We start from the raw sequence: 259,154 nt of genomic DNA on the forward strand, positions 1-259,154 counted from the left end.
TTTTCCCTATATGGGACTCTCTGTGTTCTTTGACCTGCTTGATTATTTCCTTGTCCATGTTGGGGGAGTTTTTGACTATAATCTTTTTTAAAGATTATCTGACTTTTTCTTTTTCTCTTTTTCTTCTGGGACCTCTATAATTCAAAGGTTAGTACACTTAATATTGTCCCAGAGGTCTCTGAAGCTGTCTTCAGTTGATTCATTACTTTTTCCTCTAGTTGGCTTTTCAGCAGTAATTTCCAACATCTGTCTTTCAGCTCATTTGTCCATTTTTTGCCTGAATTATTCTATTAGTTCTTTCTAGACTATTTCAATTTCAATAATTGTGTTATTCATCACTGTTTGTTTATTCTTTTTCTAGGTCCTTGTTAATTGATTCTTCCATTTTCTCCATTCTATTTTTGAGATTTTCAACATCTTTACAGTCATTACATTTTTTTTTTCAGGTGGTTTTCCTATTTCCTCTTCATTTCTTTGGTCTTGTAAGTTCAGTTTCTACCTTGTTCCTTCATTTGCAGTATATTTTTTTGTCTTCTTTTTTTCCCCCCTAAATTGTTTCATTTGAGGCCTTCTTTTCCCAGACTTTAGGGTCCTATCTTCTTCCTTTTTGTTTCTGTCCTCAGTGGGTAAGGTTGGTGCAGTGGTTTGTGTTTGTTTCATGTTGGGGGTGAATTGTGACTGCATTCTAGTATGAAGAGGTAACTTTATGTTTTTCTTTCTGATGGGCAAGACTATGTGTTGCTGTTGTTGTTCAGTCACTCAGTCTTGTCCAAATCTTTGTGACCCCATGTACTGCAGCACATTAGGCTTTCCTATCCTTCACCATCTCCCAGAGTTTGCTCAAACTCATATCCATTGAATCAGGGATACCATCCAACAATCACATCCTTTGTTGTCCCCTTAATTTCCTGTCTTCAATCTTTCCCAGCATTAAGATCTTTGCCAATGAGTTGGCTCTTTATATCAGGTGCCAAAGTATTGGATCTTCAGCATCAGTCCTTCCAATGATTATTCAGGCTTGACTTCCTTGAGGATTGACTGGTGTGATCTCTTTGCTGTCCAAGAGACTCTCAAGAGTCTCCTCCAGCACCACAATTCAAAGACATCAGTGCATCAGTGCTCCAATTTTTTGTTTTTTATTGTTAGCTCTCACATTCATACATGACTACTGGAAAAACTATAGCTTTGACTATACTGACCTTTGCAGGCAAAGTAATGTCCCTGCTTTTTAATATGCTATCTAGATTTGTCATTGTTCTTCATTCAAGGAATAAGTGTCATTTAATTTCATGGCTTCAGTCACCACCCACAGTGATTTTGGAGCCCAAGAAAATAAAGTCTGTCTCTGTTGGATGCTATATGATCTTTGTTTTTTGAATTATTTATTTTAAACCAGCTTTTTCACTCTCCTCTTTCACCTTCATCAAGAGGCTCTTTAATTCCTCACTTTCTGCCATAAGGGTGGTATCATCTGTATATCTGAGGTTATTAATATTTCTCCCAGTAATCTTGATTCCAGCTTGTGCTTCATCAGCCCATCATTTCACATTATATACTCTGCATGTAAGTTAAATAAGCAGGCTGTCAATATACAGCCTTGATGTACTCTTTTCCCAATATTAAATCAATCCATTGTTCCATGTCCATTTCTAACTGTTGCTTTTTGACCTGCATACAGGTTTTACATGAAACAGGGGAGGTGGTCTGACATTTCCATCTCTTTAAGAATTTTCCACAGTTTGTGGTGACACAGTCAAAGGCTTTCACATAGGCAATGAAGCAGAAATAGATGTTTTTAATGTAGTCAATAAAGCAAAAGTTGATTTTTTTTTAATTTCTAGCTGTTTCTATTACCTAACAGATGTTGGCAACTGGATCTCTTATTCTGCTGCCTTTTCTAAATCCAAGTTGTACATCTGGAAGATCACAGTTCACATACTGTTGAGTCCTAGCTTGAAGGATTTTTAGTGTTAATTTGTTGGCATGTGCAATGAGCGCAATTGTGTGGTAGCATGAGCATTCCTTGGCATTGCTCTTCTTTCAGGTTGGAATGAAAACTGACCTTTTCTAGTCCTAGGCCACTGCTGAGTTTTCCATATTTGCTGACCTATTGAGTGCAGCACTTTCACAGCATTATCTTTTAGGATTTGAAATAGCTCAACTGGAATTCCATCACCTCCACTACCTTTGTTCATAGTGATGCTTCCTAAGGCCCACTTGGCTTCACACTCCATGATGTTTGGATCTAAGTGAGTGATCATGCCATCATGATTATCCAGGCCACTGAGTTCTTTTTTATATAGCTCTTCTGTGTACTCTTGCCAGAAGGTGTGTGAGATGGTATCTTGGAGTGTGTCATTATCCTGTATGCTGATGAGTGGCTTTGTGTTTTTGTCTCGCTTGTAGTTTGGGTGAGGTGTTTTTCAGTGGGTGTTGTCAGCAGCTTGGTGATACCAACTGATCCCAGGCTTTGTATACAGGTGTAGGCCTTCGTGGGGTTTTTCCACTAACTAATGCTCCCTGAGATTAGGCGTTTTTTGGCAGTCTAGAATCCTGATCTCATCACTCCCAGGTGAATGGCTCAGGCCTGACCCCTGGTCAGGAGATCAAGACTCCACCAGTCATTTGTTATGGGACTACAGGGGATTAAAACAAACATACCAAGCCAAAAAATAACAACACTACAAGAAACAAAAGACAAACCCTGACAAATTGTAAATACAAGATCAGATAGATAATTACAGAAACAATGGGACATATACACAAACTTACGCACACACAAATATAACCAAAATATTCCAAACAAAAGAAAGTACAAGAGATTGACTTGTTGAGGAAAGCAAACCAAAAATGATATTGACCAATTAAAAACAGAGGTAAGTAAAATTTAAACCAGAAATCTGAGCCAAAGCAGAGTGCCAACTGGGAAATAAAACAAAGAAAACAAACAAACAAAAAAAAATAGCAAACATGGTGAAAAAATAAAGGACAAAAGAAAATAATAAGAAGAAAAGAAGAGAAAGCAAAAAGAAAAAAAAAAAAACAGAAGAGAAGAAAAAGGGAAAAATAGAAAAGTTAAATAGAAGTTTGTAAAAAAAAAAGATTTACATATATTGAAGAATAACTACATCAGGAAAAGAACAATAAGAAAAACAGTAAAAGAGACAAAATCTTCCAGCAAACAAAAGCCCAGGTCCAGATGTCTTCACAGCTGAATTCTACCAAAAATTTAGAGAAGAGCTAACACCTATCCTTCTCAAAATCTTCCAGAAAATTGAAGAGGAGGGTAAATTTCCAAACTCATTCTATGAGGCCATGATCACCCTGATAACAAAACCTGACAAAGATGCCACACACAAAAAGAAAACTACAGGCCAATATCACTGATGAACAGAGATACAAATATCCTTAACAAAATTCTAGCATTCAGAATCCAACAACACATTAAAAAGATTATACACCATGACCAAGTGGGCTTTATCCCAGGGATGCAATGATTCTTCAATATCTGCAAATCAATCAATGTAAAACACCACATTAACAAATTGAAAAATAAAAGCCATATGATTATCTCAATAGATGCAGAGAAAGCCTTTGATAAAATTCAACATCCATTTATGACAAAAACTCTCCAGAAAGCAGGAATAGAGGGAACATACCTCAACATAATAAAAGCTATATATGACAAACCCACAGCAAACATTATCCTCAATGGTGAAAAATTGAAAGCATTTCCCCTAAAGTCAGGAACAATACAAGGGTGCCCACTTTCACCACAACTGTTCAACATAGTTTTGGAAGTTTTGGCCAGAGCAATCAGAGAAGAAAAAGAAATAAAAGGGATCCAAATTGGAAAAGAAGAAGTAAAACTCTCACTGTTTGCAGATGACATGATCCTCTACATTGAAAACCCTAAAGACTTCACCAGAAAATTACTAGAGGTAATCAATGAATATAGTAAAGTTTCAGGATATAAAATCAACACACAGAAATCCCTTGCATTCCTATACACTAATAATGAGAAAACAGAAAGAGAAATTAAGGAAACAATTCCATTCACCATTGCAATGGAAAGAATAAAATACTTAGGAATATATCTACCCAAAGAAACTAAAGACCTATATATAGAAAACTATAAAACACTGGTGAAAGAAATCAAAGAGGACACTAATAGATGGAAAAATATACCATGTTCATGGATTGGAAGAATCAATATAGTGAAAATGAGTACACTACCCAAAGCAATTTATAGATTCAATGCAATCCCTATCAAGCTACCAACGGTATTCTTCACAGAGCTAGAACAAATAATTGCACAATTTGTATGGAAATACAAAAAACCTGAATTAGCCAAAGCTATCTTTAGAAAGAAGAATAGAACTGGAGGAATCAACCTACCTGACTTCAGGCTCTACTACAAAGCCACAGTCTTCAAGACAGTATGGTGCTGGTACAGAGACAGAAATATAGATCAATGGAACAAAATAGAAAGCCCAGAGATAAATCCATGCACATATGGACACCTTATCTTTGACAAAGGAGGCAAGAATATACAATGGATTAAAGACAATCTCTTTAACAAGTGGTGCTGGAAAAACTGGTCAACCACTTGTAAAAGAATGAAACTAGAACACTTTCTAACACCATACACAAAAATAAACCCAAAATGGATTAAAGATCTAAACGTAAGACCAAAAACTATAAAACTCCTAGAGGAGAACATAGGCAAAACACTCTCCGACATACATCACAGCAGGATCCTCTATGACCCACCTCCCAGAATATTGGAAATAAAAGCAAAAATAAACAAATGGGACCTAATTAAACTTAAAAGCTTCCGCACAACAAAGGAAACTATAAGCAAGGTGAAAAGACAGCCTTCAGAATGGGAGAAAATAATAGCAAATGAAGCAACTGACAAACAACTAATCTCAAAAATATACAAGCAACTCCTACACCTCAATTACAGAAAAATAAATGACCCAATCAAAAAATGGGCCAAAGAACTAAATAAACATTTCATCAAAGAAGATATGCAGATGGCTAACAAACACATGAAAAGATGCTCAACATCACTCATTATCTGTGAAATGCAAATCAAAACCACAATGAGGTACCATCTCACCCTGGTCAGAATGTACACAATGGAATATTACTCAGCTATTAAAAATAATGCAGTTGAATCAGTTCTGTGGAGGTGGATGAAACTGGTGCCTATTATACAGAGTGAAGTAAGTCAGAAAGAGAAACACCAATACAGTATATTAATGCATATATATGGAATTTAGAAAGATGGTAAGGACGACCCTGCAAGTCAGCAAAAAAGACACAGATATAAAGGATAGACTTTTGGACTCTGTGGGAGAAGGTGAGGGTGGGATGATTTGAGAGAACAGCATTGAAACATGTATATTACCACATGTGAAATAGATGACCAGTCCAAGTTTGATGTGTGAAACAGGGCACTTAAAGCCAGTGCACTGGGACAACCCAGAGGGATGGGATGGGGAAGGAAGTGGGAGGGGTTTTGATATGGGGGAACCATGTACAACTGTGATTCATGTCAGTGTATGGCAAAAACACCACAATATTTTAAAATAATTAGCCTCCAATTAAAATAAATATTTTGAAAAAAAAAAAAAAAAACTAAAACACAAACTGGAAAACAAAACTGAAGTAGAATGCCAACTGGTGAATAAAGCAAAGAAAATGAAACAAACTAACAAATGGTGTAATAAAGAAAGAAATGGAAGAAAATAAGAGGTCAATAAGCAAAGTTAAATATTAGTATATAAAAATGGTTTATATGTATATTTTTTTATATATGTGTGCATATATATATATATATATATATAGTATAACTACAGCAAGAAAATAATAAGAAAAGCAAACAAAAATCCAAAAATATTAAACAAATCCTACAAGAGTGCAAAATCCAATGTAGATATAGAAGTACATAAAGGAAATAAATAGTATAATTTAAAAAGAAATTTTCAAAAGTTTAAATAGAGTTAATACTAAAAATAAAATCAACAACTACAACAAAAGAAAAAAAGAAACAGAAATCCAAAGCCAACTTCAGAAGAAATCAAAATATAAGAAGAATAATAAATGTTTTTCTGGGATCTCAGCTATCAGCATTATTTCCCTCCCTGTGAGTCACAGTCCACCACTGCCTTACTAGAATGCCCTCCACTACTAAGCTGTTCTCTGGACTTGCTATGGGGACTGCTCAGAATCTAAGCTGGCCCTACTCCTGGGTGTTCTTGCCTCCAATGTTCACAGCTGCCAGAGCTAGTGTGTTTTCTTTTGTGGGAGCTCTCATTGTCCTTTTATATGTTTCTTAGACACGGAGTCCACGTAGTTGATCATGTGGATTTAATCTGCAGCTTGTACAGCTAGTGGGAATCCTTTTTATCATCTCTTTTAGCCACACTGCCCCTGCAGTTCAATTGTGGTTTTATCATCACCACTGCATGTGGGTAATCTATAGGAATTTGCTCCTGAGGCTGGCCCTGGAGGACTTGTGTCTGTCCCAGTGAGGGCCATTTTGGGTGGTTGTGCAACTATTTGGATCACAGGGGCCCTGGAGAAGGAAATAAGGTGCTATTAGTGTTTTTCCCAGCTTCTAACTCTATGCCCCAGTGAGGATGAAGCATGCAGGTAGTGTAGCTGCTTGGATTGTGAGGACCCTGACATAGCCAAGTGTGCAGGGATGCCAGCAGCCTCAGGCACAGGAATTATGCTACTATTCAAGTATTTTTCTAGCCTCTGGCAGCTGACATTCAAAGGGCCTCCCTTGCTAGTCCTTCACTGTCGCTTGGTGCAGCAAGCCCTCAAAGGTCTCCCTGTGGCTGGGGTCCTTCTCTATTTAAAGGGCCACCCTCTCTGGAGTCTTTCTCTATTGATCAGTTTCGTGCATTGACAGTTGGGGAGAGAGAGAGGCTACAGTGATGGCTCCATCCCCTGCACATGACTCAACCGTATTGCCTTGACTCTGTGACTGCCTGGTTTTCCTCAAAGGCATTCCCCACTGCGAACTCCTCCCTCACACCCCCTCAGCCAGTCTCCCTGCAGTCAACAGCAAACGTCATCTTGGGGTTGTTCTCCATTTCTCATGCTCCAGCTCCCAGCCTCAGCACATTCCATGGGACTTGTGTCCCAGTCCTGGGTATGTAGACTGTGACAAGTATTGTCTGTGTGGTTCTCCTTCTATTCATACTGTCACAGATCAGCTGTTGCACTCTCCTACAGGCTTAAATGCGTCCCCTCTGTCCAAACAATTGCCTCAATGTGGGGATGTGACACCTGCTTCAGTTCCCCTACTCCACAGGTAAAGTTCCAGTCTTGTTCACTCTCTTCTTTTTCCCTTCCTTGCATCATCCTACCAAGTTTTGTGTGAGTCTCTATTCCCTTCCAATGGTCAGGGACTCTTGCCCACTCTCAGCTTGTGTTCTGTGATATCTTCTGCATCTGAAGGTGTGTTTCTGATGCACTCAGGGAGAAAGATGTGCTCCACATCCACCTACTCCTCAACCATCTTGTCTCTCCTCACAGCTAACAGTTTTATGATACACCATGATATATTTTGAAATAAAAATCTGAACATAAATTTGATTGATACAATAATACATTCAGAACCTCAAAATTTAGCAAAATAATACCAAGGAAAGATTATAAGCCTTAATTAATGACCCAGTTAGCTCAGTTGGTAAAGAATTCACCTGCAATTCAGGAGACCTTGGTTTGATTCCTGGATCAGGAAGATATGCTAGAGAAGGAATAGACTATCCACTCTAGTATTCTTGGGCTTCCCTCGTGGCTCAGTTGGTAAAGAATCCACCTGCACTGCAGGAGACCTGGGTTCAATCCCTGGGTTGGGGAAATCCCTTGTAGCAGGGAAAGTCTACTCACTCCAGTATTCTGGCCTAGAGAATTCCATGGACTGTAGAGTCCATGGGGACACAAAGAGTCGGACATGACTGAGTGACTTTCACTTCATGGTAGTGAGTGAGTGAGTGAAAGTTGCTCAGTCATGTCCAACTCTTTTCAATCCCATGGACTGAAGCCCACAAGGCTTTCCTCTGTCCATGGTATTCTCCAGGCAAGAATACTGAAGTGGGTTGCCATTCCCTTCTCCCACTTCATGGTAACTCATATTCAATAAAATTCTGGAAAAAAAAATGAAATAATTTAAGCAATTCCTTAGAGTTCATTTTACTGAGATTTAATTCAATTTAAACACTGCAAAAGTTCTTTTAAGTTCTAAAGTATAGCATAAATGTTATCTTATATAAAAATGTGTTCTTTGTTTTAGACTTTGTGATATATTTTTATTTATTATCTATTGTTCTCTTCAAATTCTTGGACGATAAAGAGGCAGAAATTATGTCTCAATAAGCAAATGTGATTTAGCCAATGTCAGAAAGCAAGGCTCTTGTTACAACTGTTAAATAAGGGCTCATACTAACCTGAGGAAAAAAGTATCAAAGGACTGTGAACTATGTCTAGTGTCTAGTTTGTGAACTTGGTGCCTACTGTTTTGTCTGAAATATGCCCTAGTGCTACACGTGGGAGCACACATGTGTATGTGTTGCCATTGAAGTACAATTTTGCCTGTGCAGTACTATTTTGTTAATAAAGTGCACTATCACTTCTGGGATAAAAAAAAAAAAGAAGAAAGAATAAGGCTTTAACTATGATACATTTCTCTTGACTTCTAGTTCATTGTTATTTGTATTGTTTGTCTTCCTCTCTAATAGAATATGAGGAAATAAAACTCTGATGATTCCCACAAAGAACATTTATTATACAATAATTTATATCTAAGCCAATATTACCCACTCATGTGGAAATTATATATGATAAATACCACGAAAAATTATTTGAGTTGGCAGCTGATAATTTGGGTATTGCAAACAGAATTATTAAGTAATACACCACAGGAAACACACACACACACCATCCAATCCAAGTTTGTTTCTCATCTTCATTAGACTGAAGTTGGACCAGTTTCTCTTCCCCACCTTTGAATTTTTGTTTAAATCACCCCACCAAAAATATCAAATGACCTACTATCTGCCACATTATAATCCTTTCCATTACAATAAGTCATTATTCCTGACACAATTTTTCTTCCAAATATACACCAGTAATTTCTCAGATTCTTGGAGCTTTGTCCATATCATTTTTATATCATTTATATTTTACATTAGATTGGAATTATTTGCATACATCAATTTCTCCTAATAGACATCATGCTACAGAACAGTTTATTAATCACTCAGAAAAACCCAAGCAGTTAGTACTGTATATATGTATACATATACATGCATATATATGTGCATATATGTGTTATGTGTTCCATAAGTATTTGTTTTTTTAATCTCAGACTTAGTCTCTCTACTCAGATCACCTAAAAATGTACCTTTGAAGTATTTTACGATCAAAAGAATATTTTTCTTCTTGGTCTTAGAAGTCTTTTGAGGACTGGAGACATTAACATTTTCTATATGTTCCCATACCATACAGAAGCCATACATGGGAACACTCCTGACAGCTAGAATGTGGGACAAGATGCACTCCATGACAAGGGCAAGTTTTTGATTTTGTAATTATTTTCTGTGATTGCCTTGTAAATGGCATGTAAGCATTCACGATAGCAGGTGATATTTTCACTTGGCTGTTATCAACCTCTGTCTATTCAATCAGTCAGATATTTTCCTGAACACATCCTTTAAGAAATAAAAACATTTCAAAGTGCAACTATTAGAATCTCGATGAAAAAATGGATGTCTTAAATTCTAAAAGATAGAGTAAGTACTTAGATAGATGTGGGAGAGGGAGAGGATGGGGAGATTTGGGAGAATGGCATTGAAACATGTATAATAACATGTTTGAAATGAGTCGCCAGTCCAGGTTCAATGCACGATACAGGATGCTTGGGGCTGGTGCACTGGGATGATCCAGAGGGAGGGTATGGGGAGGGAGGAGGGAGGAGGGTTCAGAATGGGGAACACAGGTATACCTGTGGCGGATTCATTTCGATATTTGGCAAAACTAATACAATATTGTAAAGTTGGGCCAAAGAACTAAATAGACATTTCTCCAAAGAAGACATACAGATGGCTAACAAACACATGAAAAGATGCTCAACATCACTCATTAACAGAGAAATGCAAATCAAAACCACTATGAGGTACCATTTCACACCAGTCAGGATGGCAGCAATCCGTAAGTCTACAAGCAATAAATGCTGGAGAGGGTGTGGAGAAAAGGGAACTCTCTTACACTGTTGGTGGGAATGCAAACTAGTACAGCCACTATGGAGAACAGTGTGGAGATTCCTTAAAAAGCTGGAAATAGAACTGCCTTATGATCCAGCAATCCCACTGCTGGGCATACACACTGAGGAAACCAGAAGGGAAACAGACACATGTACCCCAATGTTCATCGCAGCACTGTTTATAATAGCCAGGACATGGAAGCAACCTAGATGCCCATCAGCAGATGAATGGATAAGAAAGCAGTGGTATATATACACAATGGAGTATTACTCAGCCATTAAAAAGAATACATTTGAATCAGTTCTAATGAGATGGATGAAACTGGAGCCTATTATACAGAGTGAAGTAAGCCAGAAAGAAAAACACCAATACAGTATACTAATGCATATGTATGGAATTTAGAAAGATGGTAACAATAACCCTGTAAGAGACAGCAAAAGAGACATTGATGTATAGATCAGTCTTATGGACTCTGTGGGAGAGGGAGGGGGTGGGGAGATTTGGGAGAATGGCATTGAAACATGTATAATATCATGTATGAAATGAGTCGCCAGTCCAGGTTCGACGCACGATACTGGATGCTTGGGGATGGTGCACTGGGACGACCCAGAGGGAGGGTATGGGGAGGGAGGAGGGAGGAGGGTTCAGGATCGGGAACACAGGTATACCTGTGGCGGATTCATTTCGATATTTGGCAAAACTAATACAATATTGTAAAGCTTAAAAAATAAATAAAATTAAAATAAAATTTTAAAAAAGAAAGAAATATTCTATAGATACAGAAGAGTTTTTCAGTGATTAGTATTCTATAATCAAAAATATTTGACATAAAGTTAATCCTGCCCATTTTATCCAAACTCTCAAACTTTACACGGCCTCTTTACTTTTGAATAATATCTGTGAGAAATAGTTATTTCTGTGAGAACTTGATAAAACTTTATGTCTTGATCATACCATTCAAGTTTTGTCATAATAAAGGTAACTTTCTCTTCTAAACAAGAGGTTCAGATATCAACTAAAGAAGAAAAGAATCACACAATGTTAAGTATCAGTAAAATAATCTATGTTCTAGAATTACAATGGCATTATAGAGAATCAACTAGCACTAATATATGGGCTTCCTTGGTAGCTCAGATGGTAACGAATCCACCTGTAATGCAGGAGACCCGGGTTCGATCCCTGGGTTGGGAAGATCCCCTGAAGAAGGGAATGGCAATCCACTTCAGTATTCTTGCCTGGAGAATCCCATGAACAGTGGAGCTTGTTGGGCTGCAGTCCATGGGGTTACAATGAGTTAGACATGACTGAGAGACTAAGCACGCAAGAAACACTAATATATACTCCATGTTTCAGAGTGTTCACATAAACATGCACGATGTGATATCTTACAGAGAAATTGACTTTAATAGATATCATTGTATGATTTAAGTTTTTTCAAGTAAAAACTACTCATAGAGCATTTTATTAGAATAATGAGTTAATAACATGACCTCTTTTCCATTGAACACAATGCAGCATTTTACTTAAATAAGTGAAATCTATTTAAATTTCTAAGACATAATCCATTAAAAGAAATCATTCCCATCGTATTTATTGGCATAAATGCAGTATGTTTAAAATGTTATATTATGCTTTAGTTGCTAACTCGTGTCCAATTCTTTGCAACCCCAAAGAGGCTCCCGCCAGGCTCCTCTGTCCGTGGGATTTTCCAGAATCTAGGGTAGATTTTCCAGAATACTAGAGTAGCTTGCCATTTCCTTCTCCAGAGGATCTCCCTGATTCAGGGATCAAACCCTGGTCTCTTGCATTGCAGGCAGATTCTTTACCAACTGAGCTACCAGGGAAGTCCTAATATGGGGACTTCTTATGTATTAGAAGAATGTAAATATAAAGCATTGTGGGAAGAAAGGCAGAGATACAGACGAGTGGATAAAGGAAGCAAGGATGCTTTGGCATATTATTTTATACAGGAATTTCATGTCATACTTAAAATTTATAAGAAGGTATTCTGTTTCCTTAATATTGAAGACAATTAATATGAATATTTCACTCAAGATAATTTTCAGTTTTCATAATTAACAAATTTATATTTTCTCTACCATCCTTTAAAGATAAACATAGAACCATAGCTTTAGAAATGCTGAGTTTTGGATTCACTTCTTATTGGTGCTTCTATAGATACAGAATAATCTGCCTAGTGGTAGCAAAATGGAGCTGAGCAAACTATAAAGTGTTCCATGAAAAATAGAGGAAAGAGGTGGGTCTCTTGTAGACAACATATGTAGGGGTCTTGTTTTTGTATCCATTCAGCCAGTCTTTGTCTTTTGGTTGGGGCATTCAACCAATTTACGTTTAAGGTAATTACTGATAAGTATGATCCCATTGCCATTTACTTTATTGTTTTGGGTTCGAATTTGTACGTTTTTATGTTTCCTGTCTAGAGAATATCCTTTAGTATTTGTTGGAGAGCTGGTTTGGTGGTGCTGAATTCTCTCAGCTTTTGCTTGTCTGAAAAGTTTTTGATTTCTCCTTCATATTTGAATGAGGTCCTTGCTGGGTACAATAATCTGGGCTGTAGGTTATTTTCTTTCATCATTTTAAGTATGTCTTGCCATTCCCTCCTGGCTTGAAGAGTTTCTATTGAAAGATCGCTGTTATCCTTATGGGAATTCCCTTGTGTGTTATTTGTTGTTTTTCCCTTGCTGCTTTTAATATTTGTTCTTTGTGTTTGATCTTTGTTAATTTGATTAATATATGTCTTGGGGTGTTTTGCCTTGGGTTTATCCTGTTTGGGACTCTCTGTGTTTCTTGGACTTGGGTGATCATTTCCTTCCCCATTTTAGGGAAGTTTTCAACTATTATCTCCTCAAGTATTTTCTCATGGTCTTTCTTTTTGTCTTCTTCTTCTTCTGGTGTTTATAATAGCCAGGACACGGAAGCAACCTAGATGCCCATCAGCAGATGAATGGATAAGAAAGCAGTGGTACATATACACAATGGAGTATTACTCAGCCATTAAAAAGAATACATTTGAATCAGTTCTAATGAGGTGGATGAAACCGGAGCCTATTGTACAGAGTGAAGTAAGCCAGAAAGGAAAACACCAATACCGTATACTAACGCATATATATGGAATTTAGAAAGATGGTAACAATAACCCTGTGTACGAGACAGCAAAAGAGACACTGATGTATAGAACAGTCTTATGGACTCTGTGGGAGAGGGAGAGGGTGGGAAGATTTGGGAGAATGGCATTGAAACATGTATAATATCATGTATGAAATGAGTAGCCAGTCCAGGTTCGATGCATGATACTGGATGCTTGGGGCTGGTGCACTGGGACGACCCAGAGGGATGGTATGGGGAGGGAGGAAGGAGGAGGGTTCAGGATGGGTAACACATGTATACCTGTGGTGGATTCATTTTGATACTTGGCAAAACTAATACAATATTGTAAAGTTTAAAAATAAACTAAAATTAAAAAAAAAAAAAAAACAGAAAGAAAAATAGAGTAAAGAAACAAAGTAAAGAAGATAAACTTTCCTGTCAATTTGGTTTTTGTTTTTGATGATTATGATGCTGATGTTGAATTTATATTTAAATAAAGATGTTAAAATGAATATTACAATACAATACAGAAGAAGAAAATGACAGGATGAGGGAGAAATTTTGCTTTAAAGTATTCCAAAATCATATTTACCATTTCTAGAATTTCATTCAAGAACAGTTAACTTGGCTATCTCCAGTTATATAGGGATTCTCTTGACAATAGCTCTTTTTTTTTTTTTCCACTGCTTTGACTTTTTTTTTTTTTTAATTCTAAAATTTCTGTGTAAAACTCAAATTTTCTTCAAAGTTTCCTTTGCTGTAATGGTCATGTCTGACTCTTTGCAATCTCCTGGACTGTAGCCCACCAGGCTCTTCTGTCCTTGGAATTCTCCAGGCAAGAATACTGGAGTGGGTAGCCATTCCCTTCTCCAGAGGATCTTCCTGACCCAGGGATTAAACCCAGATCTCCTGCAATGCTGGCAGGTTCTTTGCCATCTGAGCCACCAGAGAAGCTGTCATGTATTAATGAAAATGATTTGTCTATATCTTGCTGTAATATTCTTCTCAAAAATGTGATGATCTTTCTCTGACAGTGTGCTAAAGTCTTTCAGCATTTTCTCTTGGACTTTATTTTATACACTTTTTGTCATTTTGATGATCTTTTCTGAGTTACCACTATTTGATCTTATACGTTTCAACTGTGAAGATTAAAAAGTGAATTTACAAGTCCAAAAGTGTCTCAGTGAATGGTGAGTACAATAAAATGCTTATCTTGGCTACTAGTCAAGATGTCCCTATTTTGATATATTTCTATATTGTATAAAATTCATATTCATAATTTAATTTTTAAATAACATGACATATGCAAAATTAAACTTACTGATTATTATATTTAGCTCATTTACAAATCAGTTTTATAGATTATTATAACTTCATTACTATTTTTCATCCAATGCATAGCAAACTACTCATATATATATACTCATACTACTGGGTAAATACTTATTGAATTAATAATTAGTCAAACCAATTATTATAACTTCATTACTATTTTCCATCCAATGCATAGCGAACTACTCATATATATATATTCATACTACTGGGTAAATACTTATTGAATTAATAATTAGTCAAACCAATAATTAGGAGTTCCATGAGAAATCAACAAATCACCAGCTTCAGAATCTCTGATCTTGGTCTGGTTCATCTTCATATAATCATTCCACACTGCTAGCTTTCCAGGAAGTTATATAACCTTCTGACTTAGAACGACTGTATTTCACACCAGAAGGCACTGCATAATCACCTGCTGAAAAGTGGAGAAAAATGAACAGCAACAAAGTTTATCAGAATTACTTACACTAAGACTGTAACTAAAGGAAAATAAAATAGGAAAAACTTTGGTTACATTTAGTTATACAAAAATCTAGTATCCTCTCATTTCCCCCATGTATTGACAAATTGGATCAGGGAGACAAAGAATAGGGAATAAGCTTAGGAAAATATTTTAATTCTGAATTCAATGAAAAGCCCATATCAATCTTGTATATCAATAAAAGAATATCACCACCATTCAGAGGTGCACCTATAAAACCTGTGCCTATTCCTATTCTCCTCCTCTATGAAGATACTAATAGAGATAATGAGGATATGCTGGAGTTTGAATTTTATTTTTTAACTTTACAATATTGTATTGGTTTTGCCATATATCAAAATGAATCCGCCACAGGTATACATGTGTTCCCCATCCCGAACCCTCCTTCCTCCTCCCTCCCCATACCATCCCTCTGGGTCGTCCCAGTGCACCAGCCTCAAGCATCCAGTATCATGAAGTTTGAATTTTAAAATAATGATCACATTTAACATACATGAAATTTCAAATAGTTTTCAAAGAAGCTATTTAAATAGCCAGTCAATAGCAATCCAGGAGCAGAAAAATGGTTATCCAGGCTTTTTAATGTCAGTGCTATTTGTAAAACCTGAAATACATTCTTCTTTAGGAATTGCTAATTGCTGATATTCCTGGCAACTCTGGCAATGAAGACTGCATATTAGAAAACCTTCATCCACCATACATTCTATGGACATTCACTGATTCTTTCTTTGACAACATAATGTGATGTAGATAATAAGCTATTGTGAAAGGAAGTCCTAGTTGCCTGAAGGAAATTATAAACTCTCCCCTTTTAAAGGATATAAAGTAAATGAAGAATACTCCTTTCATCTGCCACCCATTACATCTCCATTTACTTCTCCAGGGACTATAAATTATTTACAACCCAGAATTTCAAGTGGAAATCTTGTCATTCTGTACATAAAATTTCAAAAGTTGTCTTTCAAATGTTGATGAAGGAAATAACTCCTGAAAAGCATTAGAGCATTTTACTCCATATTTTAGGACTAATGGAGATCCTTTCCAATTTTAAGGTAATCATCAGGAAAGAATTCCCTTTAAACAAGAAAGCAAGAATAAGAAATGAAAAAATATATATATATATAAAACAAGAAAGTGAAGCGTTCTGTTTCTTCTCATATAGCAGGTGAGAAGAACAAGATTATAGTTAACCAATTGATTTTTGCTCTCTCATTTAATTTATTGGTTGAAGAATAAAATAATAGTGAATATTGGGAACCATTTATTTTCAAATTCATCTATGTCTCTGAGATTTCTAATATGAATGGAAGAGCTGTTTAATTGGCCAGATGGCAAGAAATATATTTTAAGGTAGAATCAACCAAAAAAGGCCAAAACAACCATATGACTGACTGAAAAAAAGTATCCATTGACTTATGTGTGTTGTCATATTTTCCCAATTTGGGGGAAAAAAATCAGTCTAGGTATAAACACAATCAAGGGGGGGGGGTGGCAGAAAAAAAAGGTCTTCTAGAATGGTACATAAACCATCAACATTTCAGCAAACACAAATGCATTTTGTGTCAGATTTCTATCAAAGAAAAGAAATGCCACCCTCTCTGAACTTTTGAATAACTGACTAATGTCACAAGGGAGAGAGAAGCTCAAACATATTCCCAAATTCTGCATAATAATTCCAGATTCACTATTTCAGATGAAAAAATTATTAACTGTATAGTCATTGAACAGTAAACACATCCAAAGCAGACTATTGACTACAAATATAACTTTTAAATTAGGCAAAATAACATTTCTTGTCAGCACATTTGCTGTTAGGATCCAAATACAGGTAAAATAATTTCCATGTTCATAAAACATATAAGTGTCATCTGCCCCTTTACACAAAGGCATCATAATGAGGCATGCTCAATAACATTGGTTTTACACTTATTTATTCACAATGCTTACCCAATTCCTTGTGTAACCAATGGCTTACAACAATATTTATTTTTATAAGATTGAAAACTTACCAGTTAAATGCAGGCACATGTTATCATTTATTCTGGGGTTACTGAAAGGTAGGACAACTGACCATGGTTCAGGATGTAGTTTTCAACAGGGAATGAGAGTGAAACTAACAGGTCCACATGCAACAAAGGCTATGATCTTGCACTCAATTAAATTAACTGAGCTGACTCAATAAATGAACTTAAATTAATTGAACATGTGCACGTTTGTCAATCAGATTAGAATGGGTTGACATGAATAGGAAAATAAATAGAATAAACTTAGCATAAAAGTTCAAATGATGAGTTTCGATAGCTATGAGATTCTCCAGGCAAGAATCCAGGAGTGGGTACCCATTCCCCTCTCCAGGGGATCTTCCTGACCCAAAGGTCGAACCCACAAAAAATCCCAAATAAAAAAAGCATTAATGGCAGGATCACTGTTGGTTTATCAACTAAGGCTATAGGAGGTTAAATAATTTAATTGTTTTAGTCAAATTATTTTAGGAGAAGTATAGTGTGGTTAATGGTTTCATTATACACACATTATTAAGTTATGTCAAACATTTTTAGAATTTCTAAAAGCAAACAAACACACTATTTCCAACTGACTTAGAATAGTGATGTGTGCATATATAATAAATTCATACAAGTGGCCAGAGACAATATTGAAAATTGACTTGTAATTTTTATATTAAATACTTTAAATTATGAGGAAAAACTAGACAAGTGAGGCTTTCATCAATTAATTTGATAGAGTATTTCTGAGTGTTACATTGTTAAGAAAATGATCAATTATTGGAACTACTGGAAACTGGAAACATGCACCTGTACATGAGTCACATTGTATGTGATGGAAAATATGGTCAATGTCACCATGATGAAAACATTAGGAGGGACAATATCTATAGTTATATTATTGCAAACTTACTAGTGAATGAATGGCATTGTTTATCCATTCTTTCAGAACCATCATGTGATGAAGAATAGGTATCTTTCTAAAATCAAAAAAGAAAATGAATTATTGTACTCATAAAAACTGCTTGCACAATTATTAATGCAGTTTGTATTTATTAAAACAATAACCCTGTATACGAGGCAGCAAAAGAGACACTGATGTATAGAAGAGTTTTTTGGACTCTGTGGGAGAGGGAGAGGGTGGGAAGATTTGGGAGAATGGCATTGAAACATGTATAAAATCATATATGAAACGAGTCGCCAGGCCAGGTTCGATGCATGATACTGGATGCTTGGGCCTGGTGCACTGGGACGACCCAGAGGGATGGTACGGGGAGGGAGGAGGGAGGAGGGTTCAGGATGGGGAACACTTGTATACCTGTGTCAGATTCATGTTGATATATGGCAAAACCAGTACAATATTGTAAAGTTAAAAAATAAAATTAAATTAAAAAAATAATAAAGAATAAATAAAGCCCCAAAAAACTGTATTATTCACTGTTATTTTTCATCCCTTATTTATGAATTGATAAGAAAATGTAAAACAATAATATTATTTCCCAAAATAAATATATTAACGTTACAAAGATATTCAAGAACGAATCTGCCAAAACATATTTCTTATTCCTTAAAAGCATCCCTGAATTACATGGAAGTCAATTAATAAGTATGATCTGAGACACTCTCAGAATCTGGAATGAAAATCAAGCCAACAGTTAAATAGTTGAAGTGGAATAAAATTAATCTTAAAGCCAAGTAAAACAAGAGATAGCTAGCAATGCACACCTGACAACTTTTGCTGAGAGTTTGTTCAATTTCACCCTTCAGAATCATTTTCTTAACACAGATTTGTTCTTACAAACAAAGTGGTGGTTGGCATCATCTATAGTTCTAAAAGACCAGATGTATGGACCATTAAATTATTGCATTAAATAAGCCACCTTAAATATAGAAATACATACATAATACATACAACATAAAAATTCCCAATTTCTCACTCTTCTCAGCCCCTAACAATCACAATTCTATTTTCTGTTTCTATGAATTTGACTAGTCTAGATATGTCCTAAAAGTAGAGTCAAGCATTGTTTATCTTCTGTGACTGACTTGTTTCATTTAGCATAATATCTTCAAGTTTCATTCATATTGTAAAATGTGTCCTAACTTCCTTTATTTTAAACCTAAATGGTATTCCATTGTATGTATGTGCTATGTTTTGTTCATCCACTAATGGATACTTGTGTTGCTTCCATCTTTTGGCTTGTGAATAATGCTGCCACGAACATGAGTATGCAAACATCTCTTCAAGACCTCACTTTCAATTCTTTTTATATATACTCAGATTTGGAATTGTTGGGTCATATATTAATTCCATGTTTTAATTTTTGAGGAACCATCATATTGTTTTCCATAGCGTATGCATCATTTTACACTCCCATCAACAATGCACAAGGATTTGAATTTATCCACATCCTTTCCAACATTTGTTTTTCTTTTTTTATATTATTTAAATTTATTTATTTTAATTGGAGGCTAATTACTTTACAACATTTTATTGGTTTTGCCGTACATCAACATGAATCTGCCACAGGTGTACACGTCCTTCCCATCCTGAGCTCCCCTCCCACCTCCCTCCCTGTACCATCCCTCTGGTCATCCCAGTGCACCAGCCCCAAGCATCCTGGTATCATGTGGCTTTGATTTGCATTTCCTTAATGATTACTAGTATTGAGCTTCTTTTTATATGATTGCTAGCCATTTGAAATATACATATATTCTATAAAGAAATAAGAGTTCTGTGTTTATTCTGGATAATATTCCCTTCCAATATATATAATTTGTAAATATTTTCTCCCATCTCATAGGTTGATTTTCACTGTTTATTGTTTATTTTGATGCATTGTTTTTTCAATTTGATTTATCTGCTTTTATTTTTCTGCCTTTGCTTTGGAGTCATGTCAAAGAAATAATTGCCAAATCCAATGTTATGAAGATTTTCCCCTACATTTTTCCTAAGAATTTTACAGTTTTAGCAATTAAATTTAGGTCTTTAATTTGTTTCGACATAATTTTTGTATATGGTATAGGGTAAGGACCCAATTTCATTCTTTTGCCTCTGGATATACAGTTTTTATATCCCCATTTGTTGAAGAGACTGTCCTTTCTCCATTGAATGATTTTAGCACCCTCATTAAAAATTGTTTGTCCATATGTATAAAAATTTATTTCTAGGCTCTTCATTATATTCATAATTACTTTTCTTATGACTGCACAGTTTCCTGGCTAAAGAACAACACTCTCCACATTTGTCTTCCCACATGCTTAACCCAAAATGTATCAGTTCTGTTATAGACTGAATGTATGTGCTCCCCCCAAAATCCATATGTTGAAACTCTAATCCCTAATGAGATAGTATTTGGAGATGGGGACTTTTAGAGGTAATTAAGACATAAGTGTGGAGTCTTCATAAAAGGATTAATGCATTTATAAAGTAAAGCATGTGATAGCTTCCTCTCTGCTTTCTAACATGTGAGGATATGGCAATAAGATGGCTGTCTGTAACCAGGAAAAGAGCTTCTACCAAGAACTTGACCATGCTGACACTCAGATCTTGGATTTCCAGCTTCCAGAACTGTGATAAATACATTTTTATTATTTAAGCCACCCAGTCTATGGTATTCTGTTATATCGGCACAAACCGAGTAAGACAACTTGTGGACAGGTCACCTGACACCTTGAGATGATTCTAAATTGTATTGTGACTATCCTTTAATTCTAATGTTTTTCTTAAAATTTGGATACATCATAGAAGTTATTTCTCATATAATTCAGAAAGCACATTCACATCACATTTTACTACTTTTTTTTTCCTGTAAGTCAAACATATGCACAGTTTTATATTAATTCAGATTCATAAAGTAGATATCAAGCCACTAAATTTACTTACCTAAGATCATGTAGTAATCAACGTAAGACTAGACCTATAATTTCCTTTTATAGTTTTGTGTTCTCACTACTATGTTGCCTTCTAGTCGCATGGTAGTGATTCAATACGTATTTATTGTTTGACTGCTTAAACTTGAATTATTACTCAAAAACTACTCCATAAAACCAATAATCTTGGACAAATAATTGTTTATGAGAGTCTCCTTAACTCTCAGTTGTTATTCAGGAACCATTAATCTCTTCTTTATATTGCAGGTTAATGTAAACATAAGTATGACACATGTAAACAGGAATTTTTGAAATGCTGTAGAAGAACTTCAATATAGTGGTAAGGAATAAATTGCACCACAACTAAATGCAGAAAAATAAACTAAAATTTTCCTAACAGATATTTTTAATTCAAAAAGAAAGAAGCAAAAAATGAAGAAAGGGAGGGTGGGAGACAAAATAAGAAAAGGAGGAAGGGAAGAAATAATAAAAAAAGGAAAAAGAGAGATAATATTAGAGAGAGAGGCCAAACCACATGAAGCACTTTTCACAGTAGATAATATAAGACTGCAATAGATAGTTTTGATTTTCTGCAAACACTTTTTTTTTAAATAATAATATATGATCTACCAAGAGCCAAGCTTGCATGCCTTATGCTTACCTTGACTATTTGATTGAAAAAGGCAATAATTTAGAACTTCAAAGCATGAAATAATTAATATTCTCTTTTTTGTTACTAAAAGAGCTTCATGGTAAATCATTTCTATTAGTCTTCTCTCTGTAACCTATAAAACTAGGCATGGATACACAAACTAGTAGTTAGACTAAGACAGTTAAATATTGCTGCATCTTTAAAACTTGACAGAGGTTGAAAGCAGGGCTTACTACATATGCTGCACCATCGACATGGCATTTTTTTTTTTCCTAACAAAAATGGTCTATATTAAATCTGAATAAGACAAGTAGAGATATAGATATAGAGGGTACAGGGAGGGGGAAGAAGAATGAAGGTAATACAAATGGAATGATAGAAACTTCTAGTATGTTTCATTACAATAACTGGGTGAGAAAATTAAAGTAGCAAATTATAGAACACAGTTGTCATGATAGAGCAAAGAAGTAGATAAGTGTAAAAACTATGCACTTAGTAATAAGACTTTCAAGAGTGTGGTTCCCAAGAATATAAGGGGTGAAACATAGTGCTGACCTGACTTTAAAATAAATAAGTAGCTTAAGATAATGAGAAATGTAGGGATCTAAAATCATACTACACCCAGAGAGATGTCAAATAATAAAATCCAAATAATTTAATAAAAATTAATAAATATAAAGATGTTAATTAGTTTTAGGTGGTTAAAGAAAATACTTGAATACAAAATATCAATATCATTAAACTAGTTTTTCAAGTAACCAGGAGAAAGAAAGATAATTGTAAAAGAATTAATGTATTATGCTTACTAGCCAAAGTAGGTAGACCTGTTCCCCAATTCTGATCATTAGTTCAAAAAGCTACAGTATCTTCCTCTTTCTTCTTCCACATCCAGCTGGTGCTGGCTTTTCTCTCCAGCAGTTTCATAAAGGCAAGCTACAAACAATAGTTGAGGAATAATTTCTGACCAAATGAAATGTTGACTCAGAAATTGTTCCCAGAATAATAGGAACAGAGCACATTAATGAGAGCCAAAATTCTGTCACTATGCCAGAAATAAATATTTCATGAATGAACATATATGTGTATCATTCAGTTCAATTCAGCTCAGTTCAGTCGCTCAGTCATGTCCGACTACTTGTGATCCCATGAATCTCAGCACGCCAGGCCTCCCTGTCCATCAACAACTCGAGGAGTTCACTCAGACTCACATGCATCGAGTCAGTGATGCCATCCAGCCATCTCATCCTCTGTCGTCCCCTTCTCCTCCTGCCCCCAATCCTTCCCAGCATCAGAGTCTTTTCCAATGAGTCAACTCTTCACATGAGGTGGCCAAAGTACTGGAGCTTCAGCTTTACTATCATTCCTTCCAAAGAAATCCCAGGGATGATCTCCTTCAGAATGGACTGGTTGGATCTCCTTGCAGTCCAAGGAACTCTCAAGAGACTTCTCCAACACCACAGTTCAAAACCATCAAATCTTTGGCGCTCAGCTTTCTTCACAGTCCAACTCTCACATCCATACATGACCACAGGAAAAACCATAGCCTTGACTAGACAGACCTTTGTTGGCAAAGCAATGCCTCTGCTTTTGAATATGCTATCTAGGTTGGTCATAACTTTTCTTCCAAGGAGTAAGCGTCTTTTAATTGCATAGCTGCAGTCACCATCTGCAGTGATTTTGGAGCCCAGAAAAATAAAGTCTGACACTGTTTCCACTGTTTCCCCATCTATTTCCCATGAAGTGATGGGACTGGATGCCATGATCTTCGTTTTCTGAATGTTGAGCTTTAAGCCAACTTTTTCACTCTCCTCTTTCACCTTCTTCAAGAGGCTTTTGAGTTCCTCTTCACTTTCTGCCATAAGGGTGGTGTCATCTGCATATCTGAGGTTATTGATATTTCTCCCAGCAATCTTGATACCAGCTTGTGCTTCTTCCAGCCCAGCATTTCTCATGATGTACTCTGCATATAAGTTAAATAAGCAGGGTGACAATATACATCCTTGACATCCTCCTTTTCCTATTTGGAACCAATCTGTTTTTTCATGTCCAGTTCTAACTGTTGCTTCCTGACCTGCAAACAAATTTCTCAAGAGGCAGGTCAGGTGGTCTGGTATTCCCATCTCTTTCAGAATTTTCCACAGTTTATTGTGATCCACACAGTCAAAGCCTTTGGCATAATCAATAAGGCAGAAATAGTTGTTTTTCTGGAACTCTTTTGCTTTTTCCATGATGCAGTGATGTTGGCAATTTGGTCTCTGGTTCTTTTGCCTTTTCTAAAACCGGCTTGAACATCTGGAAGTTCACGGTTCATGTATTGCTGAAGCCTGGCGTGGAGAATTTTGAGCATTACTTTACTAGCGTGTGAGATGAGTGTAATTGTGTGGTAGTTTGAGCATTCTTTGGCATTGCCTTTCTTTGAGATTGGAATAAAAACTGACCTTTTCCAGTCCTGTGGCCACTGCTGAGTTTTCCAAGTTTGCTGGCAAATTGAGTGCATCACTTTCACAGCATCATCTTTTAGGATCTGAAATAGCTTAACTGGAATTCCATCACTTCCACTAGCTTTGTTTGTAGTGATGCTCTCTAAGGCCCACTTGACTTCACATTCCAGGATGTCTTGCTCTAGGTCAGTGATCACACCATCCTGATTATCTGGGTCATGAAGATCTGTTTTGTACAGTTCTTCTGTGTATTTAGTGAAGGGCGGCTGCGACCGGCACATTTAATGCGGGCAGCTACCCCACGTCCGAGGTCAGGGGCAGAAGCCAGGAGGACCCCATGTCCGAGAGGAGGCATCCAAGAGGAGTTACCCCATGTCCGAGGTCAGGGGCAGCGGCCGAGATTGCCAGGCTGCAACGGCGCAGGAACAGCCGAGAGGAGCTACCCCACGCCCGAGGTCAGGGGTGGCATCCAAGAAGAGCTAACACGCGTCTGAGGCTTGGGTGGAGGCTTGGAGGAACTACCCCACGCCCAAGGCCAGGGGCAGTGGCCAGGACAGGCAACACCACCTCCAAAGAGCAGTGGCTGCATGGGCGCAGGAGGGACTAGAGGAGCTATTCCATGTTCAAGGTCAGGAGGGGCGGCCATGAGGAGACACCCCTCCTCCAAGGTAAGGAGCAGCAGCTGTGCTTTGCTGGAGCAGCCATGAAGAGATACCCCACGTCCAAGGTAAGAGAAACCCAAGTAAGATGGTAGGTGTTGCAAGAGAGCATTAGAGGGCAAACACACTGAAATCATAATCACAGAAAACTAGTCAATCTAATCACACTAGGACTACAGCCTTGTCTAACTCAATGAAACTAAGCAATGCCCGTGGGGCCACCCAAGACGGGCGGGTCATGGTGGAGAGGTCTGAAAGAATGTGACAGAATGTGTATCATTAGTGATGACTAATTAATCAGCTCAGTTCAGTGGCTCAGTCATGTCCGACTCTTTGTGACCCCACAGACTGCATCACACCAGGCCTCCCTGTACATCACCAACTCATGGAGTTTACTCAAACTCAGGTCCATTGGTGTCAGTGATGCCATCCGACCATCTCATCCTCTGCTGTCCCCTTCTCCTCCTACCTTCAACTTTCCCAGCATCAGGGTCTTTGCAAATGAGTCAGTTCTTCACATCCAATGGCCAAATTATTGGAGTTTCAGCTTCAGCATCAGTCCTTCCAAAGAATATTCAGAACATATTTCCTTTAGGATAGACTGGTTGGATCTCCTTGCAGACCAAGAGATTCTCAAGAGTCTTCTCGTACACAACACTTCAAAAGCATTAATTCGTCGGTGATCAGCTCTCTTTATAGTCGAACTCTCACATCCATACATGACTACTTGAAAAACCATAGCTTTGACTAGACAGACCTTTGTTGGCACAGTAATGTCTCTACTTTTTTTAATAAATTAATTTCTTTTATTTATTTTTATTATAAATGTATTTATTTTAATGGAGGCTAATTACTTTACAATATTGTAGTGGCTTTTGCCATGCATTCACATGAATCAGCCATGGGTGTACATGTGTACCCATCCTGAAACCCCCTCCTGCCTCCCTCTCCATCCCATCCCTCAGGGTCATCCCAGTGCACCAGCCCTGAGTGCCCTGTCTCATGCATCGAGCCTGGACTGGTGATCTATTTAACATATGGTAATATACATGTTTCAATGCTATTCTCTCAAGTCATCCCACCTTCACCTTCTCTCACTGAGTCCTAAAGTCTATTATTTACATCTGTGTCTCTTTTGCTGTCTTACATATAGGGTCATAATTACCATTATTCTAAATTATATATATATAATGCTGTCTATATATATATATATATATATATATATATATATATATATAATGCTGTCTATATATATATATATATATATATATATATATATATATGCTGTCTAGGATGGTCATAGCTTTTCTCTCAAGGAGCAAGCATCAATTAATGTCTTGGCTGCAATCACCATTTGCAGTGAATTTGGAGCCGAAACGTATAAAATATGCCACTGTTTCCATTGCATCCCCATCTATTTGCCAGGAAATGATGGGACCAAATGCCATGATCTTAGTTTTCTGAATGTTGAGTTTTAATTCAACTTTTTCACTCTCTTCTTTCACTATCATCAAAAAGCTCTTTAGTTCTCCTTTGCTTTCTGCCATACAGGTGGTGCCATCTGCATATCTGAGGTTATTGATATTTCTCCAGGAAATCTTGATTCCAGCTTGTGCTTCATTCAGCCCAGTGTTTTTCATGATGTACTATGCATATAAGTTAAATAAGCAGGGTAACAATATACAGTTTAGACATACTCCTTTTGAGATTTGGAACCAGTCTGTCATTCCATGTCTAGTTCTAATTGTTGCTTCTTGACCTACATACAGATTTCTCAGGAGGCAGGTAAGGTGATCTGGTATGCCAATCTCTTGAAGAATCTTTCCACAGTTTGTTGAGGTCCACACAGTCAAAGACTTTGGCATAGTCAATAAAGCAGAAGTAGATTTTTTTTTTTTTTCTGGAACTCTCTCGCTAGTTTGATGATCCAACAGATATTGAAAATTTGATATCTGGTTCCTCTGCCTTTTATAAATCCAGCTTGAACATCTGGAAGTTCACAGTTCATGTACTGTTGAACCCTGGCTTGGAGAATTCTGAGCATTACTTTGTTAGCATGTGAAATGAGTGTAACTGTGCAGTAGTTTGAGCATTCTTTGGCATTGCCTTTCTTTGGGATTGGAATGAAAATTGACCTTTTCCAGTCCTATGGCAAGGGTTGAGTTTTCCAAATTTGCTGGCATATTGAGTGCAGCATTTTCAGAGAAACGTCTTTCAGAATTTGAAATAGCTCAACTGGAATTCCATCACCTCCACTAGCTTTATTCATAATGATGCTTCATAAGGCCAACTTGACTTCACATTCCAGGATGTCTGGCTCTAGGTGAGTGATCACACCATCGTGATTATCTGGGTCATGAAGATCTTTTTTGTATAGTTCTTCTGTGTATTCTTGCCACCTCTTCTTAGTATCTTCTGCTTCTTTTAGGTGCATACCATTTCTGTTCTTTATCCAGCCCATCTTTGCATGAAATGTTCCCTTGGTGTCTCTAATTTTCTTGAAGAGATCTCGAGTCTTTCCCATTCTGTTGTTTTCCTCTATTTCTTTGCATTGATCACTGAGGAAGGCTTGCTTATCTCTCCTTGGTATTCTTTGGAACCCTGCATTTAGTTGCTTACATCCTTCCTTTTCTCCTTTGCTTTTCACTTCTCTTCTTTTTGCAGCTATTTGTAAGGCCTCCCCAGACAGCCATTTTGCTTCTTTGCATTTCTTTTCCATGAGGATGGTCTTGATCCCTGTCTCCTGTACAATGTCATGAACCTCTGCCCATAGTTCATCAGGCACTCTATCTAACAGATCTAGTCCCTTAAATCTATTTCTCACTTCCACTGTATAATCATAAGGGATTTGATTTAGGTCATACCTGAATGGTCTAGTGGTTTTCCCTACTTTCTTCAATTTAAGTATGAATTTGGCAATAAGGATTTCGTTATCTGAGCCACAGTCAGCTCCCAGTCTTGTTTTTGCTGACTGTATAGAGAGTTTCTCCATCTTTGGCTGCAAAGAATGTAATCAATCTGATTTCGGTGTTGACCATCTGGTGATGTCCATATGTAGAGTCTTCTTTTGTGTTGTTTGAAGCAGGTGTTTGCTATGACCAATGTGTTCTCTTGGCAAAAATCTATTAGCCTTTGCCCTGCTTCATTCCATATTCCAAGGCCAAATTTACCTGTTACCCCAGGTGTTTCTTGACTTCCCATTTTGCATTCCAGGCTTCTATAATGAAAAGGACAACTTTTTTTGGGTGTTAGTTCTAAAAGTTCTTGTAGGTCTTCATAGAACCGTTCAAGTTCAGCTTCTTTAGCATTACTGGTTGGGGCATAGACTTGGATTACTGTGATATTAAATGGTTTGCCTTGGAAATAAACAGAAATCATCCTGTCGTTTTTTAGATTGCATCCACGTACTGCATTTCGGACTCATTTGTTGATCATGATGGCTACTCCATTTCTTCTAAGGGATTCCTGCACACAGTAGTAGATATAATGCTTATCTGATTTAAATTCACCCATTCCAGTCCATTTAGTTTGCTTATTCCTAGAATGTCGATGTTCACCCTTGCCATCTCCTGTTTGACCACTTCCAATTTGCCTTGATTCATGGACCTAGCATTCCAGGTTCCTATGCAATATTGCTCTTTACAGCATCAGATCTTGCTTCTATCACCAGTCACATCCACAACCGTGTATTGTTTTTGCTTTGGCTCCATCCCTTCATTCTTTCTGGAGTTATTTCTCGACTGATCTCCAGTAGCATATTGGGAACCTACAGACCTGGGGAGTTCCTCTTTCAGTATCCTATCTTTTTGCCTTTTCATACTGTTCATGGGGTTCTCAAGGCAAAAGTACTGAAGTGGTTTGCCATTCCCTTCTCCAGTAGACCACATTCTGTGAGAAGAATACAGAGAAGAACTATACAAAAAAGATCTTCATGACCAAGATAATCACGATGGTGTGATCACTGACCTAGAGCCAGACAACCCGGAATGTCAAGTCAAGTAGGCCTTAGAAAACATCACTATGAACAAAGCTACTGGAGGTGATGGAATTCTAGTTGAGGTATTTCAAATCCTGAAAGATGATGCTGTGAAAGTGCTGCACTCAATACACCAGCAAATTAGAATACTCAGCAGTGGCCACAGGACTGGAAAAAGGTCAGTTTTCATTCCAATCACAAAGAAAGGCAATTCCAAAGAATGCTCAAACTACCACACAATTGTACTCATTTCACATGCCAGTAAAGTAATGCTCAAAATTCTCCAAGCCAGGCCTCAGCAATACGAGAACCGTGAACTTACAGATGTTCAAGCTGGTTTCAGAAAAGGCAGAGGAACTGGAGATCAAATTGCCAGCATCCCCTGGATCATGGAAAAAGCAAGAGAGTTCCAGAAAAACATCTATTTCTGCTTTATTGACTATGCCAAAGCCTTTGACTGTGTGGATCACAACGAACTGTGGAAAATTCTGAAAGAGATGGGAATACCAGACCACCTGACCTGCCTCTTCAGAAACCTATATGCAGGTCAGGAAGCAACAGTTAAAACTGGACATGGAACAACAGACTGGTTCCAAATAGGAAAAGGAGCATGTCAAGGCTTGATATTGTCAACCTGATTATTTGACTTATATGCAGAGTACATGATGAGAAACGCTGGGCTGGAAGAAGCACAAGCTGGAATCAAGATTGCCAGGAGAAATATCAGTAACCTCAGATATGCAAATGACACCACCCTTATGGCAGAAAGTGAAGATGAACTACAAAGCCTCTTGATGAAAGTGAGAGAGGAACGTGAAAAAGTTGGCTTAAAGCTCAACATTCAGAAAACGAAGATCATGGCATCTGGTCCCACACTTCATGGGAAATAGATGGGAATCAGTGGAAACAGTGTCAGACTTTATTTTTTGTGCTCCAAAATCACTGCAGATGATGACTGCAGCCATGAAATTAGAGACACTTACTCCATGGAAGTAAAGTTATGACCAACCTAGATAGAATATTGAAAAGCAGAGACATTACTTTGCCAACAAAGGTCCGTCTAGTCAGTTCTATGGTTTTTCCAGTGGTCATGTATGGATGTGAGATTTGAACTGTGAAGAAAGCTGAGTGCCGAAGAGTTGATGCCTTTGAACTGTGGTGTTGGAGAAGTATCTTGAGAGTCCCTTGGACTGCAAGGAGATCCAACCAGTCCATTCTAAAGGAGATCAGCCCTGGGTGTTCATTGGAAAGACTGATGCTAAAGCAGAAACTCCAGTACTTTGGCTGCCTCATTCGAAGTGTTGACTCATTGGAAAAGGCTCTGATGCTGGGAGGGATTGGGGGCAGACGGAAAAGGGGACGACAGAGGATGAGATGGGTGGATGGCATCACCGACTCATTGGACGTGAGTTTGAGTGAACTCTGGGAGTTGATGATGGACAGGGAGGCCTGTCGTGCTGCAGTTCATGGGGTCTCAAAAAGTCGGACACAACAGCGTGACTGAACTGAAATGAACTGAATGACTTGTTATTTTGGAACTAAATTTTAATAGAGCTTGGTGTTCATTATTGATATCCACTCATGTTTCAGAATCTCTGAGTGGACAGACCATGAACTATGATAGTTCTTTCTATGACAGGCTACGTTAGTTTGTAGATGCTCCATCTGGGCATTACCATTCTTATTGCTCTAATACCATCTCTTCCAATAAAGAAGAAACTGGAAAAATATTTTCTTGCACCATAAGCTTCAGCTCTATGACAAAGGAAACAGCTGACCTTTGACCCAATGGTAACAAGTCCATACCATGATATATTCAGGGATATCAGATAGTTTTATAAATCAACTCCAACTTCAGCATGCTCAGTAGCTCACATTACTCACTCTTGTTATGGAGAGTAACCTAGTAAATCAGTTCATTCATTCACACATTCATGTTTTTATCATAGAATTTTTGAGCACCTACACTGAACGTATTTGAAATTTGATTCTTTGGATTAGTTATCTACTTTTCCTTATTTATCAGTTACTTCATTTTTAAATGGGGCATGATGATAGTAAGCATGGTGTTAGTCACTTAGTCATGTCCAACTCTTTGTGACCCCATGAACTGTAGCCCACCAGACTTCTCTGTCCATAGAATTCTCCAGGCAAAAATATTTGGGTGAGTTGCCATTCCCTTATCCAGGAGATCTTCCTGACCCATGGATCAAATCCAGGCCTTCTGCACCTCAAGTAGATCCTTGACTGTGTGAGCTACCAGGGGAGCCCATAATGATAATTGCATCAAAGGGAGTGTGAGAATTACATGAGATAAAGTAAAATGTTTAAAATGGCTACTGAATATATACTAAAAAATTTACATCATGTTACATATATCAATACCATTATTACTCATTACTACACAGTAGGCTATTGCCAGGTACTGGAGACAGAGTGGTAAACAAGGCAATCATCACCCAATATTTTAAGGAATTTAGAATCTAGCTCAAAAAGACTAAATATATTGAAGCCAACCACAAACTGCCTTCTTCCCCAATTCTCACTTTCTACTAGTGGAATTCTACTTAGAAAATCCAAACCTTGGACTTAACCTTCATGTTTTGCCACTAACATTGCATAAGGGAATTCAGGGCTCCCTTTCTACCTATATTCTTCCCTTATATCCATCCTAAATCAATATGGCAGCTAGCAGGTGGTGTTTCTAAATGAAGAGATAGAAAATATAGCCCTAAACCAAGAGTATTAATGAATAGTTTATTTGATATACAGATCCCAAGGTCCTGCTATATAGTTGTATATAATTCTATTATTTAAGCTGAGGTCTTCCACTACTGTATCAATAACAATTTGTGACAAGGGTAAATTAGACTTTCCACTTCCCCTGGTAAGGCTTACCTACTAAGAAGCTGATTAAAAAAAAAAAAAAAAAGTTCATGTAATCCTGTTTCTAGTACAGGGAAGAAAAGATTCCAAATAAGAACTAATTACAACAGAAGAACTAGAATAAAGAGAAAACAACGTTAAATATACCTCTTTTTGAGACTGATCAGAGTCACTTTGAGAAAGATTTTGTTGCAGGCTCTTGTGTCTGTGAACGAGGATTTCCTTTACTTGTTCTGTTGTTCCTCTTTCTCCTGGAAGGGTATACCTATTATATGTTGGAGCCTGGTCAAAGTACACAACACAGAGGTTTCATAATTAAAGTGCCAAGAATATGAACATTAATGAATAAACTCAATCTATATGTTAATAAAATGAACATAATTGTTATTGTGTAAAATGTATTAGAATTTGTCAAAGAAGTTCAAGAATACATGAAACTTTTTATCATTTTTTATAATCCTGCATTAAGCTAAGGATTTGAGGAATATTTATCATCTAAACATATTCAAAATTTCTGCAGCTAAAAAGATTGTAAAAATGTAACAGAACAAAATATTACATTTAATCTCATTTAAACTATATTTCAACTGTTCATCAACTTCTTGATGAAGGTGAAAGAGGAGAGTGACAAAGCTGGCTTAAAACTCAACATTCAAAAAACTAATATCACAGCATCCCTTCACATAACTTCATGGCAAATAGATGGAGAAACAATAGAAACAGTGAAAGATTTTATTTTCTTGGGCTCCAAAATCACTGCAGATGACAACTGCAGCCATGAAATTAAAAAAATACTTGCTCCTTGGAAGAAAAGCTGTGACAAACCTAGACAGTATATTAGAAAGCATAGACCTCACATTGTCAACAAAGGTTCATATGGTCAAAGCTATGGTTTTTTCCAGTAGTCAGGCATGGATGTGAAAGTTGGACCATAAAGATGCATGAGGACCGATGAATTGATACTTTCAAGCTGTGGTTCTGGAGAAGACTCTTGAGAGTTCCTTGGACAGGCAAGAAGATCAAAACCCAAAGGAAATCAGTCCTGAATATTCATTGGAAAGACTGATGCTAAAGTTGGAACTCCAATACTTTGGCCACTTGATATGAAGAGCCAACTCATTGGAAAAGACCCTGATTCTGGGAAAGACTGAGGTCAGTAGGAGAAGGGTTTGATAGAGGATGAGATGGTTGGATGGCATCACTGACTCAGTGGATATGACTTTGAGCCAACTCTGGAAAATAGAGAAGAACAGGGAAGCCTGTTGTGCTGCAGTCAATGGCATCACAGAGTTGGACACAACTGAGTAACTGAACAACAGCAACAACAAACAATGTTTACTTTATAATCACATTTTAGAGATTTTGATGATACTTTTGAAACTGAGTATGTGTCCCAATTTTGGTGACTGAATTAGATCACCTTTAGAAAATTTTTTTTTTTTTACTTTTTCACAAAGGAAAAAAAAAAAATGAATACAAACTACCTCTAATTAAAAACCCATTACCTTTAGATGGAAGAAAAAAGCAATGTAGGAGGAAATAGTGATGAAAGCTAGACTTATCTGAATGTATCCTGCACTATACATTGAACAGTTGCACTAAAAATATTTTATGTAATTTTTTAAAAGAAGAAAAATTGAAAACAAAACTGAGTTCCAGTCAAGATAGAGTAACAGAGATCATATTTATCCTGTCTCCTGAAGCAAACCAATAGAAAAAACTATAGCAGAAACAGAAGCAGAAGAGATTAAGAGATGGCAAGAATACACAAAACTATACAAACAAGGGCTTGATGACCCAGATAACCACTATGGTGTGGTCATTTACCTATCACCAGACATCCTGGAGTGTGAAGTCAAGTGAGCCTGAGGAAGCATTACTATAAACAAAGCTAGTGGAGGTGATGGAATTTCAGCTAAACTACTTCAAATCCTAAAAGATGATGTTGTGAAAATGCACTCAATATGCCAAAAAATTTAGAAAACTCAGCAGTGGCCACAGGACCAGAAAAGGTCAATTTTCATGCCAATTCCAAAGAAGGGTAAGGTCAAAGAATGTTTAGGCTACCATACAACTGCACTCGTTTCACATGGTGGTAAGTTTATGCTCAAAATCCTTCAAACTAGGCTTCAGAAGTATGTGAACCAAGAATCAAGATGTACAAGTTGGCTTTAGAAAAGGCAGAGGAACCAGAGATCAAATTGCCAACATCCATTGGATCGTAGAGAAAGCAAGGGAATTCCAGAAGAGTATCTACTTCTGTTTCATGGAATATGCTAATATGCTAAAGACTTTCTGTGAATCACAAAAAAAAAAAAAAAAACAAACTGTGGAAAAATTTTAAAGAGATGGGAATACCAGACCACCTTACCTATTTCCTGAGAAACTTGTGTGAATTTCAAGAAGCAACAATGAGAACCAGACATGGAAAAGCAGACTGGCTCCAATGAAATATGACAATGCTGTATATTGTCACCCTGATTATTTAACTTCTGTGCAGAGTACAGTAGGACAGGGTTTTCATGGTGGTTCAGTGGGTAACGAATCCACCTGAGATGTAGGACACCCTGGTTTGATCTCTGGGTCAGGAAGATCCCCTGGAGAAGAAAATAGCAACCCACTCCAGTACTCTTGCCTGGAGAATCTCATGGAGAGAGTACCCTAGCAGGCTATAGTCCATGGAGTCACAAAGAGTTAGACACTACTGAGGGACTAACACTTTCACTTTCATGCAGATTATATCATGTGAAATGCTGGACTGAATGAATCACAAGTTGGAATCAAGATTGCAGGGAGAAATATCAATAACCTCAGATACACAGATGAAACCACCCTTATGGCAGAAAATAAAAAGGAACTGAAAAGTCTCTTGGTGAGGGTGAAAGAGGAGAGTGAAAAACCTGGCTCAAAACTCAACATTCCAAAAAACTAAGATCACACCATCTGGTCCCATTACTTCATGAAAAATAGAAGGTGAAAAAGTGACAGATTTTCTTGAGCTCCAAAATCACTGCAAATGGTGAGTGCAGCCATGAAATTAAAAGAAGAAAAACTATGACAAACCTAGACAGCATATTAAAAAGCAGAGATATCACTTTCTTGACAAAGGTTACTATATTTAAAGCTATGGTTTTTCCAGCCGCCATGTACAGATGTGAGATTTAGAGTGACTAAATAATAATGAAGGGTGACTGCTGAAGAATAGATGCTTTTGAATTATGGTGCTGGAGAAAACTCTTGCAAGTTCCTTGAACTGCAAAATCATACCAGTTGATCCTAAAGGAAATCAACCCTGAATATTCATTAGAAGGACTGATGCTGAAGTTGAAGCTCCAAAACTTTGACTACCTGACTGGAAGAGCTGACTCAATGGAAAAGACCCTGATGCTGAGAAACACTGAAGATAAAAGGAGAAGAGGGTGGCAGAGCATGAGATGGTCCAATAGCATCATTGATTCAGTGGAGATGAGTTTGAGCAAACTCTTAAAGATAGTGAAGGACTGAGAAGCCTGGTGTACTGCAGGTCAGGTGCTTCCAAAGAGTTGGACACGACTTAGAGATTGAAAAACAACAAATTGGAAAAAAATAAAAAGATGAGTAAAACACTAAATAAAGCTATGGAAGAGAGTGAAGCCAGTAAAATGGGCAACTAAGGCGATAAGGCTTGAAATTGCCTCAGCTAATTGCCTTGAGAGAGCCCCCATGCCCTGATGCAGGGAGAGGAGCCTGAAATAAGATGGGTCATTTCACAATGATAAAGCATTCCATCCTGGAGTGATGCCAGCAAAGATGGCAGAAAAGGACATCCCTAGTACAGAAACACCAATTTTTAGATATCCACAGAGGAGAATGCCTTTGTGAGAATTCCAAATTCCAGGGGAAAGGTTACAACACTCTAGTAGAACACAAAAAAATTAGGGAAAAAAATGCATCCAAAGAGGGTAAGGAAAAAAGTTTTACTTTTTTAGGAGTTCTACTTTTTTTCACATTCAGTTCAGTTCAGTCCAGTCGCTCAGTCGTGTCCGACTCTTTGCGACCCCATGAATCGCAGCACGCCAGGCCTCCCTTTCCATCATCAACTTCCGGAGTTCACCGAGACTCAAGTCCATCGAGTCAGTGATGCCATCCAGCCATCTCACCCTCTGTTGTCTCCTTCTCCTCTTGCCCCAGCATCAGAGTCTTTTCCAATGAGTCAACGCTTTGCATGAAGTGGCCACAGCACTGGAGCTTCAGCTTCAGCATCAATCCTTCCAGTGAACACCCAGGACTGATCTCCTTTAGAATGGACTGGTTGGATCTCCTTGCAGTCCAAGGGACTCTCAAGAGTCTTCTCCAACACCACAGTTCAAAACCATCAGATCTTCGGCGCTCAGCCTTCTTCATAGTCCAAATCTCACATCCATACATGACCACTGGAAAAACCATAGCCTTGACTAGACGGACCTTTGTTGGCAAAGTAATGTCTCTGCTTTTCAATATGCTATCTAGGTTGGTCATAACTTTTCTTCTAAGGAGTAAGCATCTTTTAATTTCATGGCTGCAGTTACCATCTGCAGTGATTTCGGAGCCCAGAAAAATAATGTCTGACACTGTTTCCACTGTTTCCCCATCTATTTCCCATGAAGTGATGGAACTGGATGCCATGATCTTTGTTTTCTGAATGTTGAGCTTTTAAGCCAACTTTTTCACTCTCCTCTTTCACTTTCATCAAGAGGCATTTTAGTTCCTCTTCACTTTCTTCCATAGAGTGGTGTCATCTGCATATCTGAGGTTATTGATATTTCTCCCGGCAATCTTGATTCCAGCTTGTGTTTCTTCCAGTCCAGCGTTTCTCATGATGTACTTTGCATATAAGTTGAATAAGCAGGGTGACAATATATGACATTGATGCACTCCTTTTCCTATTTGGAACCAGTCTGTTGTTCCATGTCGAGTTCTAACTGTTGCTTCCTGACCTGCATACAAATTTTTCAAGAGGCAGATCAGGTGGTCTGGTATTCCCATCTCTTTCAGAATTTTCCACAATTTATTGTGATCCACACAGTCAAAGGCTTTGGCATAGTCAATAAAACAGAAATAGATGTTTTCCTGGAACTCTCTTGCTTTTTCCATGATCCAGCAGATGTTGACAATTTGATCTCTGGTTCCTCTGCCTTTTCTAAAACCAGCTTGAACATCAGGAAGTTCATGGTTCACATATTGCTGAATTCTGGCTTGAAGAATTTTGAGCTTTTCTTTACTAGCGTGTGAGATGAGTGCAATTGTGTGGTAGTTTGAGCATTCTTTGGCATTGGAATGAAAACTGATCTTTTCCAGTCCTGTGGCCACTGCTGAGTTTTCCAAATTTGCTGGCATATTGACTGCAGCACTTTCACCACATCATCTTTCACGATTTGGAATAGCTCCACTGGAATTCCATCACCTCCACTAACTTTATTCGTAGTGATGCTTTCTAAGGCCCACTTGACTTCACATTCCAAGATGTCTGGCTCTAGGTCAGTGATCACACCATCGTGATTATCTGGGTCATGAAGATCTTTTTTGTACAGTTATTCTGTGTTTTTTCACATTGCTCTTCCCCAAAATCAGCATAGCACATTTCTAAGTATATATAATGTTTGTAATTTTTCCAGTGAGGAAAAGAGAAACTGAAGTGGACTTTGAACTTTGTTAATTTTGAGGGAAATGCCTCAGAGGCCCATTTCTGTTCATGCAGAACACTGGAGGATTTAGCACAGGTAGACTACGGAGAAGGCAATGGCACCCCACTCCAGTACTCTTGCCTGGAAAATTCATGGACGAAGAAGCCTGGTAGGCTGCAGTCCATGGGGTCGCTAAGAGTAGGATACAACTGAGCGACTTTACTTTCACTTTTAATTTTCATGCATTGGAGAAGGAAATGGCAACCCACTCCAGTGTTCTTGCCTGGAGAATCCTAGGGACGGAGAAGTCTGGTGGGCTGCTGTCTATGGGGTCGCACAGAGTCGGACACGACTGAAGCGACTTAGCAGCTGCAGCAGACTACTTGGAGACACCTAGAAAAAAAGTAAAACAGGGCAGGGGAATCTCAGCAGGAAAAAAATGCACATATCTGAAAAGTCATTCTGCAGTCTCTGACAGCTATATGGCAAGATGACAGCTGCTAACAGCCACCTCATCTAACCACAGAACAGTGCCACCCAGATCTGCCCAAAAGAGGTTTCCAGTAGCTTAGCCCAACAATCGAGTACCACCTGAAGCCTTATACAACATTGTCCCTATAGGCTGACCCATTAAACTGCAGTCAATCCAGTCTGCTGCACATAAATTTGGAACTAAGCCAACCACCCCTGCCTGACCATGGAACACTAAGTGTGGCATCAGCAAAGCCCAGAGCCTGCCAGTTGACCCAGTGCAACTCTAGAGCCCAACTAGCCCCTTTTGGGTACAGAGCCCAGTCAGTAGGCTCTGCCTATCCACAATGCTTACCCATTCATGGAGCTCTGCCAGTGGCCACACCTGATCAGGCAACTCATCTAGCTAACTCACCTAACCTTGAAGTCCTGCCTTCAGCCCCTGACTGATGGTAGAATCCTATCAACAACTCTGACATATCATGAAGTGCTGTTAGGAGTCAACATCTGAGCATAGATTCTAGCAACAGGCCCATCAGATCCACAGAAACTGACAGCAATTCTCAGCTACTAGCAGACCCCGAAAGAAGACATTGCCTGTTTATGGACATAGTCAGTTAACATTCCCAGAATCCGAGTCTCTACTGATTAATGACTGTGTTGTTCTCTTGAAGTCAGCCTGTAAACTAGACGAGGGGATCATATCTTCAAATGTACAAAAGGCAACTCAAGGATCACAAAGAATCAGGGAAACATGATATTACCAAAGGAAACTAATAAGGCTCCAACAAATAATCCTACAGAAATGGATGTCAATGAACTACCTGACAAAGTTCAGTGAACTAAAAGAACACAGGAAAAACAACACATGAACAGTTCTAAATGAAAATTTCTGTAAAGAAAAGAAACCATGGCAAGGTGAGAGAGTCATTTCCTAGGCAGGTTAATAAGAAGTCTAGGAGTCCCCAAGGAGAGAGGGGTCTGGACTTCTCAACAAGGAAGAAAGGACAAACTTTTTTTTTCTCTCTCTACTTTCCTTAGGATTATATAACAATAATGTATCCTGCTTGAGAACAGTCTTTGGGGAAAAAACCTTCTGGCTAATCCTGTTATCTTAAAATGTAAATTATGGGAGTAGGTCTACTGAGGTCTTTACAACGTCCAGACATTCTTTGGATTCACTGTAATAACTAATTAGACAGTATATAATTCCATTGCTAACACTAGCAAAGGGGTACTCTTTCTGCCCTCTTCTGATGCCTATGTCAGAAGCTTTCTCTATCTCCTTTATACTTTAATAAAACTTTATTCCACAAAAGCTCTGAGTGATCAAGCCTCGTCTCTGGCCCTGGATTGAATTCCTCTCCTCTGGGGGCCAAGAATCCCAGCATCTTTGCATGGTTCAACAACAACCTTTCATCTTGTGGGCTCATCCGGGATTCTTCAGGACAAGGTAAGGATGCTTGGAACTCTAATTCTTTGTTCTGCTTGCGAACACGTTTTCTGCTGTACTTTAATAACTCTGTGGTGTGCTTGCATGAATGAATGAAATGCCCTGCACGAAGCAAGTGAGGAACCCTGCTCTGTAGTTCCGCGGTGACCTCATACAGCTTATGGAAGAAACCTGTCAGGGGTTTATACCGGCCTGTCAATGTCAAGAGACACATTAAGTCTCCTTTGGGGACCGACCAGAAATGGGCAAAGCATGTGGACCAAACTCTCCTTTCTCAGTCAAACTTTTCAGTTTCTTTTACCATTTCATAACTCCTTGGGAAATAGAAGTACTAACCTTATCTGTCAGATTAGTAGACTTGCAAGGGACTTGTGATTTATGCTGTTACTGTGTACTATGACTTAGGTCCCAAATTTGGATTGGTAATCAGGAAGCGCTTAGCCTCACTAGGCATAGAAAGTTTGGAAGACAGATTGAGCTCTAGCTCCAAGAGCATCTCTGAGGTTAAAGGTTACTCAGATTGGAACTACAATGATTTTTTCCCCCCTTTGGTAACACTGGCTCTTAGTGGACCAGAGGAGACTCTTATACTGGTGTGGTGATGCTTGGAAGGAACATCTCGGTTTTATGTTCATATTGATCTTATTGTGGTCAGGCATATACTTAGGGTTGTGCACTCAGGTGATGAAAATGTTTCCCCCAGCAGTCTTGTCTTGGGAGGCATTCCGGAAAGTTACTCTGATTGCACCCAGGGTGGCATCAGAGGCAAGCAAGGTTTTAATGGTGAGGAGCTGGACGTCAGTCAGGGATGCCATCAGGTCTACCCCTGGTGCATCCCCACCCCCTCTCAGTGGTAGTACCAGGAGGGACATGTATGTCGCCTGCGTCGGTAAGGGACAGACTAAGTCCGACCAGGAAAGAAAAGCTTTGGTGTAAAGTCTGTCTACACCCCCATCTAGAGCAGGGAGTGACACCTTCAGTAGAAAGAGGGCGCTGGTCACTTTTTTTCTCTCTTACAGATGGGAGCTAACAACTCCAGCCTCACTCCTTTGAACTGTATCCTGAAAAACTGGGATAGATTTGATCTCCAGAGCTTAAAGAAGACACGCTTGGTCTTCCTATGTGATACTACACTGCCGCGGGTGGCCGGTTGGTGGGTCTCTTAAGTATAACTGTTTTACAATTAGACTGGTTCTGTAGAAAACAAGGGAAATGGGTAGAAGTAGCATATGTGTTGTCCTTTTTCTCTCTGCGAAGTGTGCCAGACTTATGTCCTAAGGATATAGATTTGGGTGTGACTCCTTCAGCTCCCTCCTGTCCTCCTACTTTGCTAGATGAGATGAAGGACAGGAGACAGATAAAGAAAAGCAGGTTTCTCCAATCTATCCCTGGGGTCATATGCGCAGAGCAGCCAGAGAGACTGAGGAACAGCCACACAAGCTGTTGCCTCTTCATGAAGCACCCACAAGGAGAAATAATCAGTCTATGAGAATTAATAAGCCTTTTTCTTATCAAGAAATACAAAGAATCAAGGAGGATCTGAGAGACTATTTAGAGGACCAAGAAAAATATATTAGAGCTTATATTTAGAGCTCTAAATATTAGAGCTGGGTCCTCACCTCTAAAGGTGTTACTTTGCTTTATGACCTTACTTGGAAAGATGTGATCTATATCTTGGGACAAACACTGACTCCCAACTCAAAGACTCAAGTTTTGGGAAAAGTAGTTGCTTATGGAGATAAATGGCTTGGTAATGAATCAGTAGGGAAGAGGGAGGATAAGATAGCCACCCTCCCCACTGGGAATCAGGCAGTCCCAACTACAGAACCAAACTGGGACTACAGCACAGCTAAAGGAAGATGGGATCAGAGTCATTGTGCAGATGTATTCTTGAAGGACTCAGGCAAGTGTGTGCTAAGTCTTTAAACTATGGCAAATTGGCAGACATAGAACAGGAGGGGAAGGAAGTTCCTGATAAATTCCTAGATAGACTGAGAGAAGCCCTTCGCTGATTCACTGAGATTGATCCTGAAAGTGAAGAGGGAAAAGTGATCTTAAAGGTTAGATTTCTCACTCAGTTGGCTCCAGATATCCACCATAAGCTATTAAAATGGGCGTATGGACCAAATCAGTCTTTAGATAATCTGTTACAACTGGCTCAGACAGTCTATTATGGTAGGGAATATGAGGAAAAGAAAGAAAGGCAGAAAAAGACAAAGGAACAGGCGGAAGCCCTTGCAAAGGCTATGAAAACCGTTCTTAAACAGCCTGAGAAAAATGCCCAGAGGGACTCAGGTGAAAAGGGATGGGCTTGCTATTACTGTGGAAAGGAGGGTCACCTCAAGTGAGATTGTCCTCAGGCATCCAAGCTTCCCCGGCTCCATGTCTGGTCTCCAAGGGACCACACTGGAGGAGACTGACCCCAGAGGCATAGGTTTCAGGGGTCGGACTCTCAAGACAATCAGGACTGAAGGTGCCTGGGCTTCCTAACACAAGCTCCCATCCCAATTACACCTGAGGAACCCTGCATATTAATAACTGTAGGGGGCCAATCTGTCGATTTCCTTTTAGACACTGGGGCAGCTTACTCCATCCTTACTGAAGCCCCTGGCCCACTTTCTTTCGGATCTGCTTATGTAATGGGACTGTCTGGACAAGCCAAGAGTTATTATTTCCGTTCTTCTGTAAGTTGTGACTTACTCTGTGCTATTTTAACACGAGTGTTTGATCGTGTCAGAGTCTTGTCACCCCTTTTGGGGAGAGATATACTGAGTAAGGTCCATGCCTCTGTTTTCATGAATATGGAGCCTTCCCTTTCTCTCTCTTTAATTGAACAAAATGTAAATCCTAGAGTGTGGGCTGATAGAAAAACTGTGGGTTGAGCACAAAATGCTATTCCTGTAGTTGCCACACTCAAAGACACACACTTATTTCCACATAAGAAGCAGTATCCACTGAAACCTGAGGTTAAGGAAGGGTTAAAACCCAACATCGAAAATTTAAAGGAGCAGGGACTATTAATTCCCTATAACAGTCCATATAACACTTCTATTTTGGATATAAAAAATAATCAAATGTTAAATGGAGACTGGTCCAAGATTTACAAATAATAAATGAGGCTGTAGCTCCTTTACACCCTATGGTGCCTAATCCTTACACTCTATTGTCTGAAGTTCCTGAATGAGCCAAATATTTCTCAATAATTGATTTAAAAGATGCCTTCTATTCAGTGCCTTTGGTGGATGAAAGTCAGTTTCTATTTGCCTTTGAGGACCCTACACAGCCAGCTTCTCAGTAAACCTGGACACTTTTGCCCCAGGGATTTCGTGACAGTCCTCACTTATTTGGATAAAGTTTGTCATGGGATCTACAAAATTTCATAGCTCCAAAGCAGTGGTGTTACAATATGTAGATGATATTTTGCTCTGTGCTGAGACAGAGGAAGCTTGTTCATGAGCCTCAGAAGACTTCTTAAATTTTCTGGCAGGCTGCAGTTACAAGGCATCAAGAGAAAAGGCTCAGCTTTGTCAACAATCTGTTAGATATCTGGGCCTAATCATATCAGAAGGGAGTAGGGCCCCAGGCGCCAGAGAATTAAACCTATACTAAATCATCCCCTACCTATGACTTTAAGACAACTGAGAGGATTTTGGGGAATCATAGGTTACTGTTGCATTTGGATTCCAGGTTATGCGGAACTTGCCCGGCCTTTATATAAACTTATAGTTGAAACTTAGCAGGCCCAAACCGACAAACTGGTTTGGCCTCCAGATACTCAAAAGGATTTTAAGGTTCTTCAGACTGCTCCGCTGCAAGCTTCCGCTCTGAGCTGTCCACAGGGTCAGAATTTAATTTGTCACTGAAAGAAAAGGTGTGGCCTTGGGAGTTTTGACACAGCCCCGAGAGCCTCACCAGCAACCTATTGCTTATCTAAGCAGAGAATTGGATGCAATTTCACTTGGGTGGCCCCATTGTCTAAGAGTAATTGGGGAAGCAGTTTTATTAGCACCTGAAGCTTTAAAAATAATTAATGGATGAAACCTTACTGTACTGACTTCTCATGATGTGAGTGGAATCTTAAATTCTAAGGTTAATATTTGGATGACAGACAGTAGGCTTCTTAAATATCAGTCATTGTTGTTAGAAGGACGAGTAACTAAGCTTAAACTTTGTGGGAATTTAAATCCTGCCACTTTCCTTTCTGAGAAGGAAAATGAAACACCTGATCACGATTGTTCCCAATTCCTAACTTTAAACCATGCAGCTCGGGAAGATCTAATGGATACCCCATTAGACAATCCTGACATGAAAATATTTACAGATGACAGTTCTTTTGTTTGGGATGGAAAGCGTAAAGCAGGTTACGTCGTGGTGACTGCTGAACAGGTTTAAGAAGCAAAATCTCTCCCCAGGGAACCAGTGCTCAGTTAGCAGAGCTTGTGTCTCTGACCCAAGCTCTAGAGTTAAGCAAAGGGCAGTGGGTAAATATCTACACTGATTCTAAGTATGCTTATTTGACTTTACATGTTCATGCTGCAATATGGAAAGAAAGACAGTTTAAAACAACAACAGGAGAACCTATTAAACATTTCAGAGAGATCGAGAGACTTTTAACTGCTATATATTGTCCTAAAGAAATAGCTGTTATGCATTGCAAAGGACACAACTGAGATGGGAGTAAAGTAGCCAAAGGTAATAAGCTGGTTGACTGTCAAGCCAGAAAAGCAGCACTTTTCAAAACCCCTTCACTACAGACACCTTTGATCTGGACAGGTCCTGTGGAACAGGAAAAACCACAATATACTGAGGGAGAATCAGAAAGATATGAGAAAAGAGGAGCAACGATGACTGATAAAGGATGGTTACAGTCCAAGGATGGACGATTAATAATTCCTGAAAATGCTCAATGGAAAATTCTTAAGGGTTTACACCAGAGTTTTCATTTGGGTGCAGTGAGTACTTACCAGATGGCTTCTCATTTGTTTGAAGGTAAAAATATAATAATACTTTAAAGAACATTATCAAAAAGTGTGAGGTTTGTCAGAAAAATAACCCAAGGACTGAAAAGCTAGCAAAATCTGGATTACAACAAAGTGGAAAATATCCTGAAGAGGACTGTGAAATTGATTTTACTCATATGCCAAAACCTAATGGATATTCTTGCTTACAAGTTTGGGTGGATACTTTTACTGGATGGATTGAGGCTTTTTCCCTGTAGTAGTGAACAGGCTAAGGAGGTTATAAAGATTTTAATCCATGAAGTTATCCCCAGGTTTGAGCTGCCACAGAGCCTTCAGAATGACAAAAGCTCTGCCTTTAAAGCTGCTCTAACTCAGGGGGTGTCTAAAGCTCTAGGAATAAAATATCACTTACCGTGTTCCTGGAGACCCCAATCCTCAAAAAAGATTGAAAAAGCTAATGACATTATCAAAAGACATCTGCACAAATTAATTCAATAGATGCAAGACATTTGGATTAAAGTCCTACCCATAGCTTTAATGAGGGCTCGAACTGTCCCCCTTTGAATGTATTTATGGAAGGCCATTCTTATGCATAAACATGGTTATATACCCTGAAGCCTTGGAATTAACTAGTTATGTAACTCAGCTCTCAGCTTTACAACAGGCATTAACAGAACTCTGGGAGATGACTCCTGACCCAGCCTCTGAGTCACGCAAGCCTCTATTTGAGCAAGGAACCGAGTTCCTCATAAAATCATTGGGGTCTGGGGGCCTGTCGTTTGAGCCCCTCTGGGAAGGCCCTTAGCAGGTTATTCTTTCTTCTCCCACAGCTGTCAAAGTGCCAGGAATTGATTCTTGGGTACATCACACGCGAGTTAAGAGGTGGCACCCTGACCAGAACTAAGTAACTTCATTTTATGCCTTTACTTTCTGTGCTCTGACTTTGTACTTTTCAGATGGGCCTGATAATCTATGTGAGCCTACTTCTGCTGACTCCAAAAATCCTGAGTCTGCCATTTGATCCTTAAGACAATGCCTTCTTGTCCTGGGCTCACTCCTACACTGCATTCCACAATCGGTCTAACTGCTGGGTCTGTGGAGCACTCCCCTCTTCATCAGTGGAAGGCTTCCTGTGGTGGACATCTCCACTTCAAGGAAAAGACTTTCTCCAAGTCTGCAAATATCTTTGACAACAATCACATGTGATGCCTTTTCTTAAACTGATGACATCTAACAACCTTAAGATGGACTGATGTAACTATGGACATAATGTGACTTTTCATTTTGATTTTAACTTGGTTTAATGACTATTTTGCCTTACATCTGTAACTGTATAATGGAGTTTTCTAACCGTCTAAAAACTTTTAAGTTACAAATGGTTGTCCAAGCTCCTATGAGTGCCACACCCTCCTCCAACTATTACTTGGGGCCCCTGGATCAGAGACCCTCAATATGAGGGTTAGGAGAATATGTTGCCTCACCAATTTAGGGACAATGCCCCTTATCAGCTCAGAAGCAGTTATGGAATGAGAATGATCCCCCTTTCCCTTGGCAACATAATTCTCCTAAAAGAGAAGGGAGTATGAGAGAGTTATTTCTTAGGTAGGTTGATAAGAAGTCTAGGGGTCCCCAAGGAGAGAGGGGTCTGGACTTCTCAACGAAGAAGAAAGGACAAACTTTTTTTTTCCCCCCTCTACATTCCTTAGGACTGTATAACAATAATGTATCCTGCTTGAGGACAGTCTCTGGAAAAAAACCTTCTGGCTAATCCTGTTATCTTAAAATGTAAATTATGGGAGTAGAGAGTATATAATTCCATTGCTAACACTAGCAAGGGGTACTCTTTCTGCCCCCTTCTGATGCCTATGTCAGCTTTCTCTATCTCATTTATACTTTAATAAAACTTTCTTCCACAAAAGCTCTGAGCGATCAAGCCTCGTTTCTGGCCCTGGATTGAATTCCTCTCCTCCGGAAACCAAGAATACCAGCGTCTCTGCGTGGTTCAATAATAGCCTTTTCTGGGGGGGTTGGATACAGAAATCCAAGAGCTGAATAATTACTGAAGAGAAAATTTCAATACCAAGCTTCATATATCAATTTCATTCAAGCAAAAAAAAAAAAAAAAATCGTGAACTTGAACCCAATTCATTTCAAATTACATAATCAGAGGAACAAGAGGAAAAATAATGAAGAAAGCCTATGAGACTTTCAGAAACCATCAAGTAAATCAATATATGCACAATAGGAGTACCAGAAGTAAATAAGAAAAGGGATAAAAGCTTAATAAAATAAGCTATTGTAAGATAAAATAATGGCTGAAATATATAAATATTGAGAGATAATGGACATTCATATTCAGATGAACCCCCAAATATGTTAAACCTGAAAAGGTCTATATAAGAAACATTATTATTAAATTGTCAAAAACAAAGAGAGAATTTTTAAAATAACATGAGAAAAATGACACATCACAAATTTAGGAAAGCCACTAATAGTATATATACATTTTTCTCTGCAAAAATCTTGCAGGCCAGGAGAAAGTGGAATAATAAATCAAAGTATTGAAAGGAAAATAACCACAAAATACATATACTGTAAATGACAAAACTGTTCTTCAAAAAGAGGAGAGATAAATATCTTTCTAAAATAAACAAAAATTGGAGTTTGTCACCATCAGACCTGGTCTATAAGAAGTGCTAATGGGAGTCCTTCAAATGGAAATGAATGGTTCTTCAAACTGAAATGAGTACTTCAAAATGAAATGAACATCTGTAGTCAAATATTGACTCCTAGTAGTGCTCCACGGTATGTCAGAATTGACGACAGGATTCTGCTGTCAGTCAGGGAGTGAAGGTAGGACTTCAGCACTGAGTGAGTTAGCTGGATGAGTTGCCTGATCAGACGTGGGCACTGGAAGAAATTTTCATATTTCAGCAAAATGAAAGGATATAAAGGTATAAATATACCATTGCAACAAAAATAATATAATACCTAGGAATAAACCTATCTAAGGAGACAAAAGAGTTGCATATAGAAAACTATAAGATATTAATCAAAGAAATCAAAGACAACAAAACAGATGGAGGGATATTTCATGGTCCTGGGTTGGAAGGATCCATACTGTGAAAATGACTATACTACCAAATAAAATCTACAGATTCAATGCAATCCCTATCAAATTACCAATGGCATTTTTCACAGAACTAGAACAAAACAATTTCACAATTTGAATGGAAACACAAAAGACCTCGAATATCTTGAGAAAGAGGAATGGAGCTGGAGGAATCAACTTAGTTGATTTCAGACTATACTACAAAGAAACAGTCATCAAGACAGTATGGTACTGGCACAAAAACATAAGTATAGATCAATGGATCAAGATAGAAAACCCAGAGATAAATCCACACACCTATGGGAACTTTATCTTTGACAAAGGAGGCAATAATATACAAAGATAATGTGCCCGTAGGTGTATGGGTTTGTCTCTGTGTTTTCCATCTTGTTCCATTGGTCTATAATTCTGTTTTTGTGCCAGTGTCTTGATGCCTGTAGCACTGTAGTGTTGTATGAAATCAGGTAAGTAATGGCAAACCACTCCAGTATTCTTTCCTGGAGAATTCCATGGATAGAGGAGCCTGGTGGACTACAGTTTGTGTGATTGCAAAGAGTCAGACACAAATGATCAACTAACACTTCTTTGCTTTCAATAAGTGGTGCTGGGAGAACCAGATAACTATGTGTAAACGACTGAAATTAGAACATTTTCTTACACCATACACAAGGATAAACTCAAAATGGATTAAATAACTAAATGTAAGACCAGAAACTATAAAACCCTTAGAAGAAAATATAGGCAGAACACTGTATGACATAAAGCATAGCAAGATCTTTTATGACCCACCTCCTAGAGAAATGGAAATAAAAACAAAAATAAACAAGTGGGACCTAATTAAATTTAAAAACTTTTGCACAGCAAAAGAAACTATACACAAGGTGAAATGACAACCCTCAGAATGGGGGAAAATAATAGCAAATGAAACAACTGATGAAAGATTAATTTACAAAATACACACACAGCTCATACAACTGAATATGAGAAAAACAAACAACCCAATCAAGAAGTGGGCAAAAGACCTAAACAGATTTCTCCAAAAAAGACACACAGATGGCTAATAAACACATGAAGAGATGCTCAATATCACTCATTATTAGAGAAATGCAAATCAAAATTACAATGAGGTAACAGTTCACAATGGTCTGAATGGCCATCCTCAAAAAAATCCACAAACAACAAGTGCTGGAGTCAGTGTGGAGAAAAGGGAACCTTCTTGCACTGCTGATGGGACTGTAAGTTGATACAGCCACTATGGAAGAAGTATGGAGTTTCCTTAAAAAAACTGGCAATTAAATAGAAAATGTTATAGGACTTTCCTATGAGTAACAAGTTTGAGTGACTGAAACACTGATTTGTCATTTTATTTACCCTGCTAACATTTCTGTGACATATATGGGGGGAAAGTTCATTTGAAATTATAAAACAAAGTGTATATAGATTTATTCCATTTCTGTGATGAATAAAGTAGTATATACTGAATAACAATCTTACCATTCTCCTGACCCTATAAAGGTTTGTAGCCAGTAGATCTTGAATATTGTCCATAATGTCTTGATCCTGAGGTGCTGGGGATGGGACTGACTTGGCTGTTCCATGACGGCGGCTGAAAAAAGATACCTGGATTCATTATAGGCAATCACCATATAAATACATTTTCATAAATGCATTCATAAAAGCTAAAATACCAATACATGCATTACAAAGATGGTCTGAAAGACTAATTGAGGCTGGGATGGAGAGGGAGACTCACTGAAAAGAAGAAATCTGAACTTTAAGGGTAGCAAATTCAGACATTCAGGGACTTTCTACTTCTAAGTCAGTTTATCTCAATATCAGGCTAAAAATATTTCAAAGGACAGTTCTGTTTGTGAGTACTAAAATTTTTATAATCCATACCCATGTTCACTCTATACACAACCAAACAAGTATGTATAAATTGCTGACAGTGATTCTTCAAAATGACTTTAATAAAGTGCTTATTCACTCATTATTCAAGGAAAACTGCAGATCAATTTAATTATGATAACTGAGGCTAGCCATTAGAATTATGCCGTTTCACAGTAGCATTTCAAATGGCTTTGAGGCTTTTTTTTAATTTCCATTTTAAGTAGTTCAGTAGCATTAAATATATTCACAGCTCTTACAACAATCACCACCATTTATCATTTGAACTTTTTCATCTTTCCCAGCTGACAGTCTGTACCCATTAAACAATAACTCCTGATTCCCACCTTTCTCTAGCTCTTGGAACCACCATTCTACTTTCTGTCTATGAATTTGCCTATTTTAGGTACCCATGATGGTGTAGAGGGATGTGCGCTCATCTTCTGTGAGAACTCCAGAATCACTGCTGAATAATTATGGACAGGAGATTGTTGGACCACACCAAAAAAAGATACCCCATGTCCAAGAGCAAAGGAGAAGCCCCAACAAGACTGTAGAAGGGACAAAATTGCATTTAGAATAGAACCCCATATTTGCCCGAAACACTTGGAGGGCACAAACAAAACCTTGTGCACATCAGGAACTGTAGACCCCATAGAGACTGAGCCAGACCTGCCTTTGAGTGTGTCAGTGTCTCCTGCAGGGACATGGATCAGCAGTGGCCTGTCACAAGGGTGGAATCTCTGGCTGCAGCAGGCCTGGGAGGCATAGCATATGGAATAAGTCCTCTGGAGAAGGTCGCCATTAGCCTCACCATAGAACCATTGAGCAGATGGCCCACAAACTGGAAAACAATTATATCAAAGAAGCTCTCTCACTGTTATAAAAGTACTAGGACACACAACAGATTTCCCAACCTGGGGATCTGACAAAGGGATGAGAAGTCACAGGGAATTTGTCTTTGAAGGCCAGTGGGATTTGATACAGAACTTCTACAGCACTGGGGAAACAGACTCTTGGAGGACACAAACAAAACCTTGTTCACACCAGGGCCCAGGAGAAAGAAACAGTGACCTCAGAGATTGAGTGTGGCTTGCCTATGAGTGTGCAGGAGTCTCCAGTGGTGGCATGGGTCAACAGAGGCCTGCCATGGGGTCAGGGGCACTGAATATAACAATGATGGCATAAGTTCTTTGAAGGATATCGCTATTACCCCTACCACAGTTTTGCCTCAGGCCAAACAATAGGAGGGAACACAGCCCTGTCCATCAACAGAAAATTGAATTAAAGATTTACTGAGCATGGTCTCGCCCATCAGAACAAGACCCAGATTTCCCCACATCAGTCCATCCCATCTGGAAGCTTCTACAAGCCTCTTATCCTTATCCATTCAGAGGACAGATAGAATGAAAATCACAATCACAAAAAAATAACCAAACTGATCACATGGATCACAGCCTTGTCTAACTCAATGAAATATGAGCCATATCGTGTAGAGCCACCCAAGACAGACAGGTCATGGTGGAGAATTCTTACAAAATGTGGTCCACTGGAGAAGGGAATGGCAAAGCACTTCGATATTCTTACCTTGGGAACCCCATGAACAGTATGAAAAGCCAAAAATATATGACACTAAAAGATGAACTCCCCAAGTGGGTAGGTGGCCAATTTACTACTGGAAAGCTATGGTTTGTCAAGTAGTCATGTATGGATGTGAGAGCTGGACTATAAAAAAAAAGCTGAGTACTGAAAAATTGATGCTTTTGGACTGTGGTGTTGGAGAAGACTCTTGAGAGTCCCTTGGACTACAAGGAGATCAAACCAGTCAATCCTAAAGGAAATCAATCCTGAATATTCATTGGAAGCACTGATGCTGAGGCTGAAACTTCAATACTTTGGCTATCTGATGTGAAGAACTGACTCACTGGAAAAGATCCTGATACTGGGAAAGGTTGAAGGGGGAGTGAAGGGGACAACAGAGGATGAAATGGGTGGATGGTATGACCGACTCGATGGACATGATTTTGAGCAAGCTCTGGGAGTTGGTAATGGACAAGGAAGCCTGACATGCTGCAGTCCATGGGGTTGCAAAGAGTGAGACACGACTGAGTGAATGAACTGAACTGAAGAGTGGAGAAATAACTCCAGGAAGAATGAAAACATGGGACCAAAGCAAAAACCATCCCAGTTGTGAAGGTGACTGGTGATGGAAGTAAAGTTCTATGATGTAAAGAACAATATCGCATAGGAACCTGCAATGTTAGGTCATGAATAAAGATAAATTGGAAGTGGTCAAACAGGAGATGGCAAGACTGAACACTGATATTTTAGGAATCAGTGAATTACAGTGGACCAGAATGGGCAAATTTAATTCAGATGACCATTATATATACTATTGTGGGCAAGAATCCCTTAGAGGAAATGGAGTAGCCTTCATAGTCAACAAAAGATTCTGAGATGCAGTACTTGGTTGCAATCTCAAGAATGACAGAATGATCCCTGTTCATTTCCAGGCAAACCATTCAATATCACCATAATCCAAGACTATGCCCCAAACACTAATGTTAAAAAAGCTAACAGCCCTATGATGACCTACAAGACCTTCTAGAACCAACACCAAAAAAGGTGTCCTTTTCATCATAGTGGACTGGAATGCAAAAGTAGGACGTCAAGAGATACCTGGAGTAACAGGAAAGTTTGGCCTGGAATACAAAATGAAACAGGTCAAAGGCTAAAAGGATTTTGCCAAGAGAACACACTGGTCATAGAAAATACTCTCTTCCAACAACACAAGAGAAAACTTGGACATCACCAAATGGTTAATGCTGAAATCCTATTGATTATATTCTAACCTCAGATATGCAGATGACACCAACCTTATAGCAGAAATGAAGAAATATTAAGAACAGATGGCAAGAATACACAGAACTACACAAAAAAGTTCTTAATGACACAGATAACCACGATGGTGAAATCACTCACCTAGAGCCAGACATCCTGGAGCGCAAAGTCAAGTGGGCCTCAGGAAGTGTCACTACGAACAAAGCTAGTGGAGATGATGGAATTCCAGTTGAGCTATTTCAAATCCTAAAAGATGATGCTTTTAAACTGCTGCACTCAATATGCCAGCACATTTGGAAAACTCAGCAGTGGCCATAGGACTGGAAAAGGTCAGTTTTCACTTCAATCCCAAAGAAAGGCAATGTCAAAGTTTGTTCAAGCTACCACACAATTGTGCTCATCTCACACTCTAGCAAAATAATACTTAAAATTCTCCAAGCTAGTCTTCAACAGTACATGAACCAAAAACTTCCAGATGTTCAAGCTGGATTTAAGAAAGGCAGAGGAACCAGAGATCAAGTTGTCAACATCCAATGGATCATAGAAAAAGCAAGATAATTCCATAAAAACATCTATTTCTGCTTTATTGACTATGCCAAATCCTTTCATTGTACTGATAAAAACAAACTGTGGAAAATTCTTAAATAGATGGGAATAGCAGACCACCTTACCTGCCTCATGAGAAATCTATATGGAGGTCAAGGATCAACTTTTATAACCGGACATGGGACAACAGACTGGTTCCAAATTGGGAAAGGAGTACATCAAGGCTCTATTGTCACCTTGCTTATTTAACTTACATGAAGAATATATCGTGTGAAATGCCAGGCTTGGATGAAGCACAAGCTGGAATCAAGATCACTGGGAGGAATATAAATAGCCTCAGATATGCAAATGACACCATTCTTAAGCCAGAAAGTGAAGAGGAACTTAAGAGACTCTTGAAGAAGGTGAAAGAGGAGAGTGAAAATGCTGGCATAAAACTTAACATTCAAAAAACTAAACTTATGGCATCCAGTCCCATCACTTCCTGGCAAATAGATGGGGAAACAATGGAAACAGTGACAGACTTTATTTTCTTGGGCTCCATAATTACTGCAGATTGTGACTGCAGTCATGAAACTAAAAAAGATTGCTGCTTGGAAGAAAATCTATGACAAACTTAGAGTATTAAAGAGCAGAGATGTTACCTTGCTGACAAAGGTTTGTCTAGTCAAAGCTGTTTTTTTTCCAGTAGTCATGTATGGATGTGAGAGTTGGAACATATAGAGAGCTGAGCACTGAAGAATTGATGCTTTTGAACTGTGGTGTTGGAGAAGACTCTTGAGAGTCCCTTGGTCTGCAAGGATATCCAACTAGAAAATCCTAAAGGAAATCAGTCCTGAATATTCATTGGAAGGACTGAATGCTGAAGCTAAAGCTCCAATACTTTGGCCACCTGATGGGAAGAACTGACTTATTGGAAAAGACTCTGGTGCTGGGAAAGACTGAAGGCAGAAGGGGAAGGGATGGACAGAGGATGAGATGGTTGGATGGCTTCACTGACTCGATGCATATGAGTTTGAGTAAGCTCTGGGGATTGGTGATGGACAGGGAAGCCTGGCGTGCTGCAGTCCATGGGGTCACAGTGTCAGACACGACTGAGTGACTGAATTCAACTGAACTGAGCTGAAAATGGAGAAGCTCTTCATGTCAGCAAACCAAGACTGGGAGCTGACTGTGGCTCAGATCGTTAACTATTGCCAAATTCAGACTGAAATTGTAGGAAGTAAGGAAAACCACTAGATCATTCAGGTAGGACCTAAATCAAATCCCTTATGATTATACAGTGGAAGTGACAAATAGATTCAAGAGATTAGATCTGATAGACAGAGTACCTGAAGAATTATGGACAGAGGTTAATGACATTGTACAGGAGACAGTGATCAAAACCTTCCCCAAGACAAAGAAATGCAAAAAGACAAAATGGGTGTCTGAGGAGGCAGGCCCTACAAATAGCTGAGAAAAGAAGAGAAGCTAAAGGCAAAGGAGAAAAGAAAATATATACCCATCTGAATGCAGAGTTCCAAAGAATAGCAAGGAGAGATAAGAAAGCCTTCCTTAAGTGATCAATGTAAAGCAATAGAGGAAAACAATAGAATGGGTAAAACAGAGTTCTTTTTAAGAAAATTAGAGATACCAAGGTAATATTTCATGCAAAGATGGGCTCGATAAAGGACAGAAATGGTATGGACCTAACAGAAGCAGAAGATATTAAGAAGAGATGGTGAGAATATACAGAAGAACTATACAAAAAAGATCTGAATGACACAGAAAACCATGATGGTGTGATCACTCACCTAGAGTCAGACATCCTGGAGTGCAAAGTCAAATGGCCCTTAGGACGTATTACTATGAACAAAACTAGTGAAGGTGATGAAATTATAGTTGAGCTAGTTCAAATACTAAAAGATGTGTGTGTGTGTGTGTGTGTGTGTATAATATATTTACCACAATTTGTGTATTCATTCATCAACGGCCACTTAGGTCACTTCCACATTCTGCCTATTGTAAGTAATGCTGTTATGAACAAAGGTGTACAAATATCTGTTCAAGTCTCTGCTTTCACTTCTTTTGGGTAAATACCCAGAAGTGGAATTGCTAGATCATATGGTAATTCTATGTTTAAATTTCTTGAAAGAATCACTGTATCATCTTCCACAGAGGCTGCAACCATTTATATCCCCAACAGGGTGCCAATCCCAGGACAATCTGGCCAACACATGTTGTTTTCTGTCCAATACTTGATATTTTCTGTTTTTTTTTTTTTTTTTAACAGCCATTCTAATGGGTATGAAGTGGCTTGAAATTTTAAAGTATGCTACCATCTAACAGTAACTGAGTTGACTTCTCCTATATAAACAAACATAATATTTTTATAACAATTATGCAATTGAAGCTTTAGTCTCCATTCAAATTCTGAAATATATTTATTAAAGACTTATAAATTACTAGTTTGCATACTTCTTATCCTAATATTAATGCCAGATTTATATTTCTATTTCAAAGGGAAATGTCAGTATTTCTGAGGTCATTTCAGACAATGATGTGAGTCTATTTGTGAGATTTACATAAAGTAGAATTCACACTTAGAGTCCTAAATTAATCAGAATTGCTATGTATACTATTCAAATACATCAAATTTATGTTTAGCTCTTAATTGTATTTTGGTTATTTGTACCTGGCTTAAAAGAAAAATGTTAATATTCCTAAATACGTCCAAAGCCTGATCTATTCAAGAGTTTATGGCATAAAAATTATTATCCATCTACCTTTCCCTCCCTGTAGCCAGCCACCTCTACTTGATATAGAAGATTCAGCTGAGACAATATCAGTAATACTTTATAGCAGAAAATACTTCAGTAGGTCATCTGGTGCTGTTCACTTCAAAAAGTCAAGTCATAAAGTCAACAATAAAAAAAATTGTTATATTCTAATTAATAATCTCTTAAAACAAAAATTATTTTGTACTATATTTTGATATCCTATTCCAGTGTTTATTTGCTAACTTATTGTTGAGAAAAACATTGCTTAACTTTGGTCAACTGCTTGGAACCAAGAGGACTCCCATTCTTACACTGTGGAGTTTGGGATCTTTTTTTTTTCCTTAAGTTCTGTTTTGCTTTTGATTTTGTCTATTTCCTTTCCTCAATGGATTTAAGGTTTTTTTTCCCTAAAATTAATGTATGCATAACCAAAAATATACAACAATATAAAGAATAACACAAAAATTAAACAATTTCATTACTTAGGGAAAACTACAATTAACTCTTGGTGTACACATTTTTAGACTATTTATGCACACATACAGATACAGGTATATAAATTATATTTTCTATAAAAGTAATCATGCTACACTTTTATTTCTCAGTATTCTAATTCTAATCAATATTATGTCCTGGATATAGTTCCATGTCAGTACATACCATGTATATCTAAGGGCTATAATAGTGTTCTAGCCAATTACTATTAAACAATGGCTAAATATTGAGGCCTCAACTTCTGAATGTAAAATAGAGAAGTGAGCTATCCACTGATGAAATACATTCCTGTCAAATCTGCACTTGCTGATTATGAATGATGGGCCTTAGGGTAAGGTAGTTAATCCTTTTGTCTTAGACTAAATATACAACTACAGTTGCCTCATACCTGTTAAAACAAATTATTCTTGAAGGATCTTAAAGATCTATAAAAAATTAATAAAAGAACCTCCTCCATCCTCAAAATTTCATGATGCAGGAAAACATCAATTCCTATTCAAACACCAAATACAGTTAATAATTATTCATAGTAACATAGTTTTCTTTCCTTATTTCTTTTCCTATGTTTTATTTTCCCTTTTCAAGATCTATCTATTCTCTCCTAACAATTGCCTAAAGACCTACAGCAAATAAATCTCCAAATTATATTTTTCTCTATTTATTCTCTTCAGCAAAGTAAAAAAGAAAAATTAAATACCTTTTAACACTCAGTTCAGTCCTTAATCAACAAAAGCTAATGGTAAATTTTACCCAACATGAGTCTTTAAATGAAATAAAAATGCAAACATGTATTTCTTAAAGATAGACAACATTTCTAAACTCTTAGAAGCTGAAGTTTCATAGACAATTTATTCCATTAAGCTTTATTCACCACTGTTTGCTAAACAATGCAGCCTATGCTACTCAAACATCCTCAGTTTCATCTAAGTTCTTCTTCATATTTCCCAGGAAGTGATGCAAGGAAAGAAGATTGTACTTTAAAAGGATAGAACTTTAAATAATTCTGTAATTTTTGTGTGATATTTCACTAAACTAATGAAAACACAGACACCACATGCATAAATACAGGCATGCACTGCACACATGCATAAACACATGCATGCACTGCACACATGAACACACTTACAGCAAAGATGTACTAGATGGTGTGTGTACTAACTGGCCTGCTTCTGCTAGCTCAATGGCATGTTTTCTTTCAAGCTTTTCATAAAGAAGCACAATGCTTGATCTGGCCTGATCATATTCTCTGAGCAAAATCTTCTGCAGATACTTGCTGTTCAAATACTCCAATCTGTCCAAGAAGTAAATAAAATAAAAATTCCAGGAAATTAGTGCCTTTTTTTTTTCAGGAATTTTTATACTATAGTTAGAAGGTCCCAGAACTGGTCGACCCCCTGCCTATTTCATATGTAACTTGTTTAAATGGAAAAACCATTCTATGATGTAAAGAGAAGACCAAAAAAAAAAAAAAAAACATAAGAAATTCTAATTTCAAATGTCTTTATTAGTAAATTGCAGCTTTAGATTTATCCCACTAACATCAATCAAGCCAAGGGAAATATAGACTTATGAAGAAAAAATATTTACACCAAAGACAGAAGTATTGGCAACATAGGGTCTATATTTCAGAGAAGGCGGCTGAAATACAGTTTATTTCAATGAATGGGAAAAGGAATTGAACACCAGAGTTAAATATTTGCTTAAGGAACCTGAATTTAAAGTCACAAAATGAAAAATAAACCATGTTAAACTACAGTTTCACAACACCTGAGTGAAAATACCAGCTAAATATAGATTTATAGGCAATAAGTTCATACTAAAAAAAAAATTCACTGCAATCTTGAATACTTTTCTGAGGTCTACTTTTTAATTTTATTTTTTATTTTTAGTATTATTATTATTATTTTCTACTTCTTTTTAATGTTTACATACGTTAAAGTCACTTTCTGATGCTCCAGGAATTTAAAGCCACCTTGACTCTAGGCTCAAGCCATCAACACGAAATTTGCTCAGGAAGACAGTAGATGGCAATATCAGAAAAACAAAACTTTAGAATGTTAAATAGCAATTTTTGCCAATGAAAAAATTGGACCCAGAAATTTATGGTGCATGGTAGAGGTTCTACTTTAGAGGAGGAGGATATTTATGTACAACAGGTGAAAGCAAAGGGAGAAGGAAAGGAGATGACCCCAATTATAAAGTCTTCGAAGTGTGTGTGTAGCTCTTCTGCCAACAAAAGTCACTGTATAAAACCACACGGAACATAATTAAACAGAGAGCCAGGTAATTAGCTCTAACTGTTTATTGTAAAAAAAAAAAAATGTTCTAGGCTGTTTGAATTATTAGAAAGGGCAAGACAGTAAGTGTAGGGGCTTCCCTGGCGGCTCATATGGTAAAGAATCTACCTCCAGTGCGGGAGATCCAGATTTGATCCCTGGGTCAGGAAGATCCCCTGGAAAAGGGAACAGCAATCCACTTCAGTATTCTTGCCTGGAGAATTCCCATGGACAGAGGAGCCTGGTGGGCTACAGTCCATGGGGTCGCAAGGAGACAGACATGACTGAGGGACTAACACACACAAACAAGTCCCAGTCATGGTTTATCATGGTTTACATCCTTTCTCTATGATCAAAAACATTCATCCAAATCAAACATGGAAAAAATGATTTTTGTTAGATCCGTTGCATTTATAAGAAGGGTAAATTAATATTTCCTTATCAGTTTAAAATGACTTTCTTTGAGGATGAACACTAGCAAAATTTCTCTTGGTTCTCTGATCTTAACTTCACTATAGAAACCATCTCTCCTGTAATGTGGCATAAAAGGATATCGACAAAGTATTGACCCTACTGCTTGTGTCAAGTGTTGGCTGCTAAAACTGTATTTCGTTTTTTAACACAGCTCCTGCAAGGAATCTAAGCTGAATCAGCAAATTTTAATATGTGTTGCTACCAGGGTATTACGAATAGGTCTTAATTTAGAATAGTTTAAACATTTGGATTTAAAATCTCAGACTAGATTTAATATCAGCATTAAAAGTATCCCTTTTATAATTCACTCAGTCATTCACTTCTTTATTTTAAAATATTTATCTGGTACCTATTATGTAGTGTTTCCCAGGTGGCACTAGAAGTAAAGAACCTTCCTGCCAATGCAGGAAACATAAGAGATATGGGTTTGACCCCATGGGTCAGGAAGATACCCTGGCGGAGGGCACAGCAGCCCACTCCAGTATTCTTTCCTGAAGAATCCCATGGACAGAGGAGCCTGGCGGGCTACAGTCCATAGGGTAGCAAAGAGTTGGACAGGACTGAAGCGACTTAACATGCACACATGCACACCTATTATGTAGAAGGAACTTTTTTAAGTGCTGCAGTTACAGAACTTAACAATGCAAACAAGGTCTCTGTCCTGTTGCCACTTATATTTTAGTTTGAGAGAAACATATAAGAATGATATATTTTATATGAATTATATTTTTAAGATTAAAATAAAATATCATTTAATAAAGGAAAAAACATTAAAATATCAGATAATTATGATATAATAGAGAATGAATATTAAGGGAATAACTCTTTGAGGAAATGAAATTTTAGCCAAGGCTTAAATGACAGGAAGTTACTAGGCATGCAAAGATCAAGTAGAAGAGAATTTCAGGCAACAGGAACATTACACAAAGGCTTTAAGGTAACAATATACTGAACTTACTGTGTTAGTAAAGACATGACTACAGTATGATATATGGCAGAGAGAATAGAATGAGATGTGGAAGGAAGCTAACAGTAGTTATAATTGTAAACTGAGGTAAAAAAATTGGATAAGTTTCAAGTGACAAGATATTAGAGACTTTATTTAGGATAGTAACATGATTTGATGTAAAATCACTTTCTCTGGAACTGTGTATAATACCCCCCCACCCCAGGAAGGTCTAAGAATTTTATGGCACACTATTTAGTTTTAGGGTCTGAACTTAGGGTTGGTCATATCCTTCATGATAAGAAAAAGAAAGATCTTTGTTTCTTTAGCTGTCATCATTTTTTAAACATGTGAATGAGTAAATCTCAACTATTCCCAACAGAAACATACAAAAAGATATACAGGTTCATTTGCATTTTTCTTTGCATGTATACAAGCATACTTTTGGCAAATCCTCACTTGTCTTTCCAGTAATATTGTCCCCAGTGTCCTGATATATCTTCTACGCCAGCCAGCAAATGATCAAAGAACTGAAATAAAACAAAATATATGTCTAAATATATAGTATACATGAGGAACTTGGTTAGTTAATGCTAAATAAAAAGATCTCTCAACACCATCTTCAAAATTGTTGATTTCATCCGAGTTGCTTGATTTTTTAATCCTAAACTCTTTTCAGGGTAAGCATAAAAAGGAGCATCTATATTTATAAATAAGAATGCTTGCAATAATTCTAGCATAAGCATTAGAGACATTCCATTTAAAATTGAAAATGCACATATTAATCAGTATTATATGATAAATTCATTAAATTACCAAAGTCTAGGTCTAGTAAAGTGAAAGAAATAAAAGATGTAAAAGGCATATTTCTTGCTTCTGAAGGATATAGAACAAAACTGGAGAGGAAAGATAAAAGCACATGCATGATAATTCAGTTTAAACTTGGTATGTGTATATGTATAAATGCAGCAAGAAAAGGAATATTTAGGAAAGAAATAGAAAAAGATGAATTTAGAGAAGACTTATATGAAAATGCGCAGTGTGAGCTTGCCCTAGAAGAAATGGGGTTACATATGGAAAAAGTAAATCATTCTTTGTAATGGGAATATCATGAGTAACATATATGGGAGAAAATAAGGAACTTTATAAGAGATTTATGAAAAAAGAAGGTTGGATAGATGTAGATCAAGGGTGGGGAAAGAAAGCAGTTAACAAAGGACTTTAAGTGCTAAGATTAAAAGTTTAGTTTGACATAACTTCACAAAAAATAAACTGAATATATTTATGAAGAAATAATAAACCCAACTTGAGTGATATTCTATTGATACAAAATATCTTCATGAACTTTTCAAAAATGCCAGTGTCATGAAAAGTAACAAAAAGTTGAAAAACAGTGTTAGATTAAAGGTAACTGAAAGGATATGACAACTAAATGCAATGCGTGATCCTAGATGAGGAGAAAAATACTATAAAATATTGGGACATTTGGAAAAATTGTGAATATGGAATTAAATTAGGTAATGCTATTGCTAAACTTTCTGAATTTGATAAACAGTTGTGATTTTGTACTAGAATGTCCTTTTATTTAAAAATGTTAATACATGCTAAAACATTTAGAAGTGAATAATCAGGACTTCTGCAACCTAATTTCAAATCATTCAGCAAATGACAGTAATAATAGGTACCAATATAAATAGAGAGTGGTAAAACAAATGTGGCAAATGCAACAGAGAGTCAAGGTAAAGGGTAAATACATATTCATTGAACAGTGTTTGAAATCTGTACACTTGACATCTTTAAAATAAAAAGTTGAAAAAGGAAATAAAATTTGACTTGGTCCTATAAATTGGCTATATTATGTTTTATCAATATAACATATATTACACAGTCATTAAAACTCATCCATATGGTAAGAATAACACAGGAAAAATATGATTTTCCCTAAAAAAACCTAAAACGTCTTTCGATTATAATAAAATTATCAACAAATGCTTATTTTACAACTTGGGCAATTACCTATTAAAATTTGAAAGAAGAATGCAATCAGTTGAGCTATTCATGCCTATCGGTACACTTTCTTAGGCACATGCATGCATGCTAAGTCGCTTCAGTCGTGTCCAACTCTTTGCAACACTATGGACCATAGTTCATCAGGCTCCTCTGTCAATTGGAATCTCCAGCCAAGAATACTGTAGTGGCCTGTCATTCCCTTCTTCAGAGGATCTTCCCACCCCAGGGATTGAATCTATGTCTCTTTTGACTCCTGCATTGGCAGGTGGTTTATTTACAACTAGGGCCACTGGGAAGTCCTCTTAGGCACATAATTATTGATAAAACAAGTATTTTACATATACAAAGTTATTATATGTGCAGAAAATGTATCCCAGAAAATTACAGTCTGTGCCATACTGAAGTTAAAGGTAAGGTAGACAAACTAGCCCTTCCCTTTGACTAAAGTTCCCAAAATTTTTCCATATTAATAAAAATAAGAATATTTTGATAGCATTCTTAACATTCTCTATATTTCAATATTCCTATTGCTACATTCTATAAAATCCCACCAAAGATAAGCAAAAAAACCAAATTCTATTTCTATAAGAAGACAAAACCAAGTGATAGAGTTCACATCTTTAAATTTCTCTGATCGTCTCCTTACTTCTAATGTAGAAATTAAGCATTTATGTCTAAATTCTGGGTAATTTTGAAACTGTATGTCAAAGAGTATATTTTTCAATCTGAATATGGAAATTTTTAACTTTCTCAATCTTTGGTGGTATATAAAAAACTCCACCAAAGGCCAAAATACCCCAAGAAAAATTTCCCAACTACATAAGGATTACACAGGTCAGTTTGTAAACAATTGCTTTATAATATCAAACAAAAAATCAACTCAGCTCCTGGATAATTTAGTCTAATATTAAGAATTAATATGTCAAACAAACTCAAAACACTTAAAATTATAATTTACAGTAAAAAAATATTCATAATTCATAGGTTATTCAACCTGGATAGGCATTCACAGATCATGTAAACAGCCATTCAAATTTACTGATTAGGAAACCAAGTGTACAAAATGTTAAAATACTTTGCTAAGATAATGTGGGAAGCTGGACAGTAACAGAGTGAAAGGTTGCTGCAGCAATCTTTGTGTTACATCAGGTTTCGTGACCTCCAGAGGAGAGGATTTCTATCAGGGGTCAGATGAGGCTTGAGTACTTGGAGCCATTTGTGCAGCAAAGTTTTATTAAAGCATAACCGAGATGGGGAAAGCTTCTGACATAGAGACCAGAAAGGAACAGAACAGTTCAGTTTCTCAGTCATGTCCAACTCTTTTGGACCCCATGAATTCAGCATGCCAGGCCTCCCTGTCCATCACCAACCCCCAGAGTTCACTGAAACTCATATCCATCGAGTCGATGATGCCATCCAGCCATCTCTTCCTCTGTCGTCCCCTTCTCCTCCTGCCCCCAATCCCTCCCAGCATCAGAGTCTTTTCCAGTGAGTCAACTCTTTGCATGAGGTGGCCAAAGTATTGGAGTTTCAGCTTCAGCATAAGTCCTTCCAAAGAACACCCAGGACTGATATCCTTTAGAATGGGCTGGTTGGATCTCCTTGCAGTCCAAGGGACTCTCAAGAGACTTCTCCAACACCACAGTTCAAAACCATCAATTCTTCGGTGCTCAACTTTCTTCACAGTACAGCTCTCACATCCATACATAACTACTGGAAAAACCATGGCCTTGACTAGATGGACCTTTGTTGGTAAAGTAATGTCTCGGTTTTGAATATGCTATTTAGGTTGGTCATAAATTTTCTTCAAAGGAGTAAACGTCTTTTAATTTCATGGCTGCAGTCACCATCTGCAGTGATTTTGGAGCCCAAAAAAATAAGGTCAGACACTGTTTCCACTGTTTCCCCATCTATTTTCCATGAAGTGATGAGACCAGATGCCATGATCTTTGTTTTCTGAATGTTGAGCTTTAAGCCAACTTTTTCACGCTCCTCTTTCACTTTCATCAAGAGGCTTTTTAGTTCCTCTTCACTTTCTGCCATAAGGGTGGTGTCATTTGCATATCTGAGGTTATTGAGATTTCTCCCAGCAATCTCGATTCCAGCTTGTGCTTCTTCCAGCCCAGCGTTTCTCATGATGTACTCTGCATATAAGTTAAATAAGCAGGGTGACAATATACAGCCTTGACAGTCTGTTGTTCCATGTCCAGTTCTAACTGTTTCTTCCTGACCTGCATACAGGTTTCTCAAGAGGCAGGTCAGGTGGTCTGGTATTCCCATCTCTTTCAGAATTTTCCACAGTTTATTGTGATCCACACAGTCAAAGGCTTTGGCATAGTCAATAAAGCAGAAATAGATGTTTTTCTGGAACTCTCTTGCTTTTTCCATGATCCAGAAGATGTTGGCAATTTGATCTCTGGTTCCTCTGCTTTTTCTAAAACCAGCTTGAACATCTGGAAGTTCAGGGTTCACATATTGCTGAAGTCTGGCTTGGAGAATTTTGAGCATTACTTTACTAGTGTGTGAGATGAGTGCAATTGTGTGGTAGTTTGAGCATTATTTGGCATTGCCTTTCTTTGAGATTGGAATGAAAACTGACCTTTTCCAGTCCTGTGGCCACAACTGAGTTTTCCAAATTTGCTGGCATATTGAGTGCAGCACTTTCACAGCATCATCTTTCAGGATTTGAAATACCTCAACTGGAATTCCATCACTTCCACTGGCTTTGTTCATAGTGATGCTTTCTAAGGCCCACCTGACTTCACCTTCCACGATGTGTGGCTCTAGGTGAGTATGAGTGATCACACCATCATGATTATCTGAGTCATGACGATCTTTTTTGTACAGTACTTCTGTGTATTCTTGCCACCTCTTCTTAATATCTTCTCCTTATGTTAGGTACATAGCATTTCTGTCCTTTATCGATCCTGTCTTTGCATGAAATGTTCCCTTGGTATCTCTAATTTTCTTGAAGAGATCTCTAGTCTTTCCTGTTCTGTTGTTTTCCTCTATTTGCATTAATCGCTGAGGAAGGCTTTCTTATCTCTCCTTGCTATTCTTTGGAACTCTGCATTCAGTTGCTTATATCTTTCCTTTTCTCCTTTGCTTTTAGCTTCTCTTCTTTCACAGCTATTTGTAAGGCCTCCCCAGACAGCCATTTTGCTTTTTTTGCATTTCTTTTCCATGGGGATGTTCTTGATCCCTGTCTCCTGTACAATGTCATGAACCTCTGTCCATAGTTTATAGGCACTCTATCAGATCTAGTCCCTTAAATCTATTTCTCAATTCCACTGTATAATCATAAGGGATTTGATTTAGGTCATAGAAAGCTATTAATCAGATAGCAGAGACGCCTCAAGGCTGAGGGAGTTTCACCAGGCCCCTCCCCCACAATATGCATTTTTGAGATAGGAGGTACTATGTCATCCCCTGACCATAAAACAATTGACATGAATACTGGTTTGTTGAGTCATTATCAGCCTAAGGTTTCAGAAAAGAAAAGGTCTTAGGCAGAACCATTTTGAAGAAAGGCAGATTCCAAAGCAAATGCAGTTTCATTAACATAGCATAAGAAAAGCATTTCCATAAGAAAAATACATTGGTTATTGCTAAAGGCAGAATCAGGTGTCTTCAACACAGAATTAAAAGAAGCCTCTTTTAATTTTGTGTAGAGAAGGAAGAAATGTCTGCCACTGGGCTTCTTTGGTGGCTCAGCTGGTGGCTCCCTGCAATGCGGGAGACTTTGGTTCGATATCTGGGTTGGGAAGATCTCCTAAAGAAGGGAATAGGCTAACTACTCCAGTATTCTGGCCTGGAGAATTCCATAAACTGTATAGTCTATGGGGTCACAAAGAGTTGGACATGACTGAGTGACTTTCACTTTCACTTGCAGTTTATTTCCTCCTGCTACTTGGGGATCTATAGCTTTCCTACCTGTTACTCTCTCAAGAGCAAATGCTAACATTTAGACCTTCATTGTTCTTATCACTTACCAAAAGAACTGATTGATTGATTTTCAAATTGCAGATTGTTACAATATAACAAATGAGTGCATGCACGTGTGCTCAGTCACTTCAGTCGTGTCCGACTCCTTGTAACCCTATGAACTGCAGCCCACCAAGCTTCTCAGTCCATAGAATTCTCCAGGCAAGAATACTTGAGTGGGTTGTCATGCCCTCCTCCAGGGGAATTTCCGAACCCAGGGGCTGAACACACATCTTCTGCATCTCCTGCATTGCAGGCAGATTCTTTACCCACTGAGCCACCTAGGAAGCCCAATATAACAAATACCTATTCAGAAAATCACATCTCCTTTTATTAGAGAAATTAAAGTATAGAAAGATCTATCATGTAAAGACCTGATATACAAGGGTTAGTTCCAGTCAACAAGATGATATACATGATATATAGACATCTTACCCGAATGAGAATTTGTTCACTCACAGTTGGAGAGGTCTCTCCTCTTTTCGTTACATCTAATAAGTCAACAAGAGGACGAATAGTCATTCCCTACAAAATGAAAAACAAAGAGCTGAATTTCTTTCATATGAAATTAGTGCTTGAAGCCAGAAAGAAAAACACCAATACAGTATACTAATGCATATATATAGAATTTAGAAAGATGGTAACAATAACCCTGTATGTGAGACAGCAAAAGAAACACAGATGTATAGAACAGTCTTTTGGACTCTGTGGGAGAGGGAGAGGGTGGGATGATTTGGGAGAATGGCAAGGAAACATGTATAGTATCATATAAGTAACGAATCGCCAGCCCAGGTTTGATATAGGATCCTTGGGGCTGGTGCACTGGGATGACCTGGAGGGATGATACGGGGAGGGAGGTGGGAGGGGGGTTCAGGATGGGGAACATGTGTACACCCGTGGCAGATTCATGTTGATGTATGGCAGAACCAATACAATATTGTAAAGTAATTAGCCTCCAGTTAAAATAAATAAATTTAAATTAAAAAAAAAATGAAATTAGTGCTTGAATATTTCCCTGGTGTGTCTTTGTGTGTGTCTATGTATGGGTGCATATGCACAGGTGTCTTAATCTGGCCACGATAAAAATTTAGAACATTTTCTTAAAATTCAGAACTATCATTGGTCTAACATGAGAGGGAAGTGCTGTGATTTTCCTTTATAAGGATCAATCATGACATATATTGTTGACAAAAATGTGGGTCATTAAAAAAAAAAAAAAAAAAAAACCTGAAAAAAATCTACCACTGTATTTCAAAATCAGAAAGTGCTTAAATCACAGAGCCAAAATGCTGCAAGAGATTTTCATTTCAATTACCTCTGGTGTATAATTTTGTCTTTGTTATTCATCATCCCTGGATAAAAGAATGGCAACCCACTCCAGTATTCTTGCCTGGGGAATCTCCATGGACAGAGGAGCCCAGTGGGCTACAGTCCATGGAGTCACAAAGAGTTGGACATAACTGAGTGAATAAACACACAATGATAATAAGCTTATAAAAGAGACAGAGAAAGAGAAACCAGAGAAGTAAGAGGAAAATCAGAAAGTCAGTTGTCACAAAATACAAAAAGAATATTTCAAGAACGTGGGAGTTTGACTTGTGGAATCCCTGGGAAAGCTCAAGTGAAATGAGAATGGCAAATGGCCATTAGTAACCTTAATAAAAGAGATGGGAGCAACAAAGTTTTATGTGGTCAAGAGAGAACATTACTTTAGTGTAGTTGTAGTGTGTTTTAAGTAGGAGTTGCTTGAGCCTGTTTAAAGTTGATGGGAAGAATCTAGCTGAGAAGAGTGTAAATATACATGAGAGAACATAAATGATTGAAAACACAAGACAAAAAAGGAATAGATTACAAAGGAGAGCTTGAGATAGGAGACCCCCAGTTCTGTTATAAGAAAAAGAAAGAAGAGGTTAGGAACAGATACAGTTATGTTGGGAAGTTAAAGGCTCTTCTGTGGATGACTACTGTAAGCCAAGTTGCTCTTTGCAGAGTTCTCTTTCTTTAGTTTTGTTTTGTCTTTTTAAACCAAAGTATGGTTGAATGTAAAGTAAGAGAAGAAGATGAGATTTGCCCTGGCATCTACATTTGGAAACAAGGACTTTAAGAAAGAGTTATGAACTAAAGTAAGAAATATGAAGTGGAATATAGAAAAACCTGGCTGCAAATAAACAACAAAATCTCCTGCTTTCAAATGAACTTCCACACTACTTAGTCACTTTCAAAATATTTTGTAAAAGCATTCCCATGAGGGTTCTATTTTTACCTTATTTCAAAATGTGGAAAGAAGCAGGTAATAATTTTCATTAATGTTAAGGTTGAAACTTAAAAGAATCTCAAGGGTGTCCTAGTTCTTCATCAACTCTTCAGCACTTCTGAATGACAAAAATGCCTTACTGTGGGCCTGATTGCTTTAACACACCAAATAAGCATGCCATCCCAAAAGCTTCCTTTCCAATTTGGAGCTATGCAATTTTTTGTAAATGCATGTGAATTGGCCAAAGTCAGGTGATCATCTTATTCACAAGGTTTTCATAAATAATTGTACATGATTCCTGCTTTTTATGTGATGTTTCAGTTATGCAATTCCACTAAATTCATTCTGACATTTAAAACATCACCATACAATGCTTTCATGGGATATAACTGCATCCTTTAACAGAGTTTATCACAGGCAAAAACTTTCCACCATGAGCAGATCTGTCTAATGACCTGTCTTTGAAAGGCTGACTCCATGTTTGCATTTTTAAACCCTTTTACATGACTCTCCATCTTCATTTAACTTAATTCATTCTATTCAGTCTACCATGGATAGATCAAAATTAATGCTTTAAAATAAAGGTGTCAAACCAACCTGACTCAGTGGCATCTCTTATAACCCATTCTATATATTTTGTACTATTATTCTTTGGCCTTTTAAAGATGTAGAATAGTTGAGAGACAAAATTTTATTCTTTATGTTTGAATCTCTGTAGTAAATCATATATATGGTTAAGTGAAGCTTGAGTAAATCAATAAAAATCATGGTTTAAAAAAATAGTCTTGATTTCAAACCTCTACTACAAATGTTCATAATTTATATTCATACTCCAAATTAACTTTTATTTACTATTTATTCATTTATTTCCTTGCTTCAGAAATTTATTGCACATTTCATTGGAGCCACACTAATAGACTGAGTATATAGTGGTGAATAATTTATATTTATTTCCTGCATTCATGGAATTCAGTTTAGCAAGGAGACAGACATCACCCAAGTGGAGAAAAGAATGACTAAAGATCCCCAGAGGATCTTCCCAACCCAGGAATCAAACTCACATCCCCTTCATTGGCAGATGGATTCTTTACCACTGAGCCTCTTGGAGAAGGAAATGGCAACCCACTACAGTATTCTTGCCTGGGAAATCCCATGGACAGAGGAGCCTGACAAGCTACAGTCCATGGAGTGGCAAAAGAGTTGGACACAAATTAGCAAGCCCCCCTCCCAAAAAAAAAAAAAAAGAAAAAAGAAAAACAACAGGTAGATGATATATATAGTGATACATTCTATGAAAGTGTTCAAAACAATAAGCCCAGAATGGAGATGTTTATAATAAGCCCCACACCATCAAACCAAGGCTTAATTTAATTACAGTGTCTGCTCTCCCAGAAGTAAAAACAAACATACTTGCATAGAGTGGTCTGGGAATTCTTCTGTGAGGAGGCTCTACATAGCTGAGGATTAAAGGATAAAAGGAAGATGGACATGCAAGGAACTTAGGAGATAGTGTTTTGGGGAGAGTGAATGACATGTTGGAAGAAAAAAAAGTTTGTCAAGGTTGATGCAGTTCAAGAGGCTTAAATCACAGTGAACAAGATGGAGAATGGCCACAAAACATGGGGTTTCAAAGGTAGACATAAGAGGGGAGGAGCCAAGATGGCGGAGGAGTAGGACGGGGAGAACGCTTTCTCCCCCACAAATTCATCAAAAGAGCATTTAAACGTCGAGTAAATTCCACAAAACAACTTCTGAATGCCGGCAGAGGACATCAGGCACCTAGAAAAGCAACCCAACTCTTCGAAAGGAGGTAGGAAAAAATATAAAAGACAAAAAAAAAAGAGACAAAAGAGGGAGGGACGGAGTTCCGTCCCGGGAAGGGAGTCTTAAAAACAGAGAAGTTTCCAAACACCAGGAAACCTTCTCACTGCTGAATCTGTGCCGAGCTTTGGAAGCACAGAGAGCAACATAACAGGGAGAAAAAATAAATAAATAATTAAAACTCACAGATTGCGAGCCCTACGGTAACTCCCCTAGTGGAGAAGCAGCGCAGACGCCTGCACACGCCATTAGCAAGCGGGGGCTGGGCAGGGAGGCGCGGCGCGGGCTGCATCGCTTAGAGTAAGAATCTGGCCTGAATACCCTGAGCACTATCTGAGCGAAATAATTTGGGCTAGCAAGCCAGACTGTGGGATATCTACCACGCGAAAAGCCAGCCCCAACCTAAGACACCGCCAGGCCCGCACACAGAACAAAGGACTGAACAGAGATAGCCGGCTGCAGATCTTCCCCCTCCGGTAACAGGCAGCCAGAGCCGGAAGGGGACAATCGCAGCCCCAGAGAGACATTATCTATAAAACTGTAAGCAGGCCTCTTTGCTAACTAAAACTTCTTGGGGGTCTGGACAGTCAACATCTGCCTGAGAAGGTGCGCCGGTTTTACACCCAGATAACTGAGTGGCGGGGAGGCGATAAGTCGCAGCATTGGCATTTGCCAAACACCTCATCACCTGAGCTGCGCGGACCTGGGAAGAGCACAAAATGCAAGCCCAACTGAGTCTGCGCCTCTGAGGACTACCCGAGTGCCTGAACCTGAGCGGCTTGGACCTGGGAGGTACATGCAGCCCAGGGCCGGCCTCGGATTGTTCTCGGCGGAACAACCTAGAGCCCGAGCAGTGTGGGCAGGGAGGCTACACGCGCCGTGAGTGGGGGCAGACCCAGTGTGGCTGAGGCACTGCGAGCGCACGCCAGTGTTATTTGTTTGCAGCATCCCTCCCTCCCTCCCCACAGTGCGACTGAACAAGTGAGCCTAAAAAAAAAAAAAAAAAGTTTCCCCCACCATCCACTTTGTGTCAGGGCGGAAGCCAGACACTGAAGAGACCAGCAAACAGAAGAAGTTATAACAGAGGGAAACACCTTGGAAGCTACGGGCAATAGATTAAAACCCCGTGGTTACTACGGACTACATAGGAAGGGGCCTATAGATCTTGAGAAATATAAGTCGGACCAAGGAACTAACCAAAAATGAACTGAACCCACCATATAACAAAACCAGAGAAAGTCCTAGATATATTTTTACTATTTTTACGATCATTCATTCTTTCTTTTTTTTTTTAAAAAAAAATTTTTTTAAGTCCTCTCTTGTTCCTTTAATTTTCACTTTTATAACCTATTACTTTGCAAAAAAAAAAAAAAAGACCCTATTTTTTCTTCTTCAGCAAATTTCATATATATATATTTTATAAATTTTTGACCTTGTTTTTTTTTTTTTCTTCTTTTTCTTTTCTTTAACATTGTATTTTTGAAATTCCAAACTCTACTCTAGTTTTTTAATTTTAGCTTTTTGGTATATGTTATCAATTTTGTACCTACAGTTTTTTTTTTATAATTTCTGTGACTTTTTTTTTTTTTTCTGTTTCATTCTCTTCTTCTTTTATATAACATTGTATATCTGAAATTACAAACTCTACTCTAGATTTTTAATTTATGCTTTTTGGCATTTGATATCAAATTTGTACCTGTATTTTCTTTATAATTTTGTGACATTGTTTTTGTTTGTTTGTTTTCTCTCTTTATTTTTTTTCTTCCTTTTTTTTTAACATTGTATTTTGAAATTACAAACTCTACTCTGGATTTTAATTTTTGCTTTTTGGTATTAGTTATCAATTTTGTACCTGTATTTTCTTAATAATTTTTGTGACATTGTTTGTTTTTCTTTGTTCATTTTTTCTCTTTCTTTTCCTTCTTCTTTTCTTTAACATCGTATTTTTGAAATTCCAAACTCTACTCTAGATTTTTAATTTTTGCTTTTATGTATTTGTTACCAATTTTGTACCTTTAAGAACCCAATGTTCAGGACCCATTTTCACTACGGAGTGAGATTACTGGCTTGACTGCTCTCTCTCCCTTTGGACTCTCCTTTTTCTCCACCAGGTCGCCTGTGTCTCCTCCCTAACCCCTCTCTACTCTACCCAACTCTGTGAGTTTATGTGTGTTCCAGATGGTGGAGAACACCTAGGGAACTGATTAGTGGCTGGATCTGTCTCCCTCCTTTTCATTCCCCCCTTTTATCCCTCTGGCCACCTCTGTCTCCTTCCTCCTTCTTCTCTTCTCTGTATAACTCCGTGAACATCTCTGAGTGGTCCAGTTGTGGAGTGCATATAAGGAAGTAACTACTGGCTACCCCACTCTCTCCACTATTGATTCCACCTCATCTCATTTGGGTCACCTCTAACTCCCTCCTCCCTCTTCTCTTCTCCATGTAACGCTGTGAACCTCTCTGAGTGACCCTCACAGTAGAGAAACTTTTCATCTTTAACGTAGAAGTTTTATCAACGGTGCTGTATAGAAGGAGAAGTTTTGAAACTACTGTAAAAATAAGACCGATAACTGGAAGCAGGAGGCTTAAGTCCAAACCCTGACTCCAGGGAACTCCTGACTCCAAGGAACATTAATTGACAGGAGCTCATCAAACGCCTCCAAACCGACACTGAAACCAAGCACCACACAAGGGCTAACAAGTTCCAGGGCAAGACATACCAAGCAAATTCTCCAGCAACAAAGGAGCACAGCCCTGAGCTTAAAGATTCAGGCTGCCCAAAGTCACCCCAAAACTATAGACATCTCATAACTCATTACTGGACACCCACCAGAACACTGACACAAGCTTCCCTAACCAGGAAACCTTGACAAGCCACCTGTACAAACCCACACACAGCGAGGAAAAGCCACAATAAAGAGAACTCCACAAACTGCCAGAATATAGAAAGGACACCCCAAACTCAGCAATTTAAACAAGATGAAGAGACAGAGGAATACCCAGCAGATAAAGGAACAGGATAAAAGCCCACCAAACCAAACAAAAGAGGAAGAGATAGGGAATCTACCTGATAAAGAATTCCGAATAATGATAGTGAAATTGATCCAAAATCTTGAAATCAAAATGGAATCACAGATAAATAGCTTGGAGACTAAGATTGAGAAGATGCAAGAAAGGTTTAACAAGGACCTAGAAGAAATAAAAGACAGTCAATATAAAATGAATAATGCAATAAATGAAATTAAAAACACTCTGGAGGCAACAAATAGTAGAATAACACAGGCAGAAGATAGGATTAGTGAATTAGAAGATAGAATGGTAGAAATAAATGAATCAGAGAGGATAAAAGAAAAACGAATTAAAAGAAATGAGGACAATCTCAGAGACCTCCAGGACAATATTAAACGCTACAACATTGAATCATAGGGGTCCCAGAAGAAGAAGACAAAAGAAAGACCATGAGAAAATACTTGAGGAGATAATAGTTGAAAACTTCCTAAAATGGGGAAGGAAATAATCACCCAAGTCCAAGAAACCCAGAGAGTCCCAAACAGGATAAACCCAAAGGTGAAACACCCCAAGACACATATTAATCAAATTAACAAAGATCAAACACAAAGAACAAATATTAAAAGCAGCAAGGGAAAACAACAAATAACACACAAGGGAATTCCCATAAGGATAACAGCTGATCTTTCAATAGAAACTCTTCAAGCCAGGAGGGAATGGCAAGACATACTTAAAATGATGAAAGAAAACAACCTACAGCCCAGATTATTGTACCCAGCAAGGATTTCATTCAAGTATGAAGGAGAAATCAAAAGCTTTTCAGACAAGCAAAAGCTGAGAGAATTCTGCACCACCAAACCAGCTCTCCAACAAATACTAAAGGATATTCTCTAGACAGGAAACACAAAAACAGTGTATAAGTTCGAACCCAAAACAATAAAGTAAACGGCAACGGGATCATACTTATCAGTAATTACCTTAAACGTAAATGGGTTGAATGCCCCAACCAAAAGACAAAGACTGGCTGAATGGATACAAAAACAAGACCCCTACATATGTTGTCTACAAGAGACCCACCTCAAAACAGGGACACATACAGACTGAAAGTGAAGGGCTGGAAAAAGATTTTCCATGCAAATAGGGACCAAAAGAAAGCAGGAGTAGCAATACTCATATCAGATAAAATAGACTTTAAAACAAAGGCTGTGAAGAGAGACAAAGAAGGTCACCACATAATGATCAAAGGATCAATCCAATAAGAAGATATAACAATTATAAATATATATGCACCCAACACGGGAGCACCGCAGTATGTAAGACAAATGCTAACAAGTATGAAAGGAGAAATTAACAATAACACAATAATAGTGGGAGACTTTAATACCCCACTCACACCTATGGATAGATCAACTAAACAGAAAATTAACAAGGAAACACAAACTTTAAATGATACAATAGATCAGTTAGACCTAATTGATATCTATAGGACATTTCATCCCAAAACAATGAATTTCACCTTTTTCTCAAGCGCACATGGAACCTTCTCCAGGACAGATCACATCCTGGGCCATAAAGCTAGCCTTGGTAAATTCAAAAAAATAGAAATCATTCCAAGCATCTTTTCTGACCACAATGCAGTAAGATTAGATCTCAATTACAGGAGAAAAACGATTAAAAATTCCAACATATGGAGGCTGAACAACACGCTGCTGAATAACCAACACATCACAGAAGAAATCAAAAAAGAAATCAAAGTTTGCATAGAAATGAATGAAAATGAAAACACAACAACCCAAAACCTGTGGGACACGGTAAAAGCAGTCCTAAGGGGAAAGTTCATAGCAATACAGGCACACCTCAAGAAACAAGAAAAAAGTCAAATAAATAACCTAACTCTACACCTAAAGCAACTAGAAAAGGAAGAAATGAAGAACCCCAGGGTTAGCAGAAGGAAAGAAATCTTAAAAATTAGAGCAGAAATAAATGCAAAAGAAACAAAAGAGACCATAGCAAAAATCAAAAAAACCAAAAGCTGGTTATTTGAAAGGATAAATAAAACTGACAAACCATTAGCCTGACTCATCAAGAAACAAAGGGAGAAAAATCAAATCAATAAAATTAGAAATGAAAATGGAGAGATCACAACAGACAACACAGAAATACAAAGGATCATAAGAGACTACTATCAACAATTATATGGCAATAAAATGGACAACGTGGAAGAAATGGACAAATTCTTAGAAAAGTACAACTTTCCAAAACTGGACCAGGAAGAAATAGAAAATCTTAACAGACCCATCACAAGCACAGAAATTGAAACTGTAATCAAAAATCTTCCAGCAAACAAAAGCCCAGGTCCAGATGGCTTCACAGCTGAATTCTACCAAAAATTTAGAGAAGAGCTAACACCTATCCTGCTCAAACTCTTCCAGAAAATTGCAGAGGAAGATAAACTTCCAAACTCATTCTATGAGGCCACCATCACCCTAATACCAAAACCTGACAAAGATGCCACAAAAAAAGAAAACTACAGGCCAATATCACTGATGAACATAGATGCAAAAATCCTTAACAAAATTCTAGCAACCAGAATCCAACAACACATTAAAAAGATCATACACCATGACCAAGTGGGCTTTATCCCAGGGATGCAAGGATTCTTCAATATCCATAAATCAATCAATGTAATACACCACATTAACAAATTGAAAAATAAAAACCATATGATTATCTCAATAGATGCAGAGAAAGCCTTTGACAAAATTCAACACCCATTTATGATAAAAACTCTCCAGAAAGCAGGAATAGAAGGAACATACCTCAACATAATAAAAGCTATATATGACAAACCCACAGCAAACATTATCCTCAATGGTGAAAAATTGAAAGCATTTCCTCTAAAGTCAGGAACAAGACAAGGGTGTCCACTTTCACCATTACTATTCAACATAGTTTTTGAAGTTTTGGCCACAGCAATCAGAGCAGAAAAAGAAATAAAAGGAATCCAAATTGGAAAAGAAGAAGTAAAACTCTCACTATTTGCAGATGACATGATCCTCTACATAGAAAACCCTAAAGACTCCACCAGAAAATTACTAGAACTAATCAATGACTACAGTAAAGTTGCAGGATATAAAATCAACACACAGAAATCCCTTGCATTCCTATACACTAATAATGAGAAAACAGAAAGAGAAATTAAGGAAACAATCCCATTCACCATTGCAACAGAAAGAATAAAATACTTAGGAATATATCTACCTAAAGAAACTAAAGACCTATATATAGAAAACTATAAAACACTGGTGAAAGAAATCAAAGAGGACACTAATAGATGGAGAAATATACCATGTTCATGGATTGGAAGAATCAATATAGTGAAAATGAGTATACTACCCAAAGCAATTTATAGATTCAATGCAATCCCTATCAAGCTACCAACAGTATTCTTCACAGAGCTAGAACAAATAATTTCACAATTTGTATCGAAATGCAAAAAGCCTCGAATAGCCAAAGCGATCTTGAGAAAGAAGAATGGAACTGGAGGAATCAACCTACCTGACTTCAGGCTCTACTACAAAGCCACAGTTATCAAGACAGTATGGTACTGGCACAAAGACAGAAATATAGATCAATGGAATAAAATAGAAAGCCCAGAGACAAATCCACACACATATGGACACCTTATCTTTGACAAAGGAGGCAAGAATATACAATGGATTAAAGACAATCTCTTTAACAAGTGGTGCTGGGAAAACTGGTCAACCACTTCTAAAAGAATGAAACTAGAACACTTTCTAACACCATACACAAAAATAAACTCAAAATGGATTAAAGATCTAAACATAAGACCAGAAACTATAAAACTCCTAGAGGAGAACATAGGCAAAACACTCTCTGACATACATCACAGCAGGATCCTCTATGACCCACCTCCCAGAATATTGGAAATAAAAGCAAAAATAAACAAATGGGACCTAATTAACCTTAAAAGCTTCTGCACATCAAAGGAAACTATCAGCAAGGTGAAAAGGCAGCCTTCAGAATGGGAGAAAATAATAGTAAATGAAGCAACTGACAAACAACTAATCTCAAAAATATGCAAGCAACTCCTACAGCTCAACTCCAGAAAAATAAATGACCCAATCAAAAAATGGGCCAAAGAACTAAATAAACATTTCTCCAAAGAAGACATACAGATGGCTAACAAACACATGAAAAGATGCTCAACATCGCTCATTATCAGAGAAATGCAAATCAAGACCACTATGAGGTACCATTTCACACCAGTCAGAATGGCTGCGATCCAAAAGTCTACAAATAATAAATGTTGGAGAGGGTGTGGAGGAAAGGGAACCCCTCTTACACTGTTGGTGGGAATGCAAACTAGTACAGCCACTATGGAGAACAGTGTGGAGATTCCTTAAAAAACTGGAAATAGAACTGCCTTATGATCCAGCAATCCCACTGCTGGGCATACACACTGAGGAAACCAGAAAGGAAAGAGACACGTGTACCCCGATGTTCATCGCAGCACTGTTTATAATAGCCAGGACATGGAAGCAACCTAGATGCCCATCAGCAGATGAATGGATAAGAAAGCTGTGGTACATATACACAATGGAGTATTACTCAGCCATTAAAAAGAATACATTTGAATCAGTTCTAATGAGGTGGATGAAACTGGAGCCTATTATACAGAGTGAAGTAAGCCACGAAGAAAAACACCAATACAGTATACTAACGCATATATATGGAATTTAGAAAGATGATAACAATAACCCTGTGTACGAGACAGCAAAAGTGACGCTGATGTATGGAACAGTCTTATGGACTCTGTGGGAGAGGGAGAGGGTGGGAAGATTTGGGAGAATGGCATTGAAACATGTAAAATATCATGTATGAAACGAGATGCCAGTCCAGGTTCAATGCACGATACTGGATGCTTGGGGCTGGTGCACTGGGACGACCCAGAGGGATGGTGTGGGGAGGGAGGAGGGAGGGGGGTTCGGGATGGGGAGCACATGTATACCTGTGATGGATTCATTTTGATATTTGCAAAACTAATACAATTATGTAAAGTTTAAATATAAAATAAAATTAAAAAAAAAAAAAACAAAGGTAGACATAAGCCATATTTGTAATGGAAAGCTCATAGTCATGCTAAGTGTTTTGGAATTTATTAAAAGTTTAAAAAGAACCAATAAAAGAATTTTGGAAGGTATGTAATACAATTTGTGTTTTAAAAATATTGCTCTTGATTCTGTGGTAATAATAGATTGAAATAGGAAAGGAAAATGGAAAATTTTAAGGCAGTTCAGGAAATGTGATGGCAACTTGGACTAAGATGATGGCAATGGTAATAGAGAATAGCACAGAGATTCCACAAAAAGACAGATATGAAAATACTCATGAAAATACCATTTTTAAAATTAAAAAAGAAAAGCTTTAAAACTGAAAGGACAATTAATAAATAAATTGGTATATAATCATAAAATGTAGTATTGTAGACCACTGAAAATTAATGAGCTACAGCTACTCACAACTATATAAATAAATATTAGTAACAAAATGTTAATAGACCAAAAAATTCCAGAAGGCTATATGCAAAACATGGTTGGATGAGATGGAGAGAGGATGAGATGGTTGGATGGCATCACCAACATGATGGATATGAGTTTGAGTAGGCTACGGGAGCTGATGATGGACAGGGAAGCCTGGTATGCCACAGTCCGTGGGGTTGCAAATAGTCGGACATGACTGAGCTAAACTGAACTGAACATGCAAAACATATATATACACACCCACAATAGATACTTTTTATAAAGTTAAAAAATAATTTAAACTGATCAATATATTATTTATGTGTGTGTCTATGTGTATAATATGTGATTTCAAAAAGCATTTTTTAAAAAACAAGAGAATAATAAATGATTTATTCAGGATATCAGTCACCTGTAAAGACAGAGAGAGAGATATGAAAGAAAATAGGATAGTGCATTGCATAGATTATTATTAACTTTCTCAGGTTTAGTGCTGGGCTCACAGCTGTTAGAAGTATCGAGTGAATGAATGAATAAATGAATGTCAAGAGTTGGACACAACTGAGTGACTAACACTTTCACTTTCTTTCAACAGGCTTCCCAGGTGGCTCAGACCATAAAGAACCTGCCTATAATGCAGGAGACCCTGGTTCAATCCCTGGGTTTGGAAGTTCCCCTGGAGAAGGAAATGGCAACCCACTCCAGTATTCTTGCCTGAAGAATTCCATGGACATAGGCGTCTGGCAGGCTACAGTCCATGGGGTCACAAAGAGTCAGGTATGACTGAGCAACTAACACTTTCTCTTTCTTTCATTGGGTCAATGATTCAAATTGGTGTTGGCGTCGTGAATCAAAATATATTATTAATACAACTTTGTATATCTAGAAATATTTTTAAAATCAAGTACATATATTGAAGATATATTTTGGAATTAAAAACCACAGGGCTTGATGTGAGGGATAAGTAAAAGGAAATTATAAAATATGTAGTCTACATTTCTGTAGAATGTCTTTGTAAATGGGTAGATGTCAGTGTCATTTACTAAGATAGAAGAAAAACAGATAAGGATCAGATTTATCCTTTGTAGATATATTGGCTATGTGGATAAAAAATAAATACTACCTGCCATTCCCATAAACACTGAATGTTTCCTGCCATCAGCCATTGCAGCCATCCTCAAAGTTATGCCCTTAGGGGAATTCAGAATGAAAAAAAAAAAAACAAAAAAACAGGACACTGCCCCTGGAAAATTAAGATGCGTATCTAAGGAATAATTTCAAGGCATTCAGACTTTTTCATCTTCCCATATATAGAAAAGCACTGAAATCATTAACTTGAGATGTTTGTTTTTTGTAATTAGCAATGTTTTTATATTGGACAACATGCTTTTCTTTTTTTTTTTTTTTTCAGCCAAAGCTCCTATATATCCTGGCTCCTCTCTTACCACTTTTCAACACTTTCTCAGAGGTATCTGAGAGGCTTTTTCCCAGGCTTTGGTTCTCAGTAAGCTTCCTACATAAAACATAACTCACAATTTTTAGGCTTTTTTTTTTTTTTTTTTTTTTTTACAGTTCACAGCTGTGATGTTCTTGTGAGACATCCAAGTGGAAGTATGACATAATAGTTGAATGCAATTATCTAGACCTCAGAGTAGATAGCTGATCTGGAGACAAACATTTAGAAGTCATCAGAATTTATATTGTACTTGAAGCCATGAAAATGAATATAAACATCTAATGAAAAAGTATAGTGAGAATTGAATGTCCAGGACCTAATACTGGAGAACTCTCCTATTTAGAGACCCAACAGAAAAGGATCATCCAGCAAATTCCCAGAAAGACAGAAACACTAAGAGGGTATGATGTTAAGAAAAGCAAAAAAGAAAACATTTCAAGAAAGAAGTTTTAAACTGTATGAAACTCTGCTGACAAGTTTTATAATGTTAGGACAAAAGACGTCATAACTTGGAATTTTGATGGTCTCCTGCATGGCAGGAAGATTCTTTACTATCTGAACTACCAGGGAAGCCCTTTGGAAGCCAGCAGAGACCTTTTGGCAAAAATAATTTTGGTGGAACAGTGAGGGCAGAATCCAAATTGTAGGTAAGTGGAACTGATAAACTGACACAATGTGTGAAGATAACTTAAGTGTGCTCAGTCATAGTGATAATAACAATATCATCTTATAAATACAAAGACTTTTAAATTTATATTATTATTTAATCTTTATAACAAAACAGCTCTGAAAGATAAGTCCTGTATCCTCTTTCTACAAAAAAAAAAAAAAAAAGAATACTGAGTAATCATTTAAATGTCTGAGATTAGAAAGCTCATCTGGAATGAAGTTGTGATTAGCAACCAGGTCTTGGATTTCAACTTTAGTACTCCTTTCCCCTCAAAAAGAATGGGGTAAAATTGGCCAAATCAGAATATTTCCATTATATCACAGACAGAAAACTACAAAGACATGTTCTATTGATAGTGTGCCAGGCACTCATTTACCTGAAGCATATCATGGCAATTTTATCAATATCTAAGAAAAAAAAAAAAAAATATATATATATATATATATAGTACTTTTGCCCTTTTCTCCCCAATGGGTCTTCATTCTCAAACAAAATTTAAATTTCTGCAAGTATTTTCACCACTAGATGGTACTAGAATAACATGAGAAGTTCTCCATTGTACAATTTGTCTACAACTGCAATCATCCAACAATATCCCTTCAAAACATCTGCTGCTACTGCTGCTAAGTCACTTCAGTCGTGTCCGACTCTGTGCAACCCCATAGACGGCAGCCCATCAGGCTCCACCGTCCCTGAGATTCTCCAGGCAAGAACACTGGAGCGGGTTGCCATTTCCTTCTCCAATGCATGAAAGTGAAAAGTGAAAGTGAAGTCGCTCAGTCGTGTCCGGCTCTTAGCGACCCCATGGACTGCAGACTACCAGGCTCCTCTGTCCATGGGATTTAAGTCCCCAGTTAGGGTCTTAAATAGATTATAGTACTAATCAATGGGAAAATGTAAATGTCAAATGATGAAGTCTCTAGGAGTAAGATGCATTTGAATACTTGGAGGAAATGTAAAATCAAAGGAGAATATTAGAGAGCTTCCCTGGTGACTCAGACAGTCAAGAGTCTGCCTACAGTGCAGGAGATCCGGGTTCAAATCCTGGATCGGGAAGATCTCCTGCAGAAGGGAATGGCAACCCACTCCAATATTCTTGCCTGGAGAATTCCATGGACAGAGGAGCCCAGTTAGCCCCAGGCCATGGGGTTGCAAACAGCCAAACATGACAGAGTGACTAACATTTCATTTCATTTCATGATGATTATTGATAAAGTATCAGAGATATTAAGTAATAATTCCAAAACATATAGGAATTGTCAGTTTATTCTTTAAAATGACTTTGTATTCTGAAGTAGCATTGTGCTACCTGACACATATCAAAGTGAAAATCAGTTAATCAAAAAAAGCACAATTTGATTAGGGACAGGTTTAATAAAATTCATTAAGTTTTCAATGAAATTTATAAATGCTCAATCTTAGTCATTTACAAACAAAATAAAACATTCAAAGCCTACGGAATTATCTCACCCATTCTAGAGATATAATTTTAAAGGGAAGCCTGCCAAATTCATATCTTCTGACTTGTCTTCTCCCACTACACACACACACACACACACATCCACCATCATTATTCTAGTTAAAACATTTTAGCCAAAATTTGAAATACTATCTCATTAAGTTGCTTAATAGGTTTTTAGATATTTTTTTCCAATATTCTTTTGGCCAGCTGTATAAAATCAAACTGTAGTAAATTGGGAATTAAAGAGAATAATGATATGGACAGGATAAAGAGAAAATTCAAGAGAAAAGCTTCTTTAGAATTAAATTCTTAAAGCATTTCATTTATTTCCTCCTCTGCACCTTACCTTTTTAAGTAGCTAAAATGCAAGTTTTACTTGTTGTAAAACTATTGGTGTCAGCTACTTAAATAAAAGGTACCTTCATCCATTCCCCTATTGCTTTAAAAAGAAATATCTCAGCTTCAGCAAATGTTCTGTTTAAGTTATGGTAAAGACTATTTCACATGCTATAATTGTCTCTCCTAAATATAACGCAGTTCAAGACCTAGAAAGAGAATGCTGGACCATTCATATCCATGTAAGTGGAAGATTTCAAATTGTACTATTTTGTTTTGTTTACCTGAACAATAACAGTAAAGAGGATAACAACTGTGGTTGCTGCAATGAAGAGCTTCTTTCTGGAAAACTCCGGGAGCAGAAAAACAAGGGAGAAACAGATTGCTCCCCTCAGACCTCCATAGGCTATAATAAATTGGTCCTTTCTGGTGACTGTATTCACATGACATTTGTTCACGAAGAAAGTCAGCACAAGAACTCCTAAATTTTTCAATAAGAAGAATATTTGAGTAATTAATCAACAGAAGGAAATGCTACAAATATGATAGTGTTAAACTAGATTGAAATTCTAAGGATTTGTAATGAATAATTTAAAAGCCTAAATGAGCTAAACTATTAAAAGGTTTATTTCCTCAGAGAGATTTCTTTAAACAGCTACATTTTATATTGTTTATGTTTTGGTTTTTCCTTTGATTCTTTTCATTTTTTTAGAATGAAAGCAGTGCATTTCTCTTCTTTAGGCCTATGTGGACTAATCCGGGGCATTCTGCAAATGTAGTCTCTACAAACAGAATATAACATTTCTCTTCAGTCTTATAAATGCTAGTGAGTAGACCCAACTAGTGAACTAAATGTTAAGTAATGTGACCTGTGTTGGTTTTAATCTTTAGTGAGCCAGGATTCCATATTCCTCAAGGCTTCAAAAACAAGATTTGTTTTTCCCCTGTCACCCAGAATCTAGAGTTCTGAGATTCAAGTCTCAGCCAAAGATTTTTACTTCTCACATTTGTTGGTAGTCTCAAAAAGTAGCCTTAAGCACAAGAGAAGTATTTTCTCATGTACCAGTACTATTTGAAGGGCGCCAGTTAAACTTTTGTCCCACAGATTTTACTCCCAGTGATTATGTTTTGAGTATCTTATTGTGAATGACTTTAGCAGATAATTTACCTCAAGACCAAAAAGGCAAAATTCCTTGCCAAGTGGGCTGAAAGTAGGGATTCTTACACAAAATTTGAGCTGAAATAAGTTGGCCAGCAGAAAATTTAGCCAAAATTGATTTGTTTGGAAAAAATATCATATCCTCTTCATTGTAGTATGGTATCAGCAATTTGGAGAGCCATGGGAGTAGTCTTGCAGCCTCTGTATATGACTAAGAATCTTGGTTCATTTTTCTGTTTTTAAAAACATTTTAATTCAATCGATATATTTTAAACAGTTCCAGAAAATGAAAGCATAGTCAAATTATTAGAGGAGTCATAATTAAAATAAATGAGAACTAAGTCCAGTGAAAGTATAAGATCTTTTAATTATCTTTTAAAAACTGTCTCTTTAGCTCTTTTAATTTTCTTTCATATTACTATAAAAGTAAAGGTAGCTTTTAGAGAAAAATACAAATATGCAAATGCAGCATATAGCACCTATATTCCCACCCATCCAGAGAAAATAATTCCTAACACTTTGGATAAAACCTTTCAAAGCCACACATGACTGTTTACATTATTATTATTTCTAATAATAACTACTTTATTGACACTTGAACATTTAATATGTTCCAATGATGCCTAAATATATGTAATAAAATTTCTAATCACTCTTATTTTGTATAGTTACCAGAATTCAAGGCTAGTGACATTATATTTGAGGCCAAGTTATCATTTTGATTAAATAGAAATTCATCCAGCATATTTTGAGTCAAATTGCATTTTGGACAACTGAGGTGAATTGCTTCAGTCATATTGACATTGTCAGAATGCTAACTTTATAATTTTATTATTCATTCTATGTGGATTCCCAAACCAAAGGAATGAAAATATTCCACTGAAACCTTCCAATTTAACAGACTTACAAAAAATATACATCATTTAATATAGCTAAAATCCAAAGGGGGGAAAAATATGGCCCCCTATGGCCTGTATTTAGCTCATCTTTCCTCTGTCTATTTAGGCACAAAATTAACCTAAATCATGATGGCTTAAAGGAAGTACAGATACTTCATTGATTTATGATAAAGATCTTTTCCTTTTCTCTTCTCATACCAGATGTAGCAATTTTCTACACATTATAATTTAGAAATAAAATGGTATTGGACAGAAGATTTGTTTCATCTCATGAATTTTCACACAAAGTTTCAAAAGGAAGGGGATATATGTATACCTATTGCTGATTCATGTTCAGGTTTGACAGAAAACAGCAAAATTCTGTAAAGCAATTATCCTTCAATAAGAAATTAATAAATTAAAAAAGATACATTTACAAACCTATAGAAATCCTGGTGTTCATCTTTAATGTTTGCTTTTACTAGGCCTTAAAATTTTACTACTCTTTTTTTTTTCAATTGAAATATAGTTGATTTATAGTGTTGTGTTATTTTTTTTGCACAGCAAAGTGGTTCACTTATACATATATATATTCTTTTTCATGTCCTTTTCCATTATGGTTTATTATAGGATATTGAATATAATTATCTGTACTATAAAGTAGGATGCTGTTGTTTATTTTATATATAGTAGTTTGTATCTGCTAATTCCAAACTCATGATTTATTCCTCTTCCCTCCCTTTTCTCCTTTGGTAACTATAGATCTCTTTCTATGTCTGTGAGTCTGTTTCATAAATAAGTTCATTTGTATCACATTTTAAATTCTACTTTTAAGTGATATCATATGACATAAATTTAGTATGATATAAACATACTAAACTTGGTATGATAACCTCTAAGTCTATCCATGTTACTGCAAATAGTATTCATTCTCTTCTATGGCTGAGCAGTATTCCATTGTATACATGTACCAAATCTTCTTTATCCATCCATCTGTCAATAGACATTTATGTTGCTTCTATGTCTTGGCTATTATAAATAGTGCTGCAATGAACATTGGGGTGCATGTACCTTTTTGAATTATGGTTTTCTCCAGATATATGCCCAGGAGTGGGATTGCTGGATCATATGATAGCTTTGTTTTTAGATTTCTGAGGAAACTCCATATCATTCTCCATAGTAGTTGTACCAATTTACATTCCCACCAAAAGTGACTGAGATTTCCCTTTTCTCAATCCCCTCTCCAGTATTTGTTATCTGTAGATTTTTAATGATGGTTATTTTCACCAATGTGAAATGCTATCTCATTGTAGTTTTGATTTGTATTTCTCTAATAATTAACATCCACTGACTCAATGGACATGAATTTGAGAAAACTCAGGAAGATAGTGGAGAACAGAGGAGCCTGGTGTGCTGCAGTCCATGGGGTGGCAAAGAGTTGGACATGACTCAGTGACTTAGCAATAATTAGCAATTTTGAGCATCTTTTCATGTGCCTATTGTCCATCTGTATGTCTTCTTTGGAGAAATGTCTGTTTAGGTCTTCTGCCCATTTTTTGATTGAGTTGTTTTTTGTCATTGAGTTATACATTTGTATATTTTGTATTTGTATATTTTGGAATTTGTATTTGTGTATTTTAGAATTTGTATTTGTATTTGTATATTTTGCTTTTGTATATTTTGGAATTTGTATTTGTATATTTTAGAATTTGTATTTGTATTTGTATATTTTGGAATTTGTATTTGTATTTGTATATTTTGGAAATTAATCCCTTGTCAGTCACACCATTTGCAAATATTTTATCCCATTCCATAGACTGTCTTTTTGTTTTGCTTATGGTTTCTTTTGCTGTGCAAAAGCTTCTAAATTTGATTCAGTCCCATTCATTTATTTCTGCTTTTATTTCTATTGCTTTGGGAGACTGTAGGTCTTAACATTTTATAGGAAAACATTTTCGGTTATTCTTGGCATTTTTGTTTCCATCAGCTATTTTTTTATAGCACATGAGCACAAAGTAGACTTTTTGTTCAATTTTATTTAAAAAGACATTTAGATTAAAAATAATATTTTATAATTCTAGTGAGATTTTCCAGTGGGCTCAGAATAAATTAGAAATTGCCTTCTGTGAACTTGCATAACATTTAGCTTATAGTTTCACTGTTAATGCCAACCTAAATACATTTCAATAGACAATAAAGCATACTCTGGCCAGTCTTATTATTCATTCTTAAAATTACAAGCAAATTCCCTAATGTCCCCCTTAGTGTTGCTAGGGTAAGGTTCATAGTCTCCAAAGAAAGGTCTACAATGATTTTGTTCATGTGTTGAGGATGTGGAAAATAGAGATAGAAATGTCAAAAAATATGATAAACCATAAACTGCATTCCTATATACACTACAACGTGTAAGATTAAAGAGACAGCTCAGTTTAAGTAACAATTAAGCTGTGGAGTAAATATTTTTTTTTAATGTAAACACTGGGTTAGAAGAGGGTTTGCAGGCCTGCGTGGGTACTCAGTCATTTCCAATTCCTTGTGACCCCATGGACTGCAGCCAGCCAGCCAGGTTCCTCCATCTATGGAATTTTCCAGACAAGAACACTGAAGGGGGTTGCCATTTCCTGCTCCAGGGATCTTCCCTATCTATGGATCAAATTCAGGTCTTTTGCATCTCCTGCATTGGAGGCAGATCCTTTACCACTGGTGTCACCTGGAAAGCCCAATAATAGTAGTATTAAAGTGTACCAGGCTGTATGCTAAACTCTTTGATTACATTGTATCATATAATTCTCACAATAGTTGGCAAAAGTTTATAGTGTCAACGATTCTCATTTTACAGTTAAGGACTGTTACTGCTAGCATGATTATATGATTTTTTTTCAAAGTCAAAAGGCTATGTAGTGAAGCTAGAATTTGAACTCAGTCTGATTTTAGAGCCAGTTTCTTAACCTTGCTATTATGGAGCCCCTGCATAAGTGAAGAATAGAAAACAGTCTACTTATGAGAAGTAAAGCAAATAAACATATTGGAATTTTAAATTTCTTGTTTCTAATGCAATCTCAAAACAAGCTGACACATTTTACATAAAAAAGCAATGTTCACCATACCTAATGCTCTCCAAATAAGACAGAAAATGACAGTGAAACAAATATAAGGCCAGTTCCATTCGTGGTTATTTCCAATGGTAGAAACACCAAGGAAGATGAAGATAAGAGTGTCACTAACACTGCTCCACATCTTCATGAAGTACTTGATAGTGGTATGGGATTTCTGAGAAATGTTAGCTTCCACATAGCGTTTCATGCTCATAGCACAGGCAATAATTCTAAAGAAGAGGGGAAAAAATGTGTAAGAGTAAATATTTGCATTTAACTTTAAGAGAAAGTGATCACACAAATGTTGTTGAGGACTAAACTAGGGTCTCTGTTACTCTAGATGCCTTACTCCATTCCAGAACATAAAAAAAAAAAAAAAAACAATGCCATTTCCTCAGAATTTATACAATAACATTTCTAAGACAATCAAACGCTTAATTTTCAAAATAAATGACAGCTTCTGTGTCCTTTTGTGTGCTGAGAATAATGTATCTGCTTTATCATCTTTAACATTGTCTAATAAGTCAGTCATTCAGCGTTTAGTCACTCAGTTTTGTCCGACTCTTTGCAACGCCATGGACCCTAGCCTGCTAGTCTCCTCTGTCCATGGGATTCTCCAGGCAAGAATACTGGATGGGTATCCACTCCCTTATGCAGGGGATCTTCCTGTCCCAGGGCTCAGACCCAGGTCTCCATCATTGCAGGCAAATTCTTTGTAGTCTGAGCCACCAGGGAAGCCCACTGCCTAATCAGTCTTCTTTAAATAGGGTTGCACTGACAGGTTCTAATAATTAGTTGGCAGCAAATATGCTAAGAGGCAAGGGCTAATATGAGAAATAACACATACTTGTAGCCTCTAAAGCACTACTGTTATAAATAAAGCAATTTTTGATAGTCAGGGAGTGTTTTACTGTTTTATTCGATTCACTATGCTTTCAAGATTATGTTGTTATATTCCTGTTGAATAATCTTTTCCAAGCCTTACTCTAGAGTATTTCGTTGCACCTTTCAATCCACCAAAATGATTTATTGCCTTCCCACTGTTATTAATTTAAGGGTCAGATATTTAGATATTTTCTTAACAACTGGGGAGCGGGGAAGGGAGAAAAACATTGTATATGAGATGAGCAATAACCTATTGCCACCCCATGATAAATTATTTTTAAATTACTCTCTGCTGAAGACGTGGGGAGGAGTGATAGATATGCACACAATTGCATGAATTTTAGAGAAGAAACATGTTCTACTACCTCTAATACAGCCTTTCAAAATGCAAAACTCCCAGAAAATGGCTCACATTAAAAGCCTTAAGGGTAAGAATGCCAAACTAGGAATCTGAGACACAGTCAGAGAAGAATATGGGTCAGCTTTGTAAATCTACGTTTTTGCTCAGGACTAGTCCAGACTATACAAACAATAATAAATCTTGTGATACTCAAGGTATAAAAACCATGAGCTGCTAATCCTTAGTTTAAACCAATCTACACTGAAAATGGTCAAAGGATTACCATACGAATAACACAAAGTAGTAGGTAAAGCAGTGTTGAGCAAGGATCTAGATGTATAGATATACATTATTTTTCTATTTTATATGTATATATATATATATATGTATATATATACATACACACACACACACACACACACACACACATATATATATATATATATAACTGAATCACTTTATGTACACTTAAAACTAACATAATATTGTAAATGTACTATAATCCAATAAAGTTTTTAAACATTTCAGTTTTGGTTAAACCTGCACTCACAAAGGAGAGTTTAAAAGACTGATTCACCTTCAGCTCCCTTAATATCAGTAATAACTGATTGACATTTCTACTTATAGTTACCACAAGCCCTCTTGGATTGCTTCAGCCAGATTAAACCCAGGGAATTCAGTTAGAGGCACACTGATTTAAGATAGTTAATGATTTAAAATGCCAGTAAGTGTAGCTAACATATGTATGTGCTTATTTTGTGGCAACTATGTCTTACAGGTATTTTATCTATTTTATCTCAGTTAATTTTCACAATCATATTTATGAGATAGACATTGTTACTATTGCTATGTCACAGGTGAATGAGGCCAGGAGAAATTAAATAACTTTCTTAAGATCACTTGGCTTGAAAGTAGCAGCTCTGGGATTGAATCTAATCAGTCTCTAGAGCCCACGTCCTTGACCACCTTGATATATATTTTAAATATACACAATATATTTCATTTGTGTGAATGATGATCAATGTTTTTTTAAGTGTGACATATTTAATCAACATGATGTTTTACTTTTCCATTTGTTTCGGAAGTTGGTTACCTTTCTTATTGACTTGCTTTTTATTTTTCTATCATTAATTGGGTATTGAAATACTCTGACATTCAGCATCAGCCCAATATAAACCCCTCTTTTTTTTTTTTTAAGAAACAATATTAACTGTTTCACTTTGAAAGAAATAGAATAAGAAGCTTCTCTGACTTTTCATTTCTTTTCTCCTCACAACAGCTTACATAAAAACCAATACAATATTGTAAAGTTAAAAAATAAAATTAAAAAAAAGACTTTTTCAGTTCATAATTTCAATTTTTGAAGAGATAATTTCAAATTATTTATTATACTTAAAATCAAGTATTATTACCAACATATGTTGGTTTTCTCTTTCAAGTTGCATTTTTCTTTCTAGTAAATTTAGTTCTAAAGAGATGTCTTTCCTGCCATTGTTACCTAGTGTTCCTTCCTTTGGATTTTTTTCCAGAAACTGGAAGAGTTCCATGATGAAGTTCAGTGTTCTAGGCCAACAGTTTTTAATGTTTTTAATTGCTCTATTTTCATTTTACTCTCAACTACTTTAGGTAAATAGGCTTGGTCAACTAGTAAATTACGAGCCTTTTAAAATGTAATAGACAACTATCTGCTCTCAATCTTTTGTAGAATTTTCCTTTCAGTTATAGTTCTTTGGGCAAATTTTGAAGGCAAAAACTGAGTTCCTGTATAAGTGTAGGTGTCTCATGAATGACCAGTTTTATTTGGCTATTGAAATTTTATTTTTTTAATATATTTTAAAACAATTCCTGGATAATGTTTGAAATATCTAAAATAATTGGGAATCAAAAGCTTTAAGTGAACTGTCAAGTGCTAATTAAACTCAATAGAATGTATTCCCTTAATACTTTCACTATGTTTAATAATTTTTTCTAAAAATAGCATTTGGTTACTTGATAAATATCATAAATTTCTTGTTTTCCAACCTGTTACATGCAGGTTTTATTCTCATATCCTATTCTGTTAAAAAAAAAGAAAAGAAAGAAAGAAAAGAAAGCAGCTCAATAGCCACAAAGGTCCATTCTTGTGGGTCAATTTGTGATTCTTTGAGAGAAATGGAATAATGAAAATCTCAGAGTAAGATTTACATAGAGGATGAGCTGAAATCCCTGAAATACTACATGCTGCCTGGTGTCTTTTGGCACAAGAAAGTTCTTCATTTGCATCTTTGATTATCTTAGGTTTGGTAACTAATTAAAATATTACCCAGAATATATTATTGCCAACTTACACGCACTATGACCACATCTAAAGCAATTCACAGTTGATAAACTGCTTAATATTTACTGAGAGGTATGGTGCATTGTGTGATTTTCACCCCAAACAAGTCCCTACTCTGAATCACTTTATGATCTTAAGAAAAAAAAAAATGTCACTCTGACAGTACATATATTAAGTTAGAAATACAATTTGCATATAAATTAATTATTTTTAAAGATAAATTGTATTTTTCTTTCTTGTCTGTTTTCTACCATGTTATTGTTCAGTCACTCAGTCATGTCTGACTCTTTGTGACCCCATGGGCTGCAGCACAACAGCCTTCCCTGTCTTTCATCATCTCCTGGAGCTTGCTCAAACTCATGTCCATTGAGTTAGTGATGCCATTCAACCATCTCAACCTCTGTCGTCCCCTCTCCTCCTTCCTTTAATCTTTCCCAACATCAGGGTCTTTTCCAATGAGTCAGTTATTTGCATGAGGTGGCTAAACTCATGGAGCTTCAGCTTCAGCATCAGTACCTCTAATGTATATTCAGGGTTTATTTTCTTTAGGATTGATTGGTTTGATCCCCTTGCAGTCCAAGGGACTCTCAAGAGTCTTCTCCAACACCACAGTTCAAAAGCATCAGTTCTTTGGTGCTCAGCCTTCCTTATGGTCCAACTCTCACATTCATACTTGACTACTGGAAAAGTCATGGCTTTGACTATATGGACCTTTGTCAGCAAAGTAACGGCTCTGCTTTCTAATGTGTTAAACAAGATGGCAGAGTAGAAGGATGTGTGCTAATCTTCTCCATTGAAGACTCCAAAATTGCAGCTCACTGCTGAACAACTTTTACAAAATGTTGGGTCCCACCAAAAAAAAAAAAAAAAAGATAACCCATGTCCAAGGGCAAAGGAGAAGTGCCAAGAAGATGGTAGGAGGGGTGACATAGCATTTAGAATCAAACTCCATATCCACCAGAGATGCTCAGAGGGCTCAAACAAAACCTTGTGAACACCAGGATGCAAGGACCCCACAAGAGACTCATCCAGACATGCCCTTGAGAGGGTAACAGGCAGGAAGGCCAGGGGTCTCCAAAAGGAGAAAATAGCCTGCAAGTGTCATATTTTTATCTCTCTTAAGCAGCAGGAGGAAACAAACTAGCGATATTTTTTCCTTCTCCATACAAATTTAAAAAGAGGTTTCTCTTAAAATACTCTGTTGCCATGACACCTGGTTTCACCTGAAGTTAACTATTCTCAAACCTAGAGATAATCAATGCATTTCTCTTATAGAAATGTTTACCTTAAACTATGCTAATATACTATGCATTTACCCCAAACTCTATCTTCAAGTCGGTTCTGCCTCTTGGCTCAGAACCTACTTGACAAACCAGTATGTTATATTCAGATATTGTTCCCCTAATCTATGTAAATTAAACTATTTGTATGGTGATCTGCTCTTCTTCAAGATTCAAGTTAATCATTTTATGGCCCAGATGAACCATTTGGTGCAAAGATAATCCCAAAATGCATCTTATGGGTAAGGGGTTTGGTGCCATTCTGAGTTTTAAGACATTCCTTTCTTTCATTAACAGACTGCTAATGACTGTATAACATCCAGCTGAAGACTAGCAGAGGGGTACTCTTTCTGCCCCCTTCTGATGCCTATGTCAGAAGCTTTCTCTATCTCCTTTATACTTTAATAAAACTTTATTCCATAAAAGCTCTGAGTGATCAAGCCTCGTCTCTGGCCCTGGATTGAATTCTTCTCCTCTGGGGGCCAAGAATCCTGGCATCTCTGCATGGTTCAACAACAACCTTTCACTCTTGAGTGTTTAAGTGTCTCTTGCAGAGGCATGGGTCAGCAGTGGCCTGGCACAGCGACAGGGGCACTGGCTGCAGCAGATCTAGAAGGCATGGTGTGTGAGCCCCACCATAGAGCCCCTGAGCAGACAACTCACAAACTGGAGAACAATTATACCACTTAAGTTTTGTTGTGAAATTTCTAGGGCCCACAGTAGATTTCCCAACCTGGGGATCTGGCAAAGGGACTGAGAAGCCCCGGGGAATTTGACTTTGAAGGCCAGTGGGATTTGATTACAGAATGTCCAGAGAACTGGGGAAACAGACTCTTAGAGGGCACAAACAAAACATTGTGCACACCAGGACCCAGGAGAAAGGAGCAGTGACCCCACAAGAGACTGAGATTGGCTTGCCTATGAGTGTCCAGGAGTCTCCAGCTGTGGCATGGGTTGACAGCGGACTGCCGTGGGGTCAGGGGCACTGAATACAACAGTCCTGGCATAATACCTCTTGAAGGAGGTCACCATTACTGCCATTGTGCCTACCATAGTTTGGCCTCAGGCAAAACTACAGGAAGGGAACACAGCCCCACCCATCAACAGAAAATTGGATTAAAGATTTACTAATCATGGCCAGGCCCATCAGACCCAGACACAGATTCACCCACAGCCAGTCCCTGCCATCAGGAAGCTTCCACAAGCATCTTATCTTTATCCATCAAAAGACAGACAGAATGGAAACAACAATTAAAAAAAAACTAACTAAACTGATTGCTTTGATTATAGCCTTGTCTGATTTAATGAAACTATGAGCCATGCCATGTAGGGCCACCTAAGATAGATGGGTCATATGGAGAGTTCTGACAAAACATGGGCCACTGGAGAAGGGAATGGTAAACCACTTCAGTATTCTTGCCTTGAGGACCCCATGAACAGGATGAAAAGGCAAAAAGATATGTCACTGAAAGATGAACTCCTTAGGTCAGTAAGTGCCCAATATGCTACTGGAGAAGAGTGGAGAAATAACCCCAGAAAGAATGAAGGGATGGAGGCAAAGCGAAAACCACACCCAGTTGTGGATGTGACTGGTGATAGAAATAAAGTTCAATTCTATAAAGAACAATATTGCATAGGAACCTGGGATCTTAAGTCCATGAAGCATGGTAAATTGGAAGTGGTCAAACAGGAGATGGCAAAAGTGAACATCAACATTTTAGGATTCAGTGAATTAAAATGAACCAGAATGGGTGAATTTATCTAATGACACTATATCTATTACTGTGGGCAGGAATCCCTTAGAAGAAATGAGTAGCCCACATAGTCAACAAAAGAGTCTGAAATGCAGTACTTGGGTCTAATCTCAAAAATGACAGAATTATATTTGTTCATTTCAAAGGCAAACCATTCAGTATCACAGCAATCCAAGTCTATGCCCCAACCACTAATGCCAAAAAAGGTGAAGTTGAATGGTTTTATGAAAAGCTATGAGACTTTCTAGAACTAACAACAACAAAAGATGTCCTTTTCTTCATACAGGACTGGAAGGTAACAGTAGGAAGTCAAGAGGTACCTGGAGTAGCAGGCAAGTTTGGCCTTGGAGTACGAAATGAAGCAGGGCAAAGGCTAACAGAGTTTTGCCAAGAGAATGAACTGGTCATAGCAAACACTCTCTTCCAACAACACAAGAGAACACTCTACATATGGACATCAGCAGAAAGTCAAAACAATCAGATTGTTTATATTATTTGCAGCCAAAAATGGAGAATCTCTACACTGTCAGCCAAAACAAGACAGGGAGCTGACTACAGCTCAGATCATGAACTCCTTATTGCAAAATTCAGACTTAAATTGAAGAAAGTATGGGAAATGATTAGGCCATTCAGGTATGAACTAAATCAAATTCCTTCTGATTATACAGTGGAAGTGACAAACAGATTCAAGTGATTAGATCTGATAGACAGAGTGCCTGGAGAACTATGGACAGAGGTTCGTGACATTGTGCAGGATGTGGTGATCAAGACCATACCCCAAAAAAATAAATGCAAAAAGGCAAAATAGTTGTCTGAGGAGGCCTTACAAAGAGCTGAGTAAAGAAGAGAAGTGAAAGGCAAAGGAGAAAAGGAAAGATATACCCATATGAATGCAGATTTCCAAAGAATAACAAAGAGAAACAAGAAAGCCTTTTTAAGTGAACAACACAAATAAATAGAGGAAAACAATAGAGATCTCTTCAAGAAAATTGGAGATACCAAGGGAACATTTCATGCAAAAGTGGGCACAATAAAGAACAGAAACAGTAAGGACATAACAGAAGCAGAAGATATTAAGAAGAGTGGACAAGAATACACAGAAAAATTCTTCAAAATTATCTCATTGACTCAGAAAACACAATGGTGTGATCACTCACCTAGCGTCAGACATCTTGGAGTATGAAGTCAAGTGGGCCTTAGGAAGCATCACTATGAGCAAAATTAGTGAAAATGATGGAATTTAAGCTGGGCTATTTCAAATCCTAAAAGATGATGCTGTGAAAGTGCTTCACTCAATATGCCAGAAAATTTGGAAAACTCAGCAGTGGCCACAGGACTGGGAATGGTCAATTGAAATCCCAACCCCAAAGAAAACCAATGCCAAAGAATATTCAAACTACCACACGATTGCTCTCATTTCACATGCTAGCAAGGCCATGCTCAAAATGCTTCAAGCTAAGCTTCAATAGTATGTGGAACGAGAACTTACAGATATACAATCCGGATATAGAAAAGACAGAGGAACCAGAGATCAAATTGCCAACATTCGTTGGATCGTAGAAAAAGCAAGAGAATTCCAGAAAAACATCCATCTACTTCTGCTTCGTTGAGTACACTTACGCCTTTGACTGTGTGGCTCACAACTGTGGGAAATTCTTAAAGAGATGGGAATACCAGACCACGTTACCTGCCTCCTTCAAAACCTGTATGCAGGTCAAGAAGCAACAGTGAGAATCAGACATCAAATGTCAGACTGGTTTCAAATTGTGAAAAGAGTACATCAAGGCTGTATATTATCACCCTGCTTGTTTAACTTATATGCAGAGTACATCATGAGAAATGCCGAGCTGGATGAAGCACAAGTTGGAATCAAGATTTACAGGAAAAATATCAATAACCTCAGATACGCAGATGACAACATCCTAATGGCAGAAAATGAAGAGGAATTAAAGAGCCTCTTGAAGAATATTAAAGAGAAGAGTGAAAAAGTTGGCTTAAAATTCAACATTCAAAAAAATAAAGATCATGGCATCCAGTCCCATCACTTCACAACAAATAGACGAGGAAACAATGGAAACAGTGGCAGGCTTTATTTTCTTGGGCTCCAAAATCACTGTGGACAGTGATTAAAGCCATGAAATTAAAAGACACTTATTACTTGGAAAAAACTATGCACACCTAGACAGTATATTAAAAAACAGAGACATTACTTTGCCTACAAACGTCCATATAGTCAAGTGTTAGTTGCTCAGTCATGTCCGACTCTTTGCAATCCCACAGACTGTAGTTTCCCAGTGCACAAAAAAAGTTATGTTTACTTTGTACTGCAACCTATTACATATGCAACAGTATTATTTCTGAAAATCAATTGTACATACTTTAATTTTAAAAGCTGGTATTGCTAAAAATGCTAGCCATCAACTGAGCCTTCAGTGAGTTGTAATATTTCTGTTAGTGGAGAGCTCAAAATATTATAAGAATTACCAAAATGTGACACAGAGACATGAAGTGAGCAAATGCTATTAGATCAATGGTGCTGATAGACTTGCCCAATGCAGGATTGTCACAAGCCTTCAATTTGTAAAATATGCAATAACTGCAAAGTGCAATACAGTGAAGCACAAAAAAGATATGCCTTCACTAGACTCAAACAATTTCAGGTATGTTTTATTTCTTACACTCTGCATACCTTATGATTTCCCTTTACATAACAAACTCTATATGGGGCAATAGTAAATTGCTATAAAATTGTTATAACTATTCACCTCTCTATGTAATGACTAGGACTAGAATCTACAGTCTTAAACTTGTGTCAGAAAAGAACCGTGTCAAATCTTTACCGGTAATAATCAGATATGGTTCCTGTAGTTCTCCATGCAAAACAAACGAAGCCTGCCTACATAAACTACATTTCTGTTCTTGTAGTTTGGTACTCCTCAAAGGCTAATTTGGCAATGATTTGCATCTACTTTATAAAGTTTCCTATCCCTATTTCTTTGATTTATTTTCCCTTCACTATCAGCTGTCACCCAACAGACTTTTGTTCACCCCTTTTTACTCTTTATTTCTATTTTCACTATAAAACTCCAAAGTTTTCTTTCAGCAAAATATTTTAAAAAGAGAGAGGAATAGTATTTTTTGAAGTACAGCCACTTAGTAATAAAGTTCTAACAATAGTTTTAAAAAAATACTATGACAAGGATTTTAAAGAAAGAACAGTTTGGTTTTTTTTTTTTTTTAGATCACTTATTAGACTATTAACTTCAATCACTTATCTGCTTTCACCCTTACGATATACAGTATTGAAGTATCAGCAAGCTCTAATAATTAAAAGGGAATTTTATCTTTGTACACAAATTGTGTATGTAGAACCCAGCACTGTAACTTGGGTTACTAGGCACTTAATTTAACTGTCAAATTGTAAGAAGCTCTTTGCAAAAAAAAAAAAAAAAAAAACAGATTTTTGCAGGGAGTAGCTCTTTGCAAGAGTTCCTTTGTTTCATCACTTTAGTAGCTATATTTTAACTCAGCTTTTATACCAGGTGCCTCCCTACTTCATTAATCTCTGTCCCAAGCATATCTCCCAAATCTTTTGATCACATAATGCCTTAACTTATTTGTTGATTCTTTTCTTAGACTGAAAAATAAAATGAAGAATTAACTGATTAGTAGACCTTTTCCCCAGTTACTGTATGAATGAGATAGCATCTAAAGAAAGATCACACAGAGTCAGCAAGTCTGCACACAGTGAAAGGTGATGAAGGTTCTGATCCCATCCTGAAATGATTAACTGTGATTAGCTTCCCCTTTAAAAACTTTCATGACTAGAGCAGAATCTTTGGAATGGGTTCTGGGACACAAGTCTGCCTTCTCCCCAGGTTGCCAGCCTCCTAAATAGAGTGAACTTTCCTTTCCAACCAACACTTGTGTCCCCAGTACTGGCTTTAAAGATGTAAGCAGCTGAACCTGAGTTTGGTAACAAAAGATTTAATGAGTAGCTGGTTTAAAATTGTCTTCACTATTTAAGTAGTTAATATGAATCAGAAACTATGCTCAGTGTTATGTGGCAGCTTGGATGGGAGGGGAGTTTTGGGGAGAATGCATACATGTGGATGCATGGCTAGACCCCTTCACTGTTCACCTAAAACTATTGCATTCTTAATTGGCTATACCACAATACAAAGTTTAAAAAAAGAAACTGCAATATCAAGTGGCATTAAAGATTAAAAGAAATTATTATGGAAAGCAAAACAAGGAAGCAGGCAGGGAATGCTACAGGCTCTAGGTCTTCAGTGCTGAGAGAGTCATGAAGCCAGCCTCCTCTTCTACCTTTTCTACCCTCCAGCACTGAGAATATAGGAGCTCATAAATACTTGTCTGCTTTTTTTTTTTTTTTTTTAATTAAAGTGTATCTCAGGGACAATGAAAAAAGTTTGACTGGAATTCATTTTAACCTGAGAGAGCCCTCACTCGATGTGACTGTTTACACTCCAGTCCCAATGCAGTAGTCAGTAATGAAGTTAAATGAGATCATAGTATGCCTTTATGAAAAGTATTTGATATATTAATTGATTCAACTATATCTAAAAGCATCTCTATGTATCAAGAACCAATCAAAACCAATAATTCTTTGTTTCCATAAGCTTCTATAATAAAACGTTGGGGAAATATCTTCTTGATGGTTTCATAATAATGCTAACATTTATAAAATATCTAGAAATTAAATTCAAATATGTTTTTTTTTAATAGCTGAGTTAATATTCCATTGTGTATATGTGTCACAACTTTCTTATCCATTTATCTGCTGATGAACATCTAGGTTGCTTCCATGTCCTAGCTATTGTAAACAGTGCTGTGATGAATATTGGGATACATGTGTCTCTTTCAATTCTGGTTTCCTCAGTGTGTATGCCCAGCAGTGGGATTGCTGGGTCATATGGCAGTTCTATTCCAAATTTTTTAAGGTATCTCCACACTGTTCTCCATAGTGGCTATACAAGTTTGCATTCCCACCAACAGTGTAAGAAGGTTCCCTTTTCTCCACACCCTCTCCAGTATTTATTGTTTGTAGACTTTTGGATAGCAGCCATTCTGACCGGCGTGAAATGATACCTCATTGTGGTTTTGATTTGCATTTCTCTGATAATGAGTGATGTTGAGCATCATTTCATGTTTGTTAGCCATCTGTATGTCTTCTTCAGAGAAATGTCTGTTTAGTTCTTTGGCCTATTTTGTTATTGGGTTGTTTATTTTTCTGGTATTGAGCTGCATGAGCTGCTTGTATATTTTTAAGATTAATTCCTTGTCAGCTGCTTCATTTGCTATTATTTTCTCCCATTCTGAAAGCTGTCTTTTCACCTTGTTTACAGTTTCCTTCACTGTGCAAAAGCTTTTAAGTTTAATTATGTCGATTTCTTTATTTTTGCTTTTATTTCCATTATTCTTGGAGGTGAGTCATAGAGGATCTTGCTGTGTTTTATGTTACAGTGTTATGAGAGTGTTTTGCCTATGTTTTCCTCTGGAAGTTTTGTAGTTTCTGGTCTTACATTTAGATCTTTAATCCATTTTGAGGCTACAGTCCATGAGGTCGCAGAGTCAGACACCACTGAGCAACAAACACTTTCACTTTTTAAGGCATTGGGGTCTGCAATCAGACAGATGTGTGAGTGAATCCCTGCTCTTAGAGTTGCCAGGGGGCATAACCTTAGGCAAATTAGTTAATCCTTCTAAATTTGAGTTTTCTGGTCTGTAAAATGGGCAAAATAAATGCCTAACTGATGCAATTGCCATGAGAATTAAACAAGAAAAGGTATGTAAAGCAATAAGCATAATGTCTGACATACTGGAAATGCTCAATGAATATTAGCTAATATTTGTGGGGGAGAAACATCTAAATGAGTAACCATGACACAAAACAGATGTGACTAGAGTTAAGACAAAGTTGCAAATAAATTTCTGTGAGTGATAACGTCTTCATGAAGAAGTGATTCAGGTCTTTAAGGAATTAGTATAATTTGAGCAACTTGAGATTTTTTGGAGGGGGATACGTTGAGTAGGAACATTTATTTGATTGTACAAAACATTTTTTGATTATGTTTCTTTAGAAGAACTCATTAGTTTATGAGTACTTATTTTCTGAAAAAATCTTTTCCATAAAAAGTGTCACTCAAAAAGAATTTGCAATTTTGTAACTTTCATTTCTCTTGACTTAGGTGGTTGGTACTTTAGTTTTTTAGAGATTTATTGCTTAAATGTCACAGAGAATAAAAAAGTTTGATTTTTCAAAACAATTCTTTTTAATTGCTTTGGCTTTCTGGATTGCTATGCAGGATTATAACTCTTTAAAAGCAAATCTATTAGACTAATCACATGAATTTTTAAGGTTAAAGAATCACTATTAAAATTTAATTAAAGGGAAAATATTTAATTGACATCTTATATTTCTCAATTCACTTTAGATTTGTTTGATTTAAAGAGAAAAAGTGATATAGCTGGAGGAGATATAGTTCCTTGCTGACTTTGTCAGGAGAATCCCATGGACAGAGGAATCTAGCAGGTTACAGTCCATAGGATCACAAAGAAAAGGGAAAGTGAAAGTCACTCAGTCCTGTCCGACTCTTTGCGACGCCATGGACTATACAGTCTATGGAATTCTCCAGGCCAGAATACTGGAGTGGGGCCTTTCCTTTCATCAGGGGATCTTTCAGACCCAGGGATCGAGCCAGGTCTCCTGCTTTGCAGGCGGGTTCTTTACCAGCTGAGCCACAAGGGAAGTCCAAGAAAACTGGACTGGGTAGCCTATCACTTTTCCAGGGGATCTTGCAACCCAGGAATTGAACCGGGTCTCCTGCATTGTAGGTGGATTCTTTACCAACTGAGCTATCAGGGAAGCCCAGGGTCGTGAAGAGTCAGAAACAACTAAAACAACTTAGCACAGCATAGTACACAAGAGTTCGTGAACCACACTTTGAATATTTTAGGCCTATATTGGTTTCTTAGCAGGTAAAGACTCTTCCTACCAAAGCAGGAGACATAAGAGATGTACTTTCAACCCCTGGCTTGGGAAGGTCCCCAAAGATCTCCCTGGGTCGGATGACTACTGCCATTCAAGGGAAGAAAGGAATGGCTACTTCCTCCAGTACATGGACAGAAGTGCCTATGGGGCTATAGTCTATGGGTGGTCACAAAAGTCAAACATGAATGGGTGACTAACACTCTCTTCACTTCATATCACTGTGAAGTATTTCACAACATGAAAACACATTTTCTTAGGCTATTTTAGTCCCTTTGTGCAGAAGTCACAGCAATGCATAAACTCTTGAAGTCATGCATGGGTAAAAATCTAACATATAAATAAGATGTAAAAATAAAAATCATAGATTATTTCCAAGTCTTTTTTCTCTTAATATAATTAGCCTTGTTGATGAACTCAATAAAATTTCTCAGTCTTTAAGACTAAACTCTGAATTTTAAAGGTTTGAATATTGATTGCCTTATGAGTAAAAGAGTTTCTTAGTAGGTAAATTCTAGAATAAAATGTCATGTCTGTCATCGACTCATTACAGATCTTTAGGGAATTAATTTTACCTTCCTCCTTAAGTATGAGATACTTAAAGCCATTTTCTCACTTCCTTGATCCATTTCTCTATAGGTCAGGTTGTTTATGAGTCATAAAAACATGATTAATACAAGTACTTTCTTTTACAGAAGTGGTTTCAGGTTGTCTCATCCAAAATTTCCCTAGTCATTTATGCATTCATGTGTGCATTCATTCAAAAAGAAACAATTGAGTCCCTACTGTGTGCAAGTCTCTCTACAGATCTTGCTTCTTATATCATTCTCAGCACAAAGGCACTGGTTCTTTCCTGAGAACACTGTTGGGATTGAAATTTCAAAACTGAGTAAGCTAGGTAGGCCAGAGAAGTTTTGCTAAAGACAGCTAACAGAACCTATTCTATTTCAGTCTTGGAAATTTTGAATTAAAACAGTGGAACTGGTAAGCAGAAACATTTTCATGATTCCCAATTCAATTGTTTGCTCTAATATCAGTGGTTAAATGTGCAAGTATCCTGTCTGTTACTCCAAATGACAAAGGTGTATAGGCTTGATACATTTCAAAAGAAATAGAAAGAAATTTACATTTTAAAGAAACTCTATGATTCTATTAACATTTGATATTTTAAGGAATATTCTCAGATTAATAGTATCAACCACAAAAATATAACATGGACTGTAGCTATAATATTTTATTTTATTTATGTACATACTTTGAGCTAGGACTTCACTTTAAATTTAGGTTTAGTATTTAAAGTGTCCAACTAGGCTAGAAAGTAATTAGAAGGTACTTATCTGGAATCTATAGATAATGAAGATCACAGTAGAAAACTAAATCCATCTGCATGTCAGTTGGTTAGGAAAAAAAAAAAAACTCTTTCCAAAAGTGAAAGAGAACTATGCTCCACAGCATAGAGTTTTAGCATTTGAGCAAACAAAAAGGAATTTCTATTAGATTTGAACAGTTTTGAAAGTGAAGGAAAGTTATAATACAATATATAAACTTCATTTTATATATATATATATATATATATATATATATATATATAGGCATTCTTTGCTGATTGATGACACTTTCTTTGATAGAGCATTATTATATTGTGAAAACAATAAGTTATGGAATTACAAACTGGTACAGCTCAAACCCATTATAGAACTGGAGCCTTAAGCTAGAACATTCCTAAATTCTAACACCTTAGCTTTATAGTTCATATCAAATGCATGAAATAACTTTAATGTATTTCTGATCTCACAAAAATAGTATTTGTCATTGTGTGAAAACTTATTTCTAAATCTTCATGTTCTATAGTATCTCTTTTTACAAAATTTAGAGGATTTTTTTTCATGACAGGGTGAATAAAACAGTATATAAAAAGAACACCCTTTGAGTATTTTAGCTATAATTATTCATTTTTATTAGAATGTAAAATAATTTTGTACAAGCTCCTGAATAGAAATCACAAACAAGCTAATTGCACAAATAATTTTCTGTAGAGAACATAATCCTGCATTTAAACATGCTTTATCATCTAGGCCACCAGGGAAGCTCTACAATATAAGGGTGAAAGATGAGAAATTAATTGGTCTGCTATTTTCTACACTATAACCTTGTTATAATACTATCTATTATTTGTGATCCCATGGACTATAAAATCCATAGAATTATCCAGGCCAGAGCACTGGAGTGGGTAGCCATTCCCTTCTCCAGGGAATCTTCCTAACCGAGGGATTGAAACTAGGTCTCCCGCATTGCAGGTGGATTCTTTACCGTCTGAACCACCAGGAAAGCAATACTATCTACAGGGCCAACAAATGGTTGTTAATGGTTTATAAAAATTATTTGTCTCCTATGCCAAACAGTGATGTCAATCTGACATATAAAACAATGCCAATATATTTTGGAGATTAATTTAAAAATAACAATGCCTACTTTTTCTGAGATTCTCAAAAACAATATTAGGCAGTCATAGCTGTCTGACCCAACCAAAGTTAATTAAAAACATTGTTCTCTTGCTGTATGCAAAAGAGACACTGATGTATAGAACAGTCTTTTGGACTCTGTGGGAGAGGGAGAGGGTGGGATGATTTGGGAGAATGGCATTGAAACCTATATAATATCATATATGAAACGAGTTGCCAGTACAGGTTTGATGCACCATACTGGATGCTTGGGGCTGGTGCACTGGGACGACCCAGATGGATGGTACAGGGAGGGAGGTGGGAGGAGGGTTCAGCATGGGGAACACGTGTATACCTGTGGTGGATTCATGTTGATATATGGCAAAACCAATACAATATTGTAAAGTTAAAAAATAAAATAAAAAATAAAAATAAAAACATTGTTCTCCACCTATGCTGATAGGCAACAATAGCAAACACTCTTTTGAATGAAATACAGAACAATTTGAAGCTCAGAGAAGCAAACTCACATTTGTTAAGTTTTAAAAAATGTAACAAAATACAATGGTGATAAAAACATATTATCAAGTGTCTAATAGAAATCTAGACTTGAATATTCTTCTCAAAGAATCATTAAATTATATTTAATTTTCTATAAATTTATATATAAAGATATAATAATTTAATATTTTATAAATAAATTGGAACTTTTATAAATAAATAAATAAATTTGGTAATTTATAAAATAAATTTATATAGCAATTGGTACTTCTGATGAGCAGATTTTCTTTTATGAAAAAATGTCTAAAGTAGGAGGCAACATAATATAACAAAACCTATTTTAAGATATCAGTAAATGAGTACTTATTGACTTCAGAAACAATGAATTGTTGAAAAGGAACAAAAATGAGTCCTATAATGGATGCAATATACCCTGTTAAAAGCACCCATCATTAAGACTGATGCCTTATGCTTTTAGGCTAAGAATAGTCTTCAACCTCATAATTCTAATATATATTTTTTTATTTATTTTAATTAGAGGCTAATTACATTACAATGTTGTACACAGATGTATAGAATTCTAATATATTTTAATTACTTTTCTCACAGTAAAATTGTGTCCTCATTTTGATTTCAACAACAAGAAAAATTGATGATATTGACCATTCTAAGAATCAGTAATCCTTCAGGCAGAACTTGATTTATACATAGTTCATTTATGAAAAAAATGACTAATAATTGACTGAGTGTAAGTGTTTTGTGCTACATTTTCATATTGGATAATGCAACAAATTGAAAGGAAGGGAAAATCTTCCCAAAGTGACATTGTGACTATGATTATACTTTTGTTTCATGCTTAACACAGTGATTCAATCAATAAATAACTACATAATATCTAAAATTTGCTGTTTATATATTTAAATAGTCATTCAGTTAATATACTGTTTCATTTTATTACAATTATTCTGTAATGTAGATATTATCATCTACTTTTAACAGGTAGAGTAACTGAAACTCAGAAGGTTTTGGAGGAGGTTTTCAAAAAAAATAAATTAATTTTTCAAATGTATTTAATATTTAAAATCTATGATTTGACAGTTAGTTGAATTATCATTCTGTTCATTTTATTACAAGTTTAAATACCATCATTATTTGGTCATTTATGTGACCTAAATTTTGGAGTTCCATTTCTTAATCCAGTGTTTTCAGCCTAATTAAGTTTCCAATTAATACAATATCTTAGGAAAAGATTTTCCCAAATACTTTAAATCATACTTGTGCCCTTCTTTTCCAACTACATTCAAAACAATTTCACTTTAAGTAAGACAAAGTTTTGCATATAACACAAAGTTTATAAAGATATATATATATATATTTAAAGGATATTTGCACAAATATTTTTTTTTTTTTTTTAAAAAGTCTTTATTTTTAATTGGGGAATAATTGCCTTACAATGTTGTGTTGGTTTCTGCCACACGTCAACATGCATCAGCCATAGGCATTCATATGTCCCCTCCCTCCTAAATCTGCCTCCCACCTCCAACCTCTCTAGGTTTTCAAATACCTTTTAAGATAACAAAAATGCATATAAAGTGTTAGCCTAAGATGGTCTGAATTAATCATTTAATTATTTTGCTAAACTACCTCCGTAAAAATAAAGGAAGGTCTTTTTTCCAATATCCTTAGCACTCAAAAGAAACAAGATTGTCAGATATAACCCTGAAAGATTCTCATATTCTTAATCCAAAATAACATATATTAGAGTTATAAGAAAGTTAAGAATCAGGAGAGTTTCAGAGGAAACAAGTAATTCTGACAACATTGTTTTCCCTGTTTCTTTCAGGACTCACCACATTGTCAAGTTCTTTAAAAGTGCAGGGTGCTCAAAAGAAGGAAGCCACTTAAATGATACTATATTAAAACTTTGGAAAATGTCCTAGATTAAAAGAATTTAAATTGCCCCATCCAATTCCTTTTTTGGCTTTTTTCTACATGTCTTTCATTAATAGTAATACAAACAATAAAAATCAAAGACAATTTAAAACACAAACTACATCTCTCAACAAATTAAAATGCAATCACCCAGACAGATGCTAGATAGAATCCTTGCTTTCAACCTAGAACATTTTTATTTAAAACAAACTAACTGTAATCACTATTTTATGACATTTCTCATGTACAGTAAGTCCTTTGAGAACTAAGAGTAACCTAAAGTCAAATGGCATTGGTTCTAAAGAACTTAATTTTGGCAAAAACCATCACAATATTGTAAAGTAATTAGCCTCCAATTAAAATAAATAATTTTTTTTAAATCAATCTTTTCTTTTTTCTTTTTCTCTTTGAGCTTTCAGAAAACATGTGTAATTTGAAAAAGATAATGCATTCCATTTCTTTTAAAAACACAGAATGGAGTGATCTATCTAAACCCTAGCACAAAAGCATTTAGGTGTTAATACTTACCATATGGGCATTTAGCCTTATAAGCTAGATATGAGGTACTATCATCATTGGTTAAATGCCAGTGATAGAGAAGAGAAAAATGTAGCATATGCCATATGGTTTACAAAACAAGTCATAAAGTTATTTGTTATGGCAGAAAATCCATCTATATAAGAGCTAATGCCAAGTTTATTTATACAGTGTGCTATCTAATTACCTACCACTGGAATGTTACTGGGTTTAGATACACTAATCCATTAGGCGAATGATTCTCCCCTGCAAAGAGAGGAGGGCTCTAGGTAGCCTCATGCCAAAGTCTCAGCATTTTTGTTATGCAATGAAAGTCATACTGACCCGCAATCGGAACACAGGCAAGGTAGTTGAGATTTAGCCATTTAATCTCTACAGGGAGTCCATGAGCTTGACAACAATAACACTTGCAGTCCTATGACTAAGTGACTATTAGAGGTAACAGGAAATCCTTGAAGAACATAAAGGAGAGTCACCTTCCATATTTAGGAAATGCAGTTTCCTAGATTTCTAGTGGAAAATAAGAAACAATTCCTAAAAGAAATTCAATAGATCAAAGACTTGTCCAGATACTTACGCCACAATACCTGAGAGATGGAACATTTCAGCTGTCAGGTAGGAGAGATAACTGTATAAGAAGACAAAGAGAGGTTCGATGACCCGGATGGTCTTGGTAAAGCGTGTGGTAAAGGCAGCAATCATGCCAAACAAGAGCCCAATGAAAATGCCTCCTATTCCAACCAAAAAAAACTTTCCTATCCCAGCCAAAATGTCCAATGATTTGATAGATGGCATTTCAGAGAAAGATTTGAACAGCTTATAGAGCACCTGTATTTAAAAAGAAAAAAAAAAGGATTAGAGTGAATTTACCAATCAGGAACGTCTCAATTCATGCCCTTCTAATTTGAAGTTTCTCAACTTTGAAGTTCTTCAACTCCCCATTTCCTTCCCAATATGAGTTCCTAGAAAGCTTCCTTATATCAAAAGATATTTCTACAGATGAGTATTAAATTATGCATGATTCTGTTTGAAAATTGATGGGCTGTGAATATATCCTTTATGGCTAAAATATTCTTGTAACATGACTAGGAAGACTTTGACCTATAGAAGGCATACCCTAATTTTCTCTTAATAAACTGATAAAGGTTAGTATAGTATCAAAGAAGTATTTCTATTTTTGAAAACATATTAATCATGAGTAAATCATATTATCTAAATTCATAACCTTATTCCTAGGACTAAATTGTTCAATCATGGTCTAAACCAGAATTAAATTATTATTTAAATTTCAAGGGTGAGCATAAGGGAACCTAATTAATTACCATGAAAACTCGTGTGTGGGATACTTACAACAGTAACAGCATCATTAAGGAGGGATTCTCCAAACACCAAAATGTGAAGCTTTTCATTCACATGAATTTCTTCAAATACAGAGAGTACAGCCACAGGATCTACTGCAGCAATCAAACTACCAAACCAAAGGTTATGGAGCAATGACACGTCTTTAAGGTTGAAGAGCTTCACCTGACATATGCCATAGAGGGAAAGGCCTATTCCAAATGCATTCCACATTGTTCCAACTACAGCATACAGCAGAATGGTTCCTATGTTTTCAAAAAATGGCCGACTGGGCATAAAATATCCTGCATCAAGGACTATTGGTGGAAGTAAATACAAGAAAAATATATCACTGTTCATGACTGGTGGAGATTTGTCATTTAAACTGTAAATTAGTCCTCCCATGATGAGACCTACAAATATCAAAAGGCAGCTTTCAGGTACAACTGTGGGTATCTTATTACAGAGATGAAATCCTAGAAAAGAGAAAAAAGATAGACTAGTAAACATCTTTATTATCAATCATCTCTATATGTCAGCCTTCTTGTCAAGTCTTATGATTTCAGGAAAATAACTTCTCAGTCATTTTACACTTTAATAATGACTTAATAAAGATGCAGAGGCATGAGTGAAGACACTTTCCTTTACAATGGAAAATATTTACTAATAGAATTAAAATATTCACAATTAACAGCAAGTTTATTCATATGCCCACTGAATCATTTTCAAATATGAGTATGTATTTTAAAATAGAAACAACACACTTATCAGCTTGCAGTGTTCTTCTGCTCTTCTCATGATCATAGTCAAAGACATCAGAAACTCAAAAATATAGAAATGATAACCATAATTCAAATGTCTGCTTTGAATAATAAGAGTTGAAAAGGGCTTTAGTAATCATAACTGATTCTTCATTCATAAGGAATTATAATTATTTATAAGGAAACTGAGGCCAAAGAAATGAAGCTACTTTTCATGGCTGAACAGTAAGTATGTGGTGGAGCTGGGATGACAACCCAGACAGGTATCTTGACTTTTAGCTCAATGTTCATATAATTACCCCAAACTGTCACTTAGTCTGATTGACATATATGGGCTTACATAAATGCATACTACTGAATTATCAAAATACAATCCCAATTATAAAGTTTGTTTTTCATAGAATGATATTACTCTTTCTTCCCATGAGGGAAATACAGCCATCTCTAGCAACCTACATGGCAGCAGTTCTCTGTTTTATCCTGTATTCTTTTTCCTCTGCCCACATTATATTCCACATCATCATGCTCTAGCTTACATGAAGCTTACAGAAAAATACTCTAATTATCATCGATCTTCTCTATTATAGAAAGGACCTTAATGACCATCTGAGCTAATCCATTCCTTCCTGTCTAATCCTGTCCTCACCAATACACTGCTGATATCCTTTTCTAATACATTTGTTAGTTAATTTGACTACAATTTTCTCAAGGATTGAGCATAGTTTTTACAATAATCCCTAGCACATTGATAGCACATAGAAATAGCTCAACAGATACTTATCAGATAAATAATAAACACATTTTAGAAAAGAAAGCCAGTTGGTTCATATGCTAGAGTTTATTTCGAAATATTTTCAAAAGTGCTTTCACCTATATGCTTCTATTTGATTCTCTCATCAAACCAACAGCAAAGTGTTAGTCACTCAGTTGTGTCCAACTCTTTTAGACCTCATGGTCTGTAGCCCACCAGGTTCCTCTGTCCATGGAATTCTCCAGGCAAAACTACTGGAGTGGATTGTCATTCCCTTCTCCAGGGGATCTTCCTGACCCAGGGATCTAACCCAGATCTCCTGCATTGCAGGCAGACTCTTTATCATCTGAGCCACCAGGGAAGCCCATCATACCAGCATAACAATGTAAATACTGTTATTCTCATATTAAAAATGAAAAATATGAGACAAAGAAGTACTTTACTTATCTAACACATACTTATTGATTGCCTATGTGCCAGGCACTGGCTCCTAAATTGAGTAAATTTTAAATAGCTCATAGTAATTTTATCTTTCCACTAAACCATGATGTGTCCTTCTTTATCCTCTACAGAATCACTTATTTTCTCTAGGCATTGAAATAATTTGAAAACTTCTCATGGGAAGGATGGGGCCTTATTCATCACTTTAGCCCCTGGCCACAATATAATTCTTCACACATAAAATGTGTTTAAAAATATATGTGTTGAATGATTGCTTACAAGGAAGGCTTTTTTAATTAATTAATTTATTTATTTGGTTAGCTTTTTAAATTTACATTCTCTTACAAGGTCACAGAAAAAATTATCTGTCAGTGATGGTTCAATAAATTCCTACTTTAACAAATGGGAATGGAAGACTACTGGGAAGTCCCTTTGCCCTATCATGCTGAAATTAACATTTAATTAGAAGATTTAATATAATCAACATATCTAATAATACAAAAATAATTTAAAAGAACCTGCACCCTAATAACCTTAATTATTAACCCTAATAATTTAAAAGAATTCACAAATGTTCTTTATTATCACCCAAGACAGTATGTACTTCTAATCAAGGAGGTATGTAAATGAGCATTCTAGTTCCGTTTTGTTGAACTTCACAAAGCATCTTCTCTTCCTGGGCCTCAAATTTCCTATCTACAAAATAAAGTTGGATGAGAATGATTTCTAAGGGTTTTTCCAGCTCTGACAACCTATCATGCTATGAATCTGTGGATTCTTTGTGTCATCATTAAATAATATATTTCATAAATGGTAAAGCTTTAGTATATAAAGTCACTTAAATAAAACTTTGAAATGCTGAACATGATTTATTTTAGAAGAAATTCATTTTAAAATAACAGAATTCTATAGACTTTGAAGTTTTCCTGACATTGCTTTTGTTCTGAACCTAGAAAAATGATAACGTTATCATAAATACTTTAACACCATCAAGGCAAAGGTCTGATAAATTATTAAAGAACGTAAAAGGAAAAACGGAATAAATCCCCTTAGGAGAATCATAAAGCTAGAAATTCAGGGTGTTCATAAAGTTGAAATAGTTAAAATATAACAGTTCTTTTCTTGCTGGATCTGGTCTTAGTTTGTGTTTTCTCTCAAATTCTGAGTAATGGTATAAAGGCTTATCTTTTAAAAAATAGAAAATGGACTTGTCCCACTTTGTTACTACCTGGCAACTATAGCAAGCATTCTGTGAGGAAAAAATGCTGTCTAAAGACTCAGATCAATTAGAATCATTCTATTTAGATTTCTCTGCTCTCCCTTTTAAAATTATGCCTTGTCTGCTCAACCCTTGAACAACTGGGACACTTTGCAGTCTAAGTCCCTTTGCTGGGCCTATTCCTGCCTCCTCCCACTGGGAGACCACCAACATTTGAACATGATCACTGCAAGAAGGTTTGAGCTATGAAGATAAAGATCATTTTGGCAGAGAACAGGAGGCAGATATTCCGGTTTGCCTTTCTCTGTTCTATTAGGAAAAGGGTGCCTTTCTTAACATCTGGAAAAGCCCTGAGATCCCCCCACCCACTCCATGCCCCACTGTCCCTATTAGGCAACACCCTGGGAAAGCCTTGGGAAATTCCTCACTTACCTATCTTTGCCAGAGAGGCTAACATAATCCAGAGTGTGATCTCAAAAGGAGTCTGCACATGCTGGTAATCCAGGGAGAAGAGGAGTGTGTGAGCAGATGCCACCGAGGCATTATCCTGAATTCTTTTGGATCCCCAGCTGCCATTTTCTGCCTTCAGGTTCCAGTAGTGCAGCATGCTATTCCCAGAGGTTCCCAGGAGCTGGGAGCAGAGCTGACCCAGCAGCAGAGGCAACAGGAGGCCCAGCCTGTGAGCCATCACCAGCTCTGCCAGCTGTGCTTGCTTAAGTATTTAATCTCCTTTCCAGCTGCAGCTGCTGACAAATGCGGTTTGCTGTCCTTGACCCTTAGTCTTTCTGGCTAGTATTTAATGATCAATGAAAATTTCAGCAGCTCCGTGGAGTCCCAGAAGAGAAATGCTGGGTTGTGATGCCCTGGAATGAAATTAGAACCTGAGCTAGCAAAGGGAGGAAACAGGAACAAATTCATTGATTGACATAGAAAAGGATCTTACCCCCAGTCCTAAATTCCAGGGGAAGAAAACTACTGGAACTGTATTCTGGCCACTTAGGAATCTATTTTCTTACTATAAGATAACTCCAATTCATAAAGGATATGGAAAACTATTCAAGAAGAATCCCCAAATCTCCAAAGACTATCAAGGACTGTACATATGAGAATCTTAACTAGGATGTCAAATTCCAGCTGCCTCTTGGGTAAAACGGTAAACATTAGACCTCCTTGTTTCCACAGAGAGAGGTGAAGGGGTTGAAAAAATTAAATCATCTACTCCTAAAAATTCCAGGAGAAAAACCTTTTCTTTAGTGTGAATAAGGGCCCTAGTACTTAAGAGCAGGATAGTTAAGTTCAGTTCAGTCGCTCAGTCGTGTCTGACTCTGCAACCCCATAAATCGCAGCATGCCACGCCTCCCTGTCCATCAAAAACTCCCGGAGTTTACCCAAACTCATGTCCATCCAGTCGATGATGCCATCCAGCCATCTCATCCTCTGTCGTCCCCTTCTCCACCTGCCCCCAATCCCTCCCAGCATCAGAGTCTTTTCCAATGAGTCAACTCTTCGCATGAGGTGGCCAAAGTACTGGAGTTTCAGCTTTAGCATCAGTCCTTCCAAAGAACACCCAGGACTGATCTCCTTTAGAATGGACTGGTTGGATGTCCTTGCAGTCCAATGGACTTTCAAGAGTCTTCTCCATCACCACAGTTCTTCAGTGCTCAGCCTTCTTCACAGTCCAACTCTCACATCCATAAATGACCACTGGAAAAACCATAGCCTTGGCTAGACGGACCTTTGTTGGCAAAGTAATGCCTCTGTTTTGAATATGCTATCTAGGTTGGTCATAACTTTCCTTCCAAGGAGTAAGCATCTTTTAATTTCATGGCTGCAATCACCATCTGCACTGATTTTGGAGCCCCCCAAAATAAAGTCTGACACTTTTTCCACTGTTTCCCCATCTATTTCCCATGAAGTGATGGGACCAGAGGCCATGATCTTCGTTTTCTGAGTATTGAGCTTTAAGCCAACTTTTTCAGTCTCCTCTTTCACTTTCATCAAGAGGCTTTTTAGTTTCTCTTCACTTTCTGCCATAAGGGTGGTGTCATCTGCATATCTGAGGTTATTGAGATTTCTCCCGGCAATCTTGATTCCAGCTTGTGCTTCTTCCAGCCCAGCGTTTCTCATGATGTACCCTGCATATCAGTTAATTAAGCAGGACGACAACATCCTGCCTTGACGTACTCCTTTTCCTATTTGGAACCAGTCTGTTGTTCCATGTCCAGTTCTAACTGTTGCTTCCTGACCTGCATATAGGTTTCTCAAGAGGCAGGTCAGGTGGTCTGGTATTCCCATCTCTTTCAGAATGTTCCACAGTTTATTGTGATCCACACAGTCAAAGGTTTTGGCATAGTCAATAAAGCAGAAATAGTTGTTTTTCTGGAATAAAGATATGCAATTAAAAAAATTCATGGAGGATGTTGATGAGTCTATTTTAAAGTGATGTACATTTTGAGCATTATGGCAAATATAGATATTTATGATACCAAATAAAAGTATTTTTCTTTTTTTGTGTGTGTGCACAGAATACAGCAAAATTATACAGTAAATGTGGGAAAATGATTTCATAGTAAATTCTTGTTTTAATAATAGTCACACTTGCCTTTCTGATAGAAAGCAAAAGCTACATATAAATAGGCATGCATAGGAAAGAGGAAGCAAGGAAGGGAAGAAAGAAAGAAGAAATGAAGGCTGAGATAAGTAAGTAAATATTTCACAAAACAGGATGTGGGACAGTTACCATAGTTAACTATTCACAGAGAACACAGGTAATTAAAATATGGGAGCCCGAGGGTATTAGTTAAATCAATGACCCATTTTTCCTTTGTTGCCTAACACCATCTAACCTAACAACTAATGATAAATCAGTGACCCATTTTTCAACAAAAAAGGAATATTTTGAAGACACAGTCTCACCAATACATATGCTTTTAATATGTCAATGAGCAGTCGTCTTAAAAATAAATCTTTTTTTTTAAGTGGGGCATAAACTAAAAATCTTTAAAACTTAAAATTTAATTTCCTTGTAAAGGTTTCCATCTGCAATTTTATTTATCATCATTCTATACACAGTATTTAGCTATTTACTTTATTTTCAGATCAAAGATTGCAAATTTGACACTAACCATTACAGGTGTCTCAGTGGTTAAGGATCCACCTGTCAATACAAGAGACCCAGGAAACATGGGTTTGATCCCTGGGTGAGGAAGATCTCCTGGAGTAAGAAACTGCTACCTGCTGCAGTATTCTTTCCTGGAGAATTCCAGGGACAAAGGAGTCTGGCACACTATATATAGTCCATGAGATCACACAGAGTCAGATATGACTGAGCACAAACTCACACACTATTCTTAGTAATTATTTTCCAGGTTTCCACTAGATCAAGTTCTGGAGTAATCTTATGGACATGAGTTTGAGCAAGCCCCAGGAAATGGTGAAGGACAGGGAAGCCTGGTGTGCTGGAGTCCATGGGGTCGTAAAAAGTTGGACACGACTGAGCAACTGAACAACAACAACTTAATATTGGTGTCCTCATTATCAAGTCTAGCCTTTTCATTATCAAGTCTAGCCTTCTCATTATCAAGTCTATGCTATGCTATGCTAAGTCACTTCAGTCATGTCCGACTCTGTGTGACCCCATAGACGGGAGCCCACCAGGCTCCGTCGTCCCTGGGAGTCTCCAGGCAAGAATACTGGAGTGGGTTGCCATTTCCTTCTCCAGTGCATGAAAAGAGAAAAGTGAAAGTGAAGTCGCTCAGTCCTGTCGGACTCTTAGCAACCCCATGGACTGCAGCCTACCAGGCTCCTCTGTCCATGGGATTTTCCAGGCAAGAGTACTGGAGTGAGGTGCCATTGCCTTCTCCTTCATTATCAAGTCTAGCCTTTTATAAAAGAGATACATAATGTGATTTTAGAATCAATGGAAGATTATTCCCAGAAAAGCACCTCTCCATTCTTTTCTCTTTTTATTGAAGTATAATTTATATTTAATAAAATGCACAGTTCTTAAATGTTCAGCTTCATGTTTTGGCAATTTACATACACCTTTATAACTACCACTCAAGGAAGATATTGAACCTTTGTCTCATGCTACATCTTAGCTTATCCTCACCTTAACACACAGACAAGTCCCATTCTTCTCTCAATATACATTCAGTTCAGTTCAGTCACTCAATCGTGTCCGACTCTTTGCGACCCCATGAATCACAGCACGCCAGGCCTCCCTGTCCATCAACAACTACCGGAGTTCACCCAGACTCATGACCATCAAGTCAGTGATGCCATCCAGCCATCTCATCCTCTGTCGTCCCCTTCTCCTCCTGCCCCCAATCCCTCCCAGCATCAGAGTCTTTTCCAATGAGTCAACTCTTCGCATGAGGTGGCCAAAGTACTGGAGTTTCAGCTTTAACATCATTCCTTCCAAAGAAATCCCAGGGCTGATCTCCTTCAGAATGGACTGATTGGATCTCCTTGCAGTCCAAGGGACTCTCAAGAGTCTTCTCCAACACCACAGTTCAAAAGCATCAATTCTTCGGTGCTCAGCCTTCACAGTCCAACTCTCACATCCATAAATGACCACTGGAAAAACCATAGCCTTGACTAGACGAACCTTTGTTTACAAAGTAATGTCTCTGCCTCTGAATGTGCTATCTAGTTTGGTCATAACTTTCCTTCTAAGGAGTAAGCGTCTTTTAATTTCACGGCTGCAGTTAATATCTGCAGTGATTTTGGAGCCCCCAAAAATCAAGTCTGACACTGCTTCCACTGTTTCCCCATCTATTTCCCATGAAGTGATGGGACCAGATGCCATGATCTTCGTTTTCTGAATGTTGAGCTTTAAGCCAACTCTTTCACTCTCCACTTTCACTTTCATCAAGAGGCTTTTGGGTTCCTCTTCACTTGCTGCCATAAGGGTGGTGTCATCTGCATATCTGAGGTTATTGATATTTCTCCCAGCAATCTTGATTCCAGCTTGTGCTTCTTCCAGTCCAGCATTTCTCATGATGTACTCTTCATATAAGTTAAATAAGCAGGGTAACAATATCCAGCCTTGACGTACTCCTTTTCCTTTTGGAACCAGTCTGTTGTTCCATGTCCAGTTCTAACTGTTGCTTGCTGACCTGCCTATAGGTTTCTCAAGAGGCAGGTCAGGTGGTCTGGTATTCCCATCTCTTTCAGAATGTTCCACAGTTTATTGTGATCCACACAGTCAAAGGCTTTGGCATAGTCAATAAAGCAGAAATAGGTGTTTTTATTACTTTTTGTCTATTCTTGAACTGTATATGAATTAAATCATACAGTATGTACTATCTTGTGTCTGGCTTCTTTCAATCAGCATGGTAATTAGTCATGTTGTTATACACATCAGTAGTTTAGTACTTTTTAATGCCAAGTGATGTTTCACTGTAAAATATATCACAATTTATCTATTCTTATGTTGATGGACATTTGGGTTGTTACTAGTTTTGGTTATTGTGGAAAAGGCTGCTATGAATATTGTTGAACAAGTTTTGGTTGATGCATTTTTTTTTTAATTTTGGGGGGATAATTGTCTATGCATGTAATTGATAGATATTTCCTTCCTTTTAAAAACTAAAAGACAAATATTTAATTCTGTAGTCCATTGTTACTAAGACTTATATAGTATAAATCTATAAAGAAGGTAATTGTTAACTTAAATTCGTGGCATAGGATAAATCATTGAACTCAGAGGATTTGGTAAATATAAAAGATCAACAAACTATGAATTAGGAGACTGGAGTCTAGTCTCACCATTAGATCCTAATTGACCTTAGTTAGCTTACTTAACCTTTGTGAAGTTCTATTTACTCCTTTTCAAAAATAATGTTTAGTGTTCAAAATCATTTGTGTCTTGTATGTACTTTTTATACTATGTGGGTATAGAACTTCATGCTGTAGACATGAGGAATAACACTAATTCCTTGCAATCAAGAAACTTATGATTTAAAGGGGAAAATAAGCACATAAACAACTAAGATCATTAGAATAAAATAAGTGAGTTTCATTCAACAATACATATACAACCAATAGCTGTCTATTTAGTGTCCATTATGTATTTGATGCTAGGTACTAGGCATATGATGCTAAATACTTTCAATATAAGTTTGGCCTTTGTGCTACAGACTAATGAGAGATACAAATTAAAAATGCAATCCTAATGCAATACAATTAGATACTGGGGGAGTACAAAACACATGAGAGCACAGAATCAAGGTTCTTAATCCAGACTAAAAGAAGAAAGAATACTGAGACAATGTCCTGGGGAAAAAATCTTAACTGAGACTCAAAGGAGGAAAAGTTGGAGATAGCTAAAAAAAAAAAAAAAAATCCTAAGATTCACTGGCAAAGCAAAATAGAGACATAAGCAACCAGAGAAATATCATAGCAAATTCCAGGAAAAAAAAAAAAAAAAAGGTGAATGCATCTTAAATAAGAGGTACTGTGGAATGAAAATATCTCCTGTCACATTAATAAAGAAGAAATGTCACAGCCATCAGCAATTTCCAGCCTCCAAATGTGAATGAGGTTTCCCAAACTGCTATCCAGGTGATGCTGCCACCCCCTGACAGTGATTGCTGAGGAGCTGAGTGAATGAAAGAGGTGAACAAGGAAACAGGACTGGCCCCAGGTAGCTGAAGTGCATATGAAAGGAATGAATTTGATGAGCCCAGAGGCTTACATTTTCCCATACATAGCATGCTAAATTCCTTGATACCTGATCTTTGATGCTCAGACTACCTACTCCTTTTGTTGGAAACTTGTATATAGTCTGACTTACCCCATGCCTCCTTGGAGCAGTTTCCTCAGAGCTACTGAGATGCTGTCTTCAGGCTCAGAGTCCTAAACATTGCCACCGAATAAAATAACTTTCTACTTTCAGGTTGTGACTATAATTTTTTGGTTGACAGTATGAATAAAAACTGGAGAAGGGCATGACAACCCATTCAAGTATTCTTGCCTGGAAAATTCCATGGACAGAAGAGCCTGATGTGCCATAGGTTCTCTTAGAGTTGGACATGACTGATGCAACTTAGCACAGCACATAAATAAAGACATTGAGACCTAAAGAGAAATGGCAACAACATGAAATAGACATGACAATGAAAACATAAAGTTGACAGATTAGAAAGATTAACAATAATAAGAAGCTACTACTACCCCTAGGCTGAAGAGACAAAGAGAGAAGATGGAAACTTACCACTGTGGCCAGAATGATCTGACAGAAGCTAAAACATTAGCAGTCATGTTCACTTGTTGCAGAAACCAGTATTCAAGAAACCAACCACCACACTCGGAGAGTTGGAGAACTCAGGTTTTTTACACCAGGGGGCCCAGAGGAGTTAACACTCCAAGCTCTGAGCCCCAAACACAGGGGTTACAGAGTTTTTATATATGGACAGGCATGATTAAGCAGGTTTGCAGGGGCTGGACGATTGCAAAGAGCAGGACAACGGTGAGTGAGATAAGCTCCAGTTCCTAGTATTGTGAGTCCCCACTTTCTGAGACTATGTGACCTACGTGATCCAGACTTTGCAAGGAGCAAGCTGACTTACAGAGGCAGAAGGAGCAGGAGGTTATGTAAAATTTTAACTTTTCCTCTTCACACTAAAAGCTAGAGTCATGAACAGCTGCTATCAGAGACCTCCCCAAGGAAAATAAAGAGAGAGGAATACTCTGTACCTTCTTTTCTCTCTCTTCAAACACCCATCAGAACCTACAATTAATATGAGTCCACCAGGAAGCCTGCACACACAGGAGTCTCAGAAACACAAACAAGAGGAGTCTTCCCGCTGAAAAAAATGTCGAGGAATGAACCTGAGAGAATACAGGTCCAATTCTGACATACAGTTCTAACTCACTTCAGTTGCTCAGTCATGTTCTGCTCTTTGCTACCCCCATGGACTGCAGCAAGCCAGGCTTCCCTGTCTGCCACCAATACCCAGAGCTTGCTCAAACTCACGTCCATCGAATCAGTGATGCCATCCAACCATCTCATCCTCTGTGGTCCCCTTCTCCTCCTGCCCTCAATCTTTCCCAGCATCAGGGCCCTTTTCCATGAGTCAGTTCATCATATCAAGTGGACAAAGTATTGGAGTTTCAGCTTCAGCATCAGTCCTTCCAATGAATTTTCAGGACTGATTTCCTTTATGATCAACTGGTTTGATCTCCTTGCAGTCTAATGGACTCTCAAGAGTCGTCTCCAACACCGCAGTTCAAAAACATCAATTCTTTGGCACTCAGCTTTCTTTATAGTCCAACTCTCACATCCATACAAGACCACTAGAAAAACCATAGCTTTGACTAGATGGACTTTTGTTGGCAAATAATGTCTCTGCTTTTTAATATGCTATCTAGGTTGGTCATAGCTTTTCTTCCAAGGAGCAAGCATCTTTTAATTTCATGGCTGCAGTCACCGTCTGCAGTGATTTGGAGCCCAAGAAAATAAAGTCAGTCACTGTTTCCACTGTTTCCCCATGTATTTGTTATGAAGTGATGGGACTGGATGCTATAATCTTAATTTCTGAGGTTGAGTTTTAAGCCAGCTTTTTCACTCTCCTCTTTCACTTTCATCAAGAGTTTCCTCTTCACTTTTTGCCATAGGGTGGTTTCAACTGCATATCTGAGGTTATTGATATTTGTCCTGGCAATCTTGATTCCAGCTTGTGCTTCATCCAGCCCGGCATTTCGCATGATGTTCTCTGCATATAAGTTAAATAAGCACAGTGACAATATACAGCCTTGATGTATTCCTTTCCCAATTTGGAACCAGTTCTAACTACCATCAACTAATACTATCCCAGATGCATGAGAGAAAAGAAAAAAAAGGAGAAACAAGAAGAGAAAACATACAAAAAAGAGAGAACACACAAGTAAGTAGTAAAAGCTTTCAATGTCTTCACTTCTTTGAATAGGAGATGCCTGAGTATACCCATGTGCTAAGTCGCTTCAGTTGTGTCCAATTCTTTGCGACCCTATAGACCATAACCAACCAGGCTCCTCTGTCCATGGGATTCTCCAGGCAAGAATACTGGAGAGGGTTGCCATTTCCTCCTCCAGGGGATCTTCCTGATCCAGAGATCAAACCCATGTCTTTTAAGTCTCCTGCATTGGGTGGTGGGTTCTTTACCACTAGTAACACCTGGGAAGCCTGAGTACCCACACAAAGACTGAAATATTTATTTTTGCACACAGTTAGTTAAGAATATGACACATCCCACCAAAATATGTGGCTCGGCACAGCAGTGATTTGCAAACAAGGGAGTGGATATGGACATAATTAGGTATTTCAGAGGTTATGTGTAGTTTTGGACAGAAAAGAAGCCAGTTATGACTGACTGTTGGAAATTGTTCCTTTGATTTGTTTTTCATTGTTTTTGTTATTATAATCATTCAAAATGGCATGCTTAAAAGGACCCTGCCCCTCTGCCTGAGTATAAACTAAACTGCCATTGTTCAGCTCATAGAGAGATAATCTGATCCTACTCACCTGTGAATAGAACAGATTAACACACTCATTCCAAAGACTGGTCATTCCTTTGGAGATGTTTTGCAAGACTGAAGACCCTTTCACTTTACTTCCCCACTGCCTCTCCCTCTCTATTCTGCCTTTTGACAGAATGTTTCTTTCACTGTTTGTTTCTTTCACTCTGACTCTACAAAAGAACGTGGCATCCAGACCACAACAAATGGTTATTTTGAGGTTACAGTAATAGTTTGGCTTAGCCAGCCAGGAGCCTTGCTGCTTGTGGCTCGCCAGCCCTAATCAAGGAATACTGGGGTACAAACCTAGCAGCTGCCAGGACCATTTGTCTTGAGGTTCTTTCCTTCAAAATTAACTGAAGCATCACTGGCTGACCCAGGGCTCACCAGTTGAGACAAGGAACTGACACACTTCTACGAGTTGACAGCCTCAATTTCATTTGTAAGGTAAATCTACCCAATTCGATAGCCAGTCCAGACTATTCACTTGTTTTATGAGACATTTGGTGTTATGAGCTGACAGGTTCAATTTTGGAGGGTAAGTCACTCCATTGTGCAGATCGGGAACACCCACCCCACCCCCAATTTGGGCTTTTCTTTTAAGAGAAATTTGATTAGGGTACCCTGTTGAGGAGGGGAAGTGTTGCTGAACCCTCCCATGAACCAGTTCATTGGGGAACTAGTTCTTGTGGGGCAAACCCACCTTTGTTGGAATTAGCTCATTTGTAGGGTAAATTCATTTACCTGATTTGGGAACTGATTCAGTTGGAACTGGTTTATTGGGAAGCTATTTCTTGTGGGGGTGGATAGTCTAGTTGGAATTAGTTCATTTGTTTTGTAGGGTAAATTTATTTACCTGATTTGAGAATTTATTTGTCTCTCCATTTATGCTGGAATTTGTGCTGCCTGTGTTAGAATTTCCCTATGTCTTTTCTTTTGTGTTTTGGTGTTATCAAACTTGTAATGGGGAATATTTCATCTATCCCAGAGGAAAGAACTTTGGGGCACATACTAGAGATGTTAACAATCATAAGAGCAGGGGGGCGGTCCTAAGATGGTGGAGAAATAGGATAGGGATATGAATTTATCTCCCACAAATCCATCAAAAGATCATTTGAATGCTGAGCAACTTCCACAAAACAACTTCTGAACACTGGTGGAGGACACCAGGCACCCAGAAATGCAGCCCATTCTCTTCAAAAGGAGATAGGACAAAATATAAAAGACAAAAAGAGACACAAAATAATTAGGGATGGAGACCCATCCTGGGGAGGGAGTCATGAAGGAGGAGAAGTTTCCAAACACCAGGAAACCCTCTCACCAGGGAGGTCTGTGGGAAGTTTTGGAATCTCAGAAGGCAACATAACCAGGAAAACACACACACACACACACACACACACACAGTACATGTCTAACTGCAACTCCCAGTGGACAAGTAGCCCAGACGCTTGCAGCCACTGCCAGAGAGGGGGGCCAAACAGGGAGGGAGGTGCAGGTTGCATGCTTAGGGTAAAGACCCGACCTGAATGCCCTGAGGACAATCTGAGGGAACTAACATGAGATAGCAACCCAAACTGGGATAGCCGGGGGGGGGGAGGCGGGGGCGGCGAGAGAGAGAAAGAATTTTCCCACAAAAAGCTCTAACCTAAGGCACAGCCTGACCTTCTCACAGAACAAAGGGTTGAGCGAATACCAAAAGAGAGCTAGCTGGCTCCTGACTGGCCACTGCCCCTGCCAGAGGCAGAGAGAGAGGCATGCATGCAACAGCCACAGCCAAAAGACAAGGGCAATCTCGGCCCCAGAGAGGGCATCTTCCACCAAACTGTGAGCAAGTTCCCGGTTGCTAACCAAGTCTTCCTAGGATCCTGGATGGTTGACATCTGCCAGGAGGATCACAGTCTGAGATCATCTACCCAAAGGAGACACACCTGAGATGGTGCTCTCACGGTACACCTGGGAAACCGATCAACTGGACTGGGGAGGTAATTAAGAGGCAGAGCACACCTGGGACAGTGCACTCGCCAAGCCCTTAATTGCCTGAGCTGCTTGGACCTGGGAAGGGCACAAAACGCAAGCCCAACCGAGTCTGTGCTTTTGTGGAATAACCAAGAACCTGAACTGGAGCAGCTTAGACCTGGGAAGTGCACTAAATGCAGGTCGTGCTTTGGACAGTTGGACAGTACCCCTCCTGAGCAACCTGGAGCCTGAGCAGTGTAGACTGGGAAAGCACAATAGCCATAAGCTGGGGCAAACCCAGTGTGCTCAGTACACTGTGAGCACTCCCCACACTCACCAGTGATATTTGTTTACAATATTCCTCCCTCCCCACAACACAACTGAACAAGTGAGCCTAAATAAGTGACCACCTTCGTCCCCTTCTGTCAGGATGGAAATTAGGCATTGAAGAAACTCGCAAACACAGGAAGCCAAAATAAACAAAGAAGAAGGAACAGCTCTGGAATTGAAAGGTGCAACAGATTAAAACCCTGCAGTTTACATTGACTAAGCATTCGAAGAGGCCTATAGACCTTGAGAAGAAGTATAAGCTGGAACAAGGAATTTCCTGAAATTGAACTGACCCCACACTGCCCACAACAGCTCCAGAAAAATACCTAAATATATTTTCACTATTATCATTTTTATTCTTTTTAATTTTAAGTTATTTATTACTCCTTTAATTTTCATTTTTATAATCTACTTTACCTTGTAATAAAGAGACCCTATTTTTAATGCAAATATCATATATATATATATATTTTAATATTTTTGTGATTGATGTTGTTTGTTTGTTTGTTTTTTTGCTGTAGGGGGAACACAGAGTTAGGATTCAGACCCTGTGAGGTTAAATGTTAAGTGGATGGAAAATTTCCAAGTGATATCTTTTTTTTTTTCCTCACTGGGCCTCTGTGTGGCCCCCAATATATTGTCTTTACCAACTGAGCTATCACGGAAGCTCAGTTGGTAAAGAAACAAAAGAAAAGTTTTTGGATTTTTTTTTTGTTTGTTTGTATTTTTAATATTGCATTTTTGAGAGTTTAAGCTCTAGATTTTAAATCTTTGTTTTTTGGTATTTGTTATCAATTTTGTACCTTTAAGAATCTAATCTTCAGTATCCATTTTTATTTATGGATGTGATTTCTGGCTTGATTGCTCTCTCCCCTTTCGGCTCTCCCTTTTCTCTCCCAGGTCACCTCTGTCTCTTCCCTTACCCTCCCTTTTCTACTTAACTCTATGAATCTCTCTCTGTGTTCCAGGCTCTGGAGAACACTTAGGCAATTGATTACTGGCTAGATTAGTCTCTCCTTTATTGACTCCCCCTCTTCTCTTCCTGGCCACTTCTATTTCCTTCCTCCCTCGGCTCTTCTCTAAGTAACTCCATGAACCTGTGTGTTCGAGACTGTGGTGAGCACATAGGGAATTGATTACTGGCTATGCTGCTCTCTCTGCTTTTCAATCCTCCTCTTCTCCTCCTGGTCACCTCTATTTCCCTTCTCCCTGTTCTCTTCTCCATGGAAATCTGTGAACCTCTCTGGGTGTCCCTCGCTGTGGAGAAGCTTTTCACCATTAACCTCGATTTTTTATCAACTGCGCTGTATGGATGGAGAAGTCTTGAGGCTAATGTAAGAATAAGACTGAAAGCCAGAGACAGGAGGGTTAATCCAAAACTTAGGAACACCAGAAAACTCCTGAATCCTGAGAACATTAACTGACAAGAGCTCATTTGAAAGCCTGCAAACACTGAAACCAAGCTCCACCCAAGAACCAACAAGTTCCAAAGCAAGACATACCACTCTAATTCTCCAACAACGCAGGAACACAGCCCTGAGGATTAAAATAAAGGCGTCCTAAAGTCACACCAATGCCATGGAAAACTAATACTCACACTGGACACTTCATTGAACTCCAGAGAGAAGAGATCCAGCTTCATACACCACAACACAGACGTAAGCTTCCCTAACCAGGAAACCTTGAAAGCCACTAGTCCAACCTCACCCACAGGCAGCAACTTCTACAATAAAGAGGAACCACAAACTTCCAGCCTACAGAAAGGCCACCCCAAACACATCAATATAAGCAAAATGAAAAGGCAGAGAAATAGTCAGCAGGTTAAAGGAGCATGAAAAGAAGAGAAGTGAAAAGCAAAGGAGAAAAAGAAAGATATAAACATCTGAATGCAGAGTTCCAAAGAATAGCAAGGAGAGATAAGAAAGCCTTCCTCAATGATCAGTGCAAAGAAATAGAGGAAAACAATAGAATGGGAAAGACTAAAGATCCCTTCAAGAAAATTAGAGATACCAAGGGAACATTTCATGCAAAGATGCACTCAATAAAGGACAGAAATTGTATGGATCTAACAGAAGCAAAAGATATTAAGACGTGGTGAGAATACACAGAAAAACTGCACAAAAAAGATCTTCACGATCCAGATTATCATGATAGTGAGATCACTCACCTAGAGAGAGACAGCCTGGAATGTGAGGTCAAGTGGGCCTTAGGAAGCATCACTACAAACAAAGCTAGTGGAGGTGATGGAATTCCAGTTGAGCTATTTCAAATCCTGAAAGATGACGCTGTGAAAGTGCTGTACTCAATATGCCAACAAATTTGGAAAACTCAGCTGTGGCCACAGGACTGGAAAACGTCAGTTTTCATTCCAATCCCAAAGAAAGGCAATGCCAAAGAATGCTCAAACCACTGCACAATTTCACTCATCTCACATGCTAATAAAATAATACTCAAAATTCTCCAAGCCAGGCTTCAGCAATACATGAACCATGAACTTCCAGATGTTCAAGCTGGTTTTAGAAAAGGCAGATGAACCAGAGATCAAATTTCCAACATCTGCTGAATCATTGAAAAAGCAAAAGAGTTCCAAAAAAACATCTATTTCTGCTTTATTGACTATGCCAAAGCCTTTGACTCTATGGAGTCAATAAATTGTGTAAAATTCTTTAAGAGATGGGAATACCAGACTACCTAACCTGCCTCTTGAGAAATCTGTATGCAGGTCAGGAAGCAATAGTTAGAACTTGGAAATGGAACAATAAACCAGTTCCAAATAGGAAAAGGAGTATGTCAAGGCTGTATCTTGTCACCCTGCTCATTTAACTTATATGCAGAGTATATCATGAGAAATGCTGGACTGGATGAAGCACAAGCTTTAATCAAGATTGCTGGAAGAAATATCAATAATCTCAGATATGCAGATAACACCACCTTTATGGCAGAAAGTGAAAAAGAACTAAAGAGCCTCTTGATGAAAGTGAAAGAGGAGAGTGAAAAAGTTGGTTTAATTCAATATTCAGAAAATGAAGATCATGGCATCCAGTCCCATTACTTCATGGCAAATAGATGGGGAAACATCAGAAATAGTGCCTGACTTTACTTGGGGGGGGGGGGGTGAGCTCCAAAATCACTGCGGACGGTGACTGCAGCTGTGAAATCAAAAGACACTTACCCCTTGGAATGAAAGTTATGACCAACCTAGATAGCATATTCAAAAGCAGAGACATTACTTTGCCAACAAAGGTCTGTCTAGTCAAGCCTATGTTTTTTCCAGTAGTCATGTACGGGTATGTGAGTTAGACTATAAGGAAAGCTGAGTGCCAAAGAATTGATGATTTTGAACTATGGTGTTGGAGAAGACTCGTGAGAGTCCCTTGGACTGCAAGGAGATCCAACCAGTCCATCATAAAGGAGATCAGTACTGAGTGTACATTGGAAGGACTGACGTTGAAGCTGAAACTCCAATACTTTGGCCACCTGGTGCGAAGTGTTGACTCATTTGAAAAGACCCTGATGCTGGAAAAGATTGAAGGCAACAGAGAAGGGGATGACAGAAGATGAAATGGTTGGATGGCATCACTGGCTCAATGATTGGTAAACTCTAGGAGTTGGAGTTGGACAAGAAGGCCTGGCATGCTGTAGGGCATGGGGTCAAAGAGTTGGACACAAATGAGCAGCTGAACTGAACTGAACTGAAAGGAACATGATAAATGCCCTCCAAACCAAACAAAAGAGGAGATAGGGAGTCTACCTGGAAAACAATTCAGAATAATGATAGTAAAGATGATCAAAAATCTTGAAAACAAAATGGAGTGACAGATAGACTAGAGAAAAGGATTGAGAAGATGCAAGAAATGTTTCACAAGGACCTAGAAGAAATAAAAAAAGAGTCAATCAATAATGAATAATGTAATAACTGAGATCAAAAGCATTCTGCAGGTAACCAAGGGTAGAATAACTGAGGCGAAAGATAGGATACATTAGGAGGAAGATGAATTGTGGAAATAAATGAAGCAGAGAGGAAAAAAGGAAAAATAATTAAAATAAATTAGGACAACCTCAGAGACCTCTGGGACACTGTTAAACACACCAACATTGGAATCTTAGGAGAGTCCCAGAAGAAGAAGAAAAAAGAAAGGGCATGGAAAAATACTTGAGGAGATAATAGTTGGAAAATTCCCTAAAATGGGCAAGGAAATACCCACCCAAGTTCAAGAAATGCAGAGTCCCAAACAGGATAAACCCAAGGCAAAACACCCCAAGACACATAATAATCAAATTCACTAAGATCAAACACAAAGAGCAAATATTAAAAGCAGAAAGAGAAAAGCAACTAATAACACACAAGAGGATTCCAATAAGGATAACAGCTGATCTTTTAATAGAAGCTCTTCAGGCTAAAAGGGAATGGCAGGCCATATGTAAAGTGATGAAATTAAAACAACAACAACAACAACAAAAAAAAAAAACCTACAACCCAGATTACTATACCCAGCAAGGATCTCATTCAAATATGAAAGAGAAATGAAAACCCTTACATACAAGCAAAAGCTGAGAGAATTCAGCACCACCAAACCAGCTTTTCAACAAATGCTAAAGGATCTTCTCTAGACAAGAAACACAGAAAAAGGTTTATAAATTCAAACCCAAAACAACAAAGTAAATGGCAAGAAGATCATACTTGTCAATAATTACCTTAAATGTAAATTGTTTGAATGCCCCAACCAAAAGACAAAGCCTGGCTGAATAGATAAAAAAAACAAAACCTCTATATATGCTCTCTACAAGATACCCACCTCAAACCAAGGGACACATACAGACTGAAAGTGAAAAGCTGGAAAAGGTATTTCACGAAAATGGAGACCAAAAGAAACTAGGAGTAGCAATACTCATATCAGAGAAAATAGACTTTGAAATAAAGGCCATGAAAAGAGACAAAGAAGGGCACTACATAATGATCAAAGGATAAATCCAAGAAGAAGATATAATAATTATAAATATATATGCACCCAACATAGGAGCACCACAATATGTAAGGCAAATGCTAACAAGTATGAAAGGAGAAATTAACAGTAAAACAACAATAGTGAGAGACTTTAATGCCCCACTCACACCTATGGATAGGTCAACCAAACAGAAAATTAGCAAGGAAACACAAACTTTAAGAGATACAGTGGGCCAGTCAGACATAATTGATATCTGTAGGACATTTCACCCCAAAACAATGAATTTCACCTTCTCCTAAAGTGCACAGAGAACATTCTCCAGGATAGATCATATCCTGGGCCATAAATCTAAAGTTGGTAAATTCAAAAAAATTAAAATAATTTCAAGCATCTTTTCTGATCACAATATGGTAAGATTAGATGTCAATTACATAAAAGAAACTATTAAAAATACAAATATATGGAAACTAAACAACATGCTTCTGAATAATCAACAAATCATGGAAGAAATCAAAAAAGAAATGAAAATATGCATAGAAACAAATAAAAATGACAGCACAACAAGCCAAAACCTATGTGATTCAGCAAAAGCAGTGTTAAGGGAAGGTTCATAGCAATACAAGCTTACATCTAGAAACAAGAGAGAAATTAAATAAATAACCTAACTTTACACCTAAAGCAAATAGAAAAAAAAAAAAGAAAAGAAGAGCCCCAGGATTAGTAGAAGGAAAGAAATCATAAAAATTACAGCAGAAATAAATGAAAAAAGAAACAAAGGAGACTATAGCAAAAATCAACAATACTAAAATCTGATTCTTTGAGAAGATAAATAAAAGAGACAAACATTAGCCAGACTCATGAAGAACAAAAGGGAGAAGAATCAAATCAACACAATTAGAAATGAAAATGGAGAAATCACAGCAGACAACACAGAAATACAAAGGTTCATAACAGACTACCATCAGAAACTATATGACAATAAAATAGATGACTGGGAAGAAATGGATGAATTATTAGAAAAGTATAACCTTCCAAAACTGAACCAGGAAGAAATAGAAAATTTTAACAGACCCATCACAAGCACAGAAATATATACTGTAATAAAAAACATCCAACAAACAAAAGCCAGGACCAGATGTCTTCACAGGTGAATTCTACCAAAAATTTAGAGAAGAGCTAACACCTATCATACACAAATTCTTTCAGAAAATTGCAGTGAAAGGTAAACTGCCAAACTCCTTCTATGAGGCCACCATCACCCTAATATCAAAACCAAAGATTCCACAAAAAAAGAAAACTACAGGCCCATATCACTGATGAACATAAATGCAAAAATCCTCAAAAAATTCTAGCAAACAGAATCCGAAAACGTATTAAAAAAATCATACATCATGACCAAGTGGGCTTTATCCCAGGGTTGCAAGGATTTTTCAGTATTCACAAATCAATCAATATGATAAACTACATTAACAAATTGAAAGATAAAAAACATGTGATTATCTCAATAGATGCAGAGAAAGCCTTGACAAAATTCAACACCCATTTATGATAAAAACCCTCCAGAAAGCAGGCATAGAAGGAACATACCTAAACATAATAAAAGCCATACGTGATAAATGCACAGCAAATATTATCTTCAATGGTGAAAAATTGAAAGCATTTTCCCTAAAGTCCGGAACAAAACAAAGGTGCCCACTCTCACCACTAGTATTCAACATAGTTTTGAAATTTTTAGCCACAGCAATCAGAGAAGAAAAAGAAGTGAAAGCAATCCAGATGGGAAAAAAGAAGTAAAACTCACTGTTTACAGATGTCATAATCCTCTACATAGAACACCCTAAAGACACCACCAGAAAATTATTAGAGCTAATTAATGAATATAGTAAAGTTGTAGGTTATAAAATTAATACACAGAAATCCCTTGCATTCCTATACACTAATAATGAGAAAAAAGAGTAATTAAGGAGCAATTTCATTTGCCATTGCAATGAAAAGAATAAAATACTTAGGAACAAATCTACCTAAAGAAACAAAAGACCTATATATATAAAACTATAAAACACTGATGAAAGAAATCAAAGATGACACAATAGATGGAGAAATATACCATGTTTATTGATTGGAAGAATCAATATAGTGAAAATGAGTATGCTACTGAAGCAATCTATAGATTCAATGCAATCCCTATCAAGCTACCAATGGTATTTTCCACAGAACTTGAACAAATAATTTCACAATTTGTATGGAAATACAAATGCCTCCTCTTCAAGAAGATTTATAAAAAGTACTTTCAGATATATGCAAGTTTCTGACTTTTAAAACATAATATTGAACTGAGAAAAAAATTGAAGAATCCTAATGAGAAAACTGATGACTTCATAAAGCTGTTAACAAAAAGGATTAGTTACAGAGAACTGAGTAAACTGGTAAATATTTTATGGTTTCTATCTAAAAGGAATACTGGTTTAAATCTATATTTTCCAGCTGTAAGAAAGACCTTCTCCTTCAATTAAATATGACTTTCAATGGTTTTGTAGATTGTATATTTTGGAACATTTATATATTTTTTTCTCTACCTGGTTGATCCTGCCAGCAACATATGCTTCTCTCAAAGATTAAGCCATGCATAAGTATGTATGGCAGTACAACGAAACTGCAGATAGATCATTAAGTCAACTTTGGCTCCTTTGGTCATTCATTTACTGCAACTGGATTACAACTAGTTATACTAGTCATTATTTAAATTTGTTCTTTGTTTTCAAATTGTGCTCTGTATCCCCTTGCTGAACTATGCATTACTTATATCCTGTTTAATTTATAAGATTGTTGTCTCTTGAAGTAACTAATGTGTAATTAGGCCTCCAACAAACTTCTAAGATAAACACTTTAAGGAAATCACATTTGTAACATAAAATAATTGCAGTAGTGTGATTCTAGATATGAGAAAAAGAAACAGGGAAAATGTCTCCTGCACTGTAGTTAGAGTCCAGAGAATTTTTAATTATTGATGGGGCCTGGTCTAAACCTTAACACCTGGAGTGGCCTATCAAGAATGTTTGCTTGAATGAGGATGAGCCTCTCAGTGCTGTGGGACAAAACTTGGTCATATTTGAGAAATGCCTCCCAAATATTGGTCAAATGCATGACCAAGAGGGGAAGACCTGAGGAATGGAATCAGCAATTGCAGCCCTTCAATATGAGCCAGTGAACCCTGAGGAAGGGGAATGCCTGCTACCTGGAAGTCATTGGACTGCAGCCACCCTGAGCAAACTCTGAGAATGCAGCATTACAGGCCTCAGATGGCTGAGGTACACACCAAGGAAATAATTTTAATGAGCCCTGACTCTTGCATCTTCCCATACATAGAAAAGTGCTAAATTTCTTAACTTGAGATACTGACTCATGGATTTGAAGTTCAATATTTCTAAGTCTACAGGTGTAAAATAGACACTTACCAAAAGAGGAACAAAATGAAGACAAATGTCAACATTTGAAAAACTGGCAGTGATGGTGGAAACTCCCAGAAAGATCCATCTGACTAAGCAGAACTGTCTTCACCCTTTGATCTACAAGATCGTGGAATGGACTTTGACAGTGGGGAATTGTTGCAGGGAATAAGCCAGTTCTGACCCTGCTGCAGAGAAGAAGCCAATTCTGACTCCATGTTGGAAACTGTTTTTCTGACTTTTTTTTGTTGTTGTTGTTGCTTTTGCTATTATAATCATACATAATGGTGTGCTTCAAAGGAACTCTGCCCCTCTGTCTGACTGAATTAAAGTGCCTTTGTTCAGCTCATAGAGAGATAATCTGAGGCTACCCACTTGTGAAAAGAAGAGATTAACACACTCATTTGAAAGACTGGCCATTCCTTTGGAGATGTTTTGCAAGACTGAAGACACTTTCTCTTTACTTCCTCATTGCCTCTCCCTCTCTATTCTGCCTTTTGACTTTAGTTCCTCATTGCTTCTTTCACTCTGACTCTACAAAGGAACGTGGCATCCAGACCCCAACAAGATGGTTATTTTGAGGCACTAGCCTGCCATCTTCTCAGTCAGCTGATTTTCCAAATAAAGTAGTATTCCTTGCCTCAACACCTCATCTCGCAGATTCATTGGCCTGTCATGCAATGAGCAGAGCAAGCTTGAACTCAGTTTGAAGTGGTTCCCCAGCTTTGACACATGTTCTTACACACACACACATCCACACACCTACACACTCAGAATCACTACACTTTTTTATTGATACCATCCATCTTATCAAAGTGATCAGTATCAGAAAACCCCTGCCTGTACTTTTCAGAATCCTTTTGTTACACCAAGAGATAGTCCTGCATGGATAAATTACTCTCTCCTAAGAAAATAGGATGGAACAATTCACTACTTCCAGAAATAGAAAAGGAGAGGAAATTGATAAGCAGTCAGCTATAAGGGCATATCCCAGACATGGGAATGGACAGGCACTGGAATATTCCTAAAGCAATAGGCTTTCTCAAGAATTCACAAAGAGGAATAACCATGGAGAGTATATGTGAATTTGGGCACTTGACACATCATGAGAGCATTCAGTGCTCAATTACTAATACAATGGATCAGTCTGGTAAGATATATTTTCTTCTTCTCTCCTCCCCTTTAAACACCAATCATCTTGCATGAGCTAGAGGCAGCCAAGTAAGCCGGTGTCAACTACAAATTGGCACTTACCAAGAGCATTGCCCTGGTGGCTCAGATGGTAAAGCATCTGCCTACAGTGTGGGAGATCTGGGTTCTATCCCTGGGTCAGGAAGATACTCTGGAGAAGGAAATGGCAGCCCACTCCAGTACTGTTGCCTGGAAAACCCCATGGATGGAGGAGCCTGGTAAGCTACAGTCCATGGGGTCGCAAAGAGTCGGACACGACTGAGCAACTTTACTTTAAGAGCATTGTCAATGACTGAACAACAAAGGAATTTGCCATCTGCCTCTATGGAGATTGAACCCCATGCTGCTATAGCTATTGACCTTCAACTATCCTTGAGGGAGTTCAGGGTGGAGTGAGGCACTCTGTGCTCCAGGGAATCTGGTGGGACAGGTCTTTAGATAGTTGGATATTTTTAGGAACAGATTTTATGATCTCAATCCTTGTATTTCCTCGTATCTAGAGAAGCAATAAATCCCTTTATGGTGACATCAGATCCTCATGACTAACAAAAACCATTTTGTAAAATGAGTGCTCGTAGTATTGTACTTCCCCTTCACCAAAACCTTACATATTGACTTTCTCCCAAGGCTGCTTTGGAGTGAAGGAGGAAACAGACAGAGCTGGACTCCATCTTAGGCCTGTTCATGCTGATCATGCTCGGCCACCTCTCCAATGGACTCTGAACTCTGCTTAGTGCCTATGGAAACTACAATAGAAGGAGAAGACCCCTCTGGACAGGGGAATCTTGAAGATCACATCCAGGATACTCATCGTCTAAGAGAAAACATACTCTAATCACCCCTATCTCCAGACAGGTCATAAATTCTTTCTGTATCTATTGGGATGTAACCACAGGCTTATTTATTATTAACTGTTTGAACACCTAACACATGAATGATGGGGGTATTGTGATTGTATTTACCCTTTGGGTAATTACAAAGGTAATTACCCTTTGGGTAATTGGGGTGGTGGGTTCGGACATGTACGCATGAGGTATAAAATATTTTCACAAATGCTGGTCAGGGTCCTTGGCTAAGAGGAGACTCTGCTTTGGGCGCACTGGTGTAATAAACTGCACTCCATTATCTGCATTGTCCTTCTGAGTGAGTTTGTTTCCCGGAATGCGCGGCTATAACATTTGTCGCATGGGCCGGAAAACACCTCACTTTGAGGAGACAGGTTTCATTTGAGGCCACCCCAAGGCTTTGGGCTTGAATCTCCTAGAGGGGAGAAGGTACCTTGCCCCGCTGGAAGAATTCAGCCTTTCAACTCCCGGTTTCTTCACTTTTGCAGGTAGTGAACTGCAGCAAGGGAACTGAGCGCTCAGGTGAGGAGGAACCCACCCGGTAGGGTGGAAGAGGGGGCCTGATTACCCCCCTGGGAGGGGCTAGAAGGGGCACGGAGCTGCAGGAGCCTGGAATAGGCAGGCAGCAGTGATTGCTTGATACACAGGTCGACGAGTGTGCTAGGGTTTAGGAAGGAAATTTGTGGTCATTTAGAAGGTGTGTCCACACCGTCTCAGGGAAAATTATTACCAGCTATCACCAGAGGATTTTTAGGATAGGAAACTGATCCTTGTATGCTCATATTCTGCCCTCCCCCAGGAGGTGTCCGATCTGCTATGAAATTCTTGACCCCCTCGGCTTTGTTAGGCTAGAAGGAGGGGGATACATAAGTGAGTATGAATTGGCTTTTCCGGAGATGGCCTGGGATATGAGATATTTAACCCATCTGTGTTTTCATCTGCATCTGATCAAGCCCACCAAAGCAGAATGGACTTTAAGGGACAAACAGTCTTGGACCACCTGGTGTTCTGGTTCAGCTGTGCTGACAGGCAGGTGAAGGCCCAGTGATCCCCCTTCTCCTTCTGGGATCTGTCAGGTAAGGCTCTTCTCAACCTAATTAGGAAGGAGGCAGAATGGCAATTTAAGTGTTATTGAGTGGAAATATCAGAAGTACATAGGGTACTGAGAACTTTGTAGACAGAACAAAAAGGAAAAGTAGAAGAAGGTCTGAGAAGGTAAGCAAAATGGAAGGAAGTTAATCTAAGGCAACTGTATTGGAGTGCATGATTAAAATTTTTAAGAAGGGATTAGGAGGAGACTACGGGGTGAAGATGAAGCCTAACCAGCTCCACGTACTCTGTGAGGTTGAATGGCCCCCTATGGGAGTAGGATGGCCACCAGAGAACACCATGAACTTAAAAATAGTGGAAGCAGTCTATTCAGTAGTCACAGGAGAGCCAAGACACCTGGATCAATATCCATATATTGACTCATGGCTAGGGTTAGCTCAAGACCCTCCTACTTGGACAAGGTTCTGTATCCAGAAGGGAAAGGGAAAAATATTAATGGCCCAAAAATTGACTGATGATAAAAAAAAGAAGTTTTACAGGATTTGGACGGAGACCACCTGACCCCTCCCCCATACTGGATAATGACGCACCTGACTCCCAATGCTCCTCCAGGACTGGAGGCCGCCTTAATGTCCAATCTAGGGCCAGGTGAAGTCCTGCAGCAGCCGCTGCTCCTCCTCCAGCTCTCTCTGAGGTCGTAGAGCCGCCACCTTGGCAGGCTCCAATCCCGATGACAGAAGCCTCTGGCCAACACTTCCAGGATCCAGCTCCAGCCAAACCGCCCAAGCTATACCCACCTCTCCCGGTGAGTACTGACAAGAAGGAGAGGGAGATGTTGGAAGTAAGCAGAGACTGCACTCTGCCAGAGAGCCAGAGGGAATAAAAGAGAACAGACAGGAGATTTACAATGCTAGCTGCTGCTCTGGAAAAGTCTATCTCGGGCCCTCCGAAAAACTTCATCTGCCCCAGGGACAGAATAGTCCTTCAACCGGTCCCAATAGAGGCCCCGGGCCCCATTACAGCCAAACAGGTGTGCCTGGTGCCAAGCTTTTGGCCACTGGAAGAATGAATGCCCTAAGGCATGGAAGGAAGAGGAAACTCCCGCAGTTGTGGGGTTTGCTGACTTGGAAATTAAATAGGGCTGCCGGGGCTCAGAGATATCAGGTCCTGAGAGCCCATGGTAACCTTAAAAGTGGGGGATCAAAACATTGACTTCATGGTGGATACAGGAGCAGAACTGTTGGTAGTAACAAAACCTGTGGCACCACTGTCCAAAAAGCCTACCGCTGTAACTGGGGCATCGGAAGAAGAGATGATTAAATCGTTTTGCCAGCCCAGAAAATGTCAGATGGCAGTGCACTAAGTGATTCATGAATTCCTTTACATTCCTGAGTGCCCAGTACCCCTGTTGAGAAGAGGCTTGCTCTCCAAACTAGGAGTACAAGTGACTTTCTCCCCTGAGGAGAGGCCCAATTTCCAGATGGACACTATGATTTATTTGCTCTCTCTCTCAATACCATTCCAAGATGAGTAGAGGTTGCATGAGCCTCCGAAGGAAGAACCGGGTGGGCTGGAAGAGCCTGAGAGAGAGCTAACTCAATTATTCCATGAGGTCTGGGTGGAAGACAAACCCCCTCCCCCCAGGCTGGCTAAACAGCAAGCCCCAGTGATAATAGAACTCAAACAAGGCACCATCCCGGTTAGAAAGCACCAGTACCCACTACTGATAGAGGCCTGGGCCGGCATACTGCCCCACATCAATAGATTGAAACAAGAGGACATTCTAGTAGAGTGACGGTCAGCTTGGAATACGCCAATACTGCCAGTCAAAAAGGAAGGAGGACAGGACTACAGGCCTGTACAGGGTCTCTGGCTAGTCAACCAGGCTACTTGACTTTACACTCCACTTTTCCAAACCCCTATACCTTAATTAGCCTCCTCCAGCCAAGGACTAAAGTTTATACTCACCTAGACCTCAAGGATGCCTTCTTCTGCGTGTGGCTCGCCCCAGTGTCACAGCCCGTCTTTGCCTTTGAATGGGAAGATCTAGTCGGGGGCACCAAACAACAGCTCATCTGGACTCCCCCACAAGTGTTTAAGAACTCCCCAGCAATCTTTGGGGAAGCCTTGGCTTCTGACCTGAACTCATTCTATCTGGAAGAGTATGGATATTGGCTCCTACAATATGGGGATGACCTGCTGCTGGCTGCCAAGACCAAGGAAAAATGCTGGAAAGGGACAAAAGCACTGCTCCAGCTGCTGATGGAAGCAGGTTACCGGGTGTCAAAGAAGAAGACACAGATCTGCAAGGAGGAGGTAAGGTATCTGGGGTTTGTTTTAAAGAAGGACGCAAGGTTCCAGACCCTAGTTGGGTCCTATATACTGATGGCACTAGCCTTATAAAACAAGGACAATGGCTGTCAGGTTAGCCAAAGTGGAAGGGACCATTTAGATTGAAAAGGGATGGTGGGAATTGCCAAGTGGCAAATTTATTGTTACTGGAGGAGCTGGCACACAATCTGGTAAGCCAAACACACCAAGTAACCCACCTAGGCCATGCTGCCTGCTCACAGGTTAATGCTGCCTCTCGGGTATTCAGACAAAAACTTCTGGGTATTTAGCTGAAAGACATGCTGCCCTTTGAACATCTGGGAGTGGACTTCACTGAAATAAAACCTCACCAACACTACCATTACCTGCTGGTTATGGTATGTACATTCTCGGGATGGGTAGAAGCTTTTACTACCTGGACTGAAAGAGCATCAGAAGTAGCCCGGTGCCTGCTTAGGGAAATAGTTCCCAGATTTGGACTGCCTACCAGCATTGGTTCAGACAATGACCCAGTTTTGTAGCTGATTTAGTACAAGTAAGCAAAACTTTAAACATCAAATGGAAATTGCTCACTGCATATAGGCCCAGAGTTCTGAGATGGTGGAATGAACCAACCGGACATTAAAGAGACCCTCCAAGTGGATCATAGAGACTGACTGTTCCTGGGTGGACTTGCTTCCGATGGCTCTGCTCAGACTCAGGATGACCCCACAGTCCCAAGGCTATTCTCCATATGAAATTGTGTATGGGAGGCCCCCTCTCATAATAAAACATGTGTCAACAAATTTGCCTCAGGTAAGGGGGGATAGGATTTCACAGCAGATGGAACTGGGTAAGGTAATAAATCGGGTAACTAAGTTTGTACAAGAAAGGGTGTCATCCCCCCTTGGGGAACAGATTCATGAGTTTACGCTTGGTTACCAAGTATGGGTCAAAGATTGGAAACATGATTTGCTAGCCCCTTGATGAAAGGGCCCTTATGTTATTCTAACTACCCCTACTGCAGTTAAAGTTGCAGGTATTGTCCCTTGGATCCATCATACGAGGGTGAAGAGAACATACCACACAGACCCATAAAATGCTGAATGGACTGCACAGAGGGACCCTGCTGACCCTCAAGAGACTAAGACCGCCTTTAAGAAGAAGGAAAAGAAGATCCTGGAAGAGCCTCTTCAGGATGAAGCCGCACAATCAACTCCTGCTGCTTGGCCTCATCAACATGATCCCACCCCACCCCCCATATTTTCTTTTTTTATTTTATTTTATTTTTTGTTTTACTTTACAATATTGTATTGGCTTTGCCATACATCAACACGAATCCATCACATGATTTTGAATTTAACTTCCTTTTCAACTCAGGACAACGTTTTCATCTCATGGGCACATTCCTACGCAGGCTTCCACAACACTTCCAACTGCTGGATATGTAGAGCTATGCATGTCAGTGATGGATGGACTTTCTTGGTGGGTGTCACCACTCTGCCAGGGAGATTTTAAAACACTCTGCTCTTTTCTGGGATGACAAAAAGAGACTTTCCTCTCTCTTTTCCATCATAACCTCTCCTTGCTTTCTTGGTGTAAGACCTACCATCAATAGATTCGAGTCATGGGGTTATATTTGATATAAATGCCAGTGTAACAAAAGCCTAACCTACAACAAGCCCTAGTAAATCTACCTTATTTACATGCTAGGTGGACAAGATCCGTGTTACAATGGTATGAGTATATTGCTGCCTTATTCGTACCCTCTATAGGGACAACAGGTATCATGATTAAAGTAGAGGCCTTAACTAATTTCACAAAACAGGCCCTCCTAGATAGAACAAAAGCCATCCAAGCCTTAAATGAAGAGCAAATCCAAATGAGAAAAGTGGTAATTCATAATAACATGGCTTTGGACATACTCACAGCTGCTCAAGGAGGGACCAGTGCTATAATTAAGGTTGAATGTTGTGTATACATTCCTGACTTATCTGGAAATGTATCAACTGATTTAGATGACATGAAAAACCAGGTAAAAGCAATTTCAAATGAAAACATTCCTTTATGGATTTCAGTCCTATCTTGGGTGAAGGGTGATTGGTGGAAAACCATATTTACCACTGTTATAGTTGCCTTGATAGTTCTGCTTTGTGGACCCTGAATTTTACAATGTGTTATGAACTTTGTAACCCAAAGGTTGATGCCATTCTCCTAAATTGGCGGTTGGAGAGCCAGGGTGCAATATATCCCTATGAATGATGCTCATAATATGAGTTAAGAGCATCAAGGGGGGGAACGAAAGAGGAAACAGACAGAGCTGGACTCCATCTTAGGCTTGTTCATGCTGATCATGCTCGGCCACCTCTCCAATGGACTCTGAACTCTGCTTAGTGCCTATGGAAACTACAATAGAAGGAGAAGACCCCTCTGGACAGGGGAATCTTGAAGATCATATCCAGGTTACTCATCACCTAAGAGAAAACATACTCTAATCACCCCTGCCTCTAGACAGGTCATAAATTCTTTCTGTATCTATTGGGATGTAACCACAGGCTTATAGATTATTAACTGTTTGAACACCTAACACATGAATGATGGGGTTATTGTGATTGAACACCTAACACATGATTGATGGGGGTATTGTGATTGTATTTACCCTTCCTTTGTTTTATGTAAGTATCAAGGAAATTGGGGTGGTGGGTTCAGACATATACACATAGGGTATAAAAGATTTTCATAAATGCTGGTCGGGGTCTTTAGCTAAAAGGAGACTCTGCCTTGGGCCCACCTGTGTAATAAAATGCACTTCACTATCTGCATTGTCCTTCTGAGTGAGTTTGTTTCCCAGAACGCATGGCTATAACAGTAGCAGTCTCAGAGCTATCTGAGATGCTGCCTCCAGGGCTGCAGTCCTCATTTTGCTCCAGATAAAATTGGGGCAAGTTGTATATCTTTTTTTTTAGTCAACACAGGGACTAAAGGCATAAAAAGCATGTTAAAGAAATAGGAAAGAATCCATCCACACATAACCTCCTCTCTCTGATTACTTCTCACTGCAGGCTTCCAACCATGAGTCAGATCCAACTATAAGCAGAGTAAGAGATTAAAAATGCAGTAATAGACTAGATTTCTGTTTGTAATACTTAAAATTAGACTGTTGATCCCTGAAAGTGACCAGAAAAACAATGAGATATGCCCAAGATATAAACCATAAGCACAATATGAATGTTCTACAGAGCTCAGGTAAAGCTTAGGTTAGGGTTAGGCTTAGGGTTTCATTATTTGTTAGTAATAATGAGCATAAAATAGAAGAAAAATAGAGCAAAAAAGAAACCTCAGTCAATCTAACAAGGATTGTCAACAACGATTAAAAAAAAAAAATGGGAAAAAAACTCTAGAAACTGGCAAAAAGAAAAACACCAAATAAGATACAGAAATAGGTCTAAATATAATCATCATAATAGGTAATGTCAGTGAGGTAAATTCATTATTAAATGGCAGATGCTCTCAGACTGGGGTTGCTAAATCCAGCTATATTTTAACAAGAGATAAAACTCAAATGAAAGTTGCAAAAATTACATAGAAAAAATATACATGCAAACAGATTTAAAAATGAAAAGATACGTGCATGTGAAAAATCCCAGCCCAACTCAGTGGAGAGCTCTGGATGGATCAAAACTTCCACTATTGATGGCATCCCACACTGAGTAGAAGTTGCCAGGGCCTCGTGCTTCTGCCACCTCAGCTCAGTTATTCACTAGGGGCTGCCTGATCCCAACACTGAGCCCCAGCAGCTCACCAGCTACTTATGGCTGAGCTGCTAAATTCCTCCTGTACAATATCTGAGTGTGCATGTGGGGGCTGCAGCAGACCACGGAGAGGTACCCAGAGTAAAGCCACTGTCATCAGAACAAGATGTTTGTGTCATAATGAAGTCAAAGTCAGTGGAACAGAATAAAGAACAACAAACAACATCAGTACTGGACTAGACCATCGATACTGTCTCTTTTGTTGTCTTGCATATAGGGTCATCATTAACATCTTGCTAAATTATATATATATATATATATATACACATATATATGCATTAATATACTCTATTGGTGTATCTCTTTCTGACTTACTTCACTCTGTATAATAGGCTCCAGTTTCATCCACCTCAATAGAACTGATTCAAATGTGCTCTTTTTAACAGCTGAGTAATATTCCATTGAGTATATGTACCACAGCTTTCTTATCCCTCTGTCTGCGAATGGACATATAGGTTGCTTCCATGTCCTAGCTATTGTAAACAGTGCTGCAATGAACATTGGGGTACACGTGTCTCTTTCAATTCTGGTTTCCTCAGTGTGAACTCCCAGCAGTAGGAATGCTGGGTCATATGGCACATCTATTTCAAGTTTTTTAAAGAGTCTCAACACTCTTCTCCATAGTGATTGTACTAGTGTGTGTAGATATTTTGATAGCAACCACACTGACCAGGGTGATATGGTACTTCACTGTGGTTTTGATTTGCATTTCTCTGATAATGAGTGATGTTGAGCATCTTTTCATGTGTTTGTTAGCCAACAGTACATATTGTTTGGAGAAATGTCTGCTTAGTTCTTTGCCCCATTTTTTGATTGCATCGTTTACTTTTTTTTTATATTGAGCTACATAAGCTCCTTGTATATTTTTGAGATTAACTCTTTGTTAATTGTTTCATTTGCTATTATTTTCTCCCATTCCGAAGGCTGTCTTTTCACCTTTCTTGTAGCTTCCTTCATTGTGCAAAAGCTTTTAAGTTTAATTATGTCCCATTTGTTTATGTTTTTTTTTAAAGAAAAAATAATATTTATTTGCAATATAAATAAAGTCCCGTTGGGGAATATATATGTGTGTGTGTGTGTGTGTGTATGTAGGGTCACAAATTTTCCTTCATAAGATCATAAAGCAAAACTGGCCACCCTTGTTGGCATACTCTCATGTACACAAATCTGATGCATTTTTCTGGGTTTTTCTTTTCAAAGGTAAAAAAGAGAGAAAGAGAACCATGTACACAACATGGAAGCTTCTTGTCAATTTCTCAACTGTGGCCTGCTGCCTTGAAGAATCCCTGAAAACCAGCCCTGTGAGGTAAGATGCACTGGGGCAGGGTTTCCATGGCCTTGCTCACACGCCGAGTGCTGGCTCGCTCAGGGACCCCGGCCCTCCCTAGGACCCATGCAGCTCCACCACCCGGAAAAATGGAGCTTGGAGAAGGAACGGAACCGGAAGATACCAGAACCCGTGGCTCTGCTCTGTAGACAGTGGGCTTGGGTGGCGGGATGGACAGGCCTCACACCCCTTTCCCTGTCCGCCCTTGCTGCCCCATCCCCCCACCCCCTGGGACTGAAATGGATGAGTTTCTTAATCCAAGGCATGGGCAAGGTGCGCACAGGGCCGGCTTCCACTGGTTGAGGGGCTGGGAGTGGCAGCTGGAACCCAAGCAACAGCCAGGGTGGGGGAGGAGACCTGGGAGGCAGGGCTGCGGCCTCCACCTAAACTTCCCCAGCCACTGGGCCTGCTCCCTCAGCCACAGAGAGAGAGAGAGAGAGAGAGAGAGAGAGAAGTAGTGGATAAAAAGGGCCTGGGGCCCTCCTTGGGGCTGAGCCCAGAGGGTTAATGCTGCTGCTTGGCAGTCCCCTGTGGCCTCCTCTTCTGCCTGGAGTGGTCTGCAGGGACTACCAGAGGACAAGCACGTGGGCAGAGAAGGCAAAGGTCACCCATCCAGCCCACCACTCACAGCGGGCATCACAGGCAAATGCAGCGCCAGGTGGGCTTGGCCGAGGCGGGAGATACGGGCAGGCCTGGGAGACCCCTGATGGGAGCAGCGAACCACCCCTTTAAGGGCCGCTGCAGAAACGGAGGCTTCACACATGTGCAAAACGCATTTGATCAAGATCAACGTGGGGTTTGTCTTTTTCATTAAAACAGAAACAAAAACTCAAGAATTGCTTTTTGAAATAGGAAGAAAAACAAACTGATAACACCTCTCTCTCTCTCTCACTGGATCAAGAAAGGGATGAAATACTGGTTTATACAGTCCACTGTTGCATGTAGCCTGAAAAATAACACTTTCCATTACAGAAAAGAGCAATCAAGCAGAGCTTCAACACGCTCTCTGCTCCAGGGAGCTTGGGTTTACCTGCCAAAAGTAAAAAGTAAACTCAGCTTCCTTCATTGTGCAAAAGCTTTTAAGTTTAATTATGTCCCATTTGTTTATGTTTTTATTTCCAGTATTATCAGAGGAGGGTCATAGAGGATCTTGCTGTGATTTATGGCAGATAATGTTTTGCCTATATTTTCCTCTAGGAGTTTATAGTTTCTGGTCTTACATTTAGATCTTTAATTCATTTTGAGTTTATCTTTGTGTGTGGTGTTAGAAAGTGTTCTAGTTTCATTCTTTTACAAGTGGTTGACCAGTTTTCCCAGCACCACTTGATAAAGAGACTTTCTTTTCTCTATCGTATATCCTCGCCTCTTTTGACAAAGATAAGGTGTCCATAGGTGTGTGGATTTAACTCTGGGCTTTCTATTTTGTTCCATTGATCTATATTTCTGTCTTTGTGCAAGTACAATACTATCTTAATGACTGTAGCTTTGTTGTATACTCTGAAGTTAGGCAGGTGGATTCTTCCAGTTTCATTCTTCTTAATGATTGCTTTGGCTATTTGAGGTTTTTTGTATTTCCATACAAATTGTGAAATTATTTGTTGTAGTTCTGTGAAAAATACCATTAGTAGCTTTGTAGGGATTGCATTGAACCTGTAGATTGCTTTGAGTAGTATACTTATTTTCACTATATTGATTCTTCAGATCCGTGAACATAGTATATTTCTCCATCTATTTGTGTCAACTTTGATTTATTTCATCAGTATTTTACAGTTTTCTATATATAGATCTTTTGTTTCTTTAGATGGATTTATTTCTAAGTATTTTATTCTATTCATCGCAATGGTGATTGGGATTGTTTCTTTAATTTCTCTTTCTGTTTTCTCATTGTTATTGTATAGAAATTCAAGGGATTTCTCTGTATTAATTTTGTATCCTACAACTTTACTACATTCATTGATCAGCTCTAGTAATTTTCTGGTGGCGTCTTTAGCATTTTCTATGTAGAGGATCATGTTATTTGTAAATAGTGAGAGTTTTACTTTTTTTCCAATCTGGATTACATTTATTTCTTTTCCTTCTCTGATTGCTTTGTCTAAAACCTTCAAAATTATTTTGAATAATAATGGTGAGAGTGGGAACCATTGTCTTATTTCTGACTTTAAGGAAAATTATTTCAATTTTTCACCATTAAGAATGATGTTTGCTGTGGGTTTGTCATATATGGCTTTTATTATGTTGAGGTATGTTCCTTATATGACTACTTCCCTGAGAGTTTTGGTCATAAATTGGTGTTGAATTTTGTCAAAGGCTTTCTCGGCATCTATTGAAATAATCATATGGTTTTTATCTTTAAATTTGTTAATGTGGTGTATCACATTGATTTGTGAATACTTAATAATTCTTGTATCCATAGAATAAAGCCCATTGATCAGGATATATGATCTTTTTAATATGTTGTTGGATTCTGTTTGTTAGAAATTTGTTGAGGATTTTTATATCTATGCTCATCAGTGATGTGGGCCTGTGGTTTTCTTTCTTTGTGGCATCTTTGTCTCGTTTTTGTATTAGGGTGATGGTGGCCTCATAGAATAGATTTGGCAGTTTTCCTTCCTCTGTAATTTTCTGGAAGAGTTTGAGTAGGATAGGTGTTAACTCTTCTCTAAATTTTTGGTAGAATTCATCTGTGAAGACATCTGGTCCTGGGCTTTTGTTTGTTGGAAGAGTTTTGTTTACAGTTTCTATTTCCATGCTTGTGAGAGTCTGTTAAGTTTTTCTATTTATCCCTGGCTCAGTTATGGAAGGTTATATTTTTCTAAGAATTCATCCATTTCTTCCAAGTTGACCATTTCATTGGCATATACTTGCTGATAGTAGTCTCTTATAATCCTTTGTATTTCTTTGTTGTCTGTTGTGATTTCCCCATTTTCATTTCTAATTTTGTTGATTTGATTCTTCTCCCTTTTGTTCTTGATGAGTATAGCTAATGGTTTGTCTAATTTATTTATCTTCTTGAGGAAACAGCTTTCAGCATTGTTGATTTTTGCTGTAGTCTTCTATGTTTCCTTTTCATTTATTTCTGCCATAATTTTTTTATTTCTTTCCTTCTACTAACCCTGGGGCTCTTCATTTCTTCTTTTGCTAGTTGCTTTAGGTGTAATGTTAGATTATTTATTTGCTTTTCCTCTTGTTTCTTGACATAAGCTTATATGGCTATGAACCTGCCCCTTAGCACTGCTTTTATTGAATCCCATAGGTTTTGGGTTGCTGTGTTTTCATTATCGTTTGTTTCTATACATATCACATTTTTATTTCCTTTTTGATTTTTTCCATGATTTTCTGGTTATTCAGAAGCGTGTTGTTTAGCCTCCATATGTTTGTATTTTTAATAGCTTTATTCTTGTATTTGACATCTTATCTTACAACATTGTGATCAGAAAAGATGCTTGAAATAATTTCATTTTTTGTTTAATTTGCCAAGGTAGATTTATGGTGCAGGATGTGATCTATCCTTGAAAATGTTCTATGTGCACTTGAGAAAATGGTGAAATCCATCGTTTGAGGGTGAAATGTCCTATAGATATAAATTAGGGCCAACTGGTCCATTGAATCATTTGAAGTATGTGTTTCCTTGCTACTTTTCTGTTTGGTTGATCTATCTATAGGTGTGAGTGGGGTATTAAAGACTCCCACTATTATTATGTTACTGTTAATTTCCCTTTTCATACTTGTTGGCATCTGTCTTATGTATTGAGGTGCTTCTACATTGGGTGCATATGTATTTATAATTGTTATATCTTCTTGGATTGATCCTTTGATCATTAAGTGGTATTCTTCTTTGTCTTTTTTGCTCAATAAAGGACAGAAATTGTATGGACCTAACAGAAGCAGAAGACATTAAGAAGAGATGGCAAGAATACACAAAAGTACTGTACAAAAAAGATCTTCATGACCCAGATAATCACAATGGTGTGTTCACTGACCTACAGCCAGACATCCTGGAATGTGAAGTCAAGTGGGCCTTACAAAGCATCACTATGAACAAAGCTAGTGGAGGTGATAGAATTCCAGTTGAGCTATTCCAAATCCTGAAAGATGATGTTGTGAAAGTGCTGCACTCAATATGCCAGGAAATTTGGAAAACTCAGCAGTGCCCACAGGACTGGAAAAGGTCAGTTTTCATTCCAATCCCAAAGAAAGGTAATTCCAAAGAATGCTAAAACTACCGCACAATTGCACTCATCTCACACGCTAGTAAAGTAATGCTCAAAATTCTCCAAGTCAGGCTTCAGCAATGTGTGAACCATGAACTTCCTGATGTTCAAGCTGGTTTTAGAAAAGGCAGATTAACCAGAGATCAAATTGCCAACATCTGCTGGATCATGTAAAAAACAAGAGAGTTCCAGAAAAACATCTATTTCTGCTTTATTGACTATGCCAAAGCCTTTGACTATGTGGATCACAATAAACTGTGGAGAATTCTGAAAGAGAAGGGAATACCAGACCACCTGATCTGCCTCTTGAGAAATTTGTATGCAGGTCAGGAAGCAACAGTTAGAACTGGACATGGAACAACAGGCTGGTTCCAAATAGCAAAAGGAGTACGTCAAGGCTGTATATTGTCACCGTGCCTATTTAACTTATATGCAGAGTGCATCATGAGAAACGCGGGACTGGAAGAAACACAAGCTGGAATCAAGATTGCTGGGAGAAATATCAATAACCTCAGATATGCAGATGACACCACCCTTATGGCAGAAAGTGAAGAGGAACTCAAAAGCCTCTTGATGAAAGTGAAAGTGGAGAGTGAAAAAGTTGGCTTAAAGCTCAACATTCAGAAAACGAGGATCATGGCATCCGACCCCATCACTTCATGGGAAATAGATGGGGAAACAGTAGAAACAGTGTCAGACTTTATTTTTCTGGGCTCCAAAACCACTGCAGATGGTGACTGCAGCCATGAAATTAAAAGACGCATTACTCCTTGGAAGGAAAGTTATGACCAACGTAGATAGCATATTGAAAAGCAGAGACATTACTTTGCCAACAAAGTTTCATCTAGTCAAGGCTATGGTTTTTCCTGTGGTCATGTATGGATGTGAGAGTTAGACTGTGAAGAAGGCTGAGTGCCGAAGAATTGATGCTTTGGAACTGTGGTGTTGGAGAAGACTCTTGAGAGTCCCTTGGACTGCAAGGAGATCCAATCAGTCCATTCTGAAGGAGATCAGCCCTGGGATTTCTTTGGAAGGAATGATGCTAAAGCTGAAACTCCAGTACTTTGGCCACCTCATGCGAAGAGTTGGCTCATTGGAAAAGACTCTGATTCTGGGAGGGATAGAGGGCAAGAGGAGAAGGGGACGACAGAGGATGAGATGGCTGGATGGCATCACTGACTCGATGGACGTGAGTCTGAGTGAACTCCAGGAGTTGGTGATGGACAGGGAGGCCTGGCGTGCTGCGATTCATGGGGTCGCAAAGAGTCGGACACGACTGAGCGACTGATCTGATCTGATCTGATGGCCTTTATTTCAAAGTCTTTTTTCTCTGATATGAGTATTGCTACTCCTGCTTTCTTTTGGTCTCCATTTGCATGAAATATCATTTTCCAACCTTTCACTTTCAGTCTGTTTGTGTCCCTTGGTTTGAGGTGGGTATCTTGTTGACAGCATATATAGGAGTTTTGTTTTTGTATCAATTCAGGCAGTCTTTGTCTTTTGGTTGGGACATTCAACCCATTTACATTTAAGGTAATTATTAGTAAGTATGATCCTGTTGCCATTAATTTGTTGTTTTGCTTTTGAGTTTACAAACCTTCTCTGTTTCCTGTCTAGAGAAGATCCTTTAGCATTTGTTGAAGAGCTTGTTCAGTGGTGCTAAATTCTTTCAGCTTTTGCTTGTCTGTAAAGCTTTTGATTTATCCTTCATATTGGAATGAGATCCTTCCTGGATATAGTAATCTGGGCCGTAGGTTGTGTTTTTTTTGTTTTTTTAAACTTTAATTGGAGCCTGATTACTTTACAATATTGTGGTTGTTTTTGCCATACATTCACATGAATCAGCCATGGGTGTACATGTGTTCCCCATCCTGACCTTCCTTCCTACCTCCCTCCCCACCCCATCCTTCAGGGTCATCCCAGTGCAACAGCCTTGAGCACCCTGCCTCATGCATCAAACCTAGACTGGCAATCTATTTCACATATGATAATATACATGTTTCAATGCTATGCTTTCAAAGCATTCCACCCTTGCCTTCTCCCACAGAGTCCAACAGTCTGTTCTGTACATCTGTGTCTCTTTTGCTGTCTTGCATATAGGGTCACTGTTACCATCTTTCTAAATTTGATATGTATATGCGTTAATATAATCTATTGGTGTATCTTTTTCTGACTTACTTCACTCTGTATAATAGGCTCCAGCTTCATCCACCTCAATAGAACTGATTCAAATGTGCTTTTTTAACAGCTGAGTAATATTCGTTTTTAATATGTATTTTCTCTTTCATCACTTTAGGTATGGCCTGCCATTCCCTTATGGCCTGAAGAGTTTCTATTGAAAGATCAGCTGTCATCCTTATGGGAATCCCCTTGTGTATTATTTGTTGCTTTTCCCTTGCTGCTTTTAATAGTTGCTCTTTGTATTTTATCTTAGTGGATTTGATTAATATGTGTCTTGGCGTATTTTGGCTTAGGTTTATCCTGTTTGGGACTCTCTGAGTTTCTTGGACTTGGGTGACTATTCCCTTCCCCATTTTAGTGAGGTTTTCAACTATTATCTCCTCAAGTATTTTCCCATGCCCTTTCTTTGTTCTTCTTCTGGGACTCCTATGATTCAAATATTGGTGTGTTTAACATTGTCCCAGAAGTCTCTGAAGTTTTCCTAATTTCTTTTAATTCTTTTTTTTTTTTCCCCTCTCTGCTTCATTTATTTCTACCATCCTATCTTCCACCTCACATATCCTATCTTCTGCCTCAGTTATTCTGCTCTTGGTTACCTGCAGAGTGCTTTTGATCTCAGTTATTGCATTATTCATTATTGATTGACATTTTTATTTATTCTAGGTCCTTGTGAAACATTTCTTGCATCTTCTCAATCCTTGTCTCTAGTCTATTTATCTGTCACTCCATTTTGTTTTAAAGATTTTTGATCACTTTTACTATCATTATTCTGAATTATTTTTCAGGTAGACTCCCTATCTCCTCTTTGGTTTGGTGGGCATTTATCATGCCTCTTTGCCTGCTGAATATTTCTCTGATTTTTCTTTTTGTTTAGATTGCTGTGCTTGGGGTGGCCTTTCTGTAGGCTGGAAGTTTGTGTTTCCTCTTTATTGTGGTGGTTCCTCCCTGTGAGTGGGGTTGGACTAGTGGCTTGTCAAGGTTTCCTAGCTAGGGAAGCTTGCATCTGTTTTCTGGTGGGTGAAGCTGGATCTCTCCTCCCAGGAGTGCAGTGTAGTGACCAGTAGTGAGTGTTGGTTTGCTATGGGTTTGATGTGACTTCAGGAAGCCTATATTTTAATGCTCAGGTCTCTGTTTTTGTGTTGCTGGCGAATTAGCATGGTATTTCTTGCTCTGGAACTTGTTGGCTCTTGGGTGGAGCTTGGTTTCTGTGTAGGTATGGAGGCTTTTAGATGAGCTGTTGTTGATTAATGTTTGTGGGAGTCAGGAGTTCTCTGATGTTTTCAAGTTTTGGATTTAAACCTCCTTCCTCTGGCTTTCAGTTTTATTCTAACATTAGGCTCAATACTTCTCCATCCATACAGCACAGATGATAAAACGTCTAGGTTATTGTTGAAACAATTCTCCACAGCGAGGGACACTCAGAGAGTTTCACATAGTTACATGCAGAAGAGAATAGGGAAGAGGGAGATAGAGGTGACCAGGAGGAGAAGAGGGGAAGTCAAAAGGGGAGAGACCAGTCTAGCCAGTAATCATTTCCCTAGGTGCTCTCCACAATCTGGAACACCCATAGAGATTCACAGAGTTAAGTAGAGGAAAGTAGGATGAGGGAGAAGATAGAGGTAACCTGGGGGAGAAAAGGGAGAGTCAAAAGTGAAGAGAGCAACCAAGCAGTTAATCACACCCCTAAGTGAAAATTGGTACTGAAGATTAGATTCTTAAAGGTAAAAAATTGATAATACCAAAAAGCAAAGATTAAAAATCTCAAGTAGAAATAGACTCTCAAAGACACTATATTAAAAATAGAAAACAGAATCAATCACAAAAATTATAAAAAAAATATGAAATCAACTGTAAAAAAAGGTCTCTTTTGTGAGATTATAGTAGGTTTAAAAATGAAAATTAAGAGACTAATAAAGAGCTTAATTTTTTAAAAAAATATATTAAAAAGTGATTACAGTAAAAATATATCTCGGAATTTCTCTGGAGATGTTTTGGGCAGTGTGGCCTCAGTACAGTTTCAGATAGTTCCTTTTTCCAGCTTGTACTTGTTTTCGGAGGGGGTCTATAGTCCCCCTCTGATGTTTAGTCAATGTTAACTACAGGGTTTTAATCTGTTGCACCTGTCACTTCCAGAGCCGTTCCCTCTTCTTTGTTTATTTTAACTTCCTCTGTTTGCAAGTCTCTTCAGAGTCTAATTTCCTCCCTGACACAAGGGGCCACAGGTGGTCATTTATTTAGGTTCACTTGTTCAGTTGTGTTGTGGGGAGGGAGGGACACTTCAAAAAATATTGCTGGTGTGTGTGGGGTGTGTTCTCAGTGTATGGACCACACTGGGTTTGCCCCAGTTCGTGGCATGTGCTTTCTGGCTCTATACTGCTCAAGCTCCAGGGTACTCTGCATGGCCACTGTCCAATGCATTTAGTGCATTTCCCAGGTCTAGGCTGCTTAGGTTCAGGTTTTTTGGTACTCCACAAGGGTACAGACTAAGTTGGGCATTTGTTTTGTGCCCTTCCCAGGTCCAAGCAGCTCAGTAGGTCAGGTGCTTGGTGGCCACACTGTCCCAGGTGGGCCATGCATCTTAATCACCTCCCCTGTCCCAGCTTCTAGGTTTCCCCCATGTGCCATGAGAGCACTGTCTCAGGTATGCCATGTGTCTCCTCTGAGGAGCTGATCTCAGGCTGTGACCCTGATGGCAGATGCTAACCATCCAGGATCCCAGGAAGACGTGGTTAGCAACTGGGAGCCTGCTCAGAATGTGGTGAAGGATGCCGGTCTCTGGGGCCGAGATTGCCCCTCGCCTTTTGGCTCTGGCTGTCCTACACCTGAGTCTCTGCTTTCAGCCGGGGGAAAGGGCCCTATTAGCAGCCAGCTAGCTCTCCTTTGGTATTCACTCAATCCTTTCTTCTTTGAGCAGCCTGGCTGCTTGTTAGCACCTTTCAAGGGAAAGTTCTCTTTCCCCCAACCCCCCACCTCTGGCAATGCCACAGTTTGGGTTGCTATCTCACTTTAGCTCCCTCAGATTGTCTTCAGGGCATTCAGACCTGGTCCTTACCCTAAGCACCAATGATGCAGTCCATGCCTCCCTGTCCAGCCCCTGCTCACTGGTGGCAGAGGCGAGCATCTGGGCTTCTTCTCCTCTGGGAGTTGCGGTTAGTCACATATTCTGTAGTGCTTTTCCCTCCCAGTTATGTTGCCCTCTAAGATTCCGAAACTACCCCCAGACCTGCCTGTGAGAGGGTTTCTTACTGTTTGGAAACTTCTTCATGACTCCCTCCCCAGGATGGGTCTCCATCCCTAATTCTTTTGTCTCTCTTTTTTTAATGTTTTGTATTTTGTCCTACCTCATTTTTTTTTTTTTTTTTGGCTTTTAATTTTCTTTTATTTTTAAACTTTACATAATTGTATTAGTTTTGCCAAATATCAAAATGATTCCGCCACAGGTATACATGTGTTCCCCATCCTGAACCCTCCTCCCTCCTCCCTCCCCATACCATCCCTCTGGGTCGTCCCAGTGCACTAGCCCCAAGCATCCAGTATCATGCACCGAACCTGGACTGGCATCTCGTTTCATACATGATATTTTACCTGTTTCAATGCCATTCTCCCAAATCTTCCCACCCTCTCCCTCTCCCACAGAGTCCATAAGACTGTTCTATACATCAGTGTCTCTTTTGCTGTCTCGTACACAGGGTTATTGTTACCATCTTTCTAAATTCCATATATATGCGTTAGTATACTGTATTGGTGTTTTTCCTTCTGGCTTACTTCACTCTGTATAATAGGCTCCAGTTTCATCCACCTCATTAGAACTGATTCAAATGTATTCTTTTTAATGGCTGAGTAATACTCCATTGTGTATGTGTACCACAGCTTTCTTATCCATTCATCTGCTGCAGGGCGGAAACCAGACACTGAAGTGTCCTACCTCATTTTGAAGAGAATAGGCTGCCTTTCTGGGTGTCTGGTGTCCTCTGCCAGCATTCAAAAGTTGTTTTGTGAAAGTTGCTCAGCATTCAAATTCTTTTGATGAATTTGCGGGGAAGAAAGTGGTCTCCTCGTACTATTCCTCCATCGTCTTGGGCGTTCATGGAATTTTCAATCAGTATGTTTGAAACCATCCATTAAATATGATGAAGATCATAAAACTCTGTCTCTGAAGACACTACATGAGCAAAACCTGGAAGGAGAATTTTTCAATATTGCAATTGTGGCTGATGATGTAAAGTTCAGAGCACACAGATATACCATTGCCCCCTGTGGTACCTATTTTAGAAAGCTTTTCGATAAGCTTGAGGTTGATATCTCTTCAGTAATAGGAACAGATTTTTTTCCATTCTGATATATTTGAAGAGGTCTTGAATTATATGTAAATGGTTAAAGGTTTCTGTTGGGGAAAAAAATGTTAACTTAATGATGTCATCGGGTCAGATTCTTGGTATCTGATTTTTTGATAAACTGTTCTCAGAAGTTGGATGTGTCCAGTCCAGGCAAAAATAATGATCGATCCAAAAGCAAGTACTACCTCAAGATCAATTACCCCATTGGAGATGCTGCTGACACTCAGGATGAAGACATGGAGGAACTCGGAAAGCGGACAACAGTCCCTCCAGTGACACACTAGAGGCATTTCTTCCCCTTCCCCTGCAAGTCAGAAGGACAGTAAGTCACCCAAGATGATGTTCAGAGTCCAGGAAACAGTCTTGAAAGAGCTGGGGATCGAGGAGTAGGGCAAGTTAACAGCTACCGCCAGGAATTCAAATCCATGGAGACCCCCAAGTCCAAGGATCTGGGATCCCAGACCCCTCAATGCCTTAACATTTAACGATGAGATGGGAAAAGTGAAGGATGAACAGACTCCAGGCTGGACCACAGCTGCCAGCAACATGAAGTTTGAGTACCTATTGGATGACCATCACCAGGAACAGATCACCTGCCAGGCCTGTGGGAAGACGCTTTCAGATGAGGGCTGGCTGAGGAAGCACAAAAAGTTGTACATGGCTGACCGGCCCTTTGTCTACAAGATGTTCACCAAAGGCTTCACCACCCAGGCACACATGAAGAAGAACCTGAAGACCCATGGAGGCTACAAGCCCTACAGCTGCAAGGTGTGCAGCAAGTTATTCATCCATGCTCCAGACTTAAAGAAGCATGTGAGGGTTCACAGCAAGGAGAGGTGCCTCCTCTGTTACATATACAACAAAGCCTTCAAGAACAAGTCCCACCTCAAGGACCACGAGCAAAGGCAAAATGGCAAGAAGCCCTTCATGTGTGGCTCCTGCACCAAGGCTTTTACCAAGGTGTTTGATCTGAAGCAGCAGGAGAACAATGTGCCCAATGAGTGGAACAAGGTAATCCCCAGTGCCATGCAGTGTGCCATGGCCATAGAGGGCAAGCAGCAGCTGGAGGCCATCACCTTCAGCTAGAATCAGGGGACTGGAGTGTTTGTGGCAGGAATGCTCAGCCTGCATCCTCATCCATAAATGCCAGCCACTGCATTGTGGTGGAATCTTCCAGAGCATTGTACTTGCTGGACTTAAGGCAGTGCTTGGTTGAGTGTTTTGAAAACTTCGCAAGGAAATACAGTTCACTGTCCAGTCTGGTGTCTAGTATTCATGTTGCCAGTAAGCACCTGCTCCCTCTTTTTATGATTTCTGGTTTTAATTTGAGAACTCCTGTGTCCAGTTCAAGAAGTGAGAGACTTCTTTCCCTTTTTTAAATTCATCTCTCCATCTTCTGCACCAAGGAGTGCATTGTATAGAATGATAATTGAGTGAATGGATTTCCTGATCATCACCATTCTATGTGACATAGGGCCACAAAGGCATTTTTTAGAACTTTAGCAAAAGTACTTCATGTAGATGCAGAAAATATGGGTGAGTCATTGACCAAGACCACTGTGTGCACAGATACAAAAACAAGTTCTGAAAATGCAAAGAATGAAATAAAAATTTAAAAAATTAAAAGGAATATAGCAATATTAATATCTGACAAAAGATATTCAAGGAAAAAAACTCTTTGATATAAAGTTGGAGATGACATTGATCTTAAAGGACCTGACATATTCGGTAAGATGGGAGTTTAAGGAGGCTGGGATGATACATGGAATTCTGGCCTAAATCAATCTGACAGTGGAGCCAGAGATTCTATGGACCCATGTCATTGTTATTTCTGCAGTCCACGGGTAATAACTGGGTTGGAGTATTCAACATCTGGCAGAAATCTTATATTGGATCCCCTTCCAAAGTAAAAGCAATCCAGTGATTGGCAGTCATCATTGAACTTTGGATGTAGTGGTATATTACACTTGGAAATAGTGTTCTTACCCATTTATCAAGACTTTTAAAAGGCTCAGTTTTGAGTAAGGCTATGAGCAGTAAGAAAGGTTATTTTAATTGCTTCCCATTCATCCCCATTTGTGAGGAACACCCTAGAATTATGGCATTGGTCAAACACACAACCAACACTGGACAGATGAAATTAACAGCAGTTTGAGAGTCATATATACTCACAGCCCAAGGAAGGAGGACACCATATGTCACATAATACTACCTGTGTGTTGCAACCTGAAATAGAGTTAACAAGAAAGGGCTGCAGAAGGCAGGCTTTATAATGTCAAGAGAGTAGGATGCTGCCTAGTTTTTGTCAGAACATGAAATTGGCTTGTTTGGATAATTATGGCTAGCAGACAGTCCAGGTTCGATGCATGAGACAGGGTGCTTGGTGCTGGTGCACTGGGATGACCCAGAGGATGGGATGTGGAGGGAAGTGGGAGGGGGGTTCAGGATGGGGAACATATATACACCCGTGGCAGATTCATGTCAATGTATGGCAAAACCACTACAATATTGTAAAGTAATTAGCCTCCAATTAAAATAAATAATTTATATTAAATAAATAAATATGGCTGGCAGAGAACTGAAGCCCACTATCCAGGGATAAGCAGGAACTGTGCCTGGCACCCTTGATAGGGATGGTGGTCTGACCAGGAGACATTATCCACAAAGGGAAACTTTGCTTTAAGCCACTTGGGGCATTACTGGTTTCAGGTATCAAGGGAGCATATAATATTGGGCCTTAATTTTAGACCTATAACAGATGGTCTGGAAAAGATGAAGGTGAATGCTGCCTGGTTTTAGGTCATATGACCAGGCAGATTTGATGCTGTTAAAGATATAGTGGATGGGGATGTTGTGTGGATTTTATGACCCCAATTAGAGAGTTATAACACAGACTCAAAGGGTAGTGGAACAAGGCCATGCCTTCTGCAGCAGATAACTACTTGATGTTTGAAAAGAAGACCTATATATGCTACTAGACCCTAGTAGGGGATTCCCCAGTGGTTCAACTGGTAAAGAATCTGCCTGTGATGTGGGAGACCTGAGTTCAATCCTTGGGTCAGTAAGATCCACTGGAGAAAGGAATGGCTACCCACTCCAGTATTTTTGCCTTGAGAGTCCCATTGGCGGGGGAGCCTGGAGGGCTACAGTCCCTGGTGTTGCAAAGAGTTGTACATGACTGAGCAACTAACACTAGACCCTAAGTAGAGACTAAACACATGACTAAGAGACATCAGTGACTACTACTAGAGCTGACCATCATGAACTGGTTATTATCAGATCCACTAAGTCAATAGCAATCCATAATACAATAGACTGGTCCTAAAGTCTCAAGTAAGTTGCACAAACAGAAGGCCTAGATCTCATGTCACTTACCTCTGTTGCTTTGATGCCTCTCCCTCTCCTAGTGTACCATATGATCAACTGTAAAAAGAGAGAGGTCCTTGTTCATATATAGTAGGTTCAATATGCTGTTGTAAATGTTTCTACCAGCCATATATATAGATGTCCCTAAAAGACAGAAATAAGTGAAAATTTTCCCACTTGGAAAAGTTTTACATAGTACACCTGGTTATCAATTTGCTGTATATAATAAATTATTTAGAAAAAATGACCACAATTCCTTAACCTGTTCTTTCTAATTTTTCAACTCCTCCCATTAAGAGGTAGAGTCTATTTCTCCACCCCTTTAATCCTTGGGCTGGCCTTATGATTTGTTTGGCCTATTGGATGTAGTACTAAGTACCAGTTCATGGCCTAGTACTCAAGAGGTTTTCTATGTTTTTCCTCTCTCTCAGAACACTGAGATGATCATATGAATAAGTCCAGGATAGTTTGCTGGATGATGAGATGCATGTAGCCTTGCCCCAGTTTATCCTAAGCAATAGGCAACAAATTACCATACATGTGAGAAAAGTCTCCCTAGACCAACCTGTCTCTCAGCTGATGCACTAGTTGGCCACAGATGCATGAATAAGACCAACTGAGATCAACCAAGCATAGTCTAGAAAAACAGAATCATTTAGCTGATCAAAATCTCATGAGTAAAAATATGTATTTACTGTTTTAAACAGCTGAATTTTGGAGTGATTTATTATATAGCAATAGCTAACTGATAAAATGTAGGAGAAATGGCTGAAAGTATGTGTATCCATGGACTTTTGGGCAATGATAAATGGCTTGGCTGGCTGATAAGAGTCCTGGAAATAAAAATATTAAAATACTGGAGACAAAGAAATTTAGGGTAGAGGCATGTAAATGACACATAAGAATGGGTAAAACATGACAAAGTTTGTAACACACATTAATGTTCAGGAAGCTCTCAACATTTAAGTGAATAGGGCAATTAACTCTATAGATTCAGTCAACCTCTTTCCTAGGCTATCCCAGTGCTTTTTTTTAATGAAACTATGAATAAAGTGGCTACAATGACAGCACTGAGAGCTAGACAAAGGGTTTCTCTAACCAAGGCTGATATAACTACTTTACTGCTAAATGCCCAATCTACCAGCAGCAGAGACTGTTATTGAGGTCTCAATATAGTATGATCCTTCAAACAAAAACATCCAGCTATTGTGGCTGGTTAATGACATAATTCCTCTTTCATCTGAGATCCACTAGTTCTACTATATATCACATCATCTGAGATCAGTCAAATGAAATAGCCTAGTAGATGTTGAATGAACGTTCCATTTGTGATTATCCCCTACAGGGTTGAGGCAAAATCTTTCTGTTATAAAGCATGTTCATTGCACATATGGCTGATCAGTTCAGTTGCTCAGTCATGTCCGACTCTTTGCAACTCCATGGACTGCATCACGACAGGCTTGCCTGTCCATCACCAACTCCCAGAGCTTACTCAAACTCATGTCCATAGAGTCAATGATGCCATCCAACCATCTCATCCTGTTTTCCCTTTTTTCTCCCACCTTCAATCTTTCCCAGCATCAGGGTCATTTCAAATGAGTCAGTTCTTTGCATCAGGTGGCTAAAGTATTGGAGTTTCAGCTTCAACATCAGTCCTTCCAATGAATATTCAGGACTGATTTTCTTTGGATGGACTGGTTGGATCTCCTTGCAGTCCAAGTGACTCCCAAGAGTCTTCTACAACACCACAGTTCAAAAGCATCAATTCTTCGGCACTCAGCTTTCTTTATAGTCCAACTCTCACATCCATACATGACTACTGGAAAAATCATAGCCTTGACTAGATGGACCTTTGTTGCCAAAGTAATGTCTCTGCTTTTTAATATGCTGTCTAGGTTGGTCATAACTTTTCTTCAAAGAAGCAAGCATCTTTTAAATTCATGGTTGCAGTCACCATCTGTAGTGATATTGGTGCCCCCAAAAATAAAGTCTGACACTGTTTCCATTGTTTACCCATCTATTTGCCATGAAGTGATCTGACTGGATGCCATGATCTTAGTTTTCTGAATGTTGAGTTTTAAGCCAACTATCCTCTTTCACTTTCCTCAAGAGACTTTGTTCTTCACTTTTTGCCATAAGTGTGGTGTCATTTGCATATCTGAGGTTATTGATATTTCTCCCAGAAATTTTGATTCCAGATTGTGCTTCATCCAGCTCAGCATTTCTCATGATGTACACTGCATGTAAGTTAAATAAGCAGAGTGACAATATACAGCCTTGATGCACTGCTTTCTTGATTTCAAACCAGTCTGTTATTCCATGTCCAGTTCTAATCATTGCTTCTTGACCTGCATACAGTTTTCTCAGGAGGGAGGTAAGGTGGTATGCTATTCCCATCACTTTAAAAATTTTCCACGTTTGTTGTGATCCACACAATCAAAGGCTTTAGCATAGTCAATACAGCAGAAATAGATGTTTTTCTGGGGCTCTCTTGCTTTTTCAATGACCCAACAGATGTTGGCAATTTGATCTCTGGTTCCTCTGCCTTTTCTAAAACCAGCTTGAACACCTGGAAGTTCACAGTTCACATACTGTTCAAGCCTGGCTTGGAGAATTTTGAACATTACTTTACTAGCCTGTGAGATGAGTGCAATTGTGTGGTAATTTGATCATTCTTTGGCATTGCCTTTCTTTGGGATTGGAGTGAAAACTGACCATTTCCAGTCCTGTGGCCACTGCTGAGCTTTCCAAATTGTTGGCATATTGAGTGCAGCACTTTCACAGCATCACCTTTCAGGATTTTAAAGAGCTCAACTGCAGTTCCATCACTTCCAATAGCTTTGTTCGTAGTGGTGCTTTCCAAGGGCCACTTGCCTTCCCATTCTGGGATGTCTGGCTCTAGGTTAGTGACAATACCATCGTGATTATATGGATCATGAAGACCTTTTTTTTTTTTTTTTTTGATAATTCTTTTGTGTATTCTTGTCACCTCTTTTTAATATCGTCTCTTTCTCTTATATCCATACCATTTCTGTCCTTTATTGTACTCATCTTTGCTTGAAATGTTCCCTTCATATCTCTAATTTTCTTCAAAGGGTCTCTAGTCTTTTCCATTCTATTCTTTTCCTCTATTTCTTTGCATTGATCACTGAGGAAGGCTTTCTTATCTCTTCTTGCTATTCTTTGGAACTCTGCATTAAAATGGGTATATCTTTGCTTCTCTCCTTTGCCCTTTGTGTCTTTTCTTTTCTCAGCTCTTTGTAGGGCCTCCTCAGACAGTCATTTTGCCTTTTTTGCATTTCTTTTTCTTGGAGATGGTCTTGATCACTGCCCCCAGTACAATGTCATGAACCTCCATTCATAGTTCTTCAGGCACTCTGTCTATCAGTTCTAATCACTTGAATACATTTGTCACTTCCACTGTATAATCATAAGGGATTTGATTTAGGTCATACATGAATGGCCTAGTGGTTTTCCCTACTTTCTTCAAATATAGCTAATATATGGTTCTTATCCTCAATACTTAGAATAAATTGGTCCAGTGAATATTGGGATTGGCTCCTGTCTCCAACACTTGTGGGCTATGACTTTCTATTCCTAAATTCTTAGGCTCTTCCAGGTTCAAAGCCCTGGTTTTTGTTAGGGGACAATGCTTCTAAAAAAGGGGAGTGTATAGGGTGCCATTGAACATGGAACAACTCTTACCTAGCCAGTTATGAATTCTCATAAAAGTAAACTAGCAAACAAAGAAAGAAGTTGATTTTATGGTATGAATTGACCCTATTACTGAAAGGTTGTTGCTGACACACGAAAAGATGCAGGGATTCTTGGCCTCTGGAGGAGAAGAATTCAATCTGGGGCCAGAGATGAGGCTTAATTGCTCAGAGCTTCGTGTAATAAATTTTTATTAAAGTATACAGGAGACAGAGAAAGCTTCTGACATAGGTATCAGAAAGAGGCAGAAAGAGCACCCCCTTGCTAGTGTTAGCAATGGAGTTACATACTCTCTAATTAGTTATTACAGTGAATCAAAAGAATGTCTGGAGGTTGTAAAAACCTCACTAGACCTACTCCTATAATTTACATTTTAAGATAACAGGATTAGCCAGGTTTTTCTCAGAGACTGTCCCCAACCAGGATACATTATTGTTATATAATCCTAAGGAATGTAGAGGGAAAAAAAAGTTTGTCCTTTCTTCCTCTTGAGAATTCCAGACCCCTCTCTCCTTGGGAACCCCTAGACTTCTTATCAACCTGCCTAGGAAATGACTCTCTAATTACTATGAAAGCTTAAATTTACTCCTATATAATTGAAATAAGGAGACATTTCTAGAACTCATGGAATTTTACTAGCATGTCTTTTTGGGTTTCCACACCTCATAATGATGATTGATAGATTATTATAATTACTGTACCCAGGCAAGGGCAAGTCAACTAAGGACTCAGACCTCTTAAGGTTGAAAGTTTAGATAATCCCACCAGACAAACAATCTATACCAACTAAAATACTGGTTGTTAGTGAGGGAAAAGTAAACTGCAGGTGGAGGTGTGAGACAGTAAATATCAATACAGACTTGGGACCAGTTGAAATGGTAGGAATAGTAGTAGCATGTCCCATTAATCTTCCCCATGTATTGTCATTTTTAGAGAAAGAAGTTGATCTCAGCTTAATGGAAAAATACTTAATGGAGAAAATGAGAAACAGTGAATGCAAAGGGTGGACTCTATAGGACACATCTTGAATACTACTTTACAGCATCTCACCCTCAGGTTTGATTTCAGCCATATAATGAAAAAAAGTTGTCTTCAAGCTTTAATCCCAATTCATGCTGACAGTACCTCCTCTCAGTAAAATCATCCTCAACTAAATTAGGGCCAGGAGTCAATGGAAAGACAACACCTGTTAAATCGGTGGTCATTTTGAGGTGCACCCTATATATCTCCTCAAAATGGTCTATCTAGAGTGATATCAACTATCTACAGCAGTAGCTAACTTAATCACACATAATTGGATTTTTCTCCTTCCCTGTTTTTCTCTCTCTAGTTCCTTATTCCCATTGTCTAAGATCAATTCCCAAATAAACTGTCTGAACTAAAAAGATTTTGAATCAGCCTCAGCTTTGAAGATAATCCAGGAGAAGACATATGTATTTCACTCTTGCTGTATTTTTCCCTTCCTTTGTGTTTCTCATCTCAGGGGAGGGTTGAAACTGCCCTCGCTGTTAAATGCTGAATTTGTTTTCAGAAAATATAATATTCTTACTTTTTGTTTTCCAGGAGCCTAAGTAACCTGAGGTCAATACACTTGGAAACAAAGAATAAAATGTATAAATTTGAGGAGAGAGAAGCATAAGCAATGAAAGAGAATAATTCCCCAAGACCAGAAAAGGATTATGGCTTGGAGTTCCACAAACAGCAGAGGACCTATGCCCTAAATTGGATGCCTTAGAAAGATGCCATGATCTTCTGAGAGTGTGGTTGTGATATAGCAATCCAGGGAAGCTGGACCATAGACAGGACAGCTTCCAAACTTGACAAATATCATGCCAAACCTTGACACAAGTGCAATGGGTCTTTAAGGTATCATGTAGATTCAGATAATGAACAAGTCAATAACATTGATGTTGCAGCAAAGACAAGATTTCTAGAAACCATACATAACCTCCAGATTTCTGTGAGATTCTAAAGAGGGGAATACACACACACACACACACACGCACACACACAGGTGTATTCATGCAGCATACAGTGACTGAGATTGAAATACCAGTTGATTACTATGGGGCCTCAAAATTAACTTTAATTTGATTTTTTAAAGTAAGTAATATGATATTTATGGCATGTCCAAGACTGTATTTTCAACTTCACACCACTATATACCTCTCCTAGATCAATGCAGGGCTTAGGTTTTTTTTAATATATGCTGGTTCTGCAAGCATGTGAACCTGCTTCTGTACACACACACATACACACTGTCCCAATCTTCCATCTGGACCAAAAAGAAGCCTGTGTTGTGCTGTGCTTAGTTGCTCAATTGTGTCCAACTCTTTGCAACACCATGGACTATAGCCCGCCAGGCTCCTCTATCCATGGAGATTCTCCAGGCAAGAATACTGGAGTGGGTTGCCATCCCCTCCCCCCCAGGGGTCTTCCCAACCCAAGGATAGAACCCAGGTCTCCTTCATTGCTGGTGGATTCTTTACCTTCTGAGCCACCAGGGTCTAAATGCACTCACATGTTCCCCTTAAAAGTATCAAGACTAAAATGGAAACATTTATAGACAGAGAGCTATATCATTAAAAATATATTCATTTCTTAAAACATATACAATGTTTATAAACTCCATTGTCCTACTCAACTTGTTCAGAATTGTATATATTACTCTTATTTTCTTACTTTAATCCTGATTTTCTAACATTACAACCATTTCACACATGCTAGAAACCTGGGAGTTATTCCTGACATTTCTCCCTTACATTGTATATCTACATATTACCAAATCCAAATAATTTCATTTCCTATCATTTTCTCATATGTTTCTCTTCTCTGCTTTCACTATATCAGTTTGTGGCCTCAGCATCTCTCCCTGGTAATCACCTCCTAACAGTTCTTCCTATACCTGTTCTCATCATCATCCAAAACATTCAATATAGTGCCTGCTAAAGTTATCTTCCTAAAATATCAACTAGAAAATGTCAATCCCTGTATAAAATACATTGACTCTCAACTATGAAGAGAATAAAATTCAAACATGAAAAATTCTGATCATTACTTCAATCATATGTACCTATCCACTCTCTTTTTCACTTTCTTCCTCTAATTTCATGCTTTAATAGCACCAAAATATTTGTGATTGCTTTCATAAAATATGCTATTCCTCACCTCTGTGCTATGACCATAGTTCTAGTTGTTTCCAGAAAGCCATGCCTACATTTCTGCTCTAGATAATTTTTATTCATCCTTCAAGTTGCAATTCAGATGTCATTTTCTCCAGGATATTAAATTGTACTAAGAACCCCGCCTCAATGTCCCATATCACACCACGCCTCTATCACTGTATTTTATTTGATATATTGAAATTATTTTTAGTCTTTACTGTCTTTCACACTATTAAGTGAGCCTCTTCAGGGGAATACCTTATTAATTTAAAGATCCTTTGTTCTTAGCATTGTGGCTTGAAAATAGCAATTTTTATCAATGTTTATTGAACTAAAGAGTTAAATGACTCCTTTCTCCAGACTTACACTCTACCATCACCTTCAGTATACACTATATTCTACTCTTCATTAACTACGATCTCTTTTCTAGACTTGGAATATAAAGTATCACAAGCTTCTGGAGCAAAAATTCACAAGGAGAAAACTTTCCTGGGGCAAGTACCAGGGTATGAAAACTTAAATTTCAATTGACAAATTTCTTGAGGATCAGTGTGGACATGTCTAAACTTTTAAAACTCTGGAAGGGCAGTTACAAAGGGTTCCCATGGTTTAATTCTAGAAGGTCTACCAGGTTCTCACAGTGAATATAGAAGAAGAGAGAAATTTATTTTGTGCTTCTTACAGTGGGGAAGGGAACAATAATCATTTTGAAATACATCAGAGCGTTCTGTTCTTTTAAACAAAACCTGCCCTCAGGATAAACTATTCTACCAAAGCCTAAGCTATTAGGAGCCCAACTGACCTGGGGGTGGGGGGGGGGCTTAAGTCCTATCTAGCCTTACACACATACTCACACACTCACAAACACACACAAAGCCTTCAACTTCTGTCCATGCTAGTTATCCTGTCCCACCTAAGAAGCTGAAGAAACTGATAAGTATTTGTGAGATGCATAGCCCAGAGACACATGCTCCCTGAAAGACCTAATCATAGAGTTAAAGACTGCTTCCCCCGCCCTATACCCTACCACTCTACCACCAAAAACCCATTTGCCACAATGTTGTAACCCTAGTATATCATACCTGGCTTTCCAAAAATTTAAAGACATACTAAAAGGCCACAAACACAGTTTGAAAAGAGAGAACAAGCATCAGAACCAAGCTCAGATGTGGCAGGGATGTTAGAATTATCAGACTGAGAACTGAAAACTATTACCATTATTTTGATAAGGAAGCTAAAGAAAAACAGTAGACAACATGCAAATACAGATAAACAGTATAAGCAGAAGGATCAAAATTCAAAGAAACATTCAAAACTAAAGAGACAAAAAATAGAAATGAAATATGCTTTTAGTGGGCTAATTAATAATGGGCCCAGTTGAGGAAAAAAAATCTCTGAATTTGGCAGACATTTTTGCAGCAGAAACTTCAAAAATTAAAAAACAAAAGCCCAAAGACTATAAAAAAATGGAATACAGTGTCCAGGAAATGTAAGACAGACAAAAATATATCACATATGTAACAGGAATAAAAGAAGGATAATATAGATAATAACAGGCTTTTAAAACAATAATGAAGAATGAATAAATAAGAATAGTGCATGAGTATTAATGTCACACATTAATTCAAAAATCCATGAAGCCCAGAGAAAACCAAGGAGGATACATGCTAAAAAAAAAAACCTACAACCAGGCATAGACTATTCAAACTTCAGAAAATCAAATATAAAGAAAAATCTAGAAAGAAACTAGAGGAATAAAACATCTTACCTATATAGGATCATTTTTTTAAAGAGTAGAGAAAATACCTAAAGTGTTGAGAGGAAACACACACATGCACCTAAAATTCTGTATTTTGCAACATTATTCTTGAAAAGTGAAGAAATAATTTCTTGCACAAGTAAAAATTGAGAGAATCTATTGTCTGTACACATGTTTTGCAAGAAATCTTCTTTTTCTTTTTTTTTTTTTATATATATATGTATTTATTTTAATTGGAGGCTAATTACTTCAGAGAGAATAAAATGATATGTATTAGAAACTCAGGTTTATATAAAGAAAGAAAGGGAACTGGAGAAGGAATAGAAGAAAAACTTTTTTTTTTTTATTCTTAATCGATCTAATGGATAATAGCTTGTGCAAAATAATAATAATAACAATATATTCAGTTTTCTATGCTTATGAATATTTATATACTTATATATGTTTATGTATAAATAAACAGTAATAACAATGATGCAGAAAATGGGAAGGCAGAATTAGGGATATTTTTAAGTGATGAAAGTATAACTGATATGTTAAGAAAAGAAATTAAATGGAGTTACACAAAATTTTCAATTAAAACTCACAAAAAGCAGAGAAAGCATGAAAAATAAAAACAAAGAACAAAGGGAACAAACAGAAAACAATATTAAACATGGTAAATATTGATAAAGATATAGGAATAATCATTTTAATGTTAAAGGTCTAACAATAATTAAAAGACAGACTGTGAGAGTGGGCCCCAAAGAAGACCCAGATATATGCATCTAAAAACAGAGCATCAAAATATGCAAGAAAAAAGATGATAAAACTGCAAAGAGAAATAGAAAAATTCACTGTTGTAGTTAAAGACTTCAACTGTCCTCTAACAGAAATGAACTGATCCAGAAAGCTGAAAATCAGTAGGGACATAGTTGAATTGCACAGTACCATCAATCAACTGAATAAAATTATCATCTATAGACTATTACACAGAACAACAGCAGAATAAACATTCATCTCAAACTCACATGGGATAATTGCTAGAGGAACTTTTCTAGGTGATAAACAGTAGAGGAGAAAACAAGAGGAAGGGAAGAAAAAACGCCTGTAAAGACAAATTAAGAAAATGACAGAGGCGGTCCTAAGATGGTGGAGGAATAGTACAGGGAGGCCACTTTATCCCCCACAAATTCATCAAAAGAACATTTAAACGCTGAGTAAAATCCACAAAACAACTTCCGAATGCTGGCAGAGGACATCAGGCACCCAGAAAAGCAGCCCATTGTCTTTGAAAGGAGGTATGAAAAATATAAAATACAAAAAGAGACAAAAGAGGAAGGGATGGAGCTCCATCCTGGGAGGGAGTCTTAAAAAGAGAGGTTTCCAAACAGCAGGAAACACTCTCACTGCGGAGTCTGTGCCGAGCCTTGGAAGCACAGAGGGCAACATAATAGGGAGGAAAAATAAGTAAAGAATTAAAACCCACAAATTAGGAGCCCAATGGTAACTCCCCCAGCGGAGAAGCAGTGCAGACGCCTGTGCCTGCCACTAGCAAGTGGGGGCTGGCCAGTGAGGCGCGGGCTGCATTGCTTAGAGTAAGGATTGTGGCTGAATGCCCCCAAGGATAATCAGAGCGAACTAATTTGGGCTAGCAAACCAGACTGTGGGATAACTACCATGCGAAAAGCCCTAAGACACCGCCAGGCCCGTGCACAGAACAAAGGTGGAACAGAACTAGCCGGCTGCAGACCATCCCCCTCTGATGACAGGCAGCCACAGCCTGAAGGGGTCAATCGCAGCCCCAGAGAGACATTATTTACCAAACTACAAGCAGGCTTCTTTGCTTACTAAGACTTCTTGGGGTTCTGGACAGTCATCCACCTGAGAAGGTGCGCCGGTTGTACACCCAGAAAACCAAGTGGCAGGGACGGGAGAGGCAATAAGTCGCAGTGACCTCGCTTGCCAAACACCTCATCACCTGAGCTGCTTGGAGCTGGGACGGGCACCAAACACAGGCCCAACAGAGTCTGAGCCTCTGAGGACTACCCGAGTGCCTGAACCTGAGCGGCTTAGACCTGGGAGGTGCCTGCAGCCCAGGGCTGGCCTGGGATGGTTCCTGGTGGAGCAACCTAGAGCCTGAGCTGTGTGGGCAGGGAGGGTGCACACGCTGTGAGCAGGGGCAGGCCCAGTGTTGCTGAGACACTACGAGCACATGCCAGTGTTATTTGTTTGCAAGGTCCCTCCCTCCCCACAGTGCGACTGAACAAGTGAGCCTAAAAAAGTGTCCACCACGGCCCCCTTGTGTCAGGGTGGAAATCAGACACTGAATAGATCAGCAAACAGAAGCTAAAACAGAGGGAACCGCCTTGGAAGTGACAGGTGCAATAGATTAAAACCCTGTAATTAGTACTGGCTACATAGGAAGGGGCCTATAGATCTTGAGAAATATAAGCTGGACCAAGAAACTATCCGAAAATGAACTGACCCCACACTGCCCACAACAACACCAGAGAAAGTCCTAGATACATTTTTACTATTTTTAAGATCATTCTTTTTCTTCTTCTTCTTTTTTTCTTTTTCTTTTTTCTTTTTTTAAACTTTTTTTTAATTTTAAGTCCTCTATTACTCTTTTAATTTTCATTTTTATAACCTACTATTACTTTTAAAAAGACTTTTTAAAAGCAAACTTCATATATATATACATATATATAGTTTTAATAACTTCTGTAACTTTGTTTTTTTTTCTTCTTCTTCTCCTTTTCTTTAATATTGTATTTTTGAAAATTCAACCTCTACTCTAGAATAATAATCTTTGCTTTTTGGTATTTGTTATCAATTTTGTACCTTTAAGAACCCAGTCTTCAGTACCTATTTTTACTTGGGAGTGAGATTACTGGCTTGACTTCTCTCTCCCTCCTTGGAATCTCCTTTCTCTCCACTAGGTCACCTCTGTCTCCGCCCTCCACCTCTGTCTCCTTCCTCTCTCTTCTCTTCTCTGTATAACTCCATGAACATCTCTGAGCGGTCCAGACTGTGGAGCACATATAAGGAAGTGATTACTGGCTAGCTTGCTCTCTCCTCTTTTGATTCCACCTCATCTCATTCAGGTCACTTCTAACTCCCTCCTCCCTCTTCTCTTCTCCATGTAACTCTGTAAACTTCTCTGGGTGTCCCTCACTGTGGAGAAACTTTTCATCTTTGATGTTTTATCAACAGTGCTGTATAGAAGGAAAAGTCTTGAGACTACTGTAAAAATAAGACTGAAAACCAGAAGCAGGAGGCTTAAGTCCAAATCCTGAGAACACCAGAGAACTCTTGACTCCAGGGAACATTAATTGACAGGAGCTCATCAAATGCCTCCATACCTACACTGAAACCAAGCACCACCCAAGGGCCAACAAGTTACTCAGTAAGACATACCACACAAATTTTCCAGCAACACAGGAACACAGCCCTGATCTCCAATATACAGGCTGCCCAAGGTCACTCCAAATCCACTGACTTCTCATAACTTGTTACTAGACACTTCATTGCACTCCAGAGAGAAGAAATCCAGCTCCACCCACCAGAACACTGACACAAGCTTCCCTAACCAAGAAAACTTGACAAGCCACCAATACAACCCCATCGACAGTGAGGAAACTCCACAATAAAGAGAACTCCACAAACTGCCAGAATACAGAAAGGCCATCCCAAACTCAGCAGTATAAACAAGATGAAGAAACAGAGGAATACCGAGCAGGTAAAGGAACAGGATAAATGCCCACCAAACAAAAGAGGAAGAGATAGGGAATCTACCTGATAAAGAATTGCAAATAATGATAGTGAATATGATCCAAAATCTTGAAATAAAAATGGAATCACAGATAAATAGCCTGGAGGCAAGGACTGAGAAAATGCAAGAAAGGTTTAACAAGGACCAGGAGAAATAAAAAAGAGTCAATATATAATGAATAATGCAATGAATGAAATCAGGTAGATTCCCTATCTCTTCCTCTTTTGTTTGGTTTGGTGGGCATTTATCCTGTTCCTTTATCTGCTGAGTATTCCTCTGTCTCTTCATCTTGTTTAAATTGCTGAGTTTGGGGTGTCCTTTCTGTATTCTGGCAGTTTGTGGAGTTCTCTTTATTGTGGCGTTTCCTCACTGTGTGTGGGTTTGTACAGGTGGCTTGTCAAGGTTTCCTGGTTAGGGAAGCTTGTGTCGGTGTTCTGGTGGGTGGAGCTGTATTTCTTCTCTCTGGAGTGCAATGAAATGTCCAGTAATGAGTTATGAGATGTCTATAGTTTTGGGGTGACTTTGGGCAGCCTGTATCTTGAAGCTCAGGGCTGTGTTCCTTTGTTGCTGGAGAATTTGCTTGGTATGTCTTGCCCTGGAACTTATTGGCCCTTGTGTGGTGCTTGGTTTCAGTGTCGGTATGGAGGCATTTGATGAGCTCCTGTCAATGAATGTTCCTTGAGTCAGGAGTTCCCTGAGTCAGGGTTTGGACTTAAGTCTCCTGCTTCCGATTATCGGTCTTATTTTACAGTAGTTTCAAAACTTCTCCTTCTATACAACACCATTGATAAAACATCTACATTAAAGATGATAAGTTTCTCTACAGTGAGGGTCACTCAGAGAGGTTCACAGGGTTACATGGAGAAGAGAAGAGGGAGGAGGGAGTTAGAGGTGACCCAGATGAGATGAGGTGAATCAATAGTGAGAGAGTGGGCTAGCCAGTTGTCACTTCCTTATGTGCACTCCACAACTGGACCACTCAGAGATGTTCACGGGTTATACAGAGAAGAGAAGAAGGAGGAAGGTAACAGAGGTGGCCAGAAAGATAAAAGGGGGAATGAAAAGGAGGGAGACAGATCCAGCCAGTAATCAGTTCCTAAGTGTTCTCCACCGTCTGGAACACACAGAAATTCACAGAGTTGGGTAGAGTTGAGAGGGGTTAGGAGGAGACACAGGCGACCTGGTGGAGAAAAAGGAGGGTCCAAAGGGAGAGAGAGCAGTCAGTCCAGTAATCTCACTCCCTAGTGAAAAATGGGTCCTGAAGATTGGGTCCTTAAAGGTACAAAATTGGTAACAAATACATAAAAGCAAAAATTAAAAATCTAGAGTAGAGTTTGGAATTTCAAAAATACGACGTTAAAGAAAAAAAGAAGAAGGAAAAGAAAGAGAGAAAGAACGAACAAACAAAAACAAACAAGGTCATAAAATTATAAAGAAAGTACAGGTACAAAATTGATAACTAATACCAGAAAGCGAAAATTAAAAATCTAGAGTAGAGTTTGGAATTTCAAAAATACGATGTTAAAGAAAAGAAGAAGGAAAAGAAAGAGAGAAAAAACGAACAAACAAAAACAAACAAGGTCACGAAAATTATAAAGAAAGTACAGGTACAAAATTGATAACTAATACCAGAAAGCAAAAATTAAAAATCTAGAGTAGAGTTTGGAATTTCAAAAATACAATGTTAAAAAAAAAAAAGAAAAGAAAAGAAGAAAAATAAAGAGAGAAAACAAACAAACAAATACGAACAATGTCACAAAAATTATAAAGAAAATACAGGTACAAAATTGATATCAAATACCAAAAAGCATAAATTAAAAATCTAGAGTAAAGTTTGGAATTTCATATATACAATGTTATATAAAAAGAAGAAGAGAAAGAAACAGAGAAGAAAAAAAAAAAAAGTCACAGAAATTATATTAAAAAAACTATAAGTACAAAATTGATAACATATACCAAAAAGCGAAAATTAAAAATCTAGAGTAGAGTTTGGAATTTCAAAAATACAATGTTAAAGAAAAGAAGAAAAAACAAAAACAACAACAACAAAAAAACCAAGGTCAAAAATTATAAAATATGTATATATGAAGTTTGCTGAAGAAGAAAAAAATAGGTCTTTTTTTTTTTTTTTTTTTTTTTTTGCAAAGTAATAGGTTATAAAAGTGAAAATTAAAGGAACAATAGAGGACTTAAAATTTTTTTTTTTAAAAAAAAAAAAGAAAGAATGATCGTAAAAATAATAAAAATATATCTAGGACTTTTTTTTTTTTTTTTTTTTTTTTGTGGGTTCAGTTCATTTTGGCTAGTTCCTTGGTCAGATTTATATTTCTCAAGATCTATAGGCCCTTCCTATGTAGTCCGTAGTAACCACAGGGTTTTGATCTATTGCCTGTAGCTTCAAGGCGTTTCCCTCTGTTATATCTTCTTCTGTTTGCTAGTCTCTTCAGTATCTGGTTTCGCCCTGACTCAAAGGGCACGGTGGAGGACTTTTTTTTTTTTTTTTTTTTTTTAGGCTTACTTGTTCAGTCGCGCTGTGGGGAGGGAGGGAGGGATGCTGCAAACAAATAACACTGGCGTGGGCTCGCAGTGCCTCAGCCACCCTGGGTCTGCCCCCGCTCACGGCGCGTTTAGCCTCCCTGTCCACACTGCTCGGATTCTAGGTTGTTCCGCCGGGAACAATCCGAGGCTGGCCCTGGGCTGCATGCACCTCCCAGGTCCAAGCCGCTCAGGTTCAGGCACTCGGGTAGTCCTCAGAGGCGCAGACTCAGTTGGGCCTGCGTTTTGTGCTCTTCCCAGGTCGGAGCACCAATTTGCTCTTCCCAGGCGAGCGCCAATGCTGCGACTTATCGCCTCCCCGCCACTCGGTTATCTGGATGTAAAACCGGCACACCTTCTCAGGCAGATGTTGACCGTCCAGACCCCCAAGAAGTTTTAGTTAGCAAAGAAGCCTGCTTACAATTTTATAGATAATGTCTCTCTGGGGCTGCGATTGCCCCCTTCCGGCTCTGGCTGCCTGTCACGGAGGAAGGTCTGCAGCCGGCTATCTCTGTTCAGTCCTTTGTTCCGTGCGCGGGCCTGGCGGTCTTAGGTTAGGGCTGGGCACCGCGTGGTAGGTATCCCACAGTCTGGTTTGCTAGCCCAAATTATTTCGCTCAGATAGCGCTCAGGTATTCAGGCCAGATTCTTACTCTCAGCGATGCAGCCCACGCGCGCCTCCCTGCCCAGCCCCGGTTTGCTAATGGCGGATGCAGGCGTCTGCGCTGCTTCTCTGCTGAGGGAGTTACCGTAGGGCTCGCAATCTGCGAGTTTTAATTGTTTATTTATTTTTTCTCCCTGTTATGTTGCCCTCTGTGCTTCCAAAGCTCAGCACAGATTCGGCAGTGAGAAGGTTTCCTGATGTTTGGAAACTTCTCTCTTTTTAAGATTCCCTTCCCGGGACAGAACTCCGTCCCTCCCTCTTTTGTCTCTTTTTTTTTGTTTTTAATATTTTTTCCTACCTCCTTTCGAAGAGTTGGGTTGCTTTTCTGGGTGCCTGATGTCCTCTGCCGGCATTCAGAAGTTGTTTTGTGGAATTTACTCGACGTTTAAATGCTCTTTTGATGAATTTGTGGGGGAGAAAGTGTTCTCCCCGTCCTACTCCTCCGCCATCTTGGCTCCTCCCCCCACAATGAATGAAATCAAAAACACTCTGGAGACAACAAATAGTGGAGGCAGAAGATAGGATTAGTGAAATAGAAGATAGAATGGTAGAAATAAATGAATCAGAGAGGAAAAAAGAAAAATGAATTAAAAGAAATGAGGACAATCTTAGAGACCTCCAGGACAATATTAAATGCCACAACATTTGAATCATAGGAGTCCCAGAAGAAGAAGACAAAAAGAAAGATCACGAGAAAACATTTGAGGAGATAAGAGTTAAAAACGTCCCTAAAATGGGGAAGGAAATAATCACCCAAGTCCAAGAAACCCAGAGAATCCCAAACAGGATAAACCCAAAGCAAAACACCCCAAGACACATATTAATCAAATTAACAAAGATCAAACACAAAGAACAAATATTAAAAGCAACAAGGGAAAAACAAAAAATAACACACAAGGGGATTCCCATAAAGATAACAGCTGATCTTTCAATAGAAACTCTTCAGGCCAGGAGGGAATGGCAAGACATACTTAAAGTGATGAAAGAAAGAAAATAACCTACAGCCCAGATTACTGTACCCAGCAAGGATCTCATTCAAATATGAAGGAGAAATCAAAAGCTTTCCAGACCAGCAAAAGCTGAGAGAATTCAGCACCACTAAACCAGCTCTCCAACAAATGCAAAAGGATATTCTCTAGAGAGGAGACACGAAAACGGTATATAAACTCGAACCCAAAACAATAAAGTAAATGGAAACAGGATGACACTTATCAATAATTACCTTAAACGTAAATGGGTTGAATGCCCCAACCAAAAGACAAAGACTGGCTGAATGGATACAAAAACAAGACCACTATATATGTTGTCTACAAGAGACCCACCTCAAAACAGGGGACACATACAGACTGAAAGTGAAGGACTGGAAAAAGATATTCCATGCAAATAGAGATCAAAAGAAAGCAGGAGCAGCAATACTCATATCAGATAAAATAGACTTTAAAACAAAGGCTGTAAAAAGAGACAAAGAAGGACACTACATAATGATCAAAGGATCAATCCAAGAAGAAGATATAACAATTATAAATATATATGCACCCAACATAAGAACACCACAATATGTAAGACAAATGCTAACAAGTATAAAAGGGGAAATTAACAATAACACAATCATAGTGGGAGATTTAATACCCCACTCACAGCTATGGATAGATCAACTAAACAGAAAATTAATGAAGAAACACACACTTTAAATGATAGAATAGACCAGTTAGACCTAACTGATATCTATAGGACAGTTCATCCCAAACCAATGAATTTCACCTTTTTCTCAAGTGCACATGGAACCTTATCCAGGATAGATCACATCCTGGGCCATAAATGTAGCCTTGGTAAATTCAAAAAAATTGAAATCATTCCAAGCAACTTTTCTGACCACAGTGCATTAAGATTAGATCTCAAATACAAGAGAAAAAATATTGAAAATTCCAACATATGGAGGCTGAACAACACACTGCTGAATAACCAACAAATCACAGAAGAAATCAAAAAGGAAATCAAAATATGCATAGAAATGAATGAAAATGAAAACAAAACAATCCAAAACCTATGGGACACTGTAAAAGCAGTGCTAAGGGGAAAGTTCATAGCAATACAGGCACACCTCAAGAAACAAGAAAAAAGTCAAATAAATAACCTAACTCTACACCTAAAGCAACTAGAAAAGGAAGAAATGAAGAACCCCAAGGTTAGTAGAAGGAAAGAAATCTTAAAAATTAGGGCAGAAATAAATGCAAAAGAAACAAAGGAGACCATAGCAAAAATTAACAAAGCCAAAAGCTCGTTCTTTGAAAGGATAAATAAAATAGACAAGCCATTAGCCAGACTCATCAGGAAACAAAGGGATAAAAATCAAATCAATAAAATCAGAAATATAAATGGAGAGATCGCAACAGACAACACAGAAATACAAAGGATCATAAGAGACTACTATCAGCAATTATATGGCAATAAAATGGACAACGTGGAAGAAATGGACAAATTCTTAGAAAAGGACAACTTTCCAAAACTGGACCAGGAAGAAATAGAAAATCTTGACAGACCCATAACAAGCACGGAAATTGAAACTGTAATCAGAAATCTTCCAGCAAACAAAAGCCCAGGTCCAGATGGCTTCACAGCTGAATTCTACCAAAAATTTAGAGAAGAGCTAACACCTATCCTGCTCAAACTCTTCCAGAAAATTGCAGAGGAAGGTAAACATCCAAACTCATTGTATGAGGCCACCATCACCTTAATACCAAAACCTGACAAAGATCCCACGCAAAAAAAGAAAACTACAGGCCAGTATCACTGATGAACATAGATGTAAAAATCCTTAATAAAATTCTAGCAATCAGAATCCAAAAACGCATTAAAAAGATCATACACCATGACCAAGTGGGCTTTATCCCAGGGATGCAAGGATTCTTCAATATCTGCAAATCAATCAATGTAATACACCACTTTAACAAATTGAAAAATAAAAGCCATATGATTATCGCAATAGATGCAGAGAAAGCCTTTGATAAAATTCAACATCTATTTATGATAAAAACTCTCCAGAAATCAGGAATAGAAGGAACGTACCTCAACATAATAAAAGCTATATATGACAAACCCACAGCAAACATTATCCTCAATGGTGAAAAATTGGAAGCATTTCCCCTAAAGTCAGAAACAAGACAAGGCAGCCCACTCTCATCACTACTATTCAATATAGTTTTTGAAGTTTTGGCCACAGCAATCAGAACAGAAAAGGAAATAAAAGGAATATAAATTGGAAAAGAAGAAGTAAAACTCTCAGTGTTTGCAGATGACATGATCCTTTACCTAGAAAACCCTAGAGACTCCACCAGAAAATTACTAGAGCTAATCAATGTCTATAGTAAAGTTGCAGGATATAAAATCAACACACAGAAATCCTTTGCATTCCTTTACACTAATAATGAGAAAATAGAAAGATAATTTAAGGAAACAATTCCATTCACCATTGCAACTAAAATAATAAAATACTTAGGAATATATCTACCTAAAGAAACTAAAGACCTATATATCAATTCAGTTCAGTTCAGTCGCTCAGTCATGTCTGACTTCTTGTGACCCCATGAATCGCAGCATGCAGGCCTCCCTGTCCATCACCAACTCCCGAAGTTCACTCAGACTCACATCCATCGAGTCAGTGATGCCATCCAGCCATCTCATCCTCTGTCGTCCCCTTCTCCTCCTGCCCCCAATCCCTCCCAGCATCAGAGTCTTTTCCAATGAGTCAAGTCTTCACATGAGGTGGCCAAAGTACTGGAGTTTCAGCTTTAACATCATTCCTTCCAAAGAAATCCCAGGGCTGATCTCCTTCAGAATGGACTGGTTGGATCTCCTTGCAGTCCAAGGGACTCTCAAGAGTCTTCTCCAACACCACAGTTCAAAAGCATCAATTCTTCAGTGCTCAGCCTACTTCACAGTCCAACTCTCACACCCATACATGACCACAACCATAGCCTTGACTAGCCGGACCTTTGTTGGCAAAGTAATGTCACTGATTTGAATATGCTATCTAGGTGGTCATAAGTTTCCTTCCAAGGAATAAGTGTCTTTTAATTTCATGGCTGCAGTCACCATCTGTAGTGATTTTGGAGCCCCAAAAAATAAAGTCTGACACTCTTTCCACTGTTTCCCCATCTATTTCCCATAAAGTGATGGGACCAGATGACATGATCTTCGTTTTCTGAATGTTGAGCTTTAAGCCAACTTTTTCACTCTCCACTTTCACTTTCATCAAGAGGCTTTTTGTTTCTCTTCACTTTCTGCCATAAGGGTGGTGTCATCTGCATATCTGAGGTTATTGATATTTCTCCCAGCAATCTTGATTTCAGCTTGTGTTTCTTCTAGTCCCGCACTTCTCATGATGTACTCTGCATATGTCTGGGGAGGCCTTACAAATAGCTGTGAAAAGAACAGAAGCGAAAAGCAAAGACCTATATATATAGAAAAGTATAAAACAATGATGAAAGAAATCAAAGAGGACACTAATAAGTGGAAAATATACCGTGTTCATGGATAGGAAGAATCAATATAGTGAAAATGAGTATACTACCCAAAGCAATTTATAGATTCAATGCAATCCCTATCAGGCTACCAATGGTATTTTTCACAGAGGTAGAACAAAACATTTCACAATTTGTATGGAAATACAAAAAACCTAGAGTATCCAAAGCAATCTTGAGAAAGAAGAATGGAACTGGAAGAATCACCCTGCCTGACTTTGGGCTCTACTACAAAGCCACAGTCATCAAGACAGTATGGTACTGGCACAAAGACAGAAATATAGATCAATGGAACAAAATAAAAAGCCCAAAGACAAATCCACGCACCTGTGGACACCTTATCTTTGACAAAGGAGGCAAGAATATACAACGGAGAAAAGACAATCTCTTTAACAAGTGGTGCTGGGAAAACTGGTCAACCACTTGTAAAAAATAAACTAGAACACTTTCTAACACCATACACAAAAATAAACTCAAAATGGATTAAAGATCTAAACATAAGACCAGAAACTATAAAACTCTTAGAGGAGAACATAGGCAAAACAATTTCTGACATACATCACAGCAGGATCCTCTATGACCCACCTCCCAGAATATTGGAAATAAAAGCAAAAATAAACAAATGGGACCTAATTAAAATTAAAAGCTTCTGCACAACAAAAGAAACTATAATCAAGGTGAAAAGACAGCCTTCAGAATGGGAGAAAATAATAACAAATGAAGCAACTGACAAATAACTAATCTCAAAAATATACAAGAAACTCCTGCAGCTCAATTCCAGAAAAATAAACGACTCAATCAAAAAATGGGCCAAATAACTAAATAGACATTTCTCCATATAAGACATACAGATGGCTAACAAACACATCAAAAAATGCTCAACATCACTCATTATCAGAGAAATGCAAATCAAAACCAGAATGAGGTACCATTTCACGCCAGTCAGAATCACTGCAATCCAAAAGTCTATAAGCAATAAATGTTGGAGAGGATGTGGAGAAAAGGGAACCCTCTTACATTGTTGGTGGGAATGCAAACTAGTACAGCCACTATGGAGAACAGTGTGGAGATTCCTTAAAAAACTGGAAATAGTTCTGCCATACGACCCCAGAACCCCACTGCTGGGCATACACACTGAGGAAATCAGAATTAAAAGAGACACGTGTACCCCAATTGTTCATTGCAGCACTGTTTATAATAGCCAGGACATGGAAGCAACCTAGATGTCCATCAGCAGATGAATGGATAAGAAAGCTGTGGTACATATACACAATGGAGTGTTACTCAGCCATTAAAAAGAATACATTTGAATCAGTTCTAATGAGGTGGATGAAACTGGAGTCTATTATACAGAGTGAAGTAAGCCAGAAAGAAAAACACCAATACAGTATACTAACACATATATATGGAATTTAGAAAGATGGTAATGACAACCCTGTATGCGAAACAGCAAAAGAGACCCAGATGTATGGAACAGTCTTCTGGACTCTGTGGGAGAGGGAAGGGAGGCATGATTTGGGACAATGGCATTAAAACGTGTATAATATCATATAAGAAACAAATCGCCTGTCCAGGTTCAATGCAGGATACAGGAAGCTTGGGGCTGTTGCACTGGGATGACCCAGAGGGATGGTACACGGAGGGAGGTGGGAGGCGGGGTTCAGGATGGGGAACACATGTACACCCGTGGCAGATGCATGTTGATGTATGGTAAAACCAATACAAAATTGTAAAGTAAAAATAATAATAGTAATAATTTAAAAAAAAGAGAAAAAAATCCCAGAAAGAAAAGGAAAGTGACAATAGTAATGTACATATCAATATTTACCTTAAATATGAATGGACTAAATGCTCCAATGGAAAAACACAGACTGCTTGAATGGGTACAAAAGCAAGACTCATATATAATCTGTCTACATGAGAACCACTTTAGACCTAGGGATGCATACAGACAAAAGAGAGGGGAAGAAAAAGAGACCATACAAATGGAAATAAAAAAAAAGTTGGAGTAGCAATACTCATATCAAACAAAATAGACATGAAAACAAACACTTTCATGCGAGAATAGGAAGGACACTACATAATGATCGAAGTGTCAATCCAAGAAGATATAACAACAATTATTAATAAAAATACACAACTATTTTTACAAATACAAATTGTTTATATTTCATTTTTATTCATACTTTTACAAATAGAAAATCATTTTTATGCAACAAAAATAATTAATAAAAATTTAAAAACATAGGAGCACTTCAATATGTAAAGCAAATATCAACAACCATAAACATAGAAATCAATAGTAATGCAATGACAATAGGGGATTTTAACACCCCACTTTCATCAATGGATGCATCATCCGACAGAAAATAAATAAGGAAACACAAGCTTTAAATGACACGTTAGATCATATAGGCAATTAATATAAGACATTCCATTTGAAAGCAACTGAATACATGTTTTTTCAAGTGCACATGGAACATTCTCCCAGACAGATAACATTTGAGTCACAAATCAAGCTTAAATAAATTTAGAAAATTGAAATTATATCAAGCATCTTTTCCAAACACAACACTATGAGATTAGAAATCAATCACAGGAAAAAAAAAAAAAAGTTGTAAAAAGCACAAACACATGGAGCTTAAACAATATCCTGCTAAAGAACCAATGGATCACTAAAGAAATCAAAGAGGAAGTAAAAAATACCTAGTAACAAATGACAACAAAAACAAGATGATGTAAAATGCACAAGATGTGGCAAAAGCAGTTCTAAGAGGGAAGTTTATAGCAATACAATCCTACTTCAAGAAAGAAGAAAAATCTAAAATACACAACCTAACCTTACAACTAAAAGCACTTAGAGAAAGAACAACAACAGGTGAATTCTGAAAAACATTTAGAGAGAGCTAACACCTATCACCCTGAGCTATTGCAAAAATTTCAAATGAAGGCAAACTTAATGCATTCTGTCATTATTTCCTTGTTACCAGAACCAGACAATGACATCATAAAAAAGAAAAGTACAGGGCAATATCACTGATGAACATAGATGCAAAAATCCTCAACAAAATACTGGCAAACAGAATCCAACAGCACATTAAAACCATCATACACCATGATCAAGTGAGATTTATCCCAAGGATGCAAGGATTCTTCAATATATACAAATCAATCAATGTGGTACACCACATTGACAAATTGAAGAATAAAAATCATATGATCATCTCAATAGATACAGAAATCTTTTGACAAAATTCAGCACAATTTATGACAAAAACTCCAAAAAGTAGGCATAGATGGAACCTACCTTAACATAATAAAGGCCATATACAACAAATGTACAGCAAACATCATTCTCAGTGGTGCAAAACTGAAAATATTTCCTTTAAAATAAGGAACAAAATAAAGATGTGCACTCTCGCTACTATTATTCAGCATGGTTTTGGAAATCCTAGGCATGATCAAGAAGAAAAAGAAATGAAAGGAACTCAAACTGGAAAAGAAGAAGCAAAACTCTCATTGTTCACAGATGACATGGTATACATAGAAAATTGTAGAAGTCACCAGAAAACTACTAAAGGTTATCAATGAATTTGATAAAGTTTTAGGATACAAGATTAGTACACAGAAATCTCTTGCATTCCTACACACTAACAATGAAAAATCAGAGAGAGTAATTAAAGACACAATCCCATTTACCATCGCAACAATAATAATAAAATAGCTCAGAATAAACCTATCTAAGGAGACAAAAGACTTATACTCACTTTCACTTTCAAGGAGACAAAAGACCTGTACTCAGAAAACTATAAGATACTGATGAAAGAAATCAATGATGATACAAACAGATGGAAAGACATACCACGTTCTTTTATTGGAAGAAACAATATTGTGAAAAATGACTATACTACATAGTCATGTGAAAATGACTATACTGTAGTCACTATACTAATATTCATAAGGAGGACTGATGCTAAAGCTGAAACTCCAAAACTTTGGCTACCTGATGCAAAGAACTGCCTCATTGGAAAAGACCCTGATGCTGGGAAAGATTAAAGGCAGGAGAAGGGGACAACAGAGGGCAAGATGGCTGAATGGCATCACCGATGTGATGGACATGAGTTTGAGTAGGCTCTGGGAGTTGGTGATGGACAGGGAAGCCTGGTGTACTGCAGTCATGGGGTCACAAAGAGTCGGACACGACTTAGCAACTGAACTAAGCTGAATCTACAGATACAATGCAACCCCTATCAAATTACCAACATCATTTGTCACAGAATTAGAGCAAAATATTTTACAACTTGTATGAAAACACAAAAGTCCCCAAATAGCCATAGCAATCTTGAAAAAGAAAAATGGAACTGGATGAATCAGACTCCCTGACTTCTGACCATGCTGCAAAGCTAAAGTAATTAAGACAGTATGATACTGGCACAAATACAGAAAAATAGATCAATGGAACAGGATGGAAAGTCCAGAGACATGTCTGCACAACAGTGATCATTTAAACTATGACAAAAGAGGTAATACTATACAATGGAGAGCAAAATGTCTCTTCAATAAGTGGTACTTGGAGAACTGGATAGCTGCTTGTAAAAGAATAAAATTTGAGCACTCTATAACATCATAGACAAAAGTAAACTCAAAATAGACTATAAATATAAATCAAAGGCCAGACTCTATAAAACTCATAGAGGAAAACATAGGCAAAACACTCTTTGACATAAATTTCAGAAATATATTTTTTGACCCACTTCCTAGAGAGATGAAAATAAAAGCAAACCCAAGCAAATGGGACCTATACTTAAAACCTTTTAAACAGCAAAAGAAACCATAAACAATATAAAAAGACAACCCTCAGAATGGGAGAAAATATTTGCAAATGATGTGATCAGTAAGTGATTAGTCTCCAAAATCTACAGTTTATTCAGCTCAATATCAATAAAAGAACCAACCCAATCAAAAAATGAGAAGAATATCTAAATAGATATTTCTCCAAAGAAGGCATACAGATGGCCAAGAGGAACACGAAAACAGACTCAATCTCTTTTCAATAATACATCTCTAGCTATTAGAGAGACACAAATCAAAACTACAATGAGGTATCACCCCATCCCAGTCACAATTACCAACTTCAGAAAATCTATGAACAATAAATAATGGAGAGGATGTAGAGAAAAGGGAACCCTCCTACACTGTTGGTGGGAATGTAAATTGAGCTGCTTGTAAAAGTCACTGTGGAGAACAGCATGGAGGTTCCTTTGTAAACTAAAATTAGAATTACAATATGACCTAGTAATCCCACTCCTAGAAAAATAGCCAGAGAAAATCATATTTAAAATGATATATGCACCCCAATATTCATTGCAGAAATATTTACAATAGCCAAAACATGGAAGCAACCTAAATGTCAATCAACGGAGGAATGAATAAAGAAAATATGATACATATATATGCAATGGGATATTATTCAACCACAAAAAGAAATGAAATAGTGCCATTTGCAGGATGTGGATAGATGTAGAGACTGTCATATAAAGTGAAGTAAGTGAGGTGAGTGATAAAGGGAAAAACAAATGTGCATTAACACATATATACATGGAATCTAGAAGAATAGTACAGATGAACTTCCAGAAAGAGAAACACAGATGTAGAGAACAAACTTATGGATACCAAGGGGGAAAGGAGGGATGGGATGAATTGGAAGATTGAGACTGACATATATACATATTATAAAATAGATAACTGATGAAAACACTGTATATTAACCTTGTATCCTGTACTCAACTCATAATAAGTACTGTGCTCTTCTTGTGTCTTGTAACTCTACTCAGTGTTCTGTTGTGACCTAAATGGGAAGGAAATCTAAAAAAAGAGGGCAATGTATGTATATATATATAACTGATTCACTTTACTGTACAACAGTACATGATATTATAAAGCAACTATACTCCAATAAAAGTTAATTTAAAAGATAAACATCAAGGCAAGTTCCTCCACCAGCAAAAAAGATTGACTCACTATAAGTTCATATGATGATTAACTTTTTTATTAATAAGTTTTAATTGATATGTACATCGTTTTTAGGCATAATGCAATTGCACACTTAATAGACTACAGTATAGTATGAGCATAATTTTATAGGTGGTGGGAAATCAAAAAAATTCATGTGACTCACTTTATTACAATATTCACTTTATTGTGCTGTTCTGGAACTAAACCTATGATATCTCCAAGGTATGCTTGTAATCCATCACATCAACAGGTAATAGAAGAAATATCAAATAATCACATAACTTGGTAAAATGCAGATGCAGAGAACACACTTGACAAAATCCAATCCCCATTCGTGCTAAAAACTCTCAGAAATCTAGGAATAGAAGGTAACTTTTTTTATTTTTGTAAAGAATATCTACCAAAAAAACACAGACAGTGAACATCTTACTTTAGCATAAGAAACTCAAATCTTTCCCACTAAGATCAAGAGCAAGACAAGGATGTTACTTTCATCACTTTTGCCAACACTGTATTGGAACTTCTATCCAATGCAATATGGAAAGGAGAAGAAATAAAAGATACACAGATTGGGAAGGAAGAAATAAAACTGTTTCAGTTCACAGATGACATAATTGTCTTTGTAAAAAATCTAAAAGAACTGGGGAAAAATCTCCTGGAAGTAAGAAATGATCATGGCAATATTTCAAGATACAAGGTTAATATACAAAAATCAATTTATTTTCATACTCTAGCAATGAATTAGTGGAATTTGAAATTAAAAACACAATGCAGGTATAAATATAACAAAATATGCACAAGATTTATATGAGGAAAACTATAAAAGTCTGTTGAAAGAAATCATACGATAACTAAATAAATCGAGAGATAGTTAATGTTCATGGATAGGGAAGACTCAACATAGTCAAACTGGAAGTTCTTCCCAATCTAATTTGTAGATTCAATGCAATTCCAATCAAAATTTCAGCGAGTTATTTTATATCAAAAATTGATTCCATAGTTTATATAGAGACAAAAGATACAGAGCAGTTAATGTAATATTGAAGAATAAAGTTGGGAGGCTGACATTGCTTAATTTCTAGACTTAATATAAAGTTATGGCAAACAAGGCAGTCTTGTTTTTGGTGAAAGAACAGACAAATAGATCAATGGAACAGAACAGAGAGCCCAGAAACAGATCCCCATAAATATAGTTGACTGGTCTTTTGATGATAAAGGAGCAAAGGCAACACAGTGGGAGAAAGACAACTTTTCCAACAAACAGTGCTGGGATAACTGGACATTCATACGCAAAAAATATCTAGACACAGACCTTAAACTCTTCACAAAAATTAACTCAAGATATATCATAGATTTAAATGTAAAATGAAAAAGTACAGTTAACATGGGATAAAGTCTAGGCAATTTTAGTTATGGTGATGACTTTTTAGATATAATACTAAAGACACAGTCCATGAAAGAAAAATATTTATAGACTGAACTTAAATAAAATTAAGAATATCTGCCCTGTGAAAGACCTTGTCAAGAGAATGAGAAAACACGCTATAGACTGGAAATATTTGTGAAAGACATCTCTCATGAGAGGTTGTTATCCAAAACATAAAAAGAACACTTAAAAATGAGATTGCAGGACTTCTCTGGTGGTCCAGAGGTTGAAAATTCGCCTTCCAATGGAGGGGACATGGGTTCAATCCCTGTTTGGGGAACTAGGATCCCACATGTCACACGGCAACTAAGTCTGCATGCCACAGCTACTGAGCCTGGGCACCTCAGCTAGAGAGCCCACATGCCACAACTAGAGGCAATTCTGTGTGCCACAGCAAAGATCCTGCATGCTGCAACTAAGATCAATGTAGACAGAAACAAAGAAATAAATAATTTTAAAAATGAGATTGAAAGTCTTGATTTGGGGCCAAACATCTCCATTAAAACAAATGACAATTCTAATATCATTTTTCAATCTACTACCTCACTCTCATAAAGACTGATATTTCCTTCTATTCTGTTTCCCTAACCTTACACCATACAAAAAGAAATGAACATAGCACATTGGTTAAGAATCTGTTTTGGAGCCAGGAAGATTGAGATTCAAATGTTTGAACAGCAACTTCCTACCTTAGAGCTTTGATTTCATGTGGTATTATTACCTTACAAGATTAAATAAAATGATATATTATAAATAATAATTGAAGCCATTATGGAATATAGTGTATTACCCTTGTCTACTCATAAGGTCAAAGAGAGAATTTCATTATGAAGAGAACACTATAAATCATGAAATGCAGTTTCAGTTTAATGGTTGATGAAAATTCTAATGGAAACAAAACTGGTGTAAATAGGTCACATATTAATCTTTATACACATTCTCCAGTTTGGTTTATTTCTCTCTTTTTAAAAAGTAATATGTACATTTATCATGAATAATTTACAAAGAAGATAAAAAGATTAGTCACTAGCTTCTAAACATTTTAGTACAAACACACAATTCTCATTTTTTCCACTAGATGACACTAGAGGGTAAAATAGAATGGTGATTTTGTCAATATTTCAATATTTCCTAAATTGAGAAGCATCCAGATTATTTTTTGTTATTGGATCAACTCTCAGAAGCACAAAGAGAGAGAGAATATTCCCTGAAAGGTTGCAATTTTGAGATGTAATCACTGCACGGAATAGGGGTTGAGAAGAAGTACAAATAAAAGACAGATATAACTGAAGCCATCTCAGCAGATTCCAGCATAGAGGGGAAATATTAATCAAGGGTGAGGTGTCTATGCTTTAGTGTATGCTAGTATGGACAGACACTAAGTGCCTCTCTCAGATGCCATGATACTATTTGAGCAACTGGAAATGTGTATGTCACCCCACAGGGAGATGGATGTGATGAGAAAAAATTCTGGATAAAGTGAATTGAACCATAAATTAATTGAGAAAACTTGAAACTAGCTTGAACTTAACTGCCAATAGGTAGAATCTAGGCTCACTGTTGAAGGGACATTTGGTTATATAAAACTAATGATTTTTTGAACACATGAATTAATGGTGTATGAAAGTTACACTTGCTGCATAAAGTGCCCTAATATGATATGATAGAAAAAATAAACAGAAGAGGCTTTATTAAATGTAAATGTATAATCAGACATATTTCCTCCTTCCATAATGATTTTCCTACCCCTTATGTAATTTTTATTTCTAAATAACAGAACCTAAACTTGAATAAGACTTCAGAAATGGTTATTCCATTCCCCTCTTCTTAACTCTACCTAGGTTCTCCTGGAATATCCCCAGTGACTTAGAAATTAATAATTTACAGTAAATCCTATTATGTTTTTGACATTCTAATTTATAGAATATTTTTTAATGATCCAAAATCTACTTCTAAAGTCTGAAAATTAGTCTTAATTCTGGTCTTATTAATGTATTTATTTACTTAATAAATATGTGATGGACACCATGTTAGGCACTGGCGTTGCAACAAGAAACAAGACAAGAATAGTATAATGGATAAGGCAGACATTAAACATGGATCAAGCACCTTGATTTTTCCTAGTTTATATGAAGCCATTGGTTTATATAGATATGTAGGATAAAGCAGATACAACGGATAAGCTTTTTATATGCAGTGTCTTTGATAAGATAGCTAAATAGGAGGAAGTTACTTAGATAAGAGCAAGTTACTTAGATAGGAGAAAGTTAGAGATACCAATGGACCAGAAGTTGAAGAACAATCATGGTGGCAGTGGTTAGCAAGCAATATGGGATGATATATAGAAGACTATAGTGAGAAAATAGGATACTCACATGAATTAGAACATTTTGGGGTGATGACCATTGCTGATGTAGAATAAGCCACTGGAGTGGTAGACAAGAATGCCATGTGACTCAAAGGAGCAGAAGATTCTATAAGGCAATGGAAAATTATTGGGCTAGAAGGAGTGATGCAGAACAAGTGAGTAAAAAACTTGCCTCTTGATCTTGAAGCAGCAGTGTTCTCAAAGGAGAAATCAAACTTTGTTAAGACAAGATGACTGGAACATTCACAGAAGAAGCTAAATTCTCGGGTAAATTAGCCAATTGTGGGGCAAAAATTCTTGATTGTATAGTGATAGGAAACTGGGTGAAGAGAAGCACCTTGATCAAATGCAAAGAAATGCAGCACAGTGTAACTTTGATGGTGCCTTAAAATTCTGGGCAACAAAGTAGAGTCTGCATAACCAGAGGATGAGGGCTTGGGGAGAGGTGAGCAGCTACACAATACAATCAATTAAGGTGTGGAAATAAAATATTAAAGCTTATATTTATATTGTTTGCTCATATTCAGTTTTTTTATACTGTTTTGAAAACTACTTTCATAGATAATTTCTGGTCAGAACTACTACTTTATGTTCTGAATAATAAAACAAAGATTGGAGGCATGAAACGTTAGTCCAAAGTGTTTCCATGAGGAGCATGAGTACTGAGCATAGTGACTTCCAAATCTGAGGTGACTGTATGCTCAACAATGGCAGTTGCAGCATCCATGACTTACAACCATATATGTCTGTATACTTATGCAACGGAGCTGAATTTTAAAAAGACCAAGATATACATCTTCAGCATAAACCAGTATTTCTTTGTCAATATATATTTTATTCACTTTACTGAAGCTGCTGTAGCTAATGGGCAACTGAAATCCATATTCCAGGGCAAAAATAAATTTTTGCTGCTAAATAATGGAAATTCTAGTTGAAAATTTTCTCCTATATAATTTTCAACTAGAATTTCCATTAATCATTATAATTTTTCTGTGTTTGCTGACAAGCTTTTGGGGGATATGCCTGTCTCTTTAGTAATGCCATCTCTGGAGTTAGTTATTGTTGCAACTTGATCTAACATTTCAGTTTCTAACCTAGAATCTATCTCTGATCCATAGTGAAAAACACAGCTTCAAATATTATTTTTCTACCTTTTAGAATGTTGTGAGGAATAAATGAGTTATCTCAGATAAATCATTTAAAAACATTTCCTGTCACATAATAAAAATTCAATAGATATTGTTTTCAGTCACCCAGTCATGTTCGACTCTTTGCGACACCCACAGACTGCAGCATGCCAGTCCCTTACCATCTCCTGAAGTTTGCACAAGTTCATGTCCACTGTGAGAGAGTTGATTTTTAGGTTGGTTGATAGAGTCCAGGGCCTTGAGGAAGAAAAAGGGACAAACTTTTTTTTTTTTACATTCCTTCCTCTTAGTCACATAAGAAGTTATTTTCTTTAAGCCCAGAGCTAATGATTATACAACAAAACAATTCATCTTGCTCAAGGGTATGTTTTTCCTTAAGCTCTGTACTAATGATTATATAATAACAATGTATCTTGCTCGAGGACATTTATCCTTCTTAACAAGAACCTTCTGACTAATCTTGTTATCTTTACATCTATGTTGTGGGAGTGGGTCTGCTACTGCTAAGTCATTTCAGTCGTGTCAGACTCTGTGTGACCCCAGAGACAGAAGCCCACCAGGCTCCCCGTCCCTGGGATTCTCCAGGCAAGAACACTGGAGTGGGTTGCCATTTCCTTCTCCAACACATGAAAGTGAAAAGTGAAAGTGAATTCGCTCAGTCGTGTCCAGTAAGACCTTTCTATTGCTATTTCCAATCTTGTTAATTTAATATGTATGTTGTGGGAGTGAGTCTGGTAAATGTATATAAGGCCTTGATAAGACTAGTGAGAGGGATAATTTCCATCCCTCTTCTGATGTCTATGTCAGAAGCTTTCTCTGTCCTTTTTCACTGTAATAAAACTGCCACACAAAAGTTCTGAGTGATCAAACCTGGTTCCTGATCCCAAAGCTAAATCTTTTTCTTTGGAGATCATGAAGCCAACATCATTCACCATAAGCTACCAATTGCATTGGTGATACCACCCAGCCATCTCATCCTCTGATGCCCTCTTCTGCCCTCAATCTTACCCAGCATCAGGAACTTTTTCGATGTGTCAATTGATCGCATCAGGTGACCAAAATACTGGAGCTTCAGCTTTAGCATCATTCCTTCCAATGAATATTCAGAGTTGATTTCCTTTGAGGTTAACTGGTTTGATCTTCTTGCTGTCCAAGGAACTCTCAGGAGTCTTCTCCTTGCTGTCCAAGGGACTCTCAGGAGTCTTAAAACCACAGTTCGAAGACATCAATTCTTTGGCACTCTGCCTTCTTTATGGTCCAACTCTCACAATCATACGTGACCAATGGGAAGACCATAGCCTTGACTATTGTTAGGGGAATTAAATAAATATGTTTGTTTAGGCTTCAAAAGTAAAAGAGCAGAGCAGACCTCTAACCTTGTCTCTGACCTACCTGGACACTGTCCTGACTACTGCTGTGGGTGTCAGTCACACCTGCTGTGAGTGTCCAAGGAAAAACACAATAGGTATACAAGGAGTGGATCTTGAAATTTGTTCAGTTCCTGGAGGAGGTCTGGTAAACCAGCTTTAGCAACATTCCAAGATTTGCAGAATAAAGCAAACAGCATTGCAAAAAATTAACATAAGACCAGACTGCAGTTTTTGCTTACAGACTGATAATGATATCAGTTTGCAGCTTGGGGATTATAAGCAGGACATGAGAGACAGCAATCCAAAGTCTTAATCACAGAGCAGACATGCTGCCTGGGACCTTTTCCCAATTGAAACTAAGGACGGCTGTCACACAGGACTTCCTAGTGCTGTTTAAGTCTGTATGTGAGCAAATCCAATTTGGTGATGTATATACTATTGCTTGCCTCTGCTGTTTCTATTTATTTTTTTCCTTTTATCAGTATTAGTATATTTATTAGTGTTAGTATATTGAAAGTAGACTAGATAGTTATCTAATAAATATTTATATTGTTTATCTGTATATAACAAGTGGCTTATTTTGTTAACAAATCCTCTGAACCTGAGATGAAAATGAAAACTTTCAGCAAAACCTTTGTTGGCAGAGTGATGTCTCTGCTTTTCAACACACTGTTTGTCATGGCTTTCCTGCCAAGGAGCGATCGTCTTCTGATTTCATGTCTGCAGTCACCATCTGCAGTGATTTTAGAGTCCAAGAAGAGTCACTGCTTCCAACTCTTTCCCTTCTATTTCCGATGAAGTAATGGGCCCGGATGGGCTTCCCTGGTAGCACAGCTGGTAAAGAATCTGCCTGCAATGCATGAGACTCCGGTTCTATTCCTGGGTTGGAAAGATCCCCTGGAGAAGGGATAGACGATCCAGTCCAGCATTCGTGGGCTTCCCTGGTGGCTCAGACAGTAAAGAATCCACCTGCAATGCGGGAGATCTGGGTTCAGTCCCTGGATTGAGAAGATCCCCTGGAGGAGGGCAAGGCAACCCACTTCAGTATTCTTTCCTGGAGAATCCCCATGGACAGAGGAGCCTGGTGGGTTACTGTCCGTGGAGTCATAAAGAGTTGGACACAACTGACTAAGCAAAACACAATGGGGCCAGATTCCATGAACGTAGTTGTTTTTTTTTTTTTTAATATTTAGTTTTAAGTCAGTTTTTTCACTCTCCTCTTTCACCCTCATCAAGAGGTTCTTTAGTTCCTCTTTGCTTTCTGTCATTAGAGGGGTATTATCTTCATATCTGAGGTTGTTGATTTTCTCCTGCCTATCTTAATTCCAGCTTATAACTCATTCACCCAGCATTTCTCATGATGTGCTCAGGGTATGAGTTAAATAAACAGGGTCACAACAGACAGCCCTGTTGTACTTCTTTCTCAATCCTGAGCCAATCAGTTGTCTCATACAAGGTTCTAGCTGTTGCTTCTTGACCTGCATACAGGTTTCTCAGGAGATAGGTAAGATGGTCTGGTATTCCCATTTCTGTAAGAGCTCTCCACAGTTTCTAATGATCCACACAGTCAAAGGCTTTGGTGTAGTTGATGAAACAGAGGTAGATGTTTTTCTGGAATTCCCTTGCTTTCTCTATGATCCAGTGAATGTTGGCAATTTGATCACTGGTTCCTCTGCCTTTTCTAAATCCAACATACAGCAATGCTGAAGCCTAGCATGCAAGATTTTAAGCATGGGAGATGAGTGCAATTGCCCAATGGTTTGAACATTCTTTACTACTGCCCTTCTTGGAAACTGGGATGAGGATTGACCTTTTCCAGTCCTGTGGCCACTATTGGTCCTTCCAGATTCGCTGACATATTGAGTGCAACATTTTGATAGCATCACCTTTTAGGATTTTGAATAGCTCTGCTGGAATTCCATCGCATCCACTAGCTTTATTGACAGTGGTTCTTCCTAAGGTCCAATTGACTTCACACTCCAGAATGTCTTGCTTTGGGTGAGTGACCACACCATCATGGTTATCCAGTTCATTAAGATCTTTTGTGGACAGTTCTTTCATGTGTTCTTTCCATTTCTTTTTGATCTCTTCTACATCTTCTAGGTTTCTACCTTTTTTTTTTTTTTTTTGCCCAACTTTGGGGAAAATGTTCCCTTGATATTTCCAAATTTACTGTTGTTTCCTCTATTTTTGTGCATTGTTCCCTGAAGAATGCCTTCTTGTCTCTCCTTGCTATTCTTGGAGGTCTGTGTTTAGCTGTGTGTACCTTTCCCTCTCTCCCTTGCTTTTTGCTTCTCTTCTTTCTTCAGCTATTTGTAAAGCCTCCTCAGATAACCACTTTGCCTTCTTGCTTTTCTTTTCTTCTGGGAGGGTTTTGTTCACTGCCTTCTGTACAATGTTATGAACTTCTGTTCACAGTTCTTCAGGCACACTGTTTACTAGATCTAATCCTTTGAATCTATTCATCACCTCCACTGTATATTCATAAAGGATCTGATTTAAGATTTACCTGGCTGGCCTAGAGGTTTTCCCCACTTTCTTTAATTTAAGCCTGAGTTTTACTATGAGAAGCTAATGATCTGAGCCACTGTAAGCTTCAGGTCTTATTTTTGCTAACTGTATACAGCTTCTTCACCTTCAGCTAAAAAGAATGTAATCAATTTGATTTCTGTATTGACCATTTATTTGGTGGTCAATAGATATTACCACTACTGTTATTGACATTATTATCCTTACTTTAATCTCTGGATTCAGTCACAAGAGCCATCAAAAAGTCGGGGATTTTGTAGGGGAAGGATCGCAGTAAGCTAGGAATAAATGACATGGATACTCTTTATTAACATTTGTACAGATATTATAGTTAGTTTGCAAAGCACTCACAAACACTTTGTGTGTGTGTCTGTATGTGTGTGTTTGGGAGTGCTTTGCATGTGTGTGTATATATGTGTATGTATGTATATATATATATATATATATATATATATATATATATATTTGCACAGTACTTCTGTGAAGTTTAAGTAGCACAGGTACAAATTACATTTTACAAATGGAGAAGTGAGTGACTTCCAAAAGCTGTGATAAGAGGCAAACTATGATGTGAGCCTGAGTCATCTCACTTCAGTTCTGGTGCTCTTTATTTGCTCGTTCCCCTTGATAATAAAATAACTGAAAAAGAAACCTTAAAAAGTGAATTGGTTCAATACAGTCTAAGTTAAAATGAAAAGTAGGAAGCTAAAATCATTATTCAGAACCTTATTGTTACTTTCTTAATGACTTTGTAAAACTCTCTCAGGGGAGGAAGATTTCTCTCTGGCTTACCTACTGGTTTCTATACCTGTTACTCAGAACTGTGTCCTTACTGTCCCTTTTAGCTGAGGAGCTATTCCTGTGGCCAGCTGTTCTTTCTATCTATGATATTCCAACATCCTTTTTTTTTTTTTTTTTTTTTGGCAACAGAGTTATCTCCCTGTGAGAAGAAAATTCTTTCTTGCTCTTGGAAGAATACATTCTATCTTCAGTCTTCTACTATGCTCTTTTAACAACAAGTCTTAAACCATTTTTAGATCAAATCCAGCAATCTTGAGTATATTCTTTGTCTTATGTGCTGTAAGTGTATTAAGTATGTGATATTCCTTGGATCATCTGAAATTTTATATCATATGCATGGTATCTAATTAATGTTAAATATGAAGCTGAAAAAAGATACTTTTCTGCTGTGGTTAAGCCTACAAAAGACTGTTAAAGGGACACTCTAAATAGTCATTCTCAGAGTAGAGAATTATATAAGCAATATGTCTATGAGGAGAATTTTTCACTGGTTAAATGATAAAATGCCACAATTCACAACTGAAAGTTTGTACCTCAAGATCTTTTTAAATAATAATACAATAAAATAGCAATTGTCTTCGATGAGTGATTTAGAGCTTCAGCAGATTGAAAGTAACATACTGAAAATATGACCTAACACTTTTTTTTTTCTATTTTGGTGTGATTTCTCTATGATATACCCCAAGTAAATTACATTAATGCCCTGCATATAATATGCTCCATTGATATTATCCCAGTAGTCTCAAGGTGCAAGTACAAAGGAACATTCTTAATTGAAAAACTAATGATTAAACAGCAGCAACCCATATAACTAAAGTTAGAAGTTCCCTTAAAATTGTGACCTCTTCATTACAGTAAACTGAACTATGCAGACTACATCCAAGGAATGAAAAACAGTAAATAAACTAAGTAGATAAGTGTATAAATTGTACCTGCATTTCAGAGTCACACTTTACTAACAGATTCTAATCTTTCATGTGAAATACTGTATGACTGATTCTGCAAAGACCTTTCATATAGTATTTCATAGGGAATAACAAAGGAAGAAACATAAAGGAAACAAACAAACAAAAAGAAACAGTATCCATCTTTATCTTTCAGTATTGGGTGGGTCTCCAAATTTATCGTTTTTCCCAATTTCTTCTGGAAAGAATATAATAACTTTGAGATGCTTAACCTTGTCTTAACCCTGAGAAGGTAAACCTCCCTCCCTCAACATTCACTGTTCATAAATACAAATGAAAAGAAAAAGGTGACCTTCAGCAAATCACTTACCCTTTCTGTTATTGTTCAGTCACTAAGTCATGTCTGACTCTTTTCAGCCCCATAAACAGCAGCACTCCAGACTTCCCTGTCCTTCACTATGTCTCTGAGTTTGCTGAAACTCATGTCGATTGAGTTGATGATACCATCCATCCAATGCAACCTCTGTCACTCCCTTCTCCTCCTGTCCTCAGTCTTTCCGAGCATTAGAGTATTTTCCAATGAGTCACATTTTAGCCCAAATATTGGAGCTTCAGGTTCAGCATCACTCCTTTCAAGAATATTCAGGACTGACTTCCTTTAGGAATGATTAGTTTCATCTCCTTGATGTCCAAGGAATTCTTTCTAACTCTAGGCTTATCTTTACAGTGGAGTTGATCTAGATCTATATGAGAAGTTCTTCACCAAATGTCTGTATCAGAACCTAGATAATATTTTCTAGACCAAACCTCAGAGTCCAGATTTGATGCATATGAGATGAAAGCCAAGAAAATTTATCTCAGAGAAGGTCCTCAGATTGTTTTGATGAAGACTCCAAGTTGAGAAATAAGCCTGTTAAGAAACAAACATATTATTTCTCTGTAGATCTCATGAAAATATTTTCTAGTTATTCTTGAGATCTTTTTGAGTCCAAGGCTCTTCACATTGGTTAGTTCAGTCACTGCACTTCATCAGTCAGCTATCAGTTTTCACATTCTGGTCTATTCATACTTCTAAATCTAAAAAGTAATGAAATTTATCTTGTCCTTCTTTGGACATTAGCACCATTGAAGATGTTTCATATATACTTACATAGCAAAGAGCAACTTTAATGTCCTGCAATGGCAGGAGAGAAGAAGACAAATATATCTACATGCTTATTCAAACAAATATTTGTAGTTTTACTCCTTTTTAATTGATTTGCTTTTCTCTTAAGGAAATATGCTCATTGCATTTCAACATGATTTTCACTTTACGAACACCTTGAAAGTGTTAGTCACTCAGTTGTGTCTGATTCTATGTGATCCTATGGACCATAGCCCACCAGGCTCTTCTATCCATGGGATTCTCTAGGCAAGAATACTGGAGTGGGTTGCCATTCTCTTCTCCAGGGAATCTTCCTGACCCAGGTATTTAACTTGAGTATTCTGCATTGCAGGTGGACTCTTTATTGTCTGAGCCACCAGGGAAACCACAAACACTTTATTGCTTACTATATTTCCTCATCACTGCTGAGACAGAAAATTAAACATGTAGGGAAAGTGCCACATTCAATGCTATTATTTTTCTTTGAAAGGAAGTTCCAAAAAATAGAATAAATTTACAAAATACATGGTGTACCATTCCTAAGTTTTAGTAGACCTGAGAGTGGGATGGGAAATGATCCCTGAATGCCAATGATTCTGTGAAAACTGAACCTTGTGCTGGTTTCAGGCCATAAGCAACAGTTTATATCACCATTTAAGAAGAGTATTTAGAAGCAGCAATAAGACCTCAAGCCACTATATGGGAACCCAGGCCACTTTTGGCATGCATACCACAAGGTAAAATTTTTATACTTGCTGTTGATGATAGTGATGATAGTGATTATGATGATGTTCTTGTCCCAGCATAGTGAAGACTAGTACTTTGACTTATTTTTAAAAAGAAAATTAAACTTAACAGGAAATCAGAATACCTGGGAATCAATGCCAGTTTGGTCATTCACTAAATGCTTGAACATTTTTTCCTTGTCTTTGGGCATTATTTTTAATATATAAAATAAGAGTGCTGGATTAGATTAATAACTTTCAAACTATTAAGAAAAGTCCCCTCAAGAGTTGCCTTAAGGTGAGCAAAAGGTCACAATCTTTAGTCTCCCTTTTTTAATCAGAGCTATTGTTCAAATATATGTTTTACATATTGAACTACTGTGTGTGAGTGTGTTTGTGTGTGTGAGTACAGAGAGTGGAGAGAAGTATTTAGAAGTATTGCTGCTGCTGCTGCTAAGTCGCTTCAGTCATGTCCAACTCTGTGCGACCCCATAGATGGCAGCCCAACAGGCTCCTCCATCCCTGGGATTCTCCAGGCAAGAACACTGCAGTGGGTTGCCATTTCCTTCCCCAATGCATGAAAGTGAAAAGTGAAAGTGAAGTCACTCAGTCGTGTCCAACTCTTAGCCACTCCATGGACTGAAGCCTACCAGGCTCCTCCATCCATGGAATTTTCCAGGCAAGAGTACTGGAGTGGGTTGCCATTGCCTTCTCTGATTTAGAAGTATTAAGTTGGTACAAAAGTAACTGTCATTTTGCATTGTTGAACTTTTCCACTTGATATTGAAATACATTCTTAAGTAAGTGTGGTTATGTTGTACATCATTTTGATATGTATTTTTCTCTGTATGTGTCTTTGCTAATGATTTGTTATTTGTTGCTTATTTTATATTTTACTTTAGACTAGGGAAATGGTGTTAGATAAAAAGCAAATTTGAGTGATTTTCTTATTAAAGTTCAAAATGGGTTGTAAAGCAGCAGAGACAACTCAGAACATCAACTACATATTTGGCTCAGGAACCCATAATTAATGTACAGTGCGGTAGTGATTCAGGAAGTTTTGCAAAGGCGATGACAGCCTTAAACATGAGCAGGTCAGTGTCCAGCCATTGGAAGCTGGCCATGACTAATGGAGAGGATCATCAAAGCTGATCTTACAACTACAGGAAAAGTGAAAAAGTGAAGTCACTCAGTCGTGTCCAACTCTTTGCGACCCCATGGACTGTAGCCTACCAGGCTCCTCCATCCATGGAATTTTCCAGGCAAGAGTACTGGAGTGGGTTGCCATTTCCTTCTCCAGGGGATCTTCTTGACCCAGGGATCGAACCCAGGGTTCCTGTATTGCAGGCAGATGCTTTACCTTATGAGCCACCAGGGAAGTTGCCAAAGGCCTCACCTTGGACCATTCCATGGTTGTTCACCATTTGAAACAAATTGGAAAGATGAAAAAGCTCTATAAGTGGGTACCTCATGAGTTGAGCACCAAACCACCCCCAAAAAAATCATCATTTTGAGGTGTCATCTTCTCTTATTCTATGCAACAACAATGAACCATTTCTTGATCGGATTGTGACATGTGACAAAAAGTGGATTTTATACAACAACCATCGATTACCAGCTCACTGATAGGACTGAGAAGAAGCTCCAAAGAACTACCCAAAGCCAAAGTTGCACACCCCCCCCAAAAAAAAAAAAAAAAAAAAAAGGAAAGAGAAGGGATCATTGTCACTGCTTGGTGGTCTGCTGCTGGTCTGTTTCACTAAAGCTTTCTGAATTCCAGCAAAACCATTATATATGAAAAGTATGCTCAGTAAATTGATTGGTGCTGGGGCTCAGTCATGTACAACTCTTTACAATTCCATGGACTGTAGCTCACCATGTTCCTTTATCCATGGAACTTTCCAGGCAAGAATACTGGAGTGGGTTGCCATTTCCTACTCCAGAGGATTTTCTTGACCCAGGGATTGACCCCCCCCATCTCTTGCGTCTCTTACATTAGCAGACATATTCTTTACTACAAGCACCACCAATGAACTGCAAATCGATTGTTGTTGTTCAGTTGCTCAATCATGTCTGACTCTTTGCAACCTCATGGACTGCAGCATGCCAGGCTTCCTTATCCTTCACCATATCTTAGCAGTCGAAGAAACTCTCAAGAGTCTTCTTCAACACCACAGTTCAAAAGGATTAATTCTTCAGTGCAAATAGATTAGATGCACCAAAAACTGTAACATCTGCAGGTGGCATTGGTCAACAGAATGGGCCCAATTCTTCTCTACAACAACACCTCACGACAGGTCACCAACCAATACTTCAAAATGTGAACAAATTGGGCTATGAAGTTTTGCCTCATTCACCATTTTCACCTAACATCTCGCCACGTGACTACCACTTTTTCGAGCATCTTGACAACTTTTTGAAGGGAAAATGCTTCCACAACCAGCAGAAGGCAGAAAATGCTTTCCAAGAATTTGCTGAATCCTGAAATGTGGATTTTTATGCTGCAAGAAGAAACAAACTTATTTCTTATTGGCAAAAATATGTTTATTGTAATGGTTCTTATTTTGATTAATAAAGATGTGCTTGAGCCTAGTTATGATTTAAAATTCATGGTCCAAAACTACAATTGCTTTTCATCAGTTTAATAAAAGTGCTCCACCCACATCTTCCTGAGTCTGAAGTCATAAGACATTGTCTATGGAAGGAGCACTAACTCCTATTCTATAAAATGGCCACGCTGCTCCCACAGGACTGACTTTACACCTAAACAGGTTAAGAACTGCCTAGGTAGTGAAATTTTGAGGAACTAGAATAGAAGGGTCAAATTCTTACTGTTTAGGTATCTGGATGAAGCTTGAATTTTTTTCCAGAGACTAGAACCTGTTGTTCCACACTAGGAATTTAGGCTTATAAAGCAAACTCTTATGGAAGAAGGAACACTGACATATTTGCAGTCAGTTAGAAATTACTCTTGTACAATACATTAAAAATAGTTAACATTGTTGTATGTTATATATGAAAGTTGTTAGAGAAGTCAACCAATCCTGTTTGGAACACAAGAAACATTTTTTTCTATTTATTTAATTATATATATATATATATGTGTGTGTGTGTATATATATATATATAAAGATGGATGTTTGCTAAACCTATTGTGTTAATCTCTTCATGATATATGTAAGTCAAATCATTATGTTGTACACTTTAAACTTATACAATGTTGTATATCAACTATATCTCAATAAAACTAGAAGAAAAAAAAAAGAAAGAAAAGACTCTTATCTGAGATCAACCTTTTGACTACAGATAAAAATAACTGAGTGCCTAAAATCACCGGAAAGAACAAATCTCAGTTTCTTTATGTATAAAGTGGAGAAAATTGTAAATATAATAAAAATATCAACAACACTAACAATTTATTGAGTATTTAATAGGTAACAAACATATTATTAGACTTGTTTTATTCTATCTCATTTCTTTCTCACAACAATCTTATAAGGTAGGTGAATTAACTATTTCAATGATAAGGCTTCCATTATTTCTAAATTATTATGATTACTAATATTATTGTTGAAAGGGCCTGGAATGGAGAAGCTAGAGAAACAAATTTCACCAACTGTATTTTCATACTGTCACACTTCCTTAACAGCATAGAGTCACCTCTATCTTTCAGATAATATCCGATTCTCTGTCAATATTACATTCATTTGGAGAGGGGAACTACTGTAGCTACAGTATTTGCTGTTGAAACCTAATGTTCCTTCCTGACTCTTCCACAAAAGCTCCCACTGGTCTCACTATGCTTTAGTGTAGTAGGAGATACTATGCATTAAGCTTTAAAAGTTTCTATTTCTCTCATCCAACATTTACAGCATGATTTGTCTTTTAAAAACATTTACTTCAAATTTCTTCCATCAGAAATTAAAATAAAATGCTATAAAGTTTCTCAGGCACTTGGAAACGTTCTGGCCAAGTCTTTCTTATTATGATATGTCCTTGTAGAACAAAAAATGTGTCCCATTCCAGCAGTAAACACTAACAGTGTATGTGGACTCTCATCTCTTATTTTAAATTTAATGGTCTTGTTAAGTAATCAGAAGGGATTTATCACAAGTGTTAATTAGATTGGCAAAAAAGAAATATTTTCCCCACCCCAACCTTAAACATTATGATTGATGTGTTGAAATTGTGCTGATTTCTTATAAAAGGACATTAGCAGAATCATTCACCAATACCAAATTTTTCACCACCTTATAGCCCTCATAAGGGTCCTGTAACCAGTCAGAATGGCCATCATTAAAAAGTCTACAAACAATAAATGCTGGAGAGAATGTAGAGAAAAGTGAAACCTCCTGCACTGCTGGTGGGAATGTAAATTGATAGTCACAATGGAGAACAGTATGGAAATTCCTTTAAAAACTAGGAATAAAACTCTCATATGACCCAGAAACAATCTCACTACTAAGCAAATACACTGATAAAACCATAATTGAAAAAGACACATGCACCCCGCTGTTCATAGCAACACTATTTACAATAGCCAGGACATGGAAGCAACCTAGATGTCCACTGACAGATGAATGGATAAAAATATTGTGACATATATATATATATATATATATATATATATATATATATATGTATATTATATATAATTAATTTGAGTCAGTTGAACTTAGGTGGATGAACCTAGAGCCTATTACACAGAGTGCAGTAAGTCAGAAAGAGAAAAACAAATATCTTATATTAAAGCATATAATTGGAATCTAGAAAAAAAGATACTGATGAGCCTATTTGCAGGGCTGGAATAGAAATGCAAGCATAGAGATCAGACTTGTGAACACATGGGGGAAGGAGAGAGTGGGACGAATTAAGAAAGTAGTATTGACATATATACACTATTACATATAAACTAGATAGCAAGTCAGAAGCTGCTGTAAAACACAGGGAGCTCAGTTTGGTGCTCTGTGACAAACTAGAGGAGGAGTTGGGGTAGTGGGAGGAAGGCTTAAGAGGGAGGGAATATATTACATATATATGGGTGATTCACACTGTTGAAAGGGAGAAACCAACACAATATTGAAAGCAATTATCCTTCAATTAAAAATAAACTTTAAAACAAATAAATAAAAATAAATGTTGCTGAAACTCCACCTCTGTGCAGCAGTGATGAATATAAATTTGGAGACACAGTTTTGGGTGAGGTAGAAAAGAGTAGCTTTTATTGCTTTGCCAGGCAAAGGGCTCCACACTGGGCTAATGCCCTCAAGAATGTGTGACCCATCCTGGAGCATACAGTGAGATGTGTTATAATGTTCAGGGAGCAAGGCATGATCAGCTTGTGCACAATTCTTGGATTGATTGGCATCAAGGTGAGGTATCAGTTCAGTTCAGTCACTCAGTCGTGTCTGACTCTTTGAGACCCCATGGACTGCAGCACGCCAGGCCTCCCTGTCCATCACCATCCCGAAGCTTGCTCAAACACATGTCCATAGAGTCGGTGATGCCACCTCATCTCATCCTCTGTCAGCCCCTTCTCCTCCTGCCTTCAATCTTTCCCAGCATCAGAGTGTTTTCAAATGAGTTAGTTCTTCGCATCAGATGGCCAAATTATTGGAGTTTCCACTACAACATCAGTACTTCCAATGAATATTCAGGACTGATTTCCTTTAGGATAGACTGGTGGATCCCCTTGCAGTCCAAGGGACTTTCAAGAGTCTTCTCCAAAACCAAAGTTCAAAGGCATCAATTCTTTGGCGCTCAGTTTTCTTTATAATCTAACTCTCACATCCATACATGAGTACTGGAAAAAACATAGCCTTGAATAGAAGGACCTTTGTTAGCAAAGTAATGTCTATGCTTTTTAATATGCTGTCTAGGTTGGTCATAACTTTTCTTCCAAGGAGTAAGTGTCTTTTAATTGCATGGCTGCAGTTACCATCTGCAGTGATTTTGGAACCCCCCAAAAATAAAGTCTGTTACTCTTTCCATTGTTTCCCTATCTCTTTGCCATGAAGTGATGGGACCAGATGCCATGATCTTGGTTTTTTGAATGTTGAGCTTTGAGCCAACTTTTTCACTCTCCTCTTTCAGTATCTTCAAGAGGTTCTTTGGCTCTTTAGTTCCTCTTCACTTTCTGCCATAATGGTGGTGTCATCTGCATATCTGAGGTTATTGATATTTCTCCTGGCAATCTTGATTCAGCTTGTGCTTTATCCAGCACAGAGTTTCTCATGATGTATATAAGTTCTGCATATAACTTAAATAAGCAGGATGACAATATACAGCCTTGACATACTCCTTTCCCTATTTGGAACCAGTCTGTTGTTCCATGTCCAGTTCTAACTGTTGCTTCCTGACCTGCATACAGATTTCTCAAGAGGCAGGTCAGGTGGTCTGGTATTCCCATCTCTTTCAGAATTTTCCACAGTGTGTGATGATCCACACAGTCAAAAGATTTGGCATAGTCAACAAAGCAGAAATAGATGTTTTTTCTGGAACTCTCTTGCTTTTTTGACAATCAAACCGATATGATCAGTGCAAAGAAATACAGGAAAATAATAGAATGGAAAAGTCTAGAGTTTTCTTCAAGAAAATTAAAGATACCAAGGGAACACTTCATGCAAAGATGGGCTCAATAAAGGACAGAAAAGGGTATGGACCTAACAGAAGCAGAAGATATTAAGAAGAGGTGGCAAGAATACATAGAAGATCTATACAAAAAAGATCATGATGCAGATAATCATAATGGTATAATCACTCACCTAGAGCCAGACATCCCAGAATGGGAAAGCAAGTGGGCCTTAAGAAGCATCATTAGAAATGAAGCTAGTGGAGGTGATAGAATTCCAGTTGAGCTATTTCAAATCCTAAAAGATTATGCTTTGAAAGTGCTGCACTCAATATGCCAGCAAATTTGGAAAACTCAGCAGTGGTCAGAGTAATGGAAAAGGTCAGTTTTCATTCCAATCACAAAGAAAGGCAATGCCAAAGAATGCTCAAACTACCACACAGTTGCACTCATCTCACATGCTAGTAAAGTAATGCTCAAAATTCTCCATGCCAGGCTTCAGCAATATGTGAACCATGAATTTCCAGATGTTCAAGCTGGATTTAGAAAAGGCAGAGGAACCAGAGATCAAATTGCCAACATCCGTTGGATTATTGAAAAGTTGAAGTTTCAAGTATCATCAATTTCTGTCTTCAACCAGTCTAGGGTCTTGTAATCAGCAGTTTTCATCTGGAGGGGGACTGCTTTTTGGAAAACCAACTTATGAATGTCTGCCAGGCCTTTATCTATATCTTTCAGGTACCTGGGAGTTCAGTGATTCTTCTATGGGGCAGAATATACCTAAATTGTTACCAGTTCCCTAGCCCAACAGCTAAGCTTTGTTTCTATATCTTCACATTTCACAATCATTAACTTTTTAAAATTTACTTATTATGTTTATTTTGTTTTTAATTTAAGAAAGATTTATTGATTGCCTATAGTGTGCCTGGACCTCTATTAGACAATGACATTTGAAAGATAATTGCTTTACAATATCTTGTTGGTTTCTGCCATACATCAACACAAAGCAGCCATATTTATAAATGTGACCCATCCCTCTTGAACTTGCCTCCCACTTCGCACCCCATGTCACCCCTCTAGGTTGTTACAGAGCCCCAGTCTGAGTATCCTGAGTCATACAGCAAATTCTCATTTGGCTATCTACTTTATGTATGGTAGTGTACATGACTCCATATTATTCTCTCAATTGGCCCCACCCTCTCTTTCCCCACTGCGTCCACAATTCTGTTCTTTCTGTCTGTGTCTGCTTTCCTGCTCTGCATGTAGGTTCATCAGCACCATCTTTCTAGATTCCATATAAATACATTAATATATATTTGTTTCTATCTACCTTACTTCATTTCGTATATTAGACTCTCAGTTTTTCCACCTCATTAGAACCGACTCAAATATTTTCCTTCATATGGCTAAGTAATACCCCATTGTACATATGTACCACAGCTTCTTATCCACTCATCTGTTGATGGCATCCATATTACTTGTATATCTTGGAAATTAAACCTTTGTCAGTTGTTTCATTTGCTATTATTTTCTACCATTCTAAGGGTTTTTTTTTTTTTTTTTAATTTTATTTTTAAACTTTACATAATTGTATTAGTTTTGCCAAATATCAAAATGAATCCATCACAGGTATACATGTAAGGGTTTTCTTTTTGTGTGTGTGTAATAAAGTTTTATTAAAGTATAAAGGAGATAGAGAAAGCTTCTGACATAGGCATCAGAAGGGGGTAGAAAGAGTACCCGCTTGCTAGTGTTAACAATGAAGTTATATAATCCAAAGAATATCTGGAGGTTGTAAAGACCTCATCAGACCTACTCTCATAATTTACATTTTAAGATAACACTGTCCTCAGGCAAGATACATCCTTGTAAAGACCAGGTCTACTCTCATAATTAACATTTTAAGATAATAGAAGGTTGAATCTAAAGACTGTCCTTAGGCAGGATACATTATTGGTATATAATCTTAAGGAATGTGGAGAAAGAAAAAAAGTTTGTCCTTTCTTTTTCCTTGAGAATTTCAGACCCCTCTCTCCTTGGGGACCCCTAGACTCCCTATCAACCTGTCTAGGAACTGACTCTCTCATTCTCCCCCTTTTTTTTAGGAGAATTATGTTGTCTAGGGAAAAGGGGCGTCGTTCTCATTTTATAACTACTTTTGAGCTGACAAGGGGCGTTGTCCCTAAATTGGTGAGGCAACATATTTTCCTAATCCTCATATTGAGGATATCTGATCCAGGGGCCCCAAATAGTAGCTGGAGGAAGCTACAGCAGTAGCAGGAGTTTGAGCACCATTTGTAACTTAAAAGCTTTCATGCGGCTAGAAACAAATCCAGTTATACAATTACAGATGCAGGGAGCAAACAGCAAGAACAAAACAACCAGAATTATTGTAATTAAGATAGTTGTCCACCATGGGGAACTAGTTAACGTTTCTCAAAGTGAGGCAATTGAGGCTTCAGGAGTACCCATGGCCCTAATCATCTTGTTCATGTGGTTAGTAAAATGAGTAACATTCGTGCTCATATCAGGTATATATGTACAGCATTGGGTATGAACAATGGCACAAGTTCCTCCTTGTGTAGCTGTCAGAATATCTAGAGCCAATCTGTTTTGTAAAACCACCTTTCTAATTTGTGCTTGTTCAGCATTAAGAGCTGAAATAGCCTTTTGAGAATCTTGTAATGTCTGTTGAGTAAAATTAGTCAAAGCATCCACTCGTAACATAACATCTGTAGTTCTCAAAGAGGGAACAAACGCTGTAACCAAATAATCATACCAATGAAATACGGACCTTGCCCACCGAGTTTTAAGGTGGGGTAAATTAGCAGGCTTTTTTGGAAGCTCTGAAAATATAAAGCCATGAGTAAAGGCTAGACCCAGGGTGCCTCTCCCTATCCAACCAGGTGGAAGCCATGCCCATAGGTAAGAGCCACATATCTAATAAGTCTCGTTTGGAGCAAGCCAGCGCGACTGAGATATCCAGTCTCAATTTGTGCCTGGCCAGACAAAGGGAGAACCTGAACTGGGATTGGAAAACACGGGAATGATTATATTGCATGTTTCCTGAGACAAATATCCCAATTGTTTCCAATCATTGTAATTAAGTTGTTGGCTAACTTTTGGGGATGGCTCTGTTTGTTCCCAGCATATAGAGGCAGTAGATATTAAACGTCCTTTTTCAGCAGTTAGCCATGTAACCTCATCTCATATTTGATAAAAGTCAGGTAAAAAACCATTAGATCTAGACCTATTTACCTTATATGTAGCAAAATAGTCATTGAACCGAGACAATGTGTAATCAAAATTAAAAGTTTTTAAAACATTATGTCCATAGTTAGAGTACAAAGTGTTGCACCAGTCCATTTCAGGGTTGGTAGATGTCATCAGATGAAGAAGAGGCATCGCATGTGATTGTTGTCGAAGGTATTCACAGACTTGGAGAAAGTCTTTTCCTTGAAGTGGGGATGTCCACCACAGGAAGCCTTCCACTGATGAAGAGGGGAGCGCTCCGCAGACCCAGCAGTTAGATCAATTGTGGAATGCAGCATAGGAGTGAGCCCAGGACAGGAAGACATTGTCTTGAGGATCCAACGGCAGACTCAGGATATTTGGAGTCAGCAGAAGTAAGCTCACATAGGTTATCATGCCCATCTTGTCCTGAAGGATCCTGGATGAGCTCCCAAGATGAAAGGTCGTTGTTGAATCACGCAAATACACCGGGATTCTTGGCCCCCGGAGGAGAAGAATTCAATCCAGGGCCAGAGACGAGGCTTGATCGCTCAGAGCTTTTGTGTAATAAAGTTTTACTAAAGTATAAAGGAGATAGAGAAAGCTTCTGAAATAGGCATCAGAAGGGGGTAGAAAGAGTACCCCCATTCTAAGGGTTTTCTTTTCACCTTGTTTATAGTTTCCTTTGCTGTGAAAAACCTTTTAAGATGAATTAGGTCCCACTTATTTGTTTTTATTTTCGTTACTCTAGGAAGTGGGCCATAGAGAATTTTGCTGTGATTTATATCATGCAGTGTTCTGTCTATGTTTTCCTCTAGGAGTTTTATAGTTTCTGGTTTTACATTTAGGTCTTTAATTCATTTTGAGTTTATCTTTGTGTATGTTGTTAGGAAGTGTTCTACTTTCATTCTTTTACACTCAGTTGTCCAGTTCTCCCAGCACCACTTTTTGAAGAGTCTACATTTTCCCTACTGTATATTGCTTCCTTTGTCAAAGATAAGGTACCCATAGGTGTGTGGGTTTATCTCTGGGCTTTATATCTAGTTCCATTGGTCTATATTTCAGTTTTTGTGCCAATACCATACAGTCTTGATGATTGTAGCTTTGAAGTATAGTCTAACGTCAGGAAGGTGGGTTCCTCCAGCTCCATTCTTCTTTCACAAGATTGCATTGGCTACTACAGGTCTTTTGTGTTTCCATACAAATTGTGATTTTGTTGTTGTTGTTGTTCTAAATGGGAAATAGATGGGGAAACAGTGGAAACAGTGTCAGACTTTATTTTGGGGGGCTCCAAAATCACTGTAGATGGTGACTGCAGCCATGAAATTAAAAGACTCTTACTCCTTGGAAGGAAAGTTATGACCAACCTAGATAGCATATTCAAAAGCAGAGACATTACTTTGCCAACAAAGGTCTGTCTAGTCAAGGCTATGGTTTTTCCTGTGGTCATGTATGGATGTGAGAGTTGGACTGTGAAGAAAACTGAGTGCCAAAGAATTGATGATTTTGAACTGTGGTGTTGCAGAAGACTCTTGAGAGCCCCTTGGACTGCAAGGAGATCCAACCAGTCCATTCTAAAGGAGATCAACCCTGGGATTTCTTTGGAAGAAATGATGCTAAAGCTGAAACTCCAGTACTTTGGCCACCTCATGCAAAGAGTTGGCTCATTGGAAAAGATTCTGATGCTGGGAAGGATTGGGGGCAGGAGGAGAAGGGGACGACAGAGGATGAGATGGCTGGATGGCATCACTGAACTGATGGACGTGAGTCTGAGTGAACTCCAGGAGTTGGTGCTGGACAGGGAGGCCTGGCGTGCTGCAATTCATGGGGTCGCAAAGAGTCGGACACGACTGAGCGACTGAACTGAACTGAACTGAACTGATGTGAAAAATGCCATTGGCAATTTGATAGGGACTGCACTGAATCTGTAGATAGCATTTGGTAGTACTCATTTTCACAGTATTGTTTCTTCCAACCCAGGAACATGAAAAATCTCTCCAGCTGTTTATGTTGTCTTTGTTTTCTTTCATTAGTGTTTTATAGTTTTTTGTATGCAACTCTTTTGTTTCCTTAGGTACATGTATTCCTAGGTATTTTATTCTTTCTGTTGTAATGGTAAATGGGATTAATTCCTTAATTTCTGTTTCCGATTTTTCTTGTTAGTGTATAGGAATGCAAGTGATTTTTGTGTATTGACTTTGTACCTTACAACTTTACTAGATTTACCAATTAGATCTAGAATTTTTCTAATAATATTTTAAAGATATTCTATGTATAGTATCATGTCATCTACAAACAATGAAAGTTCTGTTTATTTTCCAATATGGAATCCTTGTATTTCTTTTTCTTCTCTGCTTGCAATAGCTAGGAATTCCAAAACTATGATGAATAATAGTGGCAATGGTGGGCACATTTGTCTTATTCCTGATCCTAGTGGGAATGCTTTCAGTTTCTCATTATTGAGAATAATGTTTGCTGTGGGTTTATTATATATGACCTTTATAATTTGCTGTGGATTTATCATATACATCCTTTATAATATTGAGGTAAGTTCTTTTATGCCCATTTTTTGAAGAGTTTCTATCAAAAATGGGTCCTGAATTTTGTTGAAAGCTTTTCCCGCATCTATTGAGAGTATTATAAAATTTATTTATTTAAATTTGTTAATATGATGTATCACATTGCTTGATTTACATATATTGAACAATTCTTGCATCCATGGAATAAACACAGTTTTATTATGGTATATGGACTTTTTAATGTGTTGTTAAATTCTGTTTGGTAGAAGTTTGTTAAGACTTTTTACATCAATGTTCATCAATGATCAGTCAGTCAGTTCAGTAGCTCAGTCATGGCCAACTCTGTGACCCCATGGACTGTAGCACATCACGCTTCCCTGTCCATCACCAAGTCCTGGAGCTCGTTCAAACGCATGTCCGTTGAGTCGATGATGCCATCCAAGCATCTCATCGTCTGTCATCCCCTTCTCCTCCCACCTTCAATCTTTCCCTACATCAGGGTCTTTTCCAATGAGTCAGCTCTTTACATCAGGTGGCCAAATTATTGGAGATTCAGCCTCAGCATCAGTCCTTCCAATGAATATTCAGTACTGATTTCCTCTAGGATTGACTGGTTTGATCACCTTGCAGAGATCAAAGTGATATTGTCCTGTAATTTTCTTTTTTATCATGTCTTTGCCTGGTTTTGTTACTAGGATGATAATGGTCTTGTCCTTCCTCAATGACTAACTCTTGAGTCAACATTTTACTTTAAAAGATATACATATGAGCTTGTATATGATTTCATAACTACTAACTCATTCAAAAAAAAAAAAAAAAAGTCCTATGATATAGTTTCTGCAAGTATTGCTATCTTCATTTTCCAGGTAAGGACACTGAGATTTGGAGAAGCAAATTGCCTTGCCAGACAGTTAGTGAATGGCTAAGTTGGAACTTTACTAAAACACAAACCTCATTGCAAACCCTCTTCTTTTTCTAACTCTCTTTCCACCTATTTTTTTTGAATGATTTGATAAGATAACAAAATTAAAAGTTGCCTCAATACAACTACAATAAATTAAAAAATGATTTATAAAGTCTTCAGGAGACAAAATGTTCCCCTGTGCTCTCCTTCAGGTAGTGACCTATAAAATGTCAACTACAAATTGGCAGTGTCAACTACAAATTGGCACTTGCCACTGGCATTTGTCATCTATCTCTGTAAAGAATACATCATTTGCTGATTCAACTGTTGATTTTCCACATCCCTTTAAAGGAGTTCAGGGTGGAGTGCAGAAATGAGGCACTCTATGCTCAGGGAAAACTTGCAGAATAGGTCTTCAGATAGTTAAATGTTTTCAGGAGCCAATGTTATGAGCCCAAGTCTTGTATCTCCTCATATCTGGAAAAGTACTAAAATTCTTTATTCTCCTCATGACTGGCAGAAACCCTCTGAAAAAAATATGTGCTTGATTGCATGTACTCCCTCTTTGACATAATCTTGTGTATATACTTTCCTCCCTGCCTCCTTGAAAAAGTTTCTCAAAGCTATCTGAAATGCTGCCTCCTGGGATATAGTCTTAATTTTCCTCCAAATAAAACTTAACTTGCAACTCTCACGTGCATTTTTTTTAATTTGAGTTTTATGGTGACCACTACAGTACCCAAAATGGACTTCTCCCCTTTCCTGAACCCTATAAGGATCTGGAGCCTTGGTATCAGCAGTGGCCCTTTGTGCCTGTCCAACCTCCTCAGAGACTACAGATTAATTTGGGTAAGTCTCTCCTATTACTCAGATATCCCATATTGGTTGATGATCCTGAGTTTTATTTGGTGGTATATAGCAGGTACCTTCTCCTTCCCAATTGAAAGATACTAAGGAATACACACCCAGTTGAAAGTTACTTCAGGGGGTGGCTGATTGAAAGACACCAGGATTTGCTCAGTTGTAGGAGACAGAGTGGTCTGCACTGAATAGTTCAGTAAGAAGTTGATCTGATACTTTTCCTCAATTTGGTTGCCTTAATAGAATTTTAAGGGATAAAAGTGAAGATATTGCATGAAAGCTTTGCTCCAAAAAAAAGGACAAGACATTTCCTGGCCAGTCATGCCTTTCTCAGATGACCAAGTAATTTATAGGAGTGGTGGATGCAGAGTCCTCATACCATCCAATGGTTCCATAGGGAAACCTACTCGTTAATTAAAACATTGCTTATTCAGGGATCATGGATAAGAATCGGCCATTCAGGGATACAAGCACCTGCAGCATGTTAGACCATCAAAGGGAGAAACTGAGACAAGTAATATAGCTGAAACAATTTTAAGGTGATGCTTAGAGGAGTTAAGTTCACAAACAGCATACTTGTTACTGAAAGGAGGTGTGGGGTGTCTGGCTGTTCACCACTCAAAAGCCAGTAAACAGGCCAGTTTAGTGGAAAGGAAAGTTTGCTTTATTTCAGATGCCAGCAGCTGGGGTGAGGGGTGGGGGGATGACATACATCTGTCCAAAGGCCGATTCCCCACCCCTTGACAAGCAAGGAGTGAGAGCTTTTATAGACAGAGTAAGGGTGGGTTGGGGGAAGTTCCATGTAGAAAGAGCAGTCATCTCTAACAGTCATCTTCAATTGGTCATCAGTGGTCTGACTAGCATCATCTTGGTTGCTTTAGGTACAGTTAATCTTCAGTTACAGGATGCACTTGTTCCCATTTCTTTGAGGTCAATTCTCGGAATTGTGGCAGCTCAAGTTCTGAGTACAGTCTGGTCATCCTGTAGTAAACTTCTCCACTTGGTGTTTTGGTATCTATAATACAGCTGACAGGATGTGGTTTGCAATATTATCTATAGCCCTTGAGAAAGAACTAAAGGTCCTTGACTGTGCTTATAGACTACATTATTATTATTATATAGTCTCCTTTGACTGTTTTCCTTTGTGTTCACATTCTTGCTTCTCTTATTAAACTTATTATTTGACTTAAGTTTTCCACAGACAAAAGGCAGGTAGCGGGGCAAGGACCTGGTCCATTTCACACTGACCTACCACACAATTTCAATAGTAAATTTTATCCCTGACAAATTCAACTTTAAAAAGGGAAATAGAGTCTCTAAAACACAAAAAGTAGGGGCATCAGAAAGCAAGCTTCTAACTTAGACCCCAGCCACGGTTGTGTACATAAAAAACATACTTGGAAATACCTACTTAATTGGGGAAATTACACTAAAGAAAATCTCAATCTAAAATGGTCAAGTTGTGGTTCCTTTGACATTCTAAAATTTATATTTTTGTATGCACAGTTATAAAAAGTAAATAATAATAAATTAATTAAAAAGCCATCAATAAGATCAAACAGACTGAATGGAATACTTATTTTGATAGGTATCTAGACACTTCTCTTGAAACTATTAAAACCAAAAAGGCTGTAAACACTCTGTCTCCAAATCTGACTCTCCCTCTGCCCCTTCCACACATTCTTTTTTTTCCAATTTTAATTTTTTAATTGAAAGATAATTGCTTTAAAGAATTCCTCCCACACATTGTATTGTATCTGAATTGCCTAGCCCAGATGTGATCTCTTTTTCTCTTTTACTATTTCAACTCCTGCTGCCCTCTTCCCTGGTAAAGGAGCATTAAAAATCATACTTTATTATAGCTCCCTTTAAGGAGAAATCTATTAAAGGAAGAAGTGAATGGTCCTTAGTGTTTAGGTACACACCTTGGACTCAAGCAGAACTTAAAGCCTTGGCTAAGGAATTTCCCAATACAAGTCAGGATCCATTGGGATTTGCTAAGGAATTTGAATTGACTGTCCAAATCTATGAACCTGGGTTTTTGGATCTATATCAATTAATGAAGCTGTTTGTTTCTGAATGCAAAGCTAAGGAATGAATAAAGAAAGCAGGATGGAGACACCCCTTAATGAATTTTGAACCACAGGCTCACACTGAATACAAGGAATTACCTTGGAAATTCCGTGAACTTATTTCAGAGCTTTTTCCAATAAAAATGTAGACTGGACAGATTCAACAGAACAAGCAAATATTGGATGAATCAATTGTGAACTATTATGAAAGATTTGAAAAAAAATTAAATAATATTCTGGCTTGAAACCTGAATCATTCTCTACCAAAATGATCCTTTGCTTAGCTCTACCTTTTTAGAAGATTTAGAGGCGGATCTGGCTACTCTAGTCAAAAGACAATCTACTTTTCATTAGAGGTATAATAAATGTTCGTGTAGCTGACTGACTTTTCACAATTTTTAAAAAGAAAAAAAGGGGAAATGGCTGAGGATAAGGATAAGGAGACCACTTTCTTCCCTACAAATTCATCAAAACATCATTTGAATGCTGAGAAACTTCCACAAAACAACTTCTGAATGCTGGCAGAAAACACCAGGCACCCAGAAAGGCAGCCCATTGTCTTTGAGAGGAGGTAGGACAAAATAAAAAGATAAAAAGAGAGACAAAAGATGTAGGGATGGAGATCCATACTGGAGAGAGTCCTTAAGGAGGAGAAGTTTCCACACAGTAGGAAATCCTCTCACAGGCTAGTCCGTGAGGGGTTTTGGAATCTCAGAGGGCAACATAACTGGGAGAAAAAAAAAAAGAAAAGAAAACTCACAGAATATGCACCTAACCACAACTGCAAGCAAAGAAGTAGCCCAGACACTAGTGTCTGACACCAGTAAGTGAGGGCTGGACAGGGAGGCACGGGTTGCATAATAGGTGCTTAGGGTAAGGACCTGGCCTGAGTGCCCTGAGGACAATGTGAGGGAGCTAACGTGAGATAGTAACCCAAACGATGAGATCACCAGAGAGAGAGGAAATAAAAAGAGAACTTTCCCTTGAAAGGCTCTAATATGAAGCCTGGCCTGGTCACAGAACAAAGGATTGAGCCAATACCAAAGGAGAGCTATCTGGCAGTGTACAGGCCTCATTCCCACACCAGAGGCAAAGAGGCAGGCATGCAACAGCCAGAGCCAGAAGGCAGGTGGCTGTACCAACTAGGCCCCAGAGACCAGCATCCTCCACCAAACTGTGAGCAGGCTGCTAGTTGCTAACTACATCTTCCTGGGACCCTGGACGGTTGACATCTAACAGGAGGGTCACAACCTGAGATCACCTCCCCAGAGGAGACACATGGCACACCTGAGACAATGCTCTCACAGCACATGGGAGAAACCTAGTGGCCAGGATGGGGAGGTGATTAAGATGCACAGTCCACCTGGGACAGTGATCTCACCAAATACCTGGGCTTCTGAGCTGCTTGGACTTGGGAAAGGCACAAAACGTACACCTAACTGAGTCTGTGCCCTTGCAGAGTATCCAAGAACTTGAGTAGCTTAGACCTGGGGAATGCATGAAAGGCAGGGCCTGCTTCAGATAGTGACCCTGCAGAGCAACATGGAACCTGAGCAGTGGAGACTCAGGAAGCACATGCCACCTTGAGGTGTGGCGAACCCAGTGTTGTCAATACACTGCAAGCACACCCCACACACACCAGCGATATTTCTTTGCAATGTGCCTTCCTCCCCACAACACAACTGAACATGTGAGCCTAAATAAGTGACCACCTTCACCCCCTTGTGTCAGGGTAGAAATTAGACATTGAAGAGACTTGCAAACAGAGGAAGCAAAATAAACAAAGAAAAGGGAAATGCTCTAGAAGTGACAGGTGCAACAGATTAAAACCCTGTAGTTTACACTAACTAAGCATTGGAGGGGGCCTATAGACCTTGAGAACAAGTACAAGCTGGAACAAGGAACTATCTGAAACTCAACTGACCCCACACTGCCCTCAACAACTCCAGAGAAATTACTAGATACATTTTACTATTATTACTTTTCAATATTTTTTAAGTTCTTTATTACTCCTTTAATTTTCATTTTTATAACCTTTCAAAAAGACCCTATTTTTAAATCAAATTTCATATATATATATATATATATAATTTTTCCACTGATTTTGTTTTGTATTTTTAGTGTTTTTTTTTTTTTTTGAGAGTCTAACCTCTACTCTAGATTTTTATTTATTTATTTATTTTTTTTTGCTTTTGGTATTTGTTATCAATTTTGTATTTTTAAGAATCTAATCTTCAGTATCCATTTTCAATTAGGAGTGTGATTACTGGCTTGATTGCTCTCTGCCCTTTTGACAGTCCCTTTTATCCCCCATGTCAATTCTATCTCTGCCCTCTCCCTTCTTTTCTCTACTTAATTCTGTGAATCTCTCTCAGCGTTCCAGGTCGTGGAGAACACTTAGGGAACTGATTACTGGCTAGATTGGTCTCTCCCCTTTTGACTCCCTCTCTCATCTTCCTGGTGACCTCTATCTCCTTCCTCCCTCTTTTCTTATATTTCTAACTCTGTGAATCTCTCTGGGTTTTCCAGACTTTAGAGAGCACTTAGGGAATTAATTAAAGGCTAGATTGCTCTCTCCCCCTTTGACAACCTCTCTTCTCCTCCAGGTCACCTCTATCTCCCTACTCTCTATTCTCTTCTCCGTGTAACTTTGTAAGCCTCTCTGGGTGTCCCTCGCTGAGGAGAATTGTTGCACCATTAACCTAGATGTTTCATCATCTGTGCTACATTGATAGAGAAGTCTTAAGGCTACTGAAAGAACAAGACTTAAAGTGGGAGGCAGGAGGTTTAATTCCAGAACTTGAGAACATCAAAGAACTCCTGATTCCAGGGAATATTAATAGAAAAGACTCACCCAAAAGCCTCCATACATACACTGAAACCAAGCTCCACCCAAAGGCCAACAAGTTCTAGAGCAAGACATACAATGTTAATTCTCCAGCAAAGCAGGAACACAGCCCTGAGAATTAAAAGACAGGCAGATGAAAGCCATGCCAAAATCATAGACACCCCAAACTCACTACTGGACACTTCATTGCACTCCAAAAAGAAGAGATTCAGCTCCACCCACCAGAATGCAGAAGCAAGCTTCCCTAACCAGGACCTGGACAAGTCACTAGTCCAACTCCACTCATGAGGAGCAGGTGCCACAATAAAGAGGAAACACAAACTTCCAGCATAGAGAAAGGCCACCCCAAACACAACAATCTAAACAAAATGAAAAGGTAGAGAAATATTCAGCAGGTAAAGGACCATGATAAATACCCACCAAACCAAACAAAAGAGGAGGAGATACGGAGTCTACCTGAAAAAGAATTCAGAATGATGATAGTAAAGATGATATAAAATCTTGAAAACAAAACGGAGTTACAGATAAGTAGACCAAAGACAAGGACTCAGAAGATGCAAGAAATCTTTAACAAGAACATAGAATAAATAAAGAAGAGTCAATCAATAATGAATAATACAATAATTGAGATCAAAAGCACTCTGGAGGGAACGAATAGTAGAATAAATGAGGCAGAAGATAGGATACGTGAGGTGAAAGATAGAATGGTGGAAATAAATGAAGCCGAGAAGAACAAAGAATTAAAAGTTAAGACAACCCAAGAGACCTCTGGGACAATGTTAAACACCCTAACATTCGAATCGTAGGAGTCCCAGAAAAAGAAGACAAAAAGAAAGGGCAAGAGAAAGTACTCGAGGAGTTAATATTGAAACTTCCCTAAAATGGGGAAAGAAATAGTCACCCAAATCCAAGAAACCCACAGAGTCCCAAATAGGATAAACCCAAGGCAAAACACCACAAGATACATTTTAATCAAATTAACAAAGACCAAAAACAAAGAGCAAATATTAAAAGCAGCAAGGGAAAACAACAAATAACACACAAGTGGATTCCCATAAGGATAACAGCTGATCTTTCAATAGAAACTCTTCAGGCCAGATGGGAATGGCAGGACATACTTAAAATGATGAAAGAGAAAAACTATAACCCAGACTTCTATACCCAGCAAGGATCACATTCAAATATGAAGGAGAATTCAAAAGCTTTACAGACAAGCAAAAGCTGAGAATTCAGCACCACCAAACCAGTACTTTAACAAATGCTAAAGGATATTCTTTAGACAGGAAACACAGAAAAGGTTTATAAACATAAACCCAAAACAACAAAGTAAAGGGCAACAGAATCATACTTATCAATAACTACCTTAAATGTAAATGGATTAAATGTCCCAAACAAAATACAAAGACTGGCTGGGTGGATACAAAAATAAGACCCTTATATATGCTATCTACAAAGGCCCCACCTCAAATCAAGGGACACATACAGACTGAAAGTGAAAGGCTAGAAAAAGATATTTCATGAAAATGGAAACCAAAAGAAAGCAGGAGTAGTAATACTCATATCAGAGAAAATAGACTTTGAAATAAAGGCTGTGAAAAGAGACAAAGAAGGACACTACATAATGATCAAAGAATCAATCCAAGAAGAAGATATAATAATTAAAATATGTATATAACCAATATAGGAGCAACTCAGTATATAAGACAAATGCTAACAAGTATGAAAGGGGAAATTAACAGTAACACAATAATAGTGCAGGCTTTAATACCTCACTCATACCTATGGATAGATCAACCAAACAGACAATTAGCAATGAAAAAGAAATTTTAAAGGATACAGAGGACCAGCTACACTTAATTGATACCTATAGGATATTTCACCCCAAAATGATGAATTTCAACTTTTCTCAATTGCACACGGAATGTTCTCCAGGATTGATCACATCCTGAGCCATAAATCTAGCCTTGGTAAATTCAAGAATATTGAAATCATTTCAAGCATCTTTTCTGACCAAATGTGGTAAGATTAGATGTCAACTACAAAAGCAGAGACATTACTTTGCCAACAAGTTCCGTCTAGTCAAGGCTATGGTTTTTCCAGTGGTCATGTATGGATGTGAGAGTTGGACTGTGAAGAAAGCTGAGCACTGAGAATTGATGCTTTTGAACTGTGGTGTTGGAGAAGACTCTTGAGAATCCCTTGGACTGCAAGGGGATCCAACCAGTCCATCCTAAAGGAGATCAGTTCTGGGTGTTCTTTGGAAGGAATGATGCTAAAGCTGAAACTCCAATATTTTGGCTACCTCATGTGAAGAGTTGACTTATTGGAAAAGACTGATGCTGGGAGGGATTGGGGGCAGGAGGAGAAGGGGACGACAGAGGATGAGATGGCTGGATGGCATCACTGACTCAATGGACGTGAATTTGAGAGAACTCCGGAAGTTGGTGATGGACAGGGAGGCCTGGCGTGCTGCGATTCATGGGGTTGCAAAGAGTCGAACACAACTGAGTGACTGAACTGAGCTGAACTGAAGGGGAAGGTTAATAGCAATGCAAGATTACCTCTAGAAATGAGAGAAAAATCAAATAAATAACCTAACTTTGCACCTGAAGCAATTAGAAAAAAGAAGAAATTAAGAACCCCAGGGTGAGTAGAAGGAAAGAAATAATAAATATTAGGGCAGGAATAAATTAAAAAGAAACAAAAGAGGCTACAACAAAAATAAACAAAACTAAAAGCTGGTTATATTAGAAGATAAATAGACAAAAATTAGCCAGACTCATCAAGAAAAAAAGAATAATCAAATCAACAAAATTAGAAATGAAAATGGAGAAATCACAACAGAAAACAAAGAAATACAAAGGATCATAAGAGACTACTATCAGCAACTATGTGACAACAAAATGGACAACTTGGAAGAAATGGATTAATTCTTAGGAAAGTATAACCTTGCAAAACTGAATCAGGAAGAATAAGCAAATCTTAAAAGACCCATCAGAAGCATGGAAATTGAAACTGTAATAAAAAATCACCCAACAAAGAAAAGGCCAGTACCAGATGGCTTCACAGGGGAATTATACCATGAATTTAGAGATGAGCTAACATCTATCCTACTCAAACTCTTCCAGAAAATTGCAGAGGAAGGTAAACTGCCAAATTCTGTCTATGAGCCACCAACACCCTAATACCAAAACCAGACAAAGATGCCACAAAAAAAGAAAACCACAGGCTAATATCACTGATGAACACAGATGCAAAAATCCTCAACAAAATAATAGCAAACATAATTCAACAACATATTAAAAAGATCATACATCATGACCAAGTGGGCTTTATCCCAGGGATGCAAGGATTATTCCATATTCCCAAATAAATCAATGGGATACACTATATTAACTAATTAAAAGATAACAATCATATGATTATCTCAAGAGATGCTGAGAAAGCCTTTGACAAAATTCAACAAGGATTTATAATGAAAACCCTCTAGAAAGCAGCCATAGAAGGAACATACCTCAACATAATAAAAGCCATATATAAAAAACCCACAGCAAACTTTATCCTCAATAGTGAAAAACTGAAAGCATTTCCCCAAATTCAGGAACAACCAAAGGGTGCCCTCTCTCACCAATATATTCAACAGAGTTTTGGTAGTTTTAGCCACAGCAATCAGAGAAGAAAAAATTAATCCAAAATAGAAAAGAAGAAGTAAAACTCTCACTGTTTGCAGATGACATGATCCTCAACATAGAAAACCCTAAAGACACCACCTGAAAATTACTAGAGCTAATCAATGAATATAGTAATGTTGCAGGTTATAAAATTAATACATGGAAATCCCTTGCATCTCATCCCTTCCTACACACTAACAATGGGAAAACAGAGAAATTAAGGAAATAATTCCATTCACCATTGCGATGAAAAGAACAAAATAGGAATAAATCTACCTAAAGAAACAAAACACCTACATACAGAAAACTATAAAACACTGATGAAAGAAATCAAAGGTGACACAAATAGATGGAAAAACATACCATGTTCATGGAGCAGAAGAATCAGTATAGTGAAAATGTGTATACTACCCAAAGAAATCTACAGGTTCAAAGCAATCCCTATCAAGCTATCAATGGTATATTTCATAGAACTAGAACAAATAATTTCACAATTTGTTTGGAAATACACAAGACTTCAAATAGCCAAATCAATCTTTACGAAGAAGAACGAGACTGGAGAAATCAACCTGCCTGACTTTAGACTATACGACAAAGCTACAGTCATCAAGACATTATAGTACTTGCACAAAGACAGAAATAGAGATCAATGGAACAAATTAGAAAGCCCCGAGATAAATCCACACATTTATGGGCACTTTATCTTTGACAAAAGAGGAAAAAAAAATACAGTAAAAGAAAGACAATCTCTTTAACAAGTGGTGCTGGGAAAACTGGTCAACCACTTGTAAAAGAATGAAACTAGATCACTTTCTAACACCATACACAAAAATAAACTCAAAATGGATTAAAGATCTAAATGTAAGACCAGAAACTTCAGAACTTCTAGGGGAAAGCATAGGCAAAATATTCTCTGACATAAATCACAACAAGATCCTCTATGACCCACCTCCAAGAATAATGGAAATAAAAGCAAAATTATGCAAATAGGACATAATTAAGCTTAAAAGCTTTTTCGTAACGGAGGAAACTATAAGCAAGGTGAAAAGACAGCCTTCAAAATGGGTGATAATAATAGCAAAGGAAGCAACTGTCAAATAATTAATCTCAAAAATACACAAGCAGCTCATGCAGCTCAATACCAGAAAAATAAATGACCCAATCAAAAAATGGGCCAAAGAACTAAAAAACACTTCTCCAAAGAAGACATACAGATGGCTAACAAACACACGAAAAGATGTTCAACATAACTCATTATCATAGAAGTGCAAATCAAAACCACAATGAGGTACCATCTCACCCTGGTCAGAATGGCTGCTATCAAAAACTCTACAAACAATAAATGCTTGAGAATGTGCAGAGAAAGGGGGACCCTCTTACACTGTTTATGGCAATGCAGACTAGTACAGCCACAATGGAGAACCGTGTGGAGATTCCTTAAAAAACTGGAAATAGAACTGCCATGTGACCCACCAATCCCACTGCTGGGCGTTCACACCTAGGAAACAAGAATTGAAAGAGACACGTGTACCCTAATATTCATCGCAGCACTGTTTACAATAGCTAGGACATGGAAGCAACCTAAATGTCCATCGGCAGATGAATGGATAAGAAAGTTGTGGTACATATACAGAATGGAATATTACTCAGCTACTAAATGAATGTGTTTGAATCAGTTCTAATGAGGTGTATGAAACTGGAGCCTATGATACAGAGTGAAGTAAGTCAGAAAAACACCAATACAGTATATTAATGCATATATATGGAATTTAGAAATATGGTAACAATGACCCTATATGTGAGACATCAAAAGAGACACAGAGATAAAAGCAGACTTTTGAACTCTGTGGGAAAAGGCAAGGGTGGCATGATTTGAAAGAGTAGCATTGAAACATGTATATTACCACATGTGAAAGAGATGACCAGTCCAAGTTTGATACATGGAAAAGGACACTCAAATCCGGTTCACTAAGACAATCCAGAGGGATGGGATAGGGAGGGAGGTGGGATGGGCATTCGGGATGGGGGACACATGTACACCTGTGGCTGATTCATGTCAATGTATGGCAAAAACCACCACAATATTGTAAAGTAATTAGCCTCCAATTGAAATTAACTAATTAAATACAAAAGAAGAAAAGGGGGGCTGTATATGACAATAATGAACTTTCAATTGTGCCAATTAAGTCCACAATGCAAGCTGAAGTCTAACTGTTGTTCAGTGGCTCAGTTGTGTCCTACTCTTTGCAGACCTATGTCAGTTTTTCCTGTCCTTCACCATCTCCCAGAGCCTGGTCAAACTCATGTCCATTGAGTCAATGATGCCATCCAAGCATCTCATCCTCCGTCATCCCCTTCTCCTGCCTTCAATCTTTCCAAGCATCAGGGTCTTTTCTAATGAGTCAGCTCTTCCCATCAGGTGGTCAAAGTATTGTAACTGCAGCTTCAGCATTCGTCCTTCCAATGAATATTCAAGATTGTTTCCCTTTAGAATTGACTGGTTTGATCTTCTGTTGTCCAAATGACTCTCAAAATTCTTCTCCAAAACCACAGTTCAAAAGCATCAATTCTTCAGTGCTCAGTCTTCTTTATGGTCCAACTCTTTCATCCATACATGACTACTGGAAAGAAACCATAGCTTAACAATACAGACCTTTGTTGGCAAAGTGGTATCTCTGCTCACAGTCTAGTTTTGTCATAGCTTTTCTTCCAAGGAGCAAGCATCTTTTAATTTCATGGCTGTGGTCATCATCTGCAGTGATTTTGGAGCCCAAGAAAATAAAGTCTGTCACGGTTTCCGTTGTTTCCCAATCTATTTGCTGTGAAGTGTTGGGAGCAGATGCCATGATCTTCGTGGTTTTTTGTTGTTTGTTTGTTTGTTTTTAATATAGAGTTTTAAGTAAGCTTTTTCACTCTCTTCTTTCACCTTCATCAAAAGGCTTTTTAGTTCCTCTTAGCTTTCTGCCATAAGGGTGGTGTCATCTGCCTATTTGAGGTTATTGATATTTGTCCCACAGATCTTAATTCCTGCTTGTGTTTCCTCCAGCCTGGCATTTCACATGATGTACTCTGCATATAAGTTAAATAAGCAGGGTGACTATATACAGCCTTGACTTACTCCTTTCCCAATTTGGAAAGTGAAAGTGAAAGTTGATTAATAGTGTCCAACTCTTTGTGACCCCTTGAAATTCTCCATGCCAGAATATTGGCATGGGTAGCCGTTCCCTTCTCCTGGGGATCTTCCCAACCCAAGGATCGAACCCAGGTCACCCACATTGGAACCAGTCTGTTGTTCCATGTCCAGTCCTAACAATTACTTCTTGACCTGCACACAGGTTTCTCAGGAGGTAGGTAAGGTGGTCTAGAATTCCCATTCCTTGAAGAAATTTCCACAGTGTGTTGTGATCCACACAGTCAAAGGCTTTAGTGTAGTCAATGAAACAGAAGTAGTTGTTTTTTTTCTGGAATTCTCTTGCTTTTTCTATGATCCAACGTATGTTAACAATTTGAAGGTTAATTGACCCTTGTTTAATTCCTAAACATTAAAGACAGCTAGCTTGAAAAAATAATATGTACATCTCTTCAGAATTCTGACACTGAGAGAATAAATCCTAAATTAACAAAGAATCTGCCTACAATGCAGGAGACCCCAGTGCATTTCCTGGGTCAGGAAGATCTGCTGGAGAAGGGATAGGCTACCAACTCCAGTATTCTTGGGCTTCCCCTGTGGCTCAGCTGGTAAAGGATCTGCCTGCAATGCAGGAGAATGTGTTGAATCCCTGGGTTGTGAAGAGTCCCTGGAAAAGGGAAAAACTACCCATTACATTATTCTGGCCTGGAGAATCCACAGTCTATGGAATCACAAAGAGTCAGACACAACTGAGTGACTTTAACTTTCAAGAGAACCTAATTTTTTCTCACTGTGCCTTCAGACCAGAGTGCTCAAGATCAATTATCTTATCTAGACTATCTCTAATTTCTGAAACTAAGGAAAAAATTAGTGGATGAAGGCTTTTAACAGTTTTTATTATTCCAACTGTCATTTAGAACTAATGGGTTTTATATTGTGATATCTGACTCATTAATAAATTTAGAAAATGAAGCTATAAGATCTTGCATTGTGTCTATGTGTTTATGTATGAATAATTTCTATTTTTACCTTTGAATGATACTATCAGAAATTAATTTGCAAATGAAATCTACTTAATCAGATTAAAGGAAATTAACAACTTATATTAGTTATCAAAAAATATAGAAGGTAACTGGCTAGAATTAATTTCAGGTTCATGTGAACTGGGAAATATTTAAAAATTAATACCTGGCATTAATGTTTGAGATTGCTGATCTAATTAATATAGACATCTTAAGAGTCATCAGCAGTAAGTATAATATTTTTATTACACTTAGATTTAATATGTTAAATTAAATCTTGTTATATCTACAGCAAATTTGTCAGCAAGGAAAATAACTTGATGTGAAGAAACATTTAAGGAAAGAAAATGTAAATATAACTTATAAGTAAAATCTATTAAGAATAATTATGGAGGGGTGGTCCTAACATGGTGGAGGAATAGGATGGGGAGATCATTTTATTCCCCACAAATTCATCAAAGGATCATTTGAATGCTGAGTAACGTTCAGCGAACAACCTCTGAACACTGGCAGAGGACAGCAGGCACCCAGAAAGGCAGTCCATTCTCTTTGAAAGGAGATAGAACAAAATATAAAAGACAAAAAGTGAGACAAAAGAGTTAAGCAGGAAGACCTCTCCTGGGGAGGGAGTTGTGAAGGAGTATAAGTTTCCAAATAGCAGGAAACCCTCTTACTGGTGGGTCTGTGGGGAGTTTTAGAATCTTAGAGGGCAACATAACTGAGAGAAAAAACAAAAACAAAAAACAAACTATGCACCTAACTGCAACTCCCAGTGGAGAAGTAGCCCAGATGCTCGCATCTGCCACCAGTGAGCAGGGACTGCACAGGGAGGCATGGGTTGCATGCTTAGGGTAAGGACCAGGCCTCAATGCCATGAGGACAATATGAGTGAGCCAACATGGGGTAGCAAGCCAAACTGTGGGATAGCCAGAGAGAGGAAAAAAAGAGAGAGAGAGAGAACTTTCCCCTGAAAAGCTATAACCTAAGGTGTGGCCTGGCCTGCTCATAGAACAAAGGATTGAGAGAAAACCAAAGGAGGGCTAGCCGGCTGTGGACTTGCCCCTCCACCCACTGGAGGCAGAGAAGTAGGCGTGAGACAGCAAAGGCCGGAAGACAAGGTGCAATCTCAGCCCCAGAGATGGCATCCTCCACCAAACTGTGAGCATGCTCCCATTTGATAACCACGTCTTCCTGGGAACCTGGAAGGTTGACATCTGACGGGAGGGTCACAGCCTAATATCAGCTTCCCAGAGGAGACACATGGCACACTTAAGAGGGTGCTCTCGTGGCACACCCGGGAAACCAAATATCCAGGAGTGGGAAGGTGGTTAAGACACATGGCTCACCTGGGACAGTGTGCTTGATAAGCGCCTGGTCACCTGAGCTGCTTGGACCTGGGAAGGACACAAAACGCACACCTGACCGAGTCTGTGCCTTTGTGGAGTGCGTTGTAGAGTACACAAATAAGTGAACAAAAGGCAGGATCCACTTTGGACAGTGCACTGCAGAGCACCCTGGAGCGTGAGCAGAGTAGATGGGAAATCACATGCAACCTTGAGCAGGGTCAAACCCAATGTGGTCCATACACTGCAAGCAATCCCCACACATGCCAGTGATATTTGTTTGCAGTGTTCCTCCTTCCCCACAACACAACTGAACAAGTGAGCCTAAATAAGTGACCACCTTCGTCCTCTTGTGTCAGGGTGGAAATTAGACACTGAAGAGACTTGCAAACAGAGGAAGCCAAAATAAAGAAGTGGGAACCACTCTGGAAGTGACAGGTGCAATAGATTAAAACCCTGTAGTTAGCACTGACTAAGCATTGGAAGGGGCCTATAGACCTGGGGAAGAAGTATAAGCTGGAACAAGGAACTATCTGAAACTGAACTGACCCCACATGCCCTCAACAGATCCAGATAAATTAATAGATATATTTTTACTATTAGCATTTTAGAATATTTCTTAATTATTTTTTATTTTGAGTTATTCATTCCTCCTTTAATTTTCATTTTTATAATCTACTATTGCTATTGCTAAGTCACTTCAGTCGTGTCTGACTCTGTGACCCCATAGACAGCAGCCCACAAAGCTTCCCCATCCCTGGGATTCTCCAGGCAAGAACACTGGAGTGGGTTTCCATTTCCTTCTCCAATGCATGAAAGTGAAAAGTGAAAGTGAAGTCACACAGTCATGTCCGACCCTCAGCGACCCCATGGACCCTAAGTAAAAATAGGTACTGAAGATTAGATTCTTAAAGGTAAAAAATTGATAACAAATACCAAAAAGCAAAGATTAAAAATCTAGAGTAGAGATTAGACTATCAAAAATATAATATTAAAAATATACAGAAAGGCGACCCCAAACGCAGCAATGAAAAGGCAAAGAAATATTCAGCAAGTAAAGGAGTATGATAAATGCTCATCAAACCAAACAAAAGAGGAGCAGATAGGGAGTCTAGGTGAAAAAAAATTACTCAGAATAATGATAGTAAAGATGATCTAAAATCTTGAAAACAAAGTGGACTAACAGATAAATAGACTAGAGACAAGGATTGAGAAGATGAAAGAAATCTTTAATAAGGACCTAGAAGTAAAAAAGAGTCAATTAATAATGAATAATGCAATAATTGAGATCAAAAGCACTGGAGGTAACCAAGAGTAGAATAACTGAAGCAGAAGATAGGATGTGAGGTGATAGATAGAATGGTGGAAATAAATGAAGCAGAGAGGAAAAAATTTAAAAAAAAAGAATTAAAAGAAATGAGGACAACCTCAGAGACCTCTGGGACAATGTTAAATGCTCCAACACATGAATTATAGGAGTCCCAGAAGAAGACAAAAAGAAAGGGCATGGAAAAATATTTGAGGAGATAATAGTTCAAAACTTCCCTAAAAGGGAGAAGGAAATAGCCACCCAAGGCCAAGAAACCCAGAGAGTCCCAAATAAGATAAACCTAAGGCAAAAAACCACAAGACACATATTAATCAAATTAACAAAGATCAAACAGAAAACATTAAAAGCAGCAAGGGAAAAGCAACAAATAACACACAAGGGGATTCCCATAAAGATAATGGCTGATCTTTCAATAGAAACTCTTCAGGCCAGAAGGGAATGGCAGGACATACCTAAAGTGATGAAAGAGAAAAACCTACAACCCAAATTACTATACCCAGCAAGAATCTCATTCAAATATGAAGGAAAAATCACAAGCTTTACAGACAAGCAAAAGCTGAGAATTCAGTGCCACCAAACTAGCTCTCCAACAAATGCTAAAGGATCTTCTCTAGACAGGAAACAGAAAAGATTTATAAACTTGAACCCAAAACAACAAAGTAAATGGCAAAAAGATCATACTTATCAATAATTACCTTAAATGTAAATGGGATGAATTCCCCAACCAAAAGACAAAGACTGGCTGAATGGATATGAAAAGAAGATCCCTATATATTCTATATAAAAAAGACCCACCTCAAATCAAGGGACATATACAGACTGAAAGTGAAGGGATGGAAAAATATATTTCATGGAAATGGAGAATAAAACAAAGGAGTATCAATTTGCATATCAGATAAAATAAACTTTGAAATAAAAGCCGTGAAAAGAGAAAAAGAACACTACACAATGATTAAAGGATTAATTCAAGAAGATATAACAATTTTAAATATATATGAACCCAACATAGGGGCACCACAATATGTGTGGCAAATGCTAACAAGTATGAAAAGGGAAATTAACAGTAACACAATAATATTGGGAGACTTTAACATCACACTCACACCTATGGATAGATCAAGCAAACAGAAAATTAGCTAGGAAACAAAAACTTTAAATGATGCAGTGGACCAGTTAGACCAAATAGATACCTAAAGGACATTTCACCCCAAAATGACAAATTTCATCTTTTTCTCAAGTGCAAACGGAACATTCTCCAGGATAGATTACATCCTGGACCATGAATCTAGGCTTGGTAAATTAAAAAAAAAGAAAGAAAGAAAGAAATAATCTCAAGCATCAATTCTAATCACAATGTGGTAAGATGTGATGTCAACTACAGGAAAAAAAAAAAAACTATTAAAAATACAAACATATGGAGGCTAAACAACATGCTTCTGAATAACCAACAAATCACAGGAGATATCAAAAAGGAAATAAAAATATGCATAGAAACAAATGAAAATAAAAAGACAACAAACCAAAACCTATGGGATTCAGTAAAAGCAGTGCTAAAGGAATGCTTCAGAGCAATACAAGATAACCTCAAGAAAAAAAGAAAAAATGAAATAAATAACCTAACTTTACACCTAAAGCACTAGAAAAAGAAGAAATGAAGAGCCCCAGGGTTAGTAGAAGGAAAGAAATCATAAAAATTAAGACAGAAATAAATGAAAAAGAAACAAAAGGGACTACAACAAAATTAAGCAAAACTAAAAACTGGTTCTTTTAGAAGATAAATAAAATATACAAATGGTTAGCCAATTCATCAAGAAAACTAGAGAGAAGAATCAAATCAACAAAATTATAAATGAAAATCACAACAGACAACACAGAAATACAAAGGATCATAAGAGACTAACAGCAGCTATATACAATAAAATGTTCAACTTGGAAGAAATGAATGACTTCTTAGAAAAGTATAACCTTCAAAAACTGAACCATGAAGAACTAGACCAATCACAAGCATGGAAATCGAAACTGTAATCAAAAATCTTCCAATGAACAAAAGCCCAGGACCATTTGGCTTCACAGGTGAATTCTACCAAAAATTTGGAGAAGAGATATCACCTATCCTACTCAAACACTTCCAGAAAATTGCAGAAGACGTTTAACTGCCAAACTCATTCTATGAGGCTGCCATCATTCTAATACCAAAACCAGAAAAAAAAAAAATGCCAAAAAGAAAGAAAACTACAGACCAATATCATTGATGACCATTGATGTAAAACTCCTCAACAAAATACTAACAAACAGAATCTCAAAATATATTAAAAAGATCATACACCATGACCTAGTGGGCCTTAACCCAGGGGTTCAAGGATTCTTCAATAATGGCAATCAATCAATGGGATACACCACATTAACAAATTGAAAGATAAAAACTACATGATTTTCTCAATAGATGCAGAGAAAGCCTTTGACAAAATTCAACATCCATTTATGATAAAAACCCTCTAGAAAGCACCCATAGAAGGATCATACCTCAACATAACAAAAGCAATATATGGTAAGCCCACAGCAAACATTATCCTCAATGGTGAAAAATTGAAAGCATTTCCCATAAAGTTGGGATCAAGACAAGGGTGCCCACTCTCACCACTACTATTCAACATAGTTTTGGAAGTTTTAGGCACAGCAATCAGAGCATAAACAAAATAAAAGGAATCCAGATTGGAAAAGAAGAAGCAAAACTCTCACTGTTTGCAGATGACATGATCCTCTACATAGAAAATGCTAAAGACACCACCAGAAAATTACTAGAGCTAAGCAATGAATATAGTAAACTTGCAGGATATAAAATCAACACCCAGAAATCCCTTGCATTCCTATACACTAACAGTGAGAAAACAGAAAGAATAATTAAGGAACAATTCCATTCACCATTGCACTGAAAATAATAAAATATTTAAGAATAAATCTACCTAAAAAAACAAAAGACCTATATATAGAAAACTGGTGCTGCTACTGCTGCTAAGTCGCTTCAGTCCTGTCCGACTCTGTGCGACCCCATAGATGGCAGCCCACCAGGTTCTGCCGTCCCTGGGATTCTCCAGGCAAGAACACCAGAGTGAGTTGCCATTTCCTTCTCCAATGCATGGAAGTGAAAAGTGAAAGTGAAGTTGATCAGTCGTCTCCAACTCTTAGCGACCCCATGGACTGCAGCCCCCCAGGCTCCTCCATCCATGGGATTTTCCAGGCAAGAGTACTGGAGTGGGGTGCCATCACCTTCTCCAATATAGAAAACTATAAAACACTAATGAAAGAAATCAAAGATGGGGGAGGAGCTAAGATGGCGGAGGAATAGGACGGGGAGAACACTTTCTCCCCCACAAATTCATCAAAAGAACATTTAAACGCTGAGTAAATTCCACAAAACAACTTCTGAATGCCGGCAGAGGACATCAGGCACACAGAAAAGCAACCCATTGTCTTCGAAAGGAGGTAGGAAAAAATATAAAAGACAAAAAAGAGACAAAAGAGGGAGGAACAGAGCTCCATCCCGAGAAGGGAGTCTTAAAAAGAGAAAAGTTTCCGAACACCAGGAAACATTCTCACTGCCAAGTCTGTGCCAAGCCTTGGAAGCACAGAGGGCAACATAATAGGGAGGAAAAATTAAAAAAACAATTAAGACCCACAGATTACGAGCCCTACGGTAACTCCCCCAGCGGAGATGCAGCGCAGATGCCTGCATCCGCCATTAGCAAGCGGGGGCTGGGCAGGGAGGTGTGGCACGGGCTGCATCGCTTAGGGTAAGGATCTCACCTGAATACCCTGAGCGCTACCTGAGTGAAATAATTTGGGCTAGCAAACCAGACTGTGGGATATCTACCATGCGAAAAGCCAGACCTAATCTAAGACACCGCCAGGCCTGCTCATGAAACAAAGGACTGTACAGAGATAGATGGCTGCAGACTGTCCCCGTCCGGTGACAGGCAGCCAGAGCCAGAAGGGGGCAATCGCAGCCCCAGAGAGACATTATCTACAAAATTGTAAGCAGGCTTCTTTGCTAACTAAAACTTGTTGGGGTTCTGGACAGTCAGCATCCGCCTGAGAAGGTGCGCTGGTTGTACACCCAGATAACCGAGCGGCGGGGAGGCGATAAGTCACAGCAACCACGCTCACCAAACACCTCATCACTGAAAGACAAGTATATGTCTTGTCTTTCTTGTCTGAGCTGCTCGGGCCTGGGAAGGGCACAAAACGCAGGCCCAACCGAGTCTGTGCCTCTGAGGACTACCCAAGTGCCTGAACCTGAGCAGCTTAGACCTGGGAGGTAAAAACAGCCCAGTGCTGGCCGCGGATGGTTCCTGGCAGAGCAATCTTGAGCCTGAGCAGTGTGGGCAGGGAGGCTACACGTGCCATGAGCGGGGGCAGGCCCAGTGTGGCTGAGGCACTGCGAGCACACGCCAGTCTTACTTATTTGCAGCCTCCCTCCCTCCCCACAGCATGACTGAAAAAGTGAGCCTTGAAAAAATAAAGGTGTCCATCACCGCCCCCTTTGTATCAGGGTGGAAATCAGACACTGAAGAGACCAGCAAACAGAAGAAGCTATAAAAAAGGGAACCGCCTTGGGAGCGACAGGCAATAGATTAAAAGCCCGTGGTTAGTACCGACTACATAGGAAGAGGCCTATAGATCTTGAGAAATATAAGCCGGAAAAAGGAACTAGCCAAAAATGAACTGAACCCCCAATACCCACAACAACATCAGAGAAAGTCGTATATATATTTTTACTATTTTTACGATCATTCTTTCTTTCTTTCTTTTTAAATTTTTTAAAAAATTTTAAGTCCTCTATTACTCCTTTAATTTTTCACTTTTATAACCTACTATTACTTTGCAAAAAAAAAAAGACCCTTTTTCTTTTAAAAAGCAAACTTCATATATATATATTTTTATAACTCTCGTGACCTTGTTTTTTTTCTTCTTCTTTTTCTTTAAAATTGTATTTTTGAAATTCCAAACTCTGCTCTAGATTTTTAATTTTAGCTTTTTGGTATTTGTTATCAATTTTCTATCTATATATTTTTTATAACTTTTGTGACTTTTTGTTTCTTTTTCTCTTTCTTTCTTTTCATCTTTTCTTTAACATTGTATTCTGAAATTCAAAACTCTACTCTAGATTTTTAATTTATGCTTTTTGGTATTTGTTATCAATTTTGTACCTGTATCTTCTTTATAATTTTTGTGACTTTGTTTTTTTTTTTTTTTTTTTTTTTTTTTCTTTCTTTCCTTCTTCTTTACTTTAACATTGTATTTGTGAAATTCCAAACTGTAGTCTAGATTTTTAATTTTTGCTTTTAGGTATTTGTTACCAATTTTGTACCTTTAAGAACCCAATCTTCAGTACCCATTTTTTACTAGGGAGCGAGATTACTGGCTTGACTGCTCTCTTCCCCTTCGGATTCTCCTTTTGTTCCACCAGGTCGCCTGTGTCTCCTCCCTAAACCTTCTCTGCTGTACCCAACTCTGTGAATTTCTGTGTGTTCCAGATGGTGGAGAACACTTAGAGAACTGATTACTGGCTGGATCTGTCTCTCTCCTTTTCATTCCCTCCTTCTATCCTCCTGGCCACCTCTGTCTCCTTCCTCCCTTTTCTCTTCTCCGTATAACTCCATGAACATCTCTGAGCAGTCCAGTTGTGGAGTGCACATAAGGAAGTGATTACTGGTTATCCTGCTCTCTCCTCTATTGATTCTACCTCATCGCATTAGGGTCACCTCTAAATTCCTCCTCCCTCTTCTCTTCTCCATGTAACGCTGTGAACCTCTCAGGGTGACCCTCATGGTGGAGAAGCTCTTCATCTTTAACCTAGATGTTTTATCAATGGTGCTGTAGAGAAGGAGAAGTTTTGAGACTACTGTAAAAATAAGACCAATAACTGGAAGCAGGAGGCTTAAGTCCAAACCCTGACTTCAGGAAACATTAATTGACAGGAGCTCATCAAATGCCTCCATACCTACACTGAAACTAAGCACCACACAAGGGCCAACAAGTTCCAGGGCAAGACATACCAAGCAAATTCTCCAGCAACACAGGAACACAGCCCTGAGCTCCAATATACAGGCTGCCCAAAGTCATCCCAAAACCACAGACATCTCATAACACATTACTGGACACTTCATTGCACTCCAGAAAGAAGTAATCCAGTTCCACCCACCAGAACACAGACACAAGCTTCCCTAACCAAGAAACCTTGACAAGCCACCTGTATAAACCCACCCACAGTGAGGAAACGCCACAATAAAGAGAACTCCACAAACTGCCAGAATACAGAAAGGACACCCAAACACAGCAATTTAAACAAGATGAAGAGACAGAGGAATACCCAGCAAGTAAAGGAACAGGATAAATGCCCACCAAACCAAACAAAATAGGCAGAAATAGGGAATCTATCTGATAAAGAATTCTGAATAATGATAGTGAAATTGATCCAAAATCTTGAAATAAAAATGGAATCACAAATAAATAGCCTAGAGACAAGGATTGAGAAGATGCAAGAAAGGTTTAACAAGGACCTAGAAGAAATAAAAAAGAGTCAATATATAATGAATAATGCAATAAATGAGATCAAAAACACTCTGGAGGCAACAAATAGTAGGATAACAGAGGCAGAAGATAAGATTAGTGAAATAGAAGATAGAATGGTAGAAATAAATGAATCAGAGTGGAAAAACGAATTAAAAGAAATGAGGACAATCTGAGACCTCCAGGACAATATTAAACGCTACAACATTCGAATCATAGGGGTCCCAGAAGAAGAAGACAAAAAAGAATGACCATGAGGAAATACTTGAGGAGATAGTAGTTGAAAACTTCCCTAAAATGGGGAAGGAAATAATCACCCAGGTCCAAGAAACCCAGAGAGTCCCAAACAGGATAAACCCAAGGCGAAACACCCCAAGACATGTATTAATCAAATTAACAAAGATCAAACACAAAGAACAAATACTAAAAGCAACAAGGGAAAAATGAAAAATAACACACAAGGGGATTCCCATAAGGATAACAGCTGATCTTTCAATAGAAACTCTCCAAGCCAGGAGGGAATGGCAATATATACTTAAAGTGATGAAAGAAAATAACCTACAGCCCAGATTATTGTACCCATCAAGGATCTCATTCAAATATGAAGGAGAAATCAAAAACTTTACAAACAAGCAAAAGCTGAGAGAATTCAGCACCACCAAACCAGCTCTCCAACAAATACTAAAGGATATTCTCTAGACAGGAAACACAGAAAGGGTGTATAAATTCGAACCCAAAACAATAAATTAAATGGCAATGGGATCATACTTACCAGTAATTACCTTAAACGTAAATGGGTTGAATGCCCCAACCAAAAGACAAAGACTGGCTGAATGGATACAAAAACAAGACCACTATATATGTTGTCTACAAGAGACCCACCTCAAAACAGGGGACACATACAGACTGAAAGTGAAGGGCTGGAAAAAGATTTTCCATGCTAATAGGGACCAAAAGAAAGCAGGAGTAACAATACTCATATCAGATAAAATAGACTTTAAAACAAAGGCTGTGAAAAGAGACAAAGAAGGTCACTACATAATGATCAAAGGATCAATCCAAGAAGAAGATATAACAATTATAAATATATATGCACCCAACATAGGAGCATCACAATATGTAAAACAAATACTAATAAGTATGAAAGGAGAAATTAAAAATAATACAGTAATAGTGGGATACTTTAATACCCCACTCACACCTATGGACAGATCAACTAAACAGAAAATTAACAAGGAAACACAAACTTTAAATGATAAAATAGACCAGTTAGACCTAATTGATATCTATAGGACATTTCATCCCAAACCAATGAATTTCACCTTTTTCTCAAGTGCACACGGAACCTTCTCCAAGATAGATCACATCCTGGGCCATAAATCTAGCCTTGGTAAATTCAGAAAAATTGAAATCATTCCAAGCATCTTTTCTGACAACAATGCAATAAGATTAGATCTCAATTACAGGAGAAAAAATATTAAAAATTCCAACATATGGAGGCTGAACAACACACTGCTGAATAACCAACAAATCACAGAAGAAATCAAAAAAATAAAATCAAAATTTGCATAGAAACGAATGAAAATGAAAACACAACAACCCAAAACCTGTGGGACACGGTAAAAGCAGTCCTAAGGGGAAAGTTCATAGCAATACATGCAAACCTCAAGAAACAAGAAAAGAGTCAAATAAATAATCTAACTCTACACCTGAAGCAACTAGAAAAGGAAGAAATGAAGAACCCCAGGGTTAGTAGAAGGAAAGAAATCTTAAAAGTTAGGGAAGAAATAAATGCAAAAGAAACAAAAGAGAACATAGCAAAAATCAACAAAGCCAAAAGCTGGTTCTTTGAAAGGATAAATAAAATTGACAAACCATTAGCCAGACTCATCAAGAAACAAAGGGAGAAAACTCAAATCAATAAAATTAGAAATGAAAATGGAGAGATCACAACTGACAACACAGAAATACAAAGGATCATAAGAGACTACTATCAGCAATTATATGGCAATAAAATGGACAATGTGGAAGAAATGGACCAATTCTTAGAAAAATACAACTTTCCAAAACTGGACCAGGAAGAAATAGAAAATCTTAACAGACCCATCACAAGCACGTAAATTGAAACTGTAATCAGAAATCTTCCAGCAAACAAAAGCCCAGGTGCAGACGGCTTCAGAAGCTGAATTCTACAAAAAATTTAGAGAAGAGCTAACACCTATCCTACTCAAACTCGTCCAGAAAATTCCAGAGGAAGGTAAACTTCCAAACTCATTCTATGAGGCCACCATCACCCTAATACCAAAACCTGACAAAGATGCCACAAAATAAGAAAACTACAGGCCACTATCACTGATGAACATAGATGCAAATATCCTTAACAAAATTCTAGCAATCAGAATCCAACAACACATTAGAAAGATCATACACGATGACCAAGTGTGCTTTATCCCAGGGATGCAAGGATTCTTCAATATCCGCAAATCAATCAATGTAATACACCACATTAACAAATTGAAAAATAAAAGCCATATGATTGTCTCAACAGATGCAGAGAAAGCCTTTGACAAAATTCAACATCCGTTTATGATAAGAACTCTCCAGAAAGCAGGAATAGAAGGAACATACCTCAACATAATAAAAGCTATATATGACAAACCCACAGCAAACATTATCCTCAATGGTGAAAAACCGAAAGCATTTCCTCTAAAGTCAAGAACAAGACAAGGGTGCCCACTTTCACCATTACTATTCAGCATAGTTTTGGTAGTTTTAGCCACAGCAATCAGAGCACAAAAAGAAATAAAAGGAATCCAAATTGGAAAAGAAGAAGTAAAACTCTCACTGTTTGCAGATGACATGATTTTCTACATAGAAAACCCTAAAGACTCCACCAGAAAATTACTAGAACTAATCAATGAATATAGTAAAGTTGCAGGATATAAAATCAACACACAGAAATCCCTTGCATTCCTATACACTAATAAGGAGAAAACAGAAAGGGAAATTAAGAAAATAATACCATTCAGCATTGCAACAGAAAGAATAAAATACTTAGGAGTATATCTACCTAAAGAAACTAAAGACCTATATATAGAAAACTATAAAACACTGGTGAAAGAAATCAAAGAGGACACTAATAGATGGAGAAATATACCATGTTCATGGATTGGAAGAATCAATATAGTGAAAATGAGTATACTACCCAAAGCAATTTACAGATTCAATGCAATCCCTATCAAGCTACCAACAGTATTCTTCACAGAGCTAGAACAAATAATTTCACAATTTGTATGGAAATACAAAAAAAAAAAACTCAAATAGCCAAAGCTATCTTGAGAAAGAAGAATGGAACTGGAGGAATCAACCTACCTGACTTCAGGCTCTACTACAAAGCCACAGTCATGAAGAAAGTATGGTACTGGCACAAAGACAGAAATATAGACCAATCAAACAAAATAGAAAGCCCAGAGATAAATCCACGCACTAATGGACACCTTATCTTTGACAAAGGAGGCAAGAATATACAATGGATTAAAGACAATCTCTTTAACAAGTGGTGCTGGGAAAACTGGTCAACCACTTGTAGAAGAATGAAACTAGAGCACTTTCTAACACCATACACAAAAATAAACTCAAAATGGATTAAAGATCTAAACGTATGGCCAGAAACTATAAAACTCCTAGAGGAGAACAAAGGCAAAACACTCTCTGACATACATCACAGCAGGATCCTCTATGACCCACCTCCCAGAATATTGGAAATAAAAGCAAAAATAAACAAATGGGACCTAATTAACCTTAAAAGCTTCTGCACAACAAAGGAAACTATAAGCAAGGTGAAAAGACAGCCTTCAGATTGGGAGAAAATAATAGCAAATGCAGCAACAAACAAACCACTAATCTCAAAAATATACAAGCAACTCCTACAGCTCAATTCCAGAAAAAGAAATGATCCAATCAAAAAATGGGCCAAAGAACTAAATAGACATTTCTCCAAAGAAGACATACAGATGGCTAAAAAACACATGAAAAGATGCTCAACATCACTCATTATCAGAGAAATGCAAATCAAAACCACTATGAGGTACCATTTCACACCAGTCAGAATGGGTGCGATCCAAAAGTCTACAAGCAATAAATGTTGGAGAGGGTGTGGAGAAAAGGGAATCTTCTTACACTGTTGGTGGGAATGCAAACTAGTACAGCCATTATGGAGAACAGTGTGGAGATTCCTTAAAAAACTGGAAATAGGACTGCCTTATGATCCAGCAATACCACTGCTGGGCATACACACTGAGGAAACCAGAAGGGAAAGAGACACGTGTACCCCAATGTTCATCACAGCATGGTTTATAATAGCCAGGACATGGAAGCAATCTAGATGTCCATCAGCAGATGAATGTATAAGAAAGCTGTGGTACATATACACAATGGATTATTACTCAGCCATTAAAAAGAATACATTTGCACCAGTTCTAATGAGGTGAATGAAACTGGATCCTATTATACAGAGCGAAGTAAGCCAGAAGGAAAAACGCCAATACAGTATACTAACGCGTATATATGGAATTTAGAAAGATGGTAACAATAACCCTGTATATGAGACAACAAAAGAGACACTCATGTATAGAAAAGACTTTTGGACTCTCTGGGAGAGGGAGAGGGTGGGATGATTTGGGAGAATGGCATTGAAATGTGTATAATATCATATATGAAATGAGTCGCCAGTCCAGGTTCGATGCACGATACTGGATGCTTGGGGCTGGTGCACTGGAATGACCCAGACAGATGGTATGGGGAGGGAGGAGGGAAGAAGGTTCAGGATGGGGAACACATGTATACCTGTGGCAGATTCATTTTGATATATGGCAAAACCAATACAATATTGTAAAGTTAAATAAAATAAAATAAAATAAATAAAATAAAAAACAAATTAAAAAAAAGAAATCAAAGATGACACAAATAGATGGAGAAATATACCATATTCATGGAGCAGAAGACTCAATATAGTGAAAATGAGTATACTACCCAAAGCAAACTGCATTTCAGTGTAATCCCTATCAAGCTATCAATGGTATTTTTCACAGAAATAGAACTAGTAACTTCACAATTTGTATGGAAATACAAAAAAAACTTTGAATAGCCAAAGCGTTCTTGAGAAGGAAGAATGGAACTGGAGGAATCAACGTGCCTGACTTCAGACTATACTACAAAGCTACAGTCATCAAGAAAGTATGGTATGGGCAAAAAGACAGAAATATAGATCAATGGAACAAAATATAAAGCCCAGAGACAAATGAACACCTATGGACAACATCTATTTCTGCTTTCTTGACTATGCCAAAGCCTTTGACTGTGTGGATCACAATAAACTGTTGTAAATTCTGAAAGAGATGGGAATATCAGATCACCTGACCTACCTCTTGAGAAACCTATATGCAGGTCAGCAAACAACAGTTAGAACTGGACATGGAACAACAGACTGGGTCCAAATAGGAAAAAGAGTACAAGGCTGTATATTGTCGCCCTGCTTATTTAACTTCTATGCAGAGTACATCATGAGAAACACTGGGCTGGAGGGAGTACGAGCTGCAATTAAGATTTCCGGGAGAAATCTCAATAACCTCAGCTATGCAGATGACACCACCCTTATGGCAGAAAGTGAAGAGGAACTAAAAAGCTTCTTGATGAAAATGAAAGAGGAGAGTGAAAAAGTTGGCCTAAAGCTCAACATTCAGAAAACAAAGATCATGGCATCTGGTCCCATCACTTCATGGGAAATAGATGAGGAAACAGTGGCAGATTTTAATTTGGGGGGCTCCAAAATTATTCCAGATGGTGATTGCAGCCATAAAATTACAAGATGCTTACTCTTTGGAAGGAGAGTTATGACCAACCTAGAGAGCATATTCAAAAGCAGAGACATTACTTTGCCAACAAAGGTTCATCTAGTCAAGGCTATGGTTTTTTCAGTAGTCATGTATGTATGTGAGAGCTGGATTGTGAAGAAAGCTGAGCACTGAAGAATTGATGCTTTTGAACTGTGGTGTTGGAGAAGACTCTTGAGAGTCCCTTGGACTGCAAGGAGATCCAACCAGTCCATTCTGAAGGAGATCAGTCCTGGGTGTTCTTTGGAAGGATTGATGCTAAAGCTGAAACTGCAGTACTTTGGCCACCTCATGCAAAGAGTTGACTCATTGGAAAAGACTCTGATGCTGGGAGGGATCGGGGGGCAGGAGGAGAAGGGGACAACAGAGGATGACATAGCTGGATGGCATCACTGACTCGATGGGCATGAGTTTGAGTGAACTCTGGGAGTTGGTGATAGACAGGAAGGCCTGGCGTGCTGCAATTCATGGGGTCACAAAGAGTAGGACACGACTGAGTGACTGAACTGAGCTGGACTGATAGACAATTTATCTTTGACAAAGGAAGAAAGAATATACAATGGAGAAAAGGCAACCTCTTTAACAAGTGGTGCTGGTAAAACTGATCAACCACTTGTAAAATAATGAAACTAGAACACTTTCTAACACCATACACAAAAATAAACTAAAAGTGGACTAAAAATCTAAGTGTAAGACCAGAAAATATAAAACTCCTTGAGGAGAACATAGGCAAAACACTCTCTGACATACATCACAGCAGGATCCTCTGTGACCCACCTCCCAGAGTAATGGAAATAAAAGCAAAAATAAACAAATGGGACCTAATTAAACTTAAAAGCTTTTCCACAATGAAAGAAACTATAAGCAAGATGAAAAGACAGCCTTCAGAACGGGATAAAATAATAGAAAATGAAGCAGCAGGCAAAGAATTAATCTCAGACGTATACAAGCACCCCACACAGCTCAATTCCAGAAAAATAAACGACCCAATCAAAAATTGACCAAAGAACTAAATATAAATTTATGCAAAGAAGGTTTACAGGTGTGTAACTAACACAAGAAAAGATGCTCAACATCACTCATTATCAGAGAAATGCAAATCAAAACCACAGTTAAGTTCCATTTCACCCTGGTCAGAATCAGTTCAATTCAGCCACTCAGTCGCGTCCAACTCTTTGCAATCCCATGAACCACAGCACGCCAGGCCTCCCTGCCCATTACCAACACCCAAAGTGCACCCAAACCCATGTGCATTGAGTCGGTGATGCCATCCAACCATCTTATCCTCTGTCGTCCCCTTCTCCTCCTGCCCTCTACCTTTCCCAGTATCACAGTCTTTTCAAATGAGTCAGCGCTTCACATGAGGTGGCCAAAGTATTGGAGTTTCAGCTTCAACATCAGTCCTTCCAATGAACATCCAGGAATGAACACTTTTAGCATAGACTGGTTGGATCTCCTTGCAGTCCAAGGGTCTCTCGAGAGTCTTCTCCAACACCACAGTTCAAAAGCATCAATACTTTTGCACTCAGCTTTCTTTTAAGTCCAACTCTCACATCCATACATGACCACTGGAAAAACCACAGCCTTTACTAGATGGACCTTTGGTGGCAAAGTAATGTCTCTACTTTTCAGTATGCTGTCTGGGTTGGTCATAACTTTCTTTCCAAGGAGTAAGCGTCTTTTAATTTCATGGCTGCAATCATCATCTGCAGTGATTTTGGAGCCCAGCAAAATAAAGTCAGCTACTGTTTCCAATGGCTACCCGTCTATTTGCCATGAAGTGATGGGACCAGATACCATGATCTTAGTTTTCTGAATGTTGAGCTTTAAGCCAACTTTTTCATTCTCCTCTTTCACTTTCATCAAGAGGCTCTTTAGTTTTTCCTCACTTTCTGCCATAAGGGTGGTTTCATCTGCATATCTGAAGTTATTTATATTTCTCCCAGCAATCTTGATTCCAGCTTCTACTTCCTCAAGCCCAGCGTTTCTCATGATGTACTCTACATATAATTAAATAATCAGGTGACTGTATACAGCCTTGATGTACTCCTTTTCATCTCTGGAACCAGTCTGTTGTTCCATGTCCAGTTCTAACTGTTGTTTCCTGACTTGCATATAGGTTTCTCAAGAGGCAGATCAGGTGGTCTGGTATTCCCATCTCTTTCAGAATTTTCCACAGTTTATTGTGTTCCACGCAGTCAAAGGCTTTGGCATAGTCAATAAAGCAGAAATAGATGTTTTTCTGGAACACTCTCACTTTTTCATGATCCAGCGGATTTTGGCAATTTGATTTTTGGTTCCTCTGCCTTTTCTAAAACCAGTTTGAACATCTATCTGGAAGTTCATGGTTCACGAATTGCCGAAGGCTGGCTTGAAAAATTTTAAGCATCACTTTACTAGCGTTGGAGGTGAGTGCAATTTTGCAGTAGTTTGAGCATTCTTTGGGATTGCCTTTCTTTGGGACTGGAATGAAAACTGGCCTTTTCCAGTCCTGTGGCCACTGCTGAATTTTCCAAATTTGCTGGTAAATTGAGCACAGCACTTTCACAGCATCATCTTTCAGGATTTGAAATAACTCAACTGGTCAGAATGGCTGCTATCAAAGTCTACAAACAATAAATGCTGGAGAGGGTGTGGAGAAAAGGGAACCCTCTTACACTGTTGGTAAGAATACAAACTAGTACAGCCACTAGGGAGAACAGTGTGGAGATTCCTTAAAACCGGGAAATAGAACTGCCATGCGACCCAGCAATCTCACTGCTAGGCATACACCCTGAGGAAACCAGAATTAAAAGAGACACATGTACCCCAATGTTCATCGTAGCACTGTTTACTATAGCTAGGACATGGAAGCAGCTTAGATGTCCATCAGCAGACAAATGGATAAGAAAGTTTTTGTACATATACACAATGCGGTATTACTAGGATATTAAAAAATGCATTTGCATCAGTTCTAATGAAGTGAATGAAACTGGAGCCTATTATACAGAGTGAAGTAAGTCAGAAAGAAAAACACCAATACGTATATTAACGCATATATGTGGAATTTAGAAAGATGGTAACAATGACCTTATATGTGAGACATTAAAAGAGATAGAGATATAAAGAACATACTTTTAGACTCTGTTGGAGAAGCTGAGCCTGGGATGATTTGAGAGAATAGCATTGAAGCTTGTATATTACTATATGTGAAACAGATCACTGGTCTAGATTTGATGCATGAGACAGGGTGCTCATGGCTGGTGCACTGGGATGACCCTGAGGGATGGGATGGGGAGGGAGGTGGGAGAGGAATTCAGGATGGTGGATACATGCACACCCGTGGCTGATTCATGTCAATGTATGGCAAAAAAAAAAAAAAAAAAAAAAAAAAAAAACACTACAATATTGTAAAGTATTTTGCCTCCAATTTAAATAAATAAATCAATTTTTTAAAGAATATTAATACTTTAGAAATGTCTATCTAAAATAGCCTCTCAAGGCTTTGGTAACTTTAATTTCTAGAGTTATTTTAAATTAAGTGATGGAAGTTTATTTGTCATTCCCAAATAGAATAATAAATTTAAACATGAATTACTGAACACTGGCTACCTCTTGCAGAAATATCAAAGACATTTTGGACTATTAATAAATAGAATTGGTGACACACTGAAATATTTTCTATAAAAAAGCACCTTTTTAAAGAAATTGTTGTTAGGATTTATGTTCACCAATCTACATATGGTTGATTTAAATGATAGTTCCTGGTTACTTAAGGAAAGGAGGATGTATGTTGTCAGTAAAGTAGGTATTAGAAATGGAATTGCATTTTATCAATTGTTTTTAATTTATTGACATTAATAGAAGGCTAATTTCTTTACAGTATTGTAGTGGGTTTTGTCATACATCAACATGAATCAGCCATGGGTGTACATGTGTCCCCCCATCCTGAATCCCCCTCTCATTCCACCTCCATCCCCATCCCATCCCTCTGGTTTGTCACAGAGCACCAGCTTTGAGTGTCCTGCTTCATGCACGGGACTTTCACTGGTCATCTCTTTTATGTATGGTAATATACATGCTTCAATGCTATCCTCTCAAATCGTCCTATCCTCCCCTTCTCTGACATGGTCCAAATGTCTGTTCTTGACATCTGTGTCTCTTTTGTTGTCTTGCACACAGAGTCGTCATTACCATCTTTCTGCATTCCATATATATGCATTAATATACTGTATTGGTGTTTCTCTTTCTGACTTACTTCACTCTCTATAATAGGCTCCAGTTTCATCCACCTCATTAGAGCTGACTCAAATGTGTTCCTTTTTATAGCTGAGTAATATTCCATTGTGTATATGTACCACAACTTAGATAGAGGTGGCCTGGAGGAGAAAGATGAGAATCAAAAGGGGAGAGAGCAATGAAACCAATAATCAAATCCCCAAGTGAAAATGGATACTCAAGATTAGATCCTTAAAGGTACAAAATTGGTAACAAGTATCAGAAAGCAAAGATTAAGAACTTAGAATAGAGGCTAGACTCTCAAAAATACAATATAAAAAAAAATACAAACAAAATCAATCACAAATTTTTTTTAATATATATATGGAATTTGTTTTAGAAAATAGGGTTTATTTTGAAAGGCTATAAAAATAAAAGTTAAGGGAGTAATAAAGAACTGATTTTAAAAAATAATTAAAAAATTATAATAGTGAAAATATATCTGGGGATTTCTCTGGAGATGTTATGGGCAGTGTGGGGTCAGTTCAGTGTCAGATAGTCCCTTGTTCCAATTTGTACTTTTTCTCAAGTTCTATAGGTGCCCTTCAAATGCACAGTCTCAGTATTAAATGGGTTTTAATCTGTTGCACCTGTCACTTCCACTGGGGATGCCCCTTCTTTGTTTATTTTTGCTTCCTCTGTCTGCAAGTCTCTTCAGTGTCTAATTTCCACCCTGACACAAGGGAGTGAAGATGTCCACTTATTTATGCTCACCTGTTCAGTTACATTCTGGGGAGGGAGTGACAATGCAAACAAATACTACTGGCATGTGTGGGGATTGCTCGCAGTGGATGGACCACACTGGGTTTACCACAATCCAAGGCGGCATGTACTTCCCAGGTCCACACTGCTCAGGCTCCAGGGTGCTCTGCAGGGGCACTGTCTCAGGTGGGCCCTGTGTTTTGTGAAGTCCCTGGGACTAAGCCATTCAGGTTCTCAGGTGCTCCACAGGGACACAGACCCAGATGGACTGTGTTTTCTGTTCCCTTCCCAGGTCCAGAGCATCTCAGGCGACTGGGTGCTTGGCAAATGCACTGCCCCAGGTGCACTGTGTGTCTTCCTCACCTCCTCAGTCCTGGCTGCTCAGTTTCCCTGGTGTGACATTATAGCATAGTCCCAGGTATGCTGTGTGTCTCCTCTAGGGAGCTGATCTCAGGCTGTGACACTCCTGGCAGATGTCAACCATCCAGGGTCCCAGGAAGACATGGTTAGCAACTGGGAGCCTCTTCACAGTTTGGTGGAAGATGTGATCTCTGGGGCCAAGGCTGCAGCAGCCCCTTGCCTTCTGGCTCTGGCTGTTGCAGGCCTGTCTCTTGGCCTCCAGGGAGGGGAGGACCCTATATGGCAGCTGTCTTGCTCTCCTTTGACATTCCCTCAATTCTTTGTTCTGTAAGACATTTCCCATGTAATGACTAGAGCATTTCATGGGAAAGGTCTTTGTGTGTGTGTATCTGGTGATCCCACTGTTTGGGTTGCTATCTCACATTAGTGCCCTCAGATTGTCCTCAGGGCATTCAGGCCTGGTCCTTACCATAAGGACTGATGATCCAGCCCATGTCTCCCCACCCAGCCCCCACTCACTGGTGAAAGACGCAAAGGTCTGGGCCACTTCTCCACTGGCAGTTGCAGTTAGGCATATATTCTGTGGTTTGTTGTTGTTATTGGTTTTTTTTCTCTGTTTATGCTGCCCTCTAAGATTCCTAAACTCCCCACAGACACACCTGTGAGAGGGTTTCCTACTGTATGGAAACTTCTCCTCTTTCATGACTCCCTCCCCAGGATGGGTCTCCATCCCTAAATCTTTCTCTCTGTTTTCATCTTTTATATTTTGTGCTACTTCCTTCTGAATAGATTAGACTGCTTTCTGTGTGCCTGGTGTCCTCTGCCAGTGTTCAGAAGTTGTTTTGTGGAAGTTGCTCAACATTCAAATGATCTTTTGATGAATTTGTGGGGGAGAAAATGGTCTCTCCATCCTATTCCTCCACCAACTTGGGACCACCTCTCAAGAAGAGAGTTTTGTGCTCGGTAAAGTTTGACTAAGTTCAAAATAAATTTAATTGAGTAAATTAATTTTAAAAGTAAACTGGTACAAAACTTGAATATGTCTTTTTTTCTTGAAGAGGACAAATTTTCTTTAGATGTTGAACTACCTTTGATAACAGATTTTGTTACCTTTTAAGTGTTCTGTATTTGCTTTTGAAATCTTTTATTGTTACTTTGACTAAGTGATTATTGTTTCACAGTGATCTATGATACTATCTGACTGAGTGTTCTAAACTCTTTTGATATTTATTTACAAAACTTACAAAATCAAAATTTAATGAACTCCTTTGACTGCTAGCTAACTTTGGGATGCTTCAAAGAGGCCTTGAAACATCCAAAAGAGACATACTAACCTAGTTAGTCTCAATGTTATATTAAATTACACAGAAAGCATTGTCATTGTGAAATTAATAAATCTTAAGTTATATTGTACAATAAATGTTATTAACATAGATATCCTAGAAATTATATCAAATTCCTTAAAATCTGGTATGTCCTGATAAAATGTTATCAGTCATAATACTAGTCATTATCTTAAAGTGTTGTATGTGACAGCAGTAACCAACTTCCTTTGTCAATTGCATTATAATAAGGTTTTAAATATGCCTTCTTAAGTCTTTTGTAGTTCTAGGCAGTTATGGTTTTATTCTGATGACTCTGCTTCTTTGTCAAGATTTATGGAAAGGACCTTTGAATAAATACCAGTTTCTGATCTTCAGACTGTAATGCTGAACTGGGAAAGGAATTAAATAATTCTAATGGGAAACCTGATGGCTTCATAAAACTGTTAACAAAAAGGATTCATTGCCTAAGACTGAGTAAACTGGTAAATATGGTTATAAATTTTATGGTTTCTATCTGAAAAATTACTGACTTAAATCTGTGTTTTCCAGGTATAAGGAAATATTTCCCTCAAACTATGACTCATAGTAATTCAGTTTATTATACCTTTGTAAGTAGAAATGAAACATTTATCTTTTTTTCTATCTGCTCCCTCCAGAGATTGTAAACACTTAGGTTCTCTGCAGTTTTATCAGATAAATTAGGAGGGCTACCTTACTAACAGATATAGAAATCTCAAGGTATTTTGGGGGCCTTGAAAAGGAAGGAATTCACCTAGATCTTTTGGGAAAAATCTGTGATAAACCCTTGGCATGATCTTACTAACCCTCAGAGGTTTAGTCTGAGACTCCTTATAAACGTTTCACCAAAGCAAGAAAAATATATATTCAGTTAGAGTTATATAAATTATCAGGACAACTTTTTAAACTTATTTTGCAAATAAATTAGTGTTAATGTCAATATATTTGATAGAAATTAGGGTAATTTTAGAGAGGAAAAAAAAGATGTTTCAATGAATGTTAAATCCAAGTTTTGTTCATGGAGTTCTGTATTGACTAAGACTCACTTCCTGGGTAGTTATTTGCTGTTACACTATATTAATGTAAAGTTTAATTGAATTATTAAAAGAATGCTCTAAGTTTGTTTCTGTAGCTTATCTCAGTAATTTTTGGATGAAGATTACTGCCACCAGGGGATTATACATATTGGAAAAGACATTATTTAAAGGACAAGTCGGATGAAAAGGCTTTCAGCAGGTTCTCTTAACTAGTTAATATCCAGCAAAACTAAAGGTAACTGACCCTCAGATTCATATTTCACAATTAAAAAGGGCCCCTGAACCAGACTGGTCTATAGAGAGGACTGCTGACCTCAAACTCACCTTGAAACAATGCTCAAATAGAAGACTCTTCACTTAGACCAGAATGAGAAGACAATCAGAAGTAGGCAGCTAGCCCAAGATCCTGGACCTGACTCATATAATTGTTTATAATGCTTTCTTGATATCTTGGAACTTTGTATATGAATCAAGTGTTTCCGATCATGGGTATGACTTTATTCCTATTTTAAAAAACAATCCAATTGTTGGGTTTGCAGCCAATTATCTGTGTCTAGTATTTTGGGGTTAGCTTGGTGGATTTCTCCCCTCCAAGATTCTGATTGGATAGCTCTTAGGAAATTTATTTTAGAAGAAAGAAAGTTCAGTCTACTCTTAATATTACTAGATGGGATCCTCTCATCTGGCCAGTTTATAATACCTACTCTGACCCTGGTCATAAATATGAGTTTTCCTCTAAAGTTATTTAAGCTCAATCAAAGTAACAAGGAAATAAATAAGCCAAGGAATGAAACCTCCTACAATTACAGGATGAATTTATGTGGTTAACACCAGACTTTGGTCATTTGAGTTTTAAGGGCCCTTCTGTCTTAGAAACAGTTACATTAAACTAAGGATAACCAGCTTGGTAACACTAGGAAATTGGGTTGAGAGACTTATGGACAATGCCAATACATAATTTTCCTGAAAGATAAGAATGGTACAGAATAGACTAAGTCAGATGACCTGAGAGTATATTGGGCTGCATGTAATGGAAGTTATTGACTTAACTCTTACTTGCAACTTCATTAATACTGCTATCTATGTTATTCCTACTTTGCTGTTTTGCAAGATTGTTGTTTCCTGCATTAACAAATGTATGACTGAGCCTCTGACAAAATATATAGTTTATATGAGATCAATAGGTATAATAGTGTAATTCTAGATATGGAAAGTTACAATAAAAAGGAATTTTTCCTGGATAATAATAGACTAGTAAGACAGGTCATCCAGAGTCCTTTAGCTGCTATTATGACCTAGTCCAGTAAAATACATTGAGTGGCCTATCAGTGAAATATTTGCCAGCCCTAAGAATGAGCCTTCCTAGCACTGTGGGATGAAATGGTCGTGAAATGTCTCATGAGCCATGGTTGAACTTATGATCATGGGGGGCGGGGGGGGGGGGGGTGGCATGTAAGCTACAAATTGGTACTTGCCATCTATTTCTACAAGGATTAGATCATGTGCTGCTTCGGCTGCTGATTTTCAACACCACCTCTTGAAAGGAGTTCAGGATGGAGAGCAGAAATGAGTCTATCTGCGTGGGGGGGATGTGAGGGGGACTGGCAGAACAGGTCTTCAGATATTTTCAGGAGCCAATTTTATGAGCCCAATTCTTATATCTCCTCGTATCTAGAAAAACACTAAAATCCTTCATGGTGATGACTGCTCCTCATGACTAGAAAAATCTGCAAAAAGAATTGTGCTTGATTGCATGTACTCCACCTTCACCAAAATCATATATATACTGACTTTCCCTCCACCCCGCCTCTTTGGAGCGATTTCTTAGAGCCATCTGAAATGCTGTTTCCTGGACTATTGTTCTCATTTTGTTGCAAATAAAACTCTCATGTTGTGTGTTTTTTTTTTTTTTAAGTTGACAATAGCCTCCAGAGCTCTTGGTCGTTTCACCTCTTACTTGGGTCCCTCAGTTCTCTGTCCACTGCCATCATGTTTTGCACCACTGTTCTTGCTCCACCTTCAATGTTCACTGTTGTTTTAATTACCCTGGAAAAAGCAAAGGGTAGTGTTTAAGGTAGCATTGTCAGACAAAATACAGGATGCCAAGAAGCCCAACTAAATCTGAATTTCAGTTAAATGAATAATGTTTTTAATATGAGTGTGCCCCAGATATTCCATGGGTGTATATTAATACTAAAAAGTAATTTGTTATTTTCTTGAAATTCAAATTTAAATAGACATTTAAAATAATTTATCTGCTAAATCTGGTGATGCTAACAGCACAAGTTCTGATGTCAGAATGACTTCATTTGAATACTGATGTTTATTCTGAGTAGCTGTATGATTTTAAGCAAAAAGTTTTAGCATCTCTTATCTTAATTTCCTCCTGTCTAAAATGAGGATAATGATATTAATTATTTAATAATGATTACTGAAAGAATTATGATATATGAGTAAAATGTAGATTGTCTATCATATAATCAAAATGGTAGCCATTGATATTACTAAATTACAATGACTAATAATAGTGTTCCTCTTGTTAGATAGATGTGCATTTAACAGGTAAGAAAATCTTCAGTTACATGGATAAATCTCTGTAGTAGAAATTTAGAGAACTTCACATAGATAGCTAGTCTTCTCAAGGCATGCATGGGTCATTTTTATATACTTAAATTTTAAGTACAGTTCATCAGTGTCTTGAAAAAAATAACTGTTTTGTTATGAAGCACAATACAATATCAGTAGCTTTTAGGTCTGAGACATCATATAAAACTGGGATACTAAAATAGAATATTCAAGGTAATCAGTGTCTTACACCGAAGATGTGGTCCTCTCTTTCGTGTCTCAGGTCACTTGATTTGGTCAACAGATGGCAAGCGATAATTTCACAAGTCACTCTGCATCTGGGTAATATATCAAGAAGCAGATAACTTTAGAGAAAAACACCGAAATAAAGATTCAAAGAAAGGCAAGAAAAATAAAATAAAATTACTAACAATAAGGAAGACCCAGTCAAAAGATTCAGTGTTCATGAATATATCTTCATTTACTTAAGAGCTGCAGGGAAAAAGCAGAGCCAGAGTCTAAGAATAATAGCATTACTAAGTGGGTTTTGGAACAAGAATGTCAATACTGATACAAGCAGAAGAGAAGGTCAAAATATTTAACAACTCACATGAGCAAGAAATGCAGTAGGTACTATTAGAACTGGGAATTAAAGACCCCTCATTTGTTTGTTACTGAATCATAAAGAGATACAAGGATTCAGATGGAGGAGTCAGAGTGGCCAGGGTATTTATGGGAGGAAGGATTTGGAGGGTTAGAGTGTAGCAGCTTCATGCCAATTGGTACAGAAATTTTCAACATGTTTAATAATCAGCAAAGGTACTCTGGTGAATGAAATCAAACAGCAGCCCTGGATACAAGATTCAAAATAGGGTATGAACAGGCCAAACAGGCAAAACTACCAACAGAGATTGTCTAGAGCTACGTGTTATAACTCTTTTGACCCTAAAGTTGGATTGTGGTGGTTTACTTTTGTTCTTTGATTCTGTATCAGGTGGACTGTAAACTCAGTGAAAAGTAGTAATGATATCAATTTTGTTCATCATTTATCAGGATTGCCTATCACAGTGCCTAATGAATATTTGTTTAATGAATAAAGAGCCAGTCAGTTTCTCCTAGTGCCCGGAGTATCCTAAGAACAAATCTTTCTAGAGTATGAAAAGCTCTGAGAATTCCTTCTGATCTTGAACTGCCCTTGGAGATCTGAGGGACAGAAACTGGTCCCTATCATTTGAACTCCTGGATATCATTTCCTAAGCCTCACCTCAGGAGAACACTAAAGTGCTCTATGATTATATGGCTTCCCTAAAGCAGACCTGAACCCTTAATTGTGAAGGACCGAACCGCAAAAGTCACTGGTATCCTGACCTGTTTCTTAAACTTTTTTTTCAATTCCACTCAAAAGTTTATTTGGCAAATATGTATCCAGTTTACAACTATCAGATCATATCAGATCAGTCGCTCAGTCGTGTCTGACTCTTTGCGACCCCATGAATCGCAGCACGCCAGGCCTCCCTGTCCTTCACCAACTCCCGGAGTTCACTCAGACTCATGTCCATCGACAGAAATAAATTTCAGGAAGAGCCTACCTATGGACTTTAGTCACTGTCAGCTAAAACCAAGATCTTATGACAATATGTTCCCCATGATAAACTGCCTCTATTCATTTAGGGAAGTAAAAACCAGAACTACACTGCAATTCTGTAAGCTACAAATTTCTCAACTTTAAATAGAAATAGCGGAACAATTCAAAGAATTAGCTGCCCACAGCAATGATTCAGTATTTTTAATTGATATCAATATACCTTATGACATTTTTATAGAAAAGTTCTTAAATATAATTATTTAAACCAGAAAGAAAAACACCAATACAGTATACTAATGCATATATATGAAATTTAGAAAGATGGTAACAATAACCCTGTGTACGAGACAGCAAAAGAGACACTGATGTATAGATCAGTCTTATGGACTCTGTGGGAGAGGGAGAGGGTGGGGAGATTTGGGAGAATGGCATTGAAACATGTATAATATCATGTATGAAACGAGTCGCCAGTCCAGGTTCGATGCACAATACTGGATGCTTGGGGTGGTGCACTGGGATGACCCAGGGGGAGGGTATGGGGAGGGACGAGGGAGGAGGGTTCAGGATGGGGAACACAGGTATACCTGTGGCGGATTCATTTCGATATTTGGCAAAACTAATACAATATTGTAAAGTTTAAAAATAAAATTAAAAAGAAAAAAGAAGAAAAAAACTTTGAAAAAGAAAAAAAAAAGACTATTTCACTAAATTTCAATAAGTTATGCTGTAAATCTTAGTTCAGTTCAGTCGCTCGGTCATGTCTGACTCTTTGCGACCCCATGAATTGCAGCAGGCCAGGCCTCCCTGTCCATCACCAACTCCCGGAGGTCACTCAAACTCATGTCCATCAAGTCGGTGATGCCATCCAGCCATCTCATCCTCTGTCGTCCCCTTTTCCTCCTGCCCCCAATCCCTCCCAGCATCAGAGTCTTTTCCAATGAGTCAACTCTTTGCATGAGGTGGCCAAAGTACTGCAGTTTCAGCTTTAGCATCAGTCCTTCCAATGAACATGCAGGACTGTTCTCTTTTTGAATGGACAGGTCGGGTCTCCTTGTAGTCCAAGGGACTCTCAAGAGTCTTCTCCAACAGCACAGTTCAAAAGCATCAATTCTTCAGCGCTCAGCTTTCTTCACAGTCAAACTCTCACATCCATACATGACTACTGGAAAAACCATAGCCTTGACTAGATGGACCTTTGTTGGCGAAGTAATATCTCTGCTTTTCAATATGCTATCTAGGTTGGTCATAACTTTCCTTCCAAGGAGCAAGCGTCTTTTAATTTCATGGCTGCAATCACCATCTGCAGTGATTTTGGAGCCCCAAAAAATCAAGTCTGACACTGTTTCCACTGTTTCCCCATCTATTTCCCATGGAGTGATGGGACAAGATGCCATGATCTCAGTTTTGTGAATGCTGAGCTTTAAGCCAACTTTTTCACTCTCCTCTTTCACTTTCATCAAGAGGCTTTTTAGTTCCTCTTCACTTTCTACTATAAGGGGGGTGTCATCTGCATATCTGAGGTTACTGATATTTCTCCTGGCAATCTTGATTACAGCTTGTGCTTCTTCCAGCCCAGTATTTCTCATGATGTACTCTGCATATAAGTTAAATAAGCAGGGTGACAATATACAGCCTTGACGTACTCCTTTTCCTACTTGGAACCAGTCTGTTGTTCCATGTCCAGTTCTAACTGTTGCTTGCTGACCTGCATAGTGGTTTCTCAAGAGGCAGATCAGGTGGTCTGGTATTCCCATCTCTTGAAGAATTTTCCACAGTTTATAGTGATCCACACAGTCAAAGGCTTTGGCATAGTCAGTAAAGCAGAAGATGTTTTTTATGGAACTCTCTTGCTTTTTCCATGATCCAACAGATGCTGGCAATTTGATTTCTGGTTCCTCTGCCTTTTCTAAAAACAGCTTGAACATATGGAAGTTCACGGTTTACATATTGCTGAAGCCTGGCTTGGAGAATTTTGAGCATTACTTTATTAGTGTGTGAGATGAGTGCAATTGTGCAGTAGTTTGAGCATTCTGTGGCATTGCCTTTATTTGGGATTGGAATGAAAACTGACCTTTTCCAGTCCTGTGGCCACTGCTGAGTTTTCCAAATTTGCTGGCATATTGAGTGCAGCACTTTCACAGCATCATCTTTCAGGATTTGAAATAGCTCAACTGGAATTCCATCCCCTTCACTAGCTTTGTTCGTACTGATACTTTCTAAGGCCCACTTGACTTCACATTCCAGGATGTCTGGCTCTAGGTCAGTGATCACACCATCGTGATTATCTTGGTCATGAAGATCTTTTTTGTACAGTTCTGTGTATTCTTGCCACCTCTTCTTAATATCTTCTGCTTCTGTTAGGTCCATACCATTTCTGTCCTTTATCGAGCACATCTTTGCATGAAATATTCCCTTGGTATCTCTAATTTTCTTGAAGACATCTCTAGTCTTTCCCGTTCTGTTGTTTTCCTCTACTTCTTTGCATTGATTGCTAAAGAAGGCTTTCTTATCTCTCCTTGCTATTCTTTGGAACTCTGCATTCAGATGCTTATATCTTTCCTTTTCTCCTTTGCTTTTAATTTCTCTTCTTGCCACAGCTATTTGTAAGGCCTCCTCAGACAGCCATTTTGCTTTTTTTGCTTTTCTTTTTCTTGGGGATGGTCTTGATCCCTGTCTCCTGTACAATGTCACGAACCTCCGCCCATAGTTCATCCTGCACTCTATCTATCAGATCTAGTCCCTTAAATCTATTTCTCACTTCCACTGTATAATCATAAGGGATTTGATTTAGGTCATACCTGAAAGGTCCAATGGCTTTTCCTACTTTCTTCAATTTCAATCTGAATTTGGCAATAAGGAGTTTAATGATCTGAGCCACAGTCCACTCCCAGTCTTGTTTTTGCTGACTGTATAGAGCTTCTCCATCTCTGGCTGAAAAGAATATAATCAATCTGATTTTGGTGTTGAGCATCTGGTGATGTCCATGTATAGTCTTCTCTTGTGTTGGAAGAGGGAGTTTGCTATGACCAGTGCATTCTCTTGGCAAAACTCTATTAGCCTTTGCCCCACCTCATTCCGTTTTCCAAGGTCAAATTTTCCTGTTACTCCAGGTGTTTCTTCACTTCCTACTTTTACATGTACATTTACAGTATAATAAATATGAAACCAACATTTTTACTAATTTCTACTAAATCTTAAGGAAATGAACACTACATGGATGGGATCAAAAGTCCCAAATTTGTAATAAACTCTTTTCAAAAGGACAGTTATAGTTATTTTTTCTTTATGAAAACATTTTTTCCATTCCTTTTTGCTTTCAAATTTTTTTTCATGAGTTTTTACATATACATAACTGATTGGCTAATTTTCCATGCAAATGTATAGTCATGAAAACATTAATTTACAAATTTATTTCCTTCTTATACTAACTGAAAATAATTGCTGACTAATTTGTATAATTATTCTGGTTTTTCTACATACTTATCCTCATCAAAGCACCCCTCCACCCTTCATCCAAACATGCATTATGTAATAATGCTATATTAGTCAAATTACCTGGAAAATTCATTTTATTGGATATAATACATATACTCTTGCTTCAAAGCAACCCTACAAAAAGGAAAATTGCATGTGGAAAGATATCCCTAGAAAGCAATTTATTTTGTTTCTTTACTTCCAAAAACCAGTTTAAATAAGACCCAAATGTTAAGGGTCAGAAAGAGCCAGAAAATCTGCTTATGACTTTGAATGGAGCAGGTTAGTATTATCTCTGGCCTTAAGAAACTCAGGAGGAAAAAAAGAACTTCAGGTAGACTGACTTCTTTCAAAGACTAACTCATGAGACAGGAAGTCGAAGCCTAAAAATTTCAGGAGTCTAGTAGTTTATCTCTTGAATTGCTTTTAATGATTTAAGATGGTCCTGACAGAAAATTACTTGTAACTGTATCAGACCCACTCTGGGTTCCACAACAGTGGCCTGAAACCTAAATATGGTATATAAAGCCAACTGACCTTTACAGGGAAGGAGTGACACTATATTGGGCATCATTCTTAATGTGCCAGAATTCTTCCCTACCTAGATATATGATGATCCTCTCACACTGTTGAATCTATAACATTCTCCATATTTACAGAATCACAAAAGTAATACTTTCAATTCCTGAAAGAGTAAGACAAAGAAATTCATCATTCCATACATTTCAAATAACATTTTAAAAGGGACCTGCACAGTAATATAAGTGAAACTTATGATGAAAGACAGAATGAAGAGTCACTACTTAGTGTCAAAATACACTAAACAGCAACCTTTATGCATATTTCATTCAAGCACTAAAGGCAGTAAATATGAAATTAAGATGAAAATAACACTAAATTTGTGGGGTGAGTCTCAGTGGGACAGAGACCCTAGTGGGTTGTGAGGCCGCCCCACGTGGTGGTGGTGGCAAGAAGAAGGACTCTCTGGGGTTTGCGGGCTCACCAGCATACCTCATTATCAAGGATCTTGGGGAAATTCATTCAAGGCTGTTAGATCACTGACCAGTTATCCAAGGTGAAACCCGTTATTTTGTGAAAGAATTTGAAGAAAAACATGGTCTTTGAGAAATGCGAGTTCTTGAAAATCTGAAGAATATGATCCATGGGACAAGTGAACATACTCTTCTGACGTGTAGAGAAACAATGCAAGACAACTTAGACCAAGTTCTCCAGAGATTGCAAGCAGCTACTGACTCGGTCTGTAGATTCCACCAGAGGGAACAGGAGTGAAAAAAGATTCATAATGACCTTTTAATGGCTAGTGAGAAACAGCACAGAACACAGTGGGAGGATTTCATGAAAGAGCAGCACAGCAAACAGGCAGAAGTGGACGAGGAGCACAGGATGGCCATGGAGAAGCTGAGAGAGCAGTATCCAGAGATGGAGAAGGACCTGGCAAGATTCTCAACCTTCTGAGAACTTGAACCACAGCAATGACAAACTAATGAGAAAAAACTGACATCCCCCCTCAAAAAACAACAACAACAACAAAAACTGCTCCCACCAAAGCATTTAGCCTCTGCTTCAAGCTTAACAATATATTTGATGGCACTTTTCTGTCGGAAAACGGAGCCCTCTCCTGGAGTCTTCGCTATTTCCTAGAGGAGTGCCACATCCTTCCAGTTTCAAGTGCCTCTCAATGATCATTCAAAGGGTAAGGAGTTGAAGGAAAGTGGTGTCCACGTGCTCTCAGTTAATGTGGACCAGTTTTGGTTTCCATTGATTGATTATCTCAGAGAACTAAGGGTAAGTACAGACTTCTTAGGGAAGTAATTTAATTCATCCTTCTGCAGGCTTAATGTTAATTTATCATTGTGGCTTAGAAAGCAGAGATGGTGTCTGCCTGTCGTGGATTCCTTGGTTCTTGAAGGAATGTATACAGTGTTATTCCGTGAGTAATGCAGACAGAAACAACTGTCCAGGAACAGAGATCATATTGAAGAGAGAGGAGCGTCAGAACCATGTCTGCTGTGCACATGGGGCCACACTGGTCTCTGAATGGCCCGTTGGGAGAAGTTGTTGTATAATGCTGTGTTTTTGCTGGACAACAAGACATGCTTGTTAAGATTGTGGCCTTCCAACACTTCATGTTTTCAGCTTTGTTTAAAACATGCTTACAAGGAAAAGCTTACCAGAAACACAGCTAACTTTTAAACTTTCCAAGAACCATAATCTTGCCCATAGCCTTTACCTCATTTTTACCTCTGTTTTTGCTGTGGGTAAGTTTTGTAAGATAAATAACGTCTCTACATGTTTCAGCCATTTAATGAGTAATCAGCAAAATCTGCCAAGGCCTCCCTCTGGAACTGTATAAAGATCCTGGCTTTAAGTAAACCAAAAGTATTTGCCCACACAACAAATGATCCATGTAAAATGTAAATCCTTTTTAGTGTTGAACGTCCATTCTCATAAGCAGGTGTATTATGATGAAACATGTACCAATTTTGTCATCATTGTGATCTTTAAAAATCTGCATTTAACAGTCTAATTGAGGAACTAAATAGATTTTTTTTTTTTTTAATTTACCATGAACCAAACAGCCTGGCGTGCTGCAATTCATGGGGTCACAAAGAGTTAGACTCGACTCAGGGACTGAACTGAACTGAACTGAAAGCAGAATTATATGCAATAATTTCAAGCGATTTATGGCAAATGAATGTGAGATGTGGATAGACCTTTCAGGTATTTTTTTCATTGCCCTTCAGTGAAGAAAGGCACAAGAAAGAAAATAACCAGCTCACTTGTGTTAGCTCAGTGTTGCTCCTGCAGAAAAGTGCCAATGTCTGCCTGTGTAAATTTATGGCTTACTGTCAAACTTCATTCTTGGTTGCATGTTGAAAATGTGATTAGTTTGCATTCCCACCAACAGTGTAAGAGGGTTCCCTTTTCTCCACACCCTCTCCAGCATTTATTATTTGTAGACTTTTGGATCGCAGCCATTCTGGCTGGGAGAACAGTGTGGAGATTCCTTAAAAGACTGGAAATAGAACTGCCTTATGATCCAGCAATCCCACTCCTAGGCATACACACTGAGGAAACCAGAAGGGAAAGAGACACGTGTACCCCAATGTTCATCGCAGCACTGTTTATAATAGCCAGGACATGGAAGCAACCTAGATGCCCATCAGCAGATGAATGGATAAGAAAGCTGTGGTACATATACACAATGGAGTATTACTCAGCCATTAAAAAGAACACATTTGAATCAGTTCTAATGAGGTGGATGAAACTGGAGCCTATTATACAGAGTGAAGTAAGCCAGAAGGAAAAACACCAATACAGTATACTAACGCATATATATGAAATTTAGAAGATGGTAACAATAACCCTGTGAACGAGACAGAAAAAGAGACAGTGATGTATAGAACAGTCTTATGGATTCTGTGGGAGAGGGAGAGGGTGGGAAGATTTGGGAGAATGGCATTGAAACATGTAAAATATCATGTATGAAACGAGATGTCAGTCCAGGTTCAATGCACGATACTGGACGCTTGGGGCTAGTGCACTGGGACGACCCAGAGGGATGGTATAGGGAGGGAGGAGGGAGGAGGGTTCAGGATGGGGAACACATGTATACCTGTGGTGGATTCATTTTGATATTTGACAAAACTAATACAATTATGTAAAGTTTAAAAATTAAATAAAATTAAAAAAAAGAAAATGTGATTAAAGTTAATAAATGAAATAAGTATTTGAGATTTCTTTCAATAACACAGAACTTCTGCCAACCCCCTCTGTCTGCTACTGTAGGCTTGACAAGCTCATCCATCATCCTCTGGTACCTAGACCAAAAAGAGTACTGGCTGACACGCAGGCATGTTGGAATTTTCTTAATTCTCTTTCAGTGGATGGAAAAAGAAAACTTACTTCCAAAAATATCCTGCACATGAAAAGGGAGGGGAACCCTAAGTGAAAATTCCCTTTGTACTGTAGGCAGTTTCAGAAGAGCTATTAATTGCCAGTGCACCACTGAACAGATGCTAGAACCAGGAAACCAGGACCGTGTGTGAGAGCATTAATGATTCCTCCACTTGTGCATAGATTTTTGACCATGTTCATTCATCTCATGTGAATAATAAATACTTTACCATATGAGTTTGTATATATTATATGAGGATCTAAGGGCCTTCTTAAACCAAAATGATTTTATGAACTTTTTGAGCTTTAAACATTGATGCTAAATCTCTTCTTTGTAACTTTCTTAGCTATTCAATATACCTTCTGAAAGAGATGGTTGGTTCTCTTTCCTTTTAATATTTTTAGTAGTGAACACTTTCACTTATATTTCTCAGTTTCTAAATCACTTTTGATATGTATTTTATTTATATATAAAAATCTGCTTTAGTAGTTACATAATAAACAGCATTTCTGCTGTTACGTTGTCTAGCAGAGAGAATATGGCTTCTGGGTGGCTCACAGGATTACTTTCTAATGAGCAAATGAAGTAATGTATTGTCAATTTAAAGTGCTATAGAAATGTTTGTTTTGAAATTCTATTTTTTTATTTTCCATCATGATTTCTTTTTTTTTTTTTTTTTACTTACATATGTGGATTTTTTTTTTTTAAATTTACTAGCATGTAGACTTCTAAGTTCTATAAGTTATAGAACTTATAAGTTTCAGGATATATAAAACAAAAAGTAACACAGCTACAGAAATTACAAAATCCACTAGAACAGAAAATTTTAACACCTCTTAGAATCTGAAAGATCAAGTAGAAGAAAAAGAACATTAAAATAGAGACAATTTGGCCAACACAATTAACAGTTTGGTCTAATGAACACCCAACAAATGGAAACAGGCATACTTCCAAGCACTAACACAACATTTACAAAAACTGACTATATTTTAGGTCAGATGGAAAATCTCAACAAATTGTAACGTTTTAGTATTATATGAATCTATTTTTGGACCATAGTCCAATGAAAGCAGAAATCAGTAAGAACAGAACTTAGAAGAACTTATAATTCTTCTATATAAGTTATATATAACAAATCTTATATTTGTTGTCACAGCTTCTATTTCTAATAATGTTTTTGTATCATTTTATGTTGCCTTAAAATCTTATGTTTCTGAAAGAAATATTTATATAGGCCACACCAGCTGGTTAGTGTTTGTATGGTATATGTTTCTCTATTCTCTGTCAGACCTTTATGCTGTGTTTCATGTACCCACTAAAAACTAACTAGATTTTTTTTTTATTTCTATCGATCTTTTAGCTGGAGACATTAATTGATTTACATTAGGGGAAATTGCTAACATAGGAGGGATTATTTATACCATCTTATTGTGCTTTTTGTTCTACCATTTTGTTATCTCTCTGCCCTTGGGTGTTTTTTTCCCTCCATCTTCAGCACTGAGTTTTTTGGTTTTCCATTTACCTTTTCTCTGCTATTTTAAAAGGTAAAACTCAAATTTTGTCTTTTTAGTGCTTACCGTGAATTTTAGTTTGCATCGTAAACAGAATCTAAAGTTTTATGTTTTCACTCTTATGCTGAACATCAGACTTTTGAACAAAATCTGATTGCCTTCCCTTAATTTATAAGGGTTAGAATTTTAGTTTTATCTCAGTTTAATTCCAAAATAGTTACTGTATACAGTCAGTATTTGTTTAAATTTACCTGTAAGTTTACTGTTTTATTATCCTTGAAAGTTAGCTGGGTATACAAGCCTAGATTGACAGTTATTTTCTCTCATTTTTTAATAATACTGTTCCACTGTTTTCTTGTTTCCATTGTTGCCTCTGAAATGACACTTGTCAGTTGATCAGTATTCCTTTGTAGGTAATCAACCTTCTCTTTCAGTTTATGTTTAAGTTCTTTATCTCTGACATTCTGCAATCAAATGTCATTATACTACAACCTGTCTGCTGTGGATTTCTTTTTTATTAATCAACTATAATTCACTGAGCTTCTTGAATCTGAGAATTGGTGCCTTTTGTGAATTATGAAAAAATTTGAACTTTTACCTCTTTGAGTAATATACCTTTGCATTTTCTCAATTCTCTCCCTTAGGAAATCAAATTAGACTTGTGTTTTACCATCTCACTCTGTTCTTTATATCTCATAATCTATGTTTCATATTTTTCTATCTCATTGTCTCTATGTTGAACACTAGATCATTTCTTTACATCCATTGTCCAGTTCACTAATTTTGTCTTCTTGCTGTCTCTAATGTATTTAACCTATCTATTATTTTTAATTGTGATTATAGTTTTCCATTTCCAGAAATGTTGTTGGGTTCTTTCTCAAACTTTCTTGGTCATTTGGGATAGTTCCTCTATTCTCTCTGCTTCTTTTCTTTTATCATATTAAAGGTTCTTATTTTACATTTTGTATATGATAATTTCAATATTTTTATCCTTTTTTGTGGATCTGCATCTATAGTTTGTTTTGTCTGAAGCAAGTATATGACTTGTTTTCTGATGTAATTAGTGAATTTTCATTGTGAATTGACATTCCTCTGAACTCCATTTTGGGGAATTTTAAATATGTTCCAACAGAGAAATTTGCTATGTTTTTTTTTTTTTTTTTTTTTCCCCTATCACCTCCATTTTGTTTATTTTGGCCCTGCTAACCCTGGACCACTTCAGAGTCAGAGTTCCCCTTGGGTTTCCTGCTGCTCCCTCTCTGTCCTTCAGTGTGTATGTGTGCTCACTGACACTCACAAGCCTTGTGAATTTCCTCCTCAAATATACAATGGTTGCAGGCTTTGATAAGACATTCCTAGAGATTTTTTTCATCCTTCATATCTCTACTTTGAACACAGACAAAAAACTTAAGGTGTTTTCCTAGTTCATTCACTGAGAGGTGCCTTTTGGGGAGTCATCAGTGGTACTGCAGTCCAGCTCAGTCCCTGTTGTGAACTGAATCATGTCCTCAAATTCATATGTTGAAGCCCGAGCCCCCAGTGCATCTGTATTTGGAGATGGAGCTTATAAAGAGATAATTAAGGTTGAATGGGGTCAGAATCGTGGGGCCCTGTTCTGACAGAACCTGTGTTGTTACCTCTCTCCATGTGCACACAGAAAAGGTCATATGGTCACAGCAGAAAAGGTGGCTGTCTGCAAACTAGGAAAAGAGGTCTCAATGGAATGGAATTTTCTGGCACCTTGATCTTGGACTTCTTGCCTCCAGAACCATGTGAAAATAATTTTCTTGTGTGTAAGCTGCCCATCTGTGGAGTTGTATTATGGTGACCCAAGCAGACCAACACAGTCCCAGGCTGTGGTTCCTGCCCCCATGCAGGTATAGTCCTTAAAACTGGGATCCTTCCAGGTGTCAGGGGTGGGACCTGGGACAGTTATCAGTTCCGTAGCCAAACTGTCTTATGGAATTTCAGCTTTTCCCAGTCTGCCTTCAGTTGTTTTCATTAATTTGCCATGAACTCAGCCATATATATATATATATATATATATATATATATATATATATACACACACATATATATATATAAAAGTAAAGTGAAGTTGCTCAGTCGTGTCCGACTCTTTGCACCCCATGGACTGTAGCCTACTAGGTTCCACCATCCATGGATTTTCCAGGCAAGAATACTGGAGTGGGTTGCCATTTCCTTCTCAGGAGATATTCCAGATCCAGGATTGAACCGGGTCTCCCACATGGTAGGCATTGTAGGCAGACGCTTTACAGTCTGAGCCACCAGGAAGATCCATAACATATATATATATATATATATATATATATATATAT

General features: G+C 38.0%; 1 protein-coding gene and 2 pseudogenes across 2 annotated transcripts; 2 read left to right on the forward strand and 1 right to left on the reverse strand.

Annotated features, from left to right (window-relative positions):
* Positions 1-46,469: 46,469 nt before the first annotated feature.
* LOC102284519 (sodium/hydrogen exchanger 2) lies at positions 46,470-171,598 on the reverse strand. Of its 2 annotated transcripts, XM_070366037.1 has the most exons (12): positions 171,447-171,598; positions 155,565-155,699; positions 111,179-111,609; positions 107,587-108,050; positions 106,814-107,064; positions 87,250-87,467; positions 82,390-82,586; positions 65,993-66,082; positions 60,023-60,093; positions 56,994-57,158; positions 48,834-48,945; positions 46,470-47,137 (listed from the first exon to the last, which is right to left on the reverse strand). In XM_070366037.1, the coding sequence occupies exons 3-12, from the start codon at positions 111,432-111,434 to the stop codon at positions 47,003-47,005; spliced, it is 1,959 nt and encodes a 652-aa protein (XP_070222138.1). In that variant the 5' UTR covers positions 111,435-111,609; positions 155,565-155,699; positions 171,447-171,598; the 3' UTR covers positions 46,470-47,002. The 2 variants fall into 2 exon arrangements, with proteins under 2 accessions (XP_070222138.1, XP_070222140.1); XM_070366039.1 differs by lacking the exon at positions 56,994-57,158.
* On the forward strand, positions 151,506-153,770 carry LOC102283967 (zinc finger and BTB domain-containing protein 14 pseudogene; annotated as a pseudogene).
* Positions 171,599-227,324: 55,726 nt separating the features above from the next.
* On the forward strand, positions 227,325-252,861 carry LOC102285461 (biogenesis of lysosome-related organelles complex 1 subunit 5 pseudogene; annotated as a pseudogene).
* The last annotated feature ends 6,293 nt before the right edge of the window (positions 252,862-259,154 follow it).

This window comes from Bos mutus, chromosome X (assembly GCF_027580195.1).
Source record: "Bos mutus isolate GX-2022 chromosome X, NWIPB_WYAK_1.1, whole genome shotgun sequence".
Lineage (NCBI taxonomy): Eukaryota > Metazoa > Chordata > Mammalia > Artiodactyla > Bovidae > Bos > Bos mutus.

Coding starts and splice junctions, on each gene's coding strand:
- LOC102284519 (XM_070366037.1), bottom strand. CDS start 111,434: ATGGCTCACAGGCTGGGCCTCCTGTTGCCTCTGCTGCTGGGTCAGCTC. Junction 87,468..106,813: donor CATCTCTCAGGTATTGTGGC/GTAAGTATCTGG, acceptor CCTCTTCTTTAG/AATTATTGCCTGTGCTATGA. Junction 47,138..48,833: donor TTTATAGGGTCAGGAGAATG/GTAAGATTGTTA, acceptor AATTTCTTCCAG/TGCCCACGTCTGATCAGGCA.